This window comes from Phymastichus coffea, unplaced genomic scaffold (genome assembly GCF_024137745.1).
Source record: "Phymastichus coffea isolate CEN01 unplaced genomic scaffold, Cenicafe_Pcof_1.1 PCOF00068, whole genome shotgun sequence".
NCBI classification, from domain to species: Eukaryota; Metazoa; Arthropoda; class Insecta; order Hymenoptera; family Eulophidae; genus Phymastichus; species Phymastichus coffea.
The window spans coordinates 4,519-218,407 of NW_026706879.1; the positions used below are offsets into that span (position 1 = coordinate 4,519).

At 41.8% G+C, this 213,889-nt stretch overlaps 14 protein-coding genes and 1 pseudogene across 44 annotated transcripts; 9 read left to right on the top strand and 6 right to left on the bottom strand.

Moving 5' to 3' along the window:
- Window positions 1-1,601: 1,601 nt before the first annotated feature.
- Window positions 1,602-24,388, top strand: LOC131667542 (coiled-coil domain-containing protein AGAP005037-like). 9 transcript variants are annotated; one of them, XM_058941012.1, is made up of 15 exons: window positions 1,602-1,748; window positions 1,991-2,113; window positions 3,735-3,951; window positions 4,188-4,343; window positions 6,875-7,008; window positions 8,302-8,394; window positions 9,025-9,072; window positions 10,266-10,355; window positions 11,030-11,092; window positions 11,333-11,561; window positions 11,714-11,833; window positions 11,916-12,023; window positions 12,140-12,322; window positions 12,425-12,521; window positions 19,665-24,388. In XM_058941012.1, the coding sequence occupies exons 1-15, from the start codon at window positions 1,628-1,630 to the stop codon at window positions 20,721-20,723; spliced, it is 2,841 nt and encodes a 946-aa protein (XP_058796995.1). In that variant the 5' UTR covers window positions 1,602-1,627; the 3' UTR covers window positions 20,724-24,388. The 9 variants fall into 9 exon arrangements, with proteins under 9 accessions (XP_058796995.1, XP_058796997.1, XP_058796996.1 ...); XM_058941014.1 differs by lacking the exon at window positions 11,030-11,092; XM_058941013.1 differs by lacking the exon at window positions 9,025-9,072.
- A 2,706-nt stretch (window positions 24,389-27,094) lies between these two features.
- LOC131667572 (uncharacterized) lies at window positions 27,095-30,254 on the top strand. Its single transcript, XM_058941071.1, has 5 exons — window positions 27,095-27,102; window positions 27,927-28,128; window positions 28,505-28,674; window positions 29,259-29,375; window positions 29,778-30,254. The coding sequence occupies exons 1-5, from the start codon at window positions 27,095-27,097 to the stop codon at window positions 29,938-29,940; spliced, it is 660 nt and encodes a 219-aa protein (XP_058797054.1). The 3' UTR covers window positions 29,941-30,254.
- An 11,546-nt stretch (window positions 30,255-41,800) lies between these two features.
- Window positions 41,801-51,085, top strand: LOC131667573 (mucin-19). The gene is given in 9 exon segments (XM_058941072.1): window positions 41,801-41,829; window positions 44,987-45,111; window positions 45,186-45,468; window positions 46,383-46,575; window positions 46,807-47,156; window positions 48,730-49,067; window positions 49,157-50,194; window positions 50,271-50,539; window positions 50,610-51,085. Coding segments are annotated over 9 exon segments (3,018 nt in total). The 3' UTR covers window positions 51,003-51,085.
- Window positions 51,086-54,621: 3,536 nt separating this feature from the next.
- LOC131667600 (myelin regulatory factor-like) lies at window positions 54,622-73,871 on the top strand. 7 transcript variants are annotated; one of them, XM_058941106.1, is made up of 21 exons: window positions 62,069-62,644; window positions 65,356-65,449; window positions 66,840-67,049; window positions 67,361-67,429; window positions 67,689-67,780; window positions 67,856-68,301; window positions 68,501-68,770; window positions 68,836-69,014; window positions 69,096-69,300; window positions 69,369-69,527; window positions 69,596-69,925; window positions 70,009-70,175; window positions 70,248-70,337; window positions 70,400-70,543; window positions 70,607-70,810; window positions 70,891-71,065; window positions 71,140-71,215; window positions 71,289-71,401; window positions 71,476-71,732; window positions 71,805-72,033; window positions 72,102-73,871. In XM_058941106.1, exons 1-21 carry the CDS (start codon window positions 62,527-62,529, stop codon window positions 72,174-72,176), a joined length of 3,702 nt encoding a protein of 1,233 aa, XP_058797089.1. In that variant the 5' UTR covers window positions 62,069-62,526; the 3' UTR covers window positions 72,177-73,871. The 7 variants fall into 7 exon arrangements, with proteins under 7 accessions (XP_058797085.1, XP_058797088.1, XP_058797089.1 ...); XM_058941104.1 differs by having other exon boundaries at window positions 62,072-62,644; window positions 67,856-67,974; window positions 68,101-68,301; ... (1 more) ...; window positions 70,400-70,810; window positions 72,102-73,863; XM_058941102.1 differs by lacking the exon at window positions 62,069-62,644 and adding an exon at window positions 54,622-55,240 and having other exon boundaries at window positions 70,009-70,337; window positions 70,400-70,810; window positions 72,102-73,857.
- Window positions 73,872-74,267: 396 nt separating this feature from the next.
- LOC131667619 (bridge-like lipid transfer protein family member 1) lies at window positions 74,268-96,335 on the bottom strand. Its single transcript, XM_058941158.1, has 49 exons — window positions 95,973-96,335; window positions 95,474-95,768; window positions 95,255-95,398; window positions 94,841-95,157; window positions 92,477-94,764; window positions 92,097-92,383; window positions 91,707-92,010; window positions 91,313-91,627; window positions 90,870-91,242; window positions 90,285-90,800; window positions 89,954-90,212; window positions 89,560-89,892; window positions 89,410-89,486; window positions 88,981-89,317; window positions 88,735-88,916; window positions 88,443-88,668; window positions 87,977-88,365; window positions 87,731-87,892; window positions 87,535-87,660; window positions 87,333-87,468; window positions 86,635-86,835; window positions 85,922-86,184; window positions 85,770-85,799; window positions 85,253-85,556; window positions 84,792-85,190; window positions 84,203-84,715; window positions 83,721-84,136; window positions 83,198-83,636; window positions 82,869-83,119; window positions 82,093-82,790; window positions 81,848-82,008; window positions 81,344-81,779; window positions 81,047-81,265; window positions 80,816-80,887; window positions 80,570-80,725; window positions 80,311-80,490; window positions 80,032-80,230; window positions 79,581-79,957; window positions 79,124-79,509; window positions 78,704-79,021; window positions 78,325-78,633; window positions 78,055-78,247; window positions 77,758-77,987; window positions 77,393-77,665; window positions 77,134-77,322; window positions 76,848-77,054; window positions 75,747-75,901; window positions 75,501-75,700; window positions 74,268-75,420 (listed from the first exon to the last, which is right to left on the bottom strand). Exons 2-49 carry the CDS (start codon window positions 95,721-95,723, stop codon window positions 75,204-75,206), a joined length of 15,012 nt encoding a protein of 5,003 aa, XP_058797141.1. The 5' UTR covers window positions 95,724-95,768; window positions 95,973-96,335; the 3' UTR covers window positions 74,268-75,203.
- Window positions 96,336-102,342: 6,007 nt separating this feature from the next.
- On the top strand, window positions 102,343-108,817 carry LOC131667581 (myosin-G heavy chain-like). Of its 2 annotated transcripts, none has more exons than XM_058941078.1 (4): window positions 102,343-102,854; window positions 106,107-106,293; window positions 106,919-108,295; window positions 108,353-108,817. In XM_058941078.1, the coding sequence occupies exons 1-4, from the start codon at window positions 102,791-102,793 to the stop codon at window positions 108,636-108,638; spliced, it is 1,914 nt and encodes a 637-aa protein (XP_058797061.1). In that variant the 5' UTR covers window positions 102,343-102,790; the 3' UTR covers window positions 108,639-108,817. The 2 variants fall into 2 exon arrangements, with proteins under 2 accessions (XP_058797061.1, XP_058797062.1); XM_058941079.1 differs by lacking the exon at window positions 102,343-102,854 and adding an exon at window positions 105,191-105,497.
- Window positions 108,818-108,898: 81 nt separating this feature from the next.
- On the bottom strand, window positions 108,899-112,117 carry LOC131667591 (neuropeptides capa receptor-like). The gene is made up of 6 exons (XM_058941090.1): window positions 111,992-112,117; window positions 110,868-111,330; window positions 110,683-110,773; window positions 110,418-110,617; window positions 110,098-110,349; window positions 108,899-110,038 (listed from the first exon to the last, which is right to left on the bottom strand). Exons 2-6 carry the CDS (start codon window positions 111,250-111,252, stop codon window positions 109,794-109,796), a joined length of 1,173 nt encoding a protein of 390 aa, XP_058797073.1. The 5' UTR covers window positions 111,253-111,330; window positions 111,992-112,117; the 3' UTR covers window positions 108,899-109,793.
- Window positions 112,118-113,638: 1,521 nt separating this feature from the next.
- LOC131667604 (basement membrane-specific heparan sulfate proteoglycan core protein-like) lies at window positions 113,639-160,884 on the bottom strand. Its single transcript, XM_058941112.1, has 47 exons — window positions 160,669-160,884; window positions 149,357-149,492; window positions 149,106-149,230; window positions 148,592-148,871; window positions 148,358-148,523; window positions 148,129-148,289; window positions 147,819-147,935; window positions 133,052-133,159; window positions 132,775-132,888; window positions 131,565-131,672; window positions 131,238-131,354; window positions 130,877-131,038; window positions 128,088-128,240; window positions 127,850-127,906; window positions 127,477-127,701; window positions 127,227-127,364; window positions 126,918-127,163; window positions 125,970-126,831; window positions 125,768-125,886; window positions 125,520-125,700; window positions 124,961-125,171; window positions 124,740-124,880; window positions 124,366-124,659; window positions 124,094-124,296; window positions 123,792-124,017; window positions 123,343-123,713; window positions 122,983-123,265; window positions 122,471-122,909; window positions 122,241-122,389; window positions 121,985-122,165; window positions 121,893-121,922; window positions 121,479-121,748; window positions 120,860-121,417; window positions 120,365-120,785; window positions 120,089-120,293; window positions 119,721-120,027; window positions 119,385-119,645; window positions 118,962-119,231; window positions 118,712-118,878; window positions 118,335-118,642; window positions 117,786-118,255; window positions 117,539-117,704; window positions 115,351-115,741; window positions 114,924-115,281; window positions 114,648-114,849; window positions 114,219-114,569; window positions 113,639-114,150 (listed from the first exon to the last, which is right to left on the bottom strand). The coding sequence occupies exons 1-47, from the start codon at window positions 160,759-160,761 to the stop codon at window positions 113,919-113,921; spliced, it is 11,133 nt and encodes a 3,710-aa protein (XP_058797095.1). The 5' UTR covers window positions 160,762-160,884; the 3' UTR covers window positions 113,639-113,918.
- Window positions 160,885-163,887: 3,003 nt separating this feature from the next.
- Window positions 163,888-176,693, bottom strand: LOC131667613 (regucalcin-like). 5 transcript variants are annotated; one of them, XM_058941136.1, is made up of 6 exons: window positions 176,675-176,693; window positions 166,395-166,554; window positions 164,872-165,081; window positions 164,582-164,794; window positions 164,372-164,484; window positions 163,888-164,185 (listed from the first exon to the last, which is right to left on the bottom strand). In XM_058941136.1, the coding sequence occupies exons 1-6, from the start codon at window positions 176,675-176,677 to the stop codon at window positions 163,943-163,945; spliced, it is 942 nt and encodes a 313-aa protein (XP_058797119.1). In that variant the 5' UTR covers window positions 176,678-176,693; the 3' UTR covers window positions 163,888-163,942. The 5 variants fall into 5 exon arrangements, with proteins under 5 accessions (XP_058797119.1, XP_058797122.1, XP_058797121.1 ...); XM_058941139.1 differs by lacking the exon at window positions 176,675-176,693 and adding an exon at window positions 176,525-176,640; XM_058941138.1 differs by lacking the exon at window positions 176,675-176,693 and adding an exon at window positions 169,364-169,422.
- Window positions 171,012-175,824, top strand: LOC131667609 (uncharacterized). The gene is made up of 5 exons (XM_058941127.1): window positions 171,012-171,262; window positions 171,345-171,656; window positions 171,743-173,701; window positions 173,821-174,025; window positions 174,111-175,824. The coding sequence occupies exons 3-5, from the start codon at window positions 171,788-171,790 to the stop codon at window positions 174,410-174,412; spliced, it is 2,421 nt and encodes an 806-aa protein (XP_058797110.1). The 5' UTR covers window positions 171,012-171,262; window positions 171,345-171,656; window positions 171,743-171,787; the 3' UTR covers window positions 174,413-175,824.
- Window positions 176,676-182,824, top strand: LOC131667608 (integrator complex subunit 5). The gene is made up of 11 exons (XM_058941126.1): window positions 176,676-176,942; window positions 177,091-177,220; window positions 177,309-177,706; window positions 177,783-177,918; window positions 178,002-178,674; window positions 178,735-178,979; window positions 179,047-179,252; window positions 179,329-179,475; window positions 179,542-179,682; window positions 179,749-180,009; window positions 180,090-182,824. The coding sequence occupies exons 1-11, from the start codon at window positions 176,721-176,723 to the stop codon at window positions 180,309-180,311; spliced, it is 2,781 nt and encodes a 926-aa protein (XP_058797109.1). The 5' UTR covers window positions 176,676-176,720; the 3' UTR covers window positions 180,312-182,824.
- Window positions 182,825-183,274: 450 nt separating this feature from the next.
- Window positions 183,275-184,170, top strand: LOC131667574 (uncharacterized; annotated as a pseudogene).
- A 2,717-nt stretch (window positions 184,171-186,887) lies between these two features.
- Window positions 186,888-189,527, bottom strand: LOC131667611 (protein transport protein Sec61 subunit alpha). Its single transcript, XM_058941133.1, has 7 exons — window positions 189,297-189,527; window positions 189,104-189,171; window positions 188,803-188,868; window positions 188,513-188,723; window positions 188,008-188,432; window positions 187,502-187,891; window positions 186,888-187,421 (listed from the first exon to the last, which is right to left on the bottom strand). The coding sequence occupies exons 1-7, from the start codon at window positions 189,301-189,303 to the stop codon at window positions 187,158-187,160; spliced, it is 1,431 nt and encodes a 476-aa protein (XP_058797116.1). The 5' UTR covers window positions 189,304-189,527; the 3' UTR covers window positions 186,888-187,157.
- Window positions 189,528-189,850: 323 nt separating this feature from the next.
- On the bottom strand, window positions 189,851-191,596 carry LOC131667614 (protein MANBAL). Of its 2 annotated transcripts, none has more exons than XM_058941141.1 (3): window positions 191,322-191,596; window positions 190,365-190,537; window positions 189,851-190,252 (listed from the first exon to the last, which is right to left on the bottom strand). In XM_058941141.1, exons 2-3 carry the CDS (start codon window positions 190,533-190,535, stop codon window positions 190,154-190,156), a joined length of 270 nt encoding a protein of 89 aa, XP_058797124.1. In that variant the 5' UTR covers window positions 190,536-190,537; window positions 191,322-191,596; the 3' UTR covers window positions 189,851-190,153. The 2 variants fall into 2 exon arrangements, with proteins under 2 accessions (XP_058797124.1, XP_058797123.1); XM_058941140.1 differs by having other exon boundaries at window positions 189,853-190,252; window positions 190,968-191,592.
- Window positions 191,597-191,914: 318 nt separating this feature from the next.
- LOC131667605 (protein piccolo) lies at window positions 191,915-212,445 on the top strand. Of its 11 annotated transcripts, XM_058941121.1 has the most exons (15): window positions 191,915-192,172; window positions 199,807-199,924; window positions 200,013-201,634; window positions 201,708-201,804; window positions 201,884-202,055; window positions 202,116-202,284; window positions 202,368-202,415; window positions 202,500-203,157; window positions 203,528-204,012; window positions 204,268-205,480; window positions 205,625-205,936; window positions 206,814-208,538; window positions 208,636-208,873; window positions 208,946-209,086; window positions 209,163-212,445. In XM_058941121.1, the coding sequence occupies exons 3-15, from the start codon at window positions 200,478-200,480 to the stop codon at window positions 209,729-209,731; spliced, it is 6,984 nt and encodes a 2,327-aa protein (XP_058797104.1). In that variant the 5' UTR covers window positions 191,915-192,172; window positions 199,807-199,924; window positions 200,013-200,477; the 3' UTR covers window positions 209,732-212,445. The 11 variants fall into 11 exon arrangements, with proteins under 11 accessions (XP_058797104.1, XP_058797097.1, XP_058797096.1 ...); XM_058941114.1 differs by having other exon boundaries at window positions 199,753-199,924; window positions 204,268-205,936; XM_058941113.1 differs by having other exon boundaries at window positions 204,268-205,936.
- Window positions 212,446-213,889: the final 1,444 nt, after the last annotated feature.

Below are 213,889 nucleotides of genomic sequence, written 5' to 3' on the forward strand. Positions count from 1 at the left end.
AACTCCTTCTCAGCTCCTGAATCATTTCTCAGACCCATTTTGTGTCACGTTCTCAAATAGGTCAAAACGGAATCCTCCTTCCTGTCTTAACTACGGTGCTCCCCGCACCCAGGCTTGGAACAACTCTTTTACCATCAGTGCCTCTCGCTTACTAAATCGTCTCAGTGTAACAGATTTTTCTTCCGATCGCCTAACTGAATTTAAAAATTGGTTTCGCTCACTTTTGTTCACGCTCGAAATCTCTGCTTGGAGTACTTTTGCTCGTTTCGAAAATTTTGTCCCACTTGAAGCCCTCTACCACCTTCCTGCTCCCATACTACCTTTCCACGCCTCGCAATTTACTACCTCCAATCTCCACCTGGAAGTCCGTGGTCGCTATCTCGATATCTACTTGCTTCATCCCTCCCAACTCCCAGCAGTTATGCTCGCAAGGCTATAATCCTTACTTGTGGTCTGTCTCATGAGGCGTTGTCATACTGTTGATCCATATTTTATTAGTTTTAAGTTGTGTATAGTCTTTAATTGATCGCGCAAATTGTTAAGTTTAATTTCTCACTGTTATTACTACTTTAATCCTATACGGGATATCTTGTCCCTGTATACCTGCATATCGCCTACATACGGTTAATGGTTGCATGTTAAATTGTCTGCAACCCTTGATAAACTTTTGTATTTTTCTTTGTAGCCAGACGGGGTACTACCCCAAGGCAAATAAACGAACTCACTCTCTCTCTCTCTCTCTCTCTCTCTCTCTCTCTCTCTCTCTCTCTCGCTACGCCAGCGCAGCGAAATAAATAGCCGTAACGTAAGGACGTCGGAGATAACGAGGCGCTGCATTCTGCCGCTTTCGGAGTGGAATCTCGGGGAGAAGGAGCCAACTCGTGCTCCCCGGACGCGACTCCGATCCGAGCTTCCGGCCGAACGGATCCCCCTTGAAACTCGATTCGACGTTAACGGCACTTCGCGGCCGTGAGTTGCGACACGCGAGCGTCTCAATTAATCATGAAGAAAGCTCGGGCAAAAGGCGCCGCCTGATGAATTTTTTATTATCATTGCGATTTAAGAGCCGCGTAAATTCCGACTTGTCGGCCGCGCGCACGCGCGCGCGCGCACTCAATTACACGCGAAAACAAGTAACGACAGTTCTCGAGCTGAGAGTTATGGCGTCGCTAATTCGCGTGCAGCTTTACGTGCCTCTCCTTTCGCGTTCGCTACGCCGATAAAATAGCAAATTACAAAAGTACTCATCCTCCGCGGCGGACACTCGAGGAATTCGCGAAAGAAAAGGATGCAACATAACTCTGCTCGCGCGACTTTCTCGCGCCTCAATAAAGCGAAAAGAAAAAAATGAACGAACGACAAGGGAAGAGACGCATTAAAAAAAAAAAAAGCGCGAAACGCTTGCGTTCGTTGCAATCTGGTTTACTGCTCTTGACGAGCCGGATGTTGATTGATCAACGGCCATTGTCTTAGTCGCAAATATAGTTGTGCATAGTAAAAAAAAGGTCGATCGCGCGCGTGGATAAATCATAGTAATTTGCCGTGCAACAAACACAATGGAGAGATAACGTGAGAGCTTTGTTTCTCGTGATTGCAGAGTGCCAAAAGTGGCTCGAGCAGCTACTACATGAGCGGCAGCAGCACGTTGCCGAGGGGCGGTGCCCTGCTTCGCCCTTACAGTCCAGCCACAGGAGTGTTGCCGGGACCCAATGTAACCGCTGGCCCACCGAAAGCACTCGGCACACCAGGTAAGTCGATTTCTTCGGTAGTGTATCTTGGTAGTGTTGTAGTATGCGCGAAAGTAGTGTTTTTGCACGAGAAAAAAAGAAGAAAATAACGACCAAAAGAACGTAGAAGAAAGCGCTTATTGTCCACGCATAAAAGAAATTGTCCACACATGTGTAAAAGAAAAAGAAGATTGACAAGGGAGATCGTAGATAATGTGTAAACGACAGTGTGCTGGGGGGTGTGATGATGACGAAAAATATAGGTACAGGTGCGCCTCCGGCCAAGCCGCTGAGAAACTACCATTGCAAGGCGCCGCCCCTTGGCAGTCTCGGCAGCTCGAGAAGCTACTCGCGCGACAGCACCGTCTCGCTTTATAGCATACCAGGTCAGTCTCAACGTTTCTCGTGTGTCAGTGTGAACAAGCCCGAAATGACGATTCTCCACGACTTTTTTTACGAATTCAGTTATACATGTATAATCCTGCCGCTGCTGTTCTTTTTTCTTTCCACATCGACCCTTCCATCCTCATCGTCGTGGCACACTTTTTGCTACTTCTTTTCCTCTTTCTCTCTCTCTCTCTCTCTCTCTCTCTTTCTCTCTCTAGCTCTCTCGAGACTGTCCTATTTTTTCATTTGGCATTTTCATTCCACATACCATGCTTTTTCTTTATTCGACCATCATTAAAAGCTATTGGCTTTGGGATAAGGGAAGAAGCTCATCAGAACTGATTCTAATTCTCTCGGATTAGAGAACGAGAGAGAGAAGGGCCTCTCGAAACGAATGATATTTCTCAGATAAGGCTCATCGCGCGAGAGCCAAGCGTAATTGAAACAATTAACTGTTAATGGAGATAGAGAAATAACAGGATTTCCTCAGGTAATTATCGTTGGAAATTAAGTTGCAAACATTACTCTTCACTGAAAGATTTGCAAGTGTTCAACTCGTAATCGAAACAACGTCGATTTATAAATGTGTGTGTGTGTGCATGTAAGCATATATGCGCTTAAACGTACGTAAAGTAGGTGATCGGAAGCGATCGAAGCTTATGTATTATCGACGTATATTATGTGGCTTTTTGTTCGAGATATACCGTGCGCATCTACCGCACGCACGCAACACATACTGAAACTGCGGGCATCAGTGAGTACAACTAGAGATACAATTAATTTATCAATACAGTCCTGTTCGAGCGCATTCACATGCACCGCGACATTAATTCGAATATTCTGCGAACTGATTAATGATGGTCTTGCGCAGGCAAATTTTGCTGTAGCATGCTTTGCACAGATAATGCCAATTGATATGTAGATATGATACAGGTGGCTGGGGTAAGGCGCAGATACAACACAGCGGAATAACCAACATTTCCTTTCGCTATAATCCTATGATTTTTCAATCGGCACTTTGATGCATACTAATTCGCACGATGTTTTTATTTCTCATTAGAATGAAAAACAAAAATACGATTGATAATACCGTCGCCTCGTGCCGGAGAAATGTCGTAATAATTAATTTTGTGAATTAATTTTGACAAAGTGCGCAATGAAGCATGTTCAACAAATCCATTACACTTGTATGCATTTATACCGACGTATGTCAGTAAAATAATTTACCAACTTATTGGTCATTGAAAGTATTCGTAATTAACTCGATTCGTGTTCTTTTTTGTTGGCGCGCACTCCGGTCTGGTTTTAAAACCGACCGTACAAATCCGAAAGAGAGAGAGAGAGATATCAATTAGTACGTACGTCTAGACGGGACTAGCCTAGTGCAGACGCGAGAGTTTAACGCACTTTTATTTTTTACAACATTGTTTTTTACGTCCGTCATATATGCACGAGACGCGCGCGAAAATTCGCTTAGAGTTGCCGTGAATGTTTTCACGCCCGCCGAAGCGCGAGTAAACGGCAGCGACGACATTTCACCGGGCACGGCGCGAGATAAATGATAAATCAGTTGGAAAAGGACGAGAGCAAATGAAAACCGAGAATGACATGTGTGACTAGATCGACTGCACGGTGAGAGCGGCTACATGAGCAGCCCCGAGCGTGGCGGACCCGGTGGCGTCGTACCGGTAGGCGGCAGCGCCGCGAGCAACGGCCCTGGATCCACAACGGGCAGCAGGTATCCACCTGGCCCTTACAGCGCCGGCAGCAGCTACGAGGATCCGTATTACTCGCAATACTCTGGTACCGTCACGCCTGTCATCGACGAGGAAGCCAGGTGAGAATACATCGAATTCAATCGACACGGGCCTTTTATTTTCGTCTTTCGGGCTTCCTTTCTGTACATTTCCTTGAAAGAACAGAATCGATCAGTGTCTAAAGCGTCACACGCCAAGCTTCGCGACGACAAATAGCGTAAAGAGTCGTTACTTTTGTTGTTTTTTTATACGCATAAGCTCAGTCAAAGAGAACAAGGTTCAAATGTTGATATCTATATATACACGCCACACACAGCGATACGGAGCTGTTGGAGGAATCGTACAGTCTGTACGGGGTGAAACCGGCGGGGCGACCGCCATCGGGCCCACCTCGCTCCCCATTTGGGGCAGCGCCGCCCGGCGCCCCGCCGTCCACACTATTACCCACCGGACAGCCCTACGACGCCACCCGGTATATCTATCTATATCATCAGACTCAATCTCTCTCTCACTATACTTCGCTGCTGCGTTCTTTTTCGTTGCTATATTGTTCGTGCATTGCTTATCTGTATAGTCAAGCTTTTTTTCCTTTGCTTTCGTTCATAGAAGCACCCGCTTGCATTTTTACAATTGCCTGCACTCTCATCTCATTTTTTTTCCTTGTCAACAGCCCAAACGACCCTAGTCTCTTAGATTTTCATTCTTATTTCCGTGAAAGTTTACGTTCATACGAGTGCGTTCATAATGGGATCTGCGTTTTTTCGCGAGACTGTATTGAAACAGATATACTCTTTTGATGTGGATGTCTTTGAGAAAGTTTTACTTTTTCTAACGCGTTTTTCCGGTTGTTTCGGGACACCAACATTGACAAATGACACTTTACAATCAACTCGTTTATTTATTTATTTTATTTTATTTCTTCTTTTGCGCATTTCAAATTAAGAGAAAAGCTACTTGTCGAATCTCGTTTCAAAACAAAAAATAAGCTTTATATGCTTGTCAGATCGATAAGATTTCTCATTGTGATTTTCGCGCAGTGCTAACGAGTTTTAAGATTAATCTCGAAACAAGCCGTGACGAATATTCGCAAATGTCTGTTTATTCCATTTCATTGTACCGATCGAATTTTTCTCCTTAGCGGTAGGATCAAATAAAATTCGTTAGTGAAAACAGAGTGATTTCCGAGTACACTTTTTTAAATTCCCATTTAAAACGCACGACTTAATTAATGCGGCGCCGAAACTTTCAAATTCAGCGGTAAACGGCCAGGTAACAATATCCGGCAACAAAACACACGCATAAGAAACTGGGTTTGTAGCGGCTCGTGTGCATCCGACGCTTCTCATTCGCGGGAGAAAAAGTAACTGGGCACCGAAGAAAAAGCAGTAAAATAGCGAACGCAACGTGTTTATCTGGCGCGCGACTCGCTCAAAGTAAGCGCGTCAATGAGAGCGCAATTAGCCGCAAAAAAAAAAAAGAAAAAAAAGAAAAAAAGAAAGAAAAAGGAGAGGCTCAATCCGCGAGCACACAGCGCTTGTCGAAGAACCAGTCGCGCGGTAGGAGAGCATTTGACGAATGCGTGTCTCACGACTAAACTTGGCAGCTTAATTATGATCGCGATTGCCGAAGTGAATTCTCTCCCTGTCTCGCCGACCCTACAGCGACATTCTTCTCGATTATATGTCCTTGCTCGTTCGCGCGTTGTGAAACATGTCGAACATTTCAGCTATTTCGCCATTCGGATCTATCTCTCGTGCCCGCGCGCACCTCGCTATCTTATATCCGGCGAACGCGCACGCGCGATTAAAAATCGATCTACTTCGATTTTTAACTTGAATTCGATAATCAAGTGCCCCTACATAACGACGCTATAAAACGCTCGGCCAGTGACAAAGCGAGCGGTGTCGCAACGCGTCCACGCAGGATACACGCGGGCTTTCGTTAAGGAAGGAAGAAAAAACGAAGTATAATTCGTTCGATCGGCGGCATATCGAAAATCGATTGCGAGAGGGAGCGAGACAAACAAAGAAGGCGTAGAAAAAGAGAAAAATTGCGGATCGGCTCTCTCTCTCTCTCTCTCTCTCTCTCTCTCTCTCTCTCTCTCTCTCTGTATAAGGTGGAGAATATCCGCTGAAGGCAAAGCCACTTTACCGCTGTCGCGCGATCGTTGCAAACACGCGCGCGCGCTGCTCGAATTAAAGACTCGCCGATTCTCGTACTTAACGGCGAGTTTGCGTAACGCGCACGCGCGCGCGCGCGCTACATTCTAAAATTTTGTTTTCCTACGATTGAATAATAATCTGGTCGATCTGTGCAATCGTTAGGCAATTGACGATTCTGTAATGACGCGCGTGTGCGCGCGCGGGAAGAATGCACGCGCACGCGGAAGCGTGGATCGAAGCGCCTTGGGACGCGGAGTACGAGTGTACAAGCATAATCGTATCGCTAATGCGCATCGCGAGCCGATAGAACTGCGAGGAGAGCTCGTAAGCATGCTTCGCTCTCGAGTGGCCGCATTTTGACCTTTTGTTTGCTCAACTCAAGGAATCCTCTTGTTACATCTATCTTAGACACGCCCCGCGACTATACACTCTCGACAGTATCACTCTTGTGTTTTCCCATGTGTGCTTTCTGTACGGCAATCCATTATATGCGGTTCTAGACTGCTTTACGCCGAGTATGATATGTGTATGCATACCAAGTAGACTATATGTATGTGCGAGACCAGAAGCCACGCAGATCTGCTGCACATATATATATATAGTTTCTCCAAAATATGTGACTGAAAATCGAAAGCAAGGACGGCGCATACGTTTCTGGAGATCAAGCGATCGTTATTATTATCTAACGTAGTGAACGCAATCTGTTAGCAAGACTGCGTAGTAGAAGAAGGCTCGCGATAAGCGGGGAGAAAAATAATGGGAGAAGGAAAAAGGAGATAAATGGAGCGAGGAAGAAGCTTTAAAAACTAATGGAATTTTTGCGTGTCTGTTTTTAACGCAGAATAAGAGTGGAGCACATGGAAAGACAGCTGGCCAATCTGACGGGGCTCGTGCAGAAAGCACTCACCCAGGCGCCACACCCCAGCCCATCGCCGAGGGACTATCTTCAGGTTCCTTCTTATTCCCGGAGCGCAGGTACGCAGGATCGAGTCCTCTTGTTCGTTTTCTTGTTCGCCTTAGCCCTGTCCCCTCCCCGCGTGGACGCTCTCTCATCTTGCAGGCTCAAACTGTAGTGCCTCGTACGAAATCGACCTTTTTTTTTCTTTTTCTTGCTGTTTTTGCTCTAGCTTCTTGTTTCTTTCACTTCTCAAGCAGGCGAGCGGGAGAACTGGGTCAACCAGATGAAAGTTTTATTCGGGAAAACGTGCGCAATTGATTGACGGGAAAAAAATAAATTACTGCAAAATCTTTTTTTTTTTCTTTTTTTGTTTTCTTGGAACAGATTGTGCGCGGGAATATAGCAATAATGTCCAGACCTTTCGATCTGGCGAATAACATTGAAAGAACATGGTGAGGAATTGACATTGGTATATTTCATAGCTCAGAATTTTAACGAACCAGTTACGTCTTTCTAGATTGAAAATACGAGACGTTACGCGGTAAAGTATACTTCGTTCTACGGGATACATTAAATGCGAACGTTAATTAAAATTTTCTTCTTCGCTGTACAGCACTCGTCACGTTCGTCTAGGCACGAAACCAGCAAGAAAATGCATGTTAAAATTTAATTAAAACGAGACAATGCTCGTTTGCGCGGATATCATAAGTTCGGAGTTGCGCGTGCGTGCAGTGAGAATAATACGTGGATATGCATTCTACTACTGACATAATGGCTGAGATACAAATGGAATAAAATGTATCCCTCTTTTCCAACTCGATAGTTAGGTCGTTTATCAAAAGTTCGCGTCTGCAGTTACTATTGGGTGAGAGATTTGTATGTGTGCTACCGCGCGCAGGAACAAATGTATACTGTACATGTAGGTCATGATCCAGAGCAAAACTTTAGCGATCAAACTCGTCCACACCCGCGACAAGAAATTGGCAATGAAAGTGCTAATTAAAAGTTAGGTAGCTCGTGAATCTCCGAGCGAGGGTAAAAATGCCAAAGTTTTTCGATGAATATCAAGTGTGACATTCGCTCGAGGTAAAAATCTCCGTTCTCTCGCGGCTAAATTCAATTAGCCGCGCTACGAATCGATAAAAAAAATGTAATTGCTCGCTTGCCCAACGAGCGGAGAAAAAGAAGGCGCTGTCGATTTGACCCGTGGTGTACTTTCGACATTGATTCCTCGGAATTATGACTCGCCTCGGCGTTCGCCAATTTTCTCGCCGGATCCCCCAGGTCGTTGGAACGCGAGCGCGGCAGAGAGACCGATCGCGTAAAAAGGAACGCCAATAAAGAACAAACATTTGGGACGATTTGCGTAGGAGACGAGTTCGACAGGCATTCTAGCTCCAGTTCAGCTTCGCTTTCGCCCGCACCGCCGCCGCCGCCTCCGCCAACTTCCGCGCCACCACCAGGTCTGTCTGTCTGTCTGTCTCTTCTCTCTCTCTCTCTCTCTCTCTCTCTCTCTCTCTCTCTCTCTTGTATCTCGTTGTCTTTCCCTCTGTGTATTTCTCTTTTCTCATACTGTAAATTTATACACCCGTTCCCGTTCTCTTTTCTTTCGTTACCCACGTCCTTCGGGTGAAAACGCGCTATGTACAGATTTGTACACGAGGACACCGTCGCTGTCCGATTACCGGACGATGCGCATCTCCTCGCGCGCTTTCGTTCTCTCTATCTATCTTTTTTTGTGCGGTTTAACCACTGGTAAATTTGCTTTTTAACGCGATCGCACTTACTGTCGAGTAACGAACGGAGACGTCTGTGCATATAAATCACTCAACCCTCTGCCCCTCGCAGCATATTATTTATCTGCGCTCACTGTATGATATTGTATTATACAGAAACATATAATGTATAAACTGCGTACGTTGATATACTACGATAGCCCTGTTTTCCACTCTCTCTTTGTACAGTGTATGAGGTGCAAATAACCGAGTTCTGATTGTGATGATATCTATTTTTGCGTGTGTACGCTTGTTTGTCTGTGTGTTCAACTTGATGCTGTGCGATTAAAAACGAAATTCGAACTCTGTACGTTTCAGATGACACCTATTTAAGGAGCGACGTTAAGCCACCGAAGCTCGGCAAAGGTGCGCGACTTTTTTTCACTCAGTCTCATTTTTTCCTTTTTCTCTTTCTCTATTCGTGTCTTTTACGTATGATCATTGTCTATTTACTATTACCTTTGGTCTCTTTTCCTCTCTGTATGTGTCTGTGTTTATTTCGTTAATAGTGTATATGTGTTTGTTGTCTTTTGCGTGTCATGCCTATATGTTTTTTAATGTCTGCTATTTTAACTTCTCTTTATTGTATTATTGCCCACCACGTACTTTGAGCGCCTCGCTTGAAACTGCTAAAAAATATGGCATACGATTTTGGCATGCGCATCAGTTTCAGGCGATTTTTTCCAACGCAACTGAATCTGATTGTATCGCGCGTGGAGATATCACACGGAGTTGGTCAACTGACAAAACATAGACAACGGGGCTTTTAATATCAACTCCCGCGTGGGCACGATAAAGTTTTACTCTGTCTCTCGACGACGCATACGAGCGCGCCGATTACATACTATAAGCCGCCACGGTTTGTCGAGAATGGGTTGAAAATGTATCAAGCGATAGAATGACTGCGTGCAAACAGATTCAGTTGGTAAACAATCGTCGGCGCGCGATGCGCTTCAATCGAACGCCGAAGTGACCTAAACGCCTCGCAATAAGCTGTCGTGTAAATCTTGACTAATTGTTGTAAAGCGCTTGAGGATAGATTCCTTTTGTATTTGTGCTCTGGTGTTGATTCAGCGCAAGCTATTGTATTGTAATTTGATCGGTCTCATTGTGCGCGTGCGCCTGTTGCACTAAATAGAAAAGGAATAGCGCAATAAAAAGCAAACTTAACCGACTCTTTCAGCATGAACTTAACATTCTACTTGCGTTGCGCGTGCGAGAAAAGCTTCGCCGCTTTTCCTCTGCACGAGCCGCGACAACCTATCAGAGCTCTAACGAATGACTGTGCGTGCAAAACGGTGTGTGCATAAGTAATACTAAGCGTCACAGTAAGCGAAAAGGTGAAACCTAATGTATTGCTTTCGCAAGCATGAGTTTGTTTTTGCAAGTACGTATGAAGAAAACGTACGTGCGTATGTTTGTTATTTTCGTCCGTATATATAGGTACACAATAATTATTACAACTATCTGCATATATCTATGTGTGTCCGTTGTTGATAGAACGTACGAAGGCGCATTGGTGCTGACAGTAGCTAATATGAAACTGTGCAATTTTACAGACAAGTCGGTGTCCTTCGAGAAGTCAGTGTCGTTCAGCGACGAGCCGCCGGATATGAATTCGCCCAAGCAACACTCACCCCAGCATACAGGTACAACCATCGAATCGCTGCCTACGTCCTTCCCTTTTCAACAGAGCTACAATAATATTTTTTTACAAAACTGTGTTTCCACCTTATCTTTATTTCTTTTATTTTAACTGCCAGCTCTCAAGCATTTACGATCTCTGTTATTATTAACGGACATGGTTATATTTTCCCTTCTGAGCCTTAAACTTTATCGTTTATTGTTTTTGTTTCTTTGTTTTCCAATAACTTACATACTAAGCGATACTTAGCTGTTTAATATTTGGTTGAAACGTTGCATATATTGCAGCACAGGAGAAAGGACTCGAATGTGTAGCTCGACCTGTTAATCAAGTTCGAATTCAGAACAGTCGTATAAGCCCGACTACTATTAGCATCTGGTGTCTCGCACTCTGCCGAGCGTGCATTTTTTCAATTTTCACGCAGAGATAAATTACGGCGCGAATGACGTCTTAATGATCCGAAGCGATAAATTGACGATTTTGCAAGGTGCGTATCCGCGCGCTAACGAGCAGCACCGAGTCCTTTCTCGCTTGCAAATCGATATACAATGAGCCACGCATTGCGCTTGTATAGAGTAGAAGTCATTGCTGATTGTTTTTCTCCTTCTTTTTCTCTCTCGAGCGTTTCTAACATCTTTTCATATTACAATTTTGCTTTTGCTACCCTCGACACAATAGCGGACTCGAAACCCACCAAACCGGCAATCAAATCCTCGACTTTGCCGAGGATGTCTTCGCAAGGTAACGTATAGTCAACCAAATTTAACAATTCAGCTCTTTACTCTACGTATAACTGACCACTCTCTGCTCATCTCGTACACGCCTCTATCTATCTCTTTTGGCTATATTTCTGGTAATCTTTCCCTTTGAATTTTCCAATCCGATCATTTACAAAGACAAAGTCTGATAATTCGCGTTGTCGGAGACATAGTCGTTCACGCGAGGCGCACGACTAATCAGGTCGCATTGTTGACACGACAGAGCGAGACAGCAGGCATAAGCCAACTCCTCCGCCGAAACCAACGGCACTGGCACCAGGCCAGTACGTCTGCAGGGACCTCGCGCTCACACCCGAGATGTACAATCAGCTGAGAGGATTGCAAAAGAAGGCCAAGGATCTGCGCCAGGAGATCAGGAATCTCAGGCGAATGTCACAGGCGCAGGCTCACACCGTGCGCGAGACTATCCGGGACACATTCATCACCATCAGGTAAAATACCTCCTTGTGACCGAGGGGTCGCTGCTTTGGCCGAGGTGGCCAAAGTATAAATTGTACTTTTGAGGATGCTCCTATCGAAGCGTCTTCGTAGCGTACTAAGGCAAAGTGCCAGTTGGTGTCAACTGCTTGTTTCCAATTTCTAGGGCGATGCTCTTGTCGAGTGGCGATAACGCGTGGGCAAGCGGCGACGCAGAGAAAATCAGATTGAGTCGTGAGGAAGATTTATACAAGCAGGAGATGTTGTGGCTGGAAAAAGACCTGACGTAAGTCCCTGTCTCTCTATCTCTGCGTGAGAACAAGCTCGCAAGCTCTTGGTTCAACTTTATTTGTCTATTCGGCAACTAGCGGACTGGAAAGTACGGTGGAGGAACTCCGAGGCAACGTGATTAATCGTAAAACGCGAGTCAATATGTCAGACGTGGAGAACATGGCTCTGATTCTCAGCAAAGCGAGGTCAGTGTTTTTCAACTTTTCTTTCTGGGAAAGGCTGACGCAGGAGCGCGAGGCATCGCTGTCTCTCTCCTTCTTTCTTTCTCTCTCATCTGAAAACTTTTTTTCCTCGTGTACAGCAAAACAGTGGCAGACTTGAAGGTGCGCTTCCCAAATCTGCAGGAAGGCATGAAAGGCCTGCTTAGCTCGGAGATGGAGAAAGTTATGAGAGAAGAGAAGTTTTTGAAAGAGGAGCCCGATCGACTAGAGTCGGCGCTGAAACGCTGCAAAAAGTTAACCGGCACTCTCGTCACGCTCAAACGGTAAGGCTCCGGCTCAACTCGAATCGATCCACGTTCACCGGTGCAACAAGCTTCATAATCCAATTCTCGACTCCCAAGCCAACCCCCTCTTTCATGTCGCAGGCTAGCCTCGGTGCAGGAGCAGCGACTGCCGAACTCGGGCAGCGTCGACACCGAGGAGGCGCCGCCCATCACGCCCACCTCGGCCCAACACTCCAAGGTAAACAGATTTACAACTCCAGCCTGACACCTTTACTCTGTTGGATTCATTGAGTTTTCGTATTAATAAATGATTTTTTCGTTTATTTTTCAACAACAACAATAATAATCTTTTTTATTTTTAAACACTTTGTATCTCTCGTTATTGCTTTTACTTTCGATTATTCATACGATTGTGGTTCTTCCATTTGGTTTTCTTTTTCTTCTTTTTGATTTACGTTCGATTTTTCGTTCTATCTCTGGAAATCCCTATTGGTTTGCCTACATCCTCTCCTTTTGCCTACTTCACGCCCTGGTGCATGTGATATATACAAATCCAATCGGGCAACTTGCTTGAGTCAAACAAAACTTCAGTATCAATAGAAAGAGACGTCGACGTGTTACGAGAGTTTATCTCCTTATTATCACAGATTAGATTACGAATCTATCTAGAAACTTTAATTGCTTCGCGTATTGTTCACTATACCCAACAACATGGACATGCGTTTAGTGGAGAGAATAATCGGCAGAGGAAGAGAGACATAACAAATTACAAAAGAAAAACAATTTGTAAAAGATTTTTTTCGAAAATTTCAATATTTAGTAACGCGTTTGAGTCGTACTGTATTTATAATTTAAGTTTCTATTATACTTGGTTATGCTTTATCTTTGTTTCAAAGTATATTCGTTTTTGTACATACATATTACAAGCTTAAAACTTTCAGTAAGAAATATACTTGAGAATTATTGTCGAATGAAATTTCCTGTAATTATATATAGTAGGTCAAAATTGGTTTCTTTAAAATAAAAAAAACGAGTATGAAATCTGATGTAAACCTAAGCAAATGAATTGGAAATAACAGTGCCAGTGTGCTTTTTATGTTTTTGTGACAGGAAACGATAATTAGTAACGATTAACGAGTCAAGTAGTCGCAACAATGCTTTATATAATTAAGTGGGTATGTAAACAATTTTTGGTTAAAAAATTTAGTTGCAAGTTTCGTACCGTTGGTTCGTAGTTAATGCTTCGGTAGGTTACTAACTTCTGTGATCATATCATTTTCGTTGATTCATCTTCATGAGTAACATTTGGATTGTTAATTTTTATTGGAAAAAGATTCAATAAATAATAGTTACTTTTAAAGATATCAGATATTTGAAAAAGCTTGTTCTAGCAGACTAATATTCAACATTCATTTTAATGGTTTTAATCTGATTTATTCTTTTAGTATGGATTTTTGTTCGTGCGTCAAACTGGGATAAAGGGCGATTTATAAGCATTGATTATTTTGTAATATGTTCCTAGGTTTTTTATTGAATTTTTTTCTACCGTTGAAATGACAGTAAAACACATGTACTTATATGTGCACATGATTAGAAAACATAAACACATATTCGACACAAGAGGGTATCAATGATATATAATTTTTCTAAGACAGATTTCATTGAAAACAAAATCATTGACATATTTTATTCAGCGTCAATACATGCGTCAAGAATCAAAATTTTTGTTTCTTCAAAACTGTTTCGCAGACAATCAAAATCAATCGTTCAATCAGTCACTCGTCTAGTCTCGACTCTCTTTCCATTATTCTCAAACAAAGCAGCAAATAACCATCCCTATGTTCGTCGATGTTTTAATGAAATTCCTGCAACTTTGATATTGATGGTCAAGTCCAATTACCTACCGACCCCCCAGAATTCCTAAAAGAACTGTTGTGATGTTAACCGTCCTCGATAGAATAGACGTATAATTATATTTAGCTCGTGATTTGACAAAACACAGTTGACCTAAAATTAGGTCTTCAGTTTTGAATCTTATCAGGTGTTTGGTCAAATCACCCAAACTTAGTTGTCGATTGAGCGCAAATCAAAAAGTATTTACTATTGTCAACGCGCCAAGTGAGTTTAGAATATCATTGATAAAATAGAGCATAAAAGGACAATCTATCAAAGATTATAAAATATCAAAAACTTAAATAGTAACGATAATGAAATATGTTATAAATGACTTTATTAACAAAAGACGATGATGGTAACGACAACGACAAAAAAGGTATCAACGAAACTATTCTTCTTTTAAGATGCAAGTAAATGAACAATCTAAACGAATAATTAAAATAACTACATTAAAATAAAATAGATTAACGCGCTGAGGATGCATATGAGCGAGGAATATTAGATTAGTTTAGTGATGCATATGTATCTTATCGTGAATATTGTAGAGCGCGAAAAGAAAACAGTTATTCGATAAATTGTAATTCATGCATTTTTATAGTATGACTGGATGAAGAGTAGAAACTTCAAGGAGGCGATACAGACCAGTCATGAGTAAATTTTCCAGTTCTTACTTAATTCATTTATTATTTCCTACATACTATATATATATATATAACATACTTAAGCTCTTTTTTATACTTTTTCTTTATTGTTCGATATGTCTATTTCATTAAGTTTTCAATGATATATATTTATACATATTTATATATCCGTTTATCGTTTATCTCATGATCGAACTATTCTGCCAGAAGTTATATACTTTTAAACGATTGTATTAGCTTATTGTTTCTTTCTCGTACTCGAGGACCATCGAGACTGATTACATCTACAGGTTGTTGACGGAATTGGCGGAATATTTCGAAGTTTTGTACGACATACATTACAAGTTAACGGTTATAAATACGATTACGAAAAACAGTCACGACACACGCAGAGACACGTTACTACTAACAAATAGACGAAACTTTTCTTACGAAAAACATGCATTGCCGTTGCATTACCACCATTTATATATTTACGTACTTATACAAGTCATTCAACTTCAACGTGTTTCATAGATAAGCTTGCCACAGTTTTTTTGACCTATCATCAATGAATTTATTTATTTATTTTTCAACTTTCCGATATTTTCACTTACTCTTCAGAAGATACATTTTCAAAAGTACTTACAGTAAGACGGTTTTCGCCTTCTCATTTTTCTTATCTGTATATTCCTTGTATAGTTGATCGTCTACTGTGCATAATACATTGATCTTTTTGTAAAATTAATTTTTATTGAATACTTCGAAGCACCACTTACAACGAAAGCAGTACACTATTTGAGTATCGGTGCATTGATCCGACTTATGCCGAAATAAAAAACCTAGTTCAATGTCTCTCATACATATTTTATGTCTTCCGGAACTTTTTCTTATTTACTTGTTACTGAAGTTTATATAAATTAAAAAAATAAAAAAAACCAAACAAGCGCATCTTTGTGTGTGTTACGTTTCGCGTGTTGTGCACATTATATATTATAATTATTATCTGCACTTTTATTCATAGTTAGCGCGTTATCTATTGTAAAGACAAACTTGAGATGACGCTGATATATTTTCTGTTTGCTTTCAAAAATTATATTATCTATTTATTCTGTATTTGGAGCTCTATATTACCTTTCGTTCTGTTTGCGTATTATAATTTTCTACAATCGATCGTCATTCGTACATATTCAACTCTCGCAAAGTATACTGAAAAGAATTTTTCTTTCTAATTTAAAAAATATCCATTACTTTTACTCAAGAATCTGTTTATATTCCATATACGTTTGTACACGTGCGTTAAATTTGAACTTTATAAATACTATTGACTATATATGAAACATGAAATAATTCTGTACGAAGGCGTGAAGTATTGCTTCGCTAAAATAATTGGAGATTATACAGGACGTATCTAATAGAGATAATGTTGATGTTAGAGAGCATGTTGAAAGCGAAGCGTTCTTCTTGCCAGCTCTATATAATTTTTTCTGCACACCAGATCAGATGTATATTTTCATGCGTATTTGTACTGTTTACCCGTACGTGTATATGCTCATTGATATCTTTATACATCTAGGCTCTCCAATCCATTTCTTATAGTAAGGTCGATTTTTTTCAAGGTTTACATTGGATTTCCTTCGTCGCTCAAGGCTCTTCATCATTGTCAAAATACATTTCAAAAGTATTTTCACAACGAAAGTTCTTACATTTTTATCATAGAATGTCAAATTTATCGGTAAACCACTATTTAAAAATTCTTCTTTAACAAAGAAGCTGTCAATCAAGAGACGCTCCGTTATGTCGGCCCGTGTATACAAGGCAAGCTACAAGATTCGGCATGAAGATGTTCAATTGGCTCAATCATCTACGAATACGTGGTTCTGACTTTACTTGAATGACACACCCCTGTACAACTAAAAGTACAAAGAACTCTCGATTTGGTCAATGTCTTTTCGTAAAATGTATCACAATATTGTACGTTATTATGTATTTTACGAATATCATTGGTTAAATTTCCTTTTTTCCAAATTGTTTAGGAGAACAATGTAATTATCGCAAACGCTGTACCATCAAACACTAGACCACTATATCTTGCTGTGAAACATTTCAAATGTGTAAAATATTTTGTACGATATTTTCCAAAAGAATAGTCTAGTGTTTATTGGTATTGACAATAATGTACGTCGGACTTTGAGTTCGACGATGGCAGATTGTATCGAACTGTGTATGCGCTTCCCTCTCGTCGAGACAACCCTCTTGACAAAACGCATGTATGTACCTGGTGCGTCTAAAGGACGGTGAACAGCAAATCGCTTCCAACAAAACACATCTGCCTGAAGATACGATTTGCTCGCTGGCCTTTTCTGACGCCTGATATATCAAAATTAATTGCGAAAAACAGCCAAAAAACCATTACTATGCAGTCTGCATCTTTCGCAGACTAGCAGCAATCGTCATTTCGTTTGCTTTTTATCAAAAGCAATTGGCACAAGATGTACTTTATGCTCGTGTTGTAAAAACAAGAGAAATGATCACTTCATGCTTACCGTTGACCTTGTGGGAAAAAAAATTCTCCATTGTGTTGTACATCCATGCACATATCATACATCTAAATGTTCATTTTATTATCCATATATAAATCCATTCGTGTCTCGACTTGTGTGCTTCATCCATTTCATATTCCCATCATCTTAATACACCATATTTCATTTTTTATTTTTTAGTTCTTATTTGATCACATGTCGTTTCATTTTTGTCTTAAGATTTTGTAATTATCATATTTATTTTGATGTTTATCTCATTTATTTATCACGAAGACTCATGTATATTGTATAGTCACGCTGGTACTAAAAAGTATTTTACTCGTTTTCGACTTTCTCGTTCCATTTATTCACTTGCCTTACTATAAGGATTGGACTGAAGATTTTTGCATACTCTACTTTTTCATTTTTCTAACTCTTTGAAACGCTAATCTTTCTTCATTTTTTGTATCTGTGTACATTGAAATTTATACATAACACGAATACGCACTCATAAGTAGATAGAGTTGGCATGATTCGCTTTTTTAGTGTATAAGTATGCAAGGTGCAGCATGACACGTACCTATTATGATTTATTTACCACTACTAATGCATTTTTATAAAATGGATACTATTGTACTGTCCTATCATATTTGACGCTACTCTACGCTTACGAAATTTAAGCTCATGTCTAGTTCTGCTAATTTGGACGACTTGGCTAATTTACATTATTTCCTTTTCTACATACGCGCTTCCCCGTTACTTGCGATTGGCGTTGTTTGATCATCTGTTAATTGTTGCATTAAACATTTTTCTCTCATTTTATGTATAACTGTTTATCAAAATAATCCTTATTTTAATACAATTATATCGATACTTTCAATATCCAGGGAGTATTGGAAAAGCTGATGTGGTCTGTGAGTCAAAGTTAAAATACCATCGTATGCGATTAAAACAATTTTACTACTCGTTATTTACTCACGTTCTTATACATATCAAATATATTATAATTGTGATACTCAAATTTCATTGTATTTTTTCTATTATTATATATTGATGTAATGATCGAATAGAATATCTTTATCCGACGATCTACCTCGTGTCTATCCCTCTAAAAAGGTCTATCAACGCTTATCTATTTCAAATCGCACCATCAATCTTTCATAATTCTGATAATTTCACCACAAACAATGACTTCTTGAACCAATGTTGCACTTTGAACCTTTTAATTCAAATCTTTCCATTCTCAATTATTATGTATCTCACTGTATGATTTGGAGGCACTTGTTCAGGCCACAGTATTGCAATAACAAACAGAAGGACCAAGATTTTCGTTATTGATGTTACCTTTGTTAAACGTTTGCTTTTTGGTGTTTTTGTTTTTGTTTTAAGTTGACTAATACCGGACAGCGCTCGATGCCAAACGTAACAGAGCCCCAAACGGGCACTGACTTGTAATATGTACCACGTACAATACGTAACCTCGACGCAGGTAACTATTCCATCTAACATCCCTTCGTTTATAATGAGAACAAAAAAGACGTTTTTTTTTAAGTTTTTGTTTCTTCATAGACGTAGTTATTAAGCTTTTGCACAAAAGCACAAAAGTATGGCTCACCGCTGTGCCGAAAATATTATATCATACACTTGGACAATTTTTATTTTAAGATGATTTGTTTTTTCTTTTTTTAAAATTTGTTTTGCTTGCACGATTAATATTCACACGTACACACATACACACGTACATACGACACACACCCACACGCACATACACACACGAGTTCACAGTTTTGTTGCATGAATGTCAAAAAGTGATGTAACGTGGCATTGTTATTCCGAGACTAAAATTAGAATAATTTTGCATACTGTACATATTTACCTAAATGTTATATATACCATGTTTTAAACAATGTTCACTAACTGTAATTATGATACAAAGCACGTTATGTGATGCCCACTCATTTCAAATTTAGATTTGACTTTTTTCATACTAGGTCGACTCTGCAAGACCTTATAAGATATACTTTTAATTTTACTCTTCAATGTAGTAACAATGAACTGCTTGCAGAGTCTTACATTGCACGCACGCTGACGCACCAGCTGCCAGAGATAGTAGGAGATTCTTCTTAAAACGAAGAAAAAATTTTAAACGATGGGTGTGCCTTGGTAAGAGAAGACTATGGTCTCACTATTCTCTCTGGCAGCTACTAGCGAACGTGCAATGCGCCGAGAATCATCGGCGTGAAAATAAAAAAAAGATGTGACAAGTGCGATAGCTCGTCGACACGATAATCTACCTATGCCTGTTTGTCTGTCCGGTCGCATCGTCGTGCACGCACACACCAGGCCCCAGTGCCAGCGGAACGCTCTGTTGTGGGCGCAGCGCTCGTCTCTGGGGGAAGCCGCGAGCCTGCCGAACCACCACCACACGGCACCGGCGGTCATACCCAGCGTCCGGAGAACGCACTCGACGCTCTGCTAGACGAGCTGCAGACCTTCAGCCGACCCGCGTCGCAGCTGTCGCACGCGTCGGCCACGGGCCCGCCGGCGGCCGGCCGACCGCCCAACATGGCCGAGATCGGGCGCAAGGGCAGCGTGGACTCGTCGTGCGCGGGCGGCCTGCTGGCGCCCGGGCCGGCGGGCCCGCTGCGCCGACTGCACTCCTACCCGTCCGGCTCCGACACCGACGGCTCGCCGCCGCTGGGCCCCAAGGACGACGGCCCCGCGCTGAGCAACGGCCCCGAGCTGGGCCCGGCGCCACCGAAGCCGCCCGTGCCCGAGCGCAACGCCGAGCTGCTGCAGCTGGCGAGCGCGCGGCGCATGCCGCCGCCGCCGCCGCCGCGCACCAGCTCCCGCTCGCCGCTGGCCAGCCCCACCAGCCCGCAGCTGCCGCCGCGCGGCCGGCCCGCGGCGCCGCCCCTGGCGCGCGCGCTCTCCGAGAGCAACCACCGGCCGGCGCCCGCGGCCGAGCAGCCGCAGCTGCCCGCCAGCAACTCCAGCTCCTGCGAGAGCGTCAACTCGCAGGAGGGCCTGCAGAGCAAGCGCGAGCGCCAGGAGCAGCTGGAGCAGCGCCACCAGGAGCTGCTGCGCAAGCAGAAGGCGCTGCAGGAGCAGTACGCGCGGCTGCAGCTGCTGCAGCGCAACGCCTCGGGCGGCGCGGCCGGCGCGCCGCCCGCGCCGCCGGACCTGCTCAAGAAGACCGGCTCCGAGAGCAACCTGCTGGCCAAGATGGGCCTGGGCCTGGCGGCCGCCGCCTCCGGCTCGCTCAGCAGCCTGGGCGGCGCCAGCCAGACGCTGCCGCGCAACAGCGGCGCGTCGGCGACGGCGCGCGCGCCCGGCACCGCCGAGCCGGCCGCCGTCAACGCCACCACCACCGCCAAGGTCTACGAGACGGACATTCTGTGACCGCGGGCTGGCGATGCTGGAGCCGCCGCCGTCGCCGCCGCCGCCGCCGCCGCCGCCGCCGGCGATCCCGCCGGCCGCCCCGCTCGGCCGACCAACTACCTGCTGGTGTCGGGCGCCTAAGCGTGCTCGTCCATCGTTCGGGGCCCAGCCGGTCGCTCGGCTTAGTAAAGCTCTATCAAGCAGTATTATGATGCGTGCGTCGAGACTGAACAAGGGCAGCGGTCGCTCGGCCGGTGCGCGCCGCGCCGAGTGCTCGCCTCCGGCGAGATCGCGCGAGCTCACCGATGACGTAGTCGCCGATGCACTTTTAGAAATGCAGTGCTCCAAACAAGCAAACCTAAAGCTAATCACTCTGTAATCATTCAAAATGATGTATTTCATTATGATAAACGAATATTCAGGTTTAAACGGCAGTTTAAACGACAGTTGATGCAAGGTGAATCCTCATTTCTGGCTGTTTGACTCGTAGCACCAAAGCGTCACCTACCACGTACACCAAGCACGTGATGGCGCATCGTCCTCCCGCATCGAGGACGTTTACACGTTACATTGAACACACACATATACAGCGACTCTCATTCAGCACTCGTTTGGTTTGCGCGTTGAATGTGGCGCAACGAGCAGCAAGTTTTGCGAGTAGAGGAGCTCCTTTTTAATTGTGTGTCTGGTAAAGCAAAAAAACAAAATGCAAAATGTGCTGATATTTTCCATGGCTTCGCGTTAGCATGATTTTTCGATATTTCGATAACTTTTACACGGTTTCACGCAGCCATCGGAAACATTACCGAGAAGTCCGTCTATATATGCACATATACACGTACACATTCATGTCACGTGAACTCATGCAACTATAATATTAATTGTGACGCGCCTCGGACAGACGTAATAAATGTACGTCGTGGTGACGGTCGAATTATTTATTCAATTATAGACAGGGATAATCGTCGAGCAATTCCGCTTAGCGGAACGTGAAACAGCGCAGAGAAATAATTAACGATGCAAGTGCCGATTTTATGAACAATGTATTTAACTCATAGGGATATTATACGCATGTCGAAATGAAGATCTTTTTTACACGCGACGGTAAACTTGTCAGAGAAAAAAATGCAACGGGTCATTAACCGACTTAACTGATTAGTCACAGTCATAATCAATGCACGCACACACACACACACACGCGCGCGCGTAAACAAATAGACAAGCTTGCTAGAATTTTCGGAGAAAAAAAGCAACGTAATTATAAATTGTAGTCTTAGTTATCAAGATTGCAACGTATCGTTGAATATCTTTGACGAACAAAAAAGAATGTGCTATTCATTAAGCTTCTCGACAAAATTTACGCTAAGGTTTGCTTATCTCATCGATCTATTTGAAAAAAGTAACAGAGTTTTTGCAAAATGTTAAACGATATTATTGTATAACAAATCTTATAAACATGTGTTTTAAAGAAATTTTTCAAAATGATAATGTACACATTTTCTTGACTATTTGGGTGCCGCAAAACCAAATGTATCGTGCTTATATCCCTTTATATCATATATTTGCTGCGCTAGTAATCTTACATCTTGTGTTTCTATTTTGAACGAAAAAAGTCTTAGATATTTACATTGTTAATGTATATACATAAGTTGTTATACATCTTACGATGAAAATAAAAAAATGGATTTTATATATAATTAGATAAAGGCTAAAAAAAGTGATGCATGCAATTTTTATTACAAAAAAGAAGACCTTAAGACTCAACTTGACAAACTAACAATCATATGAATGCCAAAATATAAAGTTTATAAAAATGTATAACAAATAAATAAAAAGTAAATTGTGAGAAGAATTTCGTAAATGTTACTGGCAAACTGAACTAGAATTTAGGTTCAGACTTTCTTAACTTGATGCGGCAAAACATTTATACATCACAAAATAGCAATGCACTCCTTTGTATACCTTTATAATATATCGTACACAGGCTCGAAACCGGAATTTCCAAAGTAGAGGATCCAACGCAGGCGTATAAATATATGCCGATCGACAATTTTGTTATTTGTTATATGTACATATATGTGTGTATACAGTCAATTTTAACTCGGTGTGTATAATGTGTACTTATAATGAAAATGGCGGTGATCTCGGGCACACATTTACTGTTTCATCCAGAGCGTTGATTTTTCACTAAGTGGCTATATATTCACGTATACCGTAGACTTTTATAAAGTTGTAGCTCAGTTGAAATCCAACCAAAGAATTTTTTCAATTCAATTTATGCAGATACATGGTTGTATAGATTGATAAGTCATATTCATTTCAATAATTGTAACGCCTTTCTTCAATATGATTCAACGAACATTACGTCAATCCTTGAATAATTCATTCTGTTTTTTTTCACCTCTGTTAATTAATTGCGGTAGCGCAACTTTCACAAAGGAAAACAACTTATCCGTCTGTACTTTATAATTTACATTGTGATTCGGTGCCAAAATCTGATAACGAAGCCACGCGTGCCAATGTTAGCGCATAGAACAGACACACCCACACAGAAAAGATAGACTCTTCAGCCAGTAGAGCTCTAGAGTTTATAGAATGAAAGTGGCCCTTAGTAGCTTCGTTTCAACACATCGGTCTAATAATTAGTCTTTTTGCCTACGAATAATATACATTGACTGTACATGCATATGTACATATATACACATTCGCTCATATGTAGTACAAGAAACAAGCATACTGCGCTGGAGTATGGATACCTTTTTTATGTAAATATATATTTGAGGTTTTCGGCAAATGATAACTTTTTTATGATTTATCGAGTAAATTTGAAATATTTTTACTACTGATTACCGAGAAAAAAAAGAAGAAGAAAAATAACGATATATCCCTCCGCAGTCTTTTTCGATACAAAGCCGTTATTGGCTTGGATTTACACGCCCACGAATGTGACTTGGAGAGTTAAGAAAAAAGATAAAAAAAAAAACCTTTTGACACTCGCAGTTAAAGAAGTTAATACATGAGCTGCGAATAAAATGGAAAAAGTCTTTGATATAAACTTTATAATTAATCCAATTAGTGTCGGGAGATAAATTTGGTAAAAAGAAGAGTTTGCGATAGCTGTATGGAGGCGTGGGCGAAAAAATAATCAGTCGGCTGTCGCGCAGTACTATGTCGTCTGAATGATGAGTCTGTTCCTCGTCGAGGCTTGTGCAGCTGCTGAGGAGCCCCTGGATCATTTCACTCCATCCCTCCCACGCTGCCCCCTCCCCCCCCCCTAAACTATCTCTCAATCATGCGCGTATTATTAAATGTAAATACCCGTCGTCTATCGAGAAACAAAGAAGAAGAAACTGTTTTCACGGCCAAGCGCAATCCACACGAGACTATTAGCACACACACGCACACTCACATATACATCCAACACATGCAAGCCATCGTCACTATCTACGCTAAGTTTCTCATGTCGTTATTATACGATTACTACTACTGCTACTATCATTAATAAATATACTATGACTATTGCTACTATTATCATCAATTATAATTATCTAGTGTAATGTTTCCCGATGGTCCTGTACGCCAAACTGAATTGACTTGTTACATTTGTAAATGTTTGTAAGTAATATAAAATAAAATGATTAAATAACAATAAATAATAATAAAATAATTGAGGCGTCATTGTTAATTCGCTCTTCGAGCTACTTTCTTGTTAGCGGTATTGGTTAACTCTACACGACGTTTTTTATGCTACGTACGCTTTTTAAATACGACATTCTTCAGCTGAACGCACACGGCTTCGAGTGCAGTGCGGTATACAGATTAAGGACTTTCCTCGAGCAACGGTATTCCAGCATTTCCAAACGCAGCCGAACGTTATTATTCTCCACTCGGTTGATGGACGAAGTAACAAGCTTGCCTAGAGTTCTCTGCGGACGAATCCCTACGCTGCACACGGCATACGGTTGTACAACGAATTTCGTCATTGTCACCGGGGCCAAAGTACTCCTGCCGTCGATGACTCCTTTTTGGCGCTCGTCGTCGCCGATTCAGTTCGCACGGTTAGAGAACAGCGTCGAAAAGACGAAGCGAAGGAGGCGAGGCGGAGAATAAGAAAAAAGAAAGAAAGAAAGAAAAACGCGCAAAATGCATCTGGCCGCGCTGGAATTTCAAGGATCGGCTTTGGAAGACAACGACGCGGCTCGTGAGCGTTTTCGCGGCGCGCTGCAGAGAAACATTTTCGCATGCTAATGGCCCTGCCGAGTGTTTTTGACTCGGCAACACATTTATGCAGCGATTATATCTCGAGCTGAATTTAGTGGAGCTTTTAAGAGGCGACACAGCCGGATTATCGATTTTGCGGTACCGCCTGCGGTAAGTATATATAATTGGCCAGCCCACCTTTCGTATCAACGGCTTAATGGCAATGAGACTTACAGGCTTGTTGTTCCAATCAGAGATACACTTTACCTGCTCGGTAGATTGTAAAATAAAAAAATAAAAAATGCTTTTCCCGTATCGGCTCCTACGCTACTGCTTATTTGTCACGGCGGCAACTGAAAAAGCAGTAATTTAATTAAAACAAGCGTGTACCATGCCAATTTGACAATCAAAGTAATACTGGTATTTTACCGTTGCATGGGTCAGGTATTTGTAAAAGTATTGGAGGCTTCGTTGCTTTATCGACTTTTCGAAAGTAGGAGCGATAATCGTGAATTTTGATGCGCTGCGATTATTACACCGTCTGTCCATCTTAGATTGCTGAAACGATATGCCGAAGAGTGAATCTCTTAGAAGTTGTGCGCAGCGAGCCAATTATAAATTCATCTAAAAGAGGAACACCTTTGATAAGACCGTAAAATGGCTCCTATTCTGAATTTATTTGCCAAAATTAATCAGATGAAAAAGAAAAAAACTGGTGCCATATTCCGCATACGAAAATTTAATTTTCTGTTTCTAAACATTGTGACATCGCCACCGAAATGTCGTAATGCTATATAACGCTATTATCTCACTGGCTTTAATTTTTGTGCTTTTGCGCAACCGATAAATTTGGTTTTACAATTGTAACGCCGTTAACGCGGAGAGCATCGACGAGAATAACCGTAGTGCTGTTTGCGATCACTGCATCGCAAGACATTGCTTGGGAAGAAAAAGGCGAAGGGTGAAGATGAGCGCGGCAGTGGCAAGTACGGGCAAAGGATCATTGAACCGGGCAATCACAAGTGAGGCTGCCGAGGCGCGCGCGTAACGGATAGGCTGGCCGGCCGGTATAATTTTGAGGAAGAGCGCGTTGACGATCCGACGGAGCTCGTGCGAGAGGAGGAGAGGAGGGAGAGCCGGAGTGAGAGAGAGAGAGAGGGAGAGCTCAGTACTGGCTTGCCGCTGCCTGCTGTTTCTCCCTTTATTTATTCCCGCGTCGTGGCCAGTGTCGCGTGCACCGTCCGACCGTCCGCTAAAATTCGCCTCTGCCGAATCCCTTCACACTTCGTTGCGTCGATATGAAGCCCACACTCTTCGCGTAAGTACTCGCCAACATACGCTTTACAACTTAACGCGAAAAACAATGAAAGAAAAAGAAAAAGAAAAATGCTTCTCGAGTCTCGCGCATTCCACTGTAAGAGTGGCGAGAGAAGAGTCCGTACAAGGCAAGATGCGCGCTCGAACAATGTCATTGGGAAACGCGCGTGCACGGGAGAGATGGCTAGATGAGAATTTTATACAGTCCGAAAGATAGAGAGAGAGAGCGTAGGCTTCTTGTCGTTACGTCACTCTGCTCCGCGAGATATTATACATATACGCGCTTTCGCGATCGCACTCCGACTTTCTAATGTCCCGTCGTACGTTTGCGTCTGCGTTTGTCTGTATTATGCGGGTGATAGGCGTTTTTCGGAAAATCAGATATTCACTCGCGTATACATACTTATATATACACATATATATATATATATATATATATATATATATATATATATATATATATTGTTTCGCGGCTGCTGTAATAGATCTGCACAACAAGCGTAGTTATACAGGTGAAAGTCTGTTGCTGTTGACCGAGCGAACGACCGACACAGCCTACGTGCATTTGTAATTTCATACGCGTGTGAGATAACGATTTAGGCGCAAAAACAAAGAGAGAACGATTCCTTCTTTTTTTTTTTTACTCCCAACGATGCATATTTTCGCGTCAGGGTATCCGATGATTACGTAAAAATAGAGATCGCGGGGGCCCGAAGAGAATTGAGAATTGAATTGCCATCGACGACAACGCATCTCCTCGAAATTCACGAGTCGCGTTGCGAAGTAATATCACGTATGTCGGAGGATTGCTCAAAAGCGTCAAACGTATCCACGACCAGTTCGCGCAGTCGCACTCGAAAAGTCGACGGTGAAAGATGAAGAGGTTGGTCGGCGCAGCATTGTTGGAAGGACGTGCAACGGGGCGTCGTTCGCTCTCAAAGAAAGCAGGCGCGTGTAACTAACCTCGGGCTCGCGCAATATCGCGACATCGCGATATCGGGACCAACTTAGCCGATAGATATGTCGGCGGGGCGGTTTCCGCACGTATGCGCGGCCAATCAAATCAATTCTGCGGGCGTCTAACATTACACGCGTACACTTGCGTAATTTGTCTTGAAAACTTTGAATTCGCATACGGTCAGTGCCGACAATGTCGGGTGCGCGGTAACTGATCTATTTGGAAGAGAATCGCGCGTCGATTGGAATAGCGCCGGTCGCCAGCCGAGGGAGAAACTGCATTGCGAGCCGGTCATGCAAATCGAGCCGCCGATTATCAAATACGATTCCGATTCGTAATCGCGGAGGCGAAAAGTTGTTTGGCTTGGCGCGTGCCGTTACGCGCCAGTCGACTCCCGGATACGAAAATTGGTCGTCGGTGCAGCCGATAACGCGCTGACGAAGCTGAGGCGCGCAGAGAAACGGAAGAGTTGGCCGACCGTAAAAATGGCGCGAGCGTGGCGTGCGAAGGCCGCGAGCCTTTGCCCTTCCGACAGTCCGTAACCGAGAGAACGTGCCAGGCGCGCGCTCGGCTCCGCCTCTGGCATTCGCGATTTTCGTTTCCCGCTCGTGTGCGTTCCTCCGGGCGCGCGCCCCGTAGCGATACAGAGCGCGAGCCATTGCGCGACGGTCGCTTCTTCGCGTCGCTCGGGAGTGCGCGGCTGCGAACGAAAGTCGACCGACGATCAAAGTGCACGCTCGTGTGAACAGGTTGGCGGCGGTGTGCCTTGTAACGGTGTGCTACTCGGCGGACGGCGACTTCGATTACGAGGAGGAAGAGTCAGCAGCGGCAGCGCCCGCGCCGCCACCCGCCAAAGCCAACCACCCCAAGAGCGCCGGCAAACTCGGCGCTCTCCTTTCGCCGAGAAACCGTGGCGCGGGCTCGCTCGCGCCCAGGAAGTCGCCCGTCGCCGTAAGTCACTCGCTCCCCCCGCAGTCATTACTTATGCGGCACTCTTTCGCGAGACGACGCGATGCCAAGCCACTTTTTTCCTTTGATTTGCGTGCAATTTTCTTTTTTCATGCTCCTGGAATTCCTTCGTGCAACCTTGCTTCTGTTACAAGTGTTCTTTCTTTCTTTTATGATTATAATTGCACCCCGTTGAAATACATGAGATTTATGCATTTTCATCGTTGTACGCGCTTTTGTCAATAAAAAATTACCCGCAACTCTATGCTTCCGCTGGCTAATTAATAACGGACAAATTATGAATTTGATCATCGAAATGAATAATTTGTCGGTCACCGGTTACTTTAAGTATTCGTTAACGCGGATGTTAATCTTACAGGCAGCGGCAGCAGCCAGTCCAAAGACAACTACGACTACCGAGGCAACGGCAGAGTTAACCGAAGAAGACTACGAAGAAGGAGCCGAGGGAGAAGAGAAACATGAAATCGTCACTACAACCACTGAGGCGCCTAAAAAGAAAGGCCGTGGAGGTGGTGTCAGGCCTTTCAGGTCAGCTATCGACGTCACAAACATACAAGCAAAATATCGCGAGAGAGAGAGAGAGAGTAAAACACGAACGTAATGCAATCGAAGCTTGCATGTTATTGTACTACTTGAACTTGCTTGATAGTTTTTTCATCGGTTTCTCCATTGGTACATCTCGAGTCCTTGACACGAGAATAGATGGAGATAGTGTCAAGATGTCTTCTTGAAACCAGCTTTACATACGAATCGAAGAACATTTTCAAAAAATGTCTATCAATCGCTTTCTCGTAGAGAAAGTGCATGTAAAAACCTTTCGGTTTCTTAACGCGCTCAACAAAAAACTTTTCATGTAATTAAGCTTAAGTAATTTATGTAACTAGGATATGTATTTCCATCGCTCTGCAATACTATCAAGAAGTTGAGTTGTCACATTTCTCAAGAGTCAGTCGATAAGAAAATTTGGCGTATCGTTTTCATCGAAAGCAGCTTGATTTTGTCGAATTAAAATAAAATCAGCCTTTTTCGCTTTCGTATAACTCGAGAAAATAAGAAAAATGAATAAGTTTTCAAGTGTATACGTCTTTTCACCATCCATCATGAATTATTAGGTCGAACGAGGATTTGTTAGCGGCACTCAAGAGGCGTCGAGCACAAGGCCTGTCAAGCATCACTAAAGAACCCTCGTCAACTCAAGTTCCTACAGAAGCAGGGCCGTCAAAATCTAAGTACGTAGACTTGTTATCTTTGAAACGTTCTTCAGTATTCAGAATAATACTGTTTGGAAGCTAATTATCCTAGCTAACACTCCGCCAATCAAGATTACTTGCATTCACGTACGTATATAGTTTTGACGGAAACACGAAGAGAAAACTTTCGTATGTACCGAAGCAATGACTTTCTTTCATACAAATTGCACGGATGTACAGCTAGAAATCCATTCACACCGTTGATTATTGATTGTAAAGTAACACGAAACAAATATCTATTTAAATCGATATGTGATTTCAACGCAAGTCAAAGCATTGTAGCAAATTGTTGGTAAAATAATAATTAAAATAATAACGATGAGACGCAATGTAAGAATAAGAAACACGTGTTTGTTTCAATTACACTTATTTCATTTGTAGATCGCAGTCCAGCTCACGAGCAAAAACTAACGAGGTGTCGAAAAGCGCAGGCCGCGCTTCGCCAAGATTTGGCGGATCGCGCAGCAAAGCGGCAGTTCAAGAAGAAGCCGAAGAGACGAAAACCGAAGACGTGAAGGCGAAGCCATACCGAGCACGGGGTTAAGCGTAATGCCGTCAATGCACTGTCGATTTTAATGCACAAAGGATATCAAGCACTCCTGCATAAGAAACAACGTTGCCGAAGATTTTCTTGTGCAAGAGCGAAATATTAATTCTACCCCCATTCAAGCTTGTTGCTTCGTCCTCTTCAACGAATATTTCATATGTAAGGAGCTTGCATTTCATTGTTTAATGCATTTTCAATTTAGTTGCTGGATGAAAAGACAACTTGCAGAGGCTTTTACTTGATTAATACTTTTTTAACAAGCGAACAAGTTGATTCTGTGCCTACAAGTATTTTGTAATCGTTTAAATGATAAGCTTATGCGTGAATTCCTTGTATTGAGCAATCATTGTCCGTAAAACATTCAATTTTCATTCGCTTCTTTGTACGTGGAAAAATTAAATGAAACTCAATTCTGAAAAACAAAATCTGCGAAATAAAAACTTGGAACAATGCGAAATCTCGCGCACCGTGCAATACTCGACTCTATCGTTAAGTATATAAGATATTACACAAGAATTGCTTTGAAAAATGTTATTTAGCTGTGTTAATTTTAATATATTCATGTAAATATTTCCATATTTTGAATTTTTATAAGGCTTCGCAATCTACGCATTCGATATTGATATCAACTGGGATATTTCCTTTATCATTTTTGTTTTACGACAGAATAAATCACGGAAAAGTTCTTGTTTCTCAAGAACCACGTTTTGTACAAAAAAGAAGAAGAATATGTTACGATAAAGCCAAATAATTTTCATCATATTTCTTTTGCATTAGTTATTCATTATGCAACCGAATTTCCTGCCGAGCAACCTGTTTGAAAACGTTTTTCTTCAACGAGATAAAATAAAATAAATAAGACAGAAATCGGTTTATCCGTTTATCGCATTACGATTGATAAGGACACAATAAGTAGCAGCTCAAAATTCATAACCGAGTTTTTCTTAATGGCATGATATCTCACCTTAAGACTGGTAATCAGCTTTTGTTAACTCTGGAACAGACAAACACAGCAGTCTGGGCTGCTCCGGACTTGAGCACAATGAAAGGGCGCAAAAATATCCTTTCAGAGGCTGTCTGAAATTTTGATGGACTTTTGTTGGTCGTTACGATCGTTATCGCGACAATGGCTAAAGCAATTCAACCGATTGGCAAGCATAGCCAGTGAAAAAATGTCGAGAGCAGCGCGCAATCGACAAAACGAAACAACATCGAGTCGAAAATTAAATTTTTGCAGCTGACGGGTGTATTGTTCTACGTGCAATGCGAGAGAGGGAAAGAGAGAGAGAGAGAGAGAGAGAGAGAGAGAGAGAGAGAGCAAAAAAAGGCGGTGCACGTCAGGTCACGAAGAGGAATGTCCTGGGTGAACGGCAGGTCGTAGAAGAACGGTTGAACAAAGGAGAATAGGTGGAACTATCTCCGTTGGGGGGCGGATTCGAGAAAGAATAAAAAGAGAAAAAAAACTGCGCCTCGCGAGCGTGGCCCAAAGAAGCTGTGTCTCGTCGCGGTCGCGGCGAAAGTGAGCGGTTCTAAATGACGGCGCCTCTAAGCCGAGCTGCTTATGTTACCGCGGCCTTGAGCCATCCAGGGCGCACCTTCTGCAGCCAATTCGCTCTCTCGAACTCACTTTCGCCGACGACGGCTGCTCGCTCTTCGTACGTATCGCGGCTCTTCTCCCTTTATTACCTCGCAACACTTGACCTTACGGACTTGCGCCTTTCTGACTGTTCAGCTCAGCCACGCGACTGGCCACTGTAATCGACTTGACGCGTCGTCTTGGCCGCGGACGCAGCTCGCCGTTGCGAAAGTGATTGCAGGATACCTCTCTTTTTCTTTTTCTTTCTCTGCTTTTTTCGTTTCTTATTTTTCTGGTTTTTTTTTTTTTTTTTTTGTAGAAAGAGCCGACATCGGTGTGTCGCACGTTCGCGCGCCTATACATCGAAAACAAAAAGATTCCCGGGTGATGTGCGACTTTCGTTTGCCTGCAAGCCTCTCGCGCCGCGCGCACATTTCGTTTTCATTAGACGCACACGCGCCCCGGGAGTGTCGCCGTCGCCTTTGGATCGACTGTTCGCGTTGCGACGCGCTCAAGGCGTGTCGCGATCGCTCGCCCGACGATCCGTGGAGGGTCTTGCGGTGAATGTCGATTTGGTCTTCAATGGTACAAGGCGGCTAAGAAATCGGACGTCGAATATTGCGAGACATCGAGCAGCGATAATGGGCGCGTTCCGCTCGGTAAAGTGTCAAAAATCAACGAGAGGGTATATTAGCAAAGAGGCCAGAAATCGAAATCGTAATAAATCGGCACTTCTATATTCCAATGTTGAACGTCGCAAACGAGACAGATAGAGGAGAAAATTATTAACCGGGAGAAGTGAAAAGTGCTATTCAGAAGGAGACTCAGCGTCTCCGGATAAACTTAGAACCGGTCGGTCGGTCGGTCGGTCGGTCGGTCGGTCTTTAATGCGTCGACGACCAAGTGGAAAAGCTTCCTGATTAATCGCGCGGCGCTTTGAAAAGAAAGAGAAATATCGGCGAGCCTGTGCAGCCGCGCGCGCGAGATATCGAAAGTTTCGCTGCCGCGGCCGCGGCGCGATCGTCGCTCGAAATTTTACGGCTCGTCGTTATGTATGCCGCGAGCGAAGGCTTCCCGTACGCTCCGATACATCGATCTTCCCCGTGAGATATACGACGCGTCCATTGGAAGCTCCGTCGCGGAAATTACGCAAGCGCGCTCCTATTTTATTCGCCGGCGTAATTAAGCGCGCCCGATGGGCTAATTACTCGTTTTCGAGGGCTATATCCCGTCGCGTCGCGTCCAAGTTCTTTTACAACTCAATACTTCGAGCGCACTTTATTTCAAGTAATTACGCGATGAAAATTCCAGATGGAAAAGTCGCTGGGACATTAAGACATCTCTTGTCTTTCGTACAAGCGTTGCGTTGCCATGCTAAAGCAAAAGAACTTTCAGCTCTATTTCCATCATTAGTAAATAAGTCTTTTACGGGCAATATTTTACGTTACACGTTACGAAAAAGTCGGATTTGAACGGGAGATTAAAATTATAGTTTGCCTTTTAAATTGGTCATAAAGTAAACGAGCGATTGTCATTTTTGCGAGCCTAAATTGTAGGAACGCGAGGCCGAAAAAAGAAAATGTGCAGCTCGCACGGGCACACGGGAGACGAGATTCTATCGTGCAACATCGGCCGCGCGCTTATGCATTCGTCGATGTCGGACATCGAGATCGTTCGTTCCCACAGGTACTCGCGCGCGAGAGATCTGGGGGTCGAGTCGGGGGGGGCAGGCGCAAACGAAATGCCGCGTCGGCTAAATTTAGCAAGAGCGGCGGTGGCGGCGGCGTCGGCGTCGTCGTCTCGTACGGAGCGAAAAGCCAGCAGCTGTACGGCAATTAGCCGCGGACAAACGTGGCGCGGGGCCTCGATCGGGCGGCAGCGAGAAAACGCGCGGCGCACCGGTCATCCTTGATCGGCACGCTCGCGCGCGGCATTCCCTCGGCGGTTTCTCGTCTTTTTGCGCTCGGTAGCCGAGCGCGGCACGCCGTTGCTCCGTGGCGCGCAAGCCGGACGTCTGACCGGGCGCGCAGCTTCGAACGGCTTTCCAGCGCTCGCTCGCGCCCCGAGTGCCTCCGTTCGCGTTTCGTCCGCGGCCGAGCATTCGCTCTCCGAAGGCATCGGCCGCCCATCCCTCGGCTCTCGAGTGAAAAAAGCCGAGCGAGAAATGGATTGCGGAGGAAAGGCGGTAGGCGTGTGTACGCCGTGATGTTTCGAAAGGCCGCGATACGAAAGAGTCCCTTCGCTCTGTTCTCGTGACTCGGCGAACAAAGCGAAGCGAGCGCGCAGCACGATTAGAGGCTGCGGTAACGGCGACGACTGCTGCGGCCGCGCGGACGAGCGCGACGAAACGCGGTCGCAGCGGCGGGCCTACCGTAGGACGAGTACGAAGCGCAACGCCTCCGACGAGCGCACATCTACGAGTAGATTAGAGGCCGCGCGCGTTCGTTCTTTCTCGCGCTAATTTCGTTGGTTCGAAGCTATCGAAGCAATTACCGGGCCGCTTATATAAGCCTTTTACGTGCCGTTATACATTCTAATTGAATTATATCTGACTCGATTGTGCCGGGCTTCGTCGGGTTACATCCAAGATTTCCGCTTGAGCAACCGCGCGCTCTCTCGCGATCGGCGCCTCTCGGTTAGCGCTCGACGCGAGGGCTCTGCGTCCTTGCCCACCAGCGACGCGGAAGCGCGAGTCCCCCCCGAAAGGGCAGGGACGCGCGTCGCCGCCCGCGGTTGCGTCAGAGAGCTCGCGCGCGGAGGCTGCCGCTTACGTGTCCAACGAGAGCGGCGCGCGCCGTCGTTAACGTTCGCCGCGATTATTTCCTACTTTCGCAATAGCGCCGTCGCTGAGAGACGCGCACCCTCCCACAGCCAAATAGGACGTGCCTATCCCGACTCGTTTCCCTCGAGCGACCTCTCGTCTTGCCGCTTATCGTCGGCGAGCCTCGCGCGCCAATCTATTTCCACATGCTTTTCAGTTATTCATACGGCGAGCGTCGCTCGTTGCGAAACTTATCGATCGTCGTCCTCTTGACGAGCGTATGGGCATTTTTTCTTCGAGCGCTCGTTTTATATTCGTTACGCGCTCGTATGGATTCGCGCGGAGAAGACCGGTGAAAAGTAGTCGCTCGTGGAAAAGGTGCGCGCGAGTTGCGTAATTAGGTCCTATCGAGATGAAAATTCTCTCGCCGCGGAGTCGGGCGCAATATTAAAAGATCCAATTTGTGCAGCTGAATGTTCGCGGCTGCACGTAACATGGGAGAACGAGGAGTAGGCCCGCGTCGATCGGCGCAGGCGGGCTTGCTTATCGTCGCTTCGAAATTGGAGGGAATCGGCGTCGACGAGGCGCGCTTCGCCCCGAAGCATCGTCGTCCGCCTCGCTTGCGCAACGTCGCCGCTCCGGCAAGGAGCCCCCACCGCGAGAGCGGATCATCGGCTTCGCCCGCGACGGCGGCCGGGTATTATCTTCGCGCGGTCGATTGCGCAAAGGCGCTCCGCGCTGCAGCACGCGAGGAGCCGGCTCTTGGCTCCCCCGCGCCGCTCCGCGAAGAAGACCTAAGCTCGCCGCTGCACGGGATTCGTGCGCCGGACTTTCTCCGTGCGCCAGAGCGAAAGCGAGAAGAGCTCTCGATATCTGGCCGGCTTACTAGGACAACGCGCCGAGCCGCGGATCTCCGCTTACGCTTAATCAGTTGTACGCTCGTTAGCGCGCTCGCCGACTAAATTTTCATCGATTCGATACCCCGCAGCCAGACCCACGTTGCGTGTACCACTGACCTACACTCGCATCACCATGACAATGACAAATGATAAACGGCAGATAACGCAAGCTGTCGCTCGTAACGGTCCGACGAAAACATGTCGACAACTTGTCTTACTCGTTACTCGCCGCGTTATGTCACTGTTTACTGGCTGTCCATGTTAACTGCACGAATACGCAAATGCAAAGCTAGCTCATGACAAGGATAGGCGTTAGTATCTCAAGTTTATAAAGTGAAAAAGAATCAAGCCAGCCATCGGTAGAACGTCGGTATACGCCTATATATGCTCAAAAGCCATCCAACAACCGCGAAGAATTCGAGAAGAAAGTTCCCGATTGTCAATTGAATTAACAGGTGGTGTGTGTGTGTGTGTGTGTCGATCGACCGGCAAAATTAAACAGAGAAACTGCATCGTAACAACAAGGAGGATTTGAAAGTTGACGAAAGATGCCCATCCAGTTGGCATTGGAATCTGAATTTAATAGAAATCAAGCGAGGGACAGAGAGAGAGAGAGGACAAGTGCGTGAAAACAGTGCTTGCGATATATGTATCCCGAAAAAATTCTCTTTCACTTTTTCAAACTTGATTTCCCTGGCGCGCAATGTGTATCCGGTTCTTTGCGTCTCCTTTTTCCCCCAAAACTTTTACTTGTTTCAAGAGACTTTGCGGCGGCCATCAATCTACGATCGAGCGCACATCCGATACCTCCTTTCAACTTCCACTCTGCCTTTTAGTCGGCAATCGCCATTGTTTTCTTCTTCTTTCGAAAAACGTTGCATACTTTCGAAAACTTATCGATGAGTTTTTTTTTTAATTTATTTGCATTCATCCGACAAATATTGTATCCTTCGCTCCGGTACTTTTAATTAGAGAACATTTAATACAGCGCTTTCTCTTCTTCGAGAAAGTAATGTGTAAGTACATTTTTTCGGTAATTTATTGTATCGTATTACAAGAATGTTGGCGCCGCTGATTTAAATTCCTCGAGAAAAATGTCCGATACTCTTGCGTGTGTTCGTGAACGCGGATGCCATCATCGAAAGTAAAAGTACCCGAAGATAAAAATTGAAAGCTCCAAATACGTCATTGCGTATAATGTTTTCTTTCTGGGCTGAATTGTTTATCGACGTGCTCGTAAATGAGTTTTTGCCGCGAAATAACATAGGCAGGTAGTCTTGCTTTCGTAATTGACGGAGAAGAAAGGAAAAAAAATACGCGAACTATAATAGAATATTCATAAGCATTCCAATGCGAATTATACGCCATAGCCGCTCGACAGAGACAACAATCCAAACAGATCAAAGCCGTTGTATAACAAACGAGCTTTCTATGAGGATTTTTTGGCGTCTCGAGCGAAACGAGTATGCATATATCACGGCGATCGGATTTTGATGGCGCCAAGCAGCGACACTTTTTTTTTTTTTTCACCCGATCACTCTCTCGAGATGAAGAAAATAATAATAAGAAAAAAATGCGCTCACGCGTTCGCTGGAAACCGGATTTCAACTTGACCCACTTGTCCGAGAGAGATTTTCTCGCGGCGGCGAGCCGAGCCAGTTGCAGCCCCCTAAGTACACGCGAGAATTATCTTGGCTTATAATACCCGCGTAATTCTAGATGTGCCTCATATCCGCATCTCGCTCTCGCTTGCCTCTTTCTCCGTCCGCTTTTTTTCTTTTGCGGTCTCGCGTGTTGCACACCTGACTCGCTTGCACGACGACCTATGTTCCACTTTTTATATGCACATGCGGCGGCGACCTTAACATTTGCACGTTGTCGTCGTTCGACTTGTGCGTGAAAGTTATGCGAGAGATTTTTATCTTGCCAATTCAAATAAAACTGCTTGCAATGCGACTTTAAATGCCGCGGTTACATGGTACCGTTATTACCAAAATTATATGTATTTTTATCACCTGCTCGACTGACTTGTCACAGGCCGTTTTTTTTTTTTTTTTTTTTTTTTTTTTTCGCCGCTTTTAATCGACAACTAGAACAGCAACGTGAAAAGCATCGATTGCCATCTCGACCGGAGAGATGCATTTTGTTGGACAAGCCAAGTTGAATGCCGCGCAGGTGTACTTGAATCATCAGTACGCGAGACAAAGCACACTCGATTGCAATTAACCGAACTCACGATGAATCCATTATTGGCAAAGCATTTTCATAGTAGCGCATTATTTTAAAGCTCGCGTGTTTCAGGCTTTTTCGCGTGAGCGAGTTGCCTCCCCGAAGAACCGGATCGATCGTGTATATACATATATTATAAGAGGATACATTTTTTTCGGTCTGTTTGTCGGCTGCTGATAAAAATATTTTAAATCTTCTCCTTGACCGGTTTCGCGAAATTCTTGCCCAACAGTTCTTTGAAGTATCGCTAATTAAAACTTATTATCCTTGTACATCGGCGTTTAAAAAATATATATATAAAGCGTTGTAATTCGATCGTTGGACAAAAACATAGAGGTTGTCAGGGCAGCAGGGGCGAAACAGAAGGTCAAGCCGACAATGGCTCGCAGTGGCAGGTTTCGGATATTGCGAAAAGATCGTTGTCCGCTACCGGCGCGATGTTGCTACTGGCAATTAATTAAAAATTTTTTGTTGCTGCAAGCGACTTCCTGCGCTTGTCCCTTATCGTCGTCCACACGTGGGCAGCTCGTGCGTCCGATGGCGCGATGGACAGCCCGAACCGAGGAAAAAAGTCAAGGTAAAGGGGGAGTCCTCCTCTCCCGCAAACGAGACACGGGAGGCACACACACAGTCAAGGTCGCGCCACGGTCAAGCCGAAACTCTCGCCTCTCGTTTGCATGCCGCGACTCTCGCTTTCGATCTTCTTCTCGCCGCGTCGCTTTTTAGACAATGGAGAAAGTGCCAACGATCTCCGACGGAATCCCCTTATTGCCTCTTATCGAACCCTCGCGGAAAAAAACTTGGTTCTTGATCGCTTTTACTTGGCTGTCGTGGACTTGAAACAGGGGAAAAACGTTCTTCACGCTTCACGCATATTCGTGTCGTCGAATAAAACCCACGAGCGAACGCTCGTTTCGGCGCAGAACACGCGTTGCAAAATCTCGGATAGCCACGATCGAAGCCGTTGCCGACGTTCTGTTTCGCCCTCGGCGAATACGTCACTGCCGCGTACAACTTTCGCGAAAAAGCCGGAATTTTCGCGGTTCCCTCGATCGCGAGTGCCGAAACCTTGGGAAGAATCGGTCGGTGGCTTTTTTCCCAACGCTCGACAAAGGAGTGCACGCGTGCGAGCGACGGGCGGCGCGACCGGGAAGTTATGCGCCCGATCGCAGATGCAAGAGCGCGCGGAAAGGAAAAGTGGAGCGCGGGGCGAGGCGAGCGAAAAGCGCGCGCCCGCGAGCTTCTGTGCGCGATACGCGACATTCCTGGCGGCTGACGTCAGCCAGAGACAATCGCTCCCGATGAACACGGAGAAAGTGGCTCCCTCGAAATTGCAGCGCCGCTGCGCTTGGCGAATCAAAGCTCGATCGGTCCCGCCTCGGCTTTCCGTGGCATCTTCCTTCGCACGCCGCGCCAATTTTCTCCTTTTCGTTCTCGAATTATTATTGCTAGCCTCCGTCATTGACGAGGGGCTCGCTCGCGTGACTCGACGTCGATCATCCGCTTTGGAAAAATCGTAGTACTTTGAATGCTGCACACGTGCCACCACGGCTCACGCTCAATTGTTAATCCCAATAGCAGAAATTGAATTATCGTGCGTCGAATTGATTAAGAAATTACGCCCGTTTTCCCGTAATCGCTGATTACCTTTTCACTTATAAATTTATATGAGCACACGCCCGCCGAACTTTCACGCGCGCTGAACTGATGGGCGAAAAATGCGTATGAATCGATAAAAATTACAAACGGTTGAAAGCCAATGACGCTCGATGTAAACAAGTTCGAGAATTCGAGTATGTGATTTTGGACAACTTCGATTAATGCATCATTCGATTTTATTCGCTTTTAATAATACGCAACGAAATGAGAATAGGTTTTGACTCGTGGACGGTTCTATTTGAAGGCACCGTGAATCACAATAACCGAATTCCGGAAAATGACTAAACGGCGCAAACTAGCAGTGAGTCTTCGACGAAGCTTGCGCACTGTCATTCACGAAGGGAAGTCGAAGGGGGAGCGGTTCGACGATGCGTCGATCTTGGAGAAAATGCGTGGAGGCAGGCAAGGTACGTCGAGGACAAAAGGGCGACACGATTGCTGGGCCGGCTGCGCGCGCGTAAGCTCGCGCGGGGCGAGACACAAAGAAATGCGAACGCGCGTCTCGCCTCCCACGTTTCCGAGACACCTCCCCGTACGAGAGAGCGGCGGCAGTCAATGGCCGAGCCGACTCGAGCGATATAATAGTCGAGCGACGAAAAATAGCCACGTAGATGGTGTAATACCGCGCGTTATGACACGCGCGCGCGCCCTCTCGCCGCGATCAGCCGCACGGTTTACGGACGCGCTGTTCCTTGAATGACGATCGCGCCCTCGCCGAGTGCCAATGAACCCTGCGCTGCCGCGTTACCCCGGTGCATTCGACTCGCGCTTCGGTATTTTACGAGCGTCGCCGTGGCTCTTCTTTGTTTGCAGCGCGACAATCGTTCCCTCCTCGACCGCCGACGGGCCTTGGCCCTTTCTCAAGCCACTTGATAATTTTATCGCTATCTATTTCGAGGTCAGTGTACATTTAAAAAGGTATATCTCGCGAAGGTCTCGCGTGTGTGCAAAGTGCGAGCAGCTGTAGTTCGCGTGTGAAATGTAACGTGTGGTATGCAGGTGCGATGAAAAACTTCAAATGTAGGCGTTGCCCTGTAACCAACAAGAAAACAAAGAAATTGCCATACTTGTACAAGGCACTTGATAAATACTCGCTGAATAAATAATCTTTTGGATTAACAATTATTATCGTCTGTGGTTTCGTCATGAAAAAAATAAAGAAACTAATTTTTACTCAACTCTTTGCAAATACCTTTACGTTCATTAAACAATGTAATAGTAAATAGCCGAGCACGTGCAGACGTTACGAAGAGCGGCAGTTAGCTCGCATCAATGTCAGTGTGAAATTTGTGTTGTCAGAGCTCAATCGAAACCTGCTTGTTATCGAATGGCCATCGAATGGCCAATTGCTTATGTTGTATCACGGTCAAAATATACACGACTGAATTTCGCATTGCGCTCGGATTACTCGAAAAAACAAATGAAAAAGAAACCTTGAAATTTCGGCTACGTATGCAATATCAAATCGTCTTCCGGCAAGGCGAAGACGCGATTAAAAAAAAAATACTATCCGCTCGAGAGGTGAAATAATAATAGTTCTTAGTATCGCGAAAGAGAGCAAGCAGCCGTAGGCATATGTAATCGTGTAAAAGGTATGTGCGCGAGCGGCTATTAACAAGCGTTACCCGCTGCATGCGCGCGAAAGCTATTGTGTAACACGTACATTGATTGATGCGAGGACCACGCGGAGCGTTATGGTGTGTCCCAAACATGACTAAATATTTTATCCGCTGCATAGACATTTTGCAACGCTACTCCGCCTGCCCGCGAACGCTCGGCTTTTTTTTTATTTTCTCGACAGCTCGTCGTATAACGAGCCACGATGTACAAACTGTAGAATAAGCCAATGTGTAAGCTGCATGAAAAGCTCCACTGCTGAATTGGAGAAGCGTAAGATGATTAATTCAACTCGTTCGAGCTCAGAATCAATATCCAGAATACGAGTATATGAAAAGAAATGCCAGCGGGAAAAAGCAGTAGGTAATAATTTAGCATCGATAAGCATCAAAAAACCGTAATAGAGCGAAAGTGACGTAAGCGCTAGAAGCGAATGATAATCAATCGGATGGACAGGAGAAATGAGAATTAATTTTGAGGCTCGAGCTTTTTCGGCTCCATGAGAACGAAAAAGAAAAAAAAAAACGATCGGCGTTATGGAGCACGGCGTTGGCGCGCGCGCGTGTGATCGGATAAGCTGCGATACTCGCAGGTATACACGACGCTGTCCCTCACCCTGAAAGCTCTCGTTGCGTCTGCAGTTTGCGAGAGTGTGCGAGGTGGGGTGGCGCGTATAAAAAGCTACTACCAGCAACGGCAGCCTCCTCATAGTTGACCGAGTTGTCGTCATTGCCGACGAGCGGGTAAAAGCTCTTTTTCACTGTCTCACTCGCCAGGCGCTATTGTGGGATGTGTCGGTGATCGTCGAGAGTGAAACACACACACACACACATACACACACGAGAGTGTAGCACACGCACAGAGAGATAAAGAGAGAGAGAGAGCGTCTCTCTTTCTCCAAGTCGAGTCGAGTGGAGCGATCGGCGCGTAGCTTTGGGGGCCTTTTCCTTTCTCTTTGCGCGAGTGGGGGAGACAGCCTGCTGCCGTAGCACACACAGGCCGCTTCGATACCTGGCAGACTGCTCGCGCCAGGCCAACAGTCGGTCGGCCAGTCAGAGCCGGCAGACAGCAGCCCCCGAATTCTCAACACCAGCGCGACAATCCTACACACCAGACATGCGTACTGTCGGCGGCGCCTTATTCCTGTGAGTACCCACTTTTTCGTTCTCTTCTCTCTCTCTCTCTCTCTCTTTCTCTCTCTTTCTCTCTATCCTCCGTTTCAACGAGAGGAAAAAAGAAAAAAAGAACACGCGTCGTGCGTTAAAGAAATTCTCCCCCCCCTCCCCTCCCCGTGTTGCCGATTTTTCCAAGCATCACTTTCACTCTCGAGATGCTGCGAGCGATATATACGTGTGTTGTTCGCCCTGAACCGTGAAATCGACAATTAGAGCGCGAGATATTATCGACCTGTACGACCGGCGGAGAAATGTTAATGTACGATCGCAAGCCTGTTTTTCTTTTTCTTTTTTTCGCGCGCGCGCGCGTGAAACGGGCAGCTGCGCAACGCGGAGAAAGAGAGTCGCAATCGCGATTAGATTGATAGAAGAGACAGAGTACGCGTCTCGGGATTAATGCTCGACTGCCCATCATAATTAGCGTGTCAAAATCAGAGAAGCCCGCTGCTATCCTCATTGCTCAACTCGTGTTCCGCTCATTTTTCTCCCGTTCGATTTCATTAACGCTATTCTCGCACGATCGTTGCGCCGAGTTCCCGTAGAGATTTCCTTTTTTGCATGCTCGCCCAAAGTTTAGCGCGTCGTCGGTGATTCGCGGCGTTCCGTTCCGGTTACGTTTCGACCAGAGTGCGTAAAACTAGCTTGCTTCAGTTACATACTCAACGCATTCCGAAGCGTCCGCAACCCTTATCTAACGCACCTGAGCCGCCGCCGCGTTGAGCAACGCACCGTTGCACTGTAGCCCCGAAAACGCGACGGGCGGACAGGATAAACGAGAAAATTACGTCGGATCGAATTAATATTTAAAGGCGTCGCCCACGCGCGGCGCGAAACTTTCCGCGAGCGAGCGTTTGCAAAGCAAATTTTCCATTGTCCCGCGGACAGGACTCCTACGCCGAGAGACAGCTGAAAGCCGCGCGAGCGAGAAAGAACAACGCCGCCGAGATTCCGATTCTCGGAAGAAAGAGAAGGAAAAAACGAACGCGTCGCGTGGGACAGCAATAGAAAGCGAGGCGATCAGCGCGCCTCGTCGCGTGCCCTCTTTTCGCAATCAGATTTTCGCGCCAATTTTACGCGCTGCATCCGCGGCGCGTGGCTCTGCGGGCCTTTGCCGTTCCACTTACGATTATCCTCTGCCGCCTGTCGCTGGAAGCCGACCAGCTCGTTTATATTCACTCGCGCGACCGTCTCGCGGTTCGTTTTTCTTCCTCCCGGTACTTTCCTTTTCTAAAATCTCGATTGATCGGCAACTACGATACCGGCTTCGTTTACGGCTCGCGCGCCAAATGCTCGATTACATTATCGATGAATATGCCGGGCCGAGTGTCTTATAACAGCGTTCAACTTGCGCCACTTAATCCAATCGATTAGATGTCTCAATCGTTGATACTCGATCGATTACGCGCCGTGGAGCAAAAAACTACGCGTCTACGCTTCATCCGTCAGTTGCACGTTAGCTTTTTCTCTTCGAATAACGCGCTCGCGCGGAAAAAAACAAAGCGCGGAGGCTTTACTGACATGTCTCTCTCTCTCTCTTTCTCGTATATATAGTTTTTTTAGGTCCATCGCGTGCTAACTGCTCGCGGCGTTAGAAAATGTTTTAGATTCCTTCAAAGATTTTCTCATTCCAAGCTGAAAAGCTGCGCGAATTGCTTATAAATTACACAGTGTAAAATGCTAAACGCCTATAAACAGTAATCCTTCTCATATTCTTTTTCGCGTTTGTTAACTATCAATTACTCTTGCTATAAAAATTGCATTTATTTCAGTTTGCACAAAGAATTCCGTTAATCGTTGACATAGTCTTTGAAAAAGGCGCGTTCAACGCGCATTTATTCGAATAACTTGAGCGGAGCATCGCTATGGAAAGAATTTTTGAGTTTTCGGGACCTTTCGGTAGTTTTACGCGATCGGAAATGTGCAGCGTAGAATAAAAATGAAAGTATTATTATTGATACGCGACTGCGTTTTCGAGGCTCGAGTGTCGTTGCGGAAACCGTGAGTATTCTAGACGGTGACTAATGCAGGAGCACACTGGGTGCTAAGTCAGCATGGAACGCGTTAGTGTTGTAGATTGATTTCGAGGAAATTACTTACTATGTATTATCGATGTATTAGCTGAAAAGCTTAATTTTGAAAGTGAAATTTATTTCATATAACTCAGTGATATTGAAATTCGTTAGTTCATTACCTTGTCGATAAGAAAATTCTACTATAATTCGCAAAATGCATAGCTTGAAAATTAGCTCGGTCCAAAGATGTAAATTGAAAACTCAATCTTAGTTATTGATTAATTGATAATAAAGAAAAAAAGGAATTAATGTGAAATTAATGAATTAATATGGAAATGTTGAGATTGCGATTAACCAGAGTGATATAATTTAGAAACTTATAATATAAATTGTTTTTGATGATGTAACTTAAGCGAGTGTGAATCGAACGCGAGCGGGGAAGAAAATTCGATAAGCGAGGTTGAGCAAACGAGCGACACCGTTGATAACGACTGCACGACATCGAGCGACAAGAAAACTGCGAAACTGCAGAACTGACTCCGTCTGGCCTTATTCGTCTATTTCTACTTGCGGATAGAGCGAACGAGCGTTCGCCGGCGACAAATCGATTCGCGAGCATTCCAAGCTAGATGCGCCGGAGTAAATCGAAGGGCGAACGTTCGCTCGCGCGGATGTTCCAATTACGAGCGAGAAATGAAGTTAGCGGTGGCGTCTAGATATGTTACGCGTATGCGCTTGCTCTCGCGTACGGCTCGGGCGCACTCGCGCGAGAAGACAATCAGATAAGCGTGCGCTTTATTTCTATTTGTCCGCTGTTTTCCAAAGCCATTATTTACTTTTCGATATCGCCGGGCTCGTTATTCCCGTAGCCCGACGTCGCATTTTGGCTTTATACGAAGCATTTGTCAAGCTTGCCAGTGCGCCATTCCATTCCGCATTCGCTACGGCCATTACTGCACCTGAATCGCGCTTGACGAATAATTCACGATTCCGCTAGAAAGACAGCGAGCCTGATATCACTCGGGCGTGCAATGCGCTTAATTATCCGTATCAGCGGGCGCATTAGAAAAGCGACTTTCGACGGCTAAAAGTATACGTTGGTTGTCAATCGACAGGCTGCAGGTATGCTACGTGCTGGCATTGCCGGGCGGCAAGGTGCACGGGCACGAGCTGGAGGAGATGCCGCTGATCCACGGCGAGCCGATAATATCGGCGAAGGCGCGCGCCGCGCGTATCGCAGGTAAGCCTGTCGATCCAACTCTCCCACCCCCAAAATCGCCCGATAAATGTCGTCATTGCTTCAGCGCTTTTCAGAGTTCGTCTCGTCGCACAAGGTACCCGAGCACGCGCTGCGCAAGGACGCCCGGCTGTTGGAGCGTCGCCAAGACGACAGCCACGACGACGCGGACGAGGACGACGAGGCGCGAGACGAGGCTCGGCCCGGTCGGCAGCAGCCGCTACGTAGGGCCCACGTCGACCTCGAGAACTTCGGCAGCACGGGCTTGCTGCACGAGGACGAGTCGGCAAGAGGCTCCGGCCATCGCGTCGGGCAGTACGCTGCCAGACAAGAGGAGCCGCTCTCTGGCGTCAGAGTCAGGTTGGTTCGGATCGCTTTCGATCGCGACCGGCCGAGCGCCGGCTGTACGCCGATGACTTTCGCTTAATCGGATTTTACACGCTCGTGATTTACCTCCTCTGTTATTCTATTACTCAACCCGTGTTATTATGTTCTCGTATCTCGTGGTTATTTTTAGAATTCGGCGTGTTTCTACTTTTCCATCTCTCTCTCTCTCTCTCTCTCTCTCTCTCTCTCTCTCTCTCTCTCTCTCTCTCTCTCTCTCTCTCTCTCTCTCTCTCTCTCACTCTTGCACCTTTTGCCACGAATATTTCGGCGCTTGCTCACGACACTTTCCGCTCCCTCGCAGCGTTTTTTTATGCCAAATAACTGCCTGTCGAAATGAATTAACATACACAGTCGCGGTTCTTTTTCCTCTTCGTTCTCACTTTAGAAATGTGTTTTCTTTTTTCTCCGACGCTGCTACCGTTGGCATTGGCGTGAAAAGAAAAAGACTTTCGCTCGCGTCTCCGAATTATGTTGACCTTGCTGCTACTCGTCGTGACGAGAATAAGTGGTTTTCATTCTTTTTTTCTCTCGCTCTTCATCCTTATTTGCGTATTCCATCGATTCGCAGAATTAATGCGAATTCTCGTGCCGGGGAGCCTTGATGGTTTCTTTTCCCACTTACTTTTTTATTTTATTTATTTATACCTTTTTCGGGGGCGGGAGGAAGGCCGATTGGTCTCGCTTTCACGCGCGCTTATTCCGAATTACGCTTCTGCGAGCGTACGCGCATTAATTAAATGCCACTCCGAATACATGCGCTGCCTTATGCCGAAAACGAGCATCGCGTCGAGATGCGCCGATACGTGACTAACGGAGCACGCCATTTTCATCGGTCGATTCTTGGTTTTCGTCGAGCGTCACTGACGAACGAACCGATGGCCTTTCAGCTCGGAGAACCCGACGACAATGTTGCCGATTCTGACGACCCAGAGGGACTATCGTCCATTCGACTTTGTGCCAGTAAACATCATACGGGAAGATGGCAAAGGAGGCGCCTCTTTTCTACCCTTCGATAACAAGAATTTCGAAGATCTAGGGGATGTGAATCTCGTTCCGGCAGGCTCCAACACTCGAATCCAGGTAAACGTAACGGTGTAAAGTCGGGTAAACCGGATTGTCTTATTTTTAAAGCCAACATCGATACAACGGTCAAATGCAACGCAACTGCGTATCGGCTTTGAGAAAAATGGCGGTGCGAGCCCCTCGAGCGCATCTGCCTTCGCGCAATGGCGCGTTCGTTCGAGAGCGATCGCTTGCCGGTTATCGTCGATCCGTTGTAAATATTGACGCCATTTCGAACGTAAAATCCAGGTGAAGAAAGGTCCGAACGGCAAGGATTACGAGTACGAGTACGTGTACTACTACTATTACGACGAGGACGACGAGGGCAAAGGGTCCACTTCCAGTGGCGGCAAGGACGCGGCGACGAGAGGCCAGAGCAGCTCGCAGAGGCAGCGCGGCAATTCCAACAGGAATAAGTACAGCACGGTGGAGCGTAACAACGTGGGCTCGTCTTCGACGGCCGAGCCAGTGATAAACGAGGTGATCCCGAGCGCAGCGACCAACGGAAACGGAAACAGGGCAAGGCAACTGGAGAGCAGCCATCACCACGAGGAAGTCGCAGAGGAGAGACTACCCACGAACACGCGTTTCCCGCCAAGGTACACCTCCTTCCTTCCTTCCTTCCATTTTCTACTGTGATTATCGCTCTGCTGTCCGATGGCTTCGCTCGCGCCAGCACTCTCGGCAAGTGTAATTAGACGTTGGATAACCGAGAGCTAGCTGGCTGATTTATTGGACGATCATCCTCGATGTTCGTTTAATGATACGCAAAACACACGTAAAAGACAAATTTATGCACCGGGCCGCCGTGTACGTCGATGAGAACTAAAACTCGTTGACCACATCCTCGATGGCTCGCTTGACATTTACAGTCGAGGAAAGAGATATTCTAATAATTTCGTCACCGTTTCCCATTTAGAAATCGGTATCGCATCTTACTCAATTGACGGTGTATCGGTTACCGCTTGCGCGCACCTCGCTTACCGAGACTGCAATACTTTACAGGAAGAACAAAAAGTTAAACACAAGTGGCCATTGAAATGTCCATAAAAATTATCGGCAAGCGATAAAGCCCTGTAAATTATTTCCCCCGACCAAGTGCATATGCACGCGCGGTGTTACCCCCCGATTAATAACGAAATAATTGGCTAAACAAAGTACTTATGTAAACGAATATAACTCACGTTAGGGAAAAATTAGAGCGAGCGTAAAATAGTCGTCGTTCGTGAATTTCATTAAACAAAACAAACAGACAAGTCAAGCGGGTAACGTTCGTTCTTCGCTCGTCAAGTTTTACGACCAAGAAAATATCTAAGTAGCTCGCTGTCTTCCTTTTTCCTTTATCCTGTTCTTTTTTTCTCTCGTTTTTTTTTCTTTGTCGCGTTCGCGAGTAGTACGTACAGGCGGTCGCCCGCCTGCCTCGGTAACTCGTCCATAATTGCACGCTTCGCCGTGCCCGAGCAATTGCAGTTAGTAGAATGAGAAAACACGAATTAACGCAGACAATGCTCCGCGCGGGAGAAGAGGAAGGCAGAAAAAAAGTGTACAGCACACCCACTATACTGCGCTCGGACGACGACGATCGGCCAATTACTCGTGTAACGCGCGCCCGTCTACCGGTGAAAACGCGCCGAGCTTTCCCGAGCGAACAACGGGACGAAAATTAAGACAGAGTAATGTGTCGAACGCGCGGACTTTCGCTTCGGAGCTACGAGATCGCGGCGAGGAGCGAGAAAAAGTAACGATAATAACACGCGCGCGCCGCTTCTTTTGCGGAATGATTCAAATAAGCCGCTGGCTTGAACGTCATTCGTCGGCAGTAGGGCGCAAGGGAAATCGAAGCAGACGTGCTTGACTTTCCGTTTCACACGTCTCGGTACACCTTTCTGCCATTGTGTGCCTTTCGTTGTTTTTTTTTTTTTTTTTTTTCGCGGAGCGTATTCTCAACTCATTTTCACGTCAATGTAATGCGACTGTCGCGTAGCTCGCATACGTGGCACAAATTTTCCTAAGCGATCGGAATCGCATCTTCCACTGCCACTCGCGTTGCTCCAATTTCACACGCAAGAAAGTTTTATCTGCGTTCGATACGCCAAAAAACCATTTGGAATTTCACTTGCTCACGGCAGCTCGACGATCGCACTCACGAAACGATTTTCCTGAATTGTTTAGAGCGCGCTCAAACCACGCATCGCAGGAGCTGCCACAGCCAACGGAACGCGCGAGCCGCGGTCGCGGAAATCGACAGCGTTCGTCCACCATCGAACCCATCGACTCGAGTAGCTTCCGTGGGCATCAAGAAGGTCCCGAATTCCCGCCGAATTTACCGAACGGTCCTGTGAGATTCCTCGGCGTGACGCCTAACGAGGGCAACGAGGAGAAATCCACGACGACCGCTCGAGGACGCGCAAGACCATCGAGAATTCAGGAGCCAGCGCCGGTGCAAGAAGCCTACGACGAGCCTGTTTACGCGCGGAAACGACCTGCTTCCGGCCAGTACGAGGTGAATTGTTTTTCGCGACATATCGACATGGAATTGCAAGTACTTTACGAACACTGCAATGCCCCTTACAGTCGCAAGAGCGCGCGGAAAGACCAGCACAAGCGCACTTCCGTCAGCAGTCGTACCAAAGCCGCGACGAAGAGTTCGGCACCCCAGGACCAAGCTACTTACCAACGTCGAGTCCGCGCAGTACTCAGCACGAGGAGCTCGAGTCTTACACCGACTATTCGACCGAAGTGACCGATGCGCCGACCACTCAGGTGCCCTCGGCCATGCAGAAAGTTGCTCTCGACCTCTATGCTTTCCTGCAGCAAGGTCGCAGCAACCTAGTCGACTTCGTGAAGGAGGCCGACGACGAAAGCACCGAGTCCGGCGTCGCCGCCGACAATCTCACCACCGAGCTGCCGCTCACTACTGGCCTCGACGACGATGCCACCTCGCCCCCGCACACCACCGCTCCGACCACCACCACGACCACCACCAGCACCACCAGCACCACCACGACTACGAGCAGCACGACGACGACTGCTGCGCCGCCAGCTGCGAGTACCGAGGAGCCGTCGAGCCCTGGCTTCGGCCGCAACAAGTTCAAGCGACCCGGCATCGCCGGATCGCCAGCGGCCTCCCGCCACCGATTCAAGTCCGGCAACGGCGCGGCGACCACCGAGCCCAGCGCGCCCGACTCCAGCGTGCCAGCCAGTCCGACCCAGCGCACGCGCGGTCGATTCGGCGCTCACGCGACCCCGGCAGGCGGCACTCCTGCCTTCAAGCGCGCCAGACCGTCGATCCAGAAGCACCAGTCGCCCGAGGAGCCGGCCGCGCAGAAGGACAGCGCCGAGAAGGCGAACCAAGACGCGGCCAAGACTGCGCCGCGCGGTCGCTACCGCGGCACCTCGGCGAGGTCCGGCGCGCAGGCGCCCGCCAAGACGACCGCTGCGCCGAGCACCGCCTCGTCCGAGAAAGCGGCGCCACCGCCGCCGCCGCCGCCGCCGCCGCTCGGCCCCGCTGTGCACCGACCCGCCGGGCTCAACAAGCTGGCCGGCCTGAATAGACGCCGCGGCGGCAGGCCGGGAGCCCCGGCCGCTGCCGCTGCTGCGCCGGCCGCCACCGACGATGGTACGTGAACGGGCGCTCGCCCCCCCCCCCCCCCCCCGCGCGCAGTCGCCGTCGCGGCTGTCTCGCCTCGCTCATGGCTCCGTGGTTTTCGCAGCCGAGCAGACGGCCCCGCCGGCCGGTCCAGTGCCGGAGGGCGCGGAGCCGCAGAAGACGGCGCCGAGGATAGCCGTCGGCGGGCCGAGGGCCAAGCCTCTGGGCAAGCCCCTCGCGAAGCCTGGCGCGGCGAGACTGAGCAGCCTGAGGCCGAGACTCGGCGGCCCGACCAGCACGACCACCACGGAGAGCCCCGCCGAGGCTGCCCCGGCCGCCGAAGCCGCCGTCGAGGAGCCGGCCAGCGAGGGGACCGAGGAGGAGACCAGACAGGTGCGTTGTCGACGGGCCGCTCGCCCGACGAGGCCCTCGGACCCGAGCTGACGCGGCGCCGGCTTTGCAGGCGGCAGCGGAGGCGAGTCCCGCGACCAAGCCCACCACGGCCAACCCGCTGAGCAAGCTCCGCCAGCGCAACAGGATCCAGGTGCACCCGAGGACGACGACCGCCCGGACGACCATCTCGCCGGCGGCGCGCCGCTCGAACTTGTTGCCGAGGCGCAAAACTACCGAGGCGCCGCCGGAAGCCGAGCCGCTTGTGACCGAGGCCGAGGCCGAGGCCGGCCAGGACGAGGCTGCCGACTCGACGGAGAGCCAGCCGGCGGCGACGCCGCTCGAGACCAGTACTGCCGCCGCCAAGCACGAGGAAAGCCGAGCTCTCAGCAGCCTCCTCGCGCCGAGACGTAGGATAGCGCCGAGGAGACCAGGACAGCCAATCGCCCCGGCGAACGGCGACTAAATTCTTCTCCGGCGAGTCGATTGAAAAACAATATCAAGCGAACGAATGGGAACGTTTCGCTGAAGCGGCTTCATTCTATAGTCATTGCGCAATAATTATTACGCGCTCGTGATCGGCGCTCGGAACATTGCTTCTCGAGCGACAATAGAGGTATAACAACCGTGACAAATGCGTTCTCCGTAGCGTCGCGTGCAGCTCCTCGAGATGTTTCCGTAACGACGCGAGAGCTACGAACGCTGCCTGCCTCTCTTTCCTTCTTTTTTTTATTTTTTTATTTTATTTTTTTTTATTTTCTTTATTTTTTATTTTTTGCAATTGCCGTGTCGAAGAAACGTGAAAGTTCATTTAGAAATCCACGCTGCGTGCGTTATCTTTATCGAGCTAATAAATACTTTTGTATTTGAAAGCTGTTATGTAAATGCCGCGCAACAATGCGGCGGCGGCTTTCCATTTTCGTTTTGTAAATTATTATTGCATCTCTTTCATGTTTCTTACGAATATTCCTTCTTTCTGTAACTTTAAGACCATGTATCGCCTACAACGTACCGCCTAGTTAGTGTTAATGTGACTTATTTATGTAATAAAAGAAAACCAGATAAAAATATTTGCGTACTGATATCTTTGCAAACAAGAAAAAAAACAATGCTTTACGAATGAGAACGGGAACATATTTTTTGTTGGAATTTTTTTACGAACGTAAAAAGTGCCTCCATACGCTCGATATGACTATCGGTCAAGTTCATCTTTTATGACGCGACTCTTCCTACTGTAGTAGTAACTTTCCTCGCAATGTTTATCTTTCAATTTATCGTATTCCTTACGCAATAATTATACCTGCACATTCCTACATTTCTTCTCACACCATTTTTACTTTAATCTCTTACCTACGTTTCACGTAAACTTTTATATATTTTGACAGTAAGTTGTATTGTTCGCTCGATTTTCTCATCAGTGATATCTATATATACGAAAAACTCTCACGGCAAAGCATTCGGTGTGTTAGACTTCTGGGTGTAAGGAGCAGCATATTGTTATGAGGAGCGAGGGAAATCTGACGCACGCAATTCTATCGACTAGTCTCCACGTTCCATAGGCACCTCCTACAGTTCGAAAGTGCCATGCAATGCACTTCATCATTATAGTTTATACGCCGATTTTTGAATTATTACGACAATGCCCATCTATTGTGACGAGACATCTAACAAAAGATTCCGGTTTCGAATGCATTCAGTTTACTGTATCTAACGACAACGTAATTTATTACTTGACGAGTTTACATTTTCCTCGCGTTGACATTCTCGGATTCTCAAAATCTATGCTTAAACCGACAATAAATATCTTTTTGTTGCTATGTATGCGCATAATTTACGTTTCTCCACAGATTTTAGAATAAAGAGAAAGGAGATTTTGCTTGTTCCGTGCGTTATGACTGTGAACGTGGGAGACTTTTTATTAATATACTCGCGATAAGGCAGATTGACAATGTAACAAATTCAAACTTGATACAATGTGATTAAGAAAGGAAGATTTTTTAATACTATTTTTAAGATGAAATAATTAAAAATGATTGATTGACAATTTATTTGAATGATATTTTCATTTCAATCCTTTGTCTAATTGTACGATGTTATTATTATTTTTTCGTACTCCATTTCATAAAAACCGATGATACACACACATAAATTTTAAGTTTAAAAACCCACAGTTCAATTATTCGTATACAATTAAATCAACTACATGTTATTGCATTAATGTAATATAAGAGTTTCCTTAATTTTAAATGATATCCATGAATTCTATTTTTATCTTCAGTTTAAGTAAATTTATTTCACGAAACTTTGTCTTTTATAAAATCAATATAATAATAATAAAAATATACCATACAGCAAAAATCACATGTGTTGAATTAATACACGCGGCGCTCATTTACACACAATATCGTTCATTAGCAAATTTGAAATGGAGTAATAAATGAATCTTAAATGAGTTATGTCAATACATATGTGAATTACGTAAGTTTCAGAATATGATTAAAAATAGGCAACGCGAAATTTCACATTTGTTAACAATCATACTCATAAATACAAACCTTCAAAAACTATTGCTGTATTACTTTGACCAACTGATAGAAAACAAAAAGAAAACAACTATATTAAATATTTTTAAATTAATTTACTTTACTCTTGAACAGTTCAGATCTGCTATAAACTGGAATTAACAATAATTATTCTGTTTTGATAAAGTCGAAAAATTAACATTATTAATTTCAATCCTGCAAGCGCGAGCAATTGCATGTATGGAGGATAATATGATAGCCCAAATAATTGTCCAATTGAGTAGAACGCGAACATTTCTGTAGGAAGAAATTTCCCTTCGTTCGACTATCAAGATTTGGCTCTATTTGTGTTGCTATCTGGCAAAACTATTAGTTAAAAAAATTAAAAACCCTCAGTTCTTGTTTTGTAAACAATAGATAAACGTAATGACGTTAACAAAATGGAACAAAATAATCATGGTTACATTTCAGACGAACAAATTTTAACATCAGTAGTAACAATCGATATCGGTCAGAGATTGCGAAAAATTTCGGAATACACACATCATCCTTATTAATTTACGTAGATATAAACAGTATTGAAGTTTAATGAAGTATTGAAACTAGTAAGCGTGAACTTGGAAACGCAAAAGTTTGATAGAAAAAATATGTCGATGTTGATATTTCAGTAGTAATATGCTATTATGGTAGGACATTACCGGATCATCCAGTGTCTAACACTATTGCCATCTATAAAAACTCAAATAATAATGACAGCATAGTTTGACACTACTAATTATATAAAGAATACTTCATAATATTTGTTACAAGTGAGTAGTTCAATTATTATCAGCCGAAGTGAAGGGTATTGGTAGCTTGCATATTGGCCAACAGATGACACTACCAATTCATTCACGATATATTCTCAGATCTTTTGTTCGTAATTCTGATTTTCATCTCGCAAAGTAAATTAAATAGTTAATTGATTTTCCATCGGAATCACGAGATATCGTTGCATAAGTCTGAACGATAAATTTCATCTTGCGACAGTGCAAGCGTTACAATCCACGTACATTCGCGGTGAAGATTCGTCTATTGAAATACTGAAGATCAACATTTGAACTTCGGCAAATTTCAAAGCATGGCATCGCAGCGAAACAGTTGTCATCGACAATGACCCAAGATCTCCCCAAAAGCTCGAGCCGAAAAGACGCGCAAGTCCTCGGAGGAAAGATGCTCGAGTCGCCGGGGAAAGTTGGAGCCACAAAACAAAGTGATATCAATGCCCCGGCTAGGCGGATGCTGCATCCAAGATGTTCCGACGACGTGGCAATCATCAAAATGGGAAAAGCCGAGAGTGGGCCAGGCTCGAGGAAAAAAGCCACGCTATGTTGAGGGAACGGGAAGGCAAGGGCTCTTTGTGGAAGCGTGCACGCACAACTGCGGCCGCACTCGAGCACCGGAAAGGCCAACTAGTAGCGCGCGCGCGTGTGTGTGTGTGTGGGAGTCCGGCAAGGATAAAACAGATCGCGTCGCTACCAGCTTTGGCGGGCGTCTCTCGCCGTCCCGTTATTCGCGCTCGGTAACGCGCCGCCCGGAGAAGGCGCATCGCGACCACCTCGCGCGCGAGAAAGGAGAAGAGGTCAGTGGTCAGTGGCGGATCGGCTGGCATTGGCAGCCACGACGAGCGCTGGTGCACGCGTTTTCGACGGACGGAGGTGCATTCGGACGGTACGTCGTATCCGTTGGCTCCGCGCGCGCGACACTCAGCGAGTCCGTGTGCGTGCGCGTGTTCGTGTGTATTGCTCTTGCTCGGAGGATCACGTGATCATCCTCCAGTTCTCGGCGGCTGGCTCTCGTGCACAGTGCGGCAGCGGCAGCAGCAGCGGCGGCAGCAGCAGCAGCGGCGGCAGCAGCAGCACGCCAGTGCCAGTAGTCGACTCTGACTCGGCCGCGCTCTGTCCCTGGTGCGCGTTGTTCGCTTTGTTTTGTTGTTGCGTGTGAAGCTTCGCGGTCCGTCGCTCGCGCAGCGTCTCTCGAGAGATGCGGCGCTCGAGGCGCGCAGCCACGCGCGCGGCAACCTGTCACCACTAGCCTCGCCGAGCGCGACAGCAATCGCCAACGCAGCTGCATTCGAAGGACCACCTCGGAGACATGGACGTGATTGGCGACGGCGACGAGCAAACCCTCCAGGCGATTCTCGGTAAGCCGTCGCGTACAATGGCGCAACTAGACGAGCCACCGAGAGACAGAGAGGTCAAGCAACTCTCCCGCGATGGACTCGTTTTTCCAGCCCGAGTTCCGAAATTTTCTCTCCTACCCGCTGGCCGACTGCGCGGGAGGGAGGGAGGGAGGGAAGAAGAAAAAACAAGGATTCCAGGTCGGCCGCTTGACCTGGATTTCCCGCTGAGCGACCATAACTATTCAACACTCCACAGTCGCTCCGGCCTCTCTTGTTTTTTGGAGCATTGTCCTAACTGGCGAGCCGTCACGTAACGCTTAATTATCGCTGGTCGGCCGAGCCACGGGCGAAATTGCCGATCGCCCCGTTCGATTTGCATTCGTGACAGAGAAGAGCTACGATATCGTTTAATGTGCGTGGCGAACGCGCGGCGGGAGAGAGAGAGAGAGAGAGAGAGAGGTGAGAGGCTACTGCCAACGCCGATAGAGCGAGATGACACACAACGACGTGTACAGCAATTGCCGAGCGTTAGAATCTCCGCGCGAGCCCGTGTAAGAGTGCATTGCTTGCTCGCTGTTCGCCGCCGCCATTTTTCGCGCTATTCTCTGCTCTCTCGGCTGCCCCAGCTAACGGTGAAAGTCGACGCGCGATTTTCCGCCAAGCGCGCGCAGGGGAAGTGGGGAGGGCTCGCGCTGCATACGGCCAATTCTGCCCAATTGTCGAGCAACAGGTATCCGCACTCGCGTCAGCCGCGAGCGTCCCTACGCATCGGGATGAAAGGCCGAAAATTCACCGCTGACGTCACTACCAACGTTTGGCTCGCTTTCCCGAGGCGCGTTCGTCGGCGCGACGAAGTCAAACGAATTTTCGACGCTCCGATCGCGGCCGCCGCGGCTCCGTCAACAAAAGCGCGCCCGACGCGTTCGCCGCGATTCGCGTCGGGAGAGCGCGCGCCGTGCAATTCATAACATCGGCGAGACGGGCCGTTGGATTTGCGCGCCGGCCGAAAGTCGCGATGCCGACGTGACGGGGAACAACGCAGAGGTTGAAAGGAACGCTTTCGACGGTTGTTCTTTTATTTGTACTATTTTTTTTTTTAGAGCCGCAACTCATTCGCGCGTTCAAAGGTCATTCGACGAGCGAACGCACGCGGCGCGATTTCAATATGGCATGAGTTTCCGATGTAAAGAGATGCGCGACGTTGGAAAATAACGCCCCACTCGCGGCCGTTTATCTACTTATTCCATTGATGCTTCTAGGTCGGAATGTTTTATATATTGATACGGCGGCTCTCGGCACCGTCGTTTGCACGGCAACATCGTAAAAATAAGCGTTTACGCGCGTTGGCCCCCGGCACTGGCTGCAGCAGCAGGAGCGCGCGAGCCAGCTGCATGCTCTCCACGCTGAGAATTAACATGCGATCGTAACTAATCGCCTCGCGGATAGCTGTACAGCGAAGCTTCGTCAAACGTTTTGTTTCGATACGATGAAGCTTTGGGACGACGAGTACGCGTCTGTGTAGCTTTGCTCTCTCTCTCTCTCTCTCTCTTTGACCTCTGTGTTATCTAATACTACGCAATAGGCAGCGAATCTCCGCAAGTAAGCGAAACTTTCTAAAGCCCCTTGCGGTTCGCGGTGACTCGATGAACAATCAGAAGAACACTTGGAATGTATCGGGATCCAAAGAGAAAAAGAAAAATAGCGCTCCTTCTCGATGCAACAAATCGGCGTATGACTCAGGTTTAGTTGCAACCCGCTAAATTATTGCTCCTACGAATTCTTATTTAACCATTTCCGTTCCGTGCATGCCGCTTAATTTTGCTCACTTTTACACGCGCTACCTCGCGAGATCGCCTCGATATCGTTTATAGTTACGGCATAGAGCGCGAGGCGCATCGACCATGTGATATAAGCTGCGGGAATCGACGGATAAAGAAAGCGTCGTAATGCCGCTTTCGTCATGAAACCCGCGCGTAATTACGTCTTTTTTTTGTGATCCGACGCTCGACGTTCGTCGACGATCTTTCGCTACTTTTCCGTCAATATGCGAGAAACTGGGACGATATATGTAAATCGAAATCAATACGCTTGTTTGCTCGCAATAACATACACAAAACACGCGTGTCGCAAAAAAGAACCGATTTGAAAACAAATAAACAAATAAATGAAAGATACGATAGCGTGCCAAAAGCTTGTAAACAGAAGCTTGCGCCGAAGCCTCGTAAGAGCTGTTTGGCGGGGGAATAGGAATAAAGCGACGAATTTTCCGTGAACGGAAGTACGACGGCAGCGTATATATCGAGGAGACATTACAATTGACAGGCAGTTTGTCTTTCGGTGAGACGGAGAATCTGGCCGATGCAAGCGCGCGGCACGGGAAACTGGCGCGATGGCCGCGCGACGCCAAAGACGATTGGCCGGAGCTTGCGGCTCTAACACGCCTCCTCGTCGTCGCCGGCCGAAATAAGAAGGAGAGAAAGCTCTTTGGGCATGCGCGCGGGGAAAAAAAGCACGCGCGTCGCCCCTCTCGCCACGCGCGGACTTGTCCTTCGCGTCCCCTGTTCCCGCGACATTGCCGTTCCCTCTGCCGGCGATATCTCTTTCGTTTGTTGTGCATTCGCTCTTGATTCTCGTACTCGATGGACAACACGTTTTCATGTCTGCACGGACGATAAATATGCGTAACGTCAATTTGTTTACAGATATTTCGTGGTCTGGTAAAGGCGATATACCGACGGAAAGTAAAGCTATTTTTTCATACCTATGCACTTCTAAGGACACGTACCCGATGAAATATTTATAAATAGTTATCATGCATTTCACACGATAGAAAGACAAATTATTTTCGTACGCGATAAAATTCGGCCCATCCCGCTAGCTCGTAATGTCTTTTTCAAACAAATAACGGTATAAATTTTTACAACCTTTTTAAATTGGAGGGCGCAGTGCCGCTACAGCAGTGTTTCTTCAACGTAAATTTTTAAATCCTCATTCGGTAAAATTTACGTTAGCGTTAGATATTTCAACTCACTCCCTGAAACCTTATTCCAGTGACTCAAACCTAGATTTACGACGCGCTCGTAGAAAATCGCGTTTTATTTACGTTGCATCGTAAAATAGAAAACAATACTATGGGGAGCTTAAGGATTTTTACTCTAGCGCAGTCGCATCATTTCCACACAAAGGTGAAACTATCTTAGCGCACTAGTATTGTACGCATACTATAATATGCTTGTAGGATAAGATGTATTGACTGGCAGCACATCTCGCGAATAACTAACAGAGAACATAATCAGCAGAACTTTATTGTTTTATTTAAAATAAAGGCTCGCACACAAGGCTAACAAAAGAAAGTAGTGCTGCGTCTCTTTTCTTGCCTGATTACTTCATCGAGAATAGTTGTTTAAAAAATTCTCAACGCAATATTTATCCTTTTCCAAACAAAAAGAGTAAGCGAAGATAGCGATTCTTGGAAGCAATAAGTGGTACAAAATGTCGCGAATAAAACAAAAGGAGAAAACTGCGATACGCGATGCGGATTCCCCAATATGGGTCATTTTTTTATATTTTCATTCGTCAAAAAGAAAAAGAAATGAGAGAAAAAAAACGCCAATCACTTCGCTGGTTTGGGTGGGCGACGTCGCGAAAAGAGAACAGAATCAGCGGTTCGTGATCCACGCGTAAACATTGTGCTCGCACTTGTGCGTCCAAACAAAAAATGGAGAGAGAAGAACCGGTGCTCGCCGCTGCACACACCTGATTACGTTTGCTTCACGTGAGTTTAAGGGGACGCTTCGAAAGAGAGAAAGAGACTATATACTCATTTCCGGGCTCGTAGTACATTGTTAGTGCGTCATATGTGTTTGGATGAGTATAATAGCCACTTCACTTTCACACCTGCCTCTATACGCGTGTATATGACGTGGCTATTACTTCGCTTGATTTTAAATCAATTATAGAGGAATTTTTTGTATTTGAATTGCATAAGTCGCGTATGACTGCTTGTTGGACATTTTTTCACGATGTGCACAATGTGCGACTGAGCTACTTTGTCGACAAGTGAGAAATGACGGTCTGACGCTTCTACAAACTTTCAGAAGTTAATGAGCACGATACTTATGTAGTGAGTTTCGCGCGCGTATGTTTATTTGCAATTAGCTGTCCGCGCAACTTGGAAATCATTCGTCGGAACGCACCAACTTCTACGAAGTTGTTTAGTCGCCGGTTCCGTATAAGATAAGTTCGAGAGTTTCGCGTACGTTCGCGTCTTCGGTAAACGTTGAGCAAACGAAACCAAACGTGGATATTCGTTTTTTCATGACATTGTGCCTGAAAGACCGACCGCGTAGCACCTTGTCAGGCGCCGACATTGAAAAATTGACGGTCTCGCAAGTATTTCCAACGAAACAATGTACGGGCGGTGCGAAGGTTCCACGAGGTATGAAAAAAAAAGAAAACAGAACGAATAGGGCGTGAAGCGGGCGCGTACATATGCGATTGCGCTGTCAAACATATCCGGCTGCAGCAGGAGAGAGAGAGAGAGAGAGAGAGAGAGAGAGAGAGAGAGAGAGAGAGAGAGAGAGAGTACGGCTGCCTGGGACTCGGGCAGTTTAATAAGTTTTGCCGCTTGGACGGTCGAGAGCGTGGGAGGGGCGGCTTTTGTTAAATCGATGCCCGCTCCGGCGCGCGGCAGCAGCAGCAGCAGCAGCAGCAGCAGCAGCAGCTCCCCGGCGAGCCAGCGAATCGCAGTTGGCGCTCGCGACCTCGCCCCCGCGGGCAGCGCCGCTGTCGCTCCGGCGCGCACACGCGCGATCGTAACGCGAGAAGCGCCCCGTATCCTTGGACTTTCGCGAGCCGGCTGACGGGAATCGCGCACCCTCGCTCCTCCCTTGGCGATCGCTCGGCTACCCGGCGAGTCGCGCTGTCTGCGCCAATCGATCCCACGACTCGCGCGCTCTCGAAATAATGCGCGACGATAAACAGACGCGCCGACCCGTCGTCGTGCGCGCGATCCTCTCGCGCTCGGACGATTCGCCGCCGGCTCGCGCGTGCGGCGATTACGCTTTTGCCCAAAATATTTATCCCCGCCGCGCGCACGCGACTCATCGAAGGATATCGCCGGATCGGGACTCGAGCGGTGCTCCGGCGGAAAGAAGCGCGCCAAAGTCGGCTGACGCGCTCTGTCGCGCGAGCGCCGCGAGCGACGCGACTTCGTTGAGAGCTCGTCCCGCGTACGAAACTCGCGGCCCGGAGGCGGCGCTCACCGAAATGACGCGCGATAAATCAATGGCTCCTCGCGACATTTGTTTTCGTTGGCTCGCGTGCTCCGCTGGATGATGGCTGCGCGCGCCATCGCGCGAAACTGGAACGTCTCTCATGGCAACGCGGCTATCATTTAAATGTGAATTTTACGAGCTCCTCGCCGGAATATCAACTTATTTCTACGATGTGTACGCGCATGGGCCAATCGATTTCCGTCGCGATTCTCTCTCTCTCTCTCTCTCTCTCTCGCGCGAATTATGGCCGAGCACGGCGCCGCTCTCCTTCGCTTCTTGTCAAATTCGCGGCGTGGAGCTGTAAAACGATCGTGTGTTACTACGAGTGCTCGTAATCTGATATCTTTCTTTTCGTTAATTTCCACCAAAGGATTCGTTCGCTCGTAAAACTTTGCTATTTCCGCGGCTATCGGGATCCATTAGCTCCGTTTCAAAACTTTTTACGGCGAAATCTTGCCATTCTTTTATTCTCCCCCCCCCCCCTCCCCACCCACTCCATTTCCAGCCACTTCCTCTCGTGCACAGCTACTGTTTCAACCGCTGTTCTTTTCTTCTCTGCCTTCTTATTTAAAACTAGGTTCTATTGTCATTCAATTACTCGGCGTAAGAGGAATAGTTCACGCGCGCGAGTGACATTGCATTTCGCTCACCAAGTTGCGTCGCTCTTTATTTTCTTCGAAGCGATCCGCCGTATCGCGGAATTTGTACGGTTCGCAAGAGAAAGTTTGATCGGCGAAAAAGTTGAAACGAACTTTTTCTTGCCCGCGGAGCATAAAAAGGCTGTCATCGTGCTCCGCTTTTTCGCTTCTGCTTCATTGACCGATAAAGAGCACGACGACTACCGAAAACATCGTGCGAAAAGGAAAGTCGAAGGCCATTATTCGCTACGCGGAATGAGACGTCTCGCTGACACGACGAACGAGAGTTGATTTGTCGGGTGGCCCGATGAACCTGCCAAATCGTACGCGGGAACCGCAGCGTTCACCAGTGAGCCAACAAAGCCCGTCCCGTGAGCGACGCGTGAATCAGCCACGCCGGGGCAGTCAAGCTATAAATAAACAGGTCGCCGATCGGTTAAGGGGCGCATTGGTTCAATATTTACATATTCAACAAACGCGCGCGTGTACGAGGGCCAGGGGGGACGAAGTCAACCTGCTGCTGCTGCTGCGGTTTCGCTCGTACGCGTACCCCACTTGCGTGCGCGCTACCCGAAAGCAGAGCGATGCGTCGCGCCGATTATGTCCACCATGGTACATGTAATAATTAGCCAAGACTAATATCAATACCGCTTACACGCTTGTTGCGTCGGGCGCGCCGCACGCGAATAAAGGACAAGCGGATCAGTTCGCTGAAATCGCGCTTGGCGCCCCTATCGACGAATACCGAATAATAATAGTTTTTTTTTTTTTTTTTTGTTTGTTTTTCTATTTCTTTTTCTCTCGCCATGAAAATGCTCGGAATCGCAGTGAGAAGTCGAGCTAATCCTCGACGACGCACCTCGACGTCGGCCGGAAAAGCAAGCAGAACGAAATAAGAGCGCGAACGATCGAAAACACAGAAGTGAGATCGTTGCGCCATTACGCGAAATACAAAGTGAGCGGGAGGGAAAGCCAATGCCGAAGGAAAAAGCAAACAAATCAAGGTGGAATATCGACAAGATAAAGCACGATCATCAGACAATTTGCACAGCGGAAAAGCAAGTGAGAGAGAGAGAGAGAGAGCGCGCGAAGCGAGTGGTGGAGGAATATCGCGGCAGTAGTGGGAGTACAAAGCTCACAAGGGTTGGCCGGACCTCCCTCGTCTGGTTCGCTCCCCCACCAGGATATTAGACTCGTCCCGCTCTCGCTCGTTCGGCTGCCGACAAGCTCGATCGGGATCGGTCAGCGATCATCGCGCACATTTGTGCTCGCGCGCGACGTACGGTGACGCGCGATGAGAAGCGCGCGCGACCGCGAGTTTCGCTGCGCTACGTAGCCTCGACTCCTTTCTCCCGTCTGCCGACTCCTCGAGTGCGCGCGTGCGATCGCAGTCATGGATTTCGCCTGGTCCATGATACAACATCAGGCCGACCAGATCGCCGGCGAGCGCGCTGATTTCGAGGACGAGAACATCGGCCATCCCGGGGCGAGGAGACTCCTTCCGAATGCAGGTACGGCAGGGAGCCTCGGCTCTCTTTTGGGATTTGGATACCGACGCGCGTACGTGCAGCGATCCAACGGCCACATATTCAATGAGATCGCGTCGAATGAACGTTTGGTTCGCGCGTACGCCGATAAAAATATAAACAGTCTCTTCGCTCTGCAAATATTTTTACGTAAACTTGCTTGAGAAACGTGCTACTGTTTGCCTAACAAGAGAATGTTCCGCTGCTCAGGCTTGCATAAGATAATACAATTAGTCATAATGAATAAACACATTTCTCTAATGTATATAAACGACAATGATTTCCGTATGAAGTTGATACTTTCTGACGAGTAGCTTTAAAAAAAATTCCAACGAACGCGCGGAAATAAGGTTCTCATAGCGCGCACAGGCAAGGGTAGCTGCGGTAGCAAAGGGAAACGACCATTTGTCGGACCAACACCTGACGGCGCCGCTCACCCCTGTGCAGCCAATTATGATAATCGCGCTTAATCGAACGGGTCGTGCTTCTCTCGTTTTCGGACACAGCTGGTCCCCCCCAAGCGAGAGTCAATTATAAACGCTCCCGAACGTCACGGCGCTTCCGGCCCGAAGAAATGCCACCATTTTTCTCTCTCAACGAGGCGCGGAACGCACACAAGTTCGACAAAAGTGGTGATTGGGGGGGGGGGGGGGGGGGGGAGTCGCTGGTAGTAATATCGAGGAGATTCGAAGCGAAAGCAGCAGCAGCAGCGACTTGGGTAGTTTGGTCGATAAGACGCTCTGTGGCAACGCCCCCCATTGGCGCGAGCGGGGCAAACAGCACCCTCCCGCGACCCGCGGCCAACCCCCTCGCGTCGACATGGCGAGTCCAACGTATATATTTCGGCCCTGATTTTTCTGTCGCAAGCTTCGTGCTTTATGCCTGCTTCTCACGTTCAACTTTCTCAGCAAAGACGCGTTCTGACAATTTGTATAGCTGGTCTTCGGAAAATATGGATGTACGCTTGCTGCTGCTTGTTTAGGCATCGATGCAGTCGTGTGTCGGGAACACACCACGACCGAGTTTCCGATCTTTCATTTCTTTTTTTTTTCCTTCTGAGCTCTCGGCCGTCGACGCTGACTCGATTGAAGAATTTTGCGCTCTATACGCGGCGGAAAAAAAGAAGGATTTTAAATGCTACAGTTTGTGAATACAGCCTACTTGGAATAGTTTACGTTCACGCCTACAGTCAATGGCTCTTCAAAGAAAAAAACACAGCAATATTCTTACACTGATTTGTAACTCGTATACTGAATTAAGTGAATTAAATCCTGCGAATTTCTCTTTTGGCTTCGATTGTGCCGTAAATCAAGAAGATATACTGCAAGAGCCGAAGCCGACAAAATTTATTATCTACGAAGCATATATTTCGTAAAATCTTCCGAGCGCGATTTTTACTGCTACTTTTTTGTGGAATGATGAGTTCCAATTTGTTCAAGACTAATCACATTTTTAACACGCAGATTGGACTCTTATTCTTGGCGAAATTTCCAAACTCGATACTGCTTGACGAAGTGCCCGACTCGCGTAAATCTCATCCGAGCCGAAGAATCTGAATTTAAAATTACAGTATATGAGGTCGATTAATGAAAACAGAGTTTGCGAGGGAATGCCACGCGGCAGAAAAAAATAACTAAAATTCCAATGGAACAGGTTAAACGACAAATTTGATCTTTCAATTGATAGGTAAATAAATTTATACTGGATAATGACTTACTTTGCATTCGAATAGTTATGCAGTACGCAAAATTGATAAATGTTTCTCAAGCTAAAATTTCATTAAGAATTACATTTGAATGGACAGAACGCTTGATTTGACTGGCAGCGGGTTCAGTTAACGGCAGTAGGAGCGCTTTGTTATCAAAATAGATACCGGTACTTTCCAGAACTAAGCATACAGACTTTACTGCAGTTTCGAACGTTTGAAATACGATGAACATCTGGAAGTTTATCGGAGTGTATTGAGATGCATTGCGTCGTGCATATTGGTCGGGCGATAAATCATTTAGACGTGCAGCCAGTGTTTTGAGAAAACTCGATTGGACACTGTTTGATTCTAAGTTGTCCGATCGTTCAAGGGAAGAAGCTGCATTGATTTGCGTGGTGTAACGTAAAACGGATGATCGGTATCCGTCAACGAAGCTCTCCCTACTTCTGTGCCCGTTCTTGCCTTCCGACGTATTTTCGTCGCGATCGAGCGAGGTTAACCAGCGGAAAATGAAGATCGACCACCGAATCGTCGCCACGACCGCGCGCAGTCCGATCGGTCGAAGAACAAAGGTGAACATTAGCGAGCGTATCGAGGCAGGAGTATTGATAAAGGCGGAGACGGAACGACGCGTATGCAATAAAAAGCCCACGTAGCGCGGGGCGATTGTAAATAATAGCGGAACGGAAGAAGCGACTTATGACACTTGATTCGAGGCGGTTAAACGTTTAAGCGACGCGGGCGCGCACACTAAGATAGTCGGACGGCTGGTTATTTGTTACAACTCTGTATTATATTGCGAGTCGACGAGCAGAGGCTGAGTAGAAGGGAAAAGGGGACGAGGGGCCTAGCGCTAAATCTGCTCGCAGCCGCGGATCGACGACCACCGGCAGTCGGCCGTATTTACCTGTGCCCGGCCGCGAGCTACGATTCTTCACGCGAGCGCCGATCGTTTTTCATCTCCCCCGTCGTGTTCCTCTGGTTGCAGGAAGGGGCGATTTCGTCGCTGGAATAGACAACGAGGCGCTGGACTTTTCGCAACTGGAAGATTTCATCAACAGCGACAGCGAGCAGCCAGCCACGTAAGTCCCCTTTGCGACGCCGGCGGCCGAGAACTGGATCGAGGGCTCGACCGGCGCGGGTGGATCTCCGGGCGCAGCCAGCCAAAACGGGTCCCGGCCGAGCCATCGGGACTGCGAGCGCTGCGCAAACCAAACTCTGCTCCGCGCGTATGCACGCACACGTAGACGTGTAATCACATAATGACGCCGCTGCAGAGAAAGAGAGAGAGAGAGACTGGATGAAATTGACGAAATCACGGCCCATTGCATTAACACGCTCCTATCGCACGGCTGCTTGATTTCCAGGCGCTGACAACGAATTTCAATGCTGCGCGATTTTTTGCTCTCTTTCTCTCTCTCTCTCTCTCTCTCTCTCTCTCTCTCTCTTACATCCGAGTCTCGCGCTGCGTCAATAAGTCATCCACGACGATAGGCTAATTGATTAATTCGCTTGTCTCGTGATTAAACTATGTACGTGTATGCCAGACGTGACCTGAATTCGTGCAGGCCGAGCGCTGAAAAGCCTCATTCGATAGATTTCGACAAAATAACGCAGCCTCTCGCGTTGAGTCGCCACTCGATTCGCCGCCAGTGATTTGAACGACCGTCGGGCAGTTTCGGCTGGTCGCGATCTTGCAAAAAGTGCCGCGCTCACCTTCGGAAAGTGGGTGCGCGAGAGCGGAAAAGCGACGGGCGCGAAGGGAGCGGCCCGCGTCCCGAAAATAGACGCGGTACGGCCGTGCGCGCGACGATAATTCCGCAGCCTCGAGAGCGAATCTATTAGCGAGCGAGCGAGCGAGCGAGAGAGGGAGAGAGAGAGAGAGAAAAAGCGCGCGTGGGCAATAGGAGCGCGCGCGCCTGCCGATAGCGTTATCGTTGTTTTGCGCGGTGGCTCTCCCGTGCCTGCTGATCGGCGTGCCGTAACTCTCGCCTGCAGAAGCAAGAGAGCGAACTCGCTTCGTCGACGACACCTGTATCGACGTGGCGACGCTTTTTCTTCTTGCCTCGCGACAGGCCAAAGCTCTCTCTCTCTCTCTCTCTCTCTTGGTCTCGCGTGCGCGCAAACAACCAGCCGACGCAGTGTCAGTTTCGTGATAAAGCCGAACGACCGTGCGCTCGTAGGCCACGCGTGATTCGCGGGCATTTACCGTTGCGCTGCTATTTTCGTCCGCGCATTCTTTCGGCGCGGGGCAGCTCGCAGTTCGTAAATAACACTGCCAAGGCTCGTTACGATGGGACTATTGCGTTAGCCTCGCTGCAGCTTCCGTTTCGCTGAACTCGAATGGAAACGCAGCGAGAGCGCGCGAGCGACAATATTTGGGACGCGTCGCGACTCCAAAGCAAAAGCGCAGAGCGCTCGCCGCAGCGACGAGAAAGCATCGCTCGAGTGCACTCGCCCGCGTGATTGCAGCTACTTCGCGGACACTTTGTCGCACAACGAGAACAGCCCTCCAGCGGGTCATGGCGCGCAGCAGCAGCAGCAGCAGCAGCAGCAGCAAGCACAGCAGCAGCTTCCGGCGAGGTTGCCCTCGCCGATCGCGCAAATTCATCCCACGGCCACGGCCACCTGCGGTGCTCCAGTCGGCGCCAGCTACAAGGACCCACAGTCTTACATGCTTCCGTGAGTCGATCCCCTCGTTTCGCTTTGTTCGCGTACTTGCTTTCCGTTTGTTTTGGCGCGGGCCTCGCTCGATCATTCGCAACGCGATGACTTTGCGGATCTCGCTCTCTCGCTATTTGCACCACGAGCACGTAGATACGTAGCACATTTAACGTTGACCGCTGCTTTGAAACGAAGTAACCCGGCATACTTCGAGAAATGACGTTTGGTAGTTGATTTTGTAGCGGCAGATCTCGATTCCCTAGCCAATGAATCCCAAGATCGTTTGCGTTTGAGGACGAAAACCAAAGATTGTTTCCCTTTGTTTGTAGCTTTTGTTATATCCGCGAGGCACAGGTACAGTCCGACATCTCGGACGTCATCCAACTACCCACCTCCGAGTGAGTGTACTTACAATTAAACAGAACATCTTATCTTTCTTTCTTGTCACCTGCGTACTGTCGCTTCCCGACTAACTCGCTAATATCTTGGCATTTCCACTCCCAGCTATTCTTTGATCGCACCACCCGACTATTGTTCTTTATGCAACATCTCTAACTGTCACTTCCATTAACAGTCGCTCTTGGTCTGCTTTCCAAAGAAGGGACTGACCCGTAAGCTTTCGTTCGCGTCTTGCCAATGAACGCGTGCTCTTTGCAGACATGGCCTGCCCGACAGTCCGCCGGACAGCGGCAGCGAGCCGCCGTATTCTCCACCCGGGCATCACGACGCTCGCCACGTTCACTCCCCGCGTAAGTTGGCTCTGCCGAGCCCGCTATGCCGCGTCGACGCTCGCCTGGCGCGGCTCACGTCCAGTGTGACTGCAGATCAGAAAGGCAGCAACCTGGCGGTGGCGGCGGCGGCGGCAGACGTGTTGCTGCAGCAGCAACAGCATCATCATCAGCAGCAGCAGCAGCAGCAGCAGCAGCAGCAGCAAGCCAACGCGGTGAGCTACGCTCCGACGGCTACGCTGCTCCCGCCGTCTCATCGGGGCTTGAACGGCGCGCAAGACTCGTTGCTACTGTCGCACCCGGTGTTGACGCCTCTGCTCACGGCCTCGGCGACGTTGCAGCAGCAGCAGCAGCCGTCGCAAGCGCAAGCGCCGTTACTCTCACTGTCCCACGATCAGCAGCAACAGCAGCCGCAACAGCAGCAGCAGCAGCAGCAACAGAGCGCCAACGGCATCACGACGTTGTACACATCCCTGCAGCCCGCTCCGAAGAAGCGAAAGCACAGTCAGGATGGCCTTGTACACGTCAAGCAGGTATATAACGTATGAATCCTTTTCTTCATTACTACTTGTGCGTCTGGCTGAGTGTGGGTGCGTGTGTTTACTGCATGCCATCGCCCGTAACCTCTCGAGTGTTTACCGCGCATAAGCTGTGCGTTGCTTGGATAAATGTCGATGGAGTGCGCGCGACACTTGGGCGTCGACGCGTCGTTGAGCTTTCGCCGGTCGGTCGTATTCGCAGGAGCCGGAGCTGGGAACGGTGGAGCACAGCTGCAGCAGCAGCAGCAGCACGGGCCTGGACAACGAGGACGCCAACGCCGACAACAACTACTCGGACGCCAGTTACCAGTGCATCCGCTTCCATCCGTTCCAGCAGACCTCGTGGCACGCGCTCTGCGACCACAACCTGAAGGAGCTGCCGGTGCCGCATTACCGAGTGGACGCCGACAAAGGCTTCAATTTCAGCAACTCCGACGACGCCTTCGTTTGCCAGAAGAAGAATCACTTTCAGGTAAGTTTCGCTGCGCAGTGCTTGCCGACGCATCTGACGGTCTGCTTTGCCGGGCGCTCGACTAGATCACTTGCCACGCGCAGCTGCAAGGCGAAGCCGTCTTCGTGAAAACCGGCGAGGGTCTGAAGAAGATCAGCAGCTTCCAGCTGCACTTTTACGGCGTGAAGGTGGAGTCGCCCGCGCAGACGATCCGAGTGGAGCAGAGTCAGAGCGACAGAAGCAAGAAGCCCTTTCACCCCGTCGTGTGAGTACTCGGCCGACTCGGCGACTTGGGTGCGCGAGCGCCTCCTTTCTCATCGTGGCGCGGCGCGCGGCAACGTTGCAGGATCGAAATGGGCGGCGAGCGCGTGACCAAAGTGACCGTCGGACGGCTGCACTTCAGCGAGACCACGAGCAACAACATGAGGAAGAAGGGCAAGCCGAACCCCGACCAGAGGTACTTTTACTTGGTGGTCGGGCTGCACGCGCACACGGCCGATCAAGCCAACTACCAGGTGGTCGCGCACGCCTCCGAGCGGATCATCGTGAGGGTGAGTGGCGGCGCCTCGGCGGCCGACGATCGGCTCCTCCGGGGCTAAGCGTCGCTCGTGCTTCGCAGGCGAGCAACCCCGGGCAGTTCGAGTCGGAGGGCAGCACGGCGGGCACCGAGAGCACTTGGCAGCGCGGGGCGGCGCCGGACAGCGTCTACCACGCCGGCCGCGTGGGCATCAACACCGACAGGCCGGACGAGGCGCTCGTGGTCCACGGCAACGTCAAGGTAGGTCGGCTCTGCCGGTGGACCGCCGCGTGGACAGCGCGATAAACGCGCGCGCGCGCCTGCTTCAGGTGACGGGCCACATCGTGCAGCCGAGCGACGCCAGAGCCAAGCAGAACGTGCACGAGCTCGACACGCGCGAGCAGCTGCGCAACGTGCAGCAGCTGAGAGTGGTGCGCTACCGATACGCCCCCGAGTTCGCGCAGCACTCCGGCCTGGGCGTCAGGACGCACGAGGACACGGGCGTCATCGCTCAGGAGGTGCAGCAGATCCTGCCCGAGGCCGTGCTGCCCGCCGGCGACATCGTTCTGCCCAACGGCCAGAGAATCGAGAACTTCTTGGTGGTCAACAAGGAGCGCATTTTCATGGAGAACATTGGCGCCGTCAAGGAGCTCTGCAAAGTAAGCCTCCTCGTCTTTCGTCGGTCATTCGTCGCGAGCTTCGCGCCCAAAGCTTACGATTCAACGGTGCGATTGGAGCACAGGTGACGGACAGTCTGGAGACGAGGATAGATCAACTGGAGAGGATCAACAAACGACTGGCTAAGTTAAAGAGAGGCGATAGTCTTAAGAGTTCGATTAGTTCGGTATCCAATGTGTCGACCAGCAAATACTCATCGATCAACGCCAAGTCTTCGTCGTCGTCGTCGTCGTCGTCGTCGTCGTCGTCGTCGTCGTCGTCATCGTCGTCGTCGTCGTCATCGTCGTCGCCGTCACCGCCGAGCAAATCCAAGGACAGGGACGACGAGCTTCTATGTAGCAATAAATTCATACAGATCATCATCGTCATACTGATTCTCATCATGGCATTCTGGTAACTATTGCCGCAACTCCCTCCTACACTTGAACATGGCTTCAACGACTGACAATTTACAGTCTCGTGGCGATGGCGACGCTTTACTTTTTGGAGTACCAGAAGCGTAGCAGCATGGAGTGGACGGCGATGGCAGGTAGCGGTATCCTCGCAATCGGTCCTTCCCACACAAACATGCTCCAGTCATCGTCGTCATCGTTATCGTCGTCGTTGTCGTCGTCTTCGTCATCGTCGTCGTTGTCGTCGTCGCCGTCGTTGCCGTCGTCGAGCTACGACCCCAAGACGAACCCACTGTTCCGCAGCACAGCATCGCCGTACACGAGGCACGGTACTCATCCGAGTACCATCACCGACCACAAGAATCTCAAGAATCTCATGTCCACGCAGTCGCCCAAGCAACATCTATATTCGCAGGAGATTACGTGGTATCCCATGAGTCATCACCCTGGCTCGCCGCCCAAAGTCGACAAGAAGTTAGTCGAAATTGCTTGCTTCGCTGGTGCGTTGCAGCCAGGACTGCCCGTCTAATGCCTGCTCTTTCTTATCGCGACAGTGAGTTTCCGAGCAATTGGCTGAGCAAAAATGGACCTGGCGCAGTACCCAGTAACGTCGACGAAAACGATCCGGGAACCTACGTAGACGCACCACCGACTACCAAGGGACCCGTTGCTTTGGGAAAACCAGCCGAATGCTCGACGCAGTTTGCCGAGCTTGAAAGCCCCTGCCAGGTGAGACTTCAGGAAACCAAAGCGTAGCGTCGACGCGCAAGTGCCGAACCCTAACTCCGAGTGACTCTCGACAGGTCTATTGCTGCACTGCCGAGATCCATCAATTAGAGAACCCGCAGAACGAGCCGCCCGCAGAAAAGAAAGCCATGTGTAAGTCGCCGCCGAACATTTCGGCAAATCTAAACGACGAACGCAGAGTGAAGGAAAGATTTTGCAATTCCAGCGGAGCACTTGGAGCAGCCGTTGAGCATACACGAAGAGAAGCGCAAACTGAGCAAGGGCCTTCAGAATGGCATCAGCCCTTCGGAGCCCAGCACTCAAACACTCGTCAAAGAAGTAAGTATGATGTTTGCGAACGGCAGTGAGCGGCACTCGCAGCAGCTCGACCGACGTGCAAACGAATGTCCTAGAGCAACTACAAGTACCTGCACAAGCGGAACCGGCGCAGCGCGGGTAGTGCTAGCGACTGGGGCGAAGTGGCGAGTAACGCCGCCGGCTCGTTGCCGCCAGAGCCCAAGCCACAGCTCTTCGTCTCCGCCAAGAGCTTCAACGCTTCGCTGGATCAGCGCTATTGCTCGGTGGCAGCCCCGAACGCGCCCAACAACTTCAGCTGCATCGTGCCTCTGTCCAAGTACATGCCCGACACGCAGTTGGCGCTGCGCTTCGTGTAAGTGTTCGCGGCGCACTTTCCCCGGGTAGATCCTCGTGTCCAAACTAATCCCGGTCGACGCGTCGACAGTGGGATGCCGTGGTACTGGCAAGTGGTTCAGCAGTGCACACCGCCGACGACAACCGGCCTCGACGAGGGGATCAACTGCGGCTGGGGCTTCGCTAACGGCAAAGGCTCGCCGCAGGCGCACTTCACCGAGAACCCCAATCAACCGGGCGACCAGTCTTTCCTCCTGGACGTTGCCAATTACATGCGAAAAACGCTGAGGTTCCGCGTGCCCATTGTGCAACCGCAAGAAGTGAGCATTACACGAAATCCAGCACAGCCAACATTGAAATGCGTGCATTTTTTTTTTCTTCTTTTCAGAATATTTGTAAGAACAGGCAAGCCGGCGAATACATCGAATTCGTGCTGCATTTCTATCGCGATTGCGAGGAATAAGAAAGAGATCGAGACAAAACGCTGCTGTGTACCCGCGAAACTCGATTGAACAAAGATCAACATAGGAGGCAGGTATCCGTATCGCTACACCATCAAGGTCAACAACTTTCATTACAGAGTTCGTCTCTCTCACCGGTACAAAGTGGAGGTTTGGCTTTTCCTTCGTTCGTCTTCTTTTTTTTTCGCTGCGTAACCAGTAATGCAATAATCATTGTCAATCAACTTGCCGCGCCGAACTCAAGGCAACTTTAACTACAGCGTCTCCTTTACAATCATTTGAAGATGTGCATGTTACGAAAAAAAAAGTCTTTGTTAAAAAGGCAACTGATTTCCGTAACGAACTACACGAGAGAAGATTTTTTTATGCGCACGACTTGATCATTGGTTAGTGCAATCTCTATCTGATATTACTATTAAGATTACGCCTTAAAAGAAAATTGATAGTAAAAAATAATATTGCAACTCTTAAAAATTATTCCAACGATTGTGTACGATAATTGTCTTTCGGCACTAAAACTCGAGTTTTAATACATCAATTTTTTAAGATGCAATATTAGATTATTGATGACGATAATGTTGTTATATATACAATGAGCGCATTGTTTATCTTGACTCTTTATTAATAATGAAATCTTCAACGTTCTTCTGTAGAGTTATCAGAATAATTATAGTTTTTAAAAAACTTACTCACATTTTTACGAACAAAATAAGAAAAGAAAGCTATGTGTACGTTTCGCAAAACAAAAGAACATTTTTATAATCGCTAAACATATCTCCATTAATCATACTTTTGTAGTGCCTTTTCGTAACTGTACGAACAATGAGGAAAAAGTATTATACAATGTTTGAAGAAGTCTAATTTAGCTTTAAAAGACTCGCGTATTTTATGATTTTCAAAGAAAACTTTTAGTTAAGTCCTAGTGTTTAGTTTATTTGAGATTCAAAACCCCGTTGTTAATAATGAGTAAAGTTTAAGATCAAAATAATTATCAAGAATTTAGAAATTCCAAATAATTCTGATAACTCCTTAGATCAATAAAATTTACCTTTACTCGGATCTATAAAAATATATCTTAAAGTATACTTGTGTAGTTAAAAACTCATTCAAATCTATAACGTTCTTTTTGTACATAGTTCTCTATAATGTATTTATTGATGCACGATCTATTGACATAAATTTCATTCATGACATTGAAAATGACTTGAATTTTTATTTATAAGTATATCTTTAGTCAACAGATAGTTAGTAGAGTATATTGATAAAAAAGTATTTAGCGCGAGGTTTACAAATCTTATATTTTAAGTAATTGTAAATACATCGTTTTAAAGTATAATGTGAATTAAGTTTGGTCTACGTTTAGACGCTATGCCACTGATATTACATATCTATAATAAACCTAGAGCATTAATGAAATACGTTTTGTTCTTCATACTTGTTTATTTCATGTTTTCATTTTGGACTTTTTGTAAAAAGAATTTAAGCAATATACCTTATTGCAATTTATCGTTGTAGAATTAAGCTTGAAATCAGCGAAAAGTTGAACTGTTTGCACATTTTTATTGTCCGTTTATGTACGTTACACGCATTGAGATAATAAATGTAAGTAATTATATGACCATATTGACCATTGTCCATTGATTTTCCCAATAATTTCTTTCATATATCAAATTTACCTACTTATTACAAGAAAAATAATTGAATATGATATATTATACAAAAAACAACGAAACAAAAAAATTTTTTACTGCTTTTTTAATTTCAAGAATTTTATTGATTCTGTAAGTTAATCATGAGGATATTTCCCTTTATCGTGCCTTCATGTAATTTATTAATGTTTTTAAAATCATGGTATTTCAGATATATTTATTTTTTCATAGAGTTAAAGGATGGTCTTTTTTATCATTATAAATTTTCAATTAACATTTGGTCAAAGCTCGAAACTGAATTAATCAAGATTACGTAAATGTTAATAGAAGCTTATTCTAAATTTTATAAGTAAATTAAAGTATTTTGTAAATCATGAATGGTACATCGAATAGAACACTAAACCTAGTGTGTCAATAAATAATGTTGTATAATAGTAGGAAAGATAAAAGTATTCTACTAATTCCTAAAACAGGATATTTTCATTTAGGAAAAATTATGAAAGAACTGTTCTCCAAGACAGAGTTATTGATAAATGTTAACGTTTTGTTCTACTTTATTTCGTAATATACAGTCATGAGCTTTAATTTTGTACATTAAACAAAGGAATTTGTCGAAGCAGTATGAATATTAAACGAATAATAGAGCCATAGAAAATTCATTGCTCATTTCATAAATCATATAAGAAACTAAATTAAATAATTATACCTTTCTTGTTATATATATAACATTAAGAAATTAATAATTCGCACAACTTATTGATACAAAGTTTATATCTTGAATTTCCAACGATTCTTTAACTACATACATATATACACAAGTTTTAAATTTGCTGTTGTGACATTAATAAATACCACGGACACATTAGCCTCACAATTTTGCTCTGGTCACAAGTAAAAAGTTTCTTACGTTCACAAAAAAAAGGGACAAAACATTTACAATAACATGGTTTTCTCTCATTTTTCAATACAATCAAAATTCGCATTAGAGTAAATCACAGTCGAACGAGCACGTATGCGCACTCACACATGCTAATATCTATTTTGAAAACAAGAATAGCTTTGTATGTGTATGTATCTGTAACAAACATGATGATTTCGTTGGAAGCCATTGCCTGTTAAAGCTATAATAACGTTTGCCATCGCTTCCGTTATTATGTTTTTGTTTTTACATTTGTTTTACAGTATAATCACTATACAAGTATATAAAAACATGAAAGAATACAAATACAAACAAAATCTTTACAATAATCTACATGCACTATTACGCCATTGTTCAATACCTCACGTCGCACGAACGATGACGTAAAATAAATGGTTTATAAAAAATATGATCAATTTTACACGATAAATAAAAGTTTAGTATGTCGATGTGTGAAAGAATTATTTTTCCTTTTTATGTTCCTTCTCGTCAGGGGTTTCATCGCGAACAGCCAGTACCATCCTCAGCATAAGAACGGCGAGTACTTTGTCCAAAGGATCCATGAATCCACGTTGAATCCACTTTGGTATAGTAATGCGGGCATGAGAAAAGCCTAGTTTTTGCAATATATAATCGATGCCATAGGGTTCTATACTTTTACCAGCCCATGATAGGAGTCTGAAATTGATAAATGTACAATTATTTGATATATCCATTGTTTCAATAATCGAAGTGTTGTTAGAATTACGGATACTTGCCTGACAGTTGGCTCTAAGTGCCAAGTCTTACATCTGTATGATCGCCAGTCTTTAATGAACATCTCGGCGGGATCAAATTGCTTGCGTTTCTTATCATCCTCGGCAGACGTGCCAGTAGCTGCCGAGGTACTTGCTTGAGCTGCACCCTTGCGCTTAGTGGGATCGGGACTGTGGGCTCTAGCGCTGTATTGCATTGCATGCTGTAAAATATACAACTATTAGGATAATAGTTACATCAGCGTGAACACAATTATTCAGATTGATAATTACCACCCGTTCTTTTTCTTTGACGTACGACGTGATAAGATCATGCAAGAAGAAAAAGGCCTCTGCGTCAACTGTTACAAATATGTGGTCCTCGAATTCAGTTATAAAGCTGCACTCTACTAGCGGCTTTTCACCTGTCAACATTTATTTCATAAGTAACCTTTCTCTAGCACATTAATTAATCCTATCATTAGCAGTGCACATTTGATTATAGAATAAGTTGCACTCGAACATTCTGCATTTAGTTTCACATCAATTAATTAACTTATTTTTAATTGAGATTTTTAAGAACAGCAATGAAAATCCTCAATGTTTTGTTTAATACAACGTAGGAAACTTAACATATATTGTTCATTCGTTTATACATCAAGGTAAACTCTAGTATAATAATTTATAATATTCAGTAACGAAATGATGATATGTAATGAATGTGAATGTATCTAATTTCATGAAATGAATTTGGCTTTTCAACAAAAAAACAAACATGCGTCAGCGTCATTCCATATGCATACAATATCTTTTTGAAATGGATATCTGTAAACGATATTATTCTATTTTTCAGGATCTACAAGCCACTAATCTTTGGAAAACACAATTGTTTTCAACATAGTACTTACTATAAAGTATATGTTTAGGCAGTCCTAGAAATACGTCAACAGAAAGTAGCACATAGTCACAGAATAGAACAGTACATATTAATTATTGATATAATTCAAATGCTCCTTAGAATTGAAGGATTTACAGAAATAGATTTTTTTAATTATTACAGACGCAGAGAGAAAAAAGACAATGTAGTAATAATTATAATACATAAAAACAGTGCGACAACATTGTTAAAGAACAATTACAACTGTTAGAAATACAAAATGGATTATTAGAGCAAGTTATTAGAAATGTATCAGTATGTTAAGTAAAAGTCTTAAGTAAACATTAAAAAAAAATATTTTTAACAATAAATATTGTACTTAAACAACAAATGTTTATCACTCAGAAAAGTAAGTGTTTAATCTGTTGTTAAATCGTACAGATCTTTTGTGTTTAGTATGTACTAAAAATTTAGTGAAAAAAAGCAAAACATACCCATTACATCCGGAGTTTTGGCAGCTTGTAAATGTTCCGTTTTTAAATGTAGTTGCAACGATGGTAGTGAGAATATGACTTCTCGCGTATGGGAGTGTTCTTGCAGTTTTCCAGTACTGGTTGATGAATTTCTTCCTCTATTACTACCAGCTGATTCCGAGGTACTTTCGGTTCTCTCTCTTTCAACGCAAGGAAAGCGATCTACAGCTATATAAAGTATATAAAATATTATATAAGAATTTAAATTAAAATCCTATCTAGTTTTTATCACTCAAACATTAATTACCATCGATTTCACTGTTGGCAAAAGCATAGTGGAACCATTCTTGTAAAGTCTTGAATTGCGGAGGAAACAGGACACTTCGACTCATCCGACAAACAGTTGCCATAGAATGATGTCTAGTGTGCTGTTCTTGTTGTTGTCCCAAACTGATAGTTAAAGTTTGAACAACGTGTACATCGCTAGCGTTGGGTGCTGTATTGAACATTTTTGTCAATCGGAGTAATTTATATATAGTACGTATAGTTATTTTCAAAACGCTTACATTCTATGCTTGGAATTTCTTGAGCTTCCGTGGCGAAACTTATACATGGTTCTTTTAACGAAAATAGTGCCCAACTCTTGCACTTAAAATTGATACCATGGAAACATGCTAGACTGATGTTAGATCCATGTAGTTCCATTGTACCACCAAGAACCGTTCCGTTTGCCGGCAAAGCAAATCGTAAAGTTCCCAATTGTAATCCAGCTACTTGGCACAGAACTCGTTGCCAATGACGATGATGTCGAGCATCTGTTAGTGCAGCTTGTGAATATGCTGTTTATCAGAGAAAAATGAGTCCAAATTTAATTTAAATCTGCAGACAAAATTTAAATCTACCTCACAAATTTACTTGTATCGCTACTTACCTTCGGCATTACCACGTTTCTTCTGTTGCCTTCTTTTCAGACTGTTGTTACTGATTCTTTGCTGTCTAGTTTGTAAAGAACTAAACACGCGTTTGCTACTCTTGAATTGTTGACTAAAGAATTCATCCAACTTGTAAAACATTTTCAGCAGGTCAGCCGTTGTGGATTTACTTATCATTATTTGTAGTTGATCCCAGCCAAGGACACCATGTAGAAATATTATAGCAGGTCTGTTAAGTAGAAAATGACACATATTAAATTGATATTCAAAATAATACACAACATTTGAACATTAACCTTCTTGTAGGCATGAATGCGCCGCTACAAGTACTACGGTTAATTTTCCATTCATCTCGTAGAGTAACGTCTAAGGATGATACTCTGCACATTAAAACACTTGTGCCCATATAATCAAGTCTTAACTCCAATGCAAACAACTTTAAGCCGACTGTATGGTCAGGTTCTGTGTCAGGTTCTTCGCGAATGTGAACTATTTAAAAGTAATAATTAATATAAAGGAAAATCCAGAAAAAATAATGATACTCAGTTGTAATATCAGAAACTTACTATAAGTGTCAATTTTGCTAAGCTCAATGATACCGCCGACAATACCTCCCTTGGCGTCTAGGCTAGAGCCTCCTAAACCAATACCTATATACAGATTTTTATGTCCAGTACTGCCGATTGACAGTCTTCCATCTGAACGAAAATCTTTGGTCATCCAAGAAACGTTTCCCATTACATTGCCCATATTCATGTGTACATTTAAGCGAGTAAAGTTAACAGCAAATAGCACCAATGTTTCCCAAGCAGATTCTCTTACTTTTACTTCGGATGACTGTTTGTCACCAGTGAAACTCCATCCTCTACCAATGTCTGATAAAAAATCATTTAATTATTATTTAGTTCTAGTAACTAAAAAACTTATTTGGATTCGCTAACTTGCCTTTCAATCGAATTTGCTTAGGTGTATCGCCATCAAAACTCAGTCTTAAATTATCTCTATTTAACTTTGGACTTCGCTCAGGAGTACTTTTCGACAACACATCGCTGCCATGGCGGTCATGTTTTAATAGAGAGCTCCCCATAGCTGCCTCCTCGCGGTTACGAACGTCGCCTTCGGAATAAGCCATACTTGAGCTAAGATCACCCAAAAATAAACGTCTAACAATGCTACGTCTGTACCAAGCTTTTGGGAAAGCAAGGATTTCAGTCAATCTTCGCATATCGTATTTGAATGAAGCCGAGCCGATGTCAACAATAGCTAAATAAATAAAAAGAATTTGAATTAACTATTGTTTTTTTAATTAAACTTTTACAGATTCAGATTAATTTCAATTATTCAATTTGTATAACTTATACTTACTTGAAAATCTTATAACAGCCCTCGGATCTCCGCTAATTTTTAATTGATCATTAGGGAAGTTCTTCTTTTTACTTCTCGATAAATGAAAGTTGACAAATTCAACATTGATGCTGAGTGAATCCTTTCTTTCGCTATCGGAAAGTGGTGACCACTGTGCTTCCTTAGGACCAGACTTTTTGCCACCGTATGGATGAAATATGTACACAGAAAAATCGGCTAGACAACCAGTAACAGAAATTCCACCAGTTGCAGAGCCACTTTCTTTGCCCGACTTGTGTTCGCCGAATTCAGTGAGATCCTCTTCAGCTCGCTTTGATGAGACTACAATGTCGAGAGACGGAAGCTGTAGCATGCATTCGACTCGTGATACAGGCAAACAGGAAAATCTGAAGGTAAAAATATTTATAACAAAATTTGTAGCTTTTGAAGAAAAATTATTTTAGAATTTGTAAATGACCTGAACGTCGACGGCTGCATGTGAAAGTAAACAATAACGTCTACCGGAAAACTGGCATAAACGTAATTACTATTTGCAGCAGTCGCAGCCCATGAACTTTCCATGTTTTCCAGAGGGAACATAGCACTCTGCCCACCTGTCTGGAAGTTCATTTTACTTGGTATGGGTTCTAAAGTTTGTTCTAAAAATCCAAGTATGTGTGGACTGATGATTGTTTCCTCAGGAATACTTTGCAGTGTCATCCAAGCGAAGAGACTGGCTTTTTTAGTACTTGATTTTCTCATTAGGGACATCGCTGATGGATTCAAAAGTGGAGTATCAATTGAAATTCTTGGCGATAGGGACTCTTCGGATACTATTTTGGATTCGTAGTGAACCTTCAATGAATGATAAAAATCAGTTACGTAGGTTCTTTGGCAAAAAATTTTTATAAGGTATAATTAAAACTTACTTTAACATCTAGACCGGGAATGTGAAATATAGTCAAATCTACCAAAGGCACGTTCGCATGATGTACATATCGTAATCTAGATGAACTAGTGTTCGATTTTTCTTTACTGCGCTCATTCTTTCTACTACTGCTTGGACTACTGGCCTGAAACTCAAATGTACCTCCTGAACACGAGCGTTCTTTCTTCATTCGACTCATTCTAAAAATTAAAGATTTATTAAATATATATATATTATTTACACTATTTAAAAAAATCATAATTATTATTGTTTCACTAACATTTTTAATTCATCTTCTTTTGTTGGATCTTTTGTATGTAAGACACACTTGCCACTGTTAATCAAAACTTTGACATCGAGTTCAAAGTCTATGTTTGGTTCTTGTGGCTTTTGAGGCAAAAAGTATGGCGAAGTAGTGCTCGAAGTTGGATCAATAACTAATGATTCTAATAAGGGGATACTGAAATAAAAAAATATATTTTAATAACATTTTCTCTTTGAATGACTTAAAGTTCTCTAAATAAAACTAAACTACTTACTTTCCCTCCATACTGTCATAACTGGACGTTGTACTCATTTCTTTATTCTTCTTACGCAATTCCACTTGCTCACCGTCAATTTCGATGGTATCGGGCCAATCTAAACTCCCTTCGGGTAAACTCAGTTCCGATCCCGCGCTAGGCAGAGATGATTGCCTAGAATACGGAAATACGTATCTCAAGATTAATTTCAAAGGTACCGATATATTAATGATTTTTATGAGATATTATTAAAATTTAACTGACCTGCAAATTGTATGAGTATCGCTAAACGTTACGCGAGGCCCGCCAAGTCCTCTTACACGCAGAGATGCTGATCTATATTTATAATAAACTTTGTAATAAAGGGTATACAAGAAATTGAGTATAAAAATAAACACGAAATTAGTATGTGCAAAAAGAAAAACGTAACATTACGGTTTAGAATTGATTCAATTTTGCATTAAGAAATAAAAATAAGAATATCGCAATATATACCTGCTTGGGCCGCTTTTCGGACTGCTTTCATAGCTTGCCGAGTTGATCGTAGTTGTATCCGATTTCATATCTTCAGGACTACCTAATTGATTTTCAGGTGTTGGCGACGGAACAATGAAAGACCTTGATCTATAAGTTTGTTTGTTATTCCCGAGACCCAATTTCCCACGAATACCCGATGGTTTTACAGACTGTCTTCTCAGCTTTTGTATCCAGTCACTATAACGGATCGCTGTATTTATAACTTGGCTAACATAATGCGTAGTAAATTTAAACAGATTTTTATGGAACATTTACCGTCTAAAATCTTTAAAAACTAGAGCTTCCAATTCACGTAAGCGCTTCATTTCTTGCTCTATAGTCCCGTGTGATGCACCAAGAGATCGTAAGTCATTGATAATTTTAGCTTGCTCATTCATTTCTTTTTCAATTAACTTCGAGCGCTTCTTAGCATCGAGCGAAGGATCAAATATGAAAGCTGGTAAACTATCTGTCCAGTTTTTCTTTTTCATTAAGATACTTTCCTGGCTGGTACTGTTGTCTGGTTGATTAGCATCGTCACTATCGTAGTCAAGAGATGCACGAGCGTCGTCTTCTTCCGAGCCAGTTAACATTGTCAAAGTGTGTCCCAGAGCAGATAACTGCTGACCAACGCTCACGTCTAAGTGAATGTCAACACCCTCCATCTGCCACTGCACATTTAGAATCCACTTTGCGTTTTCGGTGACTCGGGCTGAAAAAAGGATGTCGTGAAATAAAAATCATAAGTAATAATAAACAAGAATTAACTTTATCTCGTACCATTTTTGTCTTGTTTTTGAGCTATTGTTCTGCTACATACTTCATACGTGCCTTCAGAAACAACGCATAAATTCATAATGCTACTATCATTTACATCAGGTTTCCAATCGTCCAGTGATGTTTCAAAGTCTTCGGCGAATCTCAAGCATAGGCCAACAAATCTAAAATCATTTAAATAAATACCAGTTATTGTTGATAAAATTATAAATCATAAAACATTTGTTTCATCAATGTAATTAACTCACCTTCCCTTACTAACTAAGCTACCACTACTACAAGCAGAAATACTAGTATTCTCTAAAGTTATAACAACAGCTCCTCTAGAGTCGCCTTCGTACATTCCTCTATTCAAACCCCAATTTGCAGGTGGCAATGGATTCAATGGGATGCAAATACCCATGTCGTCAACAGTCAGTTGTAAGAACAAAGTTCCTAAATTAGGAGAGCTAAGTTGACTAGTTAATTGACCGAACGGTACTTTCTCAAACACTTGTTGAGTGGCTGTCAGAACTTCTTTGTTCAAATTTGATCGTTTCTCGTTCCAATATTCGTAAGCATTTTTATAATTTAGCCAAACAAGAATGGCTTTGTCAACTGCCATTGGCTGGATATAAATCAAAGGTCTCTTCAGAGTTATCAGAACAACTTCTTTGTCTTCTTTTTCAGCCAACTCTTCTTGGAAGGCATTTCGTAAACCAATACGAGTATTGAAGAATGCATATTGTTGAAATTCCGGATCTGCTTCTTCAAACATGACATTTTTAATAAGCTGCCCAAGACTGAGATTGATTTCGACTTGAGCTTTTCCAAATAATTTCGAGTATGGATTTGGCTGCGTAGCACCAGAAACATTTTGAACGCGATTTGAAAGTTGAAATTCGAAGGATCCTGTTTCCAGTCGTACTGCTGAGTTGGTTGGTGTTGTTGCCGTCAGTTGAATTCTCTATAAAACGTATACACTATATTACAAATATTGACTAAGCCTTTTGTATAATTAAAAAATTGAAGTGATTGCTCTTACCTTAATACGAATAACAAGTGAAAACAGGATTCTTTTTAAACTAGAAGAGGTTCCAGGTTCTTCGTCTTCAAGCCATAACGGCACTGGTTTCTCACCGCCATAAACTTTCTGCACAACTTCATTTACTTCTCTCATAAAAACTTTCTGAACAAATACCAAGTGATTCAGAAGATCTGTAGTCAAGGAATGTTCAAATATACCAATATCAGCTGTGGCACTCATGTAGCTTCCTTGTCTGAGTACAACACCATCTGAAATAATAGTGAGACAAATTGTGATTAATCTTTTGCAATCAATGTTAAAAAACGTTGTAAACTTTGTATAATCACCTGCAATTTTACTATCATTTAAGTTACTACCGCCATCCTGAATATATTCAGCAGAGACATGTACTTTCGGTAACTCTATGCTAGCTTCAGATGGCAAATTGGCTTCAGTTACTTGTAATTTTGTGGTGAAACTCAGACTATGATTTGGTAAATCAATAGTAAATTTAGCCTTGCTGCCAGTAATCCCAGAGCTATTCACTTGATCCATTTTATACTGTGCTTGTAACGACGGAAGCAGCGCTGCTGTTATACTCAGGCTTTGCAAAATAATATGGAATTGCATCACGATAGGCTCAAGAAGACTAGACACAGCTTGACATTTATCGAGATTGACTGCAGGAGCTGTTGGATATTGATGAGGACTGCTAGGCACTCCATCAGTTTCTTCAGCCTGTTGACCACGAGCCATTCGCGAGGAAGTCCTTGCTACACGTAGTTCCTGTACGAAAATTGTATATAAATGAATTATATTTACTGTAAAATGGTTTTGAATCTCTATATTACATATTTTCAATCCATTTACCTGGAGAGTCGATGACAATTGCTTGCTACCTCTTGTCATCATGCCATGCAAAGCGACAGGATGCTGAGGAATATCGATATTAACAGCACCGATTGTTAGCAAACCGCTATTCTTATCTTTCTGCCTTCTAGTGACGCTCGAATATAAGGCCTGTGATTTCCCCACTGTTACTTTGACGACAGTCTGTTGACTAGGTGCTACACCCTCCAAAAGAACAATCATCGTCCTTCCAATTTGGCCAGTCAAACTACACTCTAAGCTTGCAGGTCGAGTCTTTTTACGGCATGTTAAACTTGCATGTAAACTAGTTATCTCTGCTTCTAGTTTAAGTCCACTTAGTGTAGCTAAAAGTCTTGTTCGATGTATTCTAGCTACTCCAAAAATAATCAGTCTTGTTCGCTCACCAGTGACGACGCCTGCATCAAAATATATATATTGTAATTAATCTTTAAAATAATTAAAAATACTGTCGCAAAACTTACTTAATTCCCGAGGAGGAGGTACAGGAGTTGAGCTAGTCTCTGCGTTCAAACCTTTTTCTACGTCAGCCTCTTTAATATCGCTCAAATTCTCATACTTTTTATTTCCCTTGTAACGTTCCGTGGTGTCTGCAGGCACCGACAGTCTATGTGAGATCATTTTTGTTTCTGGTTTTATGGCGTACAAATCCAAAAGGTGATATATTGTTTTCCAGCATCTTGGCGCTATGATAGATACAGTTTTGACTTTTTCTGATAATATACTGAATTTATCTAAACCTGAACTACTTGGACTAGCACCGAAGTTTGGCGTTATGATGCCTTCGCTCAAGTTCATGTACCCTTTGACGCTTTTTCCGGTACTGCGTAATTTTTGCGTAAAGCTTTGTGGCCTTGAGCGTAAACTCGCTGACGGGGAAATCACTTTGGGCTGAGGGTTATTGGTTACGGATTTTGTTGCTACTTGCTTTTCAGCCTTTTTCATCGCTACTGTAAAATGTTCTTGTAAATCAGAAGCTGAAATCAGCACGGTATTTATTAAATACATATGATAAGCAATTTTGTATATATTAAGAAAAAATGGAAAACATACTTGAAGAGGAGCCATTTTTCGTACGAGTGGTTATCACAGTATTTGCATTTATTTTTGCGTCCGGTTGTTGCTGTTGAGCTTTTAGCTCCATTTGAGTCTCCTTAACGTTTTGATACATGTTACTAATCTGATGTAAAAGTCTCAAAAGTGGCATGTTAACTTGTTGACTAATGTAACGTATGTTTAAGCTAAAATTAACAACAGTGCTGGTGTGCTTTTTTAATTGACCTCTTGAAATATACAGAACGTTTTGTTTTTGAATCATATCGTCGACAGTCATATCTGCCATTTTTTTCACGTCAATGTCAACTCCAATCTTTTCACAGAGAAAGGCAGGCATTTCCGGCGGAATATCCAAATGAAACTTTGAACCTGATTTCTTCGATTGGTATTTGTTATCTATAAATAAAAATATAGGTAACATTTGAGATTGTCAAAGAGGGCGTTCATTTGAAACTTACTTTTTTTCTTGTCCGGAACTTTGCCGTGTTCACTAACAACAATATCGATTCTCATGGTTTCCATGCTACTAACTAAAGACACATTTGAAGCCAATGAGTCCAGAGAGGAAACGTTGTTAATATTTCCAGAACTAATGGCAGAAAGCATTTGTTGCGGCATCACCGACAAAGACGACAGTAGCGGCTCGAAGATTAGATGCGCATCCAGCAACCGAAGCGAGTCTTTCATGGTATACAAGAAAGCACCACTTTGAACGTCAGAGTCTTCTGTGTCTTCAGTCGTCATGGTATTAACTTTAGAGTCCTATTTTTATAGAAAATAATTCAATATTAGGATTTAAAACAATGAATAGTAATAAAAATTAAAAAAAAAATAGGTTGACAATATAGCACAACATGAAAAATGAAAAATGAATAAGTAATAATGGATATAAACTACGCAACCAAGTAAAACGAAGGAAAGAAAACAATAAAGTCACAGTATCTAATAAACAAGTTCGTTTGTGAGTTTATATACCTTGGTAACCTTTTGTTCGGTATGAAAGACCTGCATAAGAAAGTGTAATAGTCGTTTCTCATATGTATCGTGAAGTGAAATTCGTTATTTTATTGCGTTATAGAAAATGGATGTATCAATATTATAAAGTAAAATAGAATAAATGAACTTACCCAGTTGCCTTTGAGATTCCCCTTGTCGTGCTCCTTCATATATTCCTGTTGCTTGGCCATCCAGCTGTACAAATCCTCACCTAAATTGACGGGTTTGCTTGAGTGATTTGTCGGTGGAGAGGTGATCTGGTCTAGACTAGTTGTGCTGTGCTGACTGCCTCCGTGACCAACATTGCCACCCGAGTATATGCTCGGATTTGATCCCAGTTGGTGGTGAGAAATGTATATGTGGGGTGCTTTTTCTTCACGTAGTGTGCCGTAGCCTTTTTTTCGACAAAATTCACGTGTTACTTCATCACCTTTTTTTTCTATTTTATTTTCGTTTTATTTTCCTTTATTTCACAGATTCACAATAATGCTATTCAAGTGTCATTTTTAGCGTGGTAAAGCGTACTTGTCAAATAGTTAGTTGATACACATTGGTAAGCAGAGTTAATACGAAATTATAGGGATCAATTGGACGATCAAACTGATTTATACTACAAGCATTTGAAACACAGTACCTGGCTACGAAAAGAACGATAACTATCATGTGCTAAGCAATGGATACTAATCTACACGATCACTGTTGAGTGATAAAAATTATTGGAGAATATCAAATGATTGAATTATGTGATTTATAAGCTTTATCTTTTTTTGTCGTCAATCGCTAAAAATCGCGAAGCACATCAGGGAATCCTTTCGAGGCCAAATTTTTTAGCCGGTGTACTCACTAATGGTGTTGGGTTCCTTAGACTGATTAAAAAGTCCACCGGTGGTAAGCAACGGAAAAGCGATACTGGCTCTGGCGCTGGCGGGTACTTGAGTTGGCTGTAATGTTTTGGCTGACTTTTGCATAGGTGGTGAAGTCACAGAATCTGGTGGGCCTGGAATCGGGGAAGTTGTGTCTCGCTCGCGGGAAGAACTCACTGGTACTGTCAAACCACCGACACCGCTACCGCAACTCACCATACCTACTTCGTTTGATATCGAGATACTACAGTGTTAAGTATTGGGGAATAAGTGTCAATTAAAAGCGGTTACGGGTTAGAATCAGATCATGGAACACTTTTTCACTCGAGTTAGATTACATATGTACATTAGTTTGCATATATACAATTGATTCAGCATGGTAAGCATAGGCAGCTAAAACACATCTATAATTACTTCAAGTTTTTCTGTCACATGTGCATGGGTTTTACTTTTCTTACTAAGCAAAATATTAATGATTAAGCGCTGTTGAGATTACTAAAAAATGTTTCTTTACATCTACGTTTGATACTGCCTAAATCTCAAAATACTTTTGGTCTTTATATCTACATTAGTATCATAAGATATATAAAATGAAAGCATAAAGGAAACTTGAAATAATTTTGATATATATTGTAGCTTTGTGCAGCGGTGGATTTGAGCATCAAATTGTTGATAATACCTGACGTTCGTTCTTGACCTTTTGAGTGCAAGTGTTTGTGCATGTGATCAGCGTGGATAAGCATTGCACATTCGTCAGTCACTTCTTGCTCATCGGCATCTCCACCACTACCTTCGCCGTCGGTCATGATGTTTTCCTAAAGAAAGCAATTATTCTTTTACTTTTGCCCATAGCACTATTAAGTGATTTGTTAACATTTTACCTCCTCCGGGTCCGACATGGCAAATGCAACGTTCAACGGCTTGATGTGTTTCGTTTTGTAGTTGTGCTCCAGTAACAACGGAGTGTAAAGTACATTTTTCCATTGTCGACTTAGAACTATCACTCCCTAATAATTATTTTAGTAAATTTTTTGACAAAAATTATAATATAACCATAATCATTAAGTAATAAGTTACCTGTCGTAGTGTAGATAACGTTGGTAAATCAGCTTCACGTAGATTAGCCTCAGTAGTTTCTAGATTTGTCAGTAAAATGTAATTTTGAAGAATACTGCATAACTGACAGGATGGATCTTCTTGTAACGTCTTTGCAAGTGGTGTTAACTTTCCGTACCGACTCTGAGGTCATTTGAGCAAGAACGTTTTTTTTTAAATACGTCTATTCAATGAATCAATTATGCATATAACAAGATAATATAATACCTTCACGGGCATATGAATAGCCTGCATATCTAATGCCTCTGCCATAAGACACGCGACAACAGCCGTTGACCTGCGATACATGCAACGGAACATATGAACAACTTGAATGGCGAATCTGTTGTTCGGATTCATCCATGCATTTATTGCCGGTGAAGCAGTACTGAGTAAATTCCAATCCAATCGAGTATAATCAATTTTACGGGTGATTGGTGTTCGCGGTGGAGCAGCAAAATTGAACCACACAGTTCTCAGCTCTATTACACAAGATACAGTATTGCCACTTGCTGCCTTCGCTAGGGCCATGGCACTTGTATTCACTTGTTGCGTCGAATTGTTAAGATTCGATGGAGCTTGAATTGACTCTTGTTCGAATGTTTCCGTTGTCGAATCTACAAATATGCAACGTTATTCATCTGTACTAGAACTGTTATTTACTAAATATATATTCAAATGAAATTGTACGTACCAGCAGTATTATTGAGATCATCTTGACTTTTACTGACGTTATTATCTTTTTCAGAAATTTCAGTCTCATTTTCATTTTGTCCATTATCACCTTTTTCAAACTGAGATCTCTTTACAATTTTGAGTTTGATTCCTTCCAATCCACATTCAAACATGATAAAACCTAATTTGTCTTCTCCGCAGCCTACAGTGAATTCTTCAGTTGCTTGTGGTGGGCTTGACTGCTTCTATAAAATCAATAATTCTTTATCAAAAGGTTCACAAAAAATTACCATTAAGATAAATAAACGTACATTTTGTTTATCTTTTTCATCTGGCGGTTGAAGTAGATAATAGTCAATACATTTTAATGGGGATGTGATTCTAGTACAAGTAAACAACACTCGAGAGTAATATGATGGAATTGCCGTTATGACGGCATCCTTCAAAATGGAAGACTCGTTCCTTAATCGTCTCAATTGCGTATGAGCTTTTCCTGTAGAATATAATTAAAATTTAAATACATTGCTAAAGATTTGTCAAGTAAAATGTATACTTACCAATATTTAATGTAACAATTATTTCTTCTTGTTGCTTTTCAGAAGTTTCTATGTATACAGTCTCTCCACCGCCAATGTCAGCAACGACAGCAGTAGTCTGATGTCCTGATAAAAACGCTTTAGTGATTTTATTAACTTTTTTCTGATTAGGTAAAACCGCTGGTTTGTGAAAAGTTTGGACAATTTCTCGAGCTTGTTTTCCTAAATAGAATCTTGCCGTCACATCATCCAAGCAAATCGCAAATAATGATACACACGTTAAGTCACGAATATTATCCAAAGCAGAAAATGATATGATTTCTTCTACAACAGAAGCTTGTAATAGCGTTACGTTTATCTATAAAAAATATAAATAATTATACAATAATTTTTTTATTCTGCGTATTTCATCAGTAAGTATGCGGAATTTAATATTTTTATTCTGTTTACCTTTGGTAGAATAATACTTCCTTGTATTTGCGTCGAAATACATTCCTCATATACACTCGTTTGTAAAGCCACTTTTCCTGTAAATGAATACAATAAAAATTACAACATATACTTAGATTTATCGACAATGAAAATAAGAAGTCAATATACCATCATCATTCTTCAAATTTCTTTCTGCCGTTGAACGTTTAGAACTAGTTTGCACTTGGCTCCAATAAGATAAGCTCTGATCCTGCTTGAGTATATTTGCATCTTCAACCCTTCCAATGCATTCGTTATGCAAATGATTAAGAATCGTTAAAGGATGTAGTGTAGACAGAGTTGGAATTATTGCATCGATAAAGCGTTGAAGACACTCCAAAACTAAAGGACTTATCATAATATCAATGTCTCCTTTGAGCTTTACAATGATTGTCGTTCGATATCCAGTTTCATGTTGGGTAGCTAGAAATTCTTCTTCCCCGTGGGTTACAATTTCTTCTCCTTGTAAAATAGAATTTTTTTAATTTTCTTTAGTTTATCATAAATAGACAAACATATTTACCTTCTGATTGAATTAAAGTAGAACTATCCCATATGTATGGATGAGTTGGCGTTTTATTTGACGAAGAAGCTTTTGGTGACGATTCATTACGACTAATCATTTTCAATGACGTGAATCCTTCAGTCATCACTTCGTATTTTGGAATGTACCGTCCTCCAATGTACACGAGTCTCCCATCATCAGTTCGTTGAAATACCGGAGTGGTAAAGGCATCGCCACTACTTGGTAATGACGAAGTTGACCAGTTACTGCAACGCACCTGTGAAAATTTATAAACTTTTATAATTTGTAACATTTTAAAAATTACGCATTCAATCCCGCTTTAAATTACCTGTGACAAATGACTGACGTAACTAGACATCAATAAGGGTGAATCAACAATTGGTTTGTTCACTTGCATATGTAAATTGACTAAGGTCATATCTTCCTGAGATGATACAGCAGATATAAAACTAGTAGAAGAAACGGAATGACTATCAGATGAATCTTGTAATAAAACATTTCCATTCTCTGTTGCTTCGGTATCTGATTGGAAATTAGATGTAGCTTGAATTCGAGTACTTTTTCGTGAACTTGTCGACTGAGGCTTGGCCCGTTCTAGCGTATGAGCTTTTTCCGGAACATTATCGGCTGCATGAATTGCATTTGCGGAACTCTCGACAATAGATAAGTCCGATAAGAATTTCTTTTTGATGCACTCATTTTGATTGGGAACAATTGCAGAACCAACTAATGAGTGTCGTAAACTGGAATTATGACTTCCACCTAAGCCATGACTGGTATCTTCATCAGCTGAATAGAACGCTTCCGAATGATTTTCTGATGACATTGACACTGTTCTTTGAACCTATAAAAATCACGTTTTTCATATTAAATAAAAATTCAACAAATAATTGCAATCACATGACAATATTACCTCTTGGAGTAACTTGTCCTCTGAGTCCGATTGCACATACAATGATTGTTGTGAACCTGTCATACGTAGTGATTCACTATCCGTAGGCAGAGCTTGACTAGCTCCACTTGAGTCGATGGGACTTATCGGTATAATTGGAGGACTAGGGGCACCTTGTTGAAGTGACTCTGTTTCTTGTATATTGAAATAATCTACAGCCAATTTAGAATCAGATGCACTACTCTTGGGTGTTCTTTCGATTTCTGGAACACTTAAATTAGATTTACTATGTTGAGTATTTAACTTAGAGTCTGAATCTAATTTAGGAGGCAATTGTGCGGCGGGACTAGCATCAAATAAACGAGCATATGGAACATCTCTGGTACTGTTTCCTCTGAAAAAGAATAAATAAAATAATTTAATTAAGGTATGAAAATGAATGTTTTCATAAATAAATTAATTACCTCTGCGAAGTATACGAAAATCGTCGACTTAAAGATTTTTTGTTATTTCCGCTGAACGGACTAGTTGAAGATCCGCTAAATTTAGCACTGTCACTTTCTCCGATACCAGATCCTTTACTCTGACTGATCACAGATTTAGATCTTTCAAAAATTATTTTTGAACTGTTTGACCGGTGAGATGGTTCTCCAGATGTTGATACAACCGTATCTTGAAGTGTTACATCTTGTAAACTATACGGTGGAGTGTGAAATACTAATTGACCTTCGTGTAAAATTGATTGAGCAAATCCTTTATCTATTCCAGGTTCGAAGATTCTGCAAATGAATGTTATATCATTATTATAATCAAAACCAACAGAAAATATGAATATATATTGAAGATTTAAAAATTTACCGGTAAGCAGCAATATTGATACCTTCCTGCAAATCGTGATAACTTGGTTTGAAAAACCTTGGTCCATTTCTGTTGTTTCCGAAAAATACACAACCACCTATGCACCCGCATTTGGCGACTTTAGCACCAGTTTCTTGCGACCATAAAAACCACAATCTTTTCGTTTTCTCATCATGAGTTTTCAAATAATTATTTTGAACAACGTGTAAATTATGTTCGGGTGTTGGAAGCGACATAGCGGCTTCAATAACAATAGGTCCCATTGATACAGAACCAACTTCTAACCAGATATCAGATCCGTCACCTGCAGATATAAAAAAGCCTATATATAATAATATTTCTAGAATTTTCAGTAACTGTATATGAGAGGAAGAAAATTATCATATAAACCTGATAATCGACTGCTGGCATTGTTATGAGATTTGCCACTGGCAGTAGTATTAGTGTTACTTGTATTGGCAAAATGACCAGCTGCCGAAACGAATTGTCGAACGAGAAGTGTAGGTAGTATCGCTGTTATTCCTGCTTTTACTTGTTGTCCGTGTAAATTACAAGTTGATACACGGATAGGCGAAGCCCAGATTTGTGTAGCAGTGCCACTTTCTTGAAGGTACAAATCAATAGAATCGATAGCCACGCGATTCATTCTGTATTTGATATCTTCAGAACTGGGACACCTGCGGGATTTTTGATTTTGTAATTAAATTATTAAATTAATTAATAATTTTGTAATATGAAGTAATTTAAACAAAATGAACAATGATAGAAACCTGTAATGCTTATCGATATCACTATCTGCACACTGTAAGGGTGGAAGACCATGATGACAATGACTGGGTAAACCTGGAGGTTTCAAATTATTTTCTGAATTTTTAGCCATAAGCAAGAATGTTTCTAGAGACGTGATCAAATGATGTAATTGAGGGGAAGTTATTTTTCCACTTAATTTTCCTAACTGCACTTCAATCAACCAAGCATACTCTAAAGTCTCCTGATCCAAACTTCTACCCTCATTACTAAACATTGCATGTCCCCTAACTTGCAATGCACTCAACATCAAATGGCCTTGATTCAGATGTTTCTCTTTGTTAGATCTCGGAACGTTATCTGATAAAAGTAAAATTGCTGGAGAAAGTAAGAGCTGCAGCTGAGTTTCTCTGAAACTTTTCTTCATTTCAAAACCAAAGCGCTCCAATAGTATTACTGGACATGGTGGGTCATCGTCATTGCAATTCTTAACCAAATGTGCTTGAATATCGTGCATAGTTATTCCTACAGTAACGTCAAATGGACGATAGTCTCTTGGATCGAATTGCTTTGCTCTTGCTTCTTCGTCTTCCATCGACGTCTCAAGACTACTATTTTGAACATCACGATCTTTGTTCTTGTCTAATTTGGCGCTTGCAGAAGTGGTCCGAGACTGTTGCATGTCCGTAAACAACTGATAATCACCAAAAATATTTTCTTTCAAGTGTATAAAATGTTTAATGAGAGATCCATTAAGAAACAGCACCGAGGGACCAATTTCCAATTCGAGATTGACCAGATCAGGTTCTAATGTTGTAGGGTCAAACTTCTGAGTAGCTTCTTTAGCCCACTGCATTGTTCCTGCTCCTGGTGATTTTCTGCTTCTAGGTATTCTAATTGGTAACAACAAAAGTTCTTCTTTCTCTGGTGTTGTGATATTTGCTTGTGGCTGTGGACCCAACGGCGGACATGGATGATACGTATAATTGATACTTAGAGCTACAATTGGAACAGACCAGCAGTCTATCCAACCTGATCCTCTTTGACACACGTTACGCCATTTCTTATTTTTATTAAGATCTGACATTTGTTTTACACTACCATCTCGACAGAGAATTCGTGCATTTTTCTCTAGTGCTATGAATACATTACGGTTTGTGTTCACTTCTGGTAAATAAAATGCTAGATCCACGCTCTCACCTTGTATCCAAAATCGTAAAGGAACAGTTGGTGGTAGAAATTCAACAAAAGGTAATTCAAATGACAGTTCAAAGTTTTCTCCACAGAAAGCAATATGCGAATTTTCTTGATTCTGCGATGAACAATCGATCCAGTTAAATTCATTGCATAATGTAATTATTTCAAATTCTTTAAGCAACAGACTGAACTTCCATGTGTACGGCACAAAGTACATCAGATCGGGTATAGCCTTACTAGCCCAATCCATGATTAAGTCTTGAAAAAACTCTTTGTGGGAGTAAACTAAACTCGCTGTGGCTTTGCAACCAGTCAAATTCAATGTCCAAATTTGCTCATCATTCCAAATTACAGGATAATAACACTTTACATTAAACTCTAGCGTTTCACTTTCCACTAAACTACGATACTGTAAACTAGTAGTTGCTTCCAGATGTAATAATTGACCAGTGATTTTAGTTGTATATCCATCCTGAAGTACAATCCAAGGCATCGTTATTTCCAGGTATGAGCCTGCACCAACGTTAACATGAACAGCATTGGTTTCCTTATTTTTACTAAATAATATATCAATTGTTGCTTCGTTGAGTGTAGATAAACGAATATCGAATGAGTGAGCTTGTCTTTTATCACCAGGTACTGGAGCTGTTGTTACTTTCAGAGGTTGATAATCAGTAGGATAGAATAATTTATACAAATGTTCTCTTTGACGATCAGCCCAAGGTCCATAACTGAAATCTGTACCCTTTCCACATTTGATATCAATACCCCAAATAGGAGGCATAGCTTCAACCATATCTCCATTTGCTAGCCTGATCATTTCTGGTTGCTCAGGAACGACACCTGGTTCATCCATATAATAATAAAGTTCCATGTGATTTGAACTCAAAACTACAAAGCCTTCTCCCATGAAACGGGGTGGTTCATCGATCATTCCTGTATACTTTGGACTGGGAGCTAAAATAACTTTAAAATTTTCAGCCTTGCATTTTGTTATATGCATAAAATGATCATGTTGAGATGCAGCTGGTTTTGTAGAATACATAAAATGAGCTTCTTCTACATTGACAGACAATGTAGTTGGTACTAGACAATTACCAAAAACTAATCTTCCCTAGAATGACAAATTTTGTATTTAGATTCATTTTACATTCTTACTGCTAAAAATATTTACACTAGAATATACATACTGTACAAACATCTACTTTAATAACTGGTATTAAATCTCTCCAAGTCCTGGCAATAACATAAGCTTCTTTTTTCCTAATATTATCAACATGTTTTGATACATCAATAGTTGTGGATGCTGGCTTGTTTCGTTTTTTCTTTTTGTTTTTAGTGTCTGGTTCTTGATTATCAGTGTTGGTTGTATGAGTTTCCTCAGGAAATATTTCAGGTGGAAGGCCAAAAGTTTTTTCTAATTGTGCATAGAGTTCACAGCGATTGTAAACATGTAGTTCAAAACCATTTAATAAAACAGAAAGACGAGTATCGGAATGTGATAGATCTGTGATTTTTAAACAAAATTTCATCAATAACACATTTATGAATTATTTATTTATTTTTTATATTAAATCTAGATTTTAATCAGTAATTTTCTATACCTTCGGAAATATTCTTTGGAACATAATTTCTCCACCACCTAAATATAAGATATCCATCTTGAACTCTTACAGTATAATCTGTCGTAATGTAAGCAATATCTCTGAACATTATTTTTCCACTAAGAGCACACAATGTAAAAGATCCTGAAATTAAGTAGAATAAATTATGGAGCAGGATGTTTAGAATAATTTGAAATTCTACGATACAGATACACATACCAACTTTGATGTACTGGTATTTTCCAACAAAGCGATTCAATAATTTTGTCAAAATGTACCCAAGTACTCTACTGTTATAATAAGTTATATAAGTTAGCCAAGAAATAGCTGATACTAATGAACAGAGTAACCACATGAAATTACTATCCATTTTAATATTTTCAAGATTGACATGATCGGAGTAGTTCCAGTATGCTGGGGACACCCCCACCAAGGATGGAGGACTTGTAGGATACAGTACATCCCCCATAATTGTTGTCTATTATTTTTTAGCCGAGTCAAAGTTGATCATTCTCTGGAATTAAATAAAATAAATGTAGTTTTTGAATAATTCTTGCTATTTGTGAGCAAAATCGAGTATCAATAGGGATGAGTTACAAGTATTTTGTTTCCATCCATAGTACATTTTTTATGGAAATTGAATATTCAAACAAATTAATTGATCAGAGCGCCTAAATGAGGAATATAGAAATTGAAACGACAATCGAATTGAACCCACCTTCCTCTTGATAACACAAGCACAATCTTATTTGGAAGAATTCTTTTATATCTTCGTCCATGGCAATCTGTATTTTCATCTTGACATTCATGGTGTTTTGTTTACGCGCTACACATTTCAATGACGCACAAAGAGGTACTTAGTATTAGCAATAATTAATCGTAGATAATGCTGCTGTGATAAGGGGTAGTGTTTTTGGGTTGTACTTCATGCTCCATATCAACAGCTATGTCATAACATAGAGCAACGCATTTTACATGGCGTACAATTAAAATACTTGAGTAGACGCTTTGAACGGCGTGACGAATGCAAATGCACTAAACGTATGCAATGAACGAGTGCATGAGGACTTGTAATGTTCACGCACACACAAGTAATCACCCGTCTATCTAATAACTACGTAAGCAAAGCAGACGTCGATTCATCAGAGATTGAGGTGTGTGTGTATACGTGTATAGAGACACATTAGCACTTTTTATAGGTTATGTATTTCTCTGCGAGTTATCTCGAGAACAGGCAAATGGGGCTTTGACAGCTCAGACATAAGTAATGTACTGTTGAAGTACATACAACAACGTACTACTCTTGTAAAAAGTTATTGACGTGACAAGGATAGAACACGCAAACCTATTTGCATTTATAGAGTGAAAAGATCAGGGGAAAGGGGTAAAGAGGAAAGGTGCAAGAATGTCAGCCGTTGGTCCAAGATCTGCAGGTGGTAACTCTATAAGGTTGAGTTGACTGCTTCCAACGCCCCCACAATTCACAGGTGGGCACAAGCTACAACAATGTGTTTGAAGACGATACGTTCTCTCAGTGGATAATCAATCGAACATTATGGTATCGTTACGAACTTATAAATACATTTCACGTGTTGTAATATATTCACATATCGCGTTTTATTGCAATAACTGCAACTGTTTTATTGTAATAACTATAATTATGGTTGGAAGTTTCATATATGAATTACCTATATGGGATAATGTGATGTATAATGGTGTTGTCAACAGTTTGCGTTTGTATGTGTGTCGTTTGAAAACTGCGATAGAACTAGAAATTTTATTTACAATTAGAACTCGAATAATTTATGCGCACGTTCGGTATAATAATAATAAATAATCATTAAGTAAGCCAAGTGTTACGCAACAGTCTAATCGTACCGCAATTTGGATGAGAATATATTTACAAATGCAGCTTTTCCATTATTTGTGTATCATGTTTTCTCGTTAAATAAAATCCGTTCGTTAAAATGCTTGTTAAAATCGAATGTTTATCGGCGTATGAAAATAGTAGTAAAGTAGAGAAAAAATTCCCTGTTTAAAATGCATTCCTTTCTCGCAACTATAACGGCCAATAAATAACGCAGTCATAATTGAATAAAAGAAAAAAGAATTTCACCGCGAATCGGATTCAACGAAGCTACTGTGCACGGCGTAAAATTTTATCTGATTCGGGAGAGACATTTAATTTAAAAGCCTGGTATCACAGCAGCGTTTTCCGAGGATCAGCTTGAACGTGTGCCCGAAGGACGAATCGGTTACTCTGTTGTGGCGCTTGCAAATAAGATAACTATCTTCTTTTTTTCTTTCTTCACTTTCAATGGATCTTCCGCAAACAGATTGATCTCGTTGCCTTCGGTATTCCGTTACCGCCAGTTCGGTCATTATACAACAATGGAGAAGAAACGACACCACAGAGCGCCGGGGCTCCTTACTTACCGAAGCCCGATGTCGAAGATAATCTTGCATTGGAATCATCGCATACGCGCGTGTTGGGCAAAAAAAAATTGCTCGTCAGAAAATGCGCTGGTCACATGGGAGCGAACACCAAAAAATAAGGACATCGCCACGGTGAAAGATTTTGACCTCGGGATGCGGGTTTGAACTGACAATGCCAGCCTCTCTTTCAGTAAATAGGTGTTCCTTCGCGTTTCGACATCGAGCGACGAGCTAGTTGGAGGCCTTGGCTAATTGTTTCGTTGGAATTTCGGTTCGAGCAAGTTATCGATGACAATGCAAGTATGGATAAAACAGTACTATTTCACACCGCGTCGCTGGATTTGGATTATTTTTTACGGCTCGGTTATTGTGCGTTTATCATTTTATGATTGATGGCGCGACTTTCAAGATCTTTTTTTTCTTCGACATCTCTCCCGATGAAGATGAGCCGCTTCCTGTACGATTTCGTTCGTTCTGACTTCGCGTCGAGCCAACGTTTGAATCAAGCTTTTTTATTCTAATAAGAGATCAATCTCACTTAATGCTCCCGTAAGCGCCGTCAATTTGATGTAATTTCTTTCTGAAAAAATTCTCAATCGATCATTCATCGACGTTACAGTCATTAATATTCTACAATTACGCTATAATTATATTGATTTTGCTAATAATCCTTGACAATGTTATTATGAGACAAAAGATTGAGACCTTGGGTTCTTAGTTTAACTATATGTAACGTAGATGTGAAGATTATCGAATATTTGTGCATTTGATATATATATTATTTTATATTTGATTGATTAGAGGTGCATACGTACACCAAGCCGGGCTCTAAGCTCGTAAGTAGTCGCATGCCAACATAGTCGGCCATTTCATTCTCGAGTCGACTGGTCGTATTTTAAATAATTAATTGTGCTATAAACGCCTGACAAATAGAGATTTTGAAGAAAGAAACTTTCCCAATTATCGCGGCCTAATACGTAACTTTCGCTCGTGTCGAAAAGGAGAATAAAAAGAAAAATGACGCGCCCCGTTGGATTCACGTGATCCTATTGACTTGACATTATCCACAGGTAATTTGCAATCGCCCGCGGACCTGAGATAAATCATTGGTCACAGTCGTTTTCCTTTTCATCTCCATATACTCCACTGTAACGAATCCAATCAGGCATGGGAATATTTTTTCCTCCGAGAATCAAGAGTGTCGAAAAATTCAATGAGTCGGAGATGCGCACACGACGAATGGCTGTCGTTCCGAAATAGTATGGACTGTGTACAGATAAATAGCTCGTAACGAGCATGCGTAGGTGTATACGCACTATGCACTCTTTCTCTCTCTATCCATTTAATAAACCCATCTGACGAGTTCTTTTTTTTCATCACTTTCTCTCGAGGTCGAGAGGTTACAAATAGAAGAGACGCTCGGATAGAAAGAAAAAGTTTTTTTCCTTTAATACGTGATTCTATTAAACGAAATTGATTATAGGATGATTTCCCATTGAGAAGGAGAGCGGGGGGAGCCAGCGTTCATTCTCGGCATTGTTCAGAGCAGAAAAGAGACAGTGATAAAAAATGTCATAACAAGAGATGACACAAATAAGAGAACAAGAACGTGTCGCCGTGGGTACTCCGCGGAGTTGAAAGTGGATTTTGAAATAGCGTACGTAGAGGGGCCTCCTCGGCGGCATTCCATGGCGAAATCAACAAATAACGCCGGGATGGCCAATTATTTAGGGATAATTGACGATCTCGCGCTATTCCGAAGCGAAGAGGAAGAAAACGGAACTCGGTGAGATTGTGGCGAGCTCGGCTCGAGCGGTATCAGCGGCGCGTGAACTTCGTTGAAAACTCGCCGAGAATGTACCATTCGAAGGGAGTGCTGTGGACCGCATTCCAGCAATACAGAACTCTCGCTTATAAGGATGCTACTTGCACATTAGTAGCAATGGAAGAACGGTCTCGCTCTCTTTTTCTCTCTCACCGAGTTACGTCGCCCGCAATTGTTTGTCATCTGCCGACGAGCAGAGCTTTTTATTATATTTCACTCTCTTAGTTTTTCCCCACACACATTTGCGAGTTGCGTAATTGTTTAATTGGCTCATTATCGAACAATGTTACGGCTGTAAAATATTGATGGCTCTAATCAATTTCAGAGAGATTGCGCTGTGTCTAAAGAAGAATCGTTGTATCGAATTGTATAAATTGGAGCCAGCCGCCTCTATTAGTCACCTAATATATTGTACTATTGTATTAGACCTCATCAATAAAACATAAGACCGGCACCGTCAAATATTTTCATATGTATATACAGTATACACGTAGATTTGCGAGAAAGTCTGCCGCATCACCTTCACTTTCTTAGATCGAAATTTACCTCGTGCCCGCCGCCACTCCAGTGAACTCTTCTTCTCTCCCCGTTGTAGTTCGTCCGAAGCGCACATTTCAATACGTAAATATATGTAAATATTCACAAAAACATATTCCACTAAATAAACTTTGATATCTGACGTAATGCGGGGATTATTTACTTTGATGTTCTCTCGCTGCCGCAGGCTGTATGCTGTGCAAAAAAACCCATTGAAAGAAACGTTTTGCTTGCACATATATACCAATGAAAAGATACGCCAATAAACATTCGGATATAATATAGCCGTGTAGAAAGTCTTGTTTTTTTTAAACATTTTTAAAGACAATACTACAATCAAAAATCGGTTAGAAAGCGAATCGCTTTGAGTACTGTGTAATTAGTAATAGCGCTTAAAAATGAGTATGTAAAAAAACAGCGGATTCACGCTGCAAAAAAAAAAAAATGTGCGGTCCAGTTATACGATGTCCTCATCGTTTTACGAGAATTTTTAATGCTGCGAAATATACGTGTGAATGATCTTTACAACTTGATTCTCAGAACGAAAGAGGCTTCGAGGATCTTCCGCTCATATCAGTTGAATAACGAAAACTGTTACAATAACACTCTGCGTAGTGCTTCTCACTCTCTCTCTCTCTCTCTTTCTCTCTCAATAAACGCATATGTTGAAAAGTAACTGATTGCGCAAACAATGCGTTTTTATCTTGAAATAACATTCCTCTCTTGCGCGTACGGAGAATTTTGAGCGATCGATTGCGTACACGGCGTATTACGTTCGTAAGGTATGCGCATAAAGAAGCCGCACATGTATCCAATAAGGTTTTAAGATTCACGCCGATGTGCGATTTGCAAGGCGTCGATTCCCGTAAAGGTGTCGTTGCAAAAAAGTAATTAAATATGGTCAATGTTCAAGCAGATCCGAGAGCACGGCTCGAGGATGAATTAGCGGGACATTAATCCTCGAGAATCCCGAATGACCTCGGCGAGCGGCGATGAAATGGCATAAATTGGGTCCGCGTGAAGTGAGCGTCGCGAGCGAAGAGGCTTCGCACGAGCAGGCGAATACCAGTACGAACTTTCCACGAGCTCAGCCGAATGCCGCAGCCAGGACGACGTCGATGAGGCGTCGCAACGATGGTCGCACCGGCACGCACGTTCGTCCAACGCGGAGAATCGGCCCGAAGAGACGTTTTCGCGATGACACAATAGCGCCCGCCAGTGTCCCATGCGAGCGTCAGGCGTTGCGTCGGCGACGACGACGACGACGACGACGACGACGACGACGACGTGTCTGCCTCGCGGGGCGACATTCCAGCGAAAGGTCAGAGCGGCGCGGCGCAGACAGTCAGCGGAGAAAGTCCATCAAAAATCACCGCGGAGAGGTACCCTCGAGAAAAATGCCGCATGCACACACAGACAGACGTGCGACGCGGCAAGGATACGGCGAAGAAGAGCACGAGCCGCGTTACAACAGCTAGAAGGAAGCACACGTAGCGACGGAGAGCGCCGGGGCAGAGCGCGCGACTCGCCATAGTGTTACTTTCACTTGCATTCGCGCGAGAGCGAGCGAGGCTCCGTATAGCTCGGCGGTCGTGCTCTCCTCCGCGGAAAGCCTTCGCTCGCGCTCCCGACGTGTCTGCCGGATTACGCGGACGCGCCGCGGCGCCACGCAGCCCTCGTTCACACGTGCGCGCGCGCGCGCGCCTCAGCCGCCAGCTCCCTCGATGATTTCTCATGACGAGTTTCGACGAGCGCTCTCCTTGTGGGACGTGTTCGCGCGAGACGCCGGGCGCTCTTTTATAACGCCCGTGGAAGTCGATCTACGCGCGCTCGCGCTGCGAATCGGCGCGCGCTGTTAAAGCGTTCGCGAGCCCGACGGACGAGCCAGAGCTTTCTCGTTCCGATGAGCCGTGACGGAGCGCGAGCGGCCGGCACGTCGACGCAGGACAAGTGCGCGTCCGAGAAGGTTCAGAAGAAAAAGAAGAAGGAGGAGGAGGAGGAAGAGGCGAAGAAAAGCGAAAAAGGATGGGTTTTGTTAGGAGCGCGCTAGCGTTGTGTGACGTAATGAGAAACTTCACATCTGCCGGCGCGAGCGGCGAGTTAAAGTACATTCTCCGCGTGGCGGCCACGGCGGCGGCAATTCCCTACCACCTACCTACCTACCTACCTACCTATCTACTCCTCGCCAGCAGCGGCGGCGGCAGCGGCGGCGGCGGCGGCGGCGGCAGCAGCAGCAGCAGCTCTATAAGATTGCTCATCCTCTCGCTCTTTAAAGGAGCCTCACTTACACACTCGCAGAGCTCCAAAGAGAAAGGTTACAACGAGAGAGAGAGAGAGAGAGAGAGACGCGAATGAGATATTAAGGGAGACGTCCGCCGCTTCGCGAGGAGAGAAGGACGGAGAGAGGTCACATTAGAGAGGGAGAGCGAGCGAGCGCCAACACACACACAACACACCGGATGGTACCGCCGCAACTCTAAGCAGCCTCTTCTCTCTCCGAAACTCTATTTTCATACGCGAGACCGCCTATACAGGCAGTCGCATCATCGACTTCGCTTGGCGCGCACATCCAGGGAACCGATTCCGCCGCCTCCTTCTTCTTCCGGATTTCTGCCGCACGGCCACACGCTTCTCGGCCAGCTTCAATGACTGCCACTCTTCCGTAGAACCGCCTTTCCGACCTAGACAGCTTGGTTCATTTTTTTTTTCTCCGTTCGTAAGCCGTTTCTGCGAGCAGGATGACCAACAGTAGCAGCAGCAGCAGCAGCAGCAGCAGCAGAAGCATCCTCGTCTGCGCGCTAGGTGAGTTACTCGATTTTCCACTCGGCGAGCGCGCTTTAACTGTGTCAACGTGCTAACGACCCTGCGCGCCGCGACTGACTTATCCTTTCATTTTCTTCGCTACTGCACCCTACGTACGCTCGCGCCGCGCTTTCGCAAGCTTTTGCAACTCGGATAGAAGACAAGACGACGATCGTTGCTCGACGCGCTAACGAGGTGTCGACGCTCACGCGGAATATAATAAATATGCCGCGGCGCGCTGCGCCTATCCGACTTCGATCGCGAAATCAGATCGGGAAGCGCCGTCGGCGACGATCAGCCGAATCTCTCGCGCCGCGCGCGTTTCTCTTTCTTCTCGCGTCCCGACGGCAGCGGTTTCCCATTACTGCGATCATCGGGGGCACGCTCGTGCTCACGAACGCGCCCGTCCACCCCGGCGCGCCAGGCCCGAAGCTCCGCCAAAGCGACCAACGAATCTTCGGCCCCGTCGGTGTCCGTTGCGCCTCGCAACTATTCACCTTCCCGGGCGGGGGACAAGTGTGGCGAACGATACGCAACGCGAGAGACGCAGCGACGACCATATGTTATGCGCAAAGCGGATAATCTCGCGAGGATTTTGGCGTCAACGAGCTCGGACTTTTGTACGCGCGGAGTATCGTAATGCCGCGAGACTGCGCAGAGGCGAGGGCGGGAGGGGGGGGGGGGAGAAAGAAAAGAAAAAAGCGAACGGCTCTCCGAATCTGCAAATGGATGAAGGTACGCTACTGCTGCGATATATGCGCGGTGCGACGCGGTTGTACGTGTAGGGAAGCGTCACTTAACTATCCCACGTAATCATTTCGTAAGACGGATTAGTTATTCGAATAATTGCAAGCTACCGTGCTCTCCTCCGCTATACAGCACGCGCGATTAAAATCTTTATCGAGCTTCTTGCGATTAGTATGACGTGTTTTTTCGTTGCCATTATTATTTATGGCTTCGCATTGTCTCCGCGCGAGACTTATGGATCGACGTGTTCGCAATACCTATTTCCTTTCGATACACCACGTATAATCATACGTATGCTCGCGGCGAACAATCGTTGAGCGGTCTCGGAGTTTGCGCGAACAAGTGTGAAAATATTACGTCACGCATCGGCGATATTTCCGTAATTTGTGCTAAATGAGATGAAAGTTTTAGAACTTTTGTGGAAGATTGGTGCCGCGGAGAAGTTATTTTCGAACAACAAGTGAAAGTGGAATATTTTTCAGTTTGCTGCGAAAATTTGTCCGGGAACGTTGCTGCGAGCGATCTAAAGTACATCGAAGCTCGTCGATCATTGCACTCGGAGGGTTTACAACGGTGCGCCGGCAAATTTTTAATAGCGCAAGAGAGGCGAAGTGTTGATCGACTGGGCCAACGTTGACTTTTCCCGTAAAGATTCGCCAATTATCTGATTAGCCGACGGTGAAAACGGCTAATTGACAAATTGCGTACTCGAAACCGTGCAGTTGGCAGTGTCGTCGGTTCGCAATATAAGCAGTCATTTGATACACCGCAAAACGAATGACAGTGGTTTTTCCTAATGGTATATACGTACGCAAAGCCAACTCGCCAACTCGCCGCGTATAATTATTGCATAGCTCTCGATGACCTCGAATCCAATAAGATGTGCTTGGTGAACGAGCCGCAATAGCGAAAAAGAAAAATCGTTAATATCGTTCCGAGAGAATCGCGCGCGTCCGCAATTAAAAACGCCGTCGAATTTTCCACTGCCGAGGTTTTCGTAACGCGGACGTGTATATAGTTTTGACAAACCTAGCTTTCAGTTATTTAGCGCCAAACAGATTAATACAGAAGTTAGAAAACCTGTTTATAGATAGAAATTACGTGACGCTTGATTATTGCCACGGCACTCGCTGCGCCGTACCTTTCTTTCGCTCTGTACGTGTATACACTTTTACACCGAAGATGAGCCATCTGCTTTCAAAACTCGTTACATAAATTGTAAACGCTTCTTTCCCTCGCCACCCTCCTTCTCGAGCCCGATAAAATTCTTCTTTTTTTTCGACTTCTCTAATTGCATCTATCGCTATATATTTTATGGCCGTTTGCCATTACGACTTAACAAAGCTGACGTTTGCCGATTGTATTTTTTGGTCGTTTAGCTGAGCTCCCGCTGCCAGTTTGTTATTTTAACGAAGCGAAGAGAAGCGAAAAAGCACGTCCGAGGCGATAAAGAAGCGAGCGGCGCGGCGCGCGTGAAGGAGAAAAAAAAAGAAGTAATGACGAAAAATTGGTACGAAGTAGCGCGCCGCGCCGTTTCATAACGTTCGCGCCGCGCGTAATTGACATAGTTGAGAGTCTTGATTCCGCGAGCACGGTTTTGTCGCGCGCACAGTCTCATTCCGCGCGTCCGCGCGCGTAATTACCGAATTGAGGATGGCTCGTTTCATCCGAGGAAAGGCCGGCTTGATTAAGCACGTACCGCTGGAGCGCGCCGCGCGCGACAAATTACACCTACGCACAAGTCCAGATTGCCTTTTCTCCCATTTGGTCCGCGAGATTTCTAACGTTATGTAAAGGACAAGAAGAAGAAGAAGAAGAAGAAGAAGGACAGAAAAAGACGAGAAAGAAGGTGGCGCAGCGCGTAGTGAAATAACGCACGGACCCTCGGCGACGACGGTGATTAATTTATTCCGAGCTGCGGAAGGAAGCGTCGTCCACTCTTCGACCGCGACCATAACGATTGAGCTATGCGCACGAGGCGCGGAGTGAGAGCGTCTAACGGGTGACGTCACTTCACATGCCTGACATCACTCGGCTTTTACTACTCGAATCGCACGCTTTCACACAATCATTTATTGCGAGCGCAGGATCATCCGATTGCGCGCGACGATATTCGTGCAGCTAAACTAGCTTCGCGTCGTCGCGCTACTCTTATCGGCGTTTCGCTCTTCTTATCGCCGAGAGATCGCTCGGCCAAGCTGCGATCCGCAAATAACAGTTGCAAATCGCTCTCCAAGATACGCTCGGGAGAAAAATGTGTGTTAAGAATCTGCCTTGGCAGTTGACATCTTCCACACTTGAACTTTCACTTTCGGTATCTCAGCCTCGATCTCCGAGCGCCAGCTACTCGCAAACGCTCGTCGCAAAAGCGCTCTCTCGCGAGCTTGTGCCCGTCCGCTTTTCTCTCGTCGCCGTGTTCGAATTGCAATTGACAATTTTTCGGAAAACTCTTCCGATGGTACTCCAAGTGAGAGCACATCGTTTGGTGGCTTTTCTTTTTTCAAGCGGCGCTAGCGTGGACCTGCGCGTCGGCTCTTCAGCGGCCGCCGCCGAGGTACTCCCAGCAATACATGCCGCAGACATCCTTTACGTGCCGCAACAAAATCATTGGAAGCTACTACGCAGATCCCGAAACCGATTGTCAACTGTTCCACGTTTGCGTGTCTGTTGCCGGAAGCATTCAGGACTACAGGTATGCTAACTATACGTACCGCTATTTAACATACAACGGCACGATCAGCGATAAATTATTTAGCAGTTTCGCGGAAGGTTACTCCTCTTTTTCCGTTTTCTTTTCTTATTTTCTTTTTTCTTTAAGTTCCCGAAGTTCGGCGCAACCGTTGAAAACGCGCTTTTCCATTATCAACAGTAGAATCCAATTCGGCGAGGGCACGAGAAATTTATTACTTGTCTTTCATCGTTGAAACATACATGAACTCGCGCATCAAACATTTATATCAGCGGAATTGTCAATCGATACTTTCTATTCGGCGCGCGGTCAACTAAAGAACAGCGACGAGCGTAAATGACGCTTGAATAAAACAACAACCGTGTAAAATTCTGGCTTGCGCAAGTCTCCTTTTCGGCGCTTTATCAAAACGCAAAACTTTCTCTCTCGGGAACCGTGGAAAGCGTCGAAAACGTTGCATTGCAAAGACGCAACGAGCAAAGAGCCTCGGGGGGGTCGCGCGACTCCGACGAACCTTTCTCAACGCCCGCGGACTCAGAGATGACTCTGCACGTGCGATCGCACGCGCCGTGGGAGAGAGATCGACTAAAGCGACTGTCGACGCAACGCGCGTGCTGCGCGATCGCAGGTTCCTCTGCCCGAACGACACGGCCTTCGACCAGGAGAGCCAAACCTGCGCCGACTGGTACGACGTGGACTGCGAGGCCGCGACTCTCTACTACGCCAGCGACAACTTCGACCTGTACCGCATCGGCTCGGGTCTGGAGTCGCTGCACTACGACAGCATACGCAGCGACTACGAGCCCCAAGACCACCTGCAGCGCAGCGAGTCCAACGATCCGATTCGCTCGCCCTACAACAGCTTCGGCAACTCCAACGGCGGAAAGGACGTCGACCCGCCGAAGAAGAGCGGCAGCGCCGGTCAGCAGCAGTACAGCGCCGCGAGAACACAGAAGCATTACCAGGAGCCCGAGAAGGACAACAAATCCCAGGAGCAGCCGCAAGAGAAGAAGAGCAGCCTGCGCAAGGTGAGCCGCAAGCCGGCGCCGGCGAGCAACGCCTACGCCACCACGAAGCTGCAGCAGCCGACCACCGGCGCGCCGACCACCAGCAGCGGCCAGGCTCGCTACAATCCCAACCAGGCGTTCGTCTACAGCACGACCACGCAGCGAGCGAGCAGCGCCAACAGCCCCAGGATCATCACCTATCATCAGCAGGCCAGCTCCACGCAGAGGCCTACGAGTAAGCACACCGTGCCGGCGGCGACCACTCTCAGGTCGACCGAGGCCTACACCAACTACCAGACCACCACGACCAAGAGCACCTTCCACGGCGCCTTTGGCTTCAACCGCTTCGAGAGCACCGCCAAGCCCACGCAGACCACTCGCTACAGCGAGCAGCCCCCCAACTATTCCGCCCAGTACACCAGCCAGGCGCTGCCCTCGACCACCAAGCAGCCGCTCGTCTACGACTTCAACCAGCAGGCCAACTACAATAGCTACGAGAGCACCAAGCAGAACGTCCACCCCGCCTACAGCGTCCACAGGACGAACGTTACGTCCTACCCGTCGACCACCCTCACCCCCCAGTACCCCAACCACAACTACGACAATGTAAACGCCAACAACAACGCCAACAACAACCACAACAACCACAACAACCACAACAACTACCAGGCGACGAAGAAGGCCGACTACAACCAGAACAGCTACGCCACCAACACCTATGCCCCGACCACCTACAGTCCCGTCACCAAGAAATTCCCAAACCACCGGGCATTCTTCGACAAGTCGTCGACCACTCTGACGACCAAAAGCGCTCAGTACACCGACGCCGAGTCGACCAAGGTCACGAAGAAGGTCACCCAGTACAAGCAGAATTACCCCAACTTCGAGACCAGCACCAGGAGCTACGACTTCGGCAGGTCCTCCGTGGGGCTTGGCTTCAGTCCGTCCAGCGTCAACCATCTGGCTGAGAATGTCAGACCGACCACTCCGACCCCAAGGTAAGCCCATGCCAAAAATCGCGTCGTACGATTGTCTGACGACCGATGCCTTTGCAGACGAGCGGCCTCGCCAACGACCTACAATCCCAACAACTTCAACGTAAACACTCACGCGCCCCAAGTGACGCAGCCCAAGCAGTCGTACTACCAGAACCAGGCGACCGCCGCCAAGCAGCAGCAATACACCACCACCGCCAAGTACTACGAGGAGACCACGCTGCGCCCGAAAATAAGCAAGAAAAACGACTACGACTATGCCTATTACGACAACGATCCTCTTGCCTACGATAACATCGAATTGGAGCACGTCAACAGCAACAAGGAATCCGTCAAGATTACATAAGCACCCCACCACACTCCTAATCACGAAGCGCGACTGCAGATTCCAATCTGAGACAAACAACCTACCCCCTCTCGAACGTTTTCAAAATACATTTTTTTTTTCAATGAATATGGCCAGTTTTTATCGTAAACTTAATCTATTATAATTATTATTATTAATTTTACATCGTTGCCGTGCTATGTATGTGCCTTGATATATATATATATATATATATATATATATATATATATATAGTGGATCTTATTATTCGAAAAAAAATATTTCGCTTAAATCGCGTAACGACCGTCCACTTTGTAATACCTTATTTTTTATAAATAAAATCTAAGTATTAATTAGTGATAGGTAATTAAAATACTTTTTTTGTATTCTCAAATGAATGACATTCGTAGATCGTTAAGCGACCATTCGACTTCTATACGTATAAATGTACATATAGCAAGCGAAAAAACTTGTTTCGTATTTTTCTATGTTTATTATTATAAAAAAAATAATAAATTAAAAAGTGTTTCAAAATTAATTGTTATTATTAAGATAATTACGATTGTATATACATTATCCTTTATGCTCAGATAAAATTTATGATTGTTTTAAAAAAATTTTTTGTCGCCTCGCTTAGACACATATCTCTTTACGTACTTTGCCAGTAATGAAATGTAATTATTCACATACAGTTGTCTCTGTCGTTATCCTTTTGCGGAAAAATATACGTTTTCTTCAAAGTGTTTCTATTAAACTATAAACTATAACGCAAATCGACTACACTGTTATCTCTCTATCATGTAACAATCGTGTTTTGATTTTACGAGAAAATTTTAATATTCACATATTCCTGCTAATGTAGATTTGACGTAATATTAAATTATTATTAAAAAAAATCGTTGATGTTGCTGTTCTCATTTGTTTTAAGTTTACGAAACTACGCGATGCTCTTTTATTCTATTTGTTCAGGAAAACTAAATTAGTTTTAGTAACGGTATAATATCCAATATTTTTAAGAAGCGTTTAAAGTTTGAACTACAAGCCGTTCGAACTTGTCGCGAAAGTTCGATTTGCAGCGATATAAAAGTCATGAAATTGATTGATACCAAGTCGTAAATTGAAACTGGTTTTGGAATCTGCCGACGAAAACTGGTTTGGTCCAGGGTCGTCGTTCGTTTACCAATGACATAATCTTTGAAAATTCAATACTCGTTTGTAGGCCATGCGGTATCGACTACTCATGAAATTGTAAAGCAGCGGATTAATAGCGGTACTCGAATAATAAAAGCAGCCACTGATGATGTACAGCCATTCGTTCATATCCGGATAATATTCGGCGTCGACCTCGTGCATATAAATGTATAGCAGTCGCTGCATGTGGAATGGCGCCCAGCATATGAAAAAGGTAATCACTACTGCGCCTAGGAAAGCAAAGCCGGCTCTTAGATTTTTGTCGCGAGTGCAGAATGGCACGACTTACTCAACATCTTGACGATGCCTCGTCTCGACTTGACGTGCTGAGCCTCTTTGTTAAACTGATTGACGTTAGCCTTCTTCGTTCCTCTCAAGCTCTCGTGTATTTGCATTCCCATCTTAGCGTAAAGGATCATAATGACCAACATTGGCACGAGGAAGAAGAGCATGGTGCTCAGCTCGTAAAGCGGAAAGTTCTTGGGCAGGTGTTCTTTCATCATGCCGCATATTGCCGATATATCCGAATTATTTCCAGAACCTGCAACGCTGACAAACTATTAATAGCGGCAAACGGTGAGTCTGCTTAACTTATAAATATTTACATACCGGGAGGATACTCTATGTAATTTATTGTGGTGTATATAAAAAATGGCAAGGCGCAGACCGAAGCGACAATCCAAGCCCCTATAATGAAACACACTGGTCGCTTCAAGCCGCTCATGGCGTTGAAGTGCAGCGGCTTGCATACGGCCAAATATCTTTCTATCGAGAACAGCATTATTGTCAGCACCGAAACGTACGATGACCTTGAACATTTCATTGCTTACAACACCTGTCGGCTTTCAATTGCTAATGCGTCAAACATACGTACGTCTCCGATGTGTATGCCCTTACTTTACAGAATAGCTTTCCGGAAATCCACGGATATTGCTGCCAAAAGACGCTCAATTCGTTTGGTAAACCTTTAACAATGGGGGGGGGGGGGGGGGGGGCGAAACAAGCAAACGTTTAGTGATCGTATAGATACTTGCCGAGACGTTCGTGTAACATTCGTACCTAGTAATAAAAGTATCAAGTCGGATACCGCAAGACTGAATAAATAAAAGTTTGTCGCATTCTGCATGGTCGAGTTGTTTATAATCACCACGCATGTTATTACGTTGCCGAAAATCCCGCATATGAATATGGTAGTATATACTACTGTCAGAGGCACTGTCACGTCGAGCGGCAAATATTGTGGCCCTAAGATATTTTCAAGATACTGAAGTTCCGTTAAATTTGTCCAATTTGCCGCGAGAGGCCCTGATTCCTCTATCAAATTCGTTATATTTTTCCATATCGGAAGTGGCTCCAAAAGTCCTTCGAGAACTTCAACTTCCGCTAAGTTTGTCGACGAGTTTCTCGTCAAGTCATTCGTCGAATTTAAAGTCGTCATGATCATTTACAATTCTTCGATGTGTCGGATGAAGAATTGAAATGCACAGCTTTTGGTCATTTTAACCGATGCCTCGATCAGAGCCTAAAACAAACGTTGAATATAACATTTTGTATCAAAGCATTATGTGATTCAGATCCTTTCAGAGTGTTGCAATATTCTGCAGACGTCAACGTTAAATAAATAAAAAATTTCCCCGCGAGTCTCTGACGCATTTGGAATCATCTCCATCATAAATTTAAAACACAAACTTGGGATGCGCTCTAAATATTTTCGATGTTATCACTTCAAACGTTCAACGTTAATTTTTTTCATTCATTGTTTAAAAGGCGATAAACGCTAGACTCGTAATTATAATAATAAAACACGTTAATAATAAGTTATGTAACTTTGATGATCCGAAGAAGTCTGATAAGAACAATAATATTGTATTAAAATATTTGTGCAAATTCCATAGTAAGTAATAATTTCATTGAACATGTATTATTTTATCAAAGATGACCATAATCCATTATCACAATATACCCGTTTGATCGAATTTTTTACTTTAAAATTAGATGTTATTAAAAAAACATTATCCTTAAATGTCTTGATCGCAATTACGCCTGTATGTTTTTACTTGATTTAATCCGGCTAAATTTACAAAACTTCTTTTATATAATTGTGGATGCAGATTATCCGTCAAAAATTACTGGATAAATTTGCCCACTATTGTTAAATTAAAAATTAATTAAAAACAACTTACCAGTCGCAAACATTCGTAACAAACGACATTTTATTTCATTGCCACCGACTTTGATCATTAGTAACAATTCTTTTATCAGCCTTCATAAAGCGAAATATTCACTGAACATCGTCGAGACAAAATCACAGCCACTTATTTCGTGATGGAACAAAAAAATAATTCTCAAACAGGTAAAGAGCGTGTAGCTCGGAACGTCTTCTCTTATCATTGATAAGAATCCCATATTTGAGATTTGATTGCATATTCGGCCTTATTATGTCTTGAGAAATTTATACCCCAAGAATTATGTGCTCAAACTTCTGCTACTTTATAAAACTATAATATTTTCTGGTGGCTCATTTATAGCCGTGAAACAAAAAACGAAATAAAACAGTTCATTTGATGTAATTTTCAAAGCAAATCTTTGCGCATAGTGTCTAAGGTTTCGCCTACGCTCAGGGAATAATTACTGGCAAATATGAAGCAAGTGTTTATTCATTTAGTATAATTACAATATTATACAGTGCAATTTTACAGTTTTACTTATAATTAGTGATAATAGTTGGCATAAATTCTTTACCAAGGGATCATGAATCATCATCGCGAGTGTACTATCAAGTGTTTAAGATTCATAGGGAACGATCATAAAGACAACCAAAGACTTTGAAATAGACTCTAGCTATTTAAATTAATAATATCGTTCAAAAGCTTTAATCGCAGCAACAAATATGAACAACTTTCATATTCTCAAAGCCCAGTCTTCTTCGTTTCAATTTAACCTTTCGTAAAACAGGAAAATACAATTGAAACTTGAGTATAGTGTATTTTTTTCATTGTTTATATACTTTTATATCACGGATGCCATCATTCTTTTGCGTGGAACGCTGCAATAACGTAAACATATCATAACAACCAAAGATGTAAAACATTCTGAATCGTTTTGATTAATGTGAATTTTATTATACTTTTAATATATACTATACAACCTTTACTACGTTCTGCAACTGACAAAGAAATTACTTATCAATAAATTAACGATCATTTAGTGACGCTTTCAATAGTGAGTAGCAGTTTTAAGTAGATTTTTCAAGTTCCACATTTTGGTGGCACGACGAAACCACTTTGAACGTGAAACTTTAATTGCTTGCCGTAGCCATCATTGCAAAGCTTTAAGAAGCGCTCCTCAATGATTCCAAATGTCTCCAAAAGTCTTGTCCTCGTACAGAGCGTCGAAACAATACTTATTTACATTATTAATCGAGAAAGTTTAATAGTGTATAAACGAGAATCTAAAGTACGTATATTATTGTCAGCATATTTTGAATACATACTTAAAAAATGTAATAAGAAGGAAATATCCCTATCAAAATTGTAATACTTTCAAAGTTTTGATTAATGTATCGTTATTCATTAAGATATCTTAGTTATAACTATTAATGAAAATTATTGCAACAGTTATTGCCGACCTAAAAGAGCTTTTCTAAACTCGGCTATTCTATACTTGTTATTTTATCTTCTTAATGCATATATAAAATTGATATTTTGTAATTTACCATCTAATTTTTTTTGCTTGTTTATATATATATATATATATATATATATATATATATATATATATATATATAAATCGATAAAAGCAGTTACTTTCAAGCTTTGATAGTTGCTGTATAGGCATCAGAAGCATAATCGCTGTACTTTTGTCTTCACTGCAAAAGAACGACGGAAAAAAATGTCAATATACATTTGAAGAAAACATTCGAATTAAAAAATAAGCAGAAAAGAAAAACGATCGAGGAAACTTATGTACAGCGCAACAGCAATTTTTCTACCTTATTTGTACAATAATCACAAGGAACATACTCTTTGTAGTTATTACAAATATTATAAAATTTACAAAAAGATTATCGTACAGTTTCGTTTTTATCGACAGGCTAACGAACTTTTATTGTCATAAGACACAGACAGTAATAAAGTCAACTAAAAAGTCCCTACGCAAGAAGAATGCTACTGAGAAGTGAAGAAAAGTTATGTACATAAGACTACGGTGATTGATGAAAATTGAAGCTTTGTTGAACGTCGACTTCGGATGAGGAATATTGATGGGTGTTGGCCAATCGTAAGGATCGAACGCGTCTTTTCCGGTATCAGTTTTTACCAGCGATGACGGATTGTGTCTTGCTCTGGAAATATTCGACGAAACGTACGCTCAGCGTTTTCTCGACGCGATATATCACAGTTAGACAATTACCTGGAGCAGGGTGCGACGTTTTTTCCTCTTAGCACGTACTTCCCCATATCGATGGCCCCAGAATCTTGAACTTCGAGAGTATGAATGCAGCCCGAAAACCCGACGTGATATCTGCTACCTGTCATGGAATATTCCGGCACACCTCCGATGTAGACGTTGCCACGTATTTCCAGCTCGCGGTTCAGTCCGTCGCTCGTGCCAGTTTCGATATGTTCGCCGTCAAGTTCCATGCTGCCGTCTCTTTCGTGACGTTTCAGTATGATCCTATGCCGCTTGCCGTCGTCTACTTTGAAGGAGCTCATTCGTAAGATAGCCGGTCCTGAGCCCAAATTGTATTGGAACTCAACGTACCTAGAAAAGTGATCAGCGGTAGAGCGGAAGATACCCTTTCTTATTTTTTATCGCGAGTGCGCGCTCGAAATGACAAACCCGTCGGTCACGGCGAGAGCCATGTAGCTGCTCATGAGTCGCCTGCTAGATTCGTCGCCGTGCCACAAAATCAGCCCGTCGGTCTCGTTGGTTGAGATCTCGAAGCCGATCATCTCTCTTCGCTCGTCGTGCATCATGACGTTGTTGCTTAGCTCGAGCCAGCCGTCGCCTCGAAAGTTGGCGTCGTCCTCGACGTCCACGCCTGGCAGCAATCGAAGCGCAACGGTGAGCGTTCGCGCGAAGGCACTACGGCACTACTACGGGAAATCCACTCACTCTTGCTGCAGTTCTGCCCGGTAAAGCCGTATCTGCAGTCGCATTTATAGGAGCCGCGCGAATCGGCGCAGGTGCCGCCGTTCAGGCAGGGGCTCAGAAGCTCGCACTGCTTCAGCATGTTCTCGCAATTCCTGCCGACGTAGCCGTACTCGCAGATGCACGAGTAGTCGCTACTGCCGACGTTCTGGCAGACGCCGTGGACGCACGGCTTGCCAACGCAGAAATCCAGCTTTATCAGCGGCGCCGCGGTGGTCGCTCTGTGCCACTGCGTGTGCGAGTCGAAGTCGTTGCACTCTTCGACGTTCGACGACGCCGCGATCGACTTGAACATGTCGAACTTGGTCGAGTACGCGTGTATCTACGCAATTGCAATTCGTTGTACGCGAAGCTGTTAATTGTCGTAGCGGGGCCCAAACGGTACGTTTACCTTGTCGAGGCATCCGTTAAATGAAAGCTTGACGCGGAGGCTTTTGTGAATGCTGATGGACGTGTGATCGACGCCACCGAAATAGGTGAGAGTCTTCAAGTACATGGGACGCTGCGGGCCGAAGATCAATTTCTTCCTCGTGGCCGCGTTGACGGTGAGCGACGCCCATCGGTGATCCTTGCCGATACTCACGCGGTGCCATTTGCCAGGCTCCATCGTGTGATTCGATCGGAGCTCGTTCACTCTTGCGCCCATCCCGAAGAGAAACCTCAAGCGGCGCTCGTGAATGACGAGCGCTATGAAATCGCCGGTACCTCGGGCGCTCTGCGCGCAATACATCAGGATCCCGTTCTCCTGGCCGGCGGGCTTCAAACTCACTGACATTCGCAATCTGCAACATTCCATTTGCCCAAAGCGACACTCAGCGAGCACAACACACATAAGCAAACGTAGCATTAGCGACGCTGCGAGCGTCTCAAAGCTAATCGCACCCGTCGCCTCGCAACGCTCAAAACTACCTACTGCGCGTACTCCAGGAAAAGCAATACGGTTTTTCTATAGCTACAGCGTATGCCATTTGGAATGCTATGCGCGTGCAAGCTACCGGCAGAATGGACGAATTCCATCAAATTCAATAGCGATTCGTGGTTTTTAATGCCGTTGTTGTGATGTAGCAAATGATAAGCGACTTGGCTTGATTATTGCCTAGAGTGAAATCGCTTATTTTAATATCCGTCAGCATCGCTTTGCTAAATGGCGAACATATATCTGAATTTAGATTTCTCGTTAGCACCGAGACAAAACTTTCTTATGATAAAATTTTTATATCTACCACAATGATATTCCAAGCACGGGAACTAAATATCTAAAATGATAATTATACGTTTAGGCTTTCAAATGTACTTACTTTTTAAAAATCATTCCATTTGATAAATATATATATATATATATCTATACATATCTATATATACGTGGACTATACATACATTGCTTACGTGGGTAAAGAGGTGTTAGAACATGTATATGTATTTTTGTTTAAATATTTTTCAATCATAATTTTACTTCCTTTTAATGGGCATCGTCTTTGAGTAGTGTGTCTAGCGTTGATTAATCGCTACCTTATATGTTACATGCGTTTATTCGTTTATCCCAGTAAGGTGAATATATCATTCTGAGCCTCGAGTACAAGGTTGTGTAATATTGTAATTGCACATGCTATTTTTTAATTTTTATTTTATTATCATACAAGTAAAATTATGGCAGTTGTTGATGTAAAATATCAGTACTAGTGTTGATGAAATAGATTCGTACATTCGCTGTATTGTATATGTATATATAAAAATAATCCTAATAGATGAATTTTTTAGTTCAACCACATCTTTTGAACTCACATCTTATTATAAGTACAAAATAAAGCATATCTATAATAATTTATATAAAATATGAAAGTTATCCCGTTATTGGCTGTGCATTTAATATTATATAAAAATAGATATACTTTGAAGCGCATAAAGTTAAAAATTACGTTTTTTTTCTGTGCATAGTGTAGAGCTTATAAAATAAGGCACCAAGTTATTTTGATTGACTGATTTTGTGTACAGTGCGTGTGTTGTGTCATAAAATATATGCATGTCGATCTACATTTTTTAAAGCTGCGACACGTAAAATCGAGCATGCTTTTCGGAATTGACTTATACCACTTCTCTCTATCCATTCCTGAAAACAATTATTTACATTGTATTTAACGTAAAACAACAAATCAGTCGAATATACTTAAATAAGCACACATTTAAAAGGGAACATCTAGATAAAATGCAAAGGATCTAAGTTTCTATCGAAAAATAATCTACATGAATAAAATAATGAAGACTGATTATTTTTAAATAAATCTGTTGTTTCGAAACATTTTCAATTCATTATAAACGTAATATAACTTATCATTGATGAGCAATACAATATTTTACGAACTACATATAACGAGCAATTTTACGAACCTATTTTACTGATTAATAAGTCTAATCATGCAAATATCCTTATACCTTGTAACTTTTTTATAAATTTCAACGAACTCAAACTATTCTCCAAACTTGTCTTGCAATAATTTACCTAAATTTTTATTGACATTTTTTTCTAATCCTTAAGGAAATTTCATTATCTATGGACACACTATTGAATTTCGAAAACTCACCTTCTAATTGATTTTGGAGTTTGATATCCAAGATATGATCTTGGATGACTCAGTTTACTTGTACGAATCATCTGTGAATATTCACAGTTTGGACCAGTCTTGCCAATGGGGCAGTCACATTCGTAACCATCTTCAGTTTCGTGGCACATACCTTCTCCGCAGATACCTATATATTTCACAACCAATTTTAGTAATTGCCAAAAGTTAAAAACAATTCCTAAATAAAAATTCAATAATCAAAAGTTACCTGGCTGGCAAGATTGTTTTGTGTTCTCACATCGAGCTCCTACAAATCCTACATTACAGATACATTCAAAGCCGTCCTTTGAATCGATAGATTCTTGACAGATACCATTCGAGCATGGATTGGTCATGTGCTCACAAATTTCACAACTCGTAATAGATTTGCTGACAAGCATATTGTTCATCAAGTCGATTTTCTTGTCGCCCACGATAAGTCTATTGATGCAGCCAACGAAGCCGGTTGTCACACCGACATTCTTATTAATGCCTATTTCGCTGATTCCGCCGACATACAGAGGAATGAAAGCATCGAAAGTATCTCGTTTTCCTTTGGAAACTGCTTTATAAGTATATGAATTGTCTACTATCATCGTTCCACTTTTGCGATCTCGTTGCAGAATAATTGTGTGCCAATCGCCAAGACTAATGTTCCTGTCAGCTTTCACGATAGTAGGTCCGGATCCAAGATCGAATCTTGAGTGAAAAAGGTAAATTAATTAATTCATTCATTTTTATGAAAAATGCAATTTGAAAAATCCGTTTTAATACGTACGTGAACGTTGGGTATCCTGTTTCAAGAGTCAATGACATGAAATCACCATCTCCGTTGTGATTTTCAGCGGTGTAGAGTAAGATACCGTTTAGATTTTCTGGTCTGAAAGTAATTTCAATGTTGAATTTCAAATTTGCCTCGACTAACGGTGGCACTTCGATGTAACTTATTGGTGCTTGGCTAAAGTAAGGAACTAATCCGTTGACTACGACTGTTGTGAACACTTCTCTCATTTCTTGGCCATTATTTGCTTTGCACATGTATACTCCGGCAGTGCTTTGGTTAACTTCTTTCAAAATTAGTACAGCCTGCGAAAGTCAAATACATTATGAAATATTATCAATACTTATATGTAATAATTACTTCTTGACATTTACATCGTTGATTTCAGATGTGGTTGGTAGCGTTCCATTGACTTTTGTCCATCGGTATCGACCTGGTGGCTCAAGATAATCTCGACATTGGATTTCGATATCTTTACCGAATGGTGTATACTTTATTTCCATTGTTGATCCATCCGTTCCGTCGGTGTCTAAGTCGTCCTCTGAAATATAATGTGAATAATTTTCTGTAATTTATTTACACAAAACAAGATGCCAAAATTATCTGAATCCTCAAGACAAGTACCGCTAACGATCAGTTCGAAGTCTCCTTCAACAGCACCATCTTCAGAATCTATGGCACATCTATACAAGCCAGCATTACGTTGACTAACATCTGTCAGGGTCAAAATGTTGCCTGACTCTCTAGCATTCCATGGTAGAGATACTTCGTAAGGCATGCTCCAAATATAACGCGGGTTTATTATTCCCGACGTCATGCAATGAAGCTCAACTGAATCACCCACGTCAACTGGATTTTTGGAAGCTCCCACCTTTACGATCGGCGTTGCGGAAGCTACAGAAAACATTGATCATTATGATTCGTTTGTGGCTCAATCATTTTTTGACTTCGTAAATTGTTCTCGTTGTCGTTATTACTTCAAAAACTATATTCACGTGAAACGTTATAAAGGTACACTAGGTACCTGTACGTATAATGTCGAATTACCTTCCACAGACACTTCAGCTACAGCTTCAGCGGTGCCATAATCATTCCATGCTTTGCAGACATACTTGCCAGCATCAGAGAATGTTATTCCATAGAATCTCAATAGACCGTTCGATTGTTTTACCGACGATGGAAGTGGACGTCCAACAGCTTCCCATTCAACGTTCATTGGTGGATCCCCAGTAACTATACAGTGAATTGATGGGCTTTCACCGGGTCGCACCGTTTGTCTTAGAGGTTCTAATTTGATCTTTGGTGAATCTGAAATAAAATGAAATCCTTTTATAGTAAACATCTGCACAACTGTTATAATCGACAATATTATTTCGTACATACCTACGACATTCAACCGAGTGTTCGTAGAGAATAACTGTTTTCCATAGGTGTCCACACCAATACAGGTGTAATCTCCCGAGTCTTCTTTCTTGAGATTGCTAATATACAATGTACCATCACTTATAGTACTGGTTCGTGACATTGGTCTACCATCTTCTCTTTTCCAATCGAGATAGATACTCTTGTCATCCGTATACGGGAAAACTTGACAGCGCATTGATACTTTACCTCCCGTTGGAACATTCTCTAACTTTCCCGCAATCTGGCCACCCGTTTGGTTTGGTTCATTTGGTGAGTAGTAAGGATCCTGCAAAAATGTAATGTTTTACAGTTTGTTAAAGACGGGTGTAAGAATCTTTCTCAAATACCTCTGGCGGAGGATCATAGCAAGTATCACCACGGCATTCCGGATCCACCGAGTTTTCATCTTCGATCCTCACTTGAACGTAATCTTCAGCTTGACCTGCAGGACTGGTAGCTCTGCACGTGTAAGTTCCTTCATCGGCGAGAGTTACCGAATTGATGTCGATCGTGGCCGATGGACTAAGCCGCTCCGGTCCACTGTACGGGTTTCTGAAGAAGGAAATTATATTTTCGTAACTAAGAACAAAAATTCTTGATTGTTCGATGTGGACAATGCTTACATCACAGGCGTCAAACCATCTTCTTTGTTCCAAGAGACAACTGGCATTGGCTGTCCGTTGCCAGTACATATCAAATGCAACCTAGCTCCCTTTTTCAATTTCAATATGCCATGCTGAGGACTGATACTTATCACAGGGTACGAGTTGACCTCTAAAGTAACGGTAGCGCTTGTCGTACCGATGATATTTTGAGCGACGCAAACGTAAGTACCCTCGTCGTAGCTGGTCACATTATTGATTCTTAACATTCCGCTGGAAATTACTTGAACGTTTGAGCCGAATGGTCGTTGATCTTGGCGAGACCATTTGATTTCTGGAACTGGAATACCGGCGATTGCACGGCAATGGAAGTCAGCAGTGTTACCTGTTAGTACTGTTTGAGTCTTATTTGGATAAATTTGAAGGACTGGCATTTCTCGAGCTGTTGACAAAACAAATACTAATCAAATAAAACGTAAATATTACATTTATTAAAATTTAAGACCTAATACTGACGATCGACATCAAGAATAGCGCTAGCTTCGTAAACTCCACGATCACCTTGGCTGAATTTGCAAGTGTACACTCCTCTGTTGGCCATCTGAATATTTGCGATACGCAGAGTTCCACCAGTTGCTTGAACGTTAGATCCTAAACTCGGTTCCCTGGCTTTTGTCCACTTAAAGTTAGACTCGTCACCTTCCGTTCTACAGGTAATTATGGCTGTGGAACCTTGAGGAACTTTCTGTCTTTGAGGTTCAATGGTTACGGTTGGCATGTCATGTCGTGGATTGATCTGTACAGATGTCGTTGTGCTTCTCTCTGTACCGTCGCGAAGTGTTGCCGTACAAATGTACCAACCGGCGTCGCTTAGCGATGGATTGGAAATGGTAAGGATACCGTTGTTTTGAGTGGCCGCTGTTGGGAGTAGCATTTGATCCGATCTACTCCAAAGGATTCTTTGTACTGGGCTTGAAGTATTGCAGATGAGTCTTACAGTGTCCCCGCTAAATCCAGACCATTTGTTTGGCGATATTAATACGATTATGTCGGGTTGTGGCACTGGATTGAGCGCTGTGGATAAAAGTGCCAATACAAGTTTTGTTTCCAGGTGTCCAATTTTAGAATAACTTACGTCTTACGTGCAGCGGGACAATCTTTTCACTTGAGCCACTACGGGTCGACACGATACATTTATAATTGGCAGCATCGTCTAATGTCACGATGGGAATCCTCAAAACCCCGTTTAAGAACGTTGCGTTTTCGTTCATACGACCGTCGGATCTTTCCCATCCTATATTCGATGGAACTGATTCGGATGTTCTACAAATAAACTCAGCAGGTTCTCCTTCAATAACCACCAGAGATGGAGGACTGATTTCAATTGTTGGTTCCGTGCCAGAGTCTAAGCAAAAACGGTAATTATTTTTATATAAAAAATTAAATTTTAAAATAGAAAACTTTTTGTCCATTAAAAAAAAGAGTTCAACGTCAGGCAACATTGAATAACAGTAACAGGAAATTACATAAAACTCCATATATTATGTACCTTCTTCGGGAAGCAGTGACTTAGGAAAAGCTGCATCCAAAAGTAAAAATATTTTTGTGATAATGATTAATTAAAAAGCACTGTTTACATACCTCCAACGTGAAGAGTAACTTTTTCAGTATTGACGTATTGTCCATCGGTAACGTGACAGATGTAATTTCCGCTATCGGATATTCTGAGCTCTCTGATAACCAATAAACCGTTACCATCATCGATACCTCTACCTGGTGCTAAGTAACCTCCCTCTTTCTGCCATCTCATTGTAACTGGGTTCTGTAAAATCTCACAAAATAATTAATATCATAGTATAGTTTTGAAACTTTAGTGAGTTATAGACAAACATATTACATTATAGACTGATCTACCGCTGCAATGGAATCGGACGCTTTCTCCAATTTTTACAATGATAATTTTTGGTTCGTCAATCTTGACGATAATTGGTGACGATCTGTCAGTTATAACAGGTTCAGGAGTTGTAGTGGGGTAGATGTCACCAGCTGTATAATGTTTGTTGAAAATCAAAATGAAAATCAGTATTCGATATCGGACTTTCGAATGAAAAACTAAACCAAACTAACCATTTTCTTTACAGAACTCTCCAGCGTATTGAGGTTGACAATTACACTTAACACGGCCAGAGTAATCTAACTCACAACTTTGTTCGTTACCATTGCAAGGACACGGCACGCAAGAGCCTAGAGGACTAACAGAACGGTCATTAGAATTCCTATAGTGTCCAGGAGCACAAGTTTCACACGAAGTTCCAGTGTATCCGGCAGGACACATGCAAGCTTCAACTTGAGTGGTACGTGGTTGGCCGAAAGATAAACCTTCGGCAGCTGTATCCATAAAGATGTCGCTCATGTAGGTAGCGATCATGTCGTCGCACAATGACGCTCTCACCAGGATCGCGTCAACGTTGGCGAGGACGCTCATTAAGTCTGGTCGCGTAGCGACTCTCAGACCGTTGGTCGATACGTAACGCCATTCGTTTTCGATCAGAGGTACATTCAGCGTCTAAAACGATATAATTTAATAATAAAAACGTTATTTGTTATATTGCTTGATTAATAATTATTTCTCAACATACTAAATTCGAATTAGGTGAAACATCGTCAGGATTCGTCCAATAGAGTGTGATACCATTTCCAATAATAATAACGTCTTGATCCTTGCGGCAACTGGAATTTGGTTGTGCTTTAACTTGTTGATTGAAGGACAATTTTCCACCGTAACTCTTGATTTTATTTCCGGTGAATTTGCTTGGCAGCGACCAGAACAAGCGTCTAGATCGGCTATCGGTGTAGCGATAACCAATTTTGTTAACGGCAAAATCCAGTTCGAAACCTTCGCTAACAATTTGACGTCTGGCTCTGCAAATTAAAATCTCATTGAAAGCAATGTACCCAGTCGTTGAATAGGATTTTAAAACCAAGGAAGACAAACTTACGAGTCTGTGAGAGTGAAACCATGCTCGTTATCGTAGAAGAATACCGGAATCTGCTGCAAATACAGAGAGCTTTCGTGACATTGATTGGTGACGCCACTACAGAAACACTCGTTACATCCATCGGGATTATTCTGTGACAAGCCGAATGTGGAATAACGACAACGATCGCATTCTGCTCCTTCGACGTTGCGTTTGCACGAGCACTGACCATTAACACAATCGTTATTTTCAGATCCAAGTGGGTTGCAGTGACATGGAATAACCGAGCCATTTCTGACTTGGCAGTCGTAGGGTGTACCGCGTGTTGCATCGCCTTCGTAGCCCGATTGACAGATTTCACAATTGTTTCCTGTTGTATGGTCGGCGCAATTCTACAATGGACAGCCAAGTTTGATTATTAGTTGTCAATATCACGAATATTATTTGATAATATTTTGTTAATATCTCACCTCACATATACCAGTTTCGGGGTCACACTGACTAGAGTGTCCGTTGCACCTGCATGGCTCACAAATACCGAGGTACAGTCCTTCAATAGCCCTGGTGTAGCCAGCAGCACAATCTTCGCAAGACAGACCCTGATACCCTACTGGACAACTACATTTTTCTACTTCGATGGCACGCTGTCTTCCAGTATTGAATTCTTCGGCGATGTCCAAGGAAACGTAAGACAGTCTGAAAAGTGAGAGAAAATTCTTTGAGCATGTCTCGAAAAGGAAATCCGTTGAAAATATTTAACCATCAAACTTACGCAGCTTCGTCAGTGTGCGTAGTGTAGGTAGCTTTAATACGTATGGCTGCAATGTCAGCTAGTGCCATCAAAAGGTGTTCCCGGTCGGCTACTGTTCCATCAGCTCGTTGCCAGTGTTGCTCGAGCAAAGGTACGGTGATGGTCTTCGGGGCGTTTGGTTCAGGGAATTCTCGCGAGTAGTACAAGAGTGTTATATCATTAGACTGCAAATCAAAATAATCGTATTAAAAAGTCTGTTTGATTGTAACTTTTTAAATATCATTAAAACTCACGCTGATCAGTTCAACGTCTGCAGCGCTATTTCTCGAAGTCAAACCGCCAGGAGATGGAACGTGTCTCACGATATACTTCAAGTTTCCTCCGTATGCCGTAATTTGATCACCCAAAAATAAACTTGGTAATTGCCAATAAAAGACTTCGCCGGCTCCGCGATCGGGGAAATCATTAAATTCGATTTCACGAGCTTGAGGTTTTACATTTATGCCACGTGTTATCGGCGATGAGTCGCGGTTATTTGAGCTAATAAGCGCAAAACCACGTGGAGAGTTCGTGAAAGATACCCGAATCTGATGAACAATAGTTTCGATTATTCGAGAATGTTTATATTATAAAATAAGTATATCTTAGTAATCTTGATAAGACGTACGTCGCTTCTATACCAGTTGGATGACATACACTGGTTGGTGATACCCATACAGAAACAACTAATACAACCAAATTGATTTGTTGGCGCCAAACTGAAGGTGTTGGGTTTGCACTGGTTACACGTAGGTCCTGTAACGTGTTCCTGTAATTGAAAACAATTATTTTTATAACTCAAGAAAAAATTTTATAAAATAGTTTAACAACATTTAAATCGTATCTTACTTTACAGTTACATGTTCTGTTATATCGATCAATTGGAACACTAAGAGTTCCACTAGGATCACAATAATCGGCAAGTCGACATTCCTCGCCTCGTAAAGGATTACCAGTGTAACCCTCGGAACATCTCTCGCACTGTTTGCCTTCATAACCAGGTGGACAATCGCATTTCGGGCTAACACCGTCGACATCCAATTGGCAGCTACGGTCAAATCTAAAAAACAAAGTCATAAAAAATTGTGCATCATGAAATCTTTATCAATTTTTTGTCAGTTATATTCATTAAAGCTTTTAAATTTAAGCATTGATGCTATCAAAGGTTCGATTCATTTTGGTCAGTTTTGCGGTGGCAATCACAAAACTTTATCATTAACGATCGTGGCACTTCAATTAACCGTATAGCCCCACTTGTCATGTAATAACTCGTCAAGCATTTACGATTTTCATGCTATCGTTCTGTCTTTGTTTTTCAATTAGATGAGTTCGAACTGCTGTTAAGAATTGAGTACTCTTGCGCGTGCGCACGCTGTCGGAATCGATCATTTGATATTTTAATATTCACCTGTGCGGAATGGGGCAAGGACAAGCTTCGCACTGGATTCCTCGCGAAGGGTCACCATAATAGCCACGTGGGCAGCTTTGTATTTGAGATGGAGCTTCTCGGTAACACTGTCCGAGCCAGCGACCACTCTTTCGACGTACGTAGCCAGGAGCACAATTTTCGCACGATAGACCGCTATAGCCTGCAGTTAAACGATCATGAAAACGCTAAATTAGGCTCGTTCTACAGAATGATTAACAAATATTAACCTGAAGGGCATCGGCACTCCTCAACGTAAGGGATGGAATCCAATCCAGTGTTGGCAGCCGAGTCCAAAATGACATTGGTAATAGACACGTTCAACTGCTGCGAATTGTCATATTGTGCTCTGAAAGTAAATCAGCACTCGTTAAAGATCCCAGCCGACAACGTGCAACTTCTACTAATCTACGAAAGTAAGGCAAAGCGCACTTGATTAAAATGTTGTTGACGTTGGCTAAAACCATCATAATCTCTTCTCTCGAGGCCAGTGTTATTCCGCGCCTATCTTGCTTGTACCAATCTCCAGACATGAGTTTAACTCTCTGCCTGGATTCTTGATCAGGTGCCACGCGAAGTCCGTTGTTGTAAATGGTTATATCGTTACCGGTGATAATAACCGCGGGACCTTCGTTACCACCGCCATTGCCGGAATACTTGATGCTGTAATGCAAGTAACCGCCGTAAGATTTTAATTGATTGCCGTGGAACTGCTCGGGCAGTCCGAAATAGATGACGGTGCTTCTGTAAATGTCATTGTTGATGCTTTGCACGTGGTGACCGTAGCCGTCAGCCGGCACAGTCTCGGTGTAATTGGTGTCGAGCGGCACGCGGATTTCCGGTCTGACCTCGACCGGCACGACCTTGTAGCGATGGATGGGCAGCGGCAGTTGATAAGTGTAAAGATTGGCGCTACTGCACTCGGTGGCGACGCCGAAGCAGAAGCAGGATATGCATTCTTCGGGCCTCCTGGCCTCGGCATTGAATCTGCCAATCGGACAGATACTGGTGTTCTTGATGACTAGGATGGTATCGGGCACGGCAATAACGAAGCCCATGACGTTGATTCCCTCGCACGAGTAGGCACCCTGATCTTCGATGCGCACGTCGGGACAGGTAAGATTGCCACTGCCGTTGACCGACGAGGTGGTGCACTTGGGCGGAATATGGCCCCAGTTCAGTCGCCAATTGATTTCCGGCGTCGGCACGCCGACCGCCTCGCACGTCAAGAGCAGCGTCTCGCCGAGAGCCAGCACGACCATCGGCGGGGGCGTCTTCGTTATGTAAACGGCAGCTGAAAGTCCATTTCGTTGTATGGCGCTCTTTCAGCTTGATCGCTTTTGCAAGCTGACTCGATCGGGCCAATGGTTGTGTACTTACAGCAGCCGATCTCGTCGCTACCGTCCATGCAGTCGTTTTCTTGATCGCACTGATAGCTCTTGGGGATGCATTGCTCGTTGTGACACTTGAACTCGCCGTAAGTGCACGGTGCATTGAACGGCGAGGCGGAGCAATTGTCTTCGTCGCTGCCGTCGCTGCAGTCCTTGTCGCCGTCGCAGCGCCAAATTTTGCTGACGCACTGCTTGTTCGCGCAGCGGAATTCGTTGGGCTCGCAGCCGTGAAGACCTGAACAGATATTTTCATTGACAATGGGTGAGGCCCACAACGCAACGCTCCTCGAAAACTTACCGCAGCGAGACTCGTCCGAGCCGTCGGCGCAGTCCGCTTTACCGTCGCAGATGTAATGTTTCGGTATGCATTCCTGATTGTTGCACGTCGCCTCGTACGGGCTGCAAGTCTTTTGGTTTGCCCAATTGTTATTGTCATCTGAAAGTCGCGTTTCCATTGTCATCGATAATTTCGCAGCTATTCGCGGATATAATTCGGCCGATCGAGAGAGAGAGAGAGAGAGAGGGGGAGAGACTAAAAAAATACGCACTTCTCTCAACCTCCAGGTTGGCAGTGATTCGTGCGCCGGGTAAATGCGTGTAATATTCGGCTTCGCAAATATAAGGACCAGCATGCTCCATCTGAATGTTGGGGATCTCAAGTCGACCATTAACGGTAGAACTGCCCGGAGGAAGGGGCTGCCCATTACCGCGCACCCATCGAATTCTCGCTCTCAATGGACCTTCGTCTCGACACTGGATTACCACTTCTGACCCTAAACGACAATCAACCGTATTTTGTACTTTTCATAAGTTCGATATCATTCGGGTCACACGAAATATATGATTTCATTATTATTATTATTATTATTATTATTATTATTATTATTATTATTATTACTAATGTCAAATCAAACGACTTACTCTCTTTGATGATTTGATCCACCGGATACACTCTAATGTCAAGTCTGCCTACTTCCGCTAAAATAAATATTAATTCACTAAATAATTCATGTTAAAAAATATGTTACAACTACATTGTGACTGAACTCGCGAGACCTGAATTGGATAATTGGGTTTGATATAGTTTAAAAGCTTGTATGTTGGTTTTAGATAAACGTTATAACGTTAAACGATTTATTTGTTAAAACATTGAACTTACGTCGGCGTGAAGTACAATTACGTTCATCTCGACTGTCAGGACAGTCGGGGCGACCATTACACACGTCGATACGATTGATACAAAAGCCTAGTTGACACTCAAACTCGTCATTCCTGCAGCTAGGATAACGTATCGTGTTACTACTATCCGGGCCTGTAACAAAATCGATAATCGTGGCTTGAACGTCTATTATTCAATCGAGCATACGAAACTTTGAAAAACAATAAATCGATGGCAAAATGAATGTCATATCATTCTTTGATGTATAACTGCTTTCTACCTAATGACTAAAACTATACTAATGTATTTAACAGCAAATCACACTATACTAGACGAACTAACACACATACATGCATCTACTAAAAACGTTGAAAGGAACGTTCATTGAAATTAACAGTTGAATAATCACAAAATAGATTTGAAACACAAATAATAATTTTTTTTTTCAATAAGTATAAACGTCATTAACTATGAAGTAATTATTTACGATTTTACGAACGAAAAAATAAAGACAGGAGTAGACATTTCCAAGATAATTGCAATCGTTTTTCAATATTCATTCACACAGAAATTTTGATTACGCTCTTGTTGATACCGAATTTGAATGAACAAAACAGTGCTTTGTACGGTGGCATAAAAATAATGCTCGTTATTACGATAGCAATCAATTGTCGATTACTATAAACGAATGTTCTCAAATAAACGATTCAATAGTTGACTTGAGTTAGTGAGTTAAAATTAAAATGAAATAATCGAGGAACAATTCAACTAGCAGCTGAAAATTAAATATCATTGACACAATAATGATCCACGACAAATTAATTCAATACAACTATCAAACAATAATAATAATAATAAAGTAAATCGATCACATTTACGACAACATATAATTTAGAGAGTTTGATCATACTGCAATTTCTTTCATCGCTGTTATCTAAACAATCAGTGTTTCCATCACAAAAAAAGTCTTTGCTAATGCAGATTCCATTTTCACATGGTTTTTCACCAGGTCCGCATTCTGCAAAAATTGTGAGGAAAGTAAGACTACCAAGGTTCTAAAGGTAGTATAGATACATATCATATTAAACATCAGCAGATTTATAGAAATAATTAGTAGAGATTGATATAGAAGTAGTTATTTCGAAAGACTGAGATTCGTGCACGTCATGTAGTGCATGTTTTGGTGCATAGAGATAGAAGATACAATTATATTTAGTAGTAAGAGAATTCAAATAATAGAACTTAATCTACATCAGGTTTTACCTGTACCTATAACTAATCGATTTGAATATCATATCTATACCATGGCAGTTTTATAATTACAAAAGTTGCGCCATAATTCATGGCGATAAGTATAGTATTCTTTTAACGATTAATTCTATTTCCATTACTACTAAAATAAATAATATCAAGTTCGAGAATATTTTTGCGATAAATCAATATAATTTACAGTTTAAAAAGACACCTTCGACGTAACCACTTTGGTTCCGATCAATTCAAGGTGCTCTCTTTCGTTGACCAGATACAGTTAAAAGGATAAGATTTTTCATATTATAAATATCTGGACTGTTTTATAAATATATATTACGTTGAAAATACCAATATTGTTACAACTATGCAGGAAGAATATACAAAGAAAGTTGTAGTTTCAGAAGACTAAATATAATGCTGAGAAAATAAATTAAAAAAAGTTATTCTACAAGTGGTTAAAAATGTTGTAGTGTTTACTGGCATTATTACAAACTTAACAATTTAAGTCAATTATACTACCTTTACTCTAAAAGAAATGTAATGTAAAATTGAAATATTGTTATAGTCTGTAAAATTAAAAGTAATTATCTTAGTAAATTATAAATTGCTAATTTCAAAATTACATTGGAAAACAAATGGAAATTGTGATCGCAAAAAAAAATCTATTAAAGCACGCCGAGTTTGTTAATCATAACCTGCTGTTATGATTGTTTAGTGTCATCATAAAGGATCCTTTTGTGAATCACGTAGAATAGACATGTTATTAACTGTAAGAATAGATTTCTGGGCAGCATTAATGATTATAGTTAAGTGATGTTACAGCATATAATACATAGTTAAGTTGCATGTAATGAATCCGATGGCCACAATGAATCCCTCTAGTATGCAATAAACGAGTAAATTATGGGCTATCTTAAGGTTTTGAGTGCACCATATTAAAAAGAAATTAATGCTTTACCAACTTATATAGAAGTTTTGTAAGCGATACTATAAAATAAATGTCATTAGCTTGTACCTACGATTGAGAAGTTTCATAAAATTCAGAGACAGCGATAGTAAGTAAAATAACGATATACTGACGAGAGAGAGAGAGAGAGATAGATGAGCAAGGCAAATAATTATTGACAAAAAAGCGTTAGTAAGAATGAAAAAAGGCTGCCTGAATGTAGCAATAATATATGTAGACGTCGTAACAAAAGAAATTATTATTGAAAGCCATTTAGAAGTAGAAGATAGCTAAATATTTGCTTTGAAGCTGGAAAATATTTATGATTATTATAATATAAAACGAAAACTGTATAAAGTTAGAAACGGTATGTATTAAAAAGACATGCAAATTTATAGATCAACAAATTCGTCATAGTATAAGTCAAAATGTAAGTTATTGTTATATGAGAAATGACCATGCTGTTATTATTAAATTTGTTGTAGAAAACTAATATGCATTTGTGTGAGTGAGTGTTTTTATTGAAATACTTTAGTTTTGTTACTAAAGTAATGTCTGGAAAAAGATGAAAAGAAGAGTATTTATATCATACTATCGATAGCTGATGTGACATTTGTTAAGGACCCGTTAATTCCTCTTTGACAATCTTCGTCACTTCTATCAGGACAGTCTGGATGACCGTCGCATCTGTAGATGCGATCTATACATTTGTTTCCATTCACACATTTGAACTGAGTCGGCGTACAGTTTCGTTCTATTGATGGAAAATAAAAATGAGTAAGCTAGTGTACTTTTTTCAAATCTTAGCTTCAATTAGTATGTGCGTGTTTGTCGAAATAATGTTTCTGAACTGTTTATCTAGAGGTATATCTCTTTAAACAAACGTAAAAAAATATTGTGTGTCTTAAAAGTAAAAAAGCGTGATGTCGAAATGTTTGCCAATGAATATGTACCGCAAGAGAGCTCATCTTCAGCAGCCAAACAGTTGTCTATTCCATCACATACGAGAGCCTTTGAAATACAAGAACCATCACCACACGTGAAGTCCGTCTCGGGGCAAGGAGCAATGTCTAATCATTGTTTTGATGAAAAGATTTGTGAATAATAATGTTCGCAATGACATTAATTTTTCGTTCAATAATAACTTATACTTAAATTTTATCAGAATGTTCTTAACGTTTCTACTATCTAATAATTTAATCAAATTCAATTCAAAAATATGTTTCTGATAAAATTTGTTTTTTGCGTTAAAAATAATCTTTCTGTCATAACATAATTACCACAATCTTTTTCATCAGAACCATCTTTGCAGTCTTGAATCCCATTGCATAAAGAACTATAAGCAACGCAGGTACCGTCGTCACAATGAAAATCGTCGGTTCTGCAATCTATGTTATATACACAAAATTTTAATGAGGGCCTGAATCCTTATTTACATCGTCTTATCAATGTACCACTTTATTAATGCTTTAAATAGAAAACATTTACTCGCATATAAGTGTAAATCCCTTAAATTACAAACTATATTATAAGTATGACACGATTGAATACAATGTCTACCGTACATCACTAATATTGAAAGTTAATTACTTCATTAACCTCTCTACATCCAGCAAACACATGTAAATTAACAAAAGAACATTTTTTATAAATTTCCGGGGAAAATTATAATTACTCATATAAGTATAATGGAAAAATAGTTTATTAAATATTTAAAAAGTCTTTTCCGTAATTTGAACAGTGCTACGATCGAATCAAACAGTTTGATTTCAAGAATAATTTATGAATTTTTCGTGTTATTTCCTGATAGGATATTACGGGTAATAAAAGATATCATGAATACTTTCTCTGCACTTAACGAAAGCAATATTCGGCTACCGCAGAGATTAAAATTACAGAACAACATTGATTTTGCAAAGGAATTATGCGTCATAGAAGTTTATTCTCACGATGGTATTCAAATTAGGCAATAATAATACAGTAAACCATTCTAGGGCTAAAGTAACTTTATAAAATGACAGATAAGAATATGAATGTTTCGTAACCGATATAATAATGCTATACAATCGCTGAGTTTGTTCCTATTTTAGAGGACTGTCTTCAATTAAGATGCGATGTATATTTCCTAGTACGCTATTTCAGTTAGGGAGCCTTGTTTTCGCCAAAGCTCTTGCCTTCGCGGTAAATTTTTATTGCCCCACTAAACTGAATTCTATCGAATCTATACCAATCTTTTTTAATTTTGTGTGATATGTTAAACTAAGTCAGCTATAACATTCTACTAATGAGAGATATGCTAATAAACGTTTGCACCCAACGTTCTCTCAGTCAAATTCATATAGACCAACAGGTTACATTTACAAATGGAATTTCTAGAACATTATTTAGACCTATTGTAATTGATATATTAGGAACTCTAATGTTACACCTTCATCGATACGCCGACGTGTATGAAATTAATCGTTGAAGCACAAAATGAAAAATACTGACCACAAGAGTCTTCATCATCACCATTCCGGCAATCCGAGAAACCATTACATCTTTTGTCGATGCTAATGCAAATACCCTCCAAGCAACGGTACTCGTCTGGACTACACGTTGTTACTGTAAAAACAGAGCAATAAAAAACGGCTTGACATACGATTTGAAATCTTTCGATTTAATTGAATACCCATAAAAAGGCGTTGGCATTTATTCTTTTGCGCACGTTGATTAAATTTTGGCAAAAGCGCATCCGCGGGAGTGCACACAGTTACTATTTACTTACGACAGTTCGTTTCGTCTGATTCGTCATAGCAATCTGGTCGATCGTCACAATACTGCTCGTCTCTGATACATTGGCCATTATTGCACATAAACTCATTTGGTCTGCAAGCTGTTATCGTAGAAAAAGATCGGTTAATGTTCATTGACATTTTCTATATCGTAGTAGTGCTCTAATTAAATCACTTCTGTAACTCCCATTAGTAGAAGTCACGTGTAATTTTCAGTAACTTTTGCAAATATCAGTCATTGAATACTAGGAAATTGAGCCTTCAAAATCTGCGCTGAATGGGCCTCGATATACGTGCACGCGGTTTTATTGAAATATTGATTCTAGGCTTTGGTCGGATACTTTTTTCCAGTGCATCCGACAGACTCGCAGATTAATCATCGTAATTAACAACAGCACTTGTCGGCGTAAAAACTGAGATGAACGGAAATGATAATCCCCGTAATTGGAAAATCCAACGTGTTCGCGAGAGAACATTTGGTGTATTCATGCGGGAGCCGAGCATACAAGTGGCCAAAAACCCTCGTATCAATCAAAATAGACAGACGAAGGGATGTGCTTACGATGCATGAAAAGCCGATTACTAAAAAATTCCCCTATAAAGTTGGACGCTCGAAATTACATCTCGACGTTTGCTTGTTTTTCGCTGTCGATACAATTATCAATTTTTATTGCCAATTAAAATATAATTACAGAATTGACGTTTCCTTTGTAAACAAACGTCCTGCCTGCCTCCCCTCACTAGACAGCTGCTACAGCGAATGATCGAAAACTGATAAGCTCTCTGAGCAAATTTAATTATCCGAAGCATCAAAGTTACTATTGTTATTATATGTGGTGTCTTGAATGCGCAATTTTCATTCTTGCGAGAGTAACAGAGAGAGAGAGAGAGAGAATGTAGCCCAAGCGATGGTTAAAGCTTCACTATCATATCGGGTTGACTAAACGGGCAAGTATGCTTTGATATGAGAAACTGCAATACAACGATACTACTCGACACCAGCATGTCACCCATCACCTGCTAAACCGAGAAATTCTATGATACTCGAAAGATCTCTCGTTATTTTTATTTATTTATTTATTTTTTTTTTTCATTTGAAAGCCCTGTCTTGTCGTTCCGTTGTAAGCGCGTAAAGTGACTGAACCGCACGAATAAAATTCGATTACAATTGCAATTCCAGTGATTTTTACACAAAGCAAACTGTCACGATGACTTGTCGCGATAAGCGTTTTAATTTGAAAATGGACGAATGACTTTACTGCACTCAGCGCGCGCGTACGGTATATTGTTGTGCGCAATCTAAAAATAAAAATTTACAATTGTTGCGGCACTAAAGCGGCGACATTACCGCCCAAGAATAGAGCGCGCGGTGGAAAAAAAGCCACCTAATGTAAAATCACGAATATTAGCATGACAAGAAGCGCGGCGGCAAACCGTCGGACCTTAAAAGCCGACGCGGAAAAAGCATCCCGGGCTAAATCGTCCATGCAAGCTTCTAATGGACTGCACCGCGCAAAAATATTGTCGACTAAAAGATATCAGATTTTCCTCTCCTTACGGCTTTTACTTTCCATTCTCCACTTTCGTTGCGTAGATCATAAATTTAGTCGCACTTTTTTTTTTCGCCTCGGAGTCCCGCTTTTAAAGAGCAAAGCTTTTTTCTCGCTTATTTATAAAATAGACGCGCGCGCGCAACACTAAAAGTGGTATTCCACGAGCAAGCATACCGAGCTTTGGCTGCCGCGCGGCGCATTTTCGATAGATTACGAAGCGATGTAGCTCCGTAAATATATGAAGACTACCGTCGAGGATTCACAACAAAGCCTAATCACCGCGAGCGAACAGTCTTCGATTCGCACGAAAGTACGAACAGGCCAATGTATCAATTATGCAAAGGACTTTTCATTACTCTTACATTTGGTGCGATTGCACGAATTGAAAATTCACTCGTACATTTCTTATGTTGCACGGATTAGCAACGCTGTGCAAGCTCCAATTAGCGACGTGTCGCTTCAATTAACGCATTCGCTTCAAAATCTCAAGAATGTAGCACATTTAAAATTGGAAGATGACTTGTTTTTTCATAAATACAGCGGAAATATTCGCGAATAATGCGAATAATTACAGCAGGCTACTTTATGCAGAAATACGCCGAAGAGGAAGTTTTCGATGAGACAGAATGTTGGATGTTGAAATAATATTGAGAGCCACTGAGTGAATGGTTTGCTTAAGTCTCAGGGCTGACTCTTCTCAACAGAATGCCCACTGTCCGATACTTAACCGGTTATTTTCATTATTATTTTTATTATGGCGATCGGCCGTGTTTGAAAAAAACAAAATTCGAAAGATTTGGTCCTGAAATACAGTTTGCGTGACCGGCGATGTTGCCTCGAAATATCATCGTTACTCTTGAGGCAAAGACGCTGAAAGACAGTTAAAAAGAGTATCCGTTCGTGCTGCAAATCGCCCGATGTGGTAAAGTTTCGTCGAGTCCGTAATGGAAAGATGACATGTGGAAAATTGATTGATCAAGCGGAATTAAGTCATGCAGCGACCTTCTCAATCTATTCTCTTATCGTTTATCATAAACAATCCTCGACGAATTGCAGCCAAGTTGCGCAATCGAGCGATATCTTTCGATAGACGCAAATCACTCTTGATCATAAATCATTGAACGAGATCAATCTTACTGAAAGCACTGTGCAGTCGTACTTGGTACCAATGCAGTGCCCGCGCGTAGGCTAAAACGGCGACCTTATTCCCGTTGAAAAAGTTCGCAATTCAAAGAAACCGAGCAGAAACGAATCAATAGGGAGCCGCGTATTGTCTGTGGAAGAAGAAAAAATGACGGCGTCGTGAATTTGATTTTTCTAATAGACTTCGATCGCATAGGGCTCGCTTTATTTTCTTCTCTCTCGCCGTTCGCTCATTGACAAAGGGATAAATGGCGTGTACAGCAGCTATCCTTTTCGTATCGGCCAACTTGCACGGACAGGAAGTGGTACGTCATTGCTGGCTCGTACTTCCGGTTTCGTACTTGAATAGCTGCTTTGACCCGCCTTCGGCGGAATCAATAAATTTATGTGTCGATATATCTTACTCCTGCATCAATGGCAAATTTTTAATTTACAAACGCGCCATCCAAGTCATTTCCACCGAAATTGCAAGTTTCCAGGCGCGGCAACGGACGACAACTGTACGGATCGTCGAAACACCTAACTCCCTGTTTGTCCGTACAGAGAACAGCCTTTACGAAAGCTGGATGCACGTGCTCGGCTTGTAAATATCATCTGGGATTGATCATTTACGCGTTGCACTTGTACTTCATCGTCTGGTATGAAGTTGAGCATCGATGCGTGCATTAAACGATAATCGATGTGATTGAGACTGCGAATGCATCAATGTCAGTTTCTATCAATTTTGAGCATAATTTATTAACCAATATGTTGAACATTTTCACCCGGTTGTTAACTTGCATTCATTGCAAAAGTTAGCGTTCGATGAAAATATTGAAAACTTTCGATGAAAATATTCAAGCACATATTTCATTAGGTTTTTCCACTAAATGATAGATAATTAATTAAATACTAAGTTTATATACGAATAGTACGTTGCATGAGAACGTTTCAACTAACAATGCGTTCACTAGTCAAAATCAATTTTTACATTTATAGTTTGTCCAAGTTGCGTTTGTAAACTTCCAGTATACTTAGTTCTAAGAGATGCTGTAATAAGATGTCAAATGATAATTAGAGCTTTTATTTTATTCTCATTACGCAATTGAAAGTCATGAGAAACATTGAAGATCTAAAATTTGAACAAAGATTAGAAAGATGTAAATAATAAAGTAAATTTGATTGATTCTCCAATCGTTTGTTCGTTTTTAGATTACTCCAGAAATCTGAATTTTTCAATGAAACGTCATTTTGTCTTTAATGAGTTAATTAAATCAATGCCTTTTGTTAGTCGTGAGGGTACTTTTAGCATTAATCTTACGCGTATCTTGTCCGCATGAAAATAAAATCTATAAATATTCCTCAACCGCGTTACATATTATTAGATTGTAAGGTCATAAAAAATGTTCTGTGCACAGGAGATATCAACGTTCAATATTTTACGATTTTAAAATCTGTTTTTATAATAGTGTATTATGCACAAGTTTTATCTAGTCATATTCCACGCGACGATCTTTAACTAATCAAATCTACTGAGCTTTTAAATACATTTTTTGCCATATTTTTTGCCGACTTGTTCATCGATGTTATTTATTTTCGTATTATGTATATACACTGACACGCATATTTATTACTATTCGGAATAATGTTCGTTTATTTAAAAATTGTTAAGGCATAAAATAGCATATTCCGTATATTAGCATTATTGAGTAACAATAATATACATTTATCAGGTTAGAGAGGTATTAATAAAGACGTAAATTGAAATTTAATTCTCGAACTAAATGAAAAGTTAAGTGAGCCACTCGGTGAGCCATTACATGCGTGCCGCACCCGAAAACCAGTTTATTCGCCTGTTGCAGATAACGTATTTCCATTTTATATTTTGACAAACATCAAACGATTGCATTGCTACGAAAAATAATTCAATTTATAAAATTATACTTGTTTTTTCCAACCTTTAAAATCTTTGGAATCCAACGTAATGTTGAGTGTGTTGCATTTAATTAGCGTTGGTACTGAACTTTGTGTGAAATTCTACAACGAACATTTTACGTTCTGATTTAATTTTTCACCACAGTCATAATCTCAGAGTGTCATGTGACGCCTTCCATAAATTGATAAACGTTATATGCATATCAATTTCATAAAACACTCACATATAAACTAAGGTTTATTGTTACTGAAAACAGCGGCTTATTTGGAATGTGCTATTACGAATTTTCATAATTTTGAAATATTCATATTTTGCCGTTATTCTTTACATTAATTTGACGTAAACAATTTAGAATACTGTTGCGAATTCAAGAGTATATTGATCCGGTAAAAGTGCATTTTATTACACCTGTAGGTAAACGTTAGGTATCGCAAGGGTTGCAAAGTTCAATTTCTCGTGTAAGTGATTTTTCGCTCGAATGGCACAGTGACCGACGCATTCCAACGCTCCGAAACAAAATTACTGTACTATCCAATTTCGCGAGCATGTGGAATATTCAAAAAAATGTTTCTCATACAAATATCAGAGGATAAAATAGGAACTTGTTTGGGTGGATAATTTCTTAAACGTAATCAACTCGATGTACGAATGTCACCTCGAATGTTTGTATTGGGAAGGTGAAATTTGAAAAATGTCCAAAACAATATTCCACCAATTGAATGACACGAAACACAAGATTTAATGAAGTACCGAGAGAGTCATTGACAATTGGGTTATCAGACTATTACACGACATCTTGAGTTTATCAATAGGTCGAATAATGCGTATCGAGTGAAAAAAAAGCGCCGAGGAATCTATCTGAACGACCTTATTGCAAGTGACATAAGCCTAGTGCGTGCGAAGAGCTGAAGCAAAAATAGCAAAGGTTTACCTCTTGATTCTATCGGTCGCCATTGAGCCTGGGTCCCAGCGACGAGGAGCGTGAAAAAAATGAGCACGAGCAGTTGCAGCGGGTAGCGGCTGCTCATCTTGTTTTTATCCGTAAATCTGCGACACTCGCTATTAAACGACAAGTGTTACGCCATCGGCCTGCCTAACGGAGCGCTTCTCCCTTTTCGCTTCTCCCTTTTGCTTCGAGAAGAAAATAAAACAAAATGATTCCTCCTCTCCCTCTCTTCTTTATTAGCACGTGTCGCAGGCTCAAACGCGAGTCCGCGTGATTCTAATTATACAATAGAAAATAAGATTGGGATAAGTTATTTTTGAAATACTACGAGGATCCGAATAGCCAAATATATCTTAGACTCGAGAGAAGAGAGACGAGCGAGCGCGCTGGTATTCAGATCGGTGTACCGGTTTATTTTCGAGTCCGAAATCGTGTTTCTGAATGAATCGCGCGACGTTCCCCAAAAACCAAACAACAACAACTACGAAAAGTCGCAGATACAGACTTTTAATTGGATGGCGAGCCTGACAATGGAGCTAAACGCGCTTATCGGCAACGGCGCGCCGCGACGAGAGTCGGTAGCGCGGCGCAAAGTGAAAAGCAATAGAAGGCACACGCCAGTACGCCCGCAACTTTGGAGAATACAGTGTTTGCTTGGTCGAGCGCGCTGCCAGATAAATGACCGAGCTCACGCGAACTCCTCCCATGACAAACTGAATGTTGAAGAATTAATATGCCGTCGCGGCAATTCAATCGGACAATCAATAACTAACGTGGTCGTCGGCTTCGCGAAACCCTCTGGCACGGTGACACACTTCCGAGGGAAAAAAATCTGCACCGCCCCACCTACGCGACAAGTCGAATCGGTAGCGAAGGAAAATTCGCTGGGACACAACGGCGCTTATATGCGAGGGACCGCGCGCGAACAATCAAGCTGTTGTCGCGGGGCGCTTGGAAAACCGATTAACAAAAAAAGACAAAAAGCCGTGCGAAAGAAAGGCGGCTGTGACGCGCGCGCGCGCGCGCACAATACCCAATTTCGAAATAGCGGCGCTAGATGATTGCAAAGCGATTGTCCCGCGGGAAAATTCGAACGTTCCTTGGTGGGCGCGCGCCTGCTTGCTTGGTTTTTTACCTTGAGTCAAGAGGACGACAGCTCGCACATTTTTCCCGTGGCACCGCGATCGGAAATCAGGAGCAAAGACGGACAGAAAGAAAGAGAGAGAGAGAGAGAGAGAGAGAGAGAGAGAGAGAGAGTGAGAGTGAGAGAGAGAGAGAAAAAGGGAGAGAGAGAGAGAGAGGAGTGTATGTGTACGTGTGCAGCACAGCGTGTGCTCGCTGCTGAACTGAGAGCGCAGTGAACCGACCGCCGCGGCCGTCGGGCGCGCAGCACACAAGACGATCATCACCCCACCAGCAGCAGCGGCAGCAACTCTCTCTCTCTCTCTCTCTCTCTCTCTCTCTCTCTCTCTCTCTCTCTCTCTCTCTCTCTCTCTCTCTGTCAACGGACGAGCTAGCCGCGCAGCGCGACGCGTGGGAGGTAGCCAGCGCGCAGCATGCGCTTGCCGCCGCTTTGCATCGCTTTTCGCTTGCCTCTTTTTTCTTTTATTTTTCCAAGCTGCCCAATTCTTTACGCAGCTTTTCGTTTTGCTGCCCATATTCCAATTAACCGGTTTTCCACCATCAACCCCCTACGCGGAAAAATCAGCTCGCTTTTTATTCAGCGCTTTTGGCGCTGGGCGCTGCTGCCACAGTCGAGCGCTCCGCTGCGTTGAAGATGATCGTTAGTTCCGCTTTTGGTCTATGGATTTCAAAGCCGAGGGCGATTGTAAACAGGCATACGCGCAATTGCTATAAAGGGCTTTCAAACGAATTCGCTACATTCAAAGCCGCCGTGGAGTCGTGGATACAAGCCGGTGATGCGGGGCTGCGGAGCTCGCCCGCCAAGATTCATCGTCGATCAAAGGCTGCAGACGATGCTGCCGGGAAGCGCGCGATAATCAGAGAGCACGTTTCTCCGCAGATCTTACCCGATCGTTGTTCCTGCGTCGCAGCGGGTGTATCTCGCGAGCACGCGTGTCGCGCTGTGCCCGGCTTATTCGCACGTCTGGACATGGCGCGCGGCTGAAAAAGTGAACAATCGAGCTCTATAATCGAGCGCTCATCGTTGACGCCGCCCTCCCCCTCCTCCTCCTTCTCTTCGAAATTCACGGGGTTGGGAAAACAGTGCAGTGAAATTTCGATCACGTGTATACAATTACGTTATCGAACGTGGTGGGCGACCACGTCGAAAAAAAGAGAGAAAAAGAGAACATTTCGTTCGGTAGAGGAAGCTGATCGAGTTAATCGACGACGAATCTTTGCGTTATAGTCGATTAACGCGAGCGCGTTATATAAATTAAATACATACAGGGGGTGTACGGATGGCAACATCTTCCAAATCATAGCCGGTTTGACTCCTCGATGATTAATTAAGCCAAATGAAAAAGCGTCGCGTGGGTCGTGTCGATCTAATCGAAGCATCATTGCAGATCTGATATTTGTATCTGGTGCTTTTGCTTCGGCCGTAATAGCCGTTATTAATCTATGGCGGATAACAACAGTCGCAAGCAAGAATAACTCTTTCGGAGAGAGAGAGAGAGCGAGAGGGGACATTGCACAGTGGCGCGCTTACGTTTAAATACTGGGATAGAGGTGTCGCGCGCCGAACCCGACTCAACGCTTTATCTCGCCACGAGCATGTGGGTGCAAATAACTCGGCCCGTTCCCCGTTTTGATCGTTGGCTCGTAGCGAATTTTAAGAAAACAGGCGGATCCACGCTGCCCAGAGCGCGCCGATGCGTGCGCAACACGGAGATTGGCATTCTTCGGGCGGAGAGCGCAGCGAGCGCGGATGACGAGATTCAATGACCTAAGCCTTATTTACGATGCTCCGTGTCGACGATTCCGTACGCTCCGCGAGCGCGCCGCCGTCATATTCCTCGAATAACCAATGGCATTGTGCGCTCGCGCGCGACTTGTTCTCCGCGTTTCCTCTGTGCTGGCGTTACTGTGGGTTTTTTTTTTTTTTTTTTTTTTTTTAATCTCCGCTGCAGTAGCGTGCTTTTCAAACGAGTACACGGACGGCGTTCGCTCCACACTTGCGATCATCCGCGTAGTCGGGAATATTTCGATTTTTCGAATTACTCATTTATTTTATGCGAGGCTTTACCTCAGGATTTCTCAACGAGCTCAAAGCTCACGCTTCAAGGATATAAAAACGTTCAGTCATGCCAAGTGGTCGGAGCTTAGATTTCCAATATCCTATTAGTTAAGAATTGAATTTTTCAAACATAACTTCGTTTATGCATGGACTGATCTAACATCAGCGTACAGCATTAAGCGACGGATTTCCTTCTTTCATATTTGCAAAACAGATGGAATGTAAATAGTTGATAGTCCGTATAATCGCTCGAAAAAGAAAGAAGATACATTATACATGTTTAAAATGATGCACCGCGAAATCGATTAAACAATTACAGGACGTGTAGTACACGTAAGGCGAGGATTAACAGACGAATTCCTCAAGCCTTCAATGCGACAAAGAACAATGTGAAAGCAAGAAATTAAAATACGTATGTGCACTAGTGGTCATTGAGGATTGATGGCGAAGAATAAGCAGGCGCCAATCCGAAATGACGAGAAGCGCGTGACGCAAGTGGAAGGAGCAAGCAGAAACAGTGGAACTGCGATTGTTTTGGAGGCTAGTAGCTGCTCGATGAGAGCCTATGAGAAGCTGTTAAAAGCGAGCTGCTGTGAGGTCGAACTCTTCCATATGCTGACTTAACTCTTATAAATAGGTACGGAGCGCGAAGGCGCGCGCATTCAGATTATGAAGACGCTCCGCGAGCCCCCTCGCACTCCGCTTTCGCGATCGCTCTTTATTGTTCGGTCCAGTTTCGATCGTGCGAACTGGCACAAGGGCGATCTGTCGAATCGTTATTCCGGTCGATGGAACTGTTGCTAGGATTCGCTTGCAGATCGCTTCTTGTCGTCGTCCGGTTGGATTTTTTTTTTTCTTTCCAAGTGACCCCAAAACAGCCAACTATTTTGACAGAGGTCGCTCCCACCGGGCATTAGCTTTGGGAAACGCGATCGCAAATAATGTCTCTCGCTCGCTCTCATTAGCAAAACTGAGTCTGCAAATTTATTTTTCGCTACATGCAGCGATGAACAATTCAACTGTCCAATGAATGCATCAGCGAAGGAAAGCGTGCAGTTAGAGCCGAGCAGCTTTATAAGCATTGGATCGTTGCTGATCGGACTTGACAAGTGGGATTTTTCCCAAAGTGAACTCGGCATTTTGGCGCGCGAGATAGTTTGTACTCAAACATAAAATGAAATATTCACGCTTGCATCGCTTTCATTTCTGAAAATAGACGTTGGTATTATAGAAATTTCACCAGATCTGTCATCCGTCTTCAAACTAAGAATTTCTTACTCCTATATATCTCTATGTATATTAAATCGGGATATGTTATCTCCATGGCTGCTTCCGATTATTGGCGAGCGCGTAGAATTTCCAATAATTAACGTATGACAACTGTACGGCATAAAAAGTCCATGCAATTGATCTACGAGCGACGAGCCGAGAAACTACGTTGGTCTCGAATGGACGGGCAATACAGATTAATCGGTCGACAAGGAAACTCTAATTTAGAAAACGCCTTCGCGTCTCATTCAGTTCCTTTGTCGATTATTAAATTCCGATTTGTACGTCGTCGAGCTGTTGGAGAACGACAGAAGCAGGCCGAATGGCTTGTTGTTTTCACGGTACGGACGCGACAAATCAACGATACACTTGCATTTTCGACGGGAGATTTCGAAAACCTGTTTTTCTAGAAACACATCAACGTGTCAAAGTGGTCAGGAGAAGCTGGTCTTTTCCCAAAAGGCAGAGCGATCAATCAGTGTTCATAAAACGAAAGTTACACGACTGTCATGAATGGTGACGCCGCCATCGACAGTTGTCACGACAAGCGTCGTCACCAGGAGAAGCGTCGAAGGTGATCGTACAGCGCAAGCAAGAGCGAAAGAGACACGATTAGCATGGAGAGGCGCGGCACAAGGAGGGAGGGAGGCAGGGAGGGAGTGAGAGAGCTGAATAAATAAATAGAACGGCGCGGCGGAGAAGAGTGGGTGCGTGAGACGTGTCGGGTCGACAATGAGTTTTCGCTTGGCGCGTCGGCGAATGCAAAGGGCACGCTTCAAAAAACTTACTTTATTTAAAACTTTTCCGATTTGCCGGGGCAGTCCGAGCCGCGCGCGCGAGCCGAATCGACGCTCTGTCCGCCCGCGTAGAGCGAAGAACGCGCCGCGGCCGAGAATTTCCACGGCGCGGCTAATCAGCCGAGGCTTTCGTGTCGCGCGCGCGGGGCCCCCTCGTGCTTTTCCCTTTACGAGTCGCGCTTATCGCGCCTTGCCGGCTGGACTGCACGCGTTGCCGCGCTCGTCGACTATTATTAGACGCGACGTGCATTTGACCAGTCCTAAGCGCGGCACTCGGACGCTCACGCCCTGCGCAACGTACTCGGACGGATTGTGTCCTCGTCGGCTTCTATTATTACGCCACGGCGGCAAGCTGCAGTCGCGGTTGACCGGCGCGGAGCCACGCCGATTCTCGGTTCGACGAAAGCGCTCGGCTTTGCATTATTGATTCGCATCTAGCGCGCGAAGCTTCAATATTAATTTGACAACGCTGTTGCGACTTATTTAAAGCAGCACGGCACAGAGTGCTGCGCAACGTTTGTCATCGACGCGAAGTAAAAACTGCGTCGGGAACGAACGAACGTACGGCAAAAAGTCGCGGATCTGCAGCTGTGCGTGGCTCGTCGCACGGCATTACAGAGAAGATGGAAGAAGGGAGATGCGATAACGTCCGCAATAATTTTCAATCATAACTTTCCGACGAGAGTATTGTGCAGGCTACGCATACCCAATTAAAACTTACGATAAATCTTACCGCTCGATTTCCCTCCGACTCGCTCACCGAAAGCACCACAATAGACAACGAAAAAACTACACGAGCAATCGAGATTGTCCGCGCGACGCAACGACTGAAAAGAGATTTGGAACGGAAGCTCGGAGAGCGGTAAATTGCAAAAAGTCGGATATCGCATCAGCAGCAGCAGCAGCAGCAGCAACGGGGGGTAAATTAGAGAGAGGCAAAGGGATGCTAAGTGCGCGACGTAGAGTCGGTAACGCCCAGCAATCTGGTCTTTTCCTCGCCCCGCCGCAGTGTCATTGCGCGCCGGCAAGTTCTAAATATCGCTGCGCCCGCCCGCAAAAGCGTTATTACGCGGCGCCCCGGACTCGCGATCGCGCGTTTCGTCGTCGCGCTGCTGCTGCTCCCCTGACGTCGCGCCCCCCATCTCTCCGCGATCGACGGACAGCGACTCTGCCACCCTCGGACACGATTACCGCGCGGCGCGTTCGACGCGAATTTCGTGACTCGATTGTGTACGCGGACGCGCGCAACCCGCTCCCCGACTGCCTTTCGAGAGACGCGCGCGTCGAGTGTCTCTCGAAGCTCCGCGCTGCGCGGCACAGGAATGCGACTCCGCACGTGCTGGCTGCGCTCTGCGTTACGCTGACTGTACCGCTTTTCAATCCCAGTGAAATTCGTACGCGCGCGTACAGCGCAGGCGCGCACGCCTTGGAACGTATCATTTTTTTTACTTTTTTTTTTTTTTTTTTTTTTTTATTAACGCGCACGCATCATTTTCCCAATCGCGTGGAATTAAAAGTTACGAGCTTGTTGAAAGCTGGTCGAACGAAGCCTTCAAGTAACGCGTCGTAAGAGATATAAATTGAAGAGAAGCAGTCCAAACTGAACCGCGGGAATCCCCATCATCATCGCATGACGGTATTTCATTGCAATCTTCTATGGCCCACTCGCGGAGCGAGGCGCGTGCTTCAATGAATGTGTACGTGTATCACTTCAACTTTTATAGCCCGGTTGTAGGCACATGCTCTTGAAATTGCCGGCGCGGCTACGCTGGGATTGTATGTTTTCCTCGAAGCGTAACTCTTGATTCGTAACCAAACCTCTTATCGCTCGGCAATACTCGCGAAAGGTAAGCTTTCGCCTTGCGGAAATTGAATAATGCAAACGACGAGGGAGCAGGCAAAGTGAGCTAGAAGTCTAAAAAAGAGGGGGGAGGGAGGAAACGAATGGCCCATTAAGCATTTGGGATATTAATTAGCCAAGCACGGATGTCGCGGAAAAGCTCAACGTCTTATCGATCGCGCGAGTCGTGCACACAACGGGTTCATAAGTATTAGCTTCCTGGTTTTTTTAAGCAGTTGTCACTGCTGCGTGACGCTGGAAATTGGCAAGCGACAGGAAAAAGAAAGACCGAAAGAGGCGCTGTAGTGGATTCGCGCAGGACGAAATCCATCGGACGAAAAAAGAAGTTGAACGACCTTAGGAGAGTGATCGAGAATTTTTATTTTTTTTTTTGGCTTTTCTTCAGCCTCTTTTTCAATTTGTCGGAAGTATATACGCTGCGGCGAGAAGTACATGCACACGAGAGGTCCATAATGTGCATCGCGCGATCGATCTGCTTGGCATATAAAAAGGAGAGGAGTAAAAAAAGAGAGACTGCAGCAACGTCTTTTGCGCGCGCGAGCGAGCTCGCGGATGAGAACAAGACCACGAGCAAAAAGCCCTCGACATTTTTTGAATATTCATCAGTACGGCATTCTAATGCACAGCCGGCGACGCAGCCACGGCAACCGACAGCTTCGCCAGCTGCTGACCTTATTTAACGTGTTGAGATCGACTAATCATCAAGCCTCTCCCGCTCGACTCGCAAGCCATCCGATCGTTTTTTTTTTTCTTTCCCGCTCCTTTGAATATTTTTAGCTGACGTGGTTAGCATGCGGCTATTCGTGATTTATTATAAGCTCAAAGAGCATCGCTTATCCGAAAGATTTGTATTAATTAGTCCTAATGAAAGTGAAACACGTGACGGGCTTGGCAGCTTTGGCCTTTTCGGCCTCCGCGGGCGACACGCGCGCGCGCGCGCTCGCTGCGAGCATTTCTGGAAATAGAAGCTATAAACAGAACTATTCTAGATTTAACAACTATCCACTCGCGCAAGCACGTTGAGCAATTTTCACTTTGAATCTTTCGAGAAAAAAAGGAAAAAAATACTTAAGTGTCCCATAAACTACTCAAAAGCTCGTACAGCACATACTTCGCGATGCATTTATATTGATTTACAGTGCGTACTTCAATATTTGCATTTCCGATAAAAGCGCGCCGCGCGCGTCTTTGCGCGCATAACAGTTTCAATCAAGTTTTCCATTGTTTCAATACAAGTTTTCAGTATGCGTATGCGTTTAGAAACTGTTGATTGAAACATACGAAGCGTATTGGTTTTCAAAGTGATATTTAATGAAGAAAAGGAACGCGAAAAATTATAGTTTCGTTTATCACTGCGTGGTCACTGCTCAACTATTCGACCTTTTTCATTTTCACCCGATACTATTTCCGTGCATATTCGATCAAATTTAAAATTCAATTATGCCTGTATTAAATCCAATTTCAAAATGATTCATGATTTTCATCGAGAATTTCTTATCAATGTCAGTAATGCTTGAATATCAGATAAATATATTAGTTGGAAATATCCCTTTAACCGCAATCATTTATTTATTTAACAATAAAATTATGTTTCTATAAAATGTAAGGACCATAATCGGCAACCGCGAACTCTGCGGTATCTTAAAAAAAATCGATCTTTCGTTTATCGTCCGAAGCTCAACATCTTTACCGACCACAGATCTGCGACATCGAGAGGAGGTAAGTAGAATTTGTAAATCAATTAACACCATTTCTTTTAATAATACATAACTTATTCTAATTTTGTAAGATACCCCGTACGCGAAGACAAAATCAATATTCGTGCATAGATACGGAATATACTGTTCATTTCACTAAATGCTCAATTAGAAATAATTCTTTTTTATTTAATAATGAATTTCAATATGCATGACGTGAAGGCTCATATTCTCAGTGAATGTAAAACATTTGACTTTTGCATGATAATTCTTGCAGAGCTTGCAAATTTATAATTTAATAATAATCATCACAATTTACCATTCGTACTTTAGGTATTATTTAATCAGAAAACTTAACAATATAGAAATAAACTCACTCGGATATCTGCAACCAGCTTCGTCGCTACCATCTTCGCAGTCTGACTTGAAATCACATCGTTGTGATTGTAAAATACATCTCGAAACATCACAAGAAATTTCTCCTGATTGACACGCTAAAATTGAAATATAAAACGTAAGAAATAGATTTTAAAAATTCCAACTTATTCACAGACGTTACGTTTTGTTATATATTAGTCTAAAACGGTTCATTATACGGGACAATATTTGTAACAAACGACGTAACAGTAATGGAAACGTAAAATGCTCAATATAAGTTAGCATAACTCATTAGAAATATTAGCCTACCTATAACGGCGCGGAGTCGGAAGGTAGAAGGATTGACTGTAAACTTGCCCAAAGAATAATATTTGTTAATATGGGTTTCAAGTTCGTCTCGAACGTCAGATTCACTGCTGATCGTGGAGATATCCAAGTTAACGCGAGATTCGAATGGATCTGGAGCGTTCCTATAAGAAAAAACATAGACGATCGTTCAGATTTATTTTTGCAAGTTTATAAGTTCTAGAAGACTCACTCCATTTTGACGAAAGTAACGTGGTGATCTCTGCGCAAATGCTGGTGTAAAATGTCTTCGACGGTTCTTGTGAGATTCTCAGCAAACTTTTTGAACTTGTCATCGTCTCGCCTATCGAATTCTGCTCTGTACGGCTCGTTAATAGTCATGGATATCCTATAAACATCTGAAAAACAGTTATCGATTAAAGCAACTTCCAATGAATTTCAAAGAAAACCGATATATTATTCTCACTTTTCTCATCAAACTCATTTCCATCACCAAGGTTCGTTTCAATTCCTTGACTTCCATGAGTAGTGGTAGTACTGGTAGTAGTAATCGTAGTAGTCGTAGTCGTAGTAGTAGTGGTGGTGGTCGGCGTCGTGGTAATCGCTGACACTGTCGTATGAAAGTCATTATTGTTTGCACTACCTTCCACGTCTCTATCTACTTCGGATTCTCCGGAACCCACGTCATCTTCATCGTCACCTTGGTTATATTTGCTCGATAGTTTTGGCTGTACCGACGAATATTCCTATATATACGTGCAAACAAATAATTATTGAAATTATAACGAGCGATAGCAGATTATAATAGCAAGAACTGAAATAAATTCTATTTTATATCTTTTAAACAACTTTAAACTGTAACATGAACGAATTTGAATATCTCAAAACTTCGGTTCGGAGACTCTATATTTATTATACAGTGAATGCTAATCAAATTAAAGCGGTCTATTGATATTATTTCAAGTATTTAATTAACTTACGTTATATTGATTACTTCGAGATTTATATTCATCATTGATAACTTCATTGTCTTCCTTGGCTTGCCGTTTTTGACGACTATTAGAGCTCGTCAACGAATTCGATTCCAGCGGCTTGCGAGAATCCTCTGAAATATAGAAAACTCGCTCAACTGTCGTCGCTTTCGTGGAAAACTTTTGAAATCGCGTTATGAAAGCCACAAATTGAATTAAGCATTAAACGAAAAGAAGACAAGGTTTGCATAATTAAGTACCCAATTTCAATGGCGTCAAGAAATCCGCTTCACTGCTGAGCCACTGCCAGATCCTACCGAACAGCGATTCGTGACGCTGCTCCGCGGGACTGTCGACGCTCGATTTGCTGTCGTGATCGAATACCAGGTCGTCATTCTGAAAAAAAAAAGAAACAGCAGAGAAGACGATGAGTGGAAGAGTCAAGTTCGGCAGGGGCGAAAAGGGAAGTTGCACGGGCAATGACGTTGGTACACGTAGGCGCTCGTGGAAAGGTCAGAGGACGAAGTAACGAGCTAGAGAAATTCGAAAGAAAGAGAGAGAGAGAGTAACAAAAAGTATGTGCCTTGCGAGGTGCGCACACGGGCTGCGGGAGCAGGGGATTTTCATCTATTTTTACGAGAAAAAGTTAGGACTGGCACTAAGCAGCGAGAAATGCCGTTAAAATGCAAAGACGTGTCGTTAAACGAGGTCTTTTTCGAGAGATTTGGCGATAGATCGTTAGTATTCCGTGGACGCGCCGCGCGCTCGCTTCTTTCCTTCGTTGTTCGTACTTGTAACATGTTCTTCACATTAATATACCCTGCGAGGCTTAGGACAAAAGACGATCGCCTCCACCGCACGAGCGCAGCGGGCTCCTCTCCTTCCTTCCTGCCATACCCTTCTCTGCCCCCCCTCCCCCCTACTCTCGCGTCCGAGATCTTTTTCACGCCCTCGCACTTCTTCATCCCAACACGCTTCACGAGACTAACGTATATTTTCGTTAAGTTGACGCACTCGAGAAGTGCCTTAAATAGAGGATTATTTTATTCTCTTTTTTCTTCTCTCGTTTTCTTTCATCATCTCTCGTTTACACACCCATCAGAACTGCTACGCCTGTTTTGCTGCTGTCACTTCATTTCTAGTAAATCTACGGGCTGCAATAAATCTTAGGCGTTTGTCAATTGCATATTTTATTTACGCGAGGAAAGAGAAACAATATTATTTCCAGATGTCCTAGTCACTTATTTACTTTGCGTTGGGATTACTTACTTTATCCAGTCGACATGTTCCAATTAAAATTATTATCGAGCACTTGTAATTGTCGCTAGTGGGTACAAAGCCTTGTTTGCAAGGTGTCGAAAGTAGTTAATGCTAATCGCATCGGATAACCGCTGATATTATATCAATGAAATTTGTTCGGCAAGTACGTGTACGAATTTACATCACACGGTTTAAATATACTATTAATCAGCAAATGAAGAAACATAAGATTCGATATTTATGACGTACCCAGTGATGTCTAACGTGCCTCACGCACTCATCTTTTTCCTCAGTTTTTGTTTCATTTGTTTTAATGCACGATTGTAGATCAAAACTTTTATTGGCGAAATTGAAAATTTGAAAATTCAATATAATTTGATATGAGGTATAACCGACGATATTATTTATTACTAAATAAACATGCAGTTACTTTACTTGTAATTAAATAATGTTATCAATGAAAAAAAATTATGTAAATTTTAAAAACATTATAATAATTTATAATCGCACGTAAATATCATATTTCAGTAGACATTTATCACGATTGTAATAAATGCATTTTTCTAAAAATTTTGTAACATTTCACGTAACTTAATACAACCGAAACCACTAAAGCAAAGTTCGATTAATTTCTATATCGAGACATCAGTCGGTTTCCATTTTGAGGTTAACAGGAATCAACGAATCAATCAATTCATATTAAATTCATGCTGTAGTAATTTGTTATGAGTGTATATAATACATATACACTATACCATAATAGCTGATCACACGACTATATCTTTTAGCCAATCATAAATCACGAATAAACTGGCTTCACTTTGTCAGGTTCTCTTTTTTATGAAAGAAAAAATAAGGAAGAAAGATGACCTATTAACCTTAAGGGGATGCCATACATCTGTTTTGTCGACTTTTTTTTCGGGGCATATTTTCTCTTAAAATACGCATCGGAGGACGTACACACTTAAAATTAACAAAAATAATATTTTTAAAAGAAAATTGGATCAATAATTTTATCTGAGAAAAATAGACAGTCACCATGCAACGTTGCTACGGAAATAAACATTTTGTTGAGTTCATTAACGAGTCGACCGTATTTCGCTTTATTATCTAATAACCATTTATTAGCCTAAGTAGAAACGTCTTCCAATTTGTATTTTAGAAGAAAATATGCCAAAAAATGAATAAATAAAAGTCGGTAAATCATGTATTTGTATATATATCCATGTTTAGATATAATATAATAATAATAACACCGCAACTGACACATTCAACAAATAAGTAAGATTTATCTCCGGACGTATAAATTATTTAAATATATTTGTTACAAATTCTTGCTTCGTATAATTATAATTACCAGAAATTAAAAGAATCATGTATCGATAAATTATTTATAGAGATATCTTAGTAAAAGTTTGAGATTTTTAAAAAATAAAAAAAATTAAATCGCGAGATAAGGCTGATTCGATTTACTTAGAAATAAAAAACAGAGAAACAAACTTGGCGCGCTACCCATTATCCATAGCTAAACACCTAAGCATTTGCTACGTTATTAGATATGAAATTGTAATAAAATCTCCGAATATCAATTACGCGATAGGATTTTTATTTACCAAATAACATCGACGGTTGTTGGCCAGAACATGGAATCGCTTTATGCGTTTGTCGTAATTTAGAATTTTTTATTTCGTCCGTAACAATTTTAATTTGATTCAAGCATGAAACTGGATATCAATGCAAACGAAAAATGAAAGCGCGAGGCGCGCTTGACTACACTAGCAATACTAAATAACACCAATTGTCAACAAATAGTTTGAAAATAAATAAAAGCAAATAAATTGTTTTTCGAAGTCAATTTTTGTTATTACTCCATGTTTATTTACAATTTGTCTAATACTATCAGACAACAAGTAAATGCGCATAACATGTAGATTGAGACTTATTTATGCACTCATTAATTTCTGTTTCTTGGGTGTTTTAATTTATTCTTTTACTGATAGTACTTGTAGGTCTGAAGTCAGCTGGCACGACTTTTTTGCTTCGACTCATGTAAAGGATTGTATAAGGTGTCTTCGCGTGAACTTCAAGGCCAAAGAAGGCCAGGCTATTTAACAGCAAAGTGAAAGCGATGTTGGCCGTTCATCTTTTTCGACGGTAATACAAGGTTCTGAGTTACGAACGATTGCCGAAAAACCGAACGCCCGTAAATGGAATATTCATTTATGAAAAGTGTACAGTCAGAAAGAACTTTTTCTTTTCATCAATTTAATTATAGACCGAAGAATATAATTTTCACGATAAATATTTCTGATAGAGATACTTGTGTAATTTGCCTTTGTAATATCGATAATGTCGCATCGCCGAAATTGGTTATTTTTGTAACGAATCTTACAAGATAAAGTCCTGTAATGCCTGGAAAACTATTCGTCGGCGTGTCACGTTTTCTCGAACTCTAAAATTTTTTATTCGCACCGGTAAAAAGTTCTATCGGCAAGAAATGTATCGCTCTTTCTCCGATTTTTCCTTTTGTCTAAGCGAAAGGCGTTTTTTCAGTATGAGCAAGGTGTCTCAACGCAAATAAATTAAATGCCGCTAGCTGGACGCAGCGAAAAAAAAAAAACAATAAACATCGAGTGCGCGATAAAAGCCACGAATTGATTGATATAAATAATAGATGAAAAGGCGTTATTAAAAGCAACAGGGAGGGAAATCGCAAAAAATCAAGTCCGAAATGGTAAGGTGAAAATGTATACGTGTGTGCGTGTGAGTGTGTGCGGGGGAGGGGTTAGAACGGTCAGTGTTCCAGCGACGGACAATCACGTTGCGAAGCAGGGGGGGTGGGAGGGGGTCTCGCGGATTACGTTGAAGATCTGCACTACGAAATGGTACTCTGATCCTGAATTTATATGGTGTATTAGATAAGAATTGGTTCTTTATGAGTAACACGTGAGGTTACTGGGCAAGCAGTCGGCTACAGCCGCGCTAGCTCGCACTCGTTGCCGAGCGCGCTACAAGCGCCTCATACACAATTGCTTCGCGGCTCGCGAGTTATTTGTAGTCAACACATGCTCTTCGCAACAACAACCTAAGAAGCGGCGCCGCGGCTTAAATGCTCTTGTTTGGCCGGTCGCGCGTCAAAACCGCCGTAATAGTCTTGACACCTTTATCCGTTGCCCCGGGCCTCGCTGGCATTTCAAATGTCCCCGCTAACCTGACGCGCGCACGCAGAATCGGACCTATACTGCCTCGCTCGGGAGACGCTGGAATCGATCTCTGCGCCGAATATCTTAATGGATTTTCACATAAAGCAACTGTCTATAAGTCTGAATCGTTCAATATTTCAATAGTTAAATTATGCACGGCTATAGCTGCACATGCGCGGTAATAACGTGAATTATAGAATCAAAATATTTCATTATCTTCTCTAACAAAGCAATCTGATTGACGTTTTATTAATTGACGGCTATTTATAAGCTTCGTAACTTTCTTGGCCAGAGTTACGACAAAACCAACTGTGTAAAATTAAACAAGGCAAGCGTATTGTTCTCATTTAAATACATTGTCATTAATTTTGCACGGATCCAGATGTGTAATTTTGACTCAGCGTATTTCAAATGGAAATCTATTACTCGTGTAAATTTTACAAATTTAGTTTCACCGTGTAAATCCTTGAAAGTACTAAACCTTTTATCGAGTATAAATTGTTATTCTTAATGATAAATTCGGCCAAGATATTTATATCACTCGGGGCGCGATTATTATTTCGCAAGCAACGCAACAAAACGAGAGCTTGATCGGCTGCCTGCGTAGGGGAAGGGGCGCTAAAACGGGTAAAATAGTTGTATCTGCATGGCGTCTCTTGGCGTCGTGGCACGTGAGCGCGCGAGAGAGGCGGCCAAATCGTTCAATACGCTTCCGATTCTGACGAGCCTCGCGCACACCGAGACTCGCATCCCATCTAGTCGTCGAGAGCTTTCAAACGTCTCAGCCGCCCCGAACTAGGCTGTAGCGGACAAGTCGAGAGGCAATAGCTTATAGTCGCGCGAGCGTTGCGTGAATTTTGGTCGAATTTTAATGACGAGGGGGCCGCGCGCCCCAGAGAGAGAGAGAGAGAGAGTGAGTTTGGAATTTATTTCAGCGATCGAGCTGTATGTACGCCTTTAATGAGAGACTATAATCGCGCTAATAGTAATTGTTAGCTCGCGTTCTCCCAGCTATCGAAGCCCGATACACTGAAAATTCATGCGTAATTGGTATCGTAATTGGTAACTGGATATCGGCCGCCGCATATATCAGATTTATTCGTAGCGAAGTGCGCCGCCGACAAGGCCCTTGGCAAGTTTTCCTCCGAACACACTTCGATGATATTAACGGCTCGAGAACTATTGCAATTAAGAGATGAAAAAGAAAACGTGATTTCCTCGAGACAATCGATAATGAAACGAAACGCGCGCCTTCAAACATTCGCGACGGAATGCATTCTGCGCGCGCCTCGTTGAAAAGCAACCCGCGCGGCTTGCAAACGCAGCCAGATGCGACTCTCTGTGTTTTTATACATGTATATATAGAATGTCGCGCGCGCGCGCAACGCATTGACATTTATGCGCGCGCGCGCGAAGAAAAAATGGAAGAAGAAAAAGCGAAGGCGTCAAAAGAACCAGACGCGTTCGCACGCCGCTTGAAAAGCCGAACGCCCCGGTATTATACGCTCATTACGCTTACAACTGAATGGACAAGCACAGCGTCGCAACATTTCCGTTTTTTTTTTTTTTTTTTTTTTTTTTATGCGCTTCTGCGTTTGACGCCACGCTCTTTTAACGCCTCGCGGGCGTTGTTTTGAATTTGTCGCGCGCGTGACGGATCGTCTGTGCGCGCGCGATATGTTCCTACGAATTTTCAATAAACTCGTGTCCTTTCTTCGGACGTTTGTCATATTTATTATAATATTGAAAATTGACTTGAGTACGGTTAAATGTCGTTATTGGAAAAAGAGCGAGAGGGAAATTTGGTTTTTATGAGGCGAACAGAAACAAGTTTTGCAGACCTGTGACTTTTGCATTTTAGATAATAAAATCATAGTGGCACGTTTTCTCTTCGTCAAAGTCGGTATATTAACAGGGCATGTTAAACTCGCAGCGATGTAGAATCTCGGATTTGTACGGTAACAAGCCAGATGATGAAAATGTAGGCGAGTGTCAACGACGCGTCCCGCAAAGGATTTGCCGTCTTAAAAGTCGTAGACAATAGACTATTACGGGTAGTTCGAGTGCGAAGGAGATGTGCTCCACTTTATATCTCTTTTGAGCTAGGCGAGAGCGGCGAAAATCTGCGCTTGAGAACTTGAGCGTCAGGGGGACGACCCTTTTACTTTTGCCGCGACCCTTCTTTTTCTTTTTTTTTTCTTTCTTTAAGTCGAGCGCGTGGTACAACTCCCGATATGCGCGTACGCTCGTGTCAATGGTACGTAACATCTCGCCTAATTAATGCGTCGCTCGGCGAAAGAGACGACGTATCGCGCGTTCAAAACGTTATTTCGCGCTCTTGGCAATTTGAGGAATGATTAAGCGCGCGCGGAGATGAAAAATGTCGGTAGGCGAGTATGGAATTTTATGCTGCACGCATACAGCGCTCATTAAACAGGTGTCGCGGGCGCCGCTGCGCATTTTACTCATTACACGTTGAAGAAGAAGACGCCAGGTCGATGTATGTAAACGTACACCTCGTTTTCGTAAGAGGGAGAGAGAGAGAGAGAGCGCAGCTCGGCTGCTCGGATTACGCAATAAAAAGAAAGAAAAGGAACGTCTCTCGGCCTTTTCGGTGGGGCTCCGGCGAAGATAGAGCTTTGCGGATGATCTCATATGAACTTCTCTCTCTCTCTCTCTCTCTCTCTCTCTCTCGCTCTCTGGCCGCTCAAATAATGCCGCTCTCACGCGGGCAATCCTCGACGAAATTGCGGAAAGCGCCGTCGCCCCGGCCATTCATTGGATTCTCTCGGCGAGCAAATTAAGGTCATCGGCGCCGTCGGCCGCTCTCGCTGACATTGATAATCAGCGGCTGCTCTCTGTTGATACGGGCTCTCGGCGCGGCGAGACATTCGAGACGATGAGTGTTGCCGCCGCGTCAACGGAGCTTTAAGCGTTTTTCGTGTCCGTCGTCGTCCTGCGGACCCCCTCGGCGCACAAGGCGAGAGCCCGCGCGTCCGTATACGGATTCTTTTCGCGCGATCGTTCTCCGCGACGGCGACCGTAATTAGGTCGGCGGCGTTGCGACACAGCCGATACGAACTCATTATCAATCGACGTGCAGCGCTCGTGGACAGTCCGCGGAGCGCGCGCGATAAAGCCGAAATACGAACGCCGATTCCCGGAGGCTGAGGCAAGCGAGGAGGTGCGCGCGGAATTCTCGATAGCGCGGCCGAAGAGGAAAAGAAAAATACAAGAGCGACCGACGGAATGACCGCAGCTGCTCGATTTGCATCGGCAAAAGTAGTCCGCGCGCGCGGGGCTCTGCGCGCATGTCAAGTACTTATCTTGCCCTCGAGGCGCCTCACAGCGAGAGAGATGTATGTACGTAAATGCCGTTACTCATTACCGAGGCCGATACATCGGATTAGCATTGTCTCGCGGCTATTATTTATGCGTTGTGCGCGCGTCGGTCGGCGGACTTTTCATTCGATTAACATCTCGCGCGCCCGCGAGATATTTACGCGAGGCGTGCCGTAACGTTCGCTCGATCGAGCCGCTCGTACACTTTTGCGAAATCGCGATTTTCCCCGGTGAATTTTATAACGACGCCGCGCGAGCTTTCTCCGCGACGTCTCGGTCGTCGAGAAGCTGGAAGCGTTGCGTGAATTTCGGCGCCTCCTCCCAGCCGGCTATGTATAGCGATTCGGTCAGGCCGCCGTCGCCGCGCTCGAGAGCCGTTCTTCGGAGTGCTCGTTTTGCGTACGCAAATCGGCGACGCGCTCGCCGGACGCGTCCGGAGGACACGCCCTCGAGGGCGATGATTCAATCGACGGCTTTATCCGCCGCGGCAGCGCCGAGAATACCGCCGGCGAGCGTCGCGCGCGTAATCCCCGAGCGCAAAAAAACACGAGGAAAGAAAAGCAAAGGGAAAAAGTGGAACGATCGCGGCATCCAGCGCCGAGTGCTCGCCGGGATATTTGGCAACGCGACGCTGACCTCGGAGGCGGCGCAAGTGACCCGCGCGCGCGGCACGAGCACTATCTGTCTGCCTGGCCGAGGACAAGCGATTAATCGCGCGTCTCGACCTTGGCACGGCGCGCTCGGTCGCGATCACGGCCGCCGTGGCAGATCGCGGAAAGCCGGCCGATCGCCCAGAGGGGAGCGAACGCGCGGCTCGCCAGATTTTTCGGCGGGCAGGGCCGCAGGTGCGCGCCCGGGCGTTATTCGCGCGATAATGGCGTTACACACGAGACGGGCATGCTTGGCTGGCTTCGAAAAGGCCAGTTCATAAATTTATGAGAGAAAGATAAAGAAGAAGGATTCGCCGGGTCGCGAGTCGGCGACGGTGCGCTCCCTCCCGCGCCTTCCTTTGTTTGCACGCACCGACTTCTGCCTTCCCTTTCCATTCTTTCGTTCTCGTCTTCCTCGTACGCTCTGCTTATGCTAAATAGCTCGTTCCCATCGTCGCGTCCCTCGATCTGCGGCTCAATTTACTAAGTCGCAGGATTAGCCGAAGTGTACGTCAAATTTGAGAAAATCCAGGGCACGGATGATCGTCACTGTGAATGTTCGAGCAGTTGAGCGTCGAAGATGCTGGTAACATAACGAACGTAAGTATATTTAGGTCCAACGCTCCATTGGCCTCATGACTATTGAGCAGTCCAAGATATGATGTGGGATCTCGTGCATGGCTGCATCAAATATACACGCGCCCGTCTGCCGGCGTTGTTTGTTGTTGGTTGTTGACATCGAGAGACGTTTATATATAAACTTGATGGAATGTAACAGGGGTAGACGTTCGAGAATCGTTGCGTTGAGAAGTATCCGCGTAATATTCGCATTAACGGCCAGCAAAGTGTCTCGTTCATACGCACCGGCTATACACAACCAGTATTACCATTAACCTTCCTCGCGCTCCTTCTTCTTTTTTTCTTTCTCCCCCGTCCATAAAGTTATTAAGCTCGGCGTATTAGCCGCGGCGGCACTTACATGCGCTTGCGCCGGAAAAAGCAACGTGTGCACAATGCGTGCGGGGCGGCATACCCGCCCCGGCGTCGAAATTCCTTCGGCTTAAAATTATTGAAATCCTTTCGTTGTTTCCTTTTCGCGCGAGCGCAGAATTCGCCCTTCATAACTGAAAATTGCATGCTTAGCTGGCGCCTGGATAATAACCCGCGCGCGCGCGCGCTTACGTGCACGTTAGTTTCACGCCGCGGCGAGCAATCGATTATCAAATTAATTGATGGTCCACTCTTTTTCCCGAAGCTGGCCCGAAGGCATCCAAAGAAATTGCAATTTCGCCCGAGCTCCCGCAAAAAAAAAAAAACAAACACAGCTTCGCTATTTTACGACAAGTATATCGTCACTTTTTGGTTTCGCCGCGCGGAAGACTTTAAAGTATCTGGCGTATTTTAAGGCCGCAAGAATAAAATGCGACGTGACCGAAAAACACCGCTACGACGGAACTTCTTCGGCATGGAAGTCTGTACTTGAGCTACACAATTGCGAGACTCAAGACTCCGTGGAATTTTCGTTCGATGACATTTGCTTCTCCCTTTTCGTGAGTTGCGAAACTGCTCGATCGATTAAAATATTTACGCGAGACCATCTTGCTTTTCGAGTGGAAATAACAATGGGATGACAATGACAACTGCTCGTCAACATTTCTGATATTATTTGACGGATTATAGATGAATTCAGAAATAAGATGTGTGTCGAAGTTGACGGTGGTTAAAACGAAGATGAACTGGATCCATCGCTATAATTACCTTCGCGCGCATACACACACACACACACACGTCAATCAATCGTAATAAATAATACGCGATAAAATCACAAGCCTCGCTACCTAAAATTTCATATTATTTTCGAAGATGGATAATCAAATGCGAACGCTGTCACATATAAAATACATCTGAGAAAATGATATGATCACGTGGGCAGGGAGCGCATCAAGCAAATTAAGCCCTTAAATATATCTGCAACGTTAATTGTTACAGCATTAAACACTCAGCATTGTCAAACTTCTTATTCCTCCGTATATTAATAAAATGACGATAACGTTATCGTTCAGCCGCGATGATTACGTCAATCAAAAGCTCGACTCCTCTCTTTATTCAAATAAACCGAATTGCACACACTGAAGCTCTCGGCGACGCTGAAATCCTTCCACTATCGCATGGAAACTTCATTTAACCGCGCGAAGCTTCACAATCGCAGAAAAGAAGCGAAGAAACTTTACATCACGTTTTGTTCTCTGAAGCATGAGAATATCGCGATATCGGGTGTCACGGGCGCGTCTCCCTCTCTCTCTCTCTCTTTTCTTTATCTAGCGAAGAAAACGAGCGTTCGTAGCAAAAATTACGCGAGCGAATGGTGGTTTAATTGGGCGCATAAAGGAGGATCGATAAAACATTAACAATCAAGCTGAATGTCGGTATACGCGACGATCAATTTCATCAGCGAGAGAGAAGAGCGAACCGCGCTGGCTATCCGCGCGCGCTTTGCAATCACTCGCCGTGTCAAATGTTTCGATGAGGATGCATAATGTAACGAGACTGTTTGACAGGTGTGAGCGGAAATTCCTTTTCTCTCTCTCTCTCTCTCTCTCTCTCTCTCTCTCTCTCCCTCTTTCCCTTTTTTTCGCTCCGCGTAACAAACGACGCGCGCGGTCGCGCTTCCCACGGATATCGAATTAATATCTCATCGTCGTTATCAGAACGCGAAACGCGACACTTCGGAGGGCCGACTTGTGTGTATGCGCGCGGATTCCGCGCTTATTGGAACGGTCGTAGCGATTGTTGCGATCGGACGATTGGCGCTCGCACGAAGCACCTTTTCGCCGCTTCTTTTCCGTTGGCCACACCTCGGCCGGCGCGTCTCGACGGACAATTGACCGGCGATTGTCGGTACGCAACGATAGCGTGACAAATCGGTGGGAAAAAACGGCTCCTCGCGGCACGCACGCGTCGACAGTTGGCTTATCGCGCTGGAAACGAAAAAAGAAAAAGCGAAAAGGAGCGAGAGCACGAGAGGACAGTCACACTTGACACCCGACGAGCGGAGGTTCCGCGAAGGAATGCAGAAAAAAAAGGAGTCAAAAGCAGAGAGCGGGTGGCTCGTCTTACCTCGAGGCCTCGTGCGAGGCGATTCCCTGCGCAGAGCAGCACCAACAGCAACAGCAGCAGTAGCCGCCTGGTCGAGTTCGTGGTACCGATCATCGCGGCGAGCACATGGGTACACGATCGGCACGCACCGGTAGCCTCTGCGAGACAGGCGTGCCGGTGAGATAAAACTTTTTCGAAAGCACACGCTGGCCGTGTGTGCGAACCCGCGGTGTGCGCTGCAAGCCGACCACCGCCGCCGCCGCCGCCGCCACCGCCGCCACCGCCGCCGCCGCCGCCGCCGCTTCTCCCTCCGCGCAGCCTGCCGAGAGTCCCCCCTCCCACTCTCTCTCGCTCCCTCCCTTTCTTTCGCTCGCTCTTCTTTCACCGCGATCATCCTGCAACCGGCGCGATGACGAATCTCCTGCGATGCATTGGTGCCTTCGCCCGCGTGGCCACCTATATTGCGACACGACGCCACTTTCTTCGTCCGCGACTGCCACCGCCGCCGCCGCCGCCGCCGTCGCGGCTTCATTGACGTTTGCCATTGCCTCTTTCGCTGATTTCTGCCAATTGCCTCGCGGCGCTTACAGCTTCTTTGCTCTCTTCGTACTTACACTCGTGTGAAACGATGTCGCGCTCATCAATTATGTCTCGCCAGTTTTACATTGTTTTCTGTAAACACGCTACGTTGATTGACGGATCCATTATGCCTCTCCTTTCCTCTCATTGTTTCGATGTGCGCTTTCACACTCGTAAAATAGAGTACATTGTCGTTTATTTACGGGCTTTAACGTGTCATTACGATTGTATCTCGTGTGAGTGTGTTTGATGTCACAGAGAATGCGCGATGACAGTGATCGAAATTTAGCCAATAATTCTAGCCGCTGCTGCTAATTTTAATTTTGCATCGGAATCGCGTGTCTATACGCGTATTCTATAATTAGAAACATGACACTTTCAAGCGTATATTGACTTTTTCAATCGTCGATCGCCCTATGTCCAAATCTCTTCTCCGGTTGCCTATCATCATACGATTCGAATTTTTTCAGTGACACACACCGCAATCGCACTTGCACAACTGTTATCTGTAATTATACAAATAACTGATAAACGAGAATATTACTAAGTAACAAACGTAACGGATTATGAGTATCCGTATCGGATGAATCAAAGAACAATTACAAGCATCGCGCCGGCCATCGCGATAAAAAAATAATGAATCATAAACTATGACGTTGAAATTATAAAACCAAATAGACTTGACGCCGTTTTATCCTGGACATTTTATCCTGGATGGCGCTATATCGTGTGCATATTACTCACTTGCAAATTCGAATGCTCATCTCGTCTTTCAAAATGATTTTTTATAAAAAGTCTTATCACAGATGACACTCGTTATATTTTTATTCGAGAGTGGTCTGACAATAGTGGACAGCACGTTGTGATATTTAAAATGTATGACGCGTGATCAAACTGATACAGCAAATCAATTGTAATCAAAAAGAAGCGTCTCCGATGGAAAATCTCTTGAATATTGTAAAACTTGACTTATTATTTACATCAATATATCTTCCAATCGCGCATAATTGAATCATGTCATGTTAAGTGTTTGACACATCAATATCAACCCGCGTAACTTACATAGGATAATGTAAGCACTTCATTTATAGTCAACGTGTTAAAATTATCATAGCTTATTGGAAGACTTAACAACACAAAATTATTCATCAAAGTTATCACAACATCCATCAGATAAGATTAATCGTTCAAGTATGAAACTATCGACTAATTCAAGAAATTAAATGATAAAATTTAAAACTCACTTATTTATTTAAAAATAAATTATCTATTTAAATAATTTAGAATGCAAATTAAATTAATACGTGCATTCTTCAATTATAAGAATTACATTTCATGCTGTAAACATTTTTTCTCTTTTTGGATGCCGCCTTCCTTTTTTAAGTACTTGTATTAAAAAAATTCAGCTAATTCTTATTAGTAAATAAACAGATTTCTCAAGGAGGCTGAGAACCCATTAGCAAAACGTCGTTGACTTTATTTTACCTAAGGGTTGACCTATAATTTTCGTTTTTTTTTCTTTTTTTGCATTACTTTATTAGTAAGAAAATTATAATCTACCTTATACTCGCCGTTGCTATTTGAACTTGCATCTTCATTACTATACAAGCTTAAAACAATTATTTTATACTAATCGTTCGCGCTTGTTTTATACAAAAACTCATAACCTTCTGTCGGTAAATAAAAAAAAAATCTCACTGATCTCCTTTTATCGCTTTCTTATCATTAAATCAAAATAGTTTTGAAAACTGATTGCGATCAGTCTTATACTAACTGAAAAAAGAATATTAAGTATCGATTGAAATACATTTGTTAAAAATTAATTTCTTAAAATTTAGCAAGTAAAAAAAATGAAACTTCAATAAAATAACTTTTAATACTTCATTTCATTCTCAGGTTGACTAAATAGATTGGAAAAAACGTTTAATTGTAACAACCACGTCAAAGGAGATTTCGCTGAGTGGTATAAATAATTTAATTATTAATAATTGTTCTTTATAAGTTTATGAATAAAGATTCATTACATATGAATGTTTAAGAGTAATACCTCAAATATAATAACCATAACATATTTATACAGTTTAAATAGCATCCCGAATGAACAAATAAGATAAATTTAGAAATACTTGCTCGTTTATATATTAATTTTATAATGTCAGTTGGTAGTCTTCATGTTAAAATTAATCAAACCATTACATAACGACTAAGAAATTCAGAGAAAGAACATTTTCTAGAGAAGAATCTGAAAACAAAAAACAATTTTAATCTGACTTAGCGCCGAATCGTTTTAGGCAATTTATTGAGGTATCCTCGAAGCTACCACTTTTTAAATGGAATTCGCAGAATGAATTCTGTTATAATTTATTTCAGATAATAAAAATCAATGAAAATTCTATTTTAAAACTTCGGTAATACTTAGTTTTTCTGTCAATTTAAAATCTTACGATTTCAGTACTTCAATAGATATGCCTTGAGAAATACTTAATAATTTCATTCAAACTATTGATTGTAAAGTGCACAATTTTTACCAATAATTTTGCAGTGCGAATACATATTCAATGGAGATATTATTGGATAAGGTCACCCAAGTAAATTTAATTACAAATAAATATTTCTTTAAGTAAGTCAAGGAATAATAAAAAGGTTCAACAATAATTTAATTGGAAAAAAACTTCAAAATATATTCATCAAACGAAAAAACATTATAAGAATACTGTTATTGTAAAATATGATATTTAAAATTGTTAGGAGGACAGCCTTTAACTCCAAGACCTTTGATACTGTATAAGGCACCGGAATCTGGCTTTAATTTTCTTTGTTCAGCTGTCATTCCAACATAAGCGGACGTTACGTATAGAGTGTCTAGTTGCGGGCCACCAAAAGCTACACTAGTAATTCTGTCAACAGGTAACTCTATTTTTCGGAGTAGTTTTCCTCTTTTAGGATCGATTTGAATTACCTAAAATTATTTAAATAAAATTATGTAGTTCCTTTCAATTTAATAATTAATTTAATTTAAAATTCTCAATTATTTAATCATAAAAGTATTACAATTTACTATAAATATTTTAAAATATTTCCTAATAGTCAAGAGATTTTTAATATGAAAGAACAACTAACATAATTTTAAACGAATTTAACTTACAGCTTTTCCATTGAATAGGGCAACCCATAAATTTCCATCAGCATCATTGGTCATACCATCGGGTAATCCTTCGATGTTATTGCTCTTTATGTCGAATATAACTCGCTTATTAGCTATTAATACACACAATTATATTTGCATTATGATTTTATCATGGAGTTATATATATATAAGCTGCTTTCTAATTGCTTAATATAAACAAAAGCTTACTTATTGATCCATCAGCGTTATTATAATCATAAGCCGAAACTTGACGTGTCATAGAGTCAATGTAATACATAACATCTTTTTGCAAATTCCACGTTAACCCATTACTGATGGAAACTGGTGAAAGTACTTTTTTCACACTGCTATCTGAATCTATTAAGTACAGAGCTCCTCTGTTTGGCTCAATAGTGCTGTTCACCTCCAAACCCATGGTTCCTTGTGTAGGTAAAAAACAGATTCTTTATTCCTTTGGAAATAGAATAAAAAACAGTGAGGCATTCAGATTGACTAACCAGCCCAGAAACGACCAGCGGGGTCGCACTTTCCATCATTGATCCTTGTGTCAGTGCGGTCAGTGTCTAAAGATGCCAATACTTTAATCGGTGGGTTGTCATTGTTACTTTCGCCGTCCCACGACACTAGTACGACGTTTCTGCCAACGCCGGCAATAAGCTTATCTTTAGTACCCTCGACTGGGACAACTACACCGACATGTCCATCCTCTGAAATGAAATAACGTCAAAATTGAAATTTCCTTATTAACTATACATACTTTATACGAAGCTCGACGCACATCAATTGTTGAATATTTATTCCTATTCTTAACGAAAACATTAGCTGATCTAAATTTTTCTTATAACCAAGTGCAGTTTTGTACTTGTAACCAAGCTCTTCCATTTGAATTTCCGCGTTTCACTTTATTGCCTTATTCGACTTTTTATTCAAACTCTTATTGTAACGACTCGTATGCAATAGGTTGGGAGATAAATGACTTTTTATTGCAAAAACTTGTAACACTTTGAAATTATTGGTTCAAAAGAAGTGGTGAAACAATAGTTATTTGTTTTTATGGAACTTATAGATAAAAAGTAAAAGAAAATTATAATAAAATAAAATTTTAATCTTGAAAAGTTTAAATGGGTTGTAAACAAAGTTAAAAAATACAGTCTCGTTATATATATGTAATAATTTTTATTTTTTCAACTTTTTCTGTACTTATTTATCTACTTCTTTCATAAAGCTTCATTACTGGCGGCATTTTTATGCTATTTATTGTAAGATTGGTTTGTTTTTTGTATAAAGTTTTTTTTATAAGACTGTCGATTCTTTCTTTACGGGGACCCAAATCAATTTGAATAGAGTTGAATTTGTATGAATGTTTTCTTTATTTTTAATGATTTATAACCAATCCTCAAATATGAATAATACAATATAATTAATTCAAAGCGAAAGTTTATTTTTGCAATTGATTTTTTAACTGATAGATGGATGAATATCAAGATATTTTTTAATATCTTAGTTTTGAATAGTTAATAATATCACGCTAGACTACGGAAAAATTAATAAATAATATAGAATAGAATAGAATTTCATTTATTTTAAATACTTTGACACGACTAAAATCTCCTTATATAAAGAATATTGAGACGGTGTTTTAGAAAAAGGACATAAGTCAATTGAAATATTTGTTTATTTTTGGCCATATAAATTTATCATTTTCGTATCTTTATCGATAATACCTTCTGACTTAACACAACTTTAATAAAGAGCAAATATTTACAGTGATGTCTTCTCAAGTGTGTAGAAGACAGTAAAGAATCAAACAAAGCCTACGTAAAGGTGCGGCTGAATATTATAGTTTTTATTAACTTTTTACAATTTAAAGAGACAGTATTCGAGGGACTTTAGATTTTGCCACGAAAATCAAGCTGGGATGTTTTAATGCGACAAATTGTCTATGTGCACATTAGCATACCTCCAATTTGTTTGAAATTAACTGTCGAAAAGAATAAACTAATAAATAAACAAGACTCACTCATGTAAGCGTAATTGACTTTTCCAGTGGTAGGATCCAATCTCATAATTTTCTGACCATTGATATCAACGTAATAGAGCTTTTGACTTGTCACATCCCAATGAGGACCTTCGCCTAGTTCGACAGCATCGACAACTTTTTCAATTGTGATCGACATTTCCTATTGAAAAAGAAAAGCAAAGATTTAGTTGAAACACTAGAAAAAGCGTAATAAGACGAGGCAAAGGACAAGAGAAATAGAACTCGAAGACAGCATTATTTACACAGCAACGAGCAATAGCGAGAAAGCAGAAAGCAAGAGCGGCAAAGTGTTTAGCGATCATTGTTGTAGCTTAGGTTGTCCGAGGCTCTCGGCGGTTCGTAGCAAAGTGACCGAGTGATATGCAAAATAGTGCAGAGCAAGACAGGAATGAAAGCGAGCGGAAAATTGTATAGAGCGCACTTTCAAGGTTCGGCGACACGTCAACGGGCCAGTAGTCTTTTCACAACTGGCTGCTCCAGATAAGAGTTATTAATTACTATGGCCAGATGTGCACAAGTCCCCTCTTTATGTACAGTCACATTAAGAACATCGTTATACTTGTTACTCTCCTTTGCGACGATATCAGATGAATTATCGTCCTCCGATAACTAGAACAAATTTTTTTCCCGAGGCTACGCTCGATTGTAGGTGTGCCAATTTCTAGGTACACGAGTATTTTTCCAAAATCCTACGGCTTTTTCTTCATAACTCCGGAGGATTTCACAGTTCTAGCGTGCGAATTATTAAAGCAATCAAAAAATATCGGGGTCCTGAACGCTGCGGGCAACCCACCTTTTTCACAATATTCCCACAATGTACTCTTTCATTTTTTTCCAAGATATATTTTATCGCGGGCGCGCTCATTCGATATACGCAAACAGTGGAATCATTATAAATTTCAGCTTGGCCGACCCAGCCACTCCTTTCAAATCTTCTTCGCTGCTCTCGTCATATTCTGTATCTATATCGAAAACTGATATTTTCAAGGTTGCCTCCAATAACTTGGGTGATAAAGTTTCGTTTTTTAGGCTTGTCGTGGATTATCGAAGAAAACTTAATGTAAAGCGTTATAACTTTGGATTATGCAACATTTTATAAGTCAAATTACGTTTCTCGATGGCTTGCATTTCAAAATTCATATCACTTTTTCTATTTGTAACAGAAGATTGCATATCTGCATCGTTATTTAAAAGTTTACAGCTAGTTGAAAATTGCTCACTGCCGTTAAACGTTGCCGTAACAATCCAACCGATCTTGAAAAATCGACGATAACACCTGCTGTCGCAATCACGGCTCTGATGCAGTTTTCGTACAAATTAAAAATTAAAATCTATTGCTAAAAAATGAGAATGTGTCGACAGCATACATTTCTGGTGAATCCATTAGTAAAGTGCAAATACTCCAATGATTGAGAGAAATCAATCGTATCTTTAATAGCAAATACATTATAACTTCTAAGACGAAATGAAAAAATAATTATGTCGACTCCGCTTTTTCTCAATTTATTCAAAAATGAGGTTTATACAATTGTACGATCATTCATCTGTCTGCAATTATTTCACTAATTACACAACCTCATTGTTGCTAGTAAAATATAAAATATAGCCGATGAAGTGTAAGCGTACCTATGTAATAGCTGTAGCTTTGATTTCAAGGTAAGCGTACGTCACAAGAAAAAAATTACAGAACCACCGTGGCTTAATTTTGCAAAGGAAAAAACATTTTCATTGTAAAAATAATGTCATTCTTGGCAATAAAGTTACTGCAGCAATTCCTAGAAAAAATTAATCTTTCCGTTATACGTTTTTGAAAACAATTCACCGTAATTCGTTAATTTGTACCTATCCAAGTGCATTGAGTTAAACCAAAAAAGCTCAGCAGAGATAAAAAAATAATGATCTAATAATAGTGATATTAAACAACAACATAATACGATTGATGATCAAAAGTGTACGTTGTAAATTTCAGTTTTTCAATTATTTAATGTTGCATTAATCGAGGATAAAATGTCTTTGTACCGGAATTTGCAAAAGCAATATAATCTTCGTTAATAAGCACTTATACCAAGTATTTCGTAGCTTCGGTCAGTTGGTGTTAAATAGTGAAAATTATAAGTTTTGTTTACTGTGGTATAAAAATTGTTCTAATAAAGTTATCGTCATGAACATTTTTTATCATGATATACTCGGTAAATGCTTTGATTTTCTTTTAAATCCCAAAAGTCCACATAAAAGCCCTAGAAAATCCCCTTAACTGCAACATCTTATTTTTAGAAAAAAGTGGCTTACCACGTAGTTCTGAGCGTTAAAGAGAACGAAAATCATTTTTAAAGGACTCATTTTCTTCCTTTAGATGAGCATTTCAAATTAAGTGCAGAATTTTTCGAAATAGTCAAATTTATCATTTTTATGAGAACTTTTTTTAATTTATTCAAAAAATATTCTGAAAAGAATTTATAACATTGACTGTTTCGAAAAATCCTTAACTTAATCTAGCGGTGTACTGATATAAAGGAAGAAAATGAGCTTTTTTAAAAATGTTTTTCGTTCACTCTAACGTTCAGAACAGTGTGGTAAACCACTCTTTTATTCTAAAAATAAGCAGTTACGGTGAACAGGACTTTTCAGGGCTGTTACATGAGATTTTAGGACCTAAAAAGAAAAAAATAAAAGCATTTACCGAGTACATCATGATGAAAACTTTAATAAAATATTTACACCAAAGTAAAGAAAACTTCTAATTTTCATTGTTTAACAGCAACTGGCTCCCCTTTAAACATTACCTCAAAGCCTGTAAAATTGCAATTTTCACATTGTGGATAGCGATACGTTCAATCATAAATGTCTTCCGATTAGCAACATATTGCAGATAATAAGAATTAGGTGCATAGCATTACTCATTTAAATAGATTTTATATTTTTAATATTTTTATTTACGGAATACATACTTTCTGTACAATAGGAATCAATAAACACAGTAAAAATAAACTGATCAGCTTGTGTCACGTGTATCCTCAGACGCACTAAATGGCAAATGCCGAACACTTTCACATTGCGAAAACTCGTGTCGACATATGTGTGGCGCGTGCACACATACGCGCGTCGTAATATCCAGCGTTGCAATTGCTTGATGCTAGAAAAGAGCGCGAAATTTTGAATTGTCGTATATTTTGAAATATTTATTATATCAGGATGAGATATATATTTCAGCAGTAAATTTGATTCATGAATAAATAATATAGATAATAATCTACAATAATGAAAATACCCTCTTAATAAATCATTTTGAAAACTTAAGAGTTTTGAAATTATTTGTACAAATCGACAATTTGATAACCGCACCTGTGTAACTGAAATTAATATTGTCTTCGTAAGATGTGGTTGGAAGAAAAAGTGAATAGAATAAAATAGGAAAAAACATTTCTATCTTTTGTACATATTGTAAATTAAAAGATATGCAGGCAACAGAAACTATTTATCAGAATATTAAACTCGTTCAATTTGAAGAATGTTCACGGGTATTTTTACTAAGGCAAAAAAATACACAATATTAAATGTATTACTCATACTAATATAAGATTGGAGCCGTAATCACTGTATTGAGTATGTATTATTATATAATAGTATCATAACTTGATAACATTTATTAATCGTAGAAGGTTTAATTAAGCTGTTAGATAATTTTTTCGATACATCTTAAAATGAGTAAAAGTTAATCGACTTTTGTGAAAAAATAAAAGAGCGCGTTTCAGGCGCTAAATAACATGACATAACACTATAGTATAAAAATCGCTCGTTGGTAAAGTTCACGGAAGTTAGGTGCGCATCATGGAGACGCAGACTCTCCATTAAGGCCTTTCCACACTGAGGCTATCAGGAATATTCCTGTGATGTTCTTATTCCGTGTAATTTTTAACCTTTCGAACATTCGTATAGTTCACCGTCTACCTTCCTATACATAATCAGTGGTTTAAGAAGTGCAGAAGGCGCAAAACTGTTCGGTCTTCTTAGACCCCGGTCCCATAGCTACGTATGAATGCGGACGGATACGGACGCGAATCGCAACTCTAGTAACATCACTAAAAATATCTAGTTCGATTATTTAGTACCAACACTACCGGTAGTGAGTAAAAGTAATTGTTGTTTAAAACTGTAGCACCGAACGTACCACATTTAATGTTCAAATGTCAGGTCTACAATTTACTTTTCAAATTCTCATGAATATTGCTTATTGATGAGTATGCTAATGTAAAACAAAGCTTTTGGGATAATTAATACATATCATTTATATATATTTTCTTCTTCTTCTCATATATTCAAGTACTTCCATAAAATTAAGGCCTAATTCCACTAATTGTAGTTGAAAGTCTATCAATTCTCTATCATTTGCCATCTTATAGACTGCAATAATGTAAAGGTTAGATAAGCGTTCATTAAATGTGGTACGTTTGGCGCTACAGTTTTAAACAACAGTTACTTTTGCTCACTACCGGTAGTGTTGGTACTAAATAATCGAACTAGATATTTTTAGTGATGTTATTAGAGTTGCGATTCGCATCTGTATCCGTCCGCATCCGTACGTATCTATGGGACCAGGGCCTTAACTTCTTAAACCACACAGTATATACATAGACGTAGATTGTGAACTGTACGAATACGAATGTTCCGGGAGGTGCAAAATCCACACGAAACAAGAACATTACAGGAATATTTTTTCATGTGGAAAGGCCTTTATGGTATGCATTCAGTCAGAGTAGAATCATTTTTTGGAGGTATCAAAAGTCCACATTGTCCAAAATTTGCCAAGAGCTAAGAATGTTAAGATGCAACCAGAAACATGCGTCACGGTGATAGCTACTTTGTTTACAGAAAATATTGAAGTAGAGTAAATAATTAACGATGGATTATTTTCATACATTATGATTGCAGAAAAAGTGCGTTACATTGTAGTGATAAAGAAATTTTCAAGTGTGAAATTAAATTCTTTTAAATAATTACTTACAATATTTATACTGATGGAGTGACGAAAATATTATAATGGAGACAATAAATCAAGACAAGATAATGTATCTATGTGATAATTTACCTTTATTAGCATATGCATTTTAAAATTGTATAATTTTTTGTGACTTGTCAATAATTATTTTAAATATATTCACATACTAATGTATTTAACTACTTTCGATATTAAGTAAGAATCGCAGTTGATAGTGATTCTATCTCTATCAACTATCATAAAAGGTAATTTATATAACTTGTTATGAATCATATTTTTATTTTGGTAAAGGTTATGATGCTACTTATGCTGTCTAAATTATCTATTTCAGTTCAAATAAAAATAACACTAAGTTACCTTTGCTAACAGCATTTGAATGGATCCAAAAATTGAAACATCTCCAATAAAAAAAACAGCTAGGTTTAGTAAAAATGTTCAAGCAAATGAATGTGTCCGTCAATTCAAGTTGAGACGACATTTTCCTAGTACAGTAATAGAACTAAAAAAAAATGGCATAGGAAAAGGCCATAACACAACACAAACTGCAGCTATCACAAATATAATCTCAGCCTTACCTTTATCAAGCAATATGAAATTTATTTCAAACAAAGAATTACAGTCATCAGAAGTACAAAATCTTCAAAAGTTGAAATTGAAAACAATTAGTGGGAAAAATTTAGGGGAATTAAATATGGCTATGGCTAGTAAAATTCAAGGAAAAATCATAACAGTACCTAAAATAATTCAAAACTCTGGTAGATTAAAAAAGTGGACTGAATCAAATACAGAACAAGTTCAAGGGCAAAAGCCAAGAATAAAAAATATTACCCAGCTTCTCACTAGTTCACCCATCGAGGAGCAGTGTAACAATTCAGGTGAAGCATGTTTTTCAAAAACAACAGTTCAAATTGTTAATGGCGAAAAAAAGTTGTCTTTGAATGCAGCTCAAAGTTGTAGTAAACCAATTATAGTTCAAACTGCCAGTAATGATGTTCTAAAGAACATAGTTAATCCTAACATAATATTTAGCACACAGCCAAAACAACCTCAATTAGTAACTATGAAACAAATTGCTGGTTTTCCCAAAGTCTTGATGGTTCAAAAAGGTAATAATCAGGTAGGTATACCAACTGCAGAAAAAATTAAATCATTTAACTTGGTAAACAAAAGTTTGTTGAATGATCAAGCAATCATGAAGGATGATGAACTAAACATTGTTCAAGCCCAGTTAAGTAATTCCTCTATGAAAAAAAGAGATGGTTCATTTTTAGATCAACCAATAACTCCTGAAAGTAAAAGATCTTGTAGGGATATGGAAACTCAGGAATGTGAAACAAATCAAGACAAGAACATCAAAATTTCTAATAAATCACTTGGTGAATTTTCAGAATTGAAAAATTTTTCAAATAAACTAGTGAATGTAAGTACAACAAAGAAAAATATAATGGTTATTGTACCCAATGATGCTGCTAAAGAATTAACAATGGATTCTAATTCTTTAAATATGGTTGGTGAAGATGCTATGCTAAGCAATAATAGTGAAATCATATTTCTTGAAGATGAAGATTTAATAGAATCTGACAATTATAACCAAAATATTGAACATTTGAATAAAAGTAAAACTATTCAAGAAGAAATAGAATCAAATATTGACCAAAATACAAAAAATTCTAATTCCGAAAATCTATCTGATGAATTTAGCATTTTAGAAAAAGCTGTGCTAAGTGTTCAAGATGAGAATTTACGAACAAAAGCTTTAAAAGCATTGAAAGATTGTGGAATTAAATCAAAGAAAAAAGTTGTCATAAAACGTCCATTACCAACAAAAATTATAAATGAATCTGCTGTTCAAACTAAGGTATTTTCGTTATTGAAAGAAGGAGAATTTTTAGAAGCAGATGAAGAAAATGATAATTTAATAAAAATTAAATTATCTCGCAAATCTTCAAAACATTCAATGGCTACTACAGGAAATATTCATAAGAATGAAAATTTTGACAATACAGCTGAATACAAAATGAAACTAGATAATATAGTAGCAAAATTCTCTCAAAATAATGAAGTTGTATTCAATGTTAAAAATGCTTTTGCACAGAATAGCAAATTACAAGCTGAAAAAATTATGAAGAAATTGCTAAAAGACTTTGAAGCAACAAAGTATTATGATGAAGATGGCTATTTAGGAATTCATAAAGCTGTAGTAAATAATAATTTGCAAGATGTACAAAAACATATCCTTATTTTAAAAGCAGTCAAACGTAATATTGATATATGTACAGAAGATGGACAGGTAATTTTATACATTTCTATTTATATTGATTTTTCAAGATATCTATTATTTATTTATAATATTTAATTAAAAATAATTATTAATAACAATTATTCATAAAACTGATTTTTTATTAACAGACAAGTTTAGAATTGGCTGTTGAATTAGAAGTTGATCCTCAAATTGCAAAAATACTTCTAGACAGCGGTGCCCAACCTATATCATCAAAAGCTGTACATGATTCAGCATTAATTTTAGCTGCGAAAAAATCTTCAAGATTATTACCTTTATTATTGAAATATGTTGATCGTAACCATAAATTATTGAATGCAAAAAATTCAGAAGGTCCTGAAAAATTATACTATATGACTTACTTTTATAATATAAATAAATTATTATTATAATAATGTTTCTTTTACAACATTTTTAGGATTCGCTGCTATTCATTACTGTGCTCAATCGGGATATTTAGAAGGTGTAACAGAACTCATTAAACATGGAGCAGACGTTAATGTACAAGATGAAAGGTCTGGTAGGACAGCACTATTTTATGCTGTTGATACTAAAAGTACTGAGGTTCTTCGAGAAGTATATAATGAAATTGCTCAAAAACTTGTAGATAATGGAGCTTTTTCTAATATTCCCACATATTCAAAACATAGTGTACTTTCAATAATTGATGATGTAAAAAGTCATAGTCTTAAAATTGCGTTGAACCGAGCTATTAGATAAAATAGTACATTACGATATAAGTGCGCGAAAGTAGATTCTAGTCTCGTGTAGCGTTTACGCCCGAGCGAAGCGAGGAAAGGTGCACGAGACGAGAAGCTCTTTCTCGAACATGTGCCGTACCGTATTTTTTTATATGACGTGTGGAACGTACGTTTTTTGCCGAGCGTGCGGGAAAAACGCACTTTCCGCACAGAGTGCCGAAAAATTTATTTCATAACAAAGTCAAAGTAATATAGACATCATAGAATTTTTCACAAAATATTTCTAGGAATCGTTTTGTGTGGTATTAATTTATGTTTTCAAAGGAATTAAATTTTGCAATCAAGATATTTCTACATTTAAAATATATTATTATGCCACTAATGTATAGATAAGGTCTGTTTCCAAGCTATATTTAGAAAGAAGAAATATCTTGAACTAATAGATTATCATAATAAAATTTAGCTGTAATGACGATATAGCTCATTATTTTATTTTCTCTAAATTTGAAAATCTCTTAACATGGGAATAACATAAAGCTTCATACTAAAGTTCAGTTTAAAACATTAAGTTTGGCTGTATCTGATTTTGTGGAAATTCTTTGCGGACACTATAACTTGACGTCATAACTTTTCAAATACTGATATATTGAAAAAACTTATTTGTTTATTTGACGTATACTCACTATTATCGTTTTAATTTTTTTTTTCTAATTGAAATAATTAACGGCGCTGTTATAGATATTATAAATTGTAAAAAAATTTATCAAGTTGGATAGATCAATTTTATAGATTTTCGCTTATAAAGTGCTTTCTGATTTTTATAATAAATAACATAGGCATCTTTATATTTTGCGTAACTCTCAATGTAATTGTAATTTTGTTTTTCATTACATACCATACAAAAATCATCGCACAATATCACGAATTGAAATTTACAGGTGAAAAAAGGCGTAAAACATTAATATTTAAAATTCTGTAGTTTAGTCCATGTATAATTTTTGGTATTCTAATACTTTTTCATGGTAAAACTTTGTAACAAAGATTATATATTAATTTGTACGTTAATACATATGTATAAAGTAATATTAAATGAAAAAACTATTTAGAAATTCTAATGGTTATGCACGAATCACGATTTAAAATATCTGCTATTGAAATCTATTGTCAATATTCTGCAGCATGTTTTACTATCTTTACATTTTTAAAAAGCGATTAGATTTGAGCATGCTCTTATATCTGTTAAAAATTTCAAGGCTGATAAAATGTTTTTTTTATTTTTTCTAAGATTAAATGTTATTTTTATAAAATTTACAAAATGTTTTCTGCAATTGTTTAATAGCAGATCATTTTATCAATTTTACACATTGTAATAAACTCAAGTATATAAAATAAATTATTTCAAAACATTGACTATTTCTGTAAATTACAAATAAAAATTATTGTTAAGGTAAATTCTAAATGTACTATTATCATTGTTTGAAATTTAATGATAAATTATCATAGTAGTTTTCTTCACTAGTTTCCTTAAAAACATACCAGGCTGTATTAAAATTTGTTATAAGTTCCAATTAAAAAATGTTAATTATCGTAAGATCAAATATAGAATTATTTTACTAAAAAAATTCCTAAAACAAAAAACTGGATACCTAATTTTTATTTAATTCCTTTAAGACCAATTTGAAAAAGCGGTAGTAAAATTATCTCACATTATTTTGTATGCCTTAGCAACCTATAACATATTTTAAAAAATAACTAACACTTTTCTAATTCTCTGAAAAAAATTATATCAATATAGTATATTTTGATACTAGTGCGTGAAGTGTTTTACACAATTTCGAAAAGCACTTTACCACGCATGTGCGAGATGTCCGTTTCGGTTGAACTTTTTACCCTTGTGTTGCTGTCGAACCATTCAAGTTACATTTATAATTATTTAAATGTTTAGAATATACAACCTAATTATTTTACTGATGCCTTTAACAACCTTTACGTGTAACTTCCCATATGCCTTGCTATCATTAAAATATATATACTAACTTGATGGTCTCTTATATAATACCACTACAACGACTCGACTTACGCGTCACAAAGTATATGTGTAGTAAAAACGAAAAACGATAGGTATACGTACCTAATGTGAGCGCTTGCTCACGATCGCTACGCAATTTAGTTTGTCGGTGTCCATGGTGTGAGAGCCATCGTATGCGTGCAAATTCCAAAAATGCGATTGTCAAGCAAAAGGTAGCCCGAGCAATAAATTGCACAATCGAGGCATACTCACCATCAAAGGTTAAATGTTTCCCTTATGATATCAGTTTTGGACGAAAATGCCGCACCTCATGGATTCTCTACCGCCACAGGATATAATGATTGAGGTTAGGAAGTTTATTTCCGCTACCGCTAGATCGTCACAAAGTTCAAATACTCTCGAACTTACAAGAACCGCGCTTAGTCTTTTGAAAAATGTATCGGCCACAAGAGAGGCTGTACTCGAACACTTCTGCACGGTTTTCTCCGTTGCCGTCACCAAATTTGTCCGGCAAATTGAGGTTCGTATTAAATCTGTAATGTTTATTTATTTTTTTATTTGTGCTCCATTTCATAATAACAAGCTTATTTGAGTTTGTGAATTAAATTTGTAAAATACGTTAATATCTACTGTAAGAAAATGCTAAGTATTATAAGTCATTTTTGCAGACCAGGCAAAATGTACCAATACCTGAAGAGAACATCATTGCTGAAATACATACAGTATTGAGCAGCTTTATCAACAACAACCCAGAGGCATGGGCACCGATTATCTCAGCATGGTCTCTAGAACTTCTTGGTAAATAATAAAATGTTACTTACAACAAAAATAAAAAATATATTTCTGTTTTTAAGCAATAAGTAATAATAAATGTTCATAATTACAGGAAATATTTCATCGGACTATTCAAAACGTATGAATATGCCAGTAAACGCAGGACTTAATGATTCTCTGCAACAATGGATGTCTTGTCAAGCAACTAGAACCCTAATAGACATAACAGCACAATGTCTGCAATGTCTCATGTATTCTGATTCTGAATCATGTATTAAAACCTTACTAGATACAAGTGTGATGCATAGCCCACATTTTGACTGGGTAGTTGCTCATGTAGGTAGTTGTTTTCCTAATGTAGTTATAACCAGAGTACTATCTTGTGGTCTGAAAGATTTTTGTAAAGACAAAAGAATTGATTCTAAGTTGAATTCTGTTGTTGGAATTCTCAGTCATTTGGCTGGTAGTCATTTTTATGATATCAGAACTGCTTTGTTAGATTTATTCATGGTAAGTTTACATTATATTTTTTTTTTAAGTTTACTTAGAAATAAAGTTTCAGTATTTGTTTCCTTATTATTTACAGTGGAGTTTGGATGAAAATGTTAATGTCAATGATGATATGAAGACACAAAGATTAGCAACTGTTCCATTTTTATTAAATTTAGCATCTTTGTCCTCAATGCTACTTAAAGCGCTCACTGGTGATATCTCACAAATTTGTAAGTAAAATAATAATCTCTAATAAAATAACAGTATAAAATTATAGTTCCAATGTTAATGCGAAAATATATATTTACTTTAGTGAGGCCAGATGTTATACCAAGATTAGCATTATTTTCTGCAGAGTGGGTGAGATATTTTAGTAATGATTCAACAAAATTGATAAAAATTGTAGTACATTTAGCATTAGGATGTGATCAAGGTGCACTCCAAATTATTAATACTTTGTTAGACACAAGTTTAAATCCTAGCAATGTAGGATATCACAGTGTTAATGCTGCACATAATGTGAAAAATGTTTGCAGAGAAATACTTGAATTAATGTTAGAAGAAATTGAATTTACAGTGAGAACAGATCATTCAAACACAAAGTTAAATAATATGCGTTTGATAATTTCAATTAAACAAGACCTACCAAGTGTTATACCAATGCTTTTGAATCCTCATCCATTAAGAGTTAAAACTGCAGTTAGATTATTGTCGATTCTTGGAACTCAAAATCCAAATGTGTTAATATCGGCAGCTAATCACCTTTTACAAAATGCTGAAACGAATTTCCATCTGGGTGTGTTAGTACGACTTATTACCGATAACGACATTCAATTTGCTAAGAAAAATAAGAGTGAAAATAATTTATCAGATTATGGCTATTTTACTCAAGTAATTGAGCAAGCTATAAGAGATGTACAGTATTCCAGTGTATCTAATGATATTTTTACACGACGAGTTTTCAAAAATTTAACTACATTGTTGAAGTAAGTTTAGATGTTACTATAGCTAATTAAACAAATATTATAAATTTTATTTTTTTTCAGATGGGAGAAATCTGGCAGAGTATCGAGCTTAAAATCAAATTTTATAACACGAGCTGTGAGAGTTAATCTTCTACAAATGTCAGTTTATCTTACAAAAACAAACAATTATGACTTGGCAAACGATATTGCCGAAATGTTGAATTGTCTCGATCCACCGAATAACAATTTTCCAGCTAATGTTGAGCTCACCTTGAGGTTGACTAGGGCTGTAATACGTTATTTCTTCATTTGCATAGCAGAAAATGGTACTGTAATAAATTGTAATTAACGTAGATTCTCTAGGAAAACTATTTAAATTATTTTTTATTACAGATATTATAAAGAAACAACGTGGGGTTAAGATTGTGTGTCGATTTTTAAAAGGACTCACTAATTATTCTCAATATGCTCGAGTTCTAGCATGTAGAGAGATTTTAGAAACGACTATATTTGGAGATCCTGCACAATTTTTTGGTGCGAGAAAAAAATTTACATCGAACAAATCGAAAACGTTTCTTTTACAGCAAAACCATAAACAGGTAATATATGACGGGAAACTTTTTCCCTCATTGCTATAGTTGAACGCTTTTTATTACTTTCTATTCCTTCAACTAGGGTACTGGAGCCATTTTAGCTCAAAGACACTCATCTGTCTTCCATGCGGGTATAATAGGACACGGTCCAAGAAAGCTTCCTCTTGACAATAATATAGACAAGGAAATTGTGACTTTGAATAAGACGTTATTGATGGATGTGATAAAAGTAAAGCAAATTTTTATTTTAAGTAAATGGAAAATAACACAATAGTAAGTTATTCCTGAATTTCAGGCGTGTTGTAATCGTCCAGACATTATTCAATGCCCGGTGGATACAGAAGCTTTATATTTAGTTAGCTTATTATTAGTTGAATTAATATCTCCCGATGTCATGTACAATGGATTACCATGGCCTGATGAAGAATTTGCCAAAGTAATGATTGACAATGTCACACGATACTTTTTATAATTTCAAATTCAATATCATCGTTCTTATTAGGTTACCGTGGAAAGAGATTTACAAATTCGGCGAACTTTTGACGATGCGCCCGTATTGTGGACGCTATTGCAGTTGACAGCGTGGTACAGACCAGCTTTAACCTATTGCTCGGTACTTATGAGAGCAATTGTTGCAACAGTTTTAGCTAATTGGGATGCAAATAAAGGTGTTATGATAACTAATATCATGGCTTTAGGACAATTACTTCCTATGCCACTAACCAGTATTCCGCACATTCTTCCGGTTCTTGAACCTCATCAGGTTTGTTCAACTTTCCTTTTTGTTATTTTATTATACCTTGTTTGGCGCAATTTCAGAATCACATATATACAAAATTTCAGATTACAACAGTGATGCGTGAATGCGTTTGGATGTACATGCAAGAGCACGTTCCAGCGCCTGCGCTGTTTACGCGAGTTGAAGGTGCAACGATTTCGTGGCGAAATACCGATACTTCGACTCCTGACATCAGATTTACAGAAACATTGAGACTGTTATTACTTGCTAACATACACGTTTTAGGTCCTTTATACGCGACTCTCTTTTTCAATGAGAACAAATAGAACTGAAAAGACTTTTTTTAAATTGAAAGTTGATTTTTCGAAAGTATTTTATAGATAGTGCATACTGTTGTAAAGTGTTAATAGTAAGGAAATTAGTACGGTTACGCCAAAGAGTCGAGGGAAAAATGATTTTTTTTGTTATTTGTAAATATGTTTTATATTATAATGCCAAGTTTAAAAACATTTGATGAAATCACAAGTATTTTATAAACATCCACACTCGTACTAAATTGAGTTTACACATTGCACTATGAATCAGATTTATAATAAAATTCAAGTATAATAAGATCAAAATGATAGTTTACTATAGCTTGATTATTTAGATTATTATACTTTCAATACAGCAGAAGTAAATACAGAGATTGTTAATGTATTGTAGAATCGAACCAATTTTGATGGTGGCGTTGACTGGTGTGAATGGTACAAAGAAAATTCTAAAATATAACCATTAAGACTCACCTAGAATTCTTTATTCCACTGCTTCAAATGCTTGTTTTTTATGTTTCATGTCCGCATTGACTCTTGTCTAACTATTTTCACGATATACACATACATAATATATGTGAAAATGACTTAAAAATAACTTTTATTTAACAAAACAGCGAATTTCTTATTTTTATTGATTAGACCCCCCTTACCCTAGCCAGCAAACTATAAAAAATGTCATAATAATATGTCTAATTGTACCCTCTCGTTCATCTTGTACGTTGTGATATTTTACAGCTTTACACGTTATACTGCTCTTGAGTTTCGCTGTATCAAGCCATAAAGCTCAGCATATAAGTCTCTAAAAGTGCACTTCAAAATTCGTTTAGCTCTTTCTGTCGAGCTCACATAAAGGAGTTTGTCATAATAGGTAAGCAGTCTATTATTAATCACCATATTAACTCATTTACCATATTGGCAAAATCTTTAAAAGGTATTTTTTTTATAGTCGTTTATCATAAGTTTACCATTATGTGCAGTCATGGAGAAAATCGTAAATTTTTCATTGATAACTTGATTTCTTATTGCTAGTAGCAAGTTGCATTGTTAAAATTTATTTCGCTGCAGGTCATAATTGTTTTTGAAATTTAAATATAAATTGTAAAAAGCGTACCTCGTTTCATGTTGTCCGATATATACGTATATAATACAATTCAACTGGTTTTCGAATTTTATTAATTCATGTAATAATGAAAGTGTATACACCTCCGCAGTTGGTTACTTTTAACTCACCGAAATAGAGGTACGTTGTTATATATTTCGACATTGCAGGTAGAAAGCACGTACTTCGCTTCGCTCGGGTGTAAACGCCATACGAGACGAGAAACTCTTTCCCGAACATGTGCCGTACCTAAGTTTTTATACGACGTGTGGAAAGTGCGATTTTCAACGCACGTTTTCACCCGAGCGTGTGGGAAAGACGCACTTTGCGCACGGATTATTGAAAAGGACATTTTTTTTTGCTTCGCATTTTTTTCCACATTTCCTTCGTTTAGGCTTCATTTTCTCCGTCTCTCCTTTTTCTCGCACGTGTTGAAGTTAATACATTTGCGATCTGTGCGATAACAATATCTTAAAGTCATTACCCGGAAAAATCGTAATGTTGTTGCTCGATAAAAATTGAGTTTTTTATTTAAAGTTGTTTGTTTGAAAACGAAATGGAAATATATAGGCTGACTGGTTATTACTTCTTAAATTGGTAATCGTCACGTTGATTCTTGATAAAAATATACATTTAAAATTTAAACTACAGTGAAATGATAATTCAAATATATATGAACATACCTTATGTTATTTTTAAATTTACAGAGGTAAGGTGTTAGTTTCTAAAGGCCTTTCCACATTGAGAGAATATTTCTGTTTCTTGTGATGTTTCGTGTGATTTTGTACCTCCCGGAATTTTCATACAGTTTATCATCTATGTCTGTGTACATACTCAGCCCCGGAAAATAGTAAAAATAAAAAAAATAAAATAATTTTCAATAGAGTCGAATTTGCTCGGTTCAACTATGTTGGCCAAATAATTTACACGCATTACATTTTCTAACAAAAAAATATCAAAGTATTTTTTTTACGCAAACTTTAAACCACAATATCTTGCTGAAATATCAATATTTGTTGAATCCTAAGATCCTAAAAAATTGTTCACTATCACAATAAATTTGCCTCGTTATAATATATTTTAAAAATACATTATTTTTTATAAAGAAATTTAAATAATGTAATTTCTATCGCTGCGACTGCTGATTAGTGCATGTATATTATTTAAATTTCTTTATAAAAAATAATGTACTTTTTAAATATATTATAACGGAACCAATTTCTTGTAATAGTGAAAAAATTTTTAAGACCTTAAGATTAAACAAATATTTGATAGTTCGGCAAGATATTGTCGCTTAAAGTTTGCGTAAAAAAGAAACACTTTCATATTTCTTTTTTTGGAAAATTTAATACAAGCAAATTATTTAGTTAATAACATACGCGAACCAAATTCGACTCTGTTAAAAAAAATTTTTTTTTATTTTGAGTATTTTCCGGGGCTGATCTGAGGGTGGTGTTATTATTTATCTAGATGCAAGGTTTATGCTTTAAGCAGAAATGGCTACAGTGATTAGAAATGGTTACAGTAGTGCTTAAACGACCTAGCTTATTTTTAATTTCCCATGTCGCAAATTAACCCACGCCAATACTGTATTTTGCGCCTTTTGCACTTAAACCATTGAATACATATAAGGAGGTAGGATGTATCTACATACATCACAGGAATATTCGCTCATGTGAAAAGGCCCTAATATGGAAAGGTTTTATAAGTGTATTAGGCAGCGCACCGACACCTTCGAGCATATATATATATATATATACTACTAGAGGTAGTACTCGAGTGGCCGCGCGCGTTGCTAGCGAAGTGAGATATGGCACATAGCAGATATGAAGTTACATATGATATCTCTTTATCTAATCGTACGTGATTGGCTGCCTCTGTTTCATTACTCTAAAAATCGTTCAATTACAAATTTTGTAGTTGGTAAATAATTTAATAGATAATTTTTTGTTTAAATAAATAAAGAAAATGACTAAAAAATGCTGTATTCCTAACTGCAGATTGCAGAAAGATGATCCTGGCTGCTTAAATTTGAGTTTTTTCCAGTAAGTTATAAATGTAGTATATATGTATTTTGTGGTTACATTTAAGTTTCTCGTTATTTTTTATTTTCGTTTTTTTGTAGAATACCAAAAGATGAGGATTCACGAAAGGAATGGACTAAAAGTATACAATAGTACATTACGATACAAGTGCGGGAAAGTAGATTCTGGTCTCGTGTGGCGTTTGAACCCGAGCGAAGCGAGGGTGGAAGGGGACACGAGACGAGAAACTCTTTCCCGAACATGTGCCGTACCGTATTTTTTGATACGACGTGTGGAAAGTGCGATTTTCAACGCACGTTTTCTGCCGAGCGTGCGGGAAAGACGCACTTTGCGCACGGAGTGTCGAAAAATTATTTTAAGACTGAAATAGAATTTAAAAAAAATTCTTGTTTGTGCTATGCATTTTGAAATTTCATGTTTCAACTATGGAGGTTTATGTAAAATAGTAAGACTTAAAAAGGAATCATGTCCAACAAAATTTGAAAAACTGGATCAAAATGAATTAACACAAACCTTATCGGATGCAAATAATTCTGATTTATTTAGTGAGCAAATAGATTTGTCATCAAAAAAAAGTATGGTTGTATCATCACATACAAATTCAACAAATAATCTCAGCATCAGTAAAGATGTTTATGAAAATAACATTTATACAAGGTATGGTTTACTTTACAAAACAGCTTTTTTTTATCTACATTTAAATATAATTTATTTTATGCTGATGTGAATCTTTATTTTAGACAATTATGTGATTGTCAATTACCAAGTTTAGAAGATAATTTTACGAATTACAAAATTACTTGTGAAAGAAAATGATGTAAACAGATGATAATGCTTAACTAGAGTAAAGATTTATCCATTCACGTAGTAGTATGACTTAGACTAATAAGATTATTAAAAGCTTTTCAGATTATAGTAGTGTTCAAAAGAAAGAGACTGAAAGAAATATTTTTAAGAAATAAATATTTAATGTAAATTTAAATTCAATAAACTTAAAAGATACCAACACTGTACGAAGATTACTTGAGAATGCACAAGCAGAGGTTAGAGGTTTACGTAAACAGAGAAGAGTCCAATCAATGAAATTACATCGTGCAAAGAAGAAAATGAAATGTAGCGACTAACTGGTTTTTCAACTAAGAAAACGTAATTTAATATCTGAGAAGGATTTATTCCATCATTAGGGCGCGATCCCAAAGCAAAAGATTGAATAGAATAGTAGGCAGTAAAAAAAACAATTAAAGTGCCTTAACTATCTCAGCTATTGCAACAATAAGTATATATGTTATCGAAAATCGTTTATGATTATCATCCTCCCCCCCTTTGGTGTCTGTATTGTTGTATTTATATTTCTTATTAAATTGGCATGTTTATAATTAAGTAATAAGCTTATTTTTTAATAAATTAAAAGCACTTGAGTTTTATTTCGTATATTACCCACATATATTCTCATATAATACCGTTTGGTTATTTATTAGATTACGTGGGTTAATGAGACAATCAATCACGTGCGACTAGAGAGATAGCATGTAATTTCGTATCTGCTATCGCTCTCGGACTGTTGACACGCTCGGGCCGCTGGAGCGGTACCTCCAGTGTATATGCTCGAAGGCTGACACCGCAAATATTGAACGTCACACGATTACACTCTTAATTTGACGGAATGGGTAACATTGATGATCATTTCTATTATATTGCTTGTATGGCTGTACTATAGGTAGAATAAAAATCCAGACAAGAACCGGTAGGTATTTTCTTTCTTATCCAAATTTTTAAGCAATGTTTTTATAGGAGCTCCGAATATTTAAAAGAAAAAAAATCATACTTTTCTAATGTCTACATATCTCCAATACTAAGAGGTTTTAGAATAAAATAGGAGAATAAAAGGATTTTAGAAAAAAATTCCCTGTTTAACTGCAAAATGTGAAAGTAAAGTTAAAATAAAAAAAAAGAAAAAAATAATTTTCGGTTTTTTAGAATTTGAAAAAAATTGTTCTATCTTTTTTCTAATGTCATGAATAACTATTCAAAAATATATTAAATATAAACAAATTAACCACGTTAAACGATTTAATTAGTAACTCATTTATTATTAAAAAGTGATTATTGTATTAATAACAAATTTTTATACTATTTCAAACAATTAATAATATTCCATTATAAACTTTATAATATTATACACATATAGAATTATTAATAGACATAAATTATTAGAGGAAAGCATATATGAGTGATATATGTGAAAGGTATACAATATATTATAAATGACAAATAAAAATAGATAGGAAGTAGCCGATCAAAGTGTGTGATTATGTGAACAGATTCATCTTCTTTATTTATAAACAAACTCTTGTTAGTGTTGTGTTTTTCAATTATCTGTACATGGATTTACATACGTACATAACTTCCTTTCTATTTTTATTTATCATTATAATGTAGGTATATTTTTTGCACATATCATGTATGCTTTATTTTAATAATTTATATAGACTAATAATTTTTCAAATTAAACTATTTTCATACATTGTATATAGTACATAATACATACAAACATACAACTTACAATTGAACAGATATATATAATACTGATTATGTATAATGAAATATTATTTGTTTATAGTAGTGTAAAAAGTTGATCATAATAAAATAGTTTATTATTTTTAATTTTTTTATTTAATATATTTTTGAAGAGTTTTCATGGAATTAAGAAAAAAAATGATTTCATAATTTTTTTTCAATATCTTTATTTTTACTTTATTTTTATACTTTTCAGTTAAAAAGGCAACTTTTTCTTTCTAACACTTTTTTCTGACATCTCTCAGTATTAGAGATATATAGACATTAAAAAAGTACAATTTTTTTTACCAAAATGCTTATTACTCGGGTAAAAAATTCGCGGGGTGTTATTTTAAAGAGTGGTAAAAAAATGCCTATTAGTTTCCGATGGAATTTTCATCCTATCTATATCCAAATTGGCATAGAATTGAATAGGGATTGACAAAATTAAAATTTTTGAAATTTTTTTAGGCGCAAAATTACAATCTTTTATCTTTTGACTCTATTAATTTTAAATAAAAACTTTTGTTATTACATTCAAATTGTAAACCGATTTTTTTCGATACGATAATTCTTGGTAATGATATAAAACGTTAAAGTTAAACTAATTTTGTTGTAGGTATGGCAAAAGAAATTATCGGATAGTGTACATTAAAATTGAAATAAATATCCGGTAATTAAAAAAATTTGAAATCAGTTTCTATTAAAATATAAAATAAAAAAGAAAATATTTTTCAGCCTGATTGTTTAATAAAGTTAGAATCATCTTCGTTTTTATTTGCTGGACCATTTTTAAGAATCCTTGCCAACAAATGCATTGACCAACTAACACGTTGCTACTTTTTTTATTTAGTAAATTACTTTTATTTTTTCGTATAAATATAATATATGTTCGCGTACGTATGTTGTATGTATATAAATTTTTATTTGTATAACAACAAACAACAAGGAAAAAAAAAAGGATTTATGAAAAATGTTATCTCAGACTTTTAATTCCACTACAAAAACATCAGTTTTATGATCCATAGGAGTGAAAAAAAAAGAAACACTTCCGAGAATAACTCGAAAAAGAATTTCACTGTATAAGAGTGTTGTGGTCGTGGTTACTTCGTGTCTACTCGCCTGCGGGTTCGCGACCGTAACCCTTGATATCAGTCTTTAGAATAGCAGAGTACTCATACCACCCATCTCACTTTGTTCCTTGACGAAGATTTCAAAGTATTGGTAGATAATGGTGACGGCCAACAGAATACCAGTTCCGGAACCGATAGCACCAAGGAAATCAGCCAATACGGAAAGAGCTCCAATACACAAACCACCAAAAGCAGCTGCAGTTGGGATGTATCGGTTCAGTTCGTGAATCAACGATTTCTCACGATGACCCTGCATCACCATCTGTGAATCTTTCAATTGTTTCGCAACCTAAAATTCATAGAAAGAAATTACCAGAACAAAAATTACTACTAACATTTTCATAAGCATAGTTTTATTATTGTACTAACGTCCTTAGCAGAGCTTCCGGAAATTTCAATCCAGCTCTTTGAGAAGAATGCGCAAGATCCTAACATGAAAATTATGTAAAGAACAGCATGAACAGGATCTTGCACAATATGACCAACAGATTCAGGTGGTGAGAGATAGTAACACAGCCCTCCAACTGGATAAGATCTAGCTGGACCACCACCGCCAACATCAGACCAGACACCAAGTAAATTCACAATAATATTTCCATGGAATTTAATAGCCAACATCTGAGATATGACATATAAGTTAGAAACCAGTGCAGACTGGAGAATGATTGGAATGTTGCTAGTGTAGAAAAGTTTGATAGGATAACTACTCTGTTGTCCACGATATCTGGCAGACTTAATTGGAAGATCCACTCGGAAGCCCTGTAAGATATATTACTTTTAAATTAAGAATTGTATGTGTCTGTATTTATACTTGTTTTGAAAAATATAAAGCACGAACAAAATACAAATGAATTAAAATATTATTTTGTCATAACCTGGAAGTATATAACTATAGCAAAGACCAAAACAGTGGCCAATAAGTTCATCAAGTTGGGGAGGTTCTGCCTGTAGAAAGCCTCTCTTAAAGCTCTGACTTTGTCTTGCCTTGTAGCCAAAAGATGGAATAGAGCAATAACAGCACCCTCAAATTCAGTACCTCGTCCCGTATTGACAGTGGTAGGTGAAAAGGCTTTCCAAACAATGGTTTCACAGATGTTGGTAGCAATGAAGAGAGAAATACCACTGCCAAGACCATATCCTTTTTGAAGTAATTCATCAAGTAGCAGTACAATCAATCCCGCAACAAACAACTGAATAATGATTAAAAGACAAACTCCAGCCCCAATTTCAGCAGGATCTCCATACATGCCAGTCATGACATAAACAATAGCTTGTCCAACAGTGATGATCATACCAAACACTAAAAACATTAAACATGTAAAATTTGTTACAAATTAAAATTAATTAATCAAAAAATATTATGAAATTGCATCAATATACGTTTTTGAGCTCCATTGAAAAGAGCCCTATCTTTTGGCGTATCACCAACTTCAATGATCTTAGCTCCAGCCAAAAGTTGCATGATAAGACCCGAGGTGACAATTGGTGAAATACCAAGTTCCATCAAAGTACCTCGATTGGATGCCAGAATTACACGAATCCAATAGAATGGATCTGCGCTGTCTGAAGACATGATTCCAAAGAGAGGAATCTAGATAGCACGAGTATAATTTAATAATTGTTAGAGAAAAGTTTCAAAAAATGTATAAACAAATTGCATTTTGGTTTACCTGGCAGCAAACCAAGAAAATGAAAAGAGTGATTGCAGTCCATAGTACCTTTTCCCTAAATTGGATCTGTTAAAAAATAATATAGATTGAGTTACAGGTAGATAATGAGGCTACCATCTGTCGACATGTATTAAACGACGATGTGATTTGAAAAATGCGCAAAATAATGAAGGAAAAATAAAAAGTTGTATCATCAAAAGTAGCTCGAAATACGGTACTTTAAACGGTACAAACCGCTGACCGATTGTATCTATAATAGCTAATCTTTTGAAAGTCTTCCAGAAATCACTATTAAGCTTACCTTTCTCTGAGGCTTTTCTATTTCTGGCAGAATGCCACAGAAAGGCTTGATTATCTCAAGAAATTTGACTGAAAATAATATATAAGTTAATTGAAAAAGTTGCAATATGTTGATTGCTTGCGTCTCGATCCGGCGCCGCGTGAGATCCACGTTAGCACTGAATTATCGATAAAGTTGAAAAAATAATACTCACTGCCCATTTTATTTCTTTTTGTGCTATCGCGCCATAGATTCACTGACTTAAAATAGTTAATTGATGGTGCAGAAGGTGTCCGAAACCTTGCAGACGTTAAGGTGTCTTGTGTCGCAGCTGCACGTACAAGAGCGAAGAGAACACGCGAGTTGGTCCCGCGAGGTTGCCCCGAAAAAAGTTGCTTTCTCTCTTTCTCTTCCGTTCTTCAATGTAGCCTATGGACACGTATGAATTAAGTGCCCCACTCCTGTCACGTGACTTGATGACGTTACCGCTATGCTTATCTTAACTCTTAACCTGTACGACTATGCGCGATTGTATTATGATTGAAAAGCAAATGTGTCCTACTATTTATTAGTCTCATTTAAATCCCGAACCTACTTACAACTTTTTTTTAAATAGCTACTCATAACAATACTGAATATTCATTATGCTGCGTTACACTTTTTCCATTACATATCAAAGCAAAATTTATTGTAAATTTCCTTCATTCAAAACTTTGTATTGATTTAAATAATCTGATTACAAGCTTATTATTATTCGAAATTAATAAATATATGTAAAAATATTTTATTTTTAAATCACAAATAATAAATAAAACATAAGACAACTTACAATACTATAAAAAAGTTAAGATACAATGAAAATAATAAAATATAAATAAGATTCTTTACAAAGTAAGCAATAAGATTTTTATAATATTCAGAAGATATTTCTTCAAAAAGAATAACATTTCTCAGTTGTATGGAGATAATTTTTATCATGACAACTTTTAACTCTTGTATTCAAAGTTGTAGAAAATACTGTTGAAATCCTAGACATTCTATGGAATCTACGAATTATTTGATAATTATAGTTCAACGTCTCTTCTTTTTTTCTTGCTTTCTTGGCTTGTGTGGTCTCCTAGGAGTCACTTGCGGACTGTTTTCAGAGTATTCAATATCACTAGGATCATCCTGAAATAAAATATAAACATTATGATTTTGTATAGAATCTAAGGGTATAGAAATTAAAACATTGTAAATATTCAATGCTTATATGATTATTTAGTGTAATATTTGTATTTACTTTGAAGGCAGTTATGCCATCAGATGAACTTCCATGATAAACTACAATAGCCAGAATACAAGCTACTTGAAAAACTGTTCCAATATACAATCCATATCGAATTAGCACTTCAAAAAATGTTTCTTCTGGTGGCAGCAACAGTCTTTTTAATTGTGGGTCATAATCAGCCATATCTGTAATTAAAGTTGAAAGAGTAAATTGATGTACATTACACAAAGAATAAAATGATTTCTTTCATTTACTTTGTACAGCTCAACAAATAGAATGAATCTATTAAATTTATGTAAAGTATTGTTTATATCAAATATTGTTTATAGTAACGTTTGTTTTTGGACAATACACTTAATTTATTATGTATAAAACAATATATTTCTTTTTAATTAAAAAATTATGAATCGTAAATCATAAAGAATTAAGACATCTAACATATTAAATATTTAAAATTTTTTAAATATAAGAATTATATATTACTTAGGATTTTATTTAGGTTGTAAGATTGTATATATTCTTTTATATTTCCATATTATTTTTCTCAAAGTAAAGCAATGAAAGCTCTACAAAAGTATTTTTAATATGAATTTTACAATGATCAAATTAACTCACTGATTGTAAAGCTTAAACTTTTAAAAAAAAAAAAATTAATTGCGAGAAGTGCTGTTCTCTGTTTATTATATCATCTGTAGCGGCATTTTTAAAAGAATTCGAAGTCAGTCTTGGCATGAACTATTTTGGCATCAAAACAATAATATTGACATTTCTCGCGATCAATCGAACGAGAGTTTTTAGTCAAGCAGCTATCATTCTGATTTGCAGTTTGTCGCTAAATCCTTTTTCCAGGCCAGCTCGCCGCACAGTGTACATATGTGTGTGCATTTAGAAATCAATAATTTTCAATCAGTCGATTACAAGCTGACTCCATTTTATGCGCGAGATTTGCGTTGTACGAGTGCTGCCAACCTTTGCTGATAATCGACTATTATTTCGGCCCCGCGCCCGCTTAGGCACCGGTAATTTGAGAAAATTCGGCTTCCCGTTTCAGTCTTGAATTTGTCGATTACAACCTTTGACAATCGCACTACTAATACCGAGGACTACACTGCTATTCAATTAGCAGCGAGGGCTGAAATATCGGCGCTTAGTTGCGAAAATGATGATTTTTTTCTGCACCCAGTCGACAGAGCGTGCACTCGCGAGATACAGTTTTGCAGTGTTCAGGTTGGCACTGGACTCGGCCGAGGGGGGCTTGAGCTTCGAGCATTAGACGCCAGATGTTATTTCAGTGCTCACGCTGATAGTCTCGACATCTGCCGTCTTTGGTGCGTAGTCGCGGCCGAACACTTTCAAGCTTATTTTCTTGCTGAACATTCGTGAGAAAGTCAAACAAACAATTGAATGATGCGTGACAAACGATTTAGCATGCGAAATGATCGAGTGACGATCGTGATATGCAAGTTTGATGTGGAGGAAGTGGAAATTTGTAGTTGGCGGGGCGCCGGCAGCGCCGGAAATCATCTGGCTCGGTGGCATTAGTTGCTTGGGAGTCCGTGGACGTGAACCTTTGTTTTGTCAAGAAGTATGGCTGCCATCTTAACTGTCCGATGGATGTTTTCCAAAAAGTTCGCGGATTCTCGTGCTTATTACACTATTTAATAACGTAAATAAAAGTGAGAGCTCGGGGCAGTATCCAGCGCGATGTGACGCATCTTTCTGTCTAGACAAACCAAGCTGCCCTGCTGCCAGATCAACCCGAACATGTTTGTGTTTACATCCGACCTCTCAGCGAGTCTCTCTGTTCCTGTCATTATCAGGTAAGCAAACCCTCATAGACCATAATTCGTCGATAGATCAAGTGCGCGATTAAAAAGTGTCGTCAAACAGTAGTGCGCGATTTTCGAGAGCTCGAACTTATTCCTTGCGCCAGCCGCTTCCTCAGCCCTGGATCGTCGTCTGTCCGACTTAATTTTAATTTCCCCAAATAGCTTTCGCTGTTATCTATTTTAATTTGTATCGTTCTACGATGTTTTCTCTTTTGTTTTCCCGGTAATGCGGTCATTATAGAGAATGAACGCTCGCGACATAACCAAGCTGGTTGTCCGCTACATTTTGGTGCTCTCCTTTACTATAGGCAAGCAAACGCCTACCCATATCAAGCTTTTCAACTTTTTCAGTCTACATTTCTCTCTACCTCCTGATGGACGATTTTCTTAATATTCACATATGCTTTTCGTCAGTCTCTCTATCTCTTTCTCTCTCTTACTGATTCTGGCGATTTGTGTATCGCGCTGATTTTTCGTACTTGCAAACTTTGTACGCGAGCGGCGGTAGTAGCGAGTGTTAAATTAAAAGATTCGAGAAACAGTCGGGTCATTTGCTTATTATACAGACTCTAGATTCTCCTCTCATTGAATTTGCGCTATTTTCACGTCGCATTAGACGACATTTAACATGACTAGCTGCCTTTTCTTGTGTTTCCTCATGAAATTTTTATATTTTTCATTAGCAACTGGGTCAGACTATAGTGTTGAGTAGTAGTCCAACTTGAATTTTCAAATCCACTTGGCACTTTGTTTATTAATAAACATCTTAGAGGGTTTCTGAAGACTTGTTTTCGTCAAACCATTTGATGACCTACAGACTTGTATTTCTAACTTGATTAATGTATGCATACGTATTGTTTCTTTTACACAGTGAGGTTCATTTTTTCAGACTAATCATTAATTAATCATTAATGTTATATACTGTTAGATACTATTATTATCCATTGGTGACTTTCAAATATGTCTAGCTGTATAGAATGGTGTAAATGCTGTTCTTGTATTGAAAATATGTGTGGTAATTAACGTTGCATCATATATTTAACTATGCTTATCTTGTGAATGAGATAAATTTAATGCTACAGAAGTGAATTTAATCAACAGCATATATACCCTTGTTGATTATACAACAGGTCTATAGTTATGCTTTGAAATCAAACTAGTTATTAGTGCTATTGATATTAGTAAATATCTCAGTGAGGTAGAAATTAAAAGGATTATATGGATGCTTGGAAAAAAAGTAGATGCAACAGTTGAGTCTTATAGAATACATCATTTTCTCGCTATCCAAGTCTGGAACTTGTGTTATTGATGAAAATTAGGATGGCTAAAATTGATCATCCAAGAAGCATAAAAGAAAATAGAATATGGAAAAAGTTAGTTTGCAGATGGGTGTTATGATATAGATCTAACCAGGGTATCTTTCACTGTTAGGTGTAGGTTATTTGGACTAATGGTATCCTAAAATATCAAGATCATGTAGCACTACGGATATAACCTCTGAGCCGTTATATCGTTCAAAAAAGGCATCATCTAACATCATATATATATATACATAATACGTGCATGTATATGTAACGACACGTACATGTGTAAGCGAAGATTGGTATATTACGTAGTTAGCAATGGTTAGCTATATATATACATATACATAATATACATCTGATGATGGCTATGGCGTTGCGTTAGAGTGCGAAAGAGTGAAAAATGCGTTGGCGGCCTACAGACGGCGCTGTTGTCAGGCGCGAGCTAGCTGATGTCGGCCATCTTGCTGGATGTCAGTGCCCCTCCTTTCCTGCCATAATCTCACCCTCCGCCCCCGGCTCCTCCCTAAACACGTTCTCTCTCTCGCTCTCCTCGCTGAACAGTTCTTTTCCGTCTATTATTCCTCACTCCTTCCCTCTTTCTGTCCGCTTGCTCACGCAACACAGACACGCGCGTGCATGATTCGCAATACACACAGCTGATGCTTTGACTTGGCGCAGGCGCGCAGTGGCGGCGAGACCCACACACAGCACGAGCATTGTATACTCAGCTTCGAAAACATCGATTTTTTTTTCCTCTTTTCTTCGCTCGCTCACTCACTATGGCGACGATTTTTTTTCCTTCTTTCCCGTCGACATTGCACGTATGCAAATTCGACGCCGCGCAAAGTCTTATCTGTTCGGTCTTTTTCGTTTTTTTTTTTTTTTTTTTTTTTTGTACCGCTGGCTGGTTTAGAAAAGAACGGATTCGAGGAAAAAAGTGCACAGCATGCGACGAGCGAGCTCGAGCGCCGGAAGCCGGGAATGCCTTTGAATCGGCTAATTACCGCGCGGACCCTCGTGCGTTTTTATTCGATGTAATTGCCTAACCGAATCCCGTCATGTGTGCCTTTTTTTTTTCTTCTCTGTCTTTCCTGTCGCATCGCGCTAGCCGTGCGCGCCAGTCGTATACCTCGACAGACGCTCGTCGATCATCGTAATTTCTTTCAGGCCCGCTTGTTTTTTGCAGCTCGCCACGAACAAAGAGAAATCGAGCGAGGCTAGCCGTTTCCAAAGCGATGCCGTGTGCGCGCACCAAGCCGCAGATTGAATTCCAAAGCAGCCCCTTTGAGGACGCGCGGCACAGACAGCGCCGGGGTACGTCTTCCCGGCGCGCGGCCGTCGGTGTTTTTCGAGTTGCGGGGGAGCTTTCGCCATATTACCACCGTCTCAACCTACCTCAAGCTTTTTATCGACTCGCGGGGCGAGCATGCCACGCGGCACATGGCGTGCGTTACACGCGAGCGCGAAGCTTCGCTCGCGTCGCGTTCGCTTTGTCTTGGCAACAAGTGTCTTCTTTGCGAGAAACGACCGACCAGGCCTGCATTGATTCTCGAGCTCCGCGTTCCTTGCGAAATTTCGCGCGGCAAGACAAGAGAGATACAAAAGCCGCGTAGGCGGAGAGGAGTTGCGTGGCGAACGCGCGCATCGTGCCGCGCGCCAATTCGTATCGACCCCCTCCCCCTCCCTCGCTCTTGCTCCCTTGCCGAGAGAGCACCGGTTTGTTGTCAGCCACCGCTGGCTTACGCGCTCGCGGGCAAACTTATTACTCGTCGGCGAAATATATAAGTGAATCTCTTTACATGCTCAGAGTCAGTCGAGCTTTCTGCGTCGTGACATTTCAATTGCTACTAACTATTTTACGATCTTCGAACCAACGTCTCTTTTTTCCAGAAGCACCTCTATATACTTTTTAAAACTTAAGCAAGGGATGACAGAAAAAGCTCTCGCGGTAGCTTAAAAAAAAGAAAAAAAAGACGCGAGAGGGTAGAAAAAAAGTGAAAAAGAAGAAACAAGGATCGATAAGCCGACGTTGGCCGTAGTGGTGGGTGCGCGCTCAGCCCCCCGCGCGCTCGAAGGAAGCTGAGCCGCGCATTGGTCCGCGCGGGTCTTGACGTCAGAGAGAGAGAGAGAGAGAGAGGAGAGGAGAGAGAGAGAGAGAGAGAGAGAGAGAGAGGGAGAGAGAGGGAGAGAGGGAGAGAGGAGAGAGAGAGAGAGAGAGAGAGGAGAGAGAGGAGAGAGAGAGGAGAGAGAGAGAGAGAGAGAGAGAGAGAGAGAGAGAGAGAGAGAGAGAGAGAGAGAGAGAGAGAGAGAGGAGAGAGAGCGCCACATCACGCATACATACTCAGCCCGTCGCTCGCTGTGCAGGAGGGGATCCTTGCCTCCGATGATAACCTATTGTCCCTGCGCGTCCTTTGTTTTTACTTTCGAAACCGCGAGGACGACCGAACTGTCGGCCTTGCTTATCGGACAATTCTGTTTTTTTCCCCCATGTCACGCTGGGGTGTCCGGCCAAGTTGCTTACCCTGTAATCTAGCTACCCTCCGTCTGCCTATTCGCCGCATCGTGTAATAAGTAGCTGAGGGACAGGGACTCGCATGCGCTGCCACAATGAATAGGCGAACTGCGAGCGAAACTATCGATTCGCGCGATAGAGCCATTTCGGCCAACATTTCGCGACGGAACCGAGCGCCACTGGCGTGGCATGGAGCGCCACGGTCTTGGGAAATGCACACAATCTTGAGCGAGCGCTCGCCGCCAGTGGCAAGAAAAAGCGCGGAATCGCGCGTACATTGCATTATTCATAAATACAAGCCATTTCTCCCCTCCACCACGAGTGTGCGCATCGACTGTCCGTCCTAGAAAATGCAATGCCGACTCGGCGACGTGTCGCGCGGTATAGCATTTAAAATAACTATGATCTCAGCATAAGCGCGAGGCTGACGCGGATAATGATTCGTCGTGCTCGTGCAAACCAGTTATGCCTGAGTTTTGATACGGCGAATGAGCGAAAGAGAGATCTCTCTTTCTGGCAAGTGACGAGGGTGGAATTAATTGAAAGCAAGCGTCGAATCGACGGCGATGGAGAGGAGGGAGAAAGAGAGAGAGAGAGAAAAAAGGGATTCACGCGTATTATTTATAGCTCGAACTGCGACGCGACGACTGGGACGACGCCGATTAGACTTGTTAGCAAGGGGCAGAAAGACCGAATCGAGGCCCTTCTTTCTTCACCTCCAGTTTCAAATTTGACATTATAGAATTGCATCGTAACTCGAGCGCGACTATAGAAATTCTCCGAAGGCAAACCGTGCACATTCGTTTGCGAAACAAAAATATAAGGTAGAGCCCCGTGGAAGCTCGGGAAGGAGGAGGATATCGCCCGCTCGCTTGGTCTCGCGACGAAGAGGGGGAAGCGAAAGAAAAAAAAAAAATTCTATACGTCCGTACACATACACGCACATCGAATAATCTATGAGTCGTTAATATGAATTGTTCATCGGGTCGAAAGCGCGTCAGCGTTGCCTTCGAACGAGCAGCCACAAAAAAAAAAAATTGATTTACCATCGCAAAGATAACTGCGCGACGATGACGACGGCGACGACGACGACGACGACGACGACGACGAAAAAAAGAGCGCAACCTCGAACTGGCAATAAACTTTTTTTTTATCGTTTTCAAAGCAACTATTTCCAAACAGCTTTAACGAGCGTTGCGCAAAGAAAAAAGCGTTAATTGCTCGGTCTACACGAAAAAAAGCATCGGAACTTAGCACGCTCGACGCGCGTGAAATTCGGCTAAAAAAAAGCTCATCGCGTCGAATAATAGACAAGAGGCGACCGCAGAGAGAAGCAAGCATATGTGCGTGTGCAATAGGAGAAAGCAGCAAACGAGCGAGCAGCAGCAGCAGCAGCAGCAGCAGCAGCAGCAGCAGCAACAGCAGCGTAACCTTGGACTTAATGGCGCGCAGTCTAGTATGCGTCACTGACCTCTCGCTCTGTCCTTCTCTCACTCGCTTCGCTTCGCTTTACGAATACACACACATACACACACGCCCACACGCGCGCGCGCTCACATGCATACACACACAGCGCGCGCACACATACATACATACACAAAAGCTAAGAAGACGAGTCAATGCCCTCGGGTGCCCGATCTTACGCTCAGCTTTTGAATAATTTTCTCAAAATAACATCTTACTAAGTGTAGGTTTTGTATTAATTATAACGGTCTATGGAAAAGAAATTGGCCATAAATTTGAGAGACAACGGCACTAAAGTGCGGAGAGCAGCGACGGCTGGTGCTGCAGTTACCAAAGAATCAATGGCAAAGGGTCGAGGTACGGCAAGTAGGTCGCAAGCGGAACATACAGCACACGATTCGCATAGAGAAATGCATTGCTGCCAACAAACGCGTGGCGCTAGTTTACTGTGTGCTGGCGACGCAACACATAAACACACGCATACCAACGATCCTAATCGCGTTTCCTCTCTCCATTCTCTTACACGCGTATACTCGGCCAAATTTAAATAGTAAAGTCTCGAAACGCGAATGGGAGCTTTAGGAAAAACTTAATCATTTTTAGGACATCAAAGTATTTTAGGAAAAACTGAAAATCGATCAAGAATAATGTTTTTTACAGATGTACAGGTTAGGTAACCCTCCACCCCTTGCCTTCTATTGAGCCTTTACACGGCTGATTCGATGAAATACAGTGTTTGTTGTTGGCTTGTGTGACCCTATTTGTATGCACTTATCTATCTTGATAAACACCTGACGTCTCTTTTTCTCCTCTTGACGTTGACAAACTTTCTTATCTTAGCAGAGAGAACAGTCAACAATGAGGCTCTCGTTATCGACGAGATTTTACCTCGGAGATATTCCAAAGAAAATTCTAGGCCAATGCGTATGCGTCTCTCTCTCTCTCTCTCTCTCACTCACTCACTCTGAAATCGGCGGAGTTTTCAGCTCTATAATCGCTATATTTATCCTCCAAGGCCTGGGAGCGTCGGTGGCAGTGGCGAATTCCTGGCAGACGACAAGGAGGACAACGCGCGAGCACATACGCGACATGGAGAAAGAAGGAATCGCGAGCTGCATGCGACAAACTTTGCTTGCACTCGTGAAGAAATTTCCCGCTGCTCCTCTGTCTTTTTCTCTTGTTCTTTTGCTAAATAGACTCGCGACTCTCTCCATTCTACACCAATGGTATTGCGTTGTGAACAGCGATGACACAACGCGAGCAAACGTAAAAATCATTAGTAGATTTTTCTTTTTCGGGCACAGTTAGCAATGTAACGAGAGACAGAGAAGGTGGGGGGGGGGGGGCTTGACCCGTTTCTCTTTTGTATGTGACGTGAGCGCTGTGTTAGAAACGGAATAGAACTCTGCTTGTGCATTAGAAGTGCAAGAACCGCGTGAAAGCTGTTTCTCTTTCTCTCTGTCTCTCGTGAAAGTCCCTCTGCATAGTCCATTCTTTCCCTCTCGATTTCTCGATTGCCGAGAATGCAATTGGCGAGAGAGCGGGGTCCCTTTCGATCTCTCGACTATGCCATTGCTTTTTTTTTCCTTTGGATTTGTAAGCTTCAACGAGTTTTCTTGCTACGATTTTCCAACCTCATGATTATGCGCTTTTCAATAACTTCGATGGCTATCGATCTAATACCACTTTCTAATCGTTATGCACTTTTCATTACAAATCTTTTCCTGTTCTTTATGCTATTCTCATGCAATCGATAGAATTGAATGTTAACAGACTTCGCAATACCGATAATAATATTTCCGTAAACATCTTTTTTGTGCGCTGGGATCACTTAGCTTGTCAAAAAATATTCAGGATCTGTCTCCGGCATAGATTTAATAACTTGAAAAATTTCACTTTTCATTCGTAACATTTTTTCTGAGATTGTGGATCGACGAGAAAAACTACTTGGAACCCATTTTGTTTCAAATCCGAGAAGCTGAGGAATTTATTATTTTCACGGACACTTAATTTTACTAGTGATTATTGACAAATTGTTGATAATAGTTTAACCGACAGTCTAACCACAATATAGTAAAAATAAAGATTAGATTCGAAAAGTCAAAAAACACAAAAACAAACCTTTGTTAGTGCATCAAATTGTAAAGAAAAGCGGTTGGCACCTTCATAGTTGGGCTGCCCGATCATTATCTGTTTAGGGTACGAAATCATACCTCATTAAATTTTTTGACTAACTAAACCCTAAACCAAAGTACTTAGTGACACTTGTATTGGCTATTCGTGTCTCGAAGGCGCACCAGTCCCTCAACAGGTCAAAAATTTGAAGGTCTATTCATTGGGTGCAGGTACCGACAAGGAGAAAGGCCATTTAAGGGCGAAAGGTCATATTTGAAGGTACTGCGAGAATCCTCACGTTGATTTCTCGGTCGTTGAAGGTTCAGGGATGGTTCCTACTACAAACTGGTACTTATTGAGAATCAATTACCGTCAAATTCATCACCATAAATTGATTTAAAAACAAATAATAGCTATTCTTTTATTTATGTTTTAGCCTCCGACGATATAAAATCCTCAAATAATCGACAACGAGAACACAGGAAAAAGCAATTTGAAGCGCAACCGAACACGGAAAGGAAGACATCATCATTATCGACTACCAAGCAGAACCGTAACTTCTCGAGCAGAAAATATTTTTGAAAATCCAGTTTAAAAAAGAAGCGACCAGCAATAATCCGTAATCGCGTTGTTGATCGATCGAGCGATCGGTGGCGAGACCCACCACCAAAACTGCAGCCCCGCAAGGCCTCCAAAACGTCGACCCCTGGAATAATTAAGTTACCGGGGGCCGGAGCAGACGAGTCGTCGTCGGCTCAGCAGCAGTCGTCGTCGTCGTCGTCGTGCTCGTCGTCCCCCGGGCCAACCGCCGCCTGCGAGCGTATCAGCAGCAGCAACCCTAGGCATCGTCTGCAATGATGCCGCGACCGCGCGCCAGTCGTCATCATCCTCATCGGCGACGATGCCGCCGCCCCAAGAAGAACTGGCGACGCTTAGACCGCTCGGCCAACAGCAACCCGGTACACTCATGCCCAGCAGCCCTAAGCCCGTCAGTCAACAGAGCCTCGCCCACCTGTACGCAGCCCCACAGAAGATGGCCAGCCTCTACTCCATCCCCGCGCCCACGGCCAAAATGCAAGTGCTCGCCGAGGCTGCCAGCCGCGAAGCCGAACACCAGAAGCAGCAACAGCAACAACAACAGGGGCCTCAACTCATTCGCAGAATAGCGGTACCCGGCGCGGTAGCTAACAAGTCGACACGCGTACACTCGTTCGCCGTGCAGGTGAACCATAAGCAACAGCCTCCACAGCTGTCCTTCAAGCCGCTGGGTCCACAGGCGAGCAACGTAGTGAAGAGCAACAATGTATCCAGCATCTCTAAGTTGCATAACTCCAATATCGTGCTCAAACCTCAGCAGCAGCAGCAACTACAGCAACAACAACAGCAGCAGCAACAACCACAGGCAACTGCCGTACGTGGCCAGAGTGCAGCCACCGTGCGAGCACCCGGTCAGCCACAAACGCAGGTTCTCGTCAAAGTTGCTCCGCCTCTCAACGCAACTGGCAAGGTCGGCCAGACGAAGACCACCAAGCTGGTAAATGCTGTGAAGCAACAACAGCCGGTTATTCATCGTCAGGTGATCATTCCGCAGTCCAGTTGTATCAAGGCTGTGCCCCAGAAAAATAGTGGTTCGCAGCTGCAACCAAAGCCTAACATCGTCAAACTCAATGCTGCTGCTGCTGCTACGGCCGCGGCTAATCTCAATGCTATCAAGAATGTACCGACGACGGTCTCGGTGATACCGACCCTCAATGCTTTGCAACCGGTCAAAGCCAACATCAAGACTCTTCTGCCCCAACAGCCCACTAGCGCTATTGTCGGCAACGTGGGGGTACTCCACAAGGTATCTACCCCAGCGTCCAAAATTATCCAGCAACAACAGCAGCAGCAACCACAACAGCAGCAACAACCACAACCAGTAATATTACCACACAAGCAGGTAATCATGTCTACTACATCATCTGTGCAGTATGTCCCACCGGTCAGACCCTTGTCTGGACAGGTCAAGACCATTATTCCCGTTGGACTGGTAGAACCTAAGAAAGAAAATGACATCAAGTAAATTGTTTGATTTTTAGTCAATTATTTGAATTAATCGCAGATTACTTATCTTCATTTACCTATCTTATAGAGTCGAGGTAAAAACTGAAATAAAGCAAGAGGACGATATAGCATTGAGTCCTTATCAATTGCATGCCGTTCAAAAGAGAATGCCACTGCCCTACGAGGTAAGCAAAAGACTTTTTCGTCTTTTGTTTTCAGTTTCTTTTGCTCTGTGTGTTATTTGATAGCATTTTGTGTAATCAGTGTCTCCAGTTTGTTCTCCAAGATCACAATTACGGAGCTCCACCGCCGAGAACACCGCCACCGCCATCGCCACCCCCGCATCCTGTTATCGTGAAACCGACGGCGGCGCCGCCCGTCAATGGGACACCCAACACATGCATACCCGTTCAGCATCCGTTTGTATTTAATCAAGGTAATTAGAGTTTCGCTAGAAATAAATTTGACGAATATATTGTAAGTGCTTTTGAAAAAGCAGTTGAAATCGCAGCAGTACCGACTGTACCCCCTGCACCAGTGGAAGATGACGCAGCAAGTGCCATAAGCAGTGACAATGGCCGGGAAGTCGAACCCGAGGGCGAAGAAACCGAAACTGCGCCCGAAGGTGAAGGAGACGAAGAAGACAGTGTTACTCGTTGCGTTTGGTAAGTCGGTGATACCAGTATTTATAATATTATCTTGTGGTTAATTGAACTTGTATGTTTACATTTTCTTGTTCTATTAATAGCGATTTCGAGCACGACGATGGTTATATGATTTGCTGTGATCGATGCCTGTAAGTATTAAAGTTATACATAAATGGAAGAAGTACAAACGTTATCAAACGTACATTATCTTGGAAATATTTATCTCTTTTCAGTGTTTGGCAGCATGTCGACTGCATGGGTATTGATCGTGCCAATATTCCGGACGAGTACCTGTGCGAGGTTTGTCGGCCACGACGAGTCGATCGTTCACGCGCACGTGCTTTGCAAATGCGTAAACGCGAAGAACTTCGTAATTTGGACTCTGCTTCGGATTCTTCGTCTTCGAGTTCTGGCGATTCCGACGCCGGTCACAATGTACCAGTAAAAACTCGCAAAATTGCTCAACACTCGGGTGCAAGAAGAAAAAACGATTCAGCTCCAGTGCGCAGGCTAAACAATAATAACAACAATGTGGCGAAACGGCAAAGAAGGGAAACTCAGCGACAATCCAGCACGATAAGAAATAAACAAAAAGAGACGCCAATACAACCTGCTAAACAACGACAGACCGGAAAGAGAAAAACTAAAAGACGAACAAGCATAGAAGACAAAGATGAAGATGTACAAGATGCTTGGGGCTCGAACATGGCACCGCTGAGACAGTGGATCGAAAGGTATGAGGAAGCTGTTACGAATCACTACAGCCCCGAGCTTAGAGCTAGGATATCTAGTATCAAGGTCAACGGTACACATAATGATCTCAAACAAAGTAACATCGGCACAGCGGCTACTGGCAAGTGCCGTTTGAACATCCAGAGTAATAGTGTTAGAGTAAGTAATTTTGTATTTTCTATCAGTCGTAAGTCACGCGTTTTCTTTTGTTTTTTCTTTTATTTTAACAAACAGTTAGAACTTTTAGTCAACATTAAATTCGATGGCAACTGTTAGCTCTTGTTATATCTTCGTATTATTAATATAATTTTATGAAAAAATGAAATATCAAATTTTCGATATTAAAAATTGACATTCCTAAATAAGTTTAAAGACTCATTTTATATTAATTAGTATACTAAGAAACATTTCGTTCAAGTAGTTTAACGTACAGTTGACTATTGTTAATATCTTTTGATTGACATAAAGTATACTATTACTAATGAATAGCCGTGAAATCAGGGATACTACATGAAAAATATATTTACAGTATCTGGTAGCGACGACATATTTGCCAGCGAACACGCCAGTTGTGGAACTACGTGGCAAATACATGCTCAGTACGCAGCACAGGCCGTCACATCCGCAGGGTCGTCAGCATGCGCAACGTCCAGGGCCATTTGTGTTTTTTTATCGGTTGCCGCGGGACGGCACCGAGGTTTGTGTGGATACCCGGACTTACGGAAACGACGCTCGTTTCGTCCGACGAAGCTGTCGTCCGAACGCTGAAGTGAAACACTGCATTGAAAAGGGAATTTTACATTTATACATTGTGACTACAACAGCCATTGAGAAGAATGCTGAGATAACGATACGTCATGACCAACACGACCTCGTACTCTCACCCAACTCTAACTCGTCCGCTATGCCAATCATGTGCGCATGTAATAATCCTAAAGAGTGTCAGATAACTACTCTTAATTCCCCACCTACCACCAGGAGAGGGAACAACGGTCCTCTAGCTGAAAATACCGAGTACGATTTCTCGTTCATTATTTTAATAATTACTTTTAACAACATTGTGTATAATATATTATACAAATGTATTATAGTAAACATTATCTATTGATAGAATTTTTATCGTTTATCTAAAACAAATTAATTTACATGCGCATCCCTACTTAATAACTACAACAAACTCGAGTAAAACATTTGTTTTTACAAAAAATATACGTTTTTTACATAAAAATAATTTTTCACTAGTTTTTATAATTTTGACATTTTTTACAGTGGCAGAGAACGAAGGCGACGAGGTAGACGAAACACTGCAAGTGAAGATACTGTTAATGAAACCGTGTCGTCACCAAACACAACGCCGACGGCATCATGCAGTACTACGACAACGGTATCACAAACAACCTCAACGCCACCAACTCCAACCCAACCGAATCCAAAGAAAACTGTCACTATCAATCCGAATGTAATTATCAGAGAAAGTCCGAGTGCAAGTACAGTGAGCAACGTTAGCAGTGTTGCTAGTAGCAGCAGTAGCACTAGTAATAGCGCTGCTGTAACTCCCGCGGTTACTCGTCAAGCAGCGAAAGAAGAACAGCAACAATTGCAGCAGCAACAACAACAACAACAGCAGCAGCAACAGCAGCAGCAACAACAGCAGCAACAACAAGCACAGCAACAACAAGCACAGCAGCAGCAACAACGACAACAATCACCACCACAGCAGCAACCGGCGGTAAACGTTCAGACAACGCCAAGTACAAGTCATCAAACGTCTACGAAAGCAACAACGATACCAGTAACGCCTGTAACTTCGGAGACCAAAAAAGAAAAAAAAAAGATGACGCGCGAAGAAAGGAAGATGGAAGCTATCATGAAGGCATTCGAGAGATTAGAAAAAGCTGAACAAAGAAAACAAGAGGTGCAAGCTCGAAACGCTCAACGTAAGGATGGACACAGCGACAACGATGAAAGTGGTGGTCATGCGTCCATAAAGTCGAAGCAAAGCAACGTTGACAAGGGACATTCAAAGCGTAAGCGGCGGAAAGGCAGAACAAGGTCTACCAGCACCTCGCAGCCTCAAGGCGTCACTCGCAGAACCCGATTGAACTCCGCCGAGTCTGACTTGACTTCGGGCGACGAATGCAACTCCATACAGTCTCCACCACTGCCCAACCAAAACTGCTCGTATTCACTGCGTATGCAAACCGCTAAAGAGTCGGGTAGGCCCGGTAATAGTAGCGGGAGCAACGCGCAGCAAATACCGGCAGCAGCCGATCTGTTGCTGGCGCTCGCGAATTCCAACGTGCCGGGCTCAACCTCACCCCAGCAGCGTCCTACACCCGCCAAAAGTCCAACCTGTGACAGCGGAGCAAGCAGCAGCTCGCAGAGCTCAACTCCGTCAACCCCCTTGTCCTCGGCATGTCTACTGGTGGCCGCGGCCGTTGGTCCCCTTGCCCCAGGCTTCAAGTTCCCCAAAACTAAAAAGGTATTAATGAACGAATGGCTGAAGGAATCTCCTGAGCCTCAGTGTCAGCCAACCGAGGCTCGAGGCTCCGAGTTTCCATCCGAGCCGACCTCGGACTTCCTCTCGCAAAACTACGCAGCCAAAAGTCTCGCTACCCTCGTACAGGCAGCACACAGCGTCTCCAACATCTGCGACTCGCCACCCCAGCGTGGCAAGCAGCAGTCAGCCTCGCAGTCGACCTCGAGCGGCGGCTCTGCCAAGAAGCGCTGGCTCAGGCAAGCCATCTCCGAGGAGTGCGACTCGCCGAACAGCAGCAGCCGGCCCGAGAGTCCACCCAGCGAGATGGTCGCTCCTCCCAAGAAGCGACGCATCGCTCGGGAAAGCCTCTCATCCGACAACTACACGCCACCAACGACTCCGACCATGATGCAACAGGACAGCGGTAGTGCATCCCAGCATCGGCCATCCGTCCACGAGGTATCCAGTCCTTTTTACGGCAGCGATCAGTTTTTCTCTAACTTGATCGTTCGATTGCGCCGTTTTCACTGCGCAATTGACGATTCGGTTTGTGCAAGCACATTCACAACATGTTCGCTGCGTAAATCCATCATATCTCCATTTTTCAGTTCAATGTAATTGTCACTTTACTTTTATTATAAGCTTTGTCGACTGTAAGTCACTACTTTAAGAGTCCACGCACAACTCGTAAGATTAAGATTTTCACAATCTTTTACAAAATATTCTGACTATTTCGTCTGTTACAGCTATTTTAGACGACAATCCAAGGTCATTTAATTTTTACTTTAACTCTTCTCTAATTTACCAACGAAGATCTGCTCATTCTAAAAAACGTAATTGATATTTGATTCTCATAATTTGTTGTAAATAGTCGATCGTATTTATTAAGCACTCGAATCGTGCACCTTTTAGAACAATCAGATCAAAAAAGCAAGGTCCAAATATGAAATGTAAATTTTTATGATTTATACTTTAAGTTTCCAGTGAAAACATTCATGGCCATATTTTTATCGCAGCGAACGTGTTGAAAAAAATTTTCAAAAATAAATTTCATGTTCACTTGTATGTGGTACATTTTTAAATTACTGTGAAATCACGCTTAAAAATTTATGCATGAAAGTTGGTTTTGTTTGAAAATGTTTTAATATTCTCAATAACCCATTGAAATTCATTATAAAAAATTTTAATCAACATGATAATCGTGTTTGCATGAATTTCGGAAAAATAAGTATATATCGCTATCATTTTTGATAGATATGTATGAGAATACTTTCATTTACATTTACTTAGCTTTCTTTATAAAACATAAATGTCATGTAAGTAATGTATATTACAGGATGATTATATGGAACAGTTGCCATCGCCAAGTACCGAAGATATGGGATCACAAAATGAGTATGATTCAGACCAAATTAAAGATGAAATAAAAGCAAAATCTACGGAAGAAGTAGACACCAAAAATGTCATTAACAATTCGGCTGCTTATGATTCTACTGTCAGGAAGATTGAAACTAAATATCATTTTAATTTGAAATCGACAAAGGAAATAACATCAGAGGAAGATAAAGTTAGAAGTAAATGTAAAATGGAAACTAAATTTTCATCGCACAGAAAAGCTGAAACTTATTCGTCTACACCGAAACTTGAAAGAAAACCTGTAAAAGTGGAAGAAATTATAGAGCAAGGTACCGTAGAAATAATCGATCAGAATGAACAAGATTTGGAAGCCGATGACTTGAGTTCACCAATAGCTGCTATGGAGTCGGATTCCGAATTGAAGAAACGGGTAGCAGAATTAAGATTGGAGTTCGGTGGAGGTATGGCGGACTTTGCAAATAGCAGTGCTGAAACTGAAAAATCTTTTGAAGATTTGAATGATTCTACCAAGCCAGAAGAAGATAGGTATGCTGATCAATCGTCTGTTGATGAATTTGATGTTGAGGCTCAGATGAAAAAGATCACTGGTGACGATGGGGACGATTATAAAGAAAGATGCGATACCAGCTCGGAAAAAGATAAAAGTGTTGACGGGATTGAAGGACTAATGGAAAGTTCGAAAGAGGATTCAGAGTCAGATATAGATGATCGGGATGCAGGTGACTCGAAAGACTGTAGTAACGCTGATGAAAAAGGCAGTGAACAAGAAAAAACTGTAGTAGAAACTGAAGAAAGAATTTTTAAAGAGTTTGAATGTAAAAAGAGGCCCATGTCACTGGAGGAGGAGTTCGAAGAGATAAAAAGATCAGCGAAATCAGCTGTAGAAGAGGTGAAAATTCTGCCTCATTTAGTTGATAAAGAATCACTAGACTCGATAGAAAAGGAAATAGAAGAACAATCGGGTTTAAAAAAAATCGTTTTGCGTTTGGATAATGAATTACTGAAGCCAGATTTAAAAATGACACTTACACCTGAAGAGTCCATGATGGAATTAGATTCTATGGAACTACCTTCTGAAGAAACCTCTGAAGAACAACCAAAAGTTTTTCCATCTATTCCACCGTTGAGTGAAAGAATTCGTAAAAAAGCAGATCCTAACCCAACTGCAAAGTCAAAACTAGATGAAGCGTCGATTATTGAATCTTCACTAGATTTGGAACTTGTAGAGGATGGTCAGACCTGCGAAGAGAAAAAAATTATGTCTACAGCCTTACGAGAACTGTTAGAGGCTAAGATTGAAACCGAAAAAGAGCCTGCGCCTCCTGTTGTAAATAAAATTATATTAGAGAATAAGGTTAGTCCTCAACCCGAAATAAACCCAATGAAAGCTTTAATTGAGAAACCTGTAGTAGAGCCATGTACAGTACCACCAGCATCACCGTCACCGTCACCATCACCGACACCATCACCGTCATCACCACCACCACCACCACCACCACCACCACCACTACCACCACCTACTGTCGATGAAATTAAAAAAGATGTAGTTATTCCTGTAGCGAAAAAAGAAGAACCTGTACCCCCAGAACCCAAAAGGCTAAAAGATCCTAGAACGGTTGTGCCAAATAAATTATCGGCGCCGTCGCCATTAAAAAATGAGGGCCCACCGCCGATAAAACGGAAGGTAAATTTTGCAATACAAAAATAAACAAATAAAATCATTAAAACCAGCAATTCATATTTATAAATTAAGAGTAATTCTTTATTTTTCTTTGTTTCAGCTTTCTATTTCCGAATACCGAAAACGTAAACAACAGTCGTCAGAGACACCACTGGAGCCCGAAAATTCTGAAACCTCGACAGATGGTAAAAATACAAGTAGGGGTCGATCTGATAGTGCTAGTAGTGGCACATCCTCATTGAGCTCCGACGATGAAAGTGCGCCTAAACCATCTCTTGAACTACCTAGTCTTAACACCTTGCCTCTTTTTACTAATACTGAAGGAGAAGAGAAAAGGGGTAAGTTTAAAACAATGAATTATCATTAAAAGTTTGAAAAGTTTGTCAAATAAATAGAATTTTTTCTCAAAGCAGGTGGCGAGGATGGAAAGATCGGTTGGTCCGCTGCACCTACATTAGTTGAACGACAGCGCGAAAACCTTACAGAGCGATTAAAACGGGAATTTGGACTTTTCTTGAATGACGATGAAGAAGAAAGAGTTAGGAAACAGGGTAAATAGTAAAAAATTAACTAAAACATTTGATTTATGTATCGCTCAAAATACTAAAATTTGATATAAACTTGAAGGTTTAAATAACGAAGGTACCCTGAAAACAGTAGCAGCGGTACCACCTAGTAACACGACAGCTGTTGGCTTTCCTGTCGCGCAATTACCACCTCAGCCATATATTCCACCTCCAGGATCGACGTCAGTTCATTATACACAATACCCACCTAAAGCAGCGGGAACAAACGTAGTTCAATATCCAAATTATTCCGTACCGCCACCTCCGATCGGTGCAGCAAGTTACCCTCCACCGCCTATCACTCAACCAGGTCCAACTGGAGTCCAACCAACTGCAACGGGAAGTCAACCATCGTTTCCACTACCCCAAGCACCACCGGGTTCGAATCCATATCCACCAACGCAACCACAGTTTTCCGCAACCATAGCGACGACAACGGCAACGCAACCTGTAGTTGTTCCATCAGTTCCGCCGCCTGTACCGGTTCCACCACCTAGTACTACAATATCACGTTTCTCGTCAGCGACAGCCCAGGCTACCGTTCAGCCCGTGCTTACTTATTCAATGCCACCGCCACCACCGCCTCAAACGCAAAAGACCTTCTACAATCATCCCACGCCAAGGTCTTAATTTTTAAACACAAAAGCAACGGACGAACAATTTTATCTCAACTTTCTATTTTGCAATTCCAGTTAGGTGATTTTAGTTATATCTATATGCAATTCATGCGTATTCACATGCAATCAGCCATTGGTTAGGCTACGTAAAATGAAAGTTATTAGTAGGGCAGTATTGAAACGTTGACAGAGAAACGTCAAGGCATTTTCTCATTCCACTGGATTTTTTGTTTAGCTAAAGACGAAGCACGATCAGCGCAAGCTTGAACGGCTCATCGATAATTACGCACTTTTCTTTTTTAATGATCATTGAAGATCAGAATTTTCTTTGACAGATTATAAAAAAGTAAATTTATAGTCGTTTCATATACGTGTAAATATATAATTTTACGTTTTTGCATAATGTAGAATATATTCACAGTAAGGTATCTGTTTTTAACTAAACAAACACTATAAAGACGTCACTTAACAGTTAATATTCTAGATTACGTAAGAGACCGTCTTATACAGTCTTGTTCCTTTTTGGTTTTCGTTTTTCCATTTTTTTTATTATTGAATTCTTTGTTTTTATACTTTGTCTTCGAGTGTCAGCAATAAAAGCAATTAGCAAATTAACTTACGCTGAATACTGGAGTTCCAACTAACTTATATTAGTGGTTAAACATTTTGCAAGGTAACATACCGATAAATATGTTCAACTACAATCGATTATTTATACGTGAGAACATTGGTGCTTTCAGAACATGGTTAAACATTAATTTTTCTACGTGTTAATATTAGTTCTTTTACGGTTATCGGTCTCTACGTTACGGATGCAATTACCCCGGTTGATTTATCGGGTAAAGATTGTTCTTTTTTTACTTTTTATAAATAGAAATCATAGTAAATTACAGTAGTTAGTTTCACTACCGGGTGCGTGAAAATAATTTTTTTTAATATAAGACGAGCTTACTTGTAGCTCGAAAATTGTAAGTACAAATCCAAGTACTCGGTAAATTATATTATAGAATTAAATTATTGAAGCATCGTTATTGCGTGATTTGTTTTCCAAAAAATTTTGTTAAATAACCGACAAAAATCAGACAAAAAAAGCTCGATTAATGTACAAATGTTTGCAATAATTTATAAAATGAATTGCATTTTCATCCTATTTTTTACTTTTGCACACAAAAAATTGTTATAATTGCTTGACGAACGATTTGATCTGACAAATACGAGTAACAAATGTGCACAGCGCATAATGATGATATTAGGTTAATTATAATTGACGTAGTTAGTAAGTTGAAAGCAGTAATGAAATATCTGTAAATTTGTAAATAAATTATAATTGATCGTTTTCATAAAATAAAGGTTAAAGGTAGTCGGTAAAATTGTTGCGATGCAGCAGTTGGAAAAATGGCCTCTTCTATGATGGACAGAAAGCGCTCGAAAAAGCTTTAAACATGCGATCACATGAGATCTTTCTATTGCGATAATTCTAGTGAAATAACAATAACATTCATAGATTAGTATAGTTGAATAAGTAGACTGTCGAGGCTTATCTGAATTCGGCAAAGGCAGTATTTCCGCGACAGTATTTCTCTCGGCTAGAAAAGAGGATCAGGATATTTTTATACGTCGTACGCGTATGACTTATTTTTTCGTAAAATATTTCCGGAAACTGAGAATAAGACCATAATTTTTAAGTAGCCTCCTGAACTTTCATCTCTGACCGTCGTCGGCAAAACAAAAACACATGTAAATAAATAATGTATTTAAGATAGTGCTGACGAGTTATAGAACAATTTCATTATCGGGACAAGCCAAAGTTAAACAGTAAATAGCGAAAGTTTCCTTCGAATTTCGTTGTATTTTATGTTTAGGATCGCGCATAGAGTTAAATTTTTCAATAAATGTTGTGTTATATTGACATTTACTTTCAGAGACGATTACTTGAAATTTTTGAATTTGTGACGAAGCTTATTCTAATTACTTTTATATGCAAAAGTTTTACGACGATTTTTTCAATCGAATCATTTTCACAAGACAACAAAGAAAAATTTCACTGTTTAACATTGGTTAGTCTCTTTAATTCAGACACTCTTCTAATTGTAATCACAAATTTCTCTCACACATTGTACAATTTTTCGTCTACCCAGTGAACGAATTTGCCGTGACATCTTGTGAATATTAACGCGCTGTAAATGTTATATATATAAGTAAATAATTTCTTAGCGCGGATAAAAAAGGAACATAAGAATGAACACGAGAGAGAAATATAGGACTAGAAGACAAACGTCCTTGTGAACTTAATATGAAAACAAATTTTCTCTTTTCTTACTGTAAATATAGATTTAAGCAGATCCGTTTGTCAGCTCTATAAATACATCTCATAGTAATATAAATATATAAATAAACATATAAATATATAAATAAATAAATATATATATATGTATACTTGCGTATATAGTTAGAAGGTAACTCCAGATAACATAATTTTTTATTTGTATTTTGCTGTTATATGTATGTGCCTAGATATAGCAATGTTACATCACTTATACGCATTGTATCATAATTTAATCCGTACTATATTATATTATAAATGCTATAGATAAATATTAATTAATATGGATTGTATGTATCGGGCTCTCAACCATCAAACATTGATATATACATATAATTATAGCAACACTTTATGTAAAGAGCTAAATATTTAGGCGTAAATGAAATTTAATAAATCGAATACAATTTTACGAATTAAATCAGATTATTCATTGCTCACTTCCCAAAATTATATTTCAAAATACCTGCTAATCCATTCAGCCTGGGATTTCGTCCCGATGGTATCACACCAAAGAGTCAATAGCTCAATGTTAAACGTGAAATAATCCTATTTGTTTTCACTGTACTTGCTCATTTTCATTTTCACCGCGTTCTGTCATAGGAATGTGCGTTTAGACTTTCCACATTTCAAAACTTAAAATATCCATTCTATATTTATATTATTGATCCAATTACTTTTTCCTGACTGGAAATATATATTTAGCAATGATATTATTGGTACATTTTTCAAAAATGTGAGTGTTGTGCATTCGATTTGTTTAAAACTGACGTAAATACATGTTTTTACAGATATTGGCATAATTATCGATTTTTGAATAAGGAATCGCCATTCACAATTTCACGATATGCACTTACAAATAAATAATAAGTTTTAGAGTAGCAATGAATATTAACGAAGTCTAAAGTACAGTCCAATGAAGTGCACTTATTAATGTTTTCGTTGACACCAATAGTAATGAATAAATTGCTTTATTATTGAAGCAATTTTATTCGATTGTCAATTTCGTATCAGGTACGCAAAAATCTGTTTTACAAAATGAGCAGTGACTCCAGAAATGCAAATAAAATTCTCGCCTGCTAGCATTTCGTAAAATTAATTAAAGATGTTTTGGAAATAAGTTCACATATTCATTAGATGGAATCAAATTAAAAACAGTTTGTACGTGCATGCATACATGTAGCTATACATATAAGTTATTAATCATTCAAAAAACAATTTTTTTAACTTCAATTAGTTAAGATTTATAATCGTTGATGCTCTACATTCATTAAAAAACTCGCAAAAAAATTACGTTACGAGGAAAACTTTTTGTTTTATCAATGATAAAACTGGCAACGAAGTGACAAATCATTTGCGATATTCTTCGGAGATACTTTATCAAAAGTAATGTGACGAGTGTCAACAGCAATGATGCTTTAATTTAACAAAAAACGATTATTTATTTGAAGAATGTATTGCAAAAAGTTATTTTAGTTTGATCAGTAGTTAAGGTATTAGTAGGATACCTGTTTATCATGTTGTCAAGGTATCATCAAAATTAAAGTTAAGTTGATTGAAAATTGCTATTGAATTCACCGAAAAGAATAATATAAAAACTAATGGCGCAGTGTAATAAAAGTCATAATTACGGTGTTATTCGTCAAAAATGTAATGAAGGCCATAACCGAGTCCAAAATAGATACATTTTCCACAACCTTCCGTTCAATTAATTCGTACATCCCACAAGGTTTAGGTATGTATCAAACAGTCGTTTGGACAATCGCAACTGCAGTTTGAACTGAGTGAACGTAAGTGGATATGACGTGGACGGAGGTGATTTCGATCATTGCTACTTCCGCTCTTTGCCCG

Coding starts and splice junctions, on each gene's coding strand:
- LOC131667608 (XM_058941126.1), top strand. CDS start 176,721: ATGCCGCACCTCATGGATTCTCTACCGCCACAGGATATAATGATTGAG. Junction 176,943..177,090: donor AATTTGTCCGGCAAATTGAG/GTTCGTATTAAA, acceptor TCATTTTTGCAG/ACCAGGCAAAATGTACCAAT. Junction 177,919..178,001: donor TGGTGATATCTCACAAATTT/GTAAGTAAAATA, acceptor TATTTACTTTAG/TGAGGCCAGATGTTATACCA.
- LOC131667591 (XM_058941090.1), bottom strand. CDS start 111,252: ATGATCATGACGACTTTAAATTCGACGAATGACTTGACGAGAAACTCG. Junction 110,618..110,682: donor AGGGCATACACATCGGAGAC/GTACGTATGTTT, acceptor GAAATGTTCAAG/GTCATCGTACGTTTCGGTGC. Junction 110,039..110,097: donor AGGCATCGTCAAGATGTTGA/GTAAGTCGTGCC, acceptor TTGCTTTCCTAG/GCGCAGTAGTGATTACCTTT.
- LOC131667609 (XM_058941127.1), top strand. CDS start 171,788: ATGGATCCAAAAATTGAAACATCTCCAATAAAAAAAACAGCTAGGTTT. Junction 173,702..173,820: donor TATGTACAGAAGATGGACAG/GTAATTTTATAC, acceptor TTTTATTAACAG/ACAAGTTTAGAATTGGCTGT. Junction 174,026..174,110: donor GAATGCAAAAAATTCAGAAG/GTCCTGAAAAAT, acceptor CAACATTTTTAG/GATTCGCTGCTATTCATTAC.
- LOC131667581 (XM_058941078.1), top strand. CDS start 102,791: ATGACCAACAGTAGCAGCAGCAGCAGCAGCAGCAGCAGCAGAAGCATC. Junction 106,294..106,918: donor GGAAGCATTCAGGACTACAG/GTATGCTAACTA, acceptor GCGCGATCGCAG/GTTCCTCTGCCCGAACGACA. Junction 108,296..108,352: donor CCGACCACTCCGACCCCAAG/GTAAGCCCATGC, acceptor ATGCCTTTGCAG/ACGAGCGGCCTCGCCAACGA.
- LOC131667600 (XM_058941100.1), top strand. CDS start 62,527: ATGGATTTCGCCTGGTCCATGATACAACATCAGGCCGACCAGATCGCC. Junction 62,645..65,355: donor GAGACTCCTTCCGAATGCAG/GTACGGCAGGGA, acceptor CTCTGGTTGCAG/GAAGGGGCGATTTCGTCGCT. Junction 69,301..69,368: donor CCGAGCGGATCATCGTGAGG/GTGAGTGGCGGC, acceptor CGTGCTTCGCAG/GCGAGCAACCCCGGGCAGTT.
- LOC131667605 (XM_058941114.1), top strand. CDS start 200,478: ATGCCGCCGCCCCAAGAAGAACTGGCGACGCTTAGACCGCTCGGCCAA. Junction 201,805..201,883: donor GAATGCCACTGCCCTACGAG/GTAAGCAAAAGA, acceptor TTGTGTAATCAG/TGTCTCCAGTTTGTTCTCCA. Junction 208,874..208,945: donor TGAAGGAGAAGAGAAAAGGG/GTAAGTTTAAAA, acceptor TTTTTCTCAAAG/CAGGTGGCGAGGATGGAAAG.
- LOC131667614 (XM_058941141.1), bottom strand. CDS start 190,535: ATGGCTGATTATGACCCACAATTAAAAAGACTGTTGCTGCCACCAGAA. Junction 190,253..190,364: donor ATGGCATAACTGCCTTCAAA/GTAAATACAAAT, acceptor ATTTTATTTCAG/GATGATCCTAGTGATATTGA.
- LOC131667619 (XM_058941158.1), bottom strand. CDS start 95,723: ATGGGGGATGTACTGTATCCTACAAGTCCTCCATCCTTGGTGGGGGTG. Junction 95,158..95,254: donor TCCAAAGAATATTTCCGAAG/GTATAGAAAATT, acceptor TAAAAATCACAG/ATCTATCACATTCCGATACT. Junction 80,491..80,569: donor TATGACAGTATGGAGGGAAA/GTAAGTAGTTTA, acceptor TTTTTATTTCAG/TATCCCCTTATTAGAATCAT.
- LOC131667604 (XM_058941112.1), bottom strand. CDS start 160,761: ATGATCGGTACCACGAACTCGACCAGGCGGCTACTGCTGCTGTTGCTG. Junction 149,231..149,356: donor CTTGACGCCATTGAAATTGG/GTACTTAATTAT, acceptor TCTATATTTCAG/AGGATTCTCGCAAGCCGCTG. Junction 120,028..120,088: donor GCTATGATCCTCCGCCAGAG/GTATTTGAGAAA, acceptor ACATTTTTGCAG/GATCCTTACTACTCACCAAA.
- LOC131667572 (XM_058941071.1), top strand. Junction 28,129..28,504: donor CCAGGAAGTCGCCCGTCGCC/GTAAGTCACTCG, acceptor TTAATCTTACAG/GCAGCGGCAGCAGCCAGTCC. Junction 29,376..29,777: donor GCAGGGCCGTCAAAATCTAA/GTACGTAGACTT, acceptor TTTCATTTGTAG/ATCGCAGTCCAGCTCACGAG.
- LOC131667542 (XM_058941012.1), top strand. CDS start 1,628: ATGAGCGGCAGCAGCACGTTGCCGAGGGGCGGTGCCCTGCTTCGCCCT. Junction 1,749..1,990: donor GAAAGCACTCGGCACACCAG/GTAAGTCGATTT, acceptor CGAAAAATATAG/GTACAGGTGCGCCTCCGGCC. Junction 12,323..12,424: donor ACTCTCGTCACGCTCAAACG/GTAAGGCTCCGG, acceptor TTCATGTCGCAG/GCTAGCCTCGGTGCAGGAGC.
- LOC131667611 (XM_058941133.1), bottom strand. Junction 188,869..189,103: donor TAGAAAAGCCTCAGAGAAAG/GTAAGCTTAATA, acceptor ATTTTTTAACAG/ATCCAATTTAGGGAAAAGGT. Junction 188,433..188,512: donor TTTCAATGGAGCTCAAAAAC/GTATATTGATGC, acceptor TAATGTTTTTAG/TGTTTGGTATGATCATCACT.
- LOC131667613 (XM_058941135.1), bottom strand. CDS start 166,717: ATGATCGCTAAACACTTTGCCGCTCTTGCTTTCTGCTTTCTCGCTATT. Junction 166,555..166,657: donor TCGCTATTGCTCGTTGCTGT/GTAAATAATGCT, acceptor CTTTTTCAATAG/GAAATGTCGATCACAATTGA. Junction 165,082..166,394: donor AGTCAATTACGCTTACATGA/GTGAGTCTTGTT, acceptor ATTTCATTTCAG/AGGATGGACATGTCGGTGTA.